Genomic DNA, 286,769 nt, shown 5'->3' with positions numbered 1-286,769 from the left:
TTGGGAGTTGCTTGCTCTCACTTCCTGCTTACTCAGTTGCTCTTGTTTCCTTCTCTGAGGTAGTTGAAGACTAGAGAGTCATAGCTTTCCTTGTTTACGTGAAAAGAAATTCACTGAAGAATTGTAAAGTATGTAAGTTTGAGAGCTATCAAAAGATAGTTTTGCATAGTAATGCAAGTTATGATAGAAAATAAATTAGGTATAAGACTTTGGACTCACCAAGGTAGGATGCAGTATTTTCTCTGAATTTGTCAAATGCAATGGATTATACATTGTTGATGCACTTATTGCCTGTATATATTGTATATAGTCATTGTACTTATTATATATAGTTTTTCATATATTAGTTATAGCCTTTTATTTTAGACCCAAAAGGGGGAAATATAGTGATTTTATTTGTGTTTTAATAAATAAAGCTTGCCTGAAGATCAGAGTGGAAAGCTAGTCACACTAGTCAGCATTTATGCCAGGCAGTGGTTAGCAGCCACACTAGTTAGCCATAGAGGCTTGGCAGTGGTGGTGCATGCCTTTAATCCCATCACTAGAGCAGAATATAGGGCGGGAGGAGACAGGAGCTCAGAGTCTCCATTGGCATTCTGAGGTTTGATAGAGAGCAATGCAGTCTGCAGTCATTCTGAGGTTTGTCCAGGGCTGGCAATTCTTAGCTGTTTATTGTCCAGACCCTAACAAGCAGAAACTCAGCCAATATTGGTTACCTTGACTACTTTGATGTCAGTGTTGACCCGTCACCCTTACAGCACTTAGGGAAAAAGGACTTTCCAGGATTTTCAAATAGTGGAAGAAAACTGCATTCAATCCCAAACACTGCATGTTTTCATAAGAGAGTTCATAGGCACTGACATTTAATGTGAATAAAAGTATTCTTGAAGTGGTACTAAAGTGTATTTATGATAACCTTCCTTGGGATTTATACATGGGCCTTACTTTATATTAACTATGACTAGAAATATAGTTCTGATCTGTGCTCATAAAAACACATAACCATAATATTTTTTATTTAAGGGGTATAAATCGCTGAGATTAATCAGATCCTACTGCATCATGATGAACAGGGTTCTAAAAAAAAAAAGAACGGTTCATGAGCCCAAGAGACCGGATACTGGTGAAATCAAAGTGCATGCTTCTCCTAAGGATATCATCCTGAGAACTACTGTTTCTCTGCTGCCTCTTAGGGTCTCATGTCTTTTAAATGACTCCTTGCCCCTTGCCTTGTATTTGGTTCTTTACCCAATTTCTTCTGCTGTGTGAAAAGTTATGTTGCCCTTCACTGGGAGTCTAAGACTCGGATCACTCTAGAAAGAGCTGAGCTGTCCTCCCATTTTCACCACAGTGGGTGCTTTCCAGGTCACAGTGACAGGCCCCAGAGTGGCCATGGTTCTTATGCCTCCCAGAGTCAGGCCCATCGTTTACCTTTGATTCTGTGTGATACTGGACATGCTCCCTTTCTGAGGGAGAGGTAGTTGGGAACGCTCCAGTTAGTTGAAGAAGACTAAGAAACTGGAGGGTCTCTACTCCAGAGAATAATAGCCAGATAAATAACAGCTTTAGGGCCAATGAGGAAAAACTGAAGATTAGGCTGTTATTCTGAAGGGCCATCATGTGTATGCTCAGAACAAATTATGCACACTTAAGGGGAAGCAGACTTCAGCTGCACAAAAGAAGCTCTTTTGACCAGAGATGATCAGCCATGCAATGAGTTGCTTTGAAAAGTGGAGTTTGGTAGTCATGGATACATTCCTATGGCAATGACCACAGACATTTTAGGGGAGAGGAAATCTGTCCCCCATTTAGAAAGTTGATTCAATTGGCCTTTGAGGACCCTGGAAATGATGCCCTTACAAAGTTTAACTGATCATTCTCTGAATAGTATCTGTAAGGTGCCATTGTACTTCAGGGCTGGCTTTCGTGGTGGTCTGCACAGTTCACAGTCGCTTTAATCCACAGAGTTCAAGCCAAGATGCTAGGGCTTGATGACTTTTAGTAAGTCATTGAAGCCCGTGTGTAAGATGCAGATGCCAGTATTAGCAGCTGCCTAAGGTTGCTGTGTGATGGGATGAGACAGTGCTTGTTAAGAAGACAGCTATGTAAACCAGTATTCAAACAAGCTCCCCAGCACTAACACTATAGCTGTGGTGGCTTTGTTAGTCTCTTAGCATATTGTCTCATCTATTTTTTCCCCCATATGTCTACCCTTCTTCCACACCTAAGTTTTTATTTGTGTGCTGCTCTGATTGACATATGAACTATTCCTTCTAAGGCTTGCTTGTTAAAAGTTTAATTTCCAAGTCATGGGCTTTTAAGAAGTGATCAGCACTGGGCAGTGGTGGCACATGCTTTTAATCCCAGCACACAGGAGGCAGAAGCAGGTGGATCTCAGTGAGTTCAAGGCCGGTCTTGGTCTACAAAGCAAGTTCCAGGACAGCCAGGGCTATTACGCAGAGAAGCCCTGTCTCGAAAAAACGAACAAACAACAACAAAGAAGTGATCAGCTCCTGAGGGTGCTGACCTAGAAATGTATCCCTTATGGATTCAGTGATGGCATCCCTGAGATGTGGTGAGAATCTTCCAAGAGAGCTTTATTGGAGGAGGTCGGCTGGCCTGTGTTCTTGGGAGCTCCAGCTTGTCCTGAGCTCCTTCTCTTGTTTCTGTTTGCTTTCTGGCTGCCCTGTGTGAGCAGCCTCTTCCGCCACGCATGTGCACTGCCATCACAGGCTGAAGCTTCGAAAATTTCAAGTTAGAAATCAGTTTTCCCTCCTTGAAATTGTTTCCCTCGAGTACCTGTCACAGTGATGAAAGTCACAGACATTTTCAGGCTCTGGTCTCTTGATGTAATAGACATATCATCAGTTTGCAGAAATGAAGTGCATTTTAGGTCTATGGCATTAGTTGTAAATGTTTTCCTAGCTTGTTCTTTGTCATTTGGCATGCAATGTTTGACATGTAGAAGGCTTGCTGTTTGCTGTTTTTATAATTTAATAATGTTTATCAAGATTTTTGTTCCCTCAGAGCCTCCGCACTTCCCTCTATTCCTTCTCAATCGAAAAGGTGAAGAAAGACTGAATCTTTCCACTAGAATTTGAAACGAAAATGCTCCCATGTCTTTGTAGACATAAAATAAAATTGCTATGTCACTGAGATGCTCCAGCCCTGTTCTCTTTAAAGGTGATCATTTCCTGAGAGTAATTTCCCAGAGTCTTCTGCTAGAGAATAGCTTCTCATAACAACTAGTCATTTATACTAGACATCTTTTTGTGGCCAGGTCACTACAAGCCTTCTAAGCTCTCTAGATGGGCTAGAAGTACCATGAGTGTGTCCCTTACATGACAGTGATAATCATGTTGCCAGCCAAACTATACACCTTTGGCAACAGGAAAATTGAGTCCCTGCTGCTTAAATAAAAGGACCTATTGACATTTTAGCATGACGTCTTGGTTAGGGTTTCTATTGCTCTGAAGAGACTTCATGACGTGGCAAGTGTTATAAAAGAAAACACTAATCGGAGCTGGCTTTCAGGTTCAGAGGTTTAGTCTACTACCGTCATGACAGAGAGCATGGAAGCTCACAGGCAGACAAAGTATTGGAGAGGTAACTGAGAGTTCTACATCTGGATCCTCAGGCAGCAGGGAGAGAGAGAGAGACACTGGACCTGGCTCGAGCATCTGAAACCTCAACACCCACCCAGTGGAGGACACACTTCCTCCAACGAGGCCACACCTATTCCAACAAGGCTGCACCTCCTAGTAGTGTCACTCCCTATGGGCCTAAGGGGGGCATTTTCATTCAGACCACTATACATGTTTTCTGGGTAGCAACTGAGATGCTAGAAGGAATATCAGATAAAAGATCTGGATCATTCAATTCGATTCATTTTACCCGTCGTCCCCGCTTCGTTTGGTTATGCCTACAGAGAAAGGCATATTCATCTTTTCAGTTCATAAGGAACTCATTGTCTAAGGGGAAGGGAGATACAGGAGAATGGATGGCCATGCTAACAACAGCAGCATCCAAAGCCATATCATTGTATATGCCCAGCAGTCTCCCTGACATCTCTAGAGAACTGCCCCATTCCTGCCACAGCACTGCTAATGTGGCTTCCTGGTTATTCTACTTGGGGGCTTCCATTTCGGAAAGACAATACCTGGCATTGGGCTCGATTCCTTCCGCCTTCACTCAGAGAGGCTGACCCCTCACTATGGGCTTTCTGTTCTTCTTTGTGGTCTTTGTCCCTCAGGCATTTGACCACATTGGTTTTTATTTTTAATTTTATCACATGGTTAAGAGGATGATTTGACTCCTAGGCAACTTCGTTCACTATTCAGCATTCATCCTCCAAACCCAGACCAACTTTACCCACTTAATTTCATTAAGTGATCATCCATTTTAAAGTTTAATTTTGTCTAATGATGTAGTGGATGAAAGTCAAGCTCTGAAATATCACATTTGGTGAGACCTTTAGTAACTCCACCTTATTGTGATCTGTGCCCCTCACCTTGCCCAGTTGCCACCGGATGGCTACATTTATTACAGACTGAAATGTATTTTCTCTATCTATATCTTCCGAATGGTGTCATCTTCTCTTCCCCCTTCCCAAAATCTCTTCTCTTCAAGTTCTCGCCTATCATGAGGAACTTAACGATTGATCTCAGGTTGACAGCCTTGTAGGAAGAATGACTTTACCTTATGAGCCACTTTGCTGGCCCAATATTTTTAAAATTCATAATTATTTTTAAATATCCAAGTTTTCTGATTGGTCCTCTTCATCGACACCTGTTCCTATTTTATTTAATAAATCTTATTCTTTTCTAATGATAATTATTCCTTCATCTACTTTGACCAGTGATTCTCAACCAGGAGTGTTTTTTTGCCTCCAAGACAATTTGTAAAGTCATGAAGGTGCTGTGACTATAAAAACATCTGGAGTAGAGGCTACTGCAGGCATCCAGTGTGACTGTAAGAACATCTGGAATAGAGACTACTGCAGACATTCAGTGTGGAGAAGCCAGGAAGGGTGCTGTATATTCCACAATACTCAGGACAGGTTCCCCTCAATAAAGATTTGACCGTTCAAATGTTAGTAGTGATGACCTGAGAAACCCTACTCTAGGTCATTCAAATTATATCCACTACACTACCAAAGGCTCTCGTTGCTCAGTGACCTAGCTTCCTTTCACTAAATTATTTCTTAAAGATTCTGACACCTCCCAATAGCGCCATGCTGCAGACCAAGTCATAACAGATAGATCTCAGGCCTCTGGAGAACATTTGACTTAGTTACCTTTCTATTGCTATGCTTAAGACATCATCACCAAGACAACTTGCAATTAATTCTTCTGAAAAGTTAGTATCTGTGACCACCATGTCTGGGAGCATGTCGGCAGGCAGGCAGGCAGGCATGGTGCTGGACCAGTAGCTGAGAACTCACATCTTGATCCACGAGCTCTAGGATCTGAGAATAGAATGGGTTTCTGAAAGCCATTTTCAAAGCCTACTCCTGTTATGGGTCTTAGGTAGTTCAGAGATTCACCAGTCTGACAAATATTAAAGAAGAGGCTTTTGTTCATATACTGGCCAGGTCTACACCCAGCACTCAGGATCCTCCAAGGCAGCACAGAACCCAGCCACCTCGGTCAGGGGCTTTTAAAGGCAAAGAACATCAAGCTGCATCCTGTCTACAGGCAAACAGTTCATTTCCTGCAAAGCAAGCTTTTGTTTATGAAACAGAAAAATCAGTTTTGTCAAAGTTTTACAAGAGCAGGCAATTACAAAAATAAGCCCTTAACAGCACATAACATTTGGAAGTCCACCTTTGCAGTATGGTTCTCCTAAGCACAGAAATTAAAAAATTTTAAACACAGTTAGTGATCAGCATAACCTTAGCCATCACAGCCCCGGCAACAAAGCTCCTCCAACAAGGCGACACCCAATCCTTCCCAAACAGTTCCACCAACTGGGGACCCATTATTCAAATATATGAGCTTATGGGGGCCGTTCTCATTCAGATCATCACATTCCAGACCAGCTCTAAACTACAGCATTGGTTTGCAGTGGCTTTATGTCTGGCTTTCTTAATCCAGCAATCAGGCTCTCCCCCACCCCCACTCTGGGCAAATCTCACTGGAATATTTACAAACTCCTGTTTGTGGTAATACTAGAAGCCTACAAAACCCAGACAGCAGGCTCACTTTCTATTGTGGGAGTATTTCCTTTTCTTCCTGCCCCCACAGCCATGCAGTTTGCTTCATGGTCCGGGATTCGGATGGAAGCAACAGCAGTTTGCTCTGCTTGCTCTTCTTCACTTTCTGTGCACCAGGACCCCTGACCTCAGACCTGGGAGGTCAGCAGTGCAACTGATTCTGGGTTAGCAAAGCCACTCCGAGCAAAGCTTAACAATGGCTCTCAATCCCACTTCCCCACCCCGGGATTTCTTCACAGAGTTTTGTTTTTATTTTTGTAATTGGTATGTTTGGGGTAAGGGGAGCCAAGAATTCATCTTGACTAGATGGCTATTGTACAGTCATTTATGGCTGCTTCTTTTCAGAAAAAGGTATTTGCCTTTTTTTTTTACAAAAAAATATGCTAACTTGTATATTTGCAAGATGGTCTAAAATTTTTTCTACAGAATTCAAATCATTAGTTCCTTAGAAATTCCATTTAAAAATGGACGAAGCACACAAAATGGAGATGTGAAAGTAATGAACGAATGGGCACACAGTAGTCCACTTCCCACCGCACATTTTCATACGATGCAGCAACAAAGTTCAGAGGAAAGCTGGCTTGGTAAGAAATATAAGCAGAAAACAAACAAACAAACAAACAAAAAAAACCCTAACCAGCTCTTAACCATCTAGAAAGTTTTTAGGGGAGTGGTGGACTTTGGGGATTTGACCATCTCTTTCTATCTGGGAACAGGTTATTTATAAACAATTTATTTCAACTTAACGTTGGCAAATACCGAGGTAGAAGCTAGAGAATTATAGCTAAATAAAATAATCTTGGGGGCTGGAGAGATGGCTCAGTGGTTAAGAGCATTGCCTGCCCTTCCAAAGGTCCTGAGTTCAATTCCCAGCGACCACATGGTGGCTCACAACCATCTGTAATGAGGTCTGGTGCCCTCTTCTGGCCTACAGAGATACACACAGATAGAATATTGTGTACATAATAAATACATAAATATTTAAAAAAAATAATAATCTTGGACTCTAGGAGTCCACAACTGGAGGCAGCAGGTGGGTACATGAACAAGTGTGTTTGGGGTCGGATTCTATTCTGGCGGAGGGGGCAATAGCTGTACCGGGTGGTAGCCAGGAGAAGCTGCAAAGACAGTGACGTCCCGGGGGAATATTGGGCGGTCAGCACGAATTCACCCGTGAAAGATCCTTCTCTGCGGGACAGAGACGGGAGACCAAGGCTGGGGCGCAGGTCTGGCCGGGCACAGTCGCCGGGCGTCGCAGAGGCTCGGGGTTTCCGCCAGGGGGCGCTGTGGCCCCGCCTCGGCCGGGCCGTTACGTTTCCGGGCACCGAGGCCCGGGAGCCGCCATCACCGGCCCGGCGGGCGGGCGCGCGTCGCCGCTGTGGGCCGCTCCGGTTACCGGGGCAACCGTGGCGCTTCCTCCTTGTGGGCCGCGACCGTCTCTCGGCGCCATTTTCAAACTGAGCTGGTGCCGGAGCCATTGGGCGCAGCGGGAGGAGTCAGTGAGGACGGCGGGTCCCCAGGGCGATGCGCCGCGCGGGGAAGCGGCGACGGGAACGGCGGTGAGGCTCGCCCGGGGGTGGGGGAGGTCGCAGGGGGCCGGCGGGGTCGCGGGGCCTCCGGGGCGGTTCCCCGAGGGAGGAAGTGGGGGAGGGCAGCGACGGGACCGACCCACTGTCCGACCGTGCGGCGGGGCGGCGGGGCCGAGCCGCTGGCTGGCTGGCTGGCTGGACGGGAAAATGTCCCGGCGAGGAGAACGGTGGCTCCACCTTCCAGGCTGAGTCCTGGAAGGACGACGAGGCCGCTCCGGCCCACCCGCTCCGTGGCGCCCGCGCTGCGGGGTTTGGTGTATAAACCCTTCTGCATCCACGCGTTGGAGGTGTCTGTAAAAGTAAGAGGTGACCTCCTTAAGACACCCACGCTCCGGGGTGTAGTGGACACCTAGCTCTAAACGCTGAACCTACCCTTTTATGTTGTTTTGATCAAAAAGTTGTCATCCGGAATATAGGAACAACCTAACATGTACGTGTTTTTGTTTTTGCTGGGAGGACTTTGCTTCGTATTCTCATTCTGTCTTCTTCTCGAAGGATGCAGAGAGATGGTTTTGGGTACCTGGAGTTGGCAGCTGTCAAAGACGGGAAATGTTTCTTGGAGTTTGCCCTCTAAGTCGAGCTTGTCAGGTGCTTTTCTTGGGACCACAAAAGTTTCTCTAAAACACCCGGCATCAGTCAAGTCCCTCTTGTGGAAGGAACTAGAAAGTCCTAGGGGAGGCCTCTCAGAGAGGCTAGATTTATAAACGAGAGTAATCAAGAAGAAGTCTAATTTAGAAGTAGTCTTGTGGCCTGGGAAGTTACTTTCTTTGGACAGCCTTTCTTCATTCAGTGTTTGAGTAGGGAGGATGCTACTGGTCCTTTATCACATACTGTGTTCACAGCAGAAGGTTTTGTACGTATTCATATATAGCACTTACAATTTACTATTGGCGAAGAACATCCTTTTTGTTAGAAATTAGACTACATTTATTTGACAAAGGTTAGAAAGGAAATGAACTTTGCATAACTCTGTTTTAGGGTAGATTGATAGTCGTAGATGTTCCAAGGTGGTTTTACTCTCTCAGTGTGGGTTGCACTTCCTGGCAGCCTTTGCTGACACTGGGTATTGCCGGTCCTTTTCGACTTCCGGGATAGGCAAAGCTGCACCTCATTGTGATCATAGTTTGTGTTTTCCTAATGTTAAGCATCTTTTCATATATTTCTTAAGATATCTTTTGCAAGGTGAGTTTTCAAGTTTTTGTGCAACAAAAATTCAGTTTTAGCACAATTTGGGAGGATAATTTGGGACCAGGTCTTGCCGTGTATCCCTGGCTGACCTATGTACTGACTATGTACACCAGAACGCTCTCAGATTGAGGACAGTCTCCCTGTGTCTGCCTCCTAAATGCTGGGAATACAGGCGTGTGCTTCCATACCGGGCCTAGCCCTGGTTTTCATGTCAGATTGTTTTATTATTAAACTCTAAGAGTTCATTTTCTTCTCTGTGTGTAAATATTTCCTTATAGCTTATGGATATTTTCTGGCAGTCTTAGGTTTTCGTTCTTCTTTTCCCCCTTTTCTCTTCCTTGGTGAGGTCAAGCCCAGGGCTTCACAATACTAGGCAAGAACTACCATTGAGTCCCATTCCCGCTGGGACTTTCATTCTCCTTAATGGGGTGTTTGGATGAGTTGATGTTTGTCACTTTTATGAGGCCCCACCTATCAGGTTTTTCTGTTCTGTTTATTGCTGTTAGGGAATTCCCTGTGGGTTGTGCGCTCAGCCCAGTGTAGGGCACTTGTCCAGCGTGAGCAAGATGTCTGGATGCCGTTCACATGTAAGAAAGTGGAGTTTCTGTCAAGGATCCCTTGCCGGCCTCTGGGAAATCTTTGTTTTCCTCTAGAATTGTTGTTGTTTTAACTTTTGCATTCAGGTTTGTGAAGAAATGCATGTTTTAATGTAGCAAAATAGAGATCATATGTACTGGATTTAAATCAATGTTAATATTACAGAGTAATGACAACCAGAAAAGGAACAAAATCGTTCTTTCCTATTCAAGGAGCATCTCTTGCAGTGAAACTTTGAGGGCTGTGTGGATCCTCCCTCAGGACTTTGACTGTGGAGAGTGAGTAAAGCCGGCCTGGGAGACGAGATGAGCACGGCCGCGGAAAGGAAGTACATCAATGTGAGGAAGAGGCTGGACCAGCTGGGCTACCGCCAGACTCTGACTGTGGAGTGCCTGCCTCTGGTGGAGAAACTCTTCAGGTAAGGATGAAAGCGCAGTTAGAGATGCCTGTGCTCTTTAATCTACATCCTGAGTTTGCGGTGACTTTCCTGCTTCAGGAAAGCGGCAAGGGGACTCTGGGGAAGTCTGTAAGTCTGCTGAAGCTATCTGTGCTCTCCTCAGTCCAAAGCCTTGTCCCCAACAAAGGGCCTTCATGGTGCAGGATGCTAGCTAGGGATTGCTATACCCTCTGTTCTCTGAGTGTTTTCCCAATGGAATTGCACTCTGAGGTTTCCGATAGAGGTCAGAGGTCCTTTCTCTTTTCTGTCTTGTCGTTTGTTTTTACCCTTCTGCACTGGTGAGGACGGTATACAGCCCTGAGTGTGCTGGGCAGGCGCTCTACACTGAGCTGTACTCCCACCCAGCTCTCCCCTTCAGTTCCGTCTGCCAGCTGGGCTTTGATTTCTGTTATTCTAGAAAGGTTCTGTAATTTGTTGCTGTTGCCGTCACATGTGGCCTCAACTGACAGGCTTTCCCCTCCTTTTCCACAAGACCTGTAGTGGGAGGTTTGAGATGGTTCATTAGTAGAACTACAGGTAAGGCTGGTAGACAGCAAGGAATGGTAAAGATAACTTGTGACCTCGGGTACGACCCCAAACCTCTCATGACCCGGTTTCCTGACACTTTGACCTCGCGCGTGTTGAGTCACACAACATGTACTCTCACTCTTGCTGTTCGTACACTCCTCCTTCTGGCTGTAGCGAGCCCGCCGCACCTTTCCCCGCTGTGTAGGACAGTCACCTCGGCTGCGTTTTACAGTCGCTGTGCATCATCATTGTCATCTTGGTGCTGTCCCCTTTCATTGCAGACTTCACAAGATATGATCATTTACAGTTGCTATAGATTGCTCATATAGGAAGCTTGGAAATGTTTGATTTATCATGTACTAAGTGTCTAATGATTGTAGAATAGAAATTCTTCATTATTAAGTGCATTTTGTGTGTGTTTTCTCACGAAATGTTTAGTTAATGAGTGTTCTTAGAGGTAAGAGCGTGATTTTGGTTTGCTGTCTTCCTGGAGGTAGCATACAGCAGACAGGCAGTACACATTTACTCAATAAAGAACCAGTTGCACCTAGAGAAGGAGCAGGAGGGAGTTTGAGCCGTGATCTGACAGGGTAGCTCATTTGTTGGGAACGTGAGTTAGATGTTGCTGAACAATAGGATTTTTAAACTAAAGGTAAAATTGTCAATAAAAGTACTTTCAGAACTGGGGAAAAAAACAACAATCTGATGTGTTTGTATTTTATAACTTATAGCTTGTTTTGAGAAACTTTTGAGGACTTTTGATACCTTGAAAGTTCATTCTTCTCGTAAATTTGGTATTACTTAACATTAGGATTATACTTAAGCCTTTTTAGAAATGGATTTGAAGTTACTAGAAGGCTAATAGAATGCTTTCTTTCCTTTCATTTTCTGTCCTTTAACGCTAGTGATTTAGTTCACACAACAGAAAGCCTGCGGCAGTCCAGGTTGTCCTCGGCAAAGGCGGAAAAGGAAAGTGCCAACTTCGATTTTGTTTTGGAGCCTTATAAACTTGAGAATACAAGACTGAGCAGGGAGAATAATGAATTGTATCTGGAGTTGATGAAGCTGAGAGAATGCTCAGACCAGCACATTAAAGGTACATGAAACCTTGATGATATTTTTAAATGCAGGACCTTGTCATCTTTGTTTTTAAGTGGAAAAGGCTAAAGTCTCGTTTTAAAGTCCTTGACAAGAACACTGATAGTCATGCGAACAGCTCCGTCAGTACAGGAAGCTGTATTGAAGACTGCGTGAGAATGGAGGTGTGTGTAGTCCGTAGCCATGACAGTCGCCGCGATGTGCGGATCATGTTTTTGGTTTGAAATTGGTAAAAAGAATATTAAATGGCAGAATAGAAGACATTTTCTTGAAGCAACTATTGTTCCTCTTACTGAAAAGAAAAGTAATGAGTAGCCGTGCAGCACTTATTAGGCGGTGTTGAGCCAGGAAGGAGATAAATGATTTGGTTATCTTACTATAAACTTGATATTCAATAATTCTTTAGCCTAAAGCCAACTTACTGGATCAAAGCCATGGTAGACATTAGCCATATACAATAATAACAAGAATATAAAGTTGCTCTTTGTGATTATGTGCAGATTTGTTAGCAGTAGGAAGTACATTTGGCTTAATCCAACTTGTCAGGCTCAGGTGGCACCTTTCAGCTTGGTGCCAATGTCTTGATCTTTTCATCTTTCTCACTTTAAGAGTTGAAAACTACATTAAAAAAGTGTGCACACGAGACAGCTGATCTGAAGTTTCTGAATAACCAGTATGTTCATAAGCTCAAACTCCTGGAGAAAGAGAGCAAAGCTAAGAATGAGAAAATCCAACAGCTTCAAGAAAAGAATTTGCATGCTGTAGTACAGACTCCCGGTGAGTCCTCCCCTTCTCGAGCCAAACTGGCTGGTGTGCTCATGGCAACAGACTGGACTGTGTCTCTTTCTCATGAGAACTGATCTGTTTAGAAAGTGCAGCTCTAGTCTGGCCTGCTCCTGAGAAAGTAAACAGGTTATGAGTTTTATATGACTCTAAGATCAATCTATCCATTTATAAATATTCGTGCTGTCTATAAAGATAATTACAGAGGTGTTCACTACTGACTCAGATTATAGTATGACTATATTACAAGTGACATCCTATTATATTCTAGTTGCATTCTTTGGAGTTTCAGTTTATCTGTTTGCCGTGTGTGTTTCTGCTCTGTTTGTGCAGGAATGTGTGTGTACGCGTATGTAGGCCAGAAGTCAACTTTGGATTTCTTTCTCTATTGCTTTCCACCATTGTTTTGAGACAAGGTTTCTCACTGAGCCTCGGCTTGTCCAGAGGCTAGACAGGCTGACCAGCAAGCTCCAGGGATCTTTCTGCCTCTGCTTCTCCGGTGCTGGGATTACAGGCTTTGGCACCACCACTGAATTTTTTTGCATGGTTTCTGGGATCAGACTCAGATCCTCATGCTTGAATGGCAGGCACTTTGAGAGCTGAGCCATCTCCAGCCTCCAGTGACCTGTTCTTCGGACACTGTTTAATAAGCATGTGTTTTTAGTTCTTACTGCCAGTGCTCCTTATCTGACGTTGTCTGATGGTGATATTTTAGCTCATGACATTGACCACTAAAAGACACACTTAGATTTTAATCCTACCAAAATCTAATCTAGCCAAGAAACAGTTTAAACCTGTGCACATATGCCAAGCCTGCAGGCATAGAAAACTTGTTTTATAGTCTCATTAAATTTTTGAGAAATACATTGTTCAGTCAGAGAGCAGGGTGAATATTTACATTAGAGCCCACTTTAAAAGAGAAGGTTAATCTGTGTTGTTCGGAATTTAGAAAAGTGTCTGGTTCTTCTTGGTTTTTAAGACATACATCTATTTCTGTATTCTTAGGAGGCAAGAGAAGAAGCATTGCATTTAGGCGTCAGCGGATGCAAATTGATGAACCAGCCCCACCCTCTGAAGTCAGTTCATACCCAGTTCCACAGCCAGAGGACCCATATATTGCAGACCTCCTGCAAGTGGCTGATAACAGGTGTGTTACATACTCGTTTGCTGAGCTGGGAGTGTGCAGTGTCTCAAGGACCTGAGTTCAGTCATTATCATCATCGTCTTCATCTTTGTTTGTGTCCTGCCAGCCAGCCTCCAAATAATGACAGAGACTTCCTACTAATTATGAAAGCTTGCCTATAGCTTAGGCTTGTTCCTAACTAGCTCTTATAACCTAAATTAACCTATTTATGTTAATGTACATTCTGTCACATGGTGTTACCGCTTTTCTATCTTGTATCATCTGTTTCCTCTCTATGTTTCTTGGCTTCTCTCATGCGCCGTGAGCATCTCCTACTTCCTCTCTCTCTGCCCAGAAGTTCCTCTTATACCTCCTGCTTAGCTGTTGGCCATTTAGCTCTTTATTAAGACAATCACAGCAATATATCCTCACACAGTGTACAGTGTACAAATATCCCACATCATTTGTTTTTAGTTCTTACTGGCTTGTTTGATTACTAGCTGTGTTGTAAGATGTTCAGTGGGAAAACTTGGCCTTGTTAATTGTGTCCCTGCGTCTAGCACAGAACTTTGCATAGGTCCTCAGTAGGTGTTTTCAGAATGATAAGGACACTTTTTACTTGTTTAAAAGCTTTGTTTTCTAATAAGTCATGTATCTGAGGTTTCTGTCCATACTTGCTATAAAATACCTTACTGCTTTTAGGAACCTATTTCAATAGAGTTGCTTTGACATTCGGTTTCATCTAAGTAGGTTAACTTTTACTGGAATCTCTACTGCTTCAGACTTGTAGCAAAATGCCAGCTGGACATGAATAGAATGCTATCTCAATCTGAAATTCTTCTGTCCTGCATTCTTTAGCCCTATATTTATATTTCCTTTTATAAGTCAGAGTCAGAAATAAATTCTGTTTAGTTAACTGTTCATTAGGCCTCCAGGACAAGGCTTGAGTCCATGCTGAGGTCATCAGAGTAAGGTCATGATGCTGTTTGGACATGCTTGAGTCCAGGTGTCACTGAGAGAGTTATAGGGCTTTAAGGGCAAGAGAACAAATGCCAGTGACACTCTAGTGATTCTAGGGGAGGCCTCCAAACCGGGGTACATGGGAAGACAGAGCAGGTAAGGACTTTGTGGTTCATAGAGAATACAGAGGAGGCTTTTCAACCACTCATCGTTTCTAAAAGAGCATTGGTTGAGATCTCCTGAAGACCACTTCAGTCATTTATTCTCTCCTAATATCATGTGCCTGTGTTTTTGTGACTACCTTAACCTTTTGTGGGCTGCTCATCTGCTAAAGTTATGGCTAGGCTGCCAGGTAGTCTTATTTAAAGAATTGTTTACACTGTAGAAGTGCCTCAGTCTCTTTTGTCTGTTTGCTTTGGTGTGCACACACACATTGCATAGAGTCTCCTGCATTGATCTTAGACTGCTTGCGTGCCTGCTTGTATCCTTAGTAGGTTAGTAGAAACTTTTGTCTTTAGTAAATGTTGGAATGAGCTCTCTGCAGCTCATGGAAAATGTCCCTTCAAAGCAGACCTGCTTCAGGCTTTTCCCATCAAAAGTGGGTTATGCCATACGTAGACAATAGAATCCATGTGGAGCTCAGATGGTTTGGGTGAAGTCTTGATTCGTAGAGCTCACAGGTTCTAGGAAAAACAGGCTTTGCTTGGGTCACTAGAAAATTGCTGTTTTCTCCATTTTCTCCTCTCCAAAAGTATAATGTAGTTTAGTAGGCAGCTCAGGGCTGGTGAGGGTCAGAACACACATGCTTGTCCCTTGTCTCATTTAGTGATACTGTTAATTTTGAGCTAGACCTTGAGTTTCCTGAGCCTAAAAAATGGTATCTGTACCTTAGAGTCGCTCTAAGGACAGAGCTGAAGAGTGAAGTGATTATTGCATGACGTGTCTGAGTTTCAAATCACTTGCCTCTCAATTGTGATCCCTCCCTCTATGAATTTAGCTCTCCAAGGTGATGGACTGTGTTTATGATGAGGCTCTAGGACCCTGCAGCACAGTACTGCGCCCTCCCCTCCCCCGAACCCCTTGGGAGCCAGAAGTGGGATTTTATGCAACAACAATTACTTTCATGTTCCATTGTATTGTCTCCTCAACCAAAGTCTGCTACATATGCTAACATGGTTACCCGTGTTTGTTCCATTGTATTGTCTCCTCAACCCACGTCTACTCCATATGCTGACACTGGTTCTCCATGTTTCAGGATTCAGGAACTTCAGGAGGAAGTCCACCAGCTGCAAGAGAAGTTAGCACTGATGGAGAACGGGGTGAGAAATTACAGCAAGCAGGTAGGAATTTGCTTATTTGTGTGTTTGCTCTGATCATGACTAGAATTGTTTTATACTTGATATTACACATCCCTAGTTTTAAATGCAGCCTTTATCTTTTCCAAAAAGCTTGTTAGTCGAGTTAATAGGTGGAGTAGCTTTAGAGTGCCTGGTCCGTTCCCTTCATTATTCACTGAGGTGAGCAGCAATTTTAAAATTGTTTTGGTTTTTCTTTTATTTTATTCTATTTCCCTAAATCAAAAAAATTGCCCCAAATAAAAATTGTGTGTTGCTATGTTTATCTCAAGAATAATTTTATTTAAGTATGACAGCATATTTTTATAATTATGTTTGTTAAGAGGGCCGGCTAGATGCCTCAGAAGATAGAGGTGCTTGTCACCCGGCCTGATGACCGGAGTTTGATTTCCAGGACCCAAACAGTGGAGGGAGAGAACAGACTCCCAAAAGTTGTCCTCTGACCTCCATTTGTAAGCCACGCACACACACACACACACACACACACACACACACACACACACACTATAATAAAATAAATATTTTTTAAAAAACACAAAAGAAAATAATTTTTTTGTTTATTTCTTTTTTACTGAATCTAAGCCTTTGACAGTTCCTCTTCTGGGTTGCTTTGCTCGCTGTGGTTCCTCTGGAAGCATTACTGCAGCATGGCAGTTTCCTAAGGAGAAGGACCCAGCAGATGCAGTTAGATCATAACCACAGAAAGCTTCGTGCTTGTGTTCTCTGTGTTGGGCTCTGGGCTAAACAGTGTGCTTTATGTCCTTCTGTGCTTCCCGAAGTTTAAACTGGGTATTGTTTTTTTCATGTACATGATTATGTTGCATGATCTGTACATACAACTCTATATGTACCAGTATGCTGGTATAACTCTTAGTTTGTAAAGCACTTTGAAAATTATTTGGATTGGAAAGGAGTTAAAGAAAGTTCTAATATTCTCAAACCAAAAACCCCCACAAACAAACATAAAGGAGTCAAACAAACTTATGAAGGCACTAAAAACATTGGTTCTCAGCCTGTGGGTCATGACTTCTTTGGGGTCAAATGACACTCTCACAGGGGTCATGTTATCAAATATCATGTACATCGGATACTTACATTATGATCCATAGCAGTAGTAAAATTACAGTTGTGAAGTAGTAGCGAAAGGAATGTTATGGTTGGGGTCACCACAACATGACGAGTTGTAAGGGGCAACAGTAGGAAGGCTGAGAGCCACTGCACTCATCACACTGGGCTGTGACTTGGGGGGGGGGGGGATAAAAAGCTTACCTAGCATTAGGCACCGGATTCAATTCTTAGCATAGCAGAAAATGAGGGGGGAAAATCACAAATTGAATGTGGTTGTGTTTTTTTCAGTTTATAACCACGTTTTCCCAAGTACTTTATGAACAGAAGCTGCCCAAACCTTGCTGTCTCTGAGGTGGCTGAAGTGTTTGGAGGACGTCGCTTGGTCATGCTGGTTAAAGCACTAGTTCACTAATCATCCGGCTTAGCTGTGCCCTCTCTGCTGTGGATTCTTGTTTGGCTTGTGTTTGTTCTTCTCAGAAGGTATTCCCAGCTGTGAGGGCTAGGGGTCAGCTCCGTGGTAGGCACTTATCCAGCCTGCTCAAAGCCCTGAACTGAAGACAGTAACAGCACAGTCACTATTCCTGACTTCTTCGGACAATCTATCTTCACTTTCTCAAAGTATCTCCTTGTTTCAGTGCCCTGTTCTTACCTTGAAGTAGTTATATTTGTACTCAGGGTCTTGTAAGACTTATTGGATAGGGGGTTGTGTAGCAGTACTTTCTTGTCAGGACAGCCAGCTCACAAATAATGTCTGGGAGACTTATTATTATGAATGCTTGGCCTTGGCTTTTTTCCCAACTAGTTCTTATAACTTAAATTAACCCATATTTCTTAATCTGCGTTTTATTACATGATTTGTTACTAATATGTGTATTGCCCATTCTGCTTCCTCTGCATCTGGCTGGTGACTCCACTTTTCTTCTGCCTAGAGTTCTTTCTCTCTCTGCCTGGAAGTCCTGCCTATACCTCCTGCCTAGCTGTTGGCTGTTCAGCTTTTTATTATACCAAATCACAGCAATATATTTTTACATAGTGTAAAATTTCCCCCTTCTTGTCTAAATAAAAAGAAAAGGTTTTCAATCTAATACGGTAAAATTATATATGATAAAATTATGTACAATAATAATTAAATAAGAATTAAATTTACAATATTCAGTCCATTTGTATTTGGCAAATTTGGAGAAATTGCTCTATTATCTATTTTATCTTGATGAGTTCAAAGCTTTATTCCTAAACCATTTTCAATCATAACTTATATTACCATCCTAAAAAAAATCTTTTAGATCTTAAATATCTTTTTAGATAAACAACTTAACCTTTAATGTTTTTAATGTTTCCCAACCTTATAAACTTTACATCTCTTTGTAAGTTTCTTTACTGAATTTGGTAACAAGGAAAACTGTATGACTGTCTTCACCTCCTTCAAAGACCCCAAAGAATATAATATTACCTGAATAAACAGTAAATGCAGAACAAGCAACTTCCAAAACTATAGAAACAACAGAGACATCTGGCTGCCTGGACAGTCACCCCCAGGTTCTTCTGCAATGTTGAGGCATCCCTCTTCAACCTACAGGCCAAGAATATATGACAGATTTTTCCTGTGAAATGGGAATTTTGAAGGATTATCCTACCTTGTCTTAGCAAAGTTTGGTAGTCACCTTCTTTTGTGTCCTGCTTGTTCGATTTGAACAGCATACTGTCAGCAGTTGAGGTGAGGACAGTTTTTTGCCAAGTGGCTAGCTTTGTCACAGAGAAAGCAAACTCCATATGGCAGTTCTTCCATGCCCGTCATCCTTTTGAAATAGATTGGTACTGTCAGGAACAGATGCGTCTTACTGTCATGAAAAACGTTATGTTATTAAAACATCTTAAATGCCATATTCTGTAGATCTCTGAAGTGTTTCGAGACCATCATCTATCTAAAATATATCTGACCTTGAAAACATACCTAACATAGCCATAAATTTGATTGTTAAATGACTAACTACTAACCCGTATTTATTAATTACCCTAAGTAGTTTCCAATTACATTGTTAAACGAACTGCATAAATACTGTACTATACTTAAACAAGAATAGAAACATATATACAGTATAACAAAAATAACTTTAAATTTATAGCAGCATACAAAAATCCATAACAATGTAAAATAAATAAAAGTAGTAGTTACTTTTTAATTTAAAAGTAAATTCAGTAACCTACCCTTTTATTTCATCATTTCTATATCCCCTTTTCTTTCTAGAGTGAGATTCCACTGTTTAGCTTTCCCCATGACCTTGACCAACCACAACTTGAAACCAACCCTCCTAGATGATGATAAATGTCCACAATCCATTGAACAACCGAAAACCATCTACCCCACCTCTTGGGAATGCCCAAGCATCATGTTCTCATTGCTTCCTCTTGTTTGCGGGTAACAGCATCTCTAGTGGACCCTGACAAAATTGGCACAATTGTCAAGTCCTAAGAGAGCTAGCGATATTATTTTTTGTTTAGTCTCAATGTGTTTGGAAAGTGTAGAGCTTATCTGAAGTCTTGGCTGGACAGTCTTGTGAGACTGGATGGACCATTTTAGCTAGCAACTTTGAAGTTGTTCTGGATACAGATTTTGAGGAAGCTGCAACAGAGGTATTTTGAGAGGTTGGATCACAGGATATTTGTATTCATTGGTGTCTGGTCCTTTTTTTTCTGAAAACACACAAACTTTTAAAGGTAACATATATGTCTGTATTAACACAAGTATGGAAAAAGCGGTGTGCTCAAGTCAGCTAAAGATGATGTTTGTTTTACCTTAGAGCAGGTAAAGTGCATCTGACAACTCTATTTGGACTGTATATCCAAACCTATATCCATGCCACATAAAAGGATGGCATATAATAATAGGTCATGAGGACTCTGTAGCCAACAGGATTTATCCTGTCTCATCTAGTCTTAGAGCTGTCCCCATAGTAAAGGGATCAGCATATATGTCACCTGTCCTGTAGAGTTTTGATTGTTTGTTTCTTCCTTTATGTCTATAGCCAAGATTTTTAGGAGGTTTCTCCCAATCAAATCTGGTCTTTATTAATTTTGAAGAAATCCGTAGCTTTTTGTTTATTGTGAAAACAAAGGCATAGCCTCTCCCCCAACACAACATGACTTCCATTCTGAAGTTAAGACTTTCTAAAAATATATAGACTGGCTTAACTTAGCAGTTTCCATAATCCAGTGTCTTTCAATAGCTATTGCTTTTTGTTCATTAACATTTAAACAATTCAAAGTCAACAAAACACCATATAGGATCTAGACACTCTGTGTATTTTCCATCTTTATGTGGCTTTTTCCTTTGTCACTTTATCTTTAAAGACTATTATTTTTAAACTATTTTTCTATGACTGTTTATACCCTTTTTCTTTTTTTCTTCAGCATCTAAGCACATTTTTTTTTATTTTTTTATTTTTTTCGAGACAAGGTTTCTCTGTAGCTTTGGTGCCTGTCCTGGAACTAGCTCTTGTAGACCAGGCTGGCCTCGAACTCCCAGAGATCCGCCTGCCTCTGCCTTCCGAGTACTGGGATTAAAGGCGTGCGCCACCACCGCCCGGCTTCTAAGCACATTTTTAAACACACTGTTGCCTATTCAGAGTTTTTCTTGATCTCGACATGACTTTTTGCACATCTGCAGCCTCCTGTAACCACATGAGCCAGATCTTAACCTGCTAGGCTACTGCTGCATGGGCCGGCTTAGCACATGGCACACTGGCAGCTGGCTCTGCCACCCTCAGTTCCCTGAGAGCCTAGTCTCATACCAAAGGGTGTAGGCTCTGGAGCCGCATTTATCTTCCCCAGCTCTTGGAATTTATTGTGTCCGCCTGCAGCAGGCATTTGTACCCAGTGCCAACTGCTCATGTGTTCAGCTGTGCAGCAGGGCTTCTTGAAAGAGCCACGCCTCTGTACGCTGAGCCTACCTAGGAGACCTGTTGCCAGGAAGCTTTCTCAGGCCTTATGTGTAAAGTTTGGCCATTAGCTTAGGCTTGTCCCACTAGCTCTTATAACTTAAATTAACCTGTTTTTATTAATCTGTGTTCTTCCATGTGGCCCAGTTGCCTCTACTCTCTGCTGTATGTCTGACTTCTTCAGTGCCCCCTGGTTTAATCTACATACCTAGATTGCTCTTTTTCTTTCTCTATCCCCAGAAGTCTTGTCTCCTCTCCTGCCTAGCTATTGATCATTCAGCTCTTCGTTGCACCAATCATTGCAATATCTCTTTACATCGTGTACAAATATTCCACATCAGGGTTGTATTTGCTCAGTGCTCAATTCTTCACGCTTCTCTCCAGTCCAGTCATGCTGAGTCATTTCTGCTGCCTCTGATATTTCCCATGATTTTGTGTATGGGTGTGGCTGCCTGGAGCACCCCTTTTTGTGATACAACATTGCTATAGCCTTTATGGACATCCTGCTAAATTTAGCAAGGTCTCTGGTGATGTTATAGGTACAAACATAGACTGCAGAGTGGGCCACTTCATCCCTTTCAGTACTGGTTCCGTAAGATACCATTTCCTTTACTCTTCTGTTGAAGACCTGTTGTGCTGCAACTGTTGGGGTGCTTGGTAGTACTCCCTGTTATGTTCTCTGTTCCTGGAATTCAAAGTCCATCCATCAGTGTGTTCAGTAATTATTGAATTGAATCTTCATTTTTTTTCTGAATTGGGGGAAAACAAAGTATGTGTGTGTATGTGTTTGTGTGGGTGTGTATGTGTGCATTTTTCCAATTCTTGCTCGTGAATTGGTATCAACTTATTAATTAAATTCACCCTAGTTTCCTATCTTTTTTGATACTGAATTTGATAGCAACTCAGTTGTTAATATTTTCCATTCATTCCAACATTCATCCATTCTAGCAAGCGCTGAAGTATGTCAGCATTATTCCAGTGCTTGAACATGTGTATAATCTGCCAAGACATTTCTGTTCTTATAAACAATTTTAGAGGAGAGAAAAAAACTCTCAAAATTTAATTAGCATCAACTCCATAAGAGCACTCATGAGAGCTATCTGTGCTGATCCTATAGCGCTGGTATATTCTGTGTTTTCACACTGTGGACTCCAGTATAAACCGTAGCTATTTGTGTGTGTTCTTGGTACATAAGGAAAGACCATATCTAAACGAAAGTTCCGGGTTCAGGATTTGCTTCACACCCAATTTTATCAACTTTATTTCCTCAGATTGAGCTAAGAGAACGAGAAATAGAACGACTATCACTTGCTTTGGATGGCGGCCGTTCCCCTGATGTCCTGTCTCTGGAGACTAGAAATAAAACCAATGAAAAGCTTATCGCTCACTTAAATGTCCAGGTAATGGCTCTCAGGGCTGCTTCCTTGAGTCTGTAAAAATCTGAGGTTCTTTTTTTTTTTTTTTTTTTTTTTAATTTATTTATTTATTAAGGATTTCTGCCTCGTCCCCACAACCGCTTCCCATTTCCCTCCCCCTCCCCCGATCAATTCCCCCTCCCTCATCTGCTCGAAGAGCAATCAGGGTTCCCTGACCTGTGGGAAGCCCAAGGACTGCCCACCTCTATCCAGGTCTCGTAAGGTGAGCATCCAAACTGCCTAGGCTCCCACAAAGCCAGTACGTGCAGTAGGATCAAAAACCCACTGCAATTGTTCTTGAATTCTCAGTATTCCTCATTGTCCGCTATGTTCAGCTAGTCCGGGTTTATCCGATGTTTTTTCAGACCTAGGCCAGCTGGCCTTGGTGAGATCCCAATAGAACATCCCCATTGTCTTAGTGTGTGGGTGCACCCCTCGTGGTCCTGAGTTCCTTGCTCGTGCTCCGTCTCCTTCTGCTCCTGATTTGGACCTTGAGATTTCTGTCCGGTGCTCCCGTGTGGGTCTCTGTCTCTGTCTCCTTTCATCGCCTGATGAAGGTGAGGTTCTTAAAATGACCTGTGGGTTGATAAAGTGGCAGGCTTGTTCACTGAAGTATTTTTTATAAGGGAGTTTATATTATTTATATTTATAGGGGAGTTTTTATTATTTATTAGGGAGTTTTTGTTTGTTTTATTCTTTTTGAGACAGGGTCTTACTATATAACCTAGGCTGACTAAAACCCTCTATGTAGACCAGGCTGGCCCTGAACTCACAGAGATCCGTCTGCCTCTGCCTCTCCAGTTCTGGGATTAAAGGCGTGCGCCACCATACATGACTCTGGGGAGTTTCTGACAGAGCAGAGAAATGAGGAATAGCTTTGAGAGACCAGAATCCCTAATGAGCAGCAAGTAAGATGGGTCTAGTGTTACAAACATAAAAGAAGACCATAGTCTCTGGGCAGTGCTCTTTTCAAACCCATGAATGAGTGAGGCGTCGTGACACATTCCTGTAATCTTGTACTTGGGAGGGAGAGAGGCAGGAAGACTGGTTTATGGCCAGTCTCAGCCTCATAGTAAATTCTAGACTGTCATGGGTTACATGAGACCCTATCTCAAAAGAACAAAGCAACAAAATATATAGAGAAAAATCAGAAGGTTTTGTTTTAGTATATTTTAAAATATACTAACAAAGTTTATCTTTGTGTCTTGGGGAATTCTTGGTGACCCTGTATTTTTAAAAACTGATAATTTTAAGGTAGATATATGCTTATATATGCTATAAGTTATAGATGATATGTACTGTCTGTGATATATGTTGTATGATGCACAATATTATCCACTTTGTTCTTTATATACATATTATACAGCATATATTTACATGTAATCTATTATTGACTGTTAATGTGATAGTGTAGCTTGGTAGTAAAAGCTTGTGTAACACACAAGTCTCAAGTCCAACCTCACCACTGCCAAGAAGGAGTAACACAGATAAAACATGCAGCTTCTGTCTGCTTGCACCAGGCCTCCACCTGAGAGGAAGAAGCAGAAGAGCCCTATAAGGTGTGACATGGGAGCTTAGAAGTTTAGATACAGGGCGGGGCTGCGGGGCTGTCTGTACGTAATAGGTGGAGTTTGCTCAGAGACAATAGAGGCAACATTCAAATACACTGTCCAATAAAAACGTGAGTCCAGACAGATGGGATGCAGTATAATTGCAAATAATGTATTTATCCCAGTATATCCCAAACTTCATTTCAGCATGTGATAGTTTTACTTTCCTAAAACAACAACAACAACAAAAACCCCAGAACTTTGAAGCTTCATGCCGTTTACATTTATAGCACATCTTAGTTTAGAGTCGCCATGTTTAAAAGTGCTTGGCAGCTACATCTAGATGCTAATAGCTACTGTATTGGACAGCACAAGCTAATGTCAGTATGACAGCCTTGTAGTATTTTTATAGCTCTTTTGGGAACAAGTTCACACAAATTTCTTATCCTTTCCTTCTGTATTTTGAAGTAATAGGGGGCGGCGGGGCCGCTTCCCCAGCACCCCAGCCGCCCGCTCAGCTAGCTTATGCCCCAAAATAATTACACAGACACTGTATTCTTTTAAGCACTGCTTGGCCCTTTAGCTCTAGCACTTACAGGCTAATTCTCACATCCCGATCAACCCATCTCTAATAATCTGTGAGAACCGGTCTTACCGGGAAGATTCTAGCCTAGTCCATCCTGGGTCGGAGCTTCATGCCAGGAGCGGGGCATGGCGTCTCTCTCAGGCGTCTGCTCCTGAGATTCCTGAGCTCACTTCCTCTTCCTCCCAGCGTCCTGTTCTGCCTACTCCTCCCACCTATCCTCTAACCAATAAAATGGGCCAGGGCAGTGCCTTTATTAGCCAATGACCTTCCTCCATCAGTATTTGAAAAATAAAAGCCAGTGGACATGTATTTTCATTGAGGTACATATTGTCAGTTTGGCAAAATAAATAGTATTTAGGGTTACACATACAAAAATAGCTTCATTTGACTTCAGCATCTTTTAAAATGCAGTTGTTTAGAACTTTTAGTTTGAAACTTTATCACATGATTGTAAATTGGATTCAGGTTGACTTCCTTCAACAAGCTAATAAAGAGCTGGAGAAGCATATTCAAGAGCTGGTGGAAACCAAGGAAACGGTGACAAGCGAAGTTGTGAACCTCAGTAACAAGAACGAAAAGCTCTGCCAGGAGCTAACGGAAATCGACCAGCTAGCGCAGCAGCTGGAAAGGCACAAGGAGGAAGTGCTGGAGACTGCCGACAAGGAGCTCGGGGAGGCAAAGGTGATACTGGCCCTGTGCTGTGGGGTCTCACTAGCCCTGAGCACAGTGAACTGAGCTCGGGATGGCCATGCTCAGCTTTGCTTGCTCGCTGCAGACATGTTTCTACCTTTAACAACTCAGGGTTTTCTTAAGCGTTGTTCTCACCTGTTAGAAGATGGCCTTTGCTGTAGTTGGTTTAGTTTTCCTGAAACACACCTGCTCTAGAGTAAAGGTCTACACACCACCCTGATGTCCTCTGTGGCTTCCATCCCTGTCATTTTATCTCTGAAGTCTGTCCTCTTGTCAGATTTAGCTCAATAACCCTTGAAAGATTATATTGCATGTGGGTATGTGTTTATATCATGTACATGCTTGTGTGTGTTTGTTCACATGTGTAGGCATACGTATATGCATTGGTGAACATGCTCGTCTGTGAGCATGTGTGTGGAGGCCTGAAGCTGACGTTGGCTATCTGCCTCAGTCACTCTTCCTTTATTTATCTGTGCAGGGTCTGCCTCTGACCTCAGAGCTTACTGTTTCAGCTTTGTCTAGCTTGTGAGCTTGCCCTAGGGATCCCAGCTCGGCCTCCTTACTGCTGGGATTAGAGTTGTTGCCAAACCTGCCCAACTTTCATATGGGTACTTGGGAGCTGCACTCTCGTCATTAAGCTTGTGCTGCTTGTGCGTTCGCCTCTGAGCCATCTTCCCAGCCCCTAAAGGTATTATTAAAACATTTTCCAGCATTTACAGAGAGACTGAAGCAGGAAGACTGTGTGTTCTAGGCTAGCTTGCCATACACTGTGAAACCATATCTAAAACTAAAACAGTACTGTGATGCCTTCTCAGCAATTAGACAAATAAATAAATAAAACAGAATAAAGTAAAGGGCATACACTTTTCAAAGAAATAGTAAAAATTTTTGTTCATATGTTATATGACCTTAATTTTGGAAAATTCAAAGATTTGAACACAATGAGATAGGATAAATAAGTTTAACAAATTGCATCTTACACACACACACACACACACACAAATCACATACAATTTCGTATACTAAAAATAAAGAAAATCAAACAAAGAAATTAATTAATCCTTTTGCAGCTGCATCAGCAAGAATGAACTTAACCAGTTAGGTGAAAACTTTAGACATACTAGAACATTCATGAAAATTAAAGGGCGTGTAAGTGGAAAGGCATCCTGTGTGCATTTATAGGTTGTAAAACCACACAGTCTCTGAAGTCAACTCAAGTCCTACCAGGATGCAGTGCCAGTTTTTCTAAAGTGGAAAATAGTCTGGAAGTATATATGGACTCTCAAGAGACTGTATAGCCAAACAGTCTGGGACGAAGATGTGGATTGGGGACGTAGCCCAGTTTGCAGAGTGCTTGCCCACATGCACGAGGCCCTGGGCTTGTTCTTCAGATCTGGGGAAAGGTGTGGGGGTAACGAATTCGTAGTTGTGACTCCGCGTTTCCGGTTTTAGTGCATTACTATCCTCGGTGTCTTTCCTCCCTTGTTCCACTCCTTTCTGTCCATTCTGTGCTTCCACATGCGCAGCATTGAATGTGACTCCTCATGGCCCGTTGACAAGGCCCATAGATGTCAACTTGACGCAACAAAAGATGCTGTTGGATCACAGTCTTTCAGTGGTTTCTGCTCTCTCAGTTGTGGTGCAAGAGATCCAGGTTAATCAAAGCAGCTGAGAACATGAGGAAGATGGTTAGGAAATGAGCACCTTCATTCCCCAGAGCTGAGGCCCGAGACGGGAAACTCGAAGTGCTTCTCTACTTGATAAGCGAGTCCACACAGCTTTCAGGGCAGTGCAGTGTTAAACAGAGCTATCATCTCAACTTCACCCTCTAGTCACTGAACGAGGGTCCTAGACTTTACTGACAGAGAGTGCGTACCAGCTGGTCTTACTCCTTACGCCATAGTAATGCTCACCTAATAGACTTTTTATTCCTAGAAAGAGATTAAAAGAAACCTCTGTGAAATGAGGAACCTTGAGGAAAAAATGGCAAAACTTCAACTGGTAAGTTGATGTCACACTATCGTCAGTGTTTTGAGCATGGAATTGATGCCCAGATTTTATAAGTCTCTTGAGAAACAATGTATATGGATAATATTCAGTCTTTTTAGTGGACTGTGTGGTTTTGGCATAGTCACAGAATTGTAGGACCATCACTGCTAATTCCAGAACATCATCATTTTGGAAAGAAACCTTATATTTATCAGTAGTCATCCCATTACCTTCTGTTTAGCCCTTGGCAGCCACTCACCTACCTTCAGTTCTAGAGTTCTCATTCTGACAGCTTGTATAAATGGATCATCATGTATTGTGTGGCCTTTTGCATCAGGCTTCTTAGCGTGTTTGCAAGGTTTGTGAGGTCATAGCATGAATGGGAATTCCGTTCCTTTCTGTAGCCGAGTTATGAATGTTCCACACTGTGCTTATGTAGTTTTATCACTCTCTAATCTTTCATAACCTGGGTTTATAGATAACACGGAATATGAGCCCCTGGCAGGAATTCTGTATTCCTCTAACTACTTTATCTTAGCAGTTTCCTAGTGATAGTAAGATCAAGAACTGGTGTTTATTTGTTGCTATTAGAAGTAGTCATTCTCCTTTTAATTGCTTTGTTTGATGTAATTCAAGCTATTTTTCTAGTCACAATGCTTGTCCCTATGGCCTTTGGTGAGAAAGACAGGCTTTATCCAAAGAGACTCCTCAATATAGGGGCCCAGTGTGGAATTAGGAGAATGCCTTACAGGTTAAACTGGCCGTCATTCAGAGGTAGAAGGCTGTCTTCCTTGTGATAACCTACTATGTTGGAAGGGTTCCCTGTATGATTAGAAGCAAAGACCAACAGAAACTTGCATCTCTTCGTTATGTATAGTCTACACTGCTGTTTTCTGGGGACATGCTGTTTCTATGGGATGGTAGCCTGTATTCACTATTCGTGAATTTTTGAACACATAGCATGAACAGCACGATAGTGGCTTCATGATGGACAGTGGGACTTTCAGGGAAAAGAGTCATCTGGACTCGCTGCATTTTAAGTAACAGCAGGACTTATAAGAGGTGAATGTTATAAACAAGAAATTTCACTCTATACGTCTTTGAAGCAGTATGCTAAAGGCATTTGGAAAGGGAGAATGAGAGAAGAGAACTCACACATACATGTGTGTGCAGGAGGGTTTACTGTGGTTCACTATTGTCTGCACACTGAGTGCTGAGGGCGGTCAGCGGTGCTTGTCTCAGATCCATGGTCGGTTTCTGTGACATTGGCTGACACTGCCAGCAGGTTCTTATATTTCCTGTTAGTTTTATACTTTATGTATTTCTGAGCTAATAATTGATTGCTGATGTTCACTACACATTTGCCATGGCAGAAGCAGTGACTTTGTCACTGGTCTGCACTGCTGTGCTCTTTAAACATAGGCATTAATAAGTTGTGTTGTGCACAGTCGTACTCAGCCAGAGAGAAGTGGGACGATGTGCTAAACAAATGAGTAGTGAATAAAACGTAAGGGTTCTACCTTCCACAAAAGAGCATTATTAGCATGGGCTTCGTGGTGTGTTTAGTGTGTGTGTGTGTGTTTTGCTTTTAATTTTTTTTACATGCAGTTTATTTTGATCATACTTTTTCTCCCCTCACTTCTCCCAAATTCTCCTTCTCTACCCAACTTTCTTATCTCTCTTTCTCAATCTCTCCCTTCCTCTAAAACAAAACAAAAACAATTGTCAAAACAAATGAAAACCCTACTGGTAAGACCAAAAAAATTACCAAAACAAAAATAAAAATGCACATGAAAACATGGAGTCCATTTTGTCTGGCCAGCTGGGCATGGGGCCCGCCTTGGAGTATGGTTAATATACAAAGTGGCACTCTATTGGACAATACTGACTTTCCCTTTCCCAGCAGGTATCAATTGCAGATAGCTTTTCCATTAGGGGTGGGAGACTGTGTCCATTTTCCCTTCTCTGCTGGGCCCACATCTGGCCATGAACCCTGAGCAGGCCGTGTGTGCTGCCGCAGTCTCTGCGAGTCCCTTTGTGCATCAGTTGTCTTGTGTGCAGAAGACACTGTTTCCTTGTAGTTATCCACATCGCTGCTGACTCTTACCAGCTTTCCGATCCTCTTCCACACAGAGCCCTGATCCTTGGGGGTGGAGGCTTGATAAAGACACCCCATTTCGAACTGAGTGCCAATGTCTCTCACTCTGTACATCATCCAATCATGGTTCTCGATGTTAGTTCCCATCTACTGTGAGAGGAAACTTCTCTGATGAGAGTTCAGCATGGCAGTGATTAGAGTCCCAGCCCAGTATGCAGACTGGGTTCTGTTCTCTCATGGGTGGGGCAGTTTGTCACAATTGAAGTGATTAAAGCAGTGCAGGTTCACACACACACACACACACACACACACATGAATTGCTGTTTTATATGTGTATATATGTATATACATACATATGCTACAAAAGTATCCATTTTGCCTATAAGTATTAGAAATGTTTAGTAAAGTTATTAGGATACATAATTATAGAATTACCATTTTGCAGGAATTAGACTTATGCCACAAGGAAAAGGAGAGACTGAATGATGAGCTCCTTCTGAAATCAGACCTGGAAACTGTTGTTCATCAGCTTGAACAAGAAAAGAACAGACTTAGCAAAAAAATGGAAAGTTTTGCAGTCACAGGTAAGATGCCAAATGTAAGATAAAAAGTGACTTTGCCCTCTGTTTGTTGCACTAGTAGATGATCCTTCGTGCATTTGTTTAATAACAGTGCCAAGCCCTTGCTGTGAACCAGAAGTGATGCTGGGCAGGGTGGACACAATAGGAAGCCCTCCCTGAATTCTGACTGGTTGGCGCAGGAGAGGCTGTTGGAATGTTTCACAGTAGAAGTGTGTGCTTCTTTGAGGCAGACTAAAACCGTTCTGAAATGGCAGACATTGCAGTGCAGAGTCTTTTTAAAGGAACACTGTTATATTGCCTCAAAATCCGCACTTGGCCTCTGTCTGATCCCTCACTACTCTAGCTCCTCACCCCATTCCAGACGGCCTCTGTCTCCACCTCACCATCAGAACTGCCCTGCTTGAAGCCAAATGCAGCCCAGCTCTTCTCGCATTAGCTTATTCCTTTTTAACATTTACCACAGTTGCTCATTCCTTCTCGCTTTCCTACTCTCTTCTGACCTTGCTGGTCATTCCTTCGTGGGATAAAACGGCCAGTTCCTGAGTTTTCTAGTGTCATGGATTATTCAGTCACGTTTAGTAAATTGTGCATCTGCTGAATGAATGAAGGGGAAGATGGCAGCATCGCATTCATCATGAAAACCACTCTAGTCAGTGTCGGGAGTGTAGTTCCACAGGCTGAACTCTGTGAGGTTGCTAGTATTTGCTTTGTTTTAGATCATGGAAAAGTAACTTTTACTGATAAAAACTAGTCATTGTGAGTTGAATTGTTTGTGGTGATATATTCCTACAGTCCCGGGCATTTTAAGGGCACAAGGGCATTTTGAGCCCAGGAGTTTGAGTTAGTCTATACATCCTATCTCAAAAATAGCAGCAGAAAAGTAATCATTGTGCTTCTTGGGAAAAAATGAGTTGTTTTGGTTTCTTTGTGCATGTGTTAAACCCAAGCTTAGTGAAGTGTGAGCCTGTAGGGTTGTTGACTCTGCTTTCCTCAGTGCTCCTTGAGGGTCTCTGGGAAGCGTCACTCTTCTTTCATAGTGCTAGATGGTATCCAGCTGTGATAACTTCAGCAGAGGGTGGCCCTCACTTGTTGGACATTATTTATTGTTGATGTTTGGCTTTTGTTTTCTTCTCATTCTCTCTATTCGATATGTCTGATCTTTGTGGTTGACACAGAACAGTTCAGGATTGCTAGTAGTTTTTTGTTTATTTATTTGACTAATCCACATTATATACACAACATTATCTTAACTACTTTAATTTGCAGAAAGAGAACTGACTTTGGAAGTTGAGAGGATGAGGCTAGAACATGGGATAAAACGTCGAGACAAGTCGCCCTCTCGTTTAGATACATTCCTGAGAGGCATAGAGGAGGAGCGAGACTATTACAAGAAAGAACTGGAAAAACTCCAGCATATCATCCAGCGGAGAACTTGTTCTGTAAATTACTCTGCCCGGGAAAAGACCTCAATACTCAAATGCTCAGAAAAGGTAATACCTTTTATAAGAGTAATCAAAGGGGGATATGTGTGCGCATGCGTGTGTGAGATAAACCTTTTGCTTTATTGCTGTAATAAATGCAACATTATTTATACATAATTTTAAAAGTCCTAATCTTGATTTTTGTTTTTACAATAACTTGCAATGTAAGAGGAATCCTGCATTATTAGAGAAACTATCCAACAATAAAGGACAACATTTTGATTTCTATAAATTTAGGTTGAATAGCAGAGTCATGTGAGAGGCTTTGTAGGCTTTCAGAAGCCAGAACTCAGACTCAAAATACTGTTCGTTTCTGCTCTTTCCAGGATTTATGTTGTGTGACAGCTGCACTTTCCTTCTGCTAACAGAGTAGCTCTGTCCTCATGACACTCAACAGCCTTTTATGTCCTTCCCAGCTTTGGTGGTAGAGTTATGTTGTAGGGAGGAGCAGGCCCGCTGCCCGGTTAGCTTTCACCTGGAATAATTATACAGAAACTGTATTCATTTAAATGCTTGGCCCATTAGCTCTAGCCTCTTACTGGCTAACTCTCACATCTTGATTAACCCATTGCTATTAATCTGTATGTTAAAACAAGGTCGTGACTTACATGCATGAGTCTAACCAATGTCCATCTTGGGCAGGAGAAGCATGGCGTCTGCCACGCTGCCTTCTTCCTCCCAGATTCTGTTCTGTCTACCACGCCCATCTAAGGGCTGCCCTATCAAAAGGCCAAGGCAGTTTTCTTTATTCAACCAATGAAAGCAACACATAGAAAGAAGACCCTCCTGCACCAGAGTTAGAGCATCATCCCTTTCAGTGACTGTTCTCAGCGCCAGTACTAACTGAGTAAAGTGAGTGTGTGAGCGTGGAGACCTGGGGGTGCATTTCACGCCTAAAAGTAGATATTGTAAGCATGTGTAGAAGCACTTGGTTAGCAGACAGCCAAGGGCTCTCTCAATCTGGATCTGGTGCTGTGGCTGTCAGCTTCCTGTTTTATGGTAAACTGTTAAGCAGTTTCTTGGAATTACAATAAGTCAGGAAAAATTTAGGCGTTTTCCATATCAGTGATCTTTATTATCCATCCTCATTGAGCTTGTCTTGTCTTTGATGGGAGCATTTCCCCTTTAACCTTACACTCACTGTGGCTCCCAATCTGAGTCTGAGGACAGCCCGAGGAAGGCTTTGGAGCTGGAGGCCTGATGCAAGTTTCAGCTTCTTGTGCCAGCTGATGATAGGCCTTGGAGAAGCTGACTTCATGCAGCCCTGATTCCTCGTGTGCAGATACAGAAACATAACTCCATCTGCTTAGAAAGATTGAATGAGGTCATCGACATACGGGTCTTCTAGCATAGTATTTAGTTCCCAACTAGGAAACAGTTTGTTTCTCTATTGCTTGCTGGTTTAAAGTGGCTCTGATGTGTATGATTAAGTACAGTAGGTGTATAATGTCTTCGATGAATGAGGCATGGACTGTAGAGGTAATGATGATAATTCCTAAATAAATCAATATCAGAAATATATTTTATGTTAGTCGACAAAGACACTGATCTCAAATGATGATTCTGAGAAAAGTCAACAGAACAGTTCTGGTTAAAAAAATGACTATGTCTGAAACACACACACACACACACACCCTCCTTGTGGTGATTTGCATCTGTAATCTCAGTACTGTGGGAGAAGCAAGAGGGTTGGTATAAATTCAAGGCCAGCCTGGGTACAAAGCAAGTTCTGGGGCAGCTAAGGTTATATAGTGAGACCCTGTCCCAAAGTAAGAAGAAAAGGGATTCTTGATATTGTATCTTCAGCACTGTGCTTGTTGCTTATTAATGTGTTGAGAATAATAGTGGAGAAAGGGTGTTAACATACGTTGCGTAATACTAATGTAAATATTACACACAAGATACATTTGCAGAAAAGTTTAGCATTCTTCCTCAAGCAGTAAAGCCAGGTGTCATACCAGCTACTGAACACAAAATGACAGGAACAGGAGCCCTGTGTCTCTGACAGAAATTCAATCTAGTAAGTACATTAATGTAAAAATTTACATCATACCCCTTTACAGTATGTAAATTTAGGGGTATATCTTCCATTGAGCTACATCCCTGGCTGCTAAGTAACTTTACTATCTCATTTATATTAAGTGTTGATGAAGACTGTCCAGAGCAATTCAGAACATACATCTGAGTTATGTGGAGAATCTGGAAGGAGTCCTTGTAGAAAGTGACATTTAAGTCAGTAATGAAAACAGTTATGGGTCTTTATTCATTGCACTCCGTTTCCAGGGTGTGCAGACTACATTCTGTAAGATGTTAGGTCTCAGGTTTTCCTCTATGTTTTTCAGCTGCTGTGTAAAACAGCTTTGCCCTTTAATGCAGCCGCGATATCCAGCTATGTCCAGCATGCTTTAGTTGTGCTTGTTCCTATGTGGAAGCTGCCTCACACGTTTCCACCACATACTGAATCGTCACGGGTGTTGTCTGTGCTCAGTGGATATCTGTCCAGTTGTATTACTTTACTCTTGCTGTGACAAAACACTAGGACCCAGGCAACTTGTAAACTAAAGTGTAAATTAGGCTTATGGCTTCAGAGAGATCCACGCCATGAAAGTGGAACAAGGGAGTGGCAGGAACAGCTGAGGGTTCACATTTGGATCCACAGGCAGGAAGCAGAAAGCATACTGGGAAAGGGAATTTTTTGAAGCTTCAAATCCTGCTCCCAGTGGCACCTCTTCCATCAAGGTCACGTCTCCCAATCCTTTCTAAACAGTTCCAACAACTTAAAACTAAGTATTCAAACATGAGCCTATAGGGGCTCTTATCATTTCAGCTGCCACATTACTATAGCAGTTTATCTGGGTTTCTATATTTAGGTCATTGACACGCTGTAAATTTACCATCCTCATGGCAGTCATGATTTTTGAATTATGCTATGATAGCAGATATATTCTTAGAAATGTTGGAAATCAGTGGATTGTTGGAAGAAATTTTGGTTAGTCAGTTCACATCTCAATAGGTACTGACTTGTACCGTTGCACAGATGGACCTCATGTGGTATGAAGCTGGGACAAGAGTTGGGGCTATTTTACCTGAGATGCCAGCCATAATGGTCATTCATAGAAGACAGGACACACATACCTCCCTGGACTCTTCCTTGGGAGAGTTATAAAGAAGTGACTCTGAGCACTTAGCATGCATCAGAATGACTAGAAGACCTGACAAAATGTCCTATGCTCTCCTCCCAAGGAGCCCAGCATGGGCCCTCCACTTGATGTGCACACCAAGCTTCTAGGTGCTGCCGATCTCCTGGTCTAGAGGTTATAGTTAGGTGCCACTGGTGTGCACTAGAGCAGCTCGGGGGGCACCTGTGGAAGCCTCTGATGAGATCTGCACAGGTGGTGTTATTGGCAGCCGTGCACCTTCCTGAGAACCCAAAGCCAGGAAGTTTGCACCATTCCTGCCAGTGCTTTCATCTGCTCTCCGGAATTTATCCTTTAATTACATAGAAAGAACTTCTGTTCTTCTGTCTGTGAGCCTGCTGCAGCCAGCCTCGTCACCAGCGTCTCTGTGACAGCCGTGCGGTTGTAATTATAACAAATGATAATGTGGATCTGTGTAATTGTTTCAGGGCGATCACAGTTCAGACATTCATCTGATCTCAAGAGAACGAGATGAGCTCCAACGCATGCTAGAGAGATTTGAAAAATACATGGAGGATATTCAGTGCAATGTGAAGCTACTCACAGCGGAAAGGGACAAACTCAGTGTCTTGTATAACGAAGTAAGGAGTGGGTCCTAATTATTGCACAGGTCATTTCAACTCAGTTAGCTATAATGGAGCCCCTTTCTATCCTGCGTGTTTTCCTGACACATGGGACTCAGGATTTCCCTCCCCAATTAAGATGATAAGTGGTAGTAGTTTGGACTGTCATCGTCTTCTCAAAACAGAAATTTCTCTTCGTTTTTCATGTTTGTTTTCCCTCTTTCTAGTTTATCAATGTGTCGGGTCAGTTAGAGATGGTCTCTTTGTTCTAAAATTAACTGAAGAGACCTTAGCTGACTCTGTGTCAAAACTGTCATGAGCTTTAGACATGCTACCACATATCTGAGTCCTAGGGATAAACTGGATATGCAGCCCCTGTTTGAATTGCTGGCTCTTAAGTTAGCCTCTAATTCTGAGAAGATGACGATGGCTCTGTCGTCAGAGTGCCTGCCACACAAGCCTGAGGCCCTGGGTCAGATCCCTAACAACTCAAATCCAGGCATACTGGCTCTCATCTGTAAGGTGAACACTTGAGGGGTCAAGACAGGTGGGTCTCCAGAAACTATTAGCCCAGGCTAACCGGGCAGTGAGAGACGGTGTTGTATGCTCTTGGGGAAAATCTGCTTTGGGGGGCCAGCACTGCCACAGCCTGGCCCTGCTACAGAGCCTGAGCTGGCAGACAGGAAGCTGACTGAACAAATCCTGGAGTTTGTAGCTGGTTTGTCCACACCTCTCTCTCATGAAGTCCCTCACTGTTTTGACAGGAGGGGAAGACATTGAAGTGAAAAGAGACATGTTCACTTTTGTGAGCTTTTCTAGGACTTGGCAGGGCGTTCACTACATGGAGCTCCCCACAGTAGACTTAGCTCTCAGCCTTCTGGAGTCTACCTAGTTAATTCTTCTCTGTCCGTCTACTTCTAGTTTCCAGTGTTGTGTGGCTGCAGCTTCTTTCACTCTTCTTGCCTTTGGGACTTTAGTATTTAATTTTAATCCTTTTACTTTTATTTTATTGGGATTTGGGAAGAAAGGGAAAGAAGCATGTATTTAATGTATCCGTATCCCAAGCCTTTTTAAAAATAATGGAATATATCTAAAGTACTTTTCTATCTCTTACTGCTTGAAGGCTAAGGAAGAGTTGTGTGCACTGAGAGAGGATTCTACTAATATGACAGTCCCCAACAGTCTTGTTAGTTGTATGGAGGAGAAAGAGCGTGCATTATCTGACTTAAGAAGAATCACAGCAGAAAAGGAAGCTCTGCGAGAGAAGTTGAAGGTCAGTAATTCAGCTTATATCCTTTGGAAAGGAACTGATTGAGTACTGGGGGAGAAAGTGAAGTAGCATGCCTTATTATACCCTTGCCCAGCTGCCACCCCATGACTGTGATTTCCTGGGAAGTTACTACTTAGTATATCCGCCGAGGTGGAGCCAGCTTAGCCGCAGCCCAAACTGAAGCACCTTGTTCATGTGTGGCCCCATAGCTAGAGTATTCCAGCACTGATTAGGTGTTGTCCATAGCTGCTTTCCATGGTAGCAGAGTTGGGAAGTCAGAGCGGGCACATTAAGCTCCAGGACCCAAGGCATTTGCCATCAGTCCTTGCAGAAGCAATATGCCACACCCTGAATTTGGGATTGTTGTAGGTAGATAGTCTTTTCTTCTTTACTTAATGACAATGGTTATTTTTCACCTAGCAGACAGTTTACCTATTTAATGAAAGGGACAGTTCAGTGGCTTTTGCTATCCCTTTTCTCCCTGTCTTTTATAACTTCCAGCATAATTAATCTTAGAAAAACTCATTACCACAGAAAGGAATCTTGTGTCCATTATAATAGCTTCAGTTTGCCCCAGGCCTTCTCTGCTGTAGGCACTACTAATTCACTTTCTGCCTCCGTGCGTTTGCCTTCTGTGAACATTTCATATGAACTGAATCATTAAACGTGATCATTTTTTCATTTTGTGATGCTGGGCATTGAACCCAGGGTCTAGCATGTACAAGAGAATCACTCTACCACTGAGCTATCCCAGTCCACATGTGTTTTAATGTTTGGTGTTTCTCAGCATGCTATCCTTAAGGTTCGTCCATGGGTAATGCTCGTAGGAGTGTTTGTGTGCAGTTTTTATTCCTCTTCGGTGGATTACGAGTCTTATAATTGCTCCTGAATAAGTGTAGTAATGAGTGTTCTTATTGTAGAAGCCATGGATGCTTCCACTTAATATTATGAAATAAATGCTTTGAAAGTAACTACTTAGGAACAAAAACTAAACACTTTAAGCATAGTCTTTATGCTACAAATCTTAGTTAAAGTTTTATACCCAAAGGCAGTGTAAGAATGTTTTTAATGGGAGTCTTTTGGAATGCTGCCTTCTAGAAAAAAAATAAAGTCAGTTAAAATTACCAGAGAGAAAGCTTCTGTGCAATATGGCACCCTTTAGCACAGCTACGCACTTACCCTTTTCCGTATCTGTTGTAATGACCAGAAATGTAAAAATAGACTTTTTAAAACACCGTATTAGTGCTAACAGCTCAGAAAGGCTGCATTCTGATTAGTAGACCCTTCTGGGTTGTAGGAGGCCGGATTTTGTGAATTTCCAAGAGAACTTTCTCTTAAAAACAGCTCTACTTGCCGGGCGATGGTGGCGCACGCCTTTAATCCCAGCACTCGGGAGGCAGAGGTAGGCGGATCTCTGTGAGTTCAAGACCAGCCTGGTCTACAGAGCTAGTTCCAGGACAGGCTCCAAAGCCACAGAGAAACCCTGTCTCGAAAAACAAAAAAACAAAAAAAAAAAAAAAAAAAAAAAAAAAAAAAAAAAAAAAAAAAAAAAAAAAAAACAGCTCTACTTTCCTGACTCCTCCAGCCTTCTGGAGTGTTTCCTGCCTCCTGTCTCCTGACCCTGCTCTCCAGCAGCCTTTGAGACTAAGCTCTCCCTGAAAGCTCTGAGTGACAGCTGTCAGCCAGGGCCATCGGTGCTGCCTCCTGAACAGCTAACTGTTCCCAGTGCTTTTTAAACAGGAGCCATCACAGTAATCTTCACAAAAGCCTTTCTGATGGTTCCTGTGTAGAGACGAGAGCCCTGGATTTGAATGAATTTAAATAACTTGCCTAGCCCCCCCTTGTCTGTGTTTACAGTCTCCTTGCATCCTCCCTCCCTTCCTTTCAGTTGTTCTCTTCTTTGTCTTCTGCCCCCATCCTGTTGTGGCTATGCTCACGGGCATTCTTACAGTGTTGCCCTTGTGCTCTGACGCACCTTTCAAAGATGTAAGTCTGGTCATGTTACTTCTAGTAAAGTTAATTACCTGTTAAAAGATCATTAGCGATCAGCCCTGGCCTATGTTAAGGCCTGTCATCTTTCCCCGACACTCATTTTTGCTATTTCCTACTCCTTTTTCTCCAGACTCTTGGCTTAAGGGGCCTTTTCTTGCCATGAGTCTCCTGCAGTGGACTGAGAGTCTTCCACCTCTTCAGATGTCTCTGTACTCATCCTCTAGCTCCAGGTTAAGCCTCAGGCAGTGGGCACGAGGCTCTAGATGACTATTGACATATGAAAATAAAGCTCCTTGCCTAGTAAAAAAAACCTACTTGTTTATGTTTATTTTCCTTTATGCTTGAGAATTTCATGCATGTTTATAAATGAAGTATGATCATATTTATTATTCTTAGCCCCTCCCAACTCCCCTCATGTTTCAATTTCCTTTCTTTCTTCCTTTCCTTCCTTCTTTCTCTCTCTCTTTTTTTAATAACTGGAGTCATTGCTGCCTATATGTGTGGTTTTGGGCCATCCACTGGGGCATAGGAATTTTATCAACAATCATATCCTTACAAAAGAATGATTCTCCCTCTTCAGACTATCAACTGCCAGCAACTCCTCAGTGAAGGGTGTGACCTGGAGACCATCTACTCCACCTGTACAACAGTGTTGACTGGCTTGGTTTTGTGTGTGCCTTGTGCACATAATCCCAGCAGCTGTGAGTGCGGGAGTGTGGTGGCCATGCCGTGTCTGGAGGACAGCACTTCACAGCACCCTTCCCCAGCTTGCAGCTCTCACACCCTTCCTGGCTCCCCTTCTCTGACATTCCCTTAGCCTCGGTTGGAGAGAGGGAGTTGATATCCATGTCCGGTGTAAGCCTCTTATTCTCAACACTTGGGCGATTCTGCATCTCTCCATTGGCTGTGGCCCCCTGCAAAGAAGGTCGAGAGAGCAGCCCAGGTGTGTAGGTGTGAGCGCAAGCATTTGGAGGCACTTTAACAGCATGGCCATTTACAACAGCAGACTCAGTAGCCATGCAGTTCCCTCTGTGGAGCAGGCTTTGAGTCTAATGAGAAAGGGGTACCCTGTGACAGCCCTGCCACCGCTGCACCAGTGGCACATGTTACCTGGCAGGTGAGTGTTGCCATATGCAAGGTCTAGGATTCGGTGTGCCTCTTGATGTCCGTCTTCCTTTAGCAACCTGCAGAGCACTTTCTAACAGGATTTAATTTATTTTGAGACAAGGACTCATGTAGCGCAAGCTGACTTAAACTTGCTCTAGAACTTAGTATCACCTTGAACGCTTGGCCTCCTGCCCTCATGGCTTTATTTTAGTTTCTTGTTTTAGGTCTGTCTTTCTTACTCTATATAATCTATGATGTCAGAGACTTTCCTCATGGCTGCGCCCTGACAACTTGCTTGGTGTTTGATATAGAACACATATCAGCACTGTTTAAATGATTTAATTAACACAGCCGTGATCCCTTAAACTAGATGTACAATCGTATGGAATCCAGCTTTCTAATGAATAGCATGAATACGAGTAAACATCTCCGCTAGAAAAACTCAGTGACCATGACATTCTGTGCCCTTGACTTGGCAGCAGCTGGAGCTTGTGATATAATATAACCAGAAAACAAACCATCTATACCAGCCAGTTCTTAAACTAATCTTATTCCATTCCCTATATCTTCCTTGTCATGTATTTTCTTCTGATTCCTGTTTTTCTTACCTCTGAGCTCTAATCTAGCATGAGATTCTTGGTTCTATGAGTGGCCCTGTTTAAAAAAAAAAAAAGTGGGTGTTGGTGGGGAATGTACATCTCCTCTTGTGAGGGCGCATTCCTGCCCTGTGACTTAGTGTGCTCTCCCCGTATGATGCCTGTGTTAACAAGGATCCATCCAGCTAAGTCTTTTTAAATGAGTCCACGCTATTTTCTTCTCTGTGTGACACATGAAGGTTGGAAACATAACGTTTTCTAACTGAAAAAATGCTTTTGTAAAATGCCTGACCTTTCTAAAACATTTATAGAGTCTGTGCAATAGGAGACAAACTTGCATTACTTACTTTTGTGATTATTTGATACAGATGAACATTCTCTATGCAATTCTTTTTCAGAATATCCAAGAAATGAATGTTTTTGGAAAATCAGAATTAGAGAAGACTATTGAACATTTGACATATATGAATCACCAGGTAATTTATCAAAGGATTTGGGGAATATTATATTAGATGGATGACTGGGCCACTGATGCTTTTAGTGTTCTGTATGTCTTTGTAAACTGATATGCAGCGAGGAAAAGTGTGTGCTCTGAGACTTGTTACTTGGTTCAAATCTGGCTTCCTGTCTAGACCAGTTTCTTGATTTCTGTCTTCCGGTGTTTTTCATTTATGTCTTAAGACTAGCACTTCTGTTTCTTGGGGTTTCTGTGAAAGTGTAATAGATGAACAACATGCATGTCACACTTAAGACTACTGGAATATTGCAGGCATCTGTAGTGGCTAGCTGTGATTATTGTGGTTTGGTCTTATAAACACCAATAATCAGACTAAAAAGTGAAGCTCACTGTTAATTTTCTTGATAATTAGCCCTCAGTATCTGCAGGAGATTGCTTCCAGGACATCCTCAGATACTCAAATCTGAAGATTCTCAAGTTTGTTGTATAAAACAGCTTAATACTGCATATAATCTATACATTGTCCCATATCTTTAAATCACATTTATATTTCTTATAGAGCTTAACTATCTAATACCTTATACAATGTAAATAGTTGTAATGCTGTGTTGTTTAGGAAATAATGATGGGGAAAACTGTATATGATCAGTACAGATGCAGCCATTCTAGACTAACTAGATAGTATGTATTTTCTACAGTTGGGTACTCTGAAATTTCAGAATTCATATGGAAACAAAGAGCCAAAAGTAACATAGAAGGAACATTGATTGTTCCTTAAAAGGAACATTGATTGATACTGGGTTTTTAGGGCCATTATAATTAAGATAAGGACTAATCTTTATTATCCTTATCTGACTAAATCAAATATAACAAACCTGCATAAAAGGAACCTAACATGTACAGAAACAGATCAGTGAGTAGAGTATGATTTAGTGGTTCTTTCCTAAATGAAATATATTAAGAATGAGAAATTGGCTCCTGCCTCAAACAGACCACACCCAGCAATCGTTTTAAGATTATTTACAGCTAGCTACTTGAGGCTGAAGCATGAGGTTCACATGTCGGCCTCCAGTTTGAGCAGTAGCCAGGCCTACTTGGACCATGGCTGCAGCAGCCACTGAGAAATACTTGCCAGGGTGTGAAGAGGGAAGCACCCCTGTTCCTTCCTCAAAGCCTAGTCTCTCACAGGGGTTATATTTGTGAGCCAGGATGAGCATGGACCAGCCGAGCTCTCAGGGTTTCTTATCCAGTTACAAAGGCTGGGGCTGATTTTTGGTGTGGCTGCTTTCTTCAACAGCCATCCCTTTGCTGGCCCCACCTTACTCTTATTTATTTTCTGGCCCAGCCTGCGGTCTTTCAACTTCTCTGCTCTGGCATTTGCTGTAATTACCTGGCTAACAGCTGCCAGACATAACCAAGTCACACGAGTACGCCACTGCCTGAAGTTTTCTCCTCCAGGTTAATTAGTATTTTGACATTTATGACATTGTCACAAGTCTCAGGGATGCACAGAACTTACACTGTAACACACATGGCTTCTAGTTCTTTCCTCCTGAGTTCTTGTTTCCATTTGAAACTATGAACCTGGCCCTTAGCTGTCTACATTCCTGTCAGCATTCTGATCTTCTCCCATCAGAGTTGCCTAACTGGTTCTGCCTTTTAACAGTCTTGGCTTTTGGTAGCTCACTTCTCTAAACTCTTCCAAGTCCCTTCTGTAAGCTAGTTCCAAAGGCTTCTGAACTCCATGCTTAGGGAATCACAACAGCCCACTTCTCTTTTGCCTGTTTTCTGTGTTTGTCAACCTTTCCTTCCTGTGAGCAAGGCAATGTAAGGAAAGGTTTATCTGGACTTCTGGTTTCAGGGGCTCAGCCCATGGCTGCTTCCATTGCTTGGCTCTGAAGCCAGTGGTGGTGGAGAGGGTCTGCTAGACTAGCACTGCTCACCTGACAGCAGAGAGCCGTGAAGGTGGGAGGCAGGGAACATGGTGCATCATTCTCAGGCCACACCTCAGCAACCTCCTTACTTCTAAGAGGTCCCTTTTCCTGAAGTTCCCACACCTCCCCAAAAAGTGCCACCAGCAGGGGACCAAGGCTTCAACACCCGAGTTTGTAGTGAGCATTTCGTGTTTAAAGCACAGCAGGCATGAATAGCAGCTGCAGGCTTCCAAGGCAGCAGCAACTCATTCCTAGAGAGTTGCTCTATATGGAAGGTCAGCAAGCTGTGGCTCCTAGACTAGACGCACTAACTGCTCTGTCAACTGGGTTTTAGTGAAGATAGTGAGCGGGTTATTTGCTGTGTCTCTGTATTGTCTGCATCTGCTACCGTGCTTCACTGGAGTGGCAGTGACAGACAACAGGCCCCATAAAGCCAGAAGTATTTATTTGAACAAGTTGGTGATTGTAAATCATCCAGTGGAGTGATGTTGAGCAGAAATAGGATGAAAGTTACTAACCTCAACATGTATGGCTGCTACCATGCGTGTTGTACCAACACAGTAAGTTGCTGAAAGCCTAGAGTGTGATTCTATTCAGGTAAAACAAATGAAACTACGCGGTTCATGGCTTAGGAAGGAATGCCACAGAAGAGAAACAGGATGCTTGGTGCTGTGGTGCATGCCTGCAGATTGAGCCCTGTAGGAGGCTGAGGCAGGGGGATCATTTGAACATAGGAGTTCAGGATAGTCTGTGGAACATAGCAAGATCCCATCTTTAAAACAAACAAACAAACAAACAAAACCCAAACAGAAAATAAGAAAGAAGATTCAGGATTGTGGTTTTGTATGGCAGGAAAAGAATATCACTACAGCCTGCTCATGGAGGGTCAGATGTATTTTTTAAACCACATAAGAGATATTCTTTTTGTTTTATGATTTCTTTATATTCTGCATGCTCTTATATGGGGGAAATGGGTGTGTTTTCTTATCCATTTATACACAAAGCCCAGTTTTAGTTGCCATAGCTTTATTGTTTATTTTAGTATCTCTTATGGTAAATTTATTTCTGTTCTTTCATTCCCAGTTTGTCCTTTCTTCTAAAAGAATTAAAGTATAAGGTACCATCCATTCCTAATTGAATTGCTTTTATTGGCATTTCATTGAATTTATAACTTGATGAAATTTTAACACATTTAAAGTATTATGTTCCTACCCAGAGAAGCATGGCAGTCTACATTGTCAGGTCTCTTTTTAGGCAGTACAGGGAAACTTTCACTTTGTTTCTCATATAAATCTCGACCATTTTGTGGTTACATTCTTTTAAACTCTTATTTTTGTGTAATTCCTGTCTGCTTATTGTAGGTTTGAGGGTTACTTTTTGAGGGGGAGGTGTCTCTTGGTTCCAAAAGCTAGAAATGAACCATGGAGGGTTTTGAGGCTTTTGTTTGTGTTTTAGGAAGTTCCTCTGATTTTTCATCCTGCTTATCGTCTCCCTTCCTGTCTCATTTGTGCTGTGTGTTTCTGTTATTGTTGTGATAGTGAGGAAAGAAAGGCAGAGGATGCACTGATCCTGACATTTTGGTCTTAAGAGTACAGATGATGTTCAGTGTGTTAAAAATCTAACATATTTCCATAATTGTCTTCCAGAAATATTATTAAAGTATAGCTATGAAAAATAAGATATTACCATATATATGATTATTAATGTTTTAAATTTAAATTATAGCTTGAACATGAAAAATATGAATTGCAATCTAAAATATTAATAATGAAAGAAACAGTAGAGTCATTGGAGACCAAATCAAAACTCCAAGCTCAAAAGCTTAGCCACGTGGCTGGTGACTCATCTCATCAGAAAACAGAGATGAACTCTCTTAGGTAAGTCTGTTAAAGATTTCGTTACTTCTCCTCTGGGACATGCTTCTTCTGGTTATGCAAGGTTCATCACCATGGCATTCAGCTCTGTGTCTTTAAACAGTGCTTTCCCAAGTTGGCCTCATGGTACCGTCTTCTTGGAGCTTCTGGAGAGGATAGAGGGAGGTCTGGGGTTACCTGATTTACCTGAGTGAGTCTGGATAGATCTGGGTATCTGTAGTTTGAAACTTTCACAAGGTGACATGATCGTCAGTTGTTGGTACCTTAGTAAATATTCAAGACACTGTGCTCTGCAGGGAAGGACTGCTGGGCTCTTAGGCCTTCTACCTTGTGGACCTTTTCCTCCTTTTTCTTTCCTCTTTTAAAATAATAGAAATTCAGAATGTTTCATGTCCTTTTTTAAACCATTCTGATTTAGAAAACGAAAATGTAGCCAAAGGCTAGGAGAGCTAACTCTGATAACACAGAGAGCATGGATTTGAAGTCTTCGAGATGGGCGATAAGCGACAGAGGTCATAGGTCAGGACTGAGACAGTATGGACTTGAAGGGAAAAGGCAAACTTAAGAAATGTTTCTTTTATAAAATCAAAGGTGATAGATATGGGAATAAAATAGCAGTACAGTAATCCATAATGTATGCATTGGATTACTGGGTTATTGGTTAGCCATTTGTCAGTTTCAAGCACATAAAACTTAAAGAGATAAAAGCTAATAGTGTCAGCCCCTCCTATAAAACTGTCCTAAGCATAGGTAGACAAACAGACAAACAAAGCAGAAGGCAACTGGAGGTTAGCAGAAAGGGTCAGGGGGAATCTCTCCCTCTTAATTATATTTAACCATAAAAATTAGGAAGAGATTCTCAAACATCAACAGAATTCCTAGCTCTGCAACCCAGTAATGAAGCAGTAGCTGCAATCAGAAGGGAGAGTAGTGATGCTGGTTTTAAAAGACTGATTAACGTCACCCAAGAAGGTTAGTGAGCATTATTGAGTTAAAGAGATTGGCTACTGTAGAAAACTGAGTTGGTGAAATAAAGAACAAATTCAAGAATTTCACCTATAATTCAGAAGGACAAAAAGCTAGAGAAGTCAGTAGGTCTGTTCTTGGTCTTCTGTGGGTCAGTCGATGGCCTTGGCTTTCCTTTTCCTTCTTCACACTGCACTTCCGCTTCCTCTTACTCTCCTTTCCTGCTGTACCATGTGATGCTATTCACAGCCTTCCTAATGGGCTGGCACCTTGGGCACATAGGAGAGCCTCCAAGAAAGCTCACCAATAGTTTAATGTAATAGGCCATTGAATTTCCAAACCTACCTCCCAGCAAAATTCTTCACAGATCTCAAAAGAACAGTACTAAACTTCATATGGAAAAGCAAAAATTTGTTTATTTCTATAGAGATGTCCCATTTTACTCATTGTCTTTGGAACCAGACCTCTTCCTCACTAGGCACCTCTAACTCAAGCTGTCATTAGGATCTTCTTCAGTGTCTTGTCCTCAAAGGAAACCCAAAAGGAAGCTATTTGCAGCAAACCACCTGAGGTGAGAATGGTCCAGGCTGGGTCAGTGCTTTCTCACTAGAAGCATTTGGAAGCCTGTGACTGAGAACCAAGACTTCTGTTACAGCTCCCGAGATGCTCCTTCTGAAGGAACTGGTACTTCCAACTAGTAATAGAGTCTTGAGACAGTCTTCACCAGAGACCTCCTCAGCTCCCACGACTCCTTCCTTTGTTCCCTGAAACCAGCCTTTAGTCTTATCCCGTTTCACTGTAAAAATGCCTACCTTCTCAACATACCTACAGCCGTCTGCCCCTCAGAATCAAAAGAAGCAAAATTGTAAGCTTTCATGGTCAGGATGTTGAAGACTTATGGAGAGTCTGGAGTGTCCAGCCATGTTATAAAGACAGGACTTTCTCTTTGCCTCCACTATTGGAAATACATTTTGAGGAAAAGGGGGTTGATGTTAGGAAACTGAGGAGAACATTAAAACAGCCAAGAAACTTCTAGAAGAGAATATACAATTCATTTTTATACCATATTATTTTTAAGAAGATGGTACCATTTTGGAAAAGAATGGTGGACAGCAAGAATAATATTGTATAATAGAATGCCACTGATATACTGGAAGAGCTTTATAATAAGAAATAAAAGAAACTTAAATAAATTAAAATATTTTAAGACCATTCACATAACAAAGCTATTTTTGTGAGAGCTAAAGAGTGCCGTTTGTTTTGTCCACCATTTTAGGATGGTAAATGAACAGCTGCAGCAGTCACTTGATGACTGTCAGCATCGACTTTCCATAAAAAGAGGTGAACTTGAATCCGCCCAAGAAGAAGTTAAAGTTCTGGAGGAAAAACTAGGTGAGCCTTCTGAAATTTTGCTTTTGCTAAGCTTAATTGCCTCTGTCTAACAAACATTCCTCTTTCTGTGTAGAAAAACTAAGCTGTAAGATGGCATCCCAGAGCGAAGAAGCTCACGCCTTGAAGAAGACCATTGGCGTGATTGACAAAGAGAAGGACTTTCTCCAGGAGACTGTGGATGAGAAGACAGAGAAGATCGCCAGCCTGCAAGAGAGCCTCATCAGCAAAGTATGTATCTGCCGCATGTTCCCTGGCGTCTCAGCGGGAGCCCACAGGCAATTCCTGAGGCCCATGCTGTTTTTGACAAGTCTAAATTTCCTTCTAGCCTAGTAATAGGAATCTTTAAGATAGGATTTATCAATTCCGAGAATGTGATTTTTATCTCATTTAAGCACACTTTGAAGAAACCGCTGCAGTTTGTAGATGGGTAGAAACATACCAAGATGTGACATACACATGGATATAGAACTATTTTACTTAGAGCTTGCATTTATGTATGGTTTATATAATTGAACTGTATAGTTAGCTACTTACTATCTAAATGTAGTGGGTTATGCAAATTTAGCTAAGAATGATTGTGTGTGAATGATTTAGAATCCATGTTTCTGTAATTTCTTCAGGAGAAAGCTATTGCCCAGGTGAAGGTCACAGTCGTAGAGTATGAAACATCTTTGAAGTAAGTAGTCAATGAAGGGTGGTCCATGTTCGAGAAATTCTCAGTGAGTGAGGTCTTACTGAGTTAGCAGTCTGGTGACAGGAGACTGTCTCCTGTGAAGTTCCCAGATTTGCCACTGGCATCCTTGCTTTCTCAGCCCCCTGCTCTGACTTGCTCTCTGCCTCTGTTGTTTCCTAGTGCCTGTGCTTTTATCTGCCTGCTCTTTGTGCTTATGTAGTCATCTGTGAAAGTCCTGCCCATCTCATCGTGGATTGTGTTCATAGCCAGTTTCCCCATTTGTTCTTCAATTAAACCTATCCTGAGCACTCTCAAAAGCTTACATTTTGTGTCTGGTCTAAAACCAAAAGTCACTAATTATATTTATTTTACCTACCTTTATGTCTTGTATAATAATGGAAATATAAACATCATATTATAATATATTTAATATAAAAATTAAATATTTAATGATGTTTTATATTTTAGTCCTAACAGTTGAAAATGTTATGTTTGCTTAACTTGTAAAATAAGAATATGTATTTTGAGGCTTTATTTGCATCTATTTGATAGGAATCTAAAGTCCCTGAGTATTTTTAATGAGCGTCAGAGGCAGCAGCTGTACTCTTGTGTACTCACGCACTTATTGAGAATGTTCTGGTCTTATTTGAAGTAAGCTAGAGTTTGTCATAATGCTTTATTACTGCCACACCACGTTTTGACAGCCAGCTAAAGGACACCTTGGCTAATCGAGACCGAGAGATAAACAGCCTCCGACGGCAGCTCGATGCAGCTCACACAGAGCTGGAGGACGTTGGGAAATCTAGGGAGATCTCTTTTAAGGAAAACAGAAGGTTACAAGATGACCTGGCCACGATGGCAAGGGAAAACCAGGTATGACACCAGGCAGAGATTTTTCATGGAACTTAATATTTGCTAAGTATTAAACTTCTAAATATTTTCTCCTAAAATGCAATGGTATTGAATGGAAGCCGTGTAAGTCCTTGAGGGGAGCAGTGGCTGTCTGAGTGGTAGTTAGCAAGTACAATTTTGTTAACGTGTCCCCAGACCTAATAGCATTTGGTTTTTGTTTCTGAGTAGCATGGCCTTCTCTGTGACAGAAGTTATTGTCATAGCATTGGGTGGGAACAGCAGAATCACTCTTAGGGCAACTTCTCTCTTTTTACAACGGACCCGTGACAGGTTTTTGTTTGCACTTACTTCTGTTGTCTTAGAGCTATATCTGTAAGTAAATGAAAGAATATTTTTAATGGCAGATATTGTAAGGTAGTTTTTTTTATATAATCGTTTATTACATCATTATGCTCTTAAGACCAATGGTTTCTTTTTTGAAGATGTGTTTATTATGTATACAGTATTCTACCTGCATATATTCCTACAGGCTGAACAGGATATCAGATCTCATTACAGATGGTTGTGAGCCACCAGGTGGGTGCTAGAAATGGAACTCAGGACCTCTGGAAGGGCAGCCAGTACTTTTAATCTCTGAGCCATCTCTCCAGCCCCCCCCCCCCCCCATGGTTTCTTTTATGTTTAGAAAATTACTTTTATTCTATGTCGAGTCTGGAAAAAAAAAAGAAAATTACTTTTAGTATTCAGTATCAATTATATTATAAATATGTCAACTTTTTAATGTCAACTACTAACTATAACTGGCCATGATATAAAATCAAATACATGATCAGGACTGTCATGGCAGTTTTGTGGAAAAGTTTACTGAAAAATCCAGGTCAGGGAGGGGGAGAAGACTAGTGACTAAGAGTGCTGGCTGTGAAATGAAGGTAAGAGGTTCAGAGGTCAAATCTCCTGTACTCACATAAAAGCCTGGCATGGCTGCCTGTCACCCCAGAGTTGGAGGTCATAGACATCAGATCTCAGGAGCTTGTTGGCCAGTCTCGCTGAAATGGGGAACTTCACTTCCAATGAAGGGCCTACTCGGGAGGATATGGGAAGAGTGGTGACGAAGGGAACCTGGCATCCTCCTTTGCTCTCCACCTGTGCACATGAGTTTGTTCACCCGTACACCAATGCACACACCACACACATGCACACACACATGCACCAAGGTCAGTCACAGAAATACACGAAAATAACAGTAGAAGTTTTCCCCTTGTTTCTTCAATTCCAAAGAATGTGTTTGATGTGACTAGAGCTAACATTGACTCTTTCTGCTTGGCCAACTCACAGGAAATCTCAATAGAATTAGAAACAGCAGTACAAGAGAAGGAAGAGATGAAGAGCAGAGTTCATAAGTACATCACGGAGGTGTCACGATGGGAGAGCCTCATGGCTGCGAAGGTGAATAACAGTGTTTGGCTTGCATTTAAGACTGGCTTTCTAAGAGCTCTCTTTGCCTTTAATTCTGTCTCCAGTATTATGTATTGGACATTTGAGATTCGATATTACATATTAGACATTTGAGAGTAGAGGTCTTTTCTACTGACTTTATATTTCCCCATGGATCTTAGTATAGTGCCTGTACACATACTGATGCTTCCTAAATTCAAGCAGTCCCGTGTGTGTGTGTGTGTGTGTGTGTGTGTGTGTTTGTCTGTGTGTCTGTGATATAGATATCCTATTGACAATACTGACTTAGAAATAAAGTAATTGTTTTTAAACCAGGAAAATGAAAACAAAGACTTGCTAGACAGATTCCAGATGCTTCACAACCGTGCTGAGGACTGGGAGATCAAAGCCCAACAAGCTGAAGGGGAGAGCAGCTCAGTCCGCCTGGAGCTGCTGTCCATTGACACAGAAAGAAGGCACCTGCGAGAGCGAGTGGAGCTCCTCGAGAAGGAAATCCAGGAGGTAAGGTGCCGCTGTCTAGTGATGAGACCACTCAGTAAGTGACACACTCAGAGACACTGCACCAGTGAGGCTGTGGTCACTGCTGAGCTCCAGCTCAAAGCTAACCCTCTGCTACTGACGCTCCTAACTTGCTTGAGTGCCCGCTCCTAACTTGCTTGAGTGCCCGTTCCCTTTGTCATTATAGTAAAGATGTGGCTCTCTTAGGTAGGGTTTCTATTGCTGTGAAGAGACACCATGACCACGGCCACTCTTACATAAAAAAGCATTTAATTGAGGCTCTTACACTTTCAGAGGCTTTGTCCATTATCATCATGGTGGAACATGGCAACATGTGGGCAGACATGGTGCTGGAGAAGGAGCTGAGAGTTCTACATCTTGATTTATAGGCAGCAGGAAGTGAACTTTGTCACTGGGTGTAGCTTGAGCATAGGACACCTCAAAGCCCACCCCCACAGTGACACACTTCCTCCAACAAGGCCACACCTCCTAATAGTGTCACTCCCTATGAGCGTATGGGTACCAGTTACATTTAGACTACCACAGTGGGCGACATGAGATTTGCCTTTTATCTCCTCTCAAGTGTGAGATCCTACAACATTAGTGTAACACTGCACTAATCTCCACCCTGTTGTGCAAATACTTCCATCCTCCCAGGCTCACTTCATCTCAGAACTTATCTCCCTTGAATCATGTTTTGTCCTTTTCTGAAGCTGAATAATAGGCATTAAAATGTGGCTTAGCCATTCACCTTCTGGTGAAGTTATTTCCACATTTTGGATCCTGACAGCCCCGTCACTGTTGACATGATGTGCTAGTTACTGGCCCGGTTGCTGTGATAAAATGACTAGCAAAGGGCTAGAGAGATGGGTCAGGAGGAAGAGCAGCATCCCTGACCCAGCATTTAGACATAAATAAGCTTTCATTATAATGACAGTTGAGTAAAAATTTTATTAATACACTTTGGAAGTCAGTTAAATTAATAAGAAATCTTACTTTGATGTAAATATATTGCCGATTTTTTCTTAGTATAATTTTCTTATTTACATCTTTCAGAAGAAAGTAACAACTCTGTAGTGCACAGAGTTAGAACCTCCAAAATATATATGTATTTAGGTCCTAAACCTTAGTCTCTTATTTTGTAGTAGTGTCTTTGTATATATAACCAAGTAAATGAGGCCAAGTCTAAGACCCTTACAAAACAATGCCTTTTTAGACAAAGACATGGGGACAGCCACCATGCACAGACCAGGGTGGGATTGTTGCTAGGATCACAGCTGGCAACTTCAAGAACCAAGGATGCAGGCATGGGATGGTTTTGTTTCAGACTCTCCAGAGGGAACCAACTTTACTGTCAGTTGACATTTGCATTTATAGCCCCTGGAGCTATGAAGAGGACATTTCTGTTTAAAGCCACTAGAGTTGAGGCTACAGCCACAGGACACTCACATAGATTTGGGATCAAGAAGAGAGTCACTGCGGTAACAGACATTGGAAATGTGGAAGTCTTAAAATCGGGTAATTGGGCAACAGAAACTGGGTAGGCTTTGAGTATGTGCTGAGAGAAGCCTAGATTGTCTTGAAGAGATCATTTCTAGAAGTTTCGATACTATGGGCTTCATAAAGAGAAAATTAACCTGGGGGACTAGTTCAATTGGTAGAATGCCTGCCTAGCATGCATGAAGCCCTGACTATGAGCCCCACATACATGTAAGGTAGGTGTGGTGGCTGGAAGAAGTTCAAGATCATCATTAATTTAGTAGATTCTAGGCCAGTTTGAGCTACAGGAGACACTGTCTCTAAATAAATAAACTTTAAAAAGAGGAGATATTCTTTAGGTGCAGAATACATGTATTATTATATATGGAATATTTCTTCTAGCAAGGTCTCAAATAGAATTGAAGAACATATTACTGGACACTGGGAAAAGGGTGAACTTGTTATGAAGAACATGGCAGAATTAGAACATGGAAGAGATGAACTTTGACATTTAACTGAGATGCCCACGCAGTGTGGGAAGGAAGCCTCATTATGAGAGAGGGTGCAGAAGGAACCAGAACTTAATGGCCTTCAGAAGTATTTCAGCATGCCCATCCACACAATACCTGCAGGCAGCCTGGCAGTGTGACTGGGTAACTCAGGATGGCAGCCACGGGTCCAGCCAGCCATCTCAGCAGAGACTGCCAGCTACGATCAGGAGGGACAGACATGAAGCGAAGGAAAGAAAAGCTGTTGGGCCCCTAGCATCTTCCTAGGTGAAGATGGGACACTGGTTTCTTGTCTTCTGGTGACTAGTCACCTTTAAGAAAGGGAGAATGACTCTAAGAGTGTCTCAGAAGCCACAGTGGTGCTCCCAAGGGCAGCTCAGAGGCTGGCGGGTCTTCACTGCTACCAGAAGCCAGAGGACATGGAATCTAGGATTGCAGGTACAGGAAGTGCCAGTGTCCCTGAGGATTAAGAAAGAGACCATGCTGGGAGGCCCAGGGGACAATGCATTAGTGTCACAGATAATTACTCTTAAGACTTGAAATCGAATAGAAGTTGCCCTGCTTGATTGCAAGCTTACCTGGGACTAGGGTTATGTTTTGCATCTCATTCATCTCCTAAAGACCTGTGGGCTAAAGACTTGGTCACAGGGGTTGGAGGCTCACAAGGAGTTAGCTCATTACAAGGAGTTAGATGTACAAGGGTACATCTCTGAGGGGATGGTGGGACCTTAGTCCTTCCTTAGCTCCCTCTTGCTTTTCTTGATGCAGTGGGGTGAGTGGACTCCTTGGCCACGCATTTATGTCATGATACACTTACTGCCTCACTGCAACCCGGAAGTGGTGTGGCCAAGTGATCATGGGCTGAAATCTCTGAAACTGAGGCCTAAACAGAATTGTCCTTCCAAATGCTTCTTCAGAATTTCTCGCAGTGTTGAAAGCTGACTGACAGAACCGCTAGCCACCGTATTCCTCCTCCTCCTCCTGTAGAAAGAGCCATCTGCGCTGTGTCCAACACTCCAACCTGTTTTCTAGGGTTAGAGCTCGGCAGATAGAGGAAAATGTTACCCACAGCGCACCGGAGTCATATTCGTATCTCATCTAGATGATGCCTAAGGATATGACAGTTTATGCTGTTATTGTGGATGCAGGGCCAGCGAGTTGGTGCACTGGGTAAAGGGACTTGCCACAAAGCCAGATCCCACATAATGGGAAGACACCACTTCCCATTATGCAAGTGCTGCAAGGTGTTCTTTGATCTCCACACAAACGCCTCTACCCCACAGTAAACACATTCAAAATATTAAACCTAGTCAATTCAAGAATTTTAGATACCATGCAGGTGTTTCATGCTTGAGAAGGACCTATACTTAGGGCTTCAGAATAGGTGGAACCGTGACTGCTGAAAAATTACTTTGAATGCCTAAGTGTTTGCAAATGTGACCTTGTTGAAGTAGTGTCTTTGCAGATGTGGTTAAGATTAGAAGATGCTGGCTAAGGTAGAGCATGATCCAGTGGACATCCACGTCTCTCTAAGATGAGGGAAATTTGGGACATGGGAGAGCACTGTGAAATTGGAGGCAGAGATATCTACAAGGCAAACACCAAAGAAAGTTAGGAGAGAGACACTCAGCCGTCTGCTTGAGAGTCTCTAGAAAGAGCTAGTTCTGATAACTTAGCCTCTGGATTTGCAGGGCTAGAGAAATGGCTCAGTAGTTAAGAGCTCTGGCTACCCTTTCAGAGAACTTGGGTTTGATGCCCCCTGACTCACAACAGTAGGTAACTCCAGTTTCAAGGGGATCTGAAGCCCTCTGCTGGCCTCTGTGGGCACTGCATGCACATGGTGCATAGAGTTGCAAGCAAAATACCCATAACATGTAAAGTTTATTTATTTATTTTTAAAAAAAGTCTCTTAAAACAAATAATGGTTTGCAGCCTCCAGATCCGAAGGGGAAGGATGGTATTCAGTGTTTTTAGTGACTTTCCTCTGCTGTGATAAATACCATGACCAAAAGGAACTTAAGGAAGAAAGTTTATTTTGGTTTCCAGATGCAGAGGAAAATCCATAACGGGTGGAGGGAGGCATGACAGCAGGAGGCCAGAGCAGGAAGCTGAGTTCACACCTTCAGCCACACACAGAAAACATGAGCAGGGAGTGGGCAAGACCATGACCTCTGAACGCCCATCCCCAGTGACCTACTTTCTCTAGCAAGTCTCATTGTCCCAAAATTTTCATAGCTCACCAAGAGCACCACCAACTGGGGACCAGGTTCAACTGTATGAGCCTATGGGGGACTACCAAGTCAAACCAGCACACCCAGTTGGCAGCAGTCCGGAATAACAGGCCCCAAACTATAGGATGACTACATATTCTTTACTAAAGATGCTTCTCTGCTTGTAAGAGTTTCTCAGGAATATTCCTTCATTCTTTATTCTTTATTATTGCTAATATTCTTACGTGATATAAAAAAACGGGTTCTTAGAGGGTTTTGTTTTGTTATTTTGTTTGTTTTTATAGTGCTGAGGTTGGACCTCTGGGGTTCTGCATGCTAGGAAAGTGTCCTGCCTGGGAGCTGCACTGCTGGCCTGCTTCCTGTGCTTACGTCTCCTTTGTTTGGGGAACTGCTGTTTGCCCAGTCTACTAATATGGAAACGTCAAATGGTTACCTTTCTGTAGCTATGATGTCTAATAATCTTCATTGCATAATATTGGTTTTTAATTGGTTGATTTCTGTGAACTCTGCTAACATCATTTTGCTTTTTAAGAATGGCTGCTTTCCTGAAACACCAAAGTGGAGCTTATATAAATTCATAATTATTGCATAAAATTAAAGGATAAAAATTTTAAAGTTTGGGTTATTTTAGGAAAGTCTTTTATCAGTATTTCAGTTTTTGTTCATTATTCCAAAATTACTAAAATCTTATAAAGTGGCCAATGAAATGAGACTAAATTTCAGGTATTTAGTATTAAAATAAACCCTAGTTTTAAAATTTAGAATTTAAAAGAATGAATTGGAATTATATATAAATACATTTATTTAAAATGTGTTACTATTTGATAAGAAAATGCTATTATAACAAGGGCTATTTATGAAGAAAAAATTCTTTAAAACAGTCATATTATTTTAGCATAATTTTCATCTTTATATCTTCTAAATGTATATGAGTTATTTAGTTATTATAATTAATAATTATATGCTGTTCCTTTTGAGAATAACTAGGCTTTCTTAAAATAGCACATACTTCCTGAGAATGTTTTAGCATACGCAAGAATTAGCACTTGTTTTTCTGGAGGAAGTTTGCGGCTACACAGGCTCCTGAGGCTGTCTTTGCAGGCTTGCACTTCAAGTGACTGGATTATATTACTTTTATGTTTTGCTTTCTTTCCTCAGCACATCAATGCACATCACGCTTACGAGTCTCAGATCTCATCAATGGCCAAAGCCATGTCTCGGTTAGAAGAAGAGCTGCGACTTCTTGAAAGCGAGAAAGCAACAGTGCTAAGTGACATGTCATCTCTCCGAGAACTTTGCATTAAGCTCGATTCTGGCAAGGACCTCATGACCCAGCAGCTGAATTCCAAAAGCCTTGAGCTGGAGAGGGTAGGTGCTGGGAGAGATTGTTGGGCACCTTGCTTTGTGGAGCCCTCAGGCATGGTTTTTCTTTACGTTCCTTTTTCATGGAGTTGTTCTCTGTTCATTTTGACAGCAAGATAACTGGATTTGGCTATGGATTCTCTGCCAAGACTGTCTGTCTGTCAAGCACAAGGATAAGCTGGGGTGTAGTTCAGTGGTGGAGTCCTCGCCTCCGTGCGTGATGCTCTGGGTTTTGTCCCAGTGCTAAAAGGATAAAATTGGGTTTTCAATAGATGGTCCTTAAGAAATTTAGGCATTTTCTTAACTGTAGATCCGGAACAAATATTCTTTTTCTGTTTAGAAGTAAAATTTGATTGAAAGATCAAACAGTTCATTTTTTCTAAGAATTTTTATGATAAAAAAATCTCAAGGCGTTTAAATTATTAACTAACTAAATCCTGGACTTCCCCATCCCAAGTTGAGGCATAACTTTGAACAAGCTGATGTGTGCTCTCACAGAGGTATATCTGTAGGGTTCACTTGCCAGGCCACAACTGAGAAGTTACAGTACTGGCTTGAATGTGTAGTCAAAGAGCACGCGTACTGCGTAGACTGGAGCAGCTCACTAACTGGTGCATGGGGGTGGTCCTCATTGGAGGGGGAAGTATGCCTTAAAGCCCAATAAGCCCTGAGTAAAAGTAGCAAAGGTAACTTTAAAATTGTTAGGCTCTTCTGATGACTTAGGAAACGTTTGGAAGTCTTCAACCAGTACTCAAAAATGAAACAATTGCTGTCAATCACTATTATATTGAAAGATAAATAATTTTCAGACTAAGCCTAAATTTTTACTAAATTTATCTTTGTTTTTCCTGTAGGCAATAGCAGAATTAGAAAATGTAAAATCCGAATCAGAACTGTTGAAAAAACAACTGACAAGTGAGAGACAGACAATTAAAAATCTGGAGTCGTTGTTAGCTACAAACAGAGATAAAGAATTTCATTCCCATTTAACCTCGCATGAGAAGGACACAGAAATCCAGCTGCTGAAGGAGAAGCTTAACCTCTCCGAGAGCAAACTGTAAGTGTCCTGGTGAAGGGCTAATCTACCTAATCTTATCAATAAAAATCAGGAGTCAGATAGCAGACTGGAAGATCAGAGAAACAGGGGAGCAGCCACAGTCTCTTCCTCCCTCCTCAAAACCTATGTCCAAAAGATCCTCTCTCAGGCCCGCCTTACCACTTCCTGTCTCCTCTTTCTACAGTCGTCCAAACCTCTGTGGTCAGGTAGTGGCTAGCTCTGCCCTCTGGCTCCAAGCAAGCTTTATTTGTCAGAACACAGGCATCACACAGCATCCTGGAGCAACCTGTGTGGGGAAGTGTTGACCACAAGTTCCTTTTCACCTCTTGTACAGCAAGGGCACTGTGGGAAAGTGATACAAATCACTGTAGCTGACTTTCTTGTCTGATATTTCCGGACATCCAGAGGAATAGCTCAGGAGACGAGTTTGAGACTGTAGATGTGTACGTCTTGTCTCCAAGGTGGTGCCATGGGAGAGGGAGGGGAGGAGTGAGCTTCAGGAAGAACCTGAGTTTGATGAGTGAGTGAAGGCGTCGGTGGGGGAAAGCTTGTCAGGGTGAGAGATGGGAAAGGTCTTCACGAGTGTGCCCGTCTCCCTTGAGGAGACTGGAGATGATGTGGTCCTAGAAGAGAAAAGCCTGGGGTAGAGAGCACGGAGAAGAATGGGCCTTTTGCAGGGACTTGGGGAGTTGAAAACAATGTTCTTCCTGAGGCAAGAGGCAAGGAAGAACCACAGAAGGTATTTTACATCCTGTTTCTAGTTCCCAGGTCTGCTGCGCATGCAGCACATGCTACCAGCTCTGTAGCTGGCAGTAAACCTGCAGAGTACAGAAGAAGCCCTGAATCCGAGAGGGCCACGTTGGAAAGCCAGAGTCCTTGTCTATTCTTAGCATCGCCTCCATTTGTATTTGCACTTGATTCTACAAGACGTGTCATTGATTTCTCATTGCTGAGGTCTTTGCATTTGTCTTTAAGAACTACCCAGAGCCGAGAAACCGCTATGCTTCGAGCTAAAGTGACACAGTTGCAGGCCGATTATGATGCTCTGAAAAGGCAGATTTCAAATGAGAGATATGAACGGTAAGACGTTTCTTTTTGACATTAAACAATATTCCTGCATATCTTCTAGCCTATTCAAAGAGTAATGTGACTTGCAAATAGCAAATTTCTTTAGTATTAATACATAAGATAAATTTCTTAGCGAATTCTCTCATAGAGTAAAAGATTCTGTAAGAGACAGAATCCCTGCAGTAATGAAAAGAGCGCTGCTATAGACATGCTTCTTGGAGCATTCTGCAGGTGACAGTCAAGTCTAGATGGTGACATAACCAAGGTCCCTGCAAGAGCCCCCCAGATACAGTGCTTTTGGAAGCATATTATCATGAGATGATGATGATGGTGTCATAAGTGCAGTAGCAGTTATGAGCTGGGCACTCAACACGTGTCTGATTATCCCAGTATCTGCCAATATGATCACACTTGTACGTGACAGAGCCATGGTTTAAGTACAAACATATCTGTTCAGTCCAAAGCCCTTAACCTCTGTAACGTATTCCCTGCTCCCTAATTATTTTCATGCTCGTAGTTCAGTTCATTTACTTCATGCTAAAACATTGAGTCCCTAAATATTACAGATATGAGACCTGCTTTAGCAGGGAAACCACGCCAGATGTAGTGCTTGCACCTGTGTCCCAGCATTCAGGAGGCTGAGGCAGAGGGATCATGAGCTTAAGAGCCACCCTGGGAGACCAGTGTCCAAAAAGAAATGAATTATAATCAAAGTCTAATTTGAAAGTCAACAGCCAAGTTATATTTTTCTGTTGCTCTTTCTTAGACACCCGAGGTTTGTTCTCAAGTCGACTAAAACTGCCTATTAGATCATTTTAAAAATTTTATCTTTCCCATTTGCATCCAAACCTGAGTGATACATTGTATTAAGTCTACAGGGGATCCGCTGTGATGTCAGTAGTTGTTGCTTTAGATAGAAGTAGGCTTGATTGCCATGGTGGTGTGAAAACTGGTGATTTGTTTGAACTTGGAAGGTAGAGTGCGAGACTGTATGTAATAAATAGTGTTTCCTTCTTTAGTGATGGCTGCACTTTTCGGTAACCTCAGTCATGCTCTCTATGGCCTCAGAGAATCCTTGGGCCTCAAAAACATATCCTCCCTACTCTTTACTGTCAGACGAAGTGGCACATTCTCATGGGCCCTGTCACCCCACCCTCAAGACAAAACCTGATTCTTGTGGGTGGGAAGAAGCAGGAAAATAATCTGGTTGTTCCACACTTAATCCCTCAGAGGCCGCAGTACACTAGCAGGGTCCTGTGTGTTTGTTTACATTTCTTGGAGTGAGGGAGAAATTTGAGAGGAAAAAGCCTTCTATAAGTTTTTCTGACAGGGTAATATTGAGGAAAGAAAGGGTTTGAGGAACCTCTCTAGGAAGGAAAGATGTACTGAGTAGCTCAAGAAAAGGCCCAGGCAGAGACTGTGGAGCTATAGAGTAGACAGTGGGCACTGGCAGACTCCAGACACCAGGAAAGAATGTGACAGGGAAAGTGGGCTCTTTTATCTCAGACGTTTGGGAGATTTGTGCACAGAGAAGGCTAGAGTTCCATGCAAAGAATGCAAAGAGAGATAAGAAAAGAAGGAGCAGAGGAAGGAAGCATCCAACATGGAAGCACTGTACTGAGCCTTCAGTGACAAGTTAGTGACATACAAGTGATACGTGGTTGCTCCATACACAGACTTTTAAATGCTTTAAGTTGATACATGCACACACACGAGAATGAATGTAAATAGCATGTGCCAGGCATGACAGGGCACACCTGTAATCCTCGGACTCAGTAGGCTGAGGCAGGAGGATTGTGAGCCTGAGGCCAGCCTCCTCTACATAGCAAAAGACTATCTCAAGAAGCCGATAAGAAGTCTGTAAGGGCAGGGGTAGAATTTTATTTACTTTTGGGGGGATGAATTCCCCCTCAGCTGGAATCACTAAAGACTGGTAACCAGGCCCTGGAGACCAGCACGGATGTGAGAACAGGCAGATGCAGAGCATCCGATAAAGAACTAAGACATGGCAGTGCGGGCAGAAGGGGAGCCAGGAAAGGACGAGGCGTGAAACTGAGGTGCTCAACTGTGCTGGATGCCATAAACGGCGTAAAGGCAAGGAAGCTGCCTGTCAACAGAACACTTGAGAAATAAATTCTTAAATGTATTTTAAAACATAAAGAAAAAAGTAAGCTCTTCCAGAATCACTATTAATATCTTTCATTTAACATGTAGTTGTATATTGGTTTTTGTTTTTGTTTGCTTTGGTTTCGTTTTTTGAGACAAGGTCTCTCTCCCTCGGCCTCTGCCTCCCAAGTGCTGGCATTACCGACATGTGCCACCCTGGCCGGCTTGTGCGGATTTGTATGTTTCTGAATATATACTTGATATCCTACTTTTTTTAGTATATATATTGTGATCGTTTCTAATATATTATTTTGTTGATGCCCTAATGTTATGACTTGGCTGTAGCATAATTTTGCTTTGAACAATTTCTTCTAATCTTTTAAATGAAATATTTTACATATTACTGAAAAAATAAACTACAAATTGGGACTGGAAGGACGGTCCAGTCATTAAGAGCCCTGGCTGCTTGCCCAGAGGACCCAGTACCTACATAGTGACTCGGCCATTTTCTCTTCTCCACAGGCACCAGGCTTGTGTGTTGTGCATTGACATGAACGCAGGCAGGCAAACGCCCATGCATATGAATAAAAATTCTGCAGATTTGGTAAAAGTATATAAGGCTAAGCCAGGCATCCTATCCACTTGCAGTCCCAGCTTCTTTGAGGGACTAAGGTGGGAGAATCAATTGAGCCCCTGGGTCTAGGATAGCTTGGGTAACATAACATAGTAAGGTTTCATTTCAAAGACAAAACAAACTAACCCAAAATGAAGCTGGTAGAAATGCTAATTATATTGGTAGATGTTACCTAATTGATCAATAACCCCAATAGCCACTTTTTGGTTTTGCATGGTGCTTACATAGAATCTCTTCTGTGATCTTCACCAACAGAGAGCGAGCAATCCAGGAGATGCGCCGGCATGGTCTTCCTACGTCACCTCTGAGTTCTACTCTGAAATCTCCTATACAGTCTCCTGAGCATGTAAATGCATAGTTATCAGAGAGCTATGTATCGGATTCTAAGGACAGGTAAAGCTAATCTGTAGTTGTAAAAAATTTGGAATTGTCGTTCCTGTCAGAGAAAGAGATGGCTTAGAGAGGGGGACTACCTGGAGTAACGGAAATGTTCATGTGTTGGTGGCACAGCAGCTGAGGATGTGATCCATGCGTTTCACTGCGTGTCACTTGTACCCAGCTGAAAAGGGAAGGGTTAGGAATGTGGCATGCAGCAACCTTGGGTTCATTCTTAGCCCCGCAGAGGAGTTGTAGGGTTGGAATCAAAGCCACAGCGAAGTGCTAGATGACACAGGGTGACACAATCAAGTACCAAATTCCGTGTACAAATGACACCTGATGAAAGTGGGAAGAGCTTTGAGACAGCGGGTGAGGCACAGTGCGCTCCATTCGGCAGGAATGGGGGGCTGAGGGGGACAGTGTGGGAGAAAGGTTTGAAACGAAGGATGGGGCACACAAAGTCTGTGGAGGTGAGGTTACATGCGGATGTAGGCTCCACTCTAACTCAGAAGGGCCCCGAGTCTGTCTTGACTGTAGGTGGATACAGAGGAGTTGAGTGAAGACTTTTCTGTGGCTGCCCTGCCTCACTGCTGTGTCTGAGCCACACAGGAAGTGTAGGGACCAGACAGAGAAAGAGCAGTAAGAGTTTGAAACGGATCACAGAATGAGTTCAGAAAACTGTTCCCAGTTCTTAGGAGGTGGAAACAGGAAAGTCAGGAGTTCAAAGTCATCTACAGCTGCATAGTGAGTTTGGGGCCAACCTAGGCTACATGAGACCCTGCCTCAAGCAGACCATCAAGAAAAGGCGCTGTAGGAGGCTCACTGGGACAAAGAGAACGTGTTACCTCGCTTGGTTCCAGCCTCAAGCTCTGCTCTGAAAGCAGCCATCTTCAGTGGTAAAGCCTAGATTCTTTTTCATTTTCGGATTTTATCAGTGCATTTGTGCATGCCTGGACTCTTATTCTCAGTGGTGCATTGGTGAGATCCAGCCACTGATATGTGTGCTGCACAGTGGAGTGCCCTGATGTGCCCTTACCCCATTAGTTTACACTCGGCTTGATGGGCATTTGGTGGCTGCTAGGAAGAGCGCCCTGAGTATAGACTTAGGGCTGAAATTGCCGAGGTCACTCATGTCCAAGCTTCCACGGACGTGAGGATCTGGTCCCAGGTAGCTGATGTTAGATACCCTCGGCTGAGGCGGAGTTGAAGGGTTGGTCCTAATTCCTGGAGATAGCCTGAGGCAGACCCTGGCTTTGACAGATAACAACTGAAGAATGCAGACTCACTGACAGAAATGGCTGAGTCAGTTTCTTTAAAGTGTGCATTTCTTTGCCTATTTTAACACAAGTGCTGTGTGTAGAAGACAGTAAGCATTTCCTCAGAGGCTCAAAGTTCTCATACAAGCAGTGGTCACCCTGTGCTTTCACATCCTGAGGCCAGAGTTCAGGGTTCTGCTCTCATGGTGCCTGGTTGCTACTTTTTGCCTTAGTGTTTACATTCTTACAACATTGACTTTTCTCTTTCACCTCAAGTGTTTGCATCCCCACTGAACCTGGAGCTCACCATTTCAGTTAGATTGGGCTGGTCAGCGAGCCTCCAAAATCCGTCTTTTTTTTTTTTTTTTTTGCATTCCCCCAGCTCTGGGGTTGCTCAGGGTCTGGCTCGAGTGTGTGTGTGTGTGTGTGTGTGTGTGTGTGTGTGTGTGTGTGTGAGATCTGGGGATCTGAAGGCAGGCCTTCATCTTTCGTAGCAAGCAAGCCCCCTCTGCAGAGAGTGGTCCACATAGCTCCACTGTTGGTACTCTCAGCCCTGCTCTAGGCTCTGGCTCTCCACACCCTCACCACACTCTTTCCATTTCCAGAGTTACAACCCTCCTGGTCTACGTGCGTTAGAAAACCTTTCCTTTACAGCTGTTAACAGAGTCACAACTTTTAATTTTGTAGTAATTGGCAATTCTCAATGATCCAACTTGTTTATTAGCCAGTAATCCATTTTTGTAGATATTTCTGGGTAATGTCACTAAAGCTAATTTTAAAGGATTTCTCCAGTGAGCACTCAGAGACAAATTACACATGGAATCGTTTCTCAGATTAGTGTCTCTCTAGTAGTAAAAATATATAACCCAATTTTTGCTCTTACTTTCTTTTTATTAACACCACAGGAGATAGGAAAGCCCGTTTATCCTACTGCCACACACTCAACACAACCCTTCTGACAATTAATTCTCCATCACACAGCAAGTAGGTGTGCTATAATTTCATTCCTTTAAACTGCTCTGCCTGGAGACAGCGCTGGATCCCATTGGTCAGGGTCGGCCAGCAAGACTCCTCCCCTCACCAGGTGCCAAGTACAGCCCCAGGTGGATGTGCTTCTGACCTTCCTGCTCTTAAACCTAGGGTTCCACAGGTTTCCCTCGCAGGGTTGATGGAATTTGCCAGGGGCTCTGATTACCCAGTTACTATAAAAGATACCAATGAATGGCCAAACAAACACCAAGTGCAAGGCTTCCATTCCCTCCCAAGTACAACTTCAAGTGTCCAGCTCTCTGGACGGTCTCCAACCCTAGTACCCTTGGGCCTTTACAGAGACTTCAGTACCTGGCATAGCACACTGACACATCACTAGCATTGGTGACTAGGCCCTTAGCCTTCCTCCTCTACCCAGCATCACCTGCCTGGTGGGCAGCCCCTCCCCACCAGTCCTTGGCCATTGGTCTCCTCATCAGCATCTCAGAATCACTACTGCTCAGGTACCTCCTGGGAGCCCTGTGCCCGGTGTGTGGGGGTGGGGCAGAGACCAACTGTGCATTTCTTCTTTTGTCCCAGTGTCACCCAGGCCCCCGAGGACCCTGCGTCAGCAACCCCAAGTCATGCTCTTATTGCCTTTGTCTTCACGTAGACTGCTGCTCCCTAAACACCATGAGATTTGGGAAACAAGTTTTTATTAGAGACTGTAATTTGAAACACCATTGAATTAAGTTTTTCTTTAATATGTTGAGTAACTTTATCATTTTTTCTTCATTCACTTTCAGATAATGGTTTTCAGTGAGTTCCCACATGGATTTTTGTAAGAGCACAAGAGTAATGAAATATTTGAAGTACTTGTTCCTGCGAATCATGAACAGTGACACAGATTCTACCTCTGTCAACCTTTATTTAAATCAGTGGATATTTATGTAAAAATGTTTAGTTTAGAAGAGCCCTACATATATATTTTCATATATGTGAAAAACAAAATGTGTATTAATAATAGTGCTTAACTGATGTGATATGTGTATTTTTATTATTCACAACTAAAATTACTCCTTAAAATGTATTTATACTGTGAATTAATTTAATATACTCATATTATACTTTAATAATCTGTTTCTTATTGAGCCATAATATATGCATGTAAATATTCTTCCCTTATTTGGATGTGCTTGGTTTTCATACCTGTGTGTATAGCCTGTAGCATGATCAGCTAAGAGAATGGTCCATTTGATGCTTTTCTCTTAGGTAGCATCAGTCCACATTTGCTGTCTGTCATCCAGGGGAATATATTTAAATATAGTCTTAATAGCACAACTCTATTTTTTTAATAAAAGAAAGAGTTTATTTGAACTTACGGTTCCAGAGGAATAGAGTCCATCAGGGAAGTGTCAGGCAAAACGGGAGGAACAGGAAACTGGGTGATCACATCTTTACCACAGCACAAAGAAGAAAGTGAACAGGAAGTAGGGAGAAACTGTACTCTGAAAGCCCTTCCCCCAGGAACATACTTGCTCCGGTAAGTTTGTTCCTCCTAAGCCTCCCCAGAGTGTTGAAGTATCTCAGCCTATGGGTACATTTCTCATTCAAACCATCATGTTTTGTAAAGCCAAAAATTTAACTGCTAACATTTCTCTTTTTCCTGAGATGTTTTTATTATTTCTGAAGGTTCAGATTTACTGGAGATCAATAAGTTCAGCTACTTGCTCGAAAATCATTTATATTACCATCAACTTTGAAGAACATTACCCTGGATGTAGAATCCTAGTCTGTAGGACATTTCCTCCATCGTGCCTTTTAAAGAAATAACTTTGTTATGTACCTAGTGACCCCACTGGCAGAACTCTCGATAAAGTAATTATTGCCATGTGTAATTAATTATTCCAATCTGGAAGAACTATGGTGGAAAAAATACATTTATCTATGACAGACCTTATTATCTTGGCTCTTCACATGATACAATATTTTATTAGAATTAAGTTAAAATATATTCAAAGTTTTGTTAAATAATAAAATGGAAATTTGGGGGCATTTTTAACAAATTAAATTCCTCAACATACTAGTCTAAAATTTCAGAATATGAATGTATATAATGTAAATGTAGAAAAGTATTTTTGCTAAAAGTCCAATGTGTATCTGATAATACCTATATGTGGCCTGTAACCATGTGTAATGTAACCCAGTCTTTACGAATAGTATGTAAACACCATTCCTATGGCATATAAACTGAAAACAGCTCCTTAGAAATTCACTTTCAAGGTTGTCATTTTAAAGAATTTAGGTGTATGCAAACGTTAAGGAAAGAGCAGAAGTCCAAAATAGAGTGTAAGCTACAAATACTAATCGTGTTTCAACTGCTCACCTGTGAAGAAAATCCTTTTCAAACTAGATTTCATTATGACCGAGAAACAATGTCAGAGTCAGCATAGACAGGCAAGAGATCAACCACGAACAACATGTTTGTTTCTTCTTGGATCACTAAAGTGGGTTTTGTGTTCGTGTCCGAGGAGGCAGGTAGTGTTCTTGTGTAGCTAGTGCCTGGGCGTTCAGGACATGCCCCCGGCAATTGTTTACTTTGTGTTTGAGTGCAGGACAACTTACTCTCCACCACCTTTGGGGTTTTACCCATTCTGCCTCCTTTGAGTAAATTCATGTTTTATAGCGAAATGCCAAAGGGCGGGGCATGTGCAGTGTCGGTGGAAAATCTTTCAGTAAATACACATAAAAAAAATTTGTCCCCACCCTTTCCCCCAATTCAGCAGCAAGACACACTTCGTTAGTGTTCATTTTTAATGTTTTCTGTAATTATAAATGTGTCATTCTCATAATTGTTATTTTATAACCATCATGCTACAGGTTTTGAAAAAACGATTTTAATTTAAAGTACCGTCTTTTTTATAGATATTTATACTTTTGTTTTAAATAATTTTAAATCATGGAACTTGACTATAGATTTAGCAATAAACATACCTACCAATTTGCCTTCTCTTTCTTTCCAATATGTTTTATAATTTTGTGTTAGTAATATTCTTAATTCTGAAATTAAGTAGAATTTACTCAAATCGGACTTCATCATGATGGGGCTTGGGAAAATCCTGCAATTAGGTACCAGCCACCTTTTAAAATAACTCATTCATTTCCAGTTAATTCAAAATATAAGTTCCTATTAGGTACACTGTGAGAAAAATGCATTAAGGTGTGTTTATAGTTGCAGAGTCTCCTCACTGTAAATACTTTTTATGGGCAGTTGCCTTACTCTGTGACATCTTCCCACCTCATTGCAATTTATCACACACCCATACCTTCTCCCGCATTTAAAAGAGTCTGCCCATGGCTGTCGCTCTCCCGCTGGCGCTAGTTAGCATCAGCCTTTTTATGTCAGGGTCTTTGGGGTCTGCACATTGTAGTTACCTGAAGGTCTTCAAGGAAAACCTACACATGAACACACACTCGACAACAAATAACGAGAATTTCCACGATGGGGCACAGTCTTGCGCTTGACCGGGTTTGCAGGACTAAGCATGGACGACAGTGATTGGTCAGCCCCATAACAGTCACGCTCCTGTTGTATCTGTGGGCACATCATGCCTAGTGGAGTAAGACCACTGATGACAATCCTCCCTCAAGAGCCTGCGTAGACAGCACTTTCCACTGTAGCCTGTAGAATTTCGGCATGTTCTTTTCTCATTTCCATTTACTTCCGGGATGTTTTTCTCTTACCTTGTTGACTTTGTGCACGTCATTCCTCTTGCTGCTCACTTGTGGTGTTCTTCCATTGTAATCAGCTGTAATTTAAGGACATACTGTAATTTCCTGTATCTATGAAGATTTGCCTTGTGCCCTACTATATGATCTATTTTAGTGAAAGGTCCATGGCTTGATCAACCTGTTCCTGAAGCCTCAGTTTCCTGGACTAGTCAGTGATAGCGGTGGGGCCCAACCTGCTTTTGGAAGCAGCTCTACTTCCCTTCCTCCCGTCGGGAGCTGAGCTGCTGCAACTTGTTCTTACTTTACTGGCAAAAATACTCAGTGTGCTGAAAGGAGATCTGAAGAAGCAGATGAATTCAGTGCAGAAGCTGGAGAACAAAGTCTCCATATAATGTTAGATGGTAAAAGAGGAAGTGGGAGATTCAGCAGTGTAGACGATGTGGTTTGGATGTAATTGGCCCCCATTATCTCATAGGGAGTGGCACTATTCAGAGGTGGTGCTTTATTGGAGTAGGTACGACCTTGTTGGAGGAAGTGTGTCACTGAGGGAGTGGAATCAGCTCTCCTGTGCTCAAGCTCAGTGCGATTCACAGACCACTTCCTGTTGCCTTCTGGTGAAGATGTACCAGCACCATGTCTGCCCGCATTCCACATGCTTCCCACCATGATGATAATAGACCGAGCCTCTGAAACTAAGTGAGCCACCCCAATTCAGTGTTTTCCTTGTAAGAGTCTCTGTGGTTAGGGTGTCTCTTCACAGCACCTTGTTATTCTCAGCAATAGAAATCCGAATGAAGAAGTAAAAGCAACACAAAATAAAATTGTAGCAAATTAAAAATACAAGTATGAGTACATGTTTAGACCTCTGGGATACAGTGAAAAGACCAAACCTAGGAATCAGTGAGACTACAAGAAGGAGCTGAGTTAAACAATACAGGCTTGGAGAATCTGTTAGTGTCTAAAAATATAGAAGAAAACATAGAGGGAATAAACAGGAAGGTGTCCTGCTTGAAGCCTTAGCTAGGTCAGCAAGACAAACAGGACACAAATAGGAAGTGAAGTCAAATCCCTACTTCCAAACTAAATAATTCTATCCTTAGAAGCCCTGAAGACTCCAGAGAACCTAGTTCTGAGAACACTTTGAGCAAAGCAGCCGGGCACAGAACTAACATAGAGAGCCAGTGGCTTGCGGTCCTGCTTTTATTACTTGATGATATTCCTATCCTACTTTGAAGAGAGATGGGTGAGTGGGACCCATGAGTGCCCACCTGGCCAAGGTATCTGGAGGGATTAGAGGAAACTGAAAAGGTAACCTATGTAAAATATGTAAACAAATCACAAATATTCAACACCCCAAACCAAAATCAACCACCAATAAATAGGCTAGGGAATTGAATAGGTAGTTCGCCAAAGAGGAAGTATAAATAGCAACACACACTTGAAAACTGCTCAGCATCCTTGGCCATCAAGGAAATAGGAAGTTAGCACTGCCTTGAGACTCCAGCTTGCCCCAGTCAGCACAACTGCCAAGAAAACATAACAGTACTGGGGAGAAGGGGAAGAGACAACTCCTTACACACTGCTGGTGAGATGTTAGCTTGTACAGCTACGATGGACATCAGTGTGGAGCTTCTCAAAAACTAAAATAAGAACAGCTGTGCTCCTGGGCATATATACTTGAAGGACTCCTTGTCAGTTCGCCACAGAATGTACATCCACGCTTATCCAGTTATTGCATGACTGGCAATAGGCAGGATGTGGAACTAACCTAGACGTCCACCAGCAGATTAGCCAATAATGAAAGTGTCGTGCGTATATACAATGGCCATAAACAAAGATGACATCATATGTGAAAAGATTGGGTCGATCTTTTTTAAAAAGCATATTAAACAGAGTGAGACTCAAAGAATTACATGTTTTCTTTGTATCTACATTTAAAACGATATTTCTATATAAGTGTGTGTGTGTGTGTGTGTGCGTGTGTGACTGAGCTACGGTGGGACTCAGAGTTGGGAAAAGAAGAAGGAATAGAATGCATGTGACACAAAAGCAGAAAGAGAAATTATCGGGGTTTTAAGAAAGGCGGGGTGGTGCTAACACATGCCTTTATTTCTGGAATTCTGGAGGTAGAGGCAGGCAGATCTCTGAGTATGAGGTCAGTCTGGTCTATCGATGGAGTTCCAGGACACCCAGGGCTTCACAGAGAAAGAAACCCTGTCTCGAAACACCAAAACCAAAACAACAAAAATTATCCAAATAAAACCCCAGTTTAGTAAGTCGCCACAAACTAGGACCTCCAATATCAGTTTCTTTTAAGTCATGCTCGCTGCCAGCATGGAAATTATTGGTCCTGTTTTGGGCACTGGGACCTTTGATTCATTATGGAGCACATGTTAGGTTGGCTCTCTGCATCTTTTGTCACAGAAGAATTTTGCTTTGTTTGGTATTTAATAAGAAGACTAACTTAATTTTGGTGTCTTTGTATTCGTAGCAACAAAAGGCTTCCGTTGAAATAGCCAAACAATATGAAGTTAAGTCTTACTGTTTCCTATTAACTCACATCAGGAAAAGATGATTCTCCTTAAGGTATCAAAGTCAATATTTAATTTTATTATGAGTAGGGACAATGATGACCAATGTCTCTGTGTCCAGATGCTCTGAAACTCAACAATGCAATTTAGCTTTTCTATCTCTGGAGGGACATCTTTCCACTTGTACGACTCGGGAGTCCCAGATCCATTAGCACCGTGAGGCGCGAAACCCCTCAAAGGTCTAGGTCACGAGTTAGTGACTAGTTCATGCAAGTATCCTGGGCCTGACTTGGCGTCCCGATGGGGTGGTCACTGATGGTCTTGGCGTCTTGCCCCTTGCAAGGTGCACCTCGACCCTTGCCCTCAGTCCCCGGTCTGACCGTTCCCGCAGCGGAGAGGGTAATGGTACTTCCCGCACGGTGCCCTGGACTAACTCCTGGTTTCGGGTCGGTGCGGAACCTTCCGCAGCGCGCCATTCGAGCTCGGCGGGCTGCTCGGCGGGCTGCACGGCGGTCCCCGGGCGGGGCGGGCGCGGGTCCGAGCGGCCGAGGCGAGGCGCGGGCGGAGCATGTGACCACGGCGCGCGGGGCTGGGCGCGCAGTGCCGCGCGGTGGCAGCGGCGGGGAGAGCAATGGAGGCCGCGGGCGCCTGAGAGCTGGCCGCGCTGCTGGGGCTGCTGCTGCGGAGGCTCGGCGGGCTGGGACATTCCCGGGACGCGCGTCGTCGGTCATCACTCCCTGCACCGTTGGCGCCCGGTGAAACCGCAGGTGAGCGCCCCTCGGTCGCGGGAACAGACAATGGGCAGCTGGTGGCTTCTTCCTCAGGTCGGGCCCCGGCGAGACTCCGACCTTGCCCGGGGCGTGGGCTCGGGAAGCTGGCGGAGGTCTTGGAGCGGCGACCCCATTCGCGGCGCGGTCCGTGTCCTCCGGACCTGTGCGGAGCGTGCGCGCCCGTGGGTCCCCACGAGGAACCTGCAGACGGGCTGCACCCCGGGAACTTGCCGAGAGCGTGGGACCCGCTCAGTCTTGCACCCCTTCCCGCGCCTTGTCCGGTTCTCGAGTCCCCGGCGCGGAGCCGGACCTCGGCAGCCAGGAGCAGGGACGCGGACCCGCTCAGCCGGGTCCCCAGGCTGCATTGCTTTGTTTAACCTCTGCCGAACCGATGCGCACAAACTCTTGTTGCCCCAGTTCTGATGAGCCACCAGTTTGATGGCAGAGGCGAACAAAGGTTTCCCTCCCAGGGCTGGAGTCCGGGACCGCACGCCGCCGGGGCGTGAAATGGGCTCGCCTTATCTTTTCCCATCGCGATGGGTTTCCCCGCTGCTATAACCGCCCTTTCTTGCAGAGCTCTGTGGTGGCAAGATTGGACCTCTAATCCCGTGGATGCGGTGGGTGGGGTATGGCTCTTTAAAAGAACCAGAGTGTCAGCCAAGAGCAGACATTTGAATTTTATGTTAAATGTTTTCACACGCTAGACATCGCAATGCTTTTCTGAATTGTGGATTTCAAGGGAGAATGTATATTTTAAGGCATTGATTCAGCGTAGGGGGAGGGGGAGAAAACCTAGTAACAGTGACCATGTGTTGTGAAATTTTAATATGGTTTTACGAATAATGGCTGGGAAGCTGATCTGGCATTGGGTGTGTAGGGGTGTGTGTGTGTGTGTGTGTGTGTGTGTGTGTGTGTGGAGTTGGCAGTGCTGGAAGGGGAGTGGTTGGAATACAAAGGATAAGACAATTTTAGTGAAAGGTTTTAGTAGATATCCTTGTGGCAGATGAGCAATTCATTAAGTTGTCCGTTAAATCAATGTTGCCCCGTAAAAATTACCAGCAGTAGTTGTTTTATTATATAATAAAATGTCTAACGGTCATTTGGCATTGTTTGCGGCTCGGGCATCTGTATACAGTGATCAATTTTGAGTAATTTTCAAAGAGTCAACAAAGAGAGGGCACCTTCACGGCCACCGCCTTTAACGACTTGAGAGAAGCCTGGCTCGGTTTTCTTTTCTTCTTTCTTTTCTCCCTATTTTCCAAGAGAAAATTGCCTGCAAGAAGAAGGAAATTCAATGGCAGTTTTAAAAAGAAACATTTGAAAATGTATCTTGGATAAGTTATGTGGTTGTATTATGGATTATGTTAACTCACAAAAGTGTGGGGCGGGGGAGAACCCTGCAATTAAACCATCTAGGTATTGCCTATTGATTAGTTGAATTTCACTCCAAAGTTTTTGTTTAGAGTCACCTGTAACAACTGAGAAACTTTCAAGACTTTAGAGTGTAAACAGAACACTGAATTTGGAGCCAGAAAGATAATGATGCTGACATGATAGACTTAGGTAATTGGTATGAAAAATGAAATTATATAGTTTTTCATAAACTACAAAGCATCGTAATAGTGTACGTTATTACTGCTAGGTGAAAAAAAAGGCTGCATTTTTATGTTTTTTTCTTATGCAATTTTGTAACAATTCTTGTCCATTGTTATGTATGCTTGTGCATGTATGTACTCATGTGTGTGTGCGTGTGCATTCATGCACGTGTGTTCACTCACATGTGTGCAGCCTGTAGAGGCTCGTAGTTTGATTTTCTCCATTATTCTCCACTTTGTAATTTGAGACAGGGTCTCTCACTGAACTGAACCTGATGCTCATCAGTTTGGCTGGACTGGCAGGCCAATGCCCTGCCCCCCAGCATCGTCTCAACATGTATGGCTTTTACATGTGAACTGAGGGTCCAAATTCAGGGCCTCACGCTTGCAGAGTCTCATTTAGCCCTGGCTGGCTTTGAACTCGTGGTAGCCAAGAATGGCCTTGAACTCCTGAGCCTTCTGCTTCCACCTCTGGAATGCCGGGATTGAGGGCGTCTGCTGAGGGGCAGTCCATGTAGGGCACCGAGTCATATTCAGGTTAGCAGTGGAAAGAATAAGCTAGTGATAAATAAAATGCGAATGAAATAGTATGCATGCAGGTGCAGCTGGCTTACCTGAGCATTTCCTGGGGACCTACTATGTACAAAGAACTGAAAAGTATTTCCACGCATATCTTATAAAGGCCCGGCACCTACTTCTACACTCATAGTTGATATGCATATTCTTGAAGAATGGGGCCTTCCAGGCTGACTCGGTAGGCTTTCCTATAGCTGAGGAGGACAGTCGGGCATTTCACTTGTTAAATGTGTTTATTTCACAGTCTTCTTGGGCAAAGACAGGGCAGATATTATCATTCCAATTTGTAGGTAAGGAAATCCAGACACAGTGGGATTAAATGACTTGCCAACTCTTGCTACTAACACAGCCCTTCCAGGGGCAGAAGCTGGGTCGCATGCCCTGCTGCTTTGGCCCCCGAATCACGATCTCCTCTGAGATATGCAGCACCCCCAGAACGTGACACTCTAGTTTAAGCTTTGTGAGACGTCTACATCCTGGATAAATGTTAGACAAGGGTTTTGAATTGGGGGACTGAATTTGAAACTGGCTGTTCCTGGTAACAAGCCCTTTGTTGCGGCAAGTAATTTAAAATCTCGGTTTCTTCTTCTGTAAGAATCCTTCTTCCTGGAGGGAAGGTCCATTTCATTCGTGAGGGTCAAATGAAATGATTGCTATGCACACACCCTTTGCACAATACCAAATACAAGCTAAACACTCAAGGAGAGCTTATTTCTATTCTCATTATTAGACGGTAAAAGGGTGGCTTTGAATGGAGAGGTGTATTGTCTGTTGTTCCCTATTATACAAACACTGAGTGTATGTGTGTGCGCGCGCACATGCGTGAGGTATGTATATGATATATAGTTATATATTCCTTGCCTCTTTTTTTAGTTTTGGAGGATTGGGAGTAGGACCCTGCAGTTGCTAACCAAGCATCCTGTCACTGAGTCATGCCCTCAATCTGTGGTCTTTGGAGGCGAGTTCCTGTAGTTGAGTCTGTCTCAGCCTTTCACCTGCTGGAATGACAGACAGGCACACACCACCATGTCCAGGGCCAATGAAACATTTCTAAACTCTTGAAGTCGTGTTCAGATTTCCCATATGTGTTTTCCATATGAGTTTTAAGATGCTACTTGAGATCCAGTAAATGATTCTGGTTCTTTCAAAAGCACCAATGGAAAGGATAAGCGGGCTAAGTGCACGCGGAAAGAATCTGCTGCTGCCTCTACACTCTTCCTTCAAATCTTTACCCCAGTTGAAATTTGAATATTAAATTGCAATTAAAAACCCAGTGTTAGAGGGTCACAAGGTAAAGTGCTTGTCCAGTTCGTCTCCAGGAGCTCAGTCTTCCCCCATTCCCACACATACATGTTTCTTATACCTTTTTTTTTATTGTAATTGACATTTTTGAGTATTTCTCATGGTCAAGGGCCCATGCTAAGCAGTCTTTGTGTTATCTAATTTAGTCCTCCCAGCAGGAGGCCTTGTGTTTCCCTTTGATAACTGAATTAAGACTCGATGAGCTTTATATGAACTTGTCTAAGGTCCCAAAGTTAGTGAGGAATGATGTGGGGGTTCAAACTGAGACCTGCTGGACCCCGAAGCCTGCCCCTACACTTGACCTCCCCTACTCTCCTGGGGTCCCTTCCCAGTAACTGCTGTAGACATTTTATTCCTTAAATAAAGCCCTAAATTTGGGTGGCAACATTTAGACTAACACAGCGCTTGTTGTATAGCTTCCTTTGAGGGACTCATTCAGTGTCCGTTCTTAGCTTAGTTATAGGGACAAAAGCTTGCCCAGGAGACCTGGAGTTCTCTTCGACTTGGCTAGTCTTTAATGTAAACTGTTTGGAGGAGCTTCTCAGGTTTTTGTGATAGAGTCAATTAATTGGTCATTTTTATTGAGTGCTCAAAGGTTTAATATATCTTCAGAAGAGACACAAAATAGCTGTGTAGCTATAAAAGGCTTCATCACAAATGAATGTCGACCGTTGTTAAGGCACAAATGAAGACTAAAGAGCCACAGAGGGTACTTTATAGTGTATTGATTGCTCTCAAAATAACAAGTCAGTAAAAGGAATTAATTTTAGGCAGTACATGAAGAAATCACCATCAACTATTATACATATATAGTATATTGAGCATACACACACACACACACACACACACACACACACATACACACACACACTTCAGTTTTAAACCAACATTTCTCATGTTTTAGTAATTACTTAATTTTAATATATTTTGTTTCTTGGACTCTCCTGCTCTAAACAGTATTGTTAGGGGGCTGGGAAGGTAGTTCAGGGGTAAAGTGTTTGCTATGTGGACCTGGGGATTTGAGTGATGCCCCATCACCCACATAAAAGGCCGGGGCATTGTGGCATAGATTCCACCCCAGCTCTAGGGGTGGAAGTGGGGTAATCCCAAGGGCTTGTTGGTCAGCCAGTCTAGCCCAGATGGTGCACTCCAGATCCCGTGAGGGATGCTATCTCAAAAAAAAGGGGGAGAGGCAACTTGATTAAAATGCTGCCTTTTTTGAGATAAATTCTCTTTAGCACAGGTTAGAATCTTTATGTAACTGAGGCTGGACCTGAAACACTGAACATCCTGATTCTGCCTCTCAGATGCTGGCATTGCAAGCATGTGCCACTCCACCCTTCTCTTAGCCAGTTTGTTCAATTAAATTGATCAAAACTTATAATTTTAAAGGCTTACGTGCCATGTGCTAGCATGCTTAAGTGTGTGTGCGCACGCATGCATGTGTGTGCAGATGCCCAAGAGGCCAGAAGAAGGGTTGTATTCTCAGGGGTTGGAATTACAGATGGTTGTGAGCCACCCCACGTGGATGTTGGGAACTGAACTCAGATCCTCTGAAGAGCAGCAAGCATTCTTAATCACTGAGTTATCTCTCCAGTACCCTGATGTAATTTTTAAATTACATATATGTTTATGTGTGTCCTTGAGGGTATATGCATATGAGTGTAGGTGCCTGCAGAGGCTAAAGGCCCTGGTTGCTCTGGAACTGGGGTTACAGGTGGGTGTGAGCCATCCGGCCTGGGTGCTGGGTCCCCTGCAGGAATAGCACAGGATGCTAACTGTGGAGCCATCTCTCTGGTCCCAAAGCTGACAATTTAAAAATCAAAATTAGTATAGATAGTTGTACTTCGAAGAAGCAGCTTAATGACATGCGTTTGGGAAATGTGTGTGTTTCTGCTTGTCAATCATCATTTTCTTCTGAGATTAGTATAACTGAATGTAATACTTGTATTTATTGTTAAACCTTCAATTTTGTCCTTAGGTTGACTATGAGAAAAATCACTTTGCAAGCTGGACATGCCTGTAACCCCAGCGTTTAGGAGACCAAGACAGGGGGATCAGGAGTTCAAGGGCAGCCTGCGCTACATAGGAAGGCCTGTCTCAAACAAAACAGAAGCAAATGCTCACAAGTTATATAAAAATTATTTTGTACCTAATGAAACTGTGTATTATTGTAGTGGTCCAGGCAAACTGGCATGGCCCATTCACCAATGAAGGTTTTTTACTTATTTTATTAATTTATTCCTTTCATTTTCTAATGCTGACTCCTAATGAACTGTTATAATTTTTATGAGAACTAAGACCCTTAGCTGTCGGACATGGTGGTGTACACGGTTGGCCCCAGCAATTGAGAGGCAGAGGCAGACAGATGTCTAAGTTGGAAGCTGGCCTGGTCTACAAAGCAAATTCATGGACAGCCAGGACTACACAGAGAAATCCTGTCTCAAAAACAACAACAACAAAACAGAAACTTAGCTGTGCGGTGGTCCCAGTTGCTGTGATTTGCACGTTTAGGGACATATACATTTGGCTCTCATTGTGTTTCACTCCTTTCATTCTGGATGCGAGGATTCTTAGACCCTGAATCATTTGGGGTATTTTTTTGTATGGATGACTTAGAAGCATAAGAGTGAGGGTATTTTCAGTTTGTTTGTTTATTTGTTTTTGGTTTTTCAAGATAGAGTTTCTCTGTAGCTTTGGGGCCTGTTCTGGAAGTAGTTCTCTTTTTTTTTGTTTTTTGTTTGTTTGTTTGTTTTTCGAGACAGGGTTTCTCTGTGGCTTTGGGACCTGTCCTGGAACTAGCTCTGTAGACCAGGCTGGCCTCGAACTCACAGAGATCCACCTGCCTCTGCCTCCCGAGTGCTGGGATTAAAGGCGTGCGCCACCATCACCCGGCCTGGAACTAGCTCTTGTAGACCAGGCTGGCCTCGAACTCACAGAGATCCGCCTGCCTCTGCCTCCCGAGTGATGGGATGAAAGGCGTGCGCCACCACCACCCAGTGTATTTGAAGTTTAGATGTATGATTTTCACACACATGAGAAGTACAAGGTTGCAGACCACCTAATCCATAAGGGGAACTCAATGTTAAAGAATGTAAGCATAAAATTAGAAGATGCGTCAGAGAGATATTTCATAGCTAGCCAGTGATAAAGTGACATTACTGCAAATATTGAAGAAGCCAAATAGGACAATACCATATGTAAAAGCTTTTATACCTTGGAAATTCCTCAATGCATGTTCGTTAGCACACCGACAAGACAGAGTATTTCCAAAAGTGCCTCACTCCTCGGCAGCCCTTCCGTGTATCCATAGGACGGGTCGGATCCATAGGACGGGTTGGACATGCGCTATGCCAGTGAGGGGAAGTTTCAGTATGCGGGCTGAGGAAAGGACATAGGGATTGCATCTCCCAGACACTTGAGGAAGTTAGAAGTCAGTGGCTCCAAAGAGAGGGGTTTAGCATAGGCGCGAGAAGCAGGTAGCAGCTGTGAAGGGGGTTAATCCAAGAGAGCAGAAAAGAGGACCAGCTTGTTCAAGAGATACTGGTTGGGTCTGGGAGGAACAAGCAGCTCCATCGGCGAGGGTTTGGCCATCACCAAGGGCGACCCAGGGACAGGTAGCCCGTAGAGCTGGGTTGCTTGGAAACTTGGTAATTAGTTAGGTCTAGGAAAAGCTGGAGTCAGTAAATTATCAGTGAAAGTTTATTCTTGTAATAATTTGTTTGTGTTTTCCTCATTCGGGAGAAAATAAAAGGAAAAAAAACCCACCACAATCCTGAGATTGCTGTTAGAAGAGAAAACCTTAACCATTTTCGGTCTCCAGTGAGGATTGGTCACAGCTGGTGTCCTTAAGGATGCTGTGACAGGGCCAGCAGGGCTGTCTAGACACTGGTGTGACCCAGGCTCCCTAAACCACTGTTTCAGGATCTTCATTTTTGAAAAGTTTTTGAAGAAATAAATTCTCAAAATTTTATTTAAAATTTAAACTGATGCATAAAACATACAAAGTATACATAATAGAGGGGTACCATGTGCTGTTTTCACGTACATACACATCACATGATATATAAATCAGGGAAGCATCTGTTTTGCCCTGGGGAATTCTTACGTAATACATCTTAAGTGACCTTTCTCTCTTTGGGTGTCCCAGTGACAGACACAGTGGGGTTTCCTGGCTTTTTTTATCATGCACCTGCCACTCCGTGTTTGTGATGGGTTAACTCTTTCTTAGAGTTAATGAGGTCGGGGTCATAGGTTCAGTTCCAGGGAAGGCCAGCTAGCGTTGCTTTGTTCTGCAATTGCTTATTGTAGTCTTATCCCAGACCAGCCATCTGGCAGAGGCAGATCTCTGCTCACAAAGGGACTAATAAACAATACTGTGTGTGTGGTGTGGGGAGGAGGGCGAGGGGATCTCTCTGTAGATGCTGAGTAATTAGAGCAATGACTGTAGATCATGTGGGAATTTTTATTTCCCAGTGTCATTTTAATGTGTGGATGATAGCATGATCACCAGACGTTTTCCTTGGTCATTCCTATTGAACTCTCGTTTTATTATTTGTGGGTTTTTTTTTGTTTTTGTTATTTTTTAAAGAGATGTCTTACTGATTCAGCCATCCCTGATACCTTGTTTCCAATGTTCTTAACATACCTGAAGGTTTGTAGGAGTGGCGGGTCGGGGTCGGGTTGGGGTTAAAGTAGCATATCAAACAGTTTACTGGTTTACACAGCCACTGAGTTGAGAAGAACAATGTTGCAATAAACAGAAAACACTGGTTTTTGCTACTAATGTCTGGAGAACTACTTTATGGCATTTCTACGTGTGCCCTGGTCTGTAAACCTGTTGTCTTCCTTGTGAGCGTATCTTGTAGTGCTGGGAGAAACAGCCAAGGCCGCTTAGACTGCTGCTATGGCATATGGCCTCGTGGGTTCCCAGGAGACATGCTGACAGTTTAAAACATGCGCTTGTTTGTTGGCATGAGAAAGGTTGTAAAAAAATATGTCGTTAATAATTTCAGAATGTTAATCACACATTGAATAGTAACGTTTTGGCTATGATCATTTAGATAAAATATTATTCTTGATTTGGGCTATCTTTATGTTTTTTAGTGTGCCCGTTAGAAAATGTATAATCGTATACATAGCCCGTGTTGTAGTTCAGCTAGGTCTCACTGGTCTAGACCAACCCCTCTGATTAGAGGCTGAGTAACTGAGCTGAGCTCTGCATTGCTGGGACCACTCCTGATAGCAGGACCGGCACTCGGGAAAGCAGGAACTCTGCACGAGCAGTGGATTGTCTAAAGCATACAGTTGTCCTCTGTCAGAAGTGCTGGGGCCATTGCACGTTAGATATGATGCTAGTTACACTATGCTAATTTTTCTACACACGCTCTTCCAAGGACAGAATGGTTTCATTGTGTTCAGAATGTTATTTAGGCTGTTTTACCTTCTGAAATGGGTCAGAGGTCCCGTAGCTTTATTTGGTTCTGAGAAAAGTGTATTAAAATATTAGAAATTAGAGTCTGGAGAGACAGCTAAAGTGCATAGTGTAGTCTCCAACACACGTAAAAAAATCCAGGCATAATGAATGGCATATGCTTTTAATCCTAGGGCTGGGGAGGTAGAGCAATGGACTTACTGGCCAGCCAATCGAGCCAAATTTAGGAGCTCTAAGTTTAGTGAGAGACTGTGTTTTAGACAATTAGGTGACAAGCGATAAAGAAGGCACCCAGTGTTGGCTTCTGGCTTTTTTTTTTTTGTAGCTTTGGAGCCTGTCCTGGAACTAGCTCTTGTAGACCAGGCTGGCCTCAAACTCACAGAAATCTGCCTGCCTGCCTCTTACAGTCCAGAGATTTCTGGCCTTCTTATACACACATATGCACATGTGTCTTACACACACACATGAACATGAACACATACACACAATAATAAAAATAAAAGAGAGAGTGCTCATTCAAGTGGACACTTTACCATGTACTTCTTGTGGCTAGTCACAGGTGAACTGCGGACAGAGTAGCTGTGCTTTGGGTCGTAGGCAGCTCTAATGTGGCAATGATCAATATCTTAAAGATGTCTATGCTGGGAGGTGTCAAGTCTAGTGTTTCTTTCTGGCGCATGCGCAGTTCCTAGTGACTGTCAGTTTGTTATCTACTTCCCAGGGACAGCTATGGAAGAGCAGTTTTGTTAGGGAACTCTGACGCGCCACTGAAACTCACAGGCCAGACATTGCTAATATTCACAAATCGGTCCTTTAAAGGGGCAATGGGAAGAGGCATTTAAAGGGGCACACGTGATATGTGGGCATATTTCTAACTTATTTTCTATGCTTTTCGTTGATTCCAAATAACTCTGTTTGGTTCTAGGTACGGAGAAACGAAGCAGAGCGGCACTTTCCAAATGGTTACCCTAGGACAAGAAAAATGAGTGTCGGTGTCCTGTGTTATGAAGTTTAATGAAAATGCCATTTCCATCCAAATCTATCTACTGTGAATGTGCTGGGCACCCTAGCATAGCGTGTCTAGAATGACAGTTTGGGGATAGATCTCATGGATGTGACATGCTAGACCTCAACTATATTTGTCATAGTTTTTTTTAAAAAATAATTTTATTTTATGTACATTGCATGCATGCATGTCTGTGTGAGGGTGTCGGGTCCCCTGAAACTTGAGTTCCAGACAGTTGTGAGCTACCATGTGGATGCTGGGGATTCAACCCTGGTCCTCGGGAAGAGCAGTCACTGCTCTTAACCACTAAGCCATCTCTCCAGCCACTTGTCAAAGTTTCTAACTTGAGAGAGACCCCCATTTTGTGTTGTTGTTGAACAGTGAATCCTGGTAGGTGTCTGATGGTTTGCTAAGTGTAACATGCGCAGCTAGTATTTGTGACAATGCTCTTCCTAGCAGTAAGCAGTCTTCCCCTGTGGGTCATTTCCATGGTCAGCGGGGATGGTGGGAACTGATCTGGCAACAGGAGTCATTTTGGACATGGAAAGGCGGGGTTGCCCCTGTGAGTCCCCTTCTCTCCTGCTGCTCCCGCTGTTTGTTCTGGACACTGTGGAGTCAATAGCTAATGTAAAAGACCTCACACTTGGCCGCTGAAGACAGACAGGGTGGGGCTTACAAGGTCACCGTGGTGTGAGAAGGGAGTAATGTTTCTGGGGAAGGAGGGTAGAATGAGGAAAAGAGTGGGAGGAAGCTCATGGAGGAAGAGACATTTGAGCAGGGTCTTGAAGGACGGGTGGAAATCTAACAAGTAGAAAGAGGACAGAGAGGTCTAGCCAAGCTGGGGAACACAGCTTACATGGGACATGGTGAGAAGGCACTATAAACCAGGAAGCCATCACTTACAGGACACCAACCCTACAAGCACCTGATCTTGTACTTCCAGCCTCCAGAGCGATGACAAATAAATTTATCATAAGTTACTCAGGCTATGAACTTTTGTGACAACAACAGGATCGGACTGAGCAACAGCTCCTGGGGGGGGGGCGCCAAGGCTCGAAGTAAAGTGGGCATACCCACTTTGTAAGAACGGGTGAAAGAGGCCTGGTGCTGAGGCCCAGCGTTGCCTCTCACTGCCCTCAGTACCTTGGACATGTCACTTTATGCCCACGGACTGCAAATATCTCACATGGAGGGGAAGGGCGAGGCAAGAGTTATCCGGCTGGCTGACCCAACTGCAGCTTTCTCTGTGCCCAGCACTGTTGTGAGCATTTGGGCATGGGACCGGCACTGTGAAGATAATACTCTGTTGCAAGAGAGGGACAGTACACAGGAATCGGTGGTGCATCTGTCCTGTATCTGTAGTATGCTGGCAGGTCGTGAACGGCCTCGTGAACGTCGTCAAGGGGGTGAGGCCAGGTGAGTGCCTTCAACTGCTCGGCCCTTCCTAGAAAGAATAGCCCCGAAAGGACTGAATGACGTAGAAGCAGCCATGGGGATATTGGGAATCTCTTTCAAACTTAAAAGCCTAAGTCTAATTAGGTGAAAAGCCACGGGAGTTCAGCCTCTTCAACACTGATCAATCCATCTGAAGTAAATTCTCATACGGTTTTGTTTAGATACACCAATATGGCCTCTGGTGGGCAGAGTCTTTGCTTAGCCCATGCTGCAAATGGCGTCCCTACATACAGATGGCCGTCGTTAGTGCTGTGGAAAGAAAACACGTTTGGATGGCGCATCGTGATCCCTGGGATGTTGTTCACCCCAAGCCTTGCAAAAGGGGAAGATGCTAAGTGGTTTTTACTTACTTAGGATTTTAGGTGGTTGTTCCATGTATCGCAGAGCCTGCCTAAGATATTTTAATATAAATTAAAATGAAGCGGGAGCCTTGGGACAATCCCGTTTTAATTACAACTGGAATACATCTTTGGAGACTGCTCTAATGGTTATAATCATTACACTGTCATTATGGGTTTGTTTTTTTTTTTAAAGAATCATTAATAAGCAGGGTCTAGCCTGAGGTCTTAATTTAGTCTACAGATGATTCTTCTCAAATCAAGTGAAAAGGCTGAAGAGTACAAGCCTTTGTCTTCGGCGCCGTTGTCATTGGTGATGTGAAAGAGTTGAGCAGAAGTGGAAGGATGTGCTTATGGGTGGCTCGTTCTGGTGCTGGGATCGTAGCCCAGTGGTAGGGTGACCGCTTAGCATGGATGAGGTCCTGGGTTCAATCCTCAGTGCCCAAATCTCCAAACAGAACAAAACAACAGCAATGGTTAGGTCTTTTGTTGTTGGTTGATTTTGGTGTTCTTTGTGTACCCCTAGCTATCCTGGAACTCACACTGTAGACCAGGCTGGCTTTGAACTCAGAGATCCACCTGCCTCTGCCTCCCGAGTGCCGGGATTGAAGGCGTGCACCACCACCCACCACTGGGCACAAAGACTAGTTTTTGATGGGAGATATTTGGTTCGCTGAACTACATTTTAAGTTGATTTCTCGTGTGTCCCCTTGCAGTATTGGGAAGCTAGCTTGGTAGCGTGTGTGCAGAAGTAGCCCACCCCGACCTTGGCTGGCATGGAAGCCGGGCCCTGATGCTTTCTTTCCTTGGATAGAACTTCACAGCCAGTGAAAGCAGCCCGTGTGAATTATTTAACTCCCCTCATCCCTTAGATAGCCACAAGGCAGCTGAGTGGCTTACACACGCAGGGCTTGCAAATGTACTTCTGGTGCTTCTGCTGAAGATAGGAACCTTCTGGGCCTTTGGCTCAGCCTGCTGTTGATTCTAGCCCCCACTCCACATTACCTCATCCTGCCGAGCCTTGTCAGACCATGTTTTATATTTTTAAAGTCAAATTCTCATCTGATTTTTGCATGCATCTGTCTTCCTCGGAATGCTTAGTTATCTTGTGTAGAAAATACCAAGGACAAGGAAGGAAGAGGGAGGGACATGAGGAAGGCCGTTCTGCATGGACACCTCACTCACACATTATGTCTGGAGCTGGTTTGCTTATCGCATTTGTGGTCCAGTATTCTGGTTTCTTTTCTTCAAATGTTCAAAAAAATTTCCACATTGCGGTGAGCTGTTTTAACAGAACACCATTCGAGCTACTTTAAATGTGTGGCTCATTGGCATTTAGTCCATTCAGAATTAAAGATTGGAAACGCCTAGCCCCAGTTGTGTGTAGATACTGTGGGGACGGGTGGCTCATTTCTGGAGGTCGGAGGACAACTTTCTAGTGTCAGCTTTCTTCTTCTTCCACTTTGTTGGAGGCCAGGTCTCTCGTGTATTTACTGCAATTGTGTGATATCCCTTAGGCTCGCTGGCCCATCCCTAGGACTTGGCCTATTCCGGCTCACTCTTCTCCCTCCCTCCCTCCCTCCCTCCCTCCCTCCCTCCCTTCCTCCTTTCCTTCTTTTTGTCTCTTTCTCTCTCTCTTTTTTTCTCTCCCTCCCTTCCCCTCTCTTTTTTTTTCTTTTGACATGATCTATCTGTGTATCTCTGGCTGTCCTAGGCAGACACTATCTGTCACTTTGTAGACCAAGCTGGTCTTGAACTCAGAGATCCACCTACCTCTGCCTCCCAAGTGTTGGGATTAAAAGTGTGTGTCACTACCACCACTATCATCGCCCAGCTATTTTGGATATTTCATATTAATGGGATTGTACAATATTTGCATTTGGGGTTTTGTTTATTAATTTCACGTCTTTTCAGGGTTCATTCATGTTGTAGTAGTATCAGGCTTTCCTTCTTGTCAGTACATATGATACTACTGAATGTATATAACAGATGAAAATCCATTCATCTCTTCAGAACTATGCATCTATCTGATGGTGAGTGTTTGGCCACCTTGACATTGGTGCTGCGGAGACGGTGTGCAGTGGCTGCATCCTACTTGCTACTCTTTGGATATACCCAAGGGTGCAATGCTGAACCACATGCCAATTCTATTTGACTTTTTGAGAGCTTTCCAAACTAATTCTCAAGGTAACTGCATCGTTTTAGTTCCTACTAGCAATGGATGAGGATTCTAGCTTCTCCCTTTCTTCACCAATACTTGCTATTTTCTGCCTTTTGACGCCTTTTGCCATCCTGATGAATGGGAACTGAAATCTCATTTTGCTTTGGATTTGTACATCAACAAATTTAATGCTTTTGAATCTCCCTTTTATGTGATTATTTGCCATCAGTGCATCCTGTTTGGAGAAATGTCTGTTAAATCCTATTTTTTGAATTAGATTTTCCTTCCTCCCTCCCTCCTTTCTTCCCTTCTTCCCTCTCTCCCTCCCTTCCTCTTTTTTTTCATCCTTGTTTCTTCTTCTTTCTGCTTCTGCTGCCTCTGTTTCTTCTGTTTTTCTTTGCTGGTGAGTTATAAAACTTGTTTATGTATCTAGATGCCAATCAAGGGGTAGATGTCCCATCCTGGCTTTCTGTTCATTCTGTTTTCTTTACAAGAATCTTTATGAAGTTGAAAGGAGATTTCTGAAAAAAAAAAAGCCGTCAGCAAACGTGCACTGACCTTTTCCGAGAAACAGGAATATTGCAGTGTTTGATGCAGGTGCTGAGATGAACCCAATGTCTGAGTCCCCTCCTGGATTTAGGCTACCTGTGAGTGTACGGCTGTTCCTCCCTGGAAGTTGGTGGGGCAAAGCCATGGGTGAGTCCTTTGAGATGTGGTGCTTCCTGCATTCATGGCTTCCGACACTGAGTGACATGGGATGTGTTTTCCTCTCTGTTGCTTTCCAGAACTTCCATGACTTCCTTCTTGCTGTTTTTAGTCTGCTGACCTTCCTTATCACGCACAGACCCTCCGCTGTCCCTGGCCACCCCGCCCCAGCTTTAATGTCCGTTTGCCCTGGATCGAGTTCTACTGTTCCCTTAACACATGCTGGCAAGAGAAAAGCTGTCCAGCAGCGCCGTGGGCAGCCAGCGCTGGTTCGCTTTCTGGCGTCAGGATTAAGTGTCACTGTTCCCATCTTCCCAGGGGGTTTCAGTCATCCCCTAGATGATGCCATGTTGACTCGAATCACTGATTCTAACCTGAAGCTGATTTACTGAATTTTCTCCGTCTAAATGGGGAAAATGTCTGTACTACATGCGAAAGCTTGCACTTAGGACCACAGGAGAAAGCACCCGTGTATATTTTGCTAACTCTCTCCATCTGGCAAAGGATATTTTCCTGTAATCTGTGAAACTTTGAGTTAAGCCGAACTCTCCGTATGGATCCGCAGGAACTTGTTTTCAAGGGTGACAGCAGGAGAAATTGCACCGGGGTGGTGTGGTGTGTGGTTTTAGTAAACAGTCCTTTGGATTTAATTCTAATGTTTTAAGTGAGTGAGGGTCATTGACAATTTCAGGGATGGCACTGCTTGCTGACATGTCCTTGCAGAGACATGGTGGTGGCAGATGGGAGACTCTAGTCTTCAAGTGGTTATAGAGCATTGCAAAACTTCTTTGGCATATGTTTTTAGACTCTACTCACTTCTTTCCAGTTCTTTTCTTTCTTAATATAAATATCTTTAGTTTTCCTGTGTCAACACACACACACACACACACACACACACACACACACACACCCATACTACACATAGAGAGACACACACACGGGGGGCACTTACTTTCTCTGTGAGATACCATTCTATTTTTCTTCCTCTCATTCACTCACACATTTTAAGCATGGCCCAAGATTCGTCCTTTACATTTTCCATGGTTCCCCATCCAGCTTTCTGTTCTCATCTTGAACTGACACTACCTTGCCCAGATTCACCGAAAATGACAGCGACACCCACCCCCAGAACACAGTACTCTTTGGCAGTCTCGTCTGGACACGGTCTGTCCACAGTTGCATAGGATGACTAGAGTCATCCAAGGTTGGTACCCAGATTCAGGGATGACCAGGTGGTTGCTGGGCAACAGATGCGGGAGACAATCCGTGTGCAGGAGGATGAGAGCTCTGAGTCCTTGGGAAAGACACAGGCTTCTGGAGCCTGCTGACATGGCCCTTTGTGATCACACAGAGGACCGTTACTTTCCATGCTCCCTTCTCCTCGCTTCTGTAGTTGCTTGCTAGTGGGTTGAGGTGCCTTGGTCTTTTCCTCATGCTTATACAAGAGAGTGAGTCCTGACTCCTCAGTTCATCTTACAACCTCAGTGAGATATGGCTTAGGCCATTGTATTGTCAGACTGATTGGATGCTGTCCTGACTTGATTGCTGCTGGACTCATGGTCAGGTAGGAATAGTTATTGTTGTTGTTACAAACTATGCATGACACACTATTTAATTTTTCCTGGAGGTGTGGGGCTGCTCAAGCCCTTTGGAGCTCAGTTAATTACATTGCAAGCTCTGGATGCTGGACATGGAGTAGCAGGGTTTTGTTTTCCCTGTCTAGTGTTGGTCTTGTTTTCATCTTTCTCTGCTATGCCTCCACTTTTCTCTTATGGAATGGAATGTTTTATGTTGTGCCGTGGTATGGCAGAAATACGTAACGTGTTTTCTACTTTATAGGCGCTCACAGTTGACTTGGAACTTTTAAAATGGTGTGTTGTTAAGGATGGGGGGACCAAAGGTGCAATAGTGTGGCTTAAAAGTGACGTGTTTGGGTGTGAAGTGATAAGGGGTGGAGTTGCCATGGTTGGTGTTAGTTGTCAACTTGACAGAACCTAGAACCACCTGGAAGAAGAGCTTTGGGGCATGTCTTTGGGGAATTGCCTTGGTCGCTTCAGTTGGGCTACCCTCTGTGAATGGCACCATTCCTGTCATAGTGGGGGTCATGGACTATATAAAATCTAGGAAGGGAGCTGGAGCAGCATCCACCCCTCTGTTTCCTGATTGTGACTATGATGTGACCGGCTGCATCAAGCTCCTCATGCCATGACTTTCCTGCCGTGATGGACTACGCTTCGATCTTCGAGCTAAAATGAACCCTTTCATTTGGTTGCTAATTGCCAGTGTATTTTGTTGTTAACTAGAAACAGGTCAAGATGCTAAGGTCAGTACTTAGTTGAGGATCATGGAGATTATCTTGGACTTTGGTTGAGCCTTAAATCCAAAGGTGAGTGTCGTCATACAAGAAAAGGACCCAGAGAGGCACAGAGGCCTGTGTGCAGATACACAGGATTTGGAGTTTATACTACTCCAAGACAAAAGCAGCCAGGAGCGGGAGGAACTGAAGGAGGCGAGGAAGGGCTTTCCTAGGAGCTTTGGAGGAGATGGACGCTGTTGCACCTCTCAAGTGTGACGACTACCCTTCTACTCTTTCCATCCACGTGGCTGTGTGGTCCTTTGTTGTGGTGCACAGGAGACTGAGCAGGAACCTAGCAGACGCTGATATGGAGGTGGTAAAATCCTGAGTGAGTTTGGATTTGGGTGAAATGATCAGGGCTAGAGAGAGACTTGAAGTCATTGGTGCAGAGGTAGTGTTTGCAATAAGGCAGAGTGGGTACAGTCATAGGGAGAATGTCTAGAGACAAAACTCCCATGGAGCGAATCCTGGGCTCTCCTGAGTGCTGACGCTGAGCGAGTGAGTATGTGTATGTGTGTGTGTGGGGGGGGGGGTCTTAGGAAGACCAGCCTGTGAGCTTATTCTGACGGAAGTCTGGGAGGAAGCAGAGCTGTTCTCAGAGTATCTAAGGGTGTGCGTGCTGAGTTAAGAACTTTCTTTTAAGATGCGCCATGCTTATTCCTTCCTGTTGAAAATCTTCTGAGGTTAATTTTAACAAAACTTACTTGAAGAACGAAGATTCTAGAACTGGGCAGCGTCTCAAACTGGAGCTTGTTCTGAATGCCCCTCTGCGGCTCAGGAGCAGCTTGTATTGATAGCCAGAGCAAATGAAGCGATGCACACAAAAGCAACCTCATTGGCTGCAGTGGGCATTTGCCTTATTTGGTCATAATTTGGCAACTGTTAGCCTCTTATTGGCTGGAGGTTCCATTGCAATGATTGGGTAAGTGTCAGTTGCTTGGTTACAAGGATATAGTCTTATTTTAGGCTATAAATTTTATGCATGTGAAGATATATACACACACATACACGTGAATACAGTTTTTATGTATGGAGACTGCCTTGGATCAAACGTTACCATTAAGGTACAAAATAGATCTAGGCCAGACTTCTCAGTGCTAACCTCAGATGACTTCACCCAGGGATCATTTCATATTAGGGGAGGAAAGGACAAGGGGGGGGGGGCTTCATCTGGTTGAGTACGGCAGCAGAAAGGGGCCAGAATACTGTGGGGGAATGATGAAGATGTCTCTAGCTTCCTCCCCCTGTCTCCAAAGAGAAATCACATCAGATCAAAGGAGAAATTATAATTAGGAATGGGAAAGGAATGGGAGTGGAGAAGGGGGGTGGACGAGGAGAAGCTGACTCTTGTCCCAGCAGGTTGGAACTAGAGAGGGTTAATTAGTAAGATAACATAAATGCGCATCCTGGCTTAGGCTACTACACTGTAGGTTAGTAAATTATATGATGATCAGTAATAGCTTTTTTTCTACAGATAGGGAAATTGAGAGCCAGAGGTTTAGGAGTCAATTGTGATTTCCTTAGGTACACAAAGAGAATGGAGAATCCCTTGGTTTCGGACCCCAGACCCTCTGTCTTCCTGGTCCAGCTGTATTTCTGTTCTTTCTGCACCCGGGGCTCTTCAGGACCCATGCTCAGGGCATCAGCCCAGCTCTTCCCCGATCCCCACACTTCCCCCACCCCACCCCTGCCTCAGTGCACATCCTTGTTCCCTGCTGTGCTTGGTCCACAACCTTCAGCTTCCTCTCTTGATCAGGTCCCTGTCCATGTTCAAAGCCGTGAATTTCCTAGCCAAGTAGCTGCACAATTATCTTCCCCTTTGTAGCCTGCATTTCCAAGACACATTGGAAGCTGCAGCTGCTTCCAGGTGGTGGTCCCGGGAGAAAAATTGAAGTGTTTCCAGGCCCTCTTCTTCTCTTGAACACTCACACTTCTTGTCTGGTGAAGACGAGTCTGCTGGTCAGTTCTGAGTGATGTTGTAGCCCAGGGGGTCTCAGGTGATTTGGGGGCTGGCAGGGTCTCAGGAGAGACAAGAGAATGACTGTCCTCACCTGGAACATGCTCACTGAGTCTGTGTATTCTGTCTGTCTCACGTTTGCCGTCCTTATTACCTTGTCAGACCTGTACGACCTTTAGATGGACCCTTCTGTTGATGCTACCTGAATGAAAAGTGCTCTCACGACTCCCGAGAACCAAAGGCCTTGCTTCTTTGGGGGATAAGAATTATATTCTAACATTTTTGTACTAGGGTAAACTTATGATAATCCAGGAAAAGAGAAAATTGAGCTGTTGCGAGATAACAGTGATGGACACCTGAGGTGCACAGTCTCTCTTCAGAAGGATAATGTGTGTGTTTCAAGGGCAGAAAATCACTGGTTTCCTATGGTGACCGGAATGAATGTTTGTGTCCAGTCTTTGCTCCTCTGTCTGAAATGGCGTTTACCTTGTGAGAGAAGATGAAGATTGTCTTCCTTCACCTTGAAATATGGGCATGAATGTGTGTAATTCCATTCAGTAATTAGGGGTTCTCTCTCCTACCCTCCCTTACCCTCTCTTTCCCTCTGTCTTTTGACAGAGGCTCTTTGTATAGCCCAGGCTAACCTATCTCTCAGCCTCACCCAGACTCTCAAGTGCTGGGGCTTCAAGTGTGCACCACTGTGCCTGGCTTGTGCTTTTTCTTCTTACAGAAGTTTCAGGGTTGGATATAAAATCTAAGCAATGGTATATATGATATAAGGGCTGTGCTTCTGTTTCTTCTTATGCTCTGATGATTTGTGCATGGCTGTTTGTGTGCGTGGAAGTGTTCACACAACTTTGAGGGCAGGAATGGGCACACACTATTGTGGAACACACCACAGCTATGTCCTCTCGCAGTTGACGAGAAGGCATTCATTGGAAGTTGCTGGTGTTAGAGACAGTGCCTAGAAGCAAGGTCTCGATTCCTACCGCTCCATTGCTGCTTCCTAGCTTATTATGAAAGAGAATGAGCTTTTCTCCCATCTATATTTTCAATTTTTTCCTTTAACAAAGTTTTATTGTGGTGTAATTCACATACCATAAAACTCACCCATTTGCAGTGCACAATTTATTGTGTTTTCATAACTACAGCCGTGTGTGTATCACTGTCTAATTTGAGAACGAAGTCATCCGTCTTCATTCCTTGTTCTTCCCTTACCCTAACCCTTGACAAACATTTCTGTCTCGATAGATTCTCATATTCCCGATATCGCATAGACTCCATGAAACTGATACGTTATATTGGTATGCAACCTTTCATGACCACTGGCCTGTTTTGACTTCATGTTTTACATATGCTGTAGACGGTATGGGGTTTGGCTCATTTTCACTTCACAAGAAAATCCTATCACTTTTCTGTCCGTCAGTTAGTGAAGATAAGTTGTTTTCACCGTTCTTGTATTTATTTATTTTATGTATGTGTGCGGAAGCGCATGGCACTGTGCAAACCCTGAGGATGGGGTGCAGCATCCAGGAACTGAACATCAGTCACCTGTCCCCATGGCCAGCACCTTTAACTTGAGCCGCGTCACCGTTTCTGTGTTCACTTTGATGCAGTTATAAATAATGCTGTGAACACTTGGGGATAAAATATTATGTGGCTCTGGTTTTCAGTCCCTTGATCCACAGTTAGGAACAGACCTGCTGGGCCACTTGGACCTCTCTGTTTAACATAATGAGAAATTCCTGGGGTTACAGCTCAACGGTAGAGCACTTACCTGGCATGTGTGAGGCCATAGGTTCAGTTCTTAGTACCACTCCCAAAAAAATAGAAAACAAAACCAAAAATATGAGAAATTGCCAACCTGTTTTTCCAAAGTGGCTACATAATTTCACATGCTGACCTACAAAGCATCTGAGTTCCAGTTTGCCCAACCCTTATTCTCTCTCCTTTTCTCAATGCTGAGGATGAAGGCCAGGGCCTCAGACACACTACAAAAGCACTGTACCACTTAGTCATACCTCAGAGTCTCTCTGCCATCTTTATTCTAAGCACGCTGGTGAGCGTTGAGGCTCTGGTTGCATGCGACTTGAGAAGTCCTCTGTTTTACCTGGTTTTTTTAAAGAAAAAGTATAAGAATTGGAAAGATATACACAGTGGCATCAGACTACAAGAAGATGGGTCCTCCAATGAGCGTGTGTGAGGGGATGCACCAAGAAACACCCTAAGGAGTAGCGGGTGTCTTATGGTTGGAGAGTTGCACACAGGCATGGCAGCTGTTAGTAACTGTCAACTTGACAGAACTAGAATTGACTGGAAGGCAAGACTCTGGCCTCACCTGTGCCCTTAATTAGGTCAGCTGGTACGGGAAGACCTGTCCGCTGTGGGTGGTACTGTTTCTCTAGGCCACGGATTCAGGACAGTGTGGAAGTGGGGAGAGTTAACACATGAATGTTTTAATCATTCTCTGCTTCTGAGTGTGTTGTGGTGGGCTCCCCCACGCTGTGACAGGCTCCCCCACGCTGTGACAGGCTCCCCCAAGCTGTGACTTCCCTGCCATGGCCGGGTGTAATCTGAAACTGTGAGCTAAACGAACTGCTTCACTCTTATGTTGCTGTTTGTTGGAGTATTTTGTTGCAGCAGAAAGGAGACTTAGACAGTCAGGCGTCTCTGTCATGTCCAGAATTTCCTGTTGTGTTGTCTTAGTAGATTCATCCACAGGGAAATGAAATAAAAGCTCATAACTGTTGGATCAGAATGTTAGCATGAATGAACTATTTTATAGCTTGTGTTGTCTACATTTGTTGTTAATTTAGCACCTAGATTAAAATACTAGTATTCATAATTCACTGAATTATTTATTAGGCTCATAGGAGATGGTGCAGGACAGACATCAGACACCATTTGGTTCCTCTTTTGATTGCATGTGTGTGAAGGGTGTGCTGTGTACATGTGTGTGCATGTATGTGTGTGCATGTGGTGGCATGAGGACAACCTCAGGCCTCATCCTCAGGAGCACTGTCTATATTCCTTGGTCTAGAGCTCATTAATTAGACTAACATGGCTGGCCATCTAGCCCGGGGATCCTCCTGTCTTTGCCTCCCTGAGCCTGGGTTTGCAAGAATGTGCCACCACACCTGGCTTTGTTCTGTTTTAAAAAATAAAGACCCTGAGGATCCAACTCTGATCCCCTTGCTTACAAGACAAACACTCTTCCAACTGACCCAACTTCCTAGCGACCAGAAGGAATCTTTTGATAATTAGATTGCAAGTTTTCCGTTCTCTTGAGCTTCCATCGCCTGGCTCTCATCTGGGCTCAAGACCACACTTGGTGGCAGTGCATGTTCCCGAGCCGCCTGGGGGAAAGGCGTCCAGTAGTTTATTAGAGCAGAGTTAACAGTGGATGCAGTTACTGGGCTCACTTAGCCAAAGAATGAAAGTGTGGTATAGGAAGGAGGAGCAGCGTCGTCCAGCTCACATTGTAAAGGCAGAACTTGGAGCTTGCTGGTCCAGGGGATGGAGCAAGAGACATGGAGCAGGTGAGGTTAGGATTCTCAGGAAATGAAGTCTACTGATTCTTGGCTAGGGCTGGAAGGTTATTTTTCCTGTGGAGTCTAGTGTGCTTTTCCAAGGCAAGGGAGGCCACTTAGAGGTACCATGCTGGCCCACACACCAGGCTCTGGAGGTTTGCCTACAACAACACTATAACAAGGACTGAATGGGCTTTTCATTCATGGCAGACTTTGCTGTGATGCTGAAGGTTATGGCCGACTCTAAAGGTGTCTATGGAAAGATGTCCCTTTTTGAGTTTGTTTGTGGAAGATTAAAAGTATTTTTAAAATGTGTCATGCTAAACAATCATTTCACATCCTCTCCATGACTGGGATATTTTTGTCTGTCCCTTTTGACAAAAACTATTTATCTGAAGTCCAAGCTTAGATCTGGCAGCCCCTCCTGATTCTTTTATTTTGATAGTCTTGTTGGGTATCCCTGGGTGACCTGGTACTCCTTATGTAGTTCACAGTGGTCTCAGGCTCACGGCAGTCCTCCTGCCTCAGCTTCCAAAGTGCTGGAATTATGTGTGCCACTCTGTCTGGCTTCTGACTTTTTTCTTTTCATTTTTCTGTTCTTTCAAAATGTAAAATCCTCAGTGGGAGCTGTAACCCCAGGTTCATCATCTCTGACACCAGCAAGCTGTATGTATTTCCCCATTTGACCAGCTTAGCACTTTGATTTATCAGAGTGTAAAGTATGGAAGACACCCTGGGATGGGGACACAGGACAGAAGAAGGAAGACTGAGAATTAGAAATGCCATTACTGGTAGCTTAAAATTTATCTCATTAGGCCAAAGTCTCATTTATTAAGTTGCTTTTCCTCAACCACATTAAATGAAATGATGGCATAAAAACAGGGTGATTATCCCAAAATTATCTCATTGGCTGACCTCTGGAAATGGGGTCATGCATTCCTACAATAAAGTGCTATTTTTCCTAGATGGTGCAAATACTTCTAAATAGGACATCTGTAAATCTTCTTGCATTACTTGTACCAAAATGCACTTGATCAAATAGTCGATTGTACCATATTTTTATGGGTCTGAGGGTATTTTCTGGCATAAATCCAAAGATCAGATGTCATGCCTGACCCAAAGTCCCACATTGTTTAAATTAATGTTATAGTACTGTACAAAGGTGGTCACACACATGTGCATGTGTGCACGTTATTGCATGGGTGGTTATGGGAGTTGTTTTCTTTGGTTATTGACTTTAACAGTGGCTCCCACTCTCGTGGAACTTGCTCTGAACCCTAATGCCACACTGCTGCAGTAAGTGTGGGGAATGTGTCAACTCCTTAAGCGGTCAGCTTTCCAGAAGAGAGTTACAAAATCAGTGCCCCTCTCACACCAGCAGATGGCTTCAGTGGCAAGTCCAAGTGACAAGGTTTAAAATATTTATTGCCCCTAAAAACATCCACTGTTGAGTAACCGGGACACTAGACCCTTACAAACAGTGACTGGTGTGTTTAGAGCATGATATGGAATAGCAGCATCCACCAAACCGAGTCTCTAACGTGCGTCTTCCCCACGCCACACCAGACCTGTCCACTCATTTCCTCTCTTACCAGAATTATCATGTACCCTTCAGTCAAATCACACACTTACCTGATTCTCTTGACATTATCAGCATTTTCATATCAGCATTTGAAATTATTACTTCTCTCTTGTGCCCTGGGGCGTTTCTAAGGAGAAATGGCTTTTATGCCGTGTTATGACTAAGCTGCAGGTTGAGTGAGAACCTGAGAAGCAATAACCTGAGTGAGTGTGCACAGTTTTGCTCATAAGGGGTCCCAAAGAAGATCTTTCTTTTTACAGGAAAAAAAGAGAGACTAGTTAAATTAACAGGCTAAGTTGGGCAACGAGAGTACTTGTATAAACACATGCATGTACCCACATCCCAAGCCTCTCGAAATAAGTACACTCCATTTGGAATAGAAAAATACCTTTTAAAGTTCAGCTACTGTAAATAGGATTTAGAGACATTTGAGACCCACTATTAATGTTCATAAAAAGTGTTTGCTGGTTCAAAGAGTGGACTCCAAAGTCAGGAGCTACACCTTGGGGAGGATTTCTATCTTTGTCCTCCCTCTCTTCTCCCCTTCCTGCCTTCTCTCCTCTCCTTTGCAGTTTTTCTTTATTCATTTATTGTGTGTGTGTGTGTGTGTGTGTGTGTGTGTGTGTGTGTGCGCGCGCGCGTGCAAAGCCAGATGACAACTTGCAGGAGCTGGTTCTCTCCTTCCACTAGGTAGGTTCCAGGAACTGAGCAGGTCGTCAGGTATGGCAGCAGTGCCTTTACCGGCTGAGCTGCCTTGGTGGCCGATAGTCCTTCTGTAATAAAACATGAGTGATGGTTGATTTTGGATTGGGCCTAGAATGGACTAAGAGGCCAGGTACTGGGTGGGTCTATGGAGGATTTAAGAGTTAACTGTGTGAGAAAGACTGTCTTCTAGGGTGGACCTCACCTTTCACATCCCAGGTCAGCGGAAAGAGTTTATGGCTTTTGCCTACCTGCCTTCCCTCCTTGGTGACCAATGCATGTGCTGCATTGTGGCAGCTCCGGCTGCACCCATCACTGGCATAGCCCAGCTGCTTGGCCGGACTCTAAGGACCCTCCAGGCCTTTAGTGTCAGCCTGAGGCTGGCAAGGCCCCCAGCCGCATGGATTGTGTAGCTATTGCGTTCCCAGCCTCTGCAGTGTGTAGCCAGTGAGTTCCCAGTCTCTGCAGTGTGTACCCAGTGAGTTCCCAGCCTCTGCAGTGTGCAGCCAGTGAGTCCCCAGCCTCTGCAGTGTGCAGCCAGTGAGTTCCCAGCCTCTGTGGTGTGCAGCCAGTGAGTTCCCAGCCTCGCAGTGTTTAGCTATTGCGTTCCCAGCCTCTGCAGTGTGCAGCCAGTGAGTTCCCAGCCTCTGCAGTGTGTAGCTATTGCGTTCCCAGCCTCTTCAGTGTGCAGCCAGTGAGTTCCCAGCCTCGCAGTGTGCAGCCAGTGAGTTCCCAGCCTCTGCAGTGTGCAGCCAGTGAGCTCCCAGCCTCGCAGTGTGCAGCCAGTCATTGGTTACCCAGCCTCTGCAGTGTGCAGCCAGTGAGTTCCCAGCCTCGCAGTGTGCAGCCAGTGAGTTCCCAGCCTCTGCAGTGTGCAGCCTGTGAGCTCCCAGCCTCACAGTGTGCAGCCAGTCATTGGTTACCCAGCCTCTACAGTGTGCAGCCAGTGAGTTCCCAGCCTCTGCAGTGTGCAGCCAGTCATTGGTTACCCAGCCTCTGCAGTGTGCAGCCAGTGAGTTCCCAGCCTCGCAGTGTGCAGCCAGTGAGTTCCCAGCCTCTGCAGTGTGCAGCCTGTGAGCTCCCAGCCTCACAGTGTGCAGCCAGTCATTGGTTACCCAGCCTCTACAGTGTGCAGCCAGTGAGTTCCCAGCCTCTGCAGTGTGCAGCCAGTCATTGGTTACCCAGCCTCTGCAGTGTGCAGCCAGTGAGTTCCCAGCCTCTGCAGTGTGCAGCCAGTGAGTTCCCAGCCTCTGCAGTGTGCAGCCAGTGAGTTCCCAGCCTCTGCAGTGTGCAGCCAGTGAGTTCCCAGCCTCTGCGGTGTGCAGCCAGTCATTGGTTACCCAGCCTGTCAAGTGTGAGCCGATGTACTAAATCTCCTCTGTAATTTATGTTCTTTCTGTTGGTTCTGTTTCACTAGAGAACCCTGACTGCTATGTAATATGGGAGGAACCCCGAAGACCGTCCCTTAAGATGCCATACCAGTATTTCTCTGGAAAAACTGGGATAGAGTTCTAAAAATCTATTTTAATTTACTAGCCTGACAATATAAAACTCATAGTCATTTTCTGGTCCTGTCCCCTGGTGATTTATGGGGTCATATTGTTTATGATATTTTTACAGTGGGGTCAGTTACACCCGTGGACACCGAGAAATGTCCAGATCAGTGATAAGGGCTGGGCTGTGATTCATGCAGACAGATGAATGATTACTGCTTTTTCTTGGTGAATGGTGCTGACTGCCTGCCACAGATTTTTGAATGAATGAGCGAACATCCGTTATGGAGAGCTCATATGGAAACCAGCATTGTCCGTCAGGAGCTTTTTATGTGGTGGGGATGGGGGAGGAATTCCTACTTGAATTTTTCTTGGCAGCTTTAAGGTGGATTTGATTATTACAGATGCGTGAATTGCATATGAAACCCAGTTAGTTTTTTTTAAAGTCATTTTGACCTGGATTAATATTTAAACCATTTGAAACTTTTTGGGAGATACTCAGTCACGCTGTGAACCCCAAGTTTGCATTTGCATTAATGAAATTAGCCTTGTCCAGGAGGCTGTGTTAGCAATTAGTTGGCAGAAAGTAATCATAGAACATCAGAGGACATCCAGGAGAGATAGAGAGACACAGGAAGTAGTAGGGCGGGGTTTGGAGTCGTGATGCATTTTTTTGTTGTTGTTAGGTGAATTGGAAGGACACTCTCTGGGAGATGCCAGCGAGGAGAGAAGGTTAGCTAGTCGCTACTCAACCTCTCTGAACTAGCAGGTTTTCACCCCAGCCTTTGAATTTCAAGTCTTATTTATAAACAGAACAATAGAGATTTGGTTAAAGCTACCATTAGCAGCAGCAACAGAACAGGTGCCTGTGGGAAGACAATGCCCACCAGGCTGCGGCCTGAGCCCCTGGCCATCGCCAGAGAAACAGGATGGTAGCTGCAGAGTCACAACTACTGCCTGGAATAGCAGTAGATTAAGGTGCAGCCGCTGTGCTCAAGTTTAAACAACGGGAAATGTCTTCAGGCTATTATCTTCACTGCTGAGGGTGTGACTGCGGGGTGTTGTGGGCTGCCACAAGGCTCCACAGTTTGGTTTTAGGTGTGTGAACATGGATGGAGCTCCACAGTTCAGTTTTCCGTGTGTGAACATGGATAGGTGGAGTAATGAATGAGGCTTGAGCACAAGCCAATCCTACTTCCGGCTGACAGAGTGGACTAGATCTCAGGAGGCTCCCGAGGAGAGCGTGAGAAGGGGTGGGCAGTCAGGGGTGTGCTGTGCACTGCTGAATACTTCCTGTCCACTTCATGTTCCTAAACCAGGGTTCCCCAGGGGACACCAGGAGAATCTGTATGTTAAAGTGTAGTCACGTGCCTCTGGCAGAAACCCTGAAGCTGTTCTCACCTACAAGTAGACGTTTTGTTTCCTGCGTCAGCAGTGCTACCAAGTGGTGGTGAGGGGCACCCAGGTCTCAGAGCCCTGGGTGGGGCCTTCGCTGAGCCCTGTGGCCTCAGAAACGGCCCAGCTCTCCCAGGCATCAATTCTTTATAATTCTTTTCCTTCCTTAAAGTTGACAAATTACAATAGGCCAATGGGTAAGTGATTTAGGCTTCCCTGACCTCACTGGCCACTCAGGTTTTGTGTGTTGTTACAACTCTTTGAAACATGCAGAGGACGTCATTAGGAAGGCAAATTATGGGCTGTATGCGGCCTCACTTTGTTGACTCTCCTGATCTATGATACAGAAAAGGAGAGGAGAGCTGGAGCTAAGTAGAACTCTAAGATTTGTTCTCTGAGGAAGGTAAATAGGTGTGGAGCTGAAGGGTTTCTGGCTGGGGTTTAATTTTTAAGATCATCCATTTACCCACAATATCGTTCCTCTTGTGCAAGTTTGCTTTGGCATGTGTGGTGCTGGGAACTGAAGTCAGGGTTAAACTGTGCCAAACAAGCGCTCAACCACTGAGCTTTGCACGCCCTCTGGTTCCTTGAGATAGCCTCACTGTGTAGCTCAGGCTGGCTCAGACTCTTCCCCGTACCGTCAGTCACAGGCAAGTACCAGTACACTCCACAGGTAGTCATCTCCTGTGTCTGGCGTCACACCTCCTTTCCATTCAATAGTTCTGGTGTTGCCGTGGCGATAGTCAGTCTTTATCGTCAACTTGATTGATGCAGAGTAAATGAGGCACAGCTCTGGTTGTCCGTGAGAATGTCTGTAGAGAGTACTACTGGAGAGTGGATCCACCCAGAGAGCAGCCGCCACGCCCTGGGCTGTTTGAAGGAGTGCTGGCCCGCCCTCCTTTCTGGTTCCTAATTCACATACATGTGAGCAAGCGCTTGGCCTCTGCTGGTCCAGCCACAGTGGGCTGTGTCCTTATAGTGCGGGGCTAAGTAATTCCGTCTTTAAGTGGCATTGTGCCTGGCAGTTGCCATAGGAATGGAGAAACAGTGAGCACTGTACAGCTGAATTGATTCTAAAATGGGGACAAGAATGCCACCATATACTGTGTTTTTAAAGAGAGGCACAAATATAACAGCAGCTTTCGTTTGACTTTAAATCTGTAGACATACCTTGTGGACCAAATTCTGGAATTTTCATTTTTTACTCAGTATTGTAGTTTGAGTATCCAATTAGAGAGATTACTTTAGGTGTGAGCAATAAGTGGGTAATATCTAGAGTCAGTATGAAGTGTGGGGTTTCAGTGTTTCCATGTCTGGGATGTGCCCCGTGCAGCACACGCCTTGTGACGTCACACCTTCACCAGAATGGAAGGTTCCTGTGCAGCTAAACTGGGTCACTTGGCAGTGAAAGGCGCCTGTGTTGCTGCAGTCCCTGAGCCCTTCAGTCCTTTGTGCTGCTGTAAACAAGATGCTTCCCTCGTCCCTCGTCCCTCGTCCCTCTCAGTCCCTTGCTGCTCCGGCTACTGCAGGGGTCACTTTGCAGACATTTTTTGGGGCCCTATCACTTTCCTTGATAGAATGTCTGCTGTTAACCTCCTGCCCACAGCGAGGCTTCCTGTGGGGATCTTAGCAGGCGAGCGTGTGCTCAGAAATCATTTGGAAAAGGTAGTCTGGGATAGTGGTACAGGTTTGATGGTCTGTAATGCTGGGTTCCTGTTTGATGGGCTCCGCGTGTCTATCTATAAAGGAGGGGGCGTTATTGTGTCAATTGCTGTTAGTCAGCATTATAATTTCACCTTAGAATTAGAATTTCATTTTTAAATTTGTAGTTGTTGTTGTTTTTTAATTCTTTGGGCACCTGCAACCCAGCTTCCAAATAAACACACAGAGTCTTATTCTTACTTATGAAAGCCTGACCTTAGCTTGGCTTGTTTCTAGCCAGCTTTTCTTAAATTATCCTGTCTACCTTTTGCATCTGGGCTTTTATACATCTTTCTTTTCTTCTTACTCCGTGGCTGTCTGTGTGACTGGGGGGGCTATCCCCTGTGGTTTCCCTCTCCTCTCCTCCTCCTCCTCATTTTTTCAAGCCTAGATTTCTCCTCCTATTTATTCTTTCTGTCTGGCAGACCTGCCTAACCCTCTCCTGCCTTGCTATTGGCTATTCAACCCTTTATTAGGCCAATCAGGTGTTTTAGATAGGCAAAGTAACACAGCTTCACAGAGTTCAACAAACGCAGTATTAAAGAATGCAACGCATCTTTGCATCATTAAACAAATATCCCACAACATAAACGAATGTAATACATCTTAAGCTAATTCCACAACTAAAATGACGTCATTTGTTAACAGCAATATATGTAGCTCCATCGGTACGGTTCTTGTTCAGCAAGAGGAAGCCCTGATTTCAATCTCCAGCACTACATAAAACCAGCCGTGGTGGTGCATACCCATACTTCCAGAACTTGGGAAGTGGAGGCAGGTGGACCAGGAGTTCAAGATCAAGCTCAGTTACATGGTGAATTTGAGGCCAGTCAGGGCCGTCCGAGACCCTATCTTGTAGGCGTGTGCACGTATTCACATCAAAATGACAGAAAGCTTTTCCCAGGGTACAGAGAGAGTGAAGATCAGGGGAAACACACCCTGCCTTCCTTGGGCATGTGACTTAATAGGAAAGGCAGACTTTCTTGCATTTACTCTGTGTGCGTGCTGCTTTATTCAGGCTGCACTGGGCATGTGGAGGGCAGAGGACAGCTTGCAGAGTTGGTTCTCTCCTTCCAGTATGTGGGTACTGGGGCTTACTCAGAGCATCAGAGTTGGCAGCCAGCACCTCTACCTACTGAGCCACCTCACTGGCCCCAAAGGCGAACTTCCAGCAGGAAGTTGTGCTGACATGGATAAGTGAATGAAAGGGGGGTGCAAAGGTTACAAAAACCATAAAGGATGCAGTGGAAGTCATCTCCTAGCACCTCCTTTTCTAGGAACCACTTTTGGCACCCCATCCTCCACGTGGTATTTGCTAGGGCCACTCAACGCAATGTGAGGCCCAAGGGTAAATACCTGCCAAGTGGGGCCAAAACTGTTCTTCCCTGGAGACTTTTGAAATGGAGCATGGATGTGTTGGCCAGCTTTTCGTTGCTATAATGCAATCTCGGACACAAATCTCTTAAGAAGAGGAAGTGTAATTAGATCACTGTTTGGCGTTTCAAATCCTAAGACAGCATAGCATCAAGGCACTCAGCTGCATCACCTTGAGACGGGGATAACTGTGGTGGGGTGTGTGACGGTAAGATTGCAGTTTGAGCCCTGAGCAAGAGTACAGGAGGGGCCAGACCTGGCCTTTGATAACAACTCTTACAAAAACCCAAGGTTTCTCCCAATGACCTAACTGCTTCCCATTACACTGCCTCTTAAAGATCCCACTGCCTCTCTGGAGCGCCAGTCTGAGCACAAAGCCTTCAGTCAAAACTGGCCCTCGTAGGGTACCTAAGCCAGAGTCACACTATAGCCAGAGGTCATGTGACAAGGCATTCCTGGATGTCTCAACAGTGACAGGAAGTGTGTGTTCTGTGAATGCCCACAGCTCTCACCGCAGACCTGGAGGAGTAATGACGCCATAGCAAGGGAATGGGAGGGAATGGCCATGAAGCAGGTGTGGATGCTGAAGATGGAGAGAGGTATTTGGATTTCTGTCAGAGCTTTCTGAGACCCAGTCTGGGCAGAAAGAATCTTTTGCATAAATTTCCTCTTCTTGTTTGTTTGTTTAAGGTGATTTGAGTTGAATTCCCCATACTTAACATCAGAGGTTTTTTAGTTTTTGTTTTTGTCGTGTGTGTGTGTGTGTGTGTGTGTGTGTCTAGGGGGGGCATGAGAAGGCTATATGGAGTTAATATGATAAAAATACATTGTGTACATGCTTAAAATTTCATAATGAATCCTACTACTATGCATAATTACTATATGCTGATGATTTTAAAGAAGTGCTATTCTATTTTATGTCCAGTCATAGGCCACTGTTTTTAAGACTCGCTTCTCTGACCTGTGCTTACCCATCCCCACCCCACTCCAGTTGCTAATATCCTGCAAATCACACTGGCATACATTTCTCTCAAGGATTGCTACAGTTTTAAAAAAAAATCACATGTATGGATAATTTTTTTTAAGTTCTTCTAAGCACCATAGATGTTTTGCTTTTGTTAACTGTTTAGGCTGTTTTTCTAAAAGCCCCTTGTCACATCAAGTGACCTGAGACTTTCTATTTGAAGTGCTTATACACATAGAATAAATGGATGTTTTTATTGAAGCCTAAGTTGAACATTTAATAAAGTGTCTTTGATGCTGTAGTCAAATTGGCTGGAACCTGAAGTGTGATGAGAAAACCAGGAAAGGCCTGGTCTCCTTGGCAAAGGGATGGAGTCCACTGTGGATGGGCTGTGAAATACGCACTAAGTTCTCTGTGTGTGTTTGTAGATGTATCTGATATTTTTCATATTTGTATAGGATAGCCTAAAGGTTAGTAGTAACGATACCTGTATATTCTACTTCGGTAAAAATGTGTGAACCACTATAGTCTTGAGTAATTCTGCCAAGTGTGATTAATCTAAAATGCAATTACTGAAGTTTATTCTGACCTACTCTGCAAGGATCATTTTAATTATGACAGACTTAACGTATTATTTTAATACTGGATATAAATGCCATTTCCCCACTCACTAAGAACAAGGACTTAAGATATCAACAGGGTAATTCCCACAGTCAATACCTTTTCCCCAGGAGACCCCCACATTTGAACCTGGCCACCTCAGTGACTTTTCTTACCAAGGTAAAGGGCAGGTGCTCCCCACGGATTCCCAGCCTGCTGATTCCAGTGCTAACAGCGTTTGTGTCAATCATTGGCCATTCTTTTTTTCCCTCAAGCCTCTGCTTGAAGAAGAGGTGGCTATTTAGATGTCATCAGGGGTATGGGTAATCGTAGGCCTCCGAATCGCCAGTTTATTCTGAGACTGTGGATTTCATCTTCCAAGAACAGAGCTGACCCCTTTAGAGCCCGTGAAGGGCTTTGGCTTGGCAGACTGGCTATCTACGATGACGGTCTTACCCAGTGCCTGTTTTAACATTCTGTTTCTTCTGACCTTTACTTGTCGTGTGCAGTTAGATTTTACATACACCTGCTCTTCTGTCTTTCCTGTGAGGTACGAATTTGTCAAAACCACAGTCTCCCCGAGGTAAAAATAGTTGTCTGTGTATTAGAGGGACAGTGTCCGTCAGCTGCTCACACTGGGACGTTTTTGGCACCCACCAGCTGCTCCAAATGGCCAACTTCCATGATTCCTGGTAGCCTTTGATGGTTTTGCCCTGAGACCTGGCTCAGGGCCTGTGGCTCACAGGCTTAAGAAAGGAGGCACTGTGTGAGCTAGCAGAGACTGAGGTTTCCCTGGTCCAGCCAGCAGAATTCAGTATGTCACTCAGTGAGCTAAATTAATTGACCAGCATGTGTGGAGCAGACTAGCCAACGGGACATTAGACAGTGCCCAGAGGGTTGCTGAAGACGAACTCCAGAACTATGCTCTCTCGCTGAGACTATCGACAATAGGATTTTTGGAAAATCATCTATGTGTCATTTTTTATACCAAATTTTGGTCCCTGAAATCAACCGTGTGCATTTTCTGACTAGGTTAGTCTAGACAGCGAGAGAGAGAGTTTGTTTAAAGGAAAGCCATGTTTCGTTTCAACATCAGAAAGAATTTCTCCTACTTTAATAGCACCTAAGTCTACATTTAGTACCCACCATTTCTAGTTGGCCATGTGTGCTAATCCCTCCTAGGTTAAGTAGGAAGCTAGCTACCATATTTAGTGGCAAGAAGTAGAAGTCACAGAATTTGGCAGAACATATACTTTAAATTAGCAAGCCAGTAAATTTGCTACCGTCTAACAAACCTGTCCATAGGAAGGACTTGCGTCTTAAGGGCTGAACTGTGTTCTCATTCACATCCGACCCCCGGTTCCTCACAGTGTGGTGTATTTGGAGACCAGGTCTTTGCAGAGACACACTGAAGTTCCTGGGGTGGGCCCTATCTACCCCGACAGCTATCCGTATGAGGAGAGGGAATCGGGACATAGACACCCACAGAGTCCCAGGGAACAGGCAGCCTTCCACAAGCAGAGGAGAGAAAACCCACAAGCACCTTGATTTCAGATTTCTGACTATGTGTCTCAGGAGAGATGTGGGGGGGAGGGGTGAGAGGGAGAATAACAGGAGATCTGGAGAAAATTAAACAAACAGTAGTTTCAAAACATCAATATGGATTAAATATGACCTGAGTGGGGGAAACTTAATGCTTGTTTCCTCTGTTGCCTGTACCAGAGCCCTAGATAGTAGGAAACTGCGAGACCTTAGATGTGGCAGGGCTCTTGGGCATCATCTGTTGTAACCTCTCATTTGTAAGGGACATCCAGCTCCAGCTGTGCATAGACTTTTATCCAGATGTTATCAGAGTAGTGATGGGCTCATCCATGCCTGGAACCTGGGCCTCCCGCTTTCTGGTTAAAGCAAGCCTCAACCTTCTCTTTCCCCAGGACTGTGTCTACATGCATGCATCTAGCACCTCCTATTTTGAGCTGTTTTTCTTCTCCTTCCCTTCTTCTTTTTTGTTGTGAATATTTTCCACATACAAAGGGCTAAAGACTAGGATCATAATCATTTGAGCTTCTGCCACTTAAGCTATTAAAAGCGAAGTCAAGTTAGCCTGCTCCTCTGGACATACTTCTTCCCCTCTGTGTAGTGGCGTCCAGCCCTTGTACCCTGTGTGCATCTTTATAGTTACTGCAATGATAAGGGAGCTGTGGGTGTGGCTTTGTACTGAGCTGGTTCCGGTGTGCTAGTGCACGCGGGGTGCCAACAGCCAGCTGTGTACCGCATGGGGAGAGCTAGGTCGTGAGCGTTTCCATACGGTGGTAAATGTTTTGAGGAGAACCATGTTTAATAGATGCTGTAGGGAGTGGGGAGGTGGCCTCGTCAGTAAAGCGTTTGCTGCAGAAGCGTGAGGACCTGAGTTTGGATCCTAGCACTCACATAAAAGCTTGGTGACATATGTCTGTATGTCCCCATTACTGAGGATGGGAGCGGCACCAAGCGGAGCCCCGGAGCGCATTGGCCTGTCATCCCGACCAAACTGATGAACTCTCGGTTCTGGGAAAGACCCTGTCTGTGGAACAAAATGGAGAGAAATTGAAGAAAGCATTGGATGCTGACCTCTGGTCCTTGCAGGTACAAGCCCCAACATGCACACATATGCACACACATACCCCCCACACACAAGTACAGGATGTGTACATGTGTCAAGATAGCATGTGATACCCCATTTTATGTACAAGTTTTATGTTTCAATTAAAAATAAAATTAATTTAAAAATAGTATTAAACATTTCCTTTTTCTCACACTGAATGGTATATAAAACCCTGACACAGGTGCCTCAAGTTGTTCTTTTAAAAATACTTGCATTTTTATTATGTGTCTATATGGGCACACTGACATGTTCTAGTGTGTATGTGAAGGTCAGAAGTAAAGGCCTTTACACTGTGTGGGTTCCGGTGGTTGGACTCACAGGCTGGGCGGCAAGCCTCTTTTCCCATTTGAGCCGTCTCACCAACTCCCCCTCAATCTGTTATTATTCCATTGAGGCTGATTGACAAACTTCTTCCTCAATGCTAAAAATACTGTTCCAGGATGAGCTAGATAAACTAGTGTTTAATTTGTAACCTTCCATCTGCTGTCGTCTTTCTCCAGAGTGTGACAAGACAACACCTGACTCAGCTGCATTGCTGTGTTGTTTGGGGGGTAACGACAGGAACAGTCTGTGGTGCTTGGTACAGATGCGGCGCCCGTGGAGGTCAGACTGAGCCACGGCTGCTATGTAGGCTCCCTCTACCCTGGTTCTGTCATCCAGGGTGCTCGCTATGAATATTCTCATCCATGTTTCCTTGTGCGTATGTGTGAACCTTGATTTAGGTTCTGTGTCTGGGGGTGGAATTGCTAAGTCCCAGGGTGTGCATGCACACTTTGCTTTCTGTCTTTCTAGAAACTGCAAATGGTCCTTCCCAGTGTCGTAGCAGTTTCTCTTCCTCTTAATGCCAGGATCTCCCGGGCTCCGCCTCCTGCGAGAAGGGCTTTCGGGCCAGTCTAATGCACTTGAATGTTAGTGTCATGTTTGTTCATCGATTGGGTTTTGGTAGTGTGTCTTTGTTTTCTACTATGCAGAGGCAAGTCGAATGGGTGGACCTGGTGTTCACCTCCACCTTTTGCCAATGAGAAAAGAGGAATGGGGCAGCTAGCTCTGATCCTCCAACGAGGGGCGGTGACTCTCAGTCTTCCGTTCTCTGCTCCCAACCATACAAACGACCCATCTGAGTGAACGACCTTTGGGTGCTGTTCTGAGCAGGGTCTGGGATGAGACGGCCTCTGATTTCATCAAAGAGCCTGTGCAGCCCTGGCAGAGACGGGGTGTCTCAACCCTGACTGTTGTGCCGTCCTGGAACATCACCTCATGTAAACCCTCGGGGTGCTGGGAAGTGGAAACTGAACTTCATTTACTGGATCTGTTTCTCCTCCTCTTCAGACCCTTCTTGAACCTCTTCTTGCTTCAGGCCTACAGCTACACTGCCAAGTCCCTTCTGGACCCAGGCTCCTCTGTCCTCCCCACCTGCAGCTTCCCGCTTAGTATCACTGGGCTGCAGTCCCACCCACAGGAAACCTCCCCAGCCCTGACTCTCCTGTGACCATTCCCCTCCAGAGTCCTCACCAGAGGCCAATTTACATGTCTGTATGACTGGGGCGCCCCAGGAAGTTGGGGATCCAGTCTGGTGTGCTTACTTTCTACCCCTGGCTTTCAGCGGTGCGCCTGACGCGCGGAGAGAACTCAGCAAATATTGGTGAAGCGAGCGGATGAATAAGTGGTCTGTCTTTACAAAGCTGCTCTTGTCTGATTTCCTGGAGGCAAAACCGTCTACCTAATTGGACTTTCCCATTTCTGCCCAGCCTAGCCCTCCAGTACGGTCTTCTGGAAAACAGCACATCTTGTAGACTGTAGAAGTTGTCTATTCATCTCTCAAAGGGCACAGCAAGAAGATAAGCAAGGAACAAGGGGGGGGGGGGAGAGAAAAAAAGGGGATCATTTGTCAGAAGGGGTGGCTAGAGCTATCTCTTCCTACAAAGGCCTGCCTCAGACAAGGCAGTGGGAGTGTTCCCTTCTGAGAGTTTCCATCAAAGCCAGCTGGCCCTGCCAGCTCCAGAGAGGACGCAGCTTGGACCACGGCAGGACAAGCCGTTACTCTTCCTCACTATATAGTCAGTATCACTTAGGGAATGCTAGCCAGCTTTGTGTCGTGCTGACAGACGCCTGGGGTGACATAGAGGGAGAAGAGACTTATCCATGTCATGGTTCATAGCTGGGGGGGGAGGGGGGGGCGGGGTGTGATTCGTCCATAGTTACTTCCTCCAGCGATTCCAGTCAGGTGTTGAGGCCTCACATCCAGGCAGAAGGGATGGCACAGGAAAGCTGTTTAAGTCCGCTGCAGCCAAAAAGCCAGAGGGAGGGAGGAGGGTTGGGGGGATCGGCATGTGCTCCCCCAAAGGCAAATCCCTGACCATGACCCACTGACTACTTACTAAGCTCTGGCCCCTAAAGGCTCTACCTCCTCCCCATAATGGCAGCCAATCCTCCAGCACGTGGCCCTTGGGAGAAGATCTGAACTGTAACAGGAGATACCTGAGTAGATCTCAGTTATGTCTTCAAGATTCTGGCCTAAAGAAATTGAAACGAAGGCACAATATAAGAAGAAGAAGCATTTACTCCCCGACCCTGCCCCATGACTGTTACAACTTACACAGGACCTATGTGTTTGCTCGCTCTGAGTACTCATTCGTTACCACAATCCTTAGGGGTTACAGAATCCCTGGTACAGTCCAAACGGTGTTGATAGCATGTTTTTATCTCTTTTCCGGAGATTGAACCCTGAGCCTCACGGGTGCTAGGTGAGCTACCCCTGAACCACATCCTACATCCTGACATTTTTTTTTTAAAGATTTATTTATTTATTACATATACAGTGTTCTGCTTGCATGTATACTTGCAGGCCAGAAGAGGGCACCAGATCTCATTACAGATGGTTGTGAGCCACCATGTGGTTGCTGGGAATTGAACTCAGGACCTCTGGAAGAGGAGCCAGTGCTCTTAACCTCTGAGCTATCTCTCCAGCCCCCTACATCCTGACATTTTAAATTTAGTTTCCAACCTCCCATTCTGTGACTTCCACAGCCCCAGAGTTCCTAGTGTAGAGGAAAAGAGGAATTGCCTTCTTTTTATACAGCTCTAACTGTAATTCTAGAAATATTAAAGAGACCCGGTTCTTCAGTGTCCTTCTGAATTCATTACCGAAAGAAACAGTTCACTTAGCAATAGGTAGGAAGCAAATGTTTTTAAGATGATGACAGCAGATTGTCACACTTGTGTTGTTGTTTAGCCTAGGCAGGGAGTCTGGACTTCACTCTGCCCTCAGCCCTGTAAGCTCTCTGCTTTCACTGCCAGCAAGGAGTGCCAGCTACTTGGTGGTGTAGATGCCAGCCAGGCACAGCTAACTGGACAAAACTCTGTGCCCTCAGGGAACTCTGATTTTTCTTTGTCCTGAAATAGAAGGTATTTGCTTGTAGTGTATTATTGATTTCTCAAATGACTCGATAGTTAAGAGCTGAAGGTTATTTCTGTACTTGAGTAGAAATAAACAAGACCAGATGAGGTTGAGTTTCTCAGTCTGCAACACACAAATTCATATCTGCTTTCTTCTGTAATTAAGTGTGTTAACTCGTAACTCAAGGACCTGTCATTTAGTTGCATGGGTTCAGCAAGGTTTGACAAGTGACTCTATAGTTTGGAACATTTCTCCTGTGTAGTTAGTGCCATGTTTAGTGCTGGCTTTTATTGTTTGTGCTACCATTTTTATCATCTGAGAATGTTCAGTCTAGCAAACCCACACTGTCTTTTTAGGTAAGAGTGCCATCTTTTCCCACTTAGTACCTTTGTTCTCCTCCCTAACTCATCGGGACAACAGATTCGCCACAGTATGATTGTGAATGCAGAATATCTCTTTCAGGTGCTCAGTGTTTACTGTGTTAACCGCATCCCCTCTTCTTTCCACACTTGTTGCTCTGCAGATCTGTCCCTATGCAGCCCAGTTGCAGCAGACATGGAGGTGCACACCTTTAACCCCAGCACTCAGGAGACAGTCGGCTCTGTGTTTGAGGCCCTCCAGGGCCACATAGATGTACCCTGTCTGGAAAAAAATTCAAAATAAATTTAAGATTCAATTGCTTCTTTCTGGATTCTGGACTAGATAGTTGGCTTTTGGCAAAGTTGCTCATTACGTTACCCCGTTAAGGATCGAATGATCCTCTGTGGCCTATGTCTTCCGTTAGGATTCTTTTCCCACGGTGAGTTTTTGACTCAGCTGAAACCTGTTTTCTGAAAAGTGGCAGAGTGTGTGTTGAAATTACTGTGCTGTAGCGCAGTCTTCCACTGAAGGGCGTTCAGGCCCATGAACGGGTACGAATAGTGTCTGTCATTGTCTGTCTGTCAGTCCTGGGACTATCATAAGGCACACTGCACTCTTTCAATACCTTAAAAATGGCGATCTTGTTTGTCCTCAGGTTACTGAGCCCCTCTGTTTCTCTGGACGTCTTCATGAGTTTGGAAAGGCCTTAAGGAATTTCTGAATCATAAACCATAAACTGAGGAGCCCAGTGTGCAGAGACGCAAAGACCAAGTCCCAAGGGTGCCTTGTACCCCAAGTAATTATAAAACGGAACTCTAGAGAGAGCTAGTGTGTGAAAGCACTCCTGTTCCGGTTTGAATATGAAATATCTCCTGTCTACTCATGTTGATGAGCAGCGGCACTTCTTTGAGAGGTTCTGGAACCTAAGGAATGGTACCTAACTGGAGGATTAGTCACCATGGATGAGTCCTTGGCAGTATCTTGTCCCTGACCCCTTCCTGTGTGTCTCTCTCTCTCTTGCTCTCCCTCTCCTCTTCCCTCCCTTTCCCCCTCTCCCTCCCTCCCCCCCCTCTCTCTCTCCTCTCTGTCTCTCTCTGTCTCTCTCCTCTCTGTCTCTGTCTCCCCCCCCCCCCCCCGCTCCTGACCATGGTGGAGCGAGAGCCCCCTTCACCACAAGCTTCTAACACCATAATGTTCAGCCCAAGTTCCTGGAGTTAAGCAGCCATCAACTGAGCCGTCTGCACCCAGGAGCTGAAGCTTTTACATCAGTGAGGTGTTTGCTCGTGGTTAAGACAAAGTCACTAACAGGCAACTTTTACCAAAGAAAATTTTGCTTGCTTGGCCTTTCCTGTCACTGTCCATCAGGCTGTTTTATATGGAAAGTTCCAGCAGTAAGAGATTGATTTATGCTGAGCAGCAATCTCTTTCCGTGTGAGCTGTGTGGAAATTTTCTCATCTTCGTGAGAGCTGTTTTGTAGTCAGAGTGGGCCGCGTAGTTCCCTAAAGCAAATAGCAGGCTGGCTTATCTGAACTAGGTGGGGGAAGTCATTAATCTTTTCCTGCTTTTTCTTGCCTCCTCTGTAATAACTTGGTCTTTAATAACCAGATCTCATTTAGGTCGTATAAGAACATGAAGCTCTTTAATGAAGACCACTGAGCTGTGATAATTACTATGGTTTTTAAAAAGGCGGACATATATTTACTGGGAAGCTCAAGGAGTTCTTAAGGCCGAGCCCCCAGTGTTTGTGCTTAGACTGGCCCCCGAGACCGTCAAACAAGGACACCCATGGCCGTGCACACGGACATGCTCTCTCAGACTCCCTTTCCAGGGAAGTTACTATATTCTTTATCAAAACAGGATCTCTAAAGAGAAGAGGAAAACACATGGAAATCAGGAAATAATGAATTTCACAGAGTAGTCAACTTAACCTCTCAGGCGCTACAGGGAAAATCTCCAAACAACAGCCCTGAGGTGGGCCTGAAGGGCAGACTAGTTCCAAAAGGGATGGGCTGGAGTCTCAGAGGACCATGCACGTCTCCAAGAGCACGAAATAAGATTCACGGTTGCTGTTGAGACACAGGGTATCACTATAGCCCAAGCTGGTGTAAATTCATGCTCCTTCCTCAGCCTCGCCTAGCAACACGGCAGAATTCTTGATTTGACTTATCGAGAAAGAGTGCACTTCGTGGATGATTTCGAAAATAATTGGAATCAGGTCCATAAGCCTACATTAAAACAGTCGGCCACTTGGGGTAGGATGGGGGTGGGCATATGGAGTTCCTCTGGAAATGACAGGCAGTCCCTGGTGTGGCACATGGCTCAGCTGCGGATGGCACGGATACAGGATTAGTATGAAAATGGAGCATAGGACAGGATGGTGAACTAGCTCAATGGTAAGGTGGGGGGTGTGGGTGGAGTGGTCGAGGGCATGGGTGAGGGGCTAACCTCTAGCGTGAGAAGTCAAAGGATGAAAAGATAACAATTAGAAAATCAAGAGGAGCAGTGGGACATGTTATTGGAAGACACGGAGTTCATCGATGCGAATTCGATGCGTCTGGGAAGTGGGGAGAATGGAGGTGGGCAGGGCACAGAGGTTGTATGGTAAGCCTGTAGAACTCTGACTCTTCAGTGTGCCTGTATAACTTTGCTTGTAAAGAAACATGAATAAAAAAGCAAAAATTAGCTCATCAACTGTCAAATATTTTAAAAGTTTAAAATATTTAATTAAAACTAATTTAACCTAAGAAGTGAATTATTTATGATCATCATATAATAACCTCTAGATAGAAAATGGTGATAAAATATTCCTGACAGACATGTAGCCAGAGGAAGTACATCTTTATACATATTACAATCTGGCAACTGTTCTGCCTGACAAGTCTACAAAAAACAAATTTACAGTTTTTTTTTAAGTTTAAAAAAAATCATGGACTAAAATAGAAATTGTGCCCAAACCATGTTATTTGAACTCTTTTCCTCTGGCTTGGCAGTGGGTTTTTGGTTTGTTTGTTTTTGTTTATTTAAGATTAGTTTTAATTTCAAAAGCTAGACGCCATTAGTTTTGTGCTCAGTGCGGGTAAAGGCAATATCTAAGAAGAAAATCACAGGTGGGTTTAAGTTGACCTCCCAACTGTTCCAGACTCTGTAAGTCATGCTAGACCACCGTACTAAGGTCCACATAGCATAATGTGGACTTGAATAGATTTTAATTAACTTAGCCACCATATGAATTAAAACTCTTGTTTGTAGTGAGTGTTGTTTTAAAATGTTGTCTATCTTTAAAATACTTGAAAAAGACTATTTCAGTTCATTATCTAAAAGACCACTGGGCAAAACTTGCTAGGTGTTACTGCCGGTGACAGTCGGACAGGTGTGTACATCTTTTCTATATCACCCCAGTGGCCTGATATCCCTAGGATGTGTCTTCCTTGTAGAGCCAGCCACTGATATTTTTGCTTCTTCCACCGTCTGTGAAAACTTGGAGAGAGGATTGGGTTCTAGACTTTGTCTTGGCCCTCACTGTCTCCAGGTATTTTCCACATGAGATCTCAAACAGAACCATTCTCATAGATGAAAATATGTGAGGCCCTCTAAAATAAATTCATATAATTTACTCTTTATTTAAAAATATTTGATTAAAGCCAGCCGGTGGTGGCGCACGCCTTTAATCCCAGCACTACTCAGGAGGCAGAGGCAGGCGGATCTCTGTGAGTTTGAGGCCAGCCTGGTCTACAACAGCTAGTTCCAGGACAGGAACCAAAAGCTACAGAGAAACCCTGTCTCGAAAAATCAAAAAAAAAATATTTGATTAAGTCCAAAAATATTTATTATGTGTAAGATCAGTTTGCCAATGGGTGCCTATCGATAGTTCTAGGCATTGTTTTTTTCCACATTTCAGGTAAAAACAAGAGAAAGGAAAGGGGCCAGAAGAATCTCATCCTTCAATTTTTTTTCCTAGATGTTTCAGTGATTTCTTTTTACATGTTATTGGTCAGAAAGTGTCATGATTGTGCACAGCTGTAAAAGAGTCTGGGAAGGTATCCATTCCCAGTATAACACAGACTAAACAGATTGTGGATACTTTTGCATACAAAAACGATACAGTGGGTTTTAGAACTATGTAACAGTGTAAGATATCTTTTATTTATGCATTATAGTAAAAAAAAAACTTTAGAGATCACTTTCCTGGAAACCATCTTTTCTGCAAGCATTTATTTCTATTAGCAATTTGGGGACATGTGAGGAACTAATAATAAAGGAGACAAAATATATCAATTTTTATACTATGAGAGGAAAGCTCTAAATGCCACAAGAGATAGCAGTAAAGTGCTGTGGAAGGCCAGTGGAGTGTGACTTGTGGCAGGTGCCCAGGGGTGGGCTGAGGATGAGCAGGAGTTGGGAGGACCCTGGAGACAGTCAGACTGAACTGAGGTCTAAAGGATCAGAGGAGTTTCCTCCCATGTCCCCAGAAAGTCACTGGGTGTAGCTCACAGCTGTGTGGCAGCTGTAGCCACCTCTGTCATCACCCAGAATTACCACACAACCACGGTGCTGTTATACTACACAACTTTTAAGAATGCTCTACTTTCAGTGTTTGCTGATTATGATTCTTTCAAAAATGTCTGCATTTTCTATACAGCGGATGTCAGGATGGGTTTGGGGCAAATCATCTTTACCTCCAGGTCTCTGTTTGTCCCTTTCTGACGATAATTTTCGTCTTTGTCGTGTGTGTGTGTGTATGTATGTGTGTGTTCACGTGCGCGTGCATGTGCACACCCTCATAAATGCAAAGCTATTGTGAAAATATTAGGTTAAATGGAAGAAATCCGTTTAGAAATCACATTGCTCCTAGACCAATAGGGTTTTGGTGTCAGAAGATGCTTCAGGAATTATGTGGTCAACCTCACCTGATCTCTATGGAGAGACGAGATCTCTGGGGGTTATGGTTGGACAGCCTTCACCAGGACCCCAGCCCCACTGTCAGCTCCCTGCCTCCCTCTGCTGACTGATTACTCAGCGCTTTGCAGATAGGAGGGGTGAGAACTTGGGAGAACGCTATTTCAGTATCTTCTATTCTTACTAGAAACAAGATTCTTCCACACCTTAGGGTTTATCTGCTGCTGACACAGCCAGCACCATCAGTGCCCTGATCCTCATCCTGTGCATGGTCCCCCAGCATTAGAATCCCAAGGTTACTGTTGAAGATACATTGACCTGATTTCAGAATCAAAAAGATCAGCGAGCCCGTGTCCTCGCCAGTCAGTGTTAGGTGTTTGCTGCTGCATGCCTTCCTCTGCCAGCACTCTTGAATAATTGCTTTCCCTAACAAACCTGGTGGTGACCCGAGTCCTGAGGAAGGCAGGACATCGCACTCGTCCTTGTCATCAGAGACCATGGGTCTGATTGTCTATGTGTGCAGAGGTTTCCTCCAGTTACCTGAGGACACTGCTCCACTCTTTGACCCTGACAGGCAGTACTGATGGTCTGTCTTTGTAATGGACACAGGAAAAGGAACACACACACAGAGAAAGAGAAGGGGGGGTGTGCGGAGAGGAGCCAGTTTTATCTGGGGCTTAGACATAGCTGCTGCTTCCTCTGTTTCTGGGAGGTAGACTTTGCCTTTGTTTTACAAGGTCAGAGTGAGCAGGGATGCTGTAATTCAACCCCGGGTCCTTCTAACTTCACTCTGCAGAACCAGGGCATGCATGTAGGGCAGGGGAAACAGAGCTGTGCTTGGTAGAGTTTTTCAGAGGACTGCTTGCTTGCAGGCTTTGCTAGGGCATTTCAGATTCTTACCAGGTTTGTGCACTATGCTCCCTGCAAGAAAATTTATGCAGTTTAAAAATACATGCCTTAAACGTTGGGCACATGGTGGCTAATACATGTGATCCCAGCACTTGAGAAACCAAAGGCAGGAGGGTTGCTTCAAGTTTGAGGCTAACCTGGGCTACTTAGTAAGTTCCAAGCCACCTTGGGCTACAGTGTAAGATCCTATCTCTAAAAAAAACAAAACAAAACAAAGTGTGTGTGTCGTTTTTCTCCTGATGTGAATGAAAAAAAAAATATTTAGAATTGTTTTCTGTGCTGGGCATTGAGGATACTGTGCTAAGTGAAATAAACTAGTCACAGAAAGACAAAAACTGTATGACTCTTCTATGAGATATTTAGAGCAGTCAGGCTCTTAGAGGCAGGCAATGGAGTAGCAATTGCCAGGGTTTGTTGGGTGGGGCATATGGGAAGTTCCTGTTTAATGGGTACAGAGTTTCAGTTTGGTAGAAACAACAGAGACAATGGTGGTGATGGTTACACTATATTGATAACACATTTAAAACCACTGACGTGAAAGGAGAGAATCAATTCTGCACAGTGTTCTTTGACCTCCACACATGCACTGTGGCATGCATGGCCACACATATATCATGTTTATCATGTACACACATACAAATTTATTTATTTTTTATAATTATTTACTATATGATAATGGTGGTGCATTTTATGTTGTGCATAGTAACACGGAATAGGCAGTTTTTCATAAATTCTCTACAGTTCCTGTCACTAATAAAAGTCTGTCCTCTATCATTTGTTTCTGTTCAGCTGATACATTAGTGACAGTGGGGACAAGTGAAATGCCATTGTCTGTCAACCATAGGCCAATCATCAACTGGATAAGTGGACATCTTAGAGATCTACTAGGGCCTCTCACTTTGAGCTACGTAACCCATCCTATCTCACATGCTTCCGAATGCCTTCATGCATGCATGCATTCATGCAGTCACCTGTGTTCCCCTTCACTCATGCAGGAATCCTAGCTGCATCCTTAAGATAATCTTGGCTTCAAGGAGTCTGGAAAGCGACAAGAAGGAGCAGTCTCTCGTAGTGCCAACCGTAATACACTCAGTAGGTGGGGTAGCAGAATCCCAGACTACAGAAGCTCTGAGGACACAATTGATACTGCCCAAATCGTTTTATGACTAGGAAGTGATTTTGTTTTGTTTTTGCTCCTGGATACCTAGAATGTGTAAAGCAGTAAAAGAATCAGAGCCAGGAAGTTACTGCTTCATGTCGATGGGAAAAGAATACTAAAGGATAACTTTATTGGGTACAATGATTTCTCCGTGAAGTTGTTTTACACGATGTGATTGCATATGGTGAGCAGAGAGAATACTCGAGCTATACAATAAGCGAATTGCTCTTTACTCTTTCAGCAAAGACTCTTGCCATAGGCCGTCCACCAAAAGATAAAATATTCTTTCAAAGCATACAGAACAGAGATCAGAGGTCCCCAAACACTTTTAGCATCTTTGTCCTTTGGCAAGGATAAGGCTTCCAAGAGTCCCAAGGACATTCCTTGCTTTTAGTCAAGAAAGAAATTGTTTACTTTTCTGTGGTGTCCTTGGACCCGAAACTGCTTCGCCACTCCTTGCTCTTTCATAGCCCCTGCCTCTGAAGAGGCAGCCCTTACTGCCATCATGGGAACGGACCGGTAATCAATCTGGTTTCTTTCAGCTGAATTTGGGGTGTCAGGTGCAGTTGTTTACTGGTACCCACCCCCAAGAGGGTCTAATGTTCAACTGTCAGGTATAGGGATGAAAAAATGTCCCTGACTGGTGTTGTTACACCTGAAGCACCAAATCCACGATTATCCACTTGAAGCAAGCTTTAGTAATTACTTAACAATTATAAATAATTATTATTAATTATTTATTATTTCTAGAGAAATGGCACTAAATTAGGCCAGTGATGGGCCTATAAAAGCCAAACCCACAAGGCTGACGTACTTCCTGCCTACACACTGCCCTCCTACACACACTGTGCAGCTGGGGCAACCCACCTTGTTTACAGAAGTGAAAATGCGTGACTCTATTGTACGTGAGCAACAGCCCCCACCATTCCAAGAAATCATCTCTCCCTTGGCAAGTGGGGCTTGTAGGTTAACTTGAGCCTTACGGTATATAGATAGAGATTTTTAAATGTCCAAATCAAAGTTCACTAGGATTTCTCGATGGGCTTACAAAGGCCTCTATTTGGCTCCTTACTGAAGAGAAGAATGTTTAAAAATAATAGGAATCTGTAAGAAATATTAAATATGAACCTTTTCTATCAAATACTATAAAATTTGTGTTTAGGATAAGGAATTTAAATCTTTTCATCTCCCCCACCTTGTAAGACTTTTATGCAAATGTTTTACCCCACCCCTACCCCCACCCCGCCCAGTAAAACCTATGTTTACATAAAGTCCCTCTACTGTATTCTGAGAATTTGATGACCTGGAGCAGTGACCCTTTTCCCTTCCCTCCATTTCCATGTGCCAGTTCTCTTCAGGCTAGCCAATGAAATAAGACTGTGAGATCAGACCCCAGCCAATGGGGAAAAGACACAGGCTCCACCTTAGAATAAAAACCCATTGAACTTCCTGGCTGTGCAGTTCGAGCCCACACACCCTCTTCATTAAGAAGGAGTAAAGATTTACCTGGTCCAGATCCAAACCTATAGAAGTATTTAAGTTCTTGCTACATGGCCACAATCATACTTCGTTTTTGGAAGGTTCATCAGCATCACCAATGAGGCAGTTTGTAGGGTGTTTGCTGGGCTCAGCCTTCTATCATCTCATCCTCGTCTAAAGACGGAAGCCATATGTGGTCTAACAAGTGACTGTACTATCCTCATGGTACAGACCAGGAAACGGAGGTCTACCAAAATGGCGCATCTTTGTCCATGATCAACCAGCCCATGAGTGGCAGTTAGGACTCTCAGGGCCTGCCCTCCTAATCACTACTCTGGCCCCAACTAAGAGTTGGACGTCTTGTATAGGACAGTTTATACGTGTGGGGTCAGGCACACTATTAAGCACTGATACAAAACCCTGCAGCCAGGGTTCCACATCCAGTCATTTCTCTCCTCCTTACTCTTGACCTCCCTAGCAAATCTCATGCAGCCTGTGATTTTTAACCCTCCTCGTTCCCCACCCCCATGACTTCCTCTGTGATGTCAGCACACCCGCCCCTTAGGACTGCAGACTTGTGATTCTAGCTTCTCCAGGACACCTGCATGGAATGTCTGTCTACAGGGGCTGAGTCCGGCTGCTGTCCTCTTGAGTATCCAGCAGCTGTAATTTCCAGTAGAAGACCTTAACAGATTGAGTCCTTGGTTCCCGCATAACAATAATAGGCTCCATGAGCCCCGACCCACTCTGAGGCCATACAGGCAGTTAACAGTTGCTGGGGGAGGGGCTGAAAGATCCCTTGGAGGGTATGTGAGCTGTTAAGGGGTGCTGTTGGGAGAGAGAACAAGACTTTGGTGCTGTAGACGCCTATGCTCCTCCCAGCAGTCCCTCGCCTATGCTCCTGTAAGGAACCCTAGTTCTACATACTGGCTCACAGAGTTGAGTAGGATGGTGGCTTTGCTCCTGACATTGGTTCTGTCTTGGGGGACCAGGTGGCCAGTTCGCATGGCCCCAGAGAAAGCCTCGCAGGTGAGTTTTGGAGCCAACTCTGAGCCGCTCATTTTCCCCTGTGGCACTTGGAATACACCCTTGTGCCCTCACTGGTACATTATTTTGTGATTGGTTGTAGTTCTCATTCCATGCCCAGCAGAGACTCTGGTCTTCAATGTCTTGCAAACCAATGATGGGAACAAGCAAGAAGCTAAGCATCCAGCAAACACTTGCTGGCGTTTGCTCCTGATTGCCACCTAGGATGGTTCCCCGATTTTGACACTGAAAACTATTGGCAAGAATGGGAGGGAGATATGACCTAACTTTCCTGAGGAGTTACTAAATTGTTCTGTTAGTAAACAGCCAGATAAATAATTGCTCAATTATATAGAATTTGAGAATTATCCGTTTTCTACTAATTAGCATTAACCTTCTTCACATAAATTCATAGAAATTGCTAAATCTCTGAATATAGTGTTAATCTACATAAAACTCTTGATAGGAATTAAGTATTTTTCCAGCTCTGAGAAGTCCCGACCTGTGTGATTCCTTACCTGAACAGTCTTAGATCGACTATCACACTGGATAGTGTGCCAGAGCATCCAGTGAGATAGTTGTTATGCATAGAGGGACTCTGATGCAGTCGCCTTGATGCCAGCAGTGGCAGTTTGAGGCTTGTTTCATTTCTATCTTGTGAAGCGTAATTGCCTGTTGGACTTGAGTCGTCCTGCCCCTTTAGAAACCTGTTTGTTGTTTACATGTGGCTCCAGAGTAACGGAGGTGTCCGTGCTTGTCTCCCACAGTCCAAACAAACGGCCAGCGATGCTTGCTATTCTGATACTGCAATCAAGGTTGAATTGTTTTTAATAATGCTATGTGATTAATTTCAAAACAAGGCATCAGGTCATAGTATAACCTATATTTAAGCTAGAATAGGTCACTTGGGTTATATTTGTCTTGTAGTGCTGGGACCTTGGACATGAGACTCTTCTACTGAGTCACAGCCCTACTTCCTGGAAAAAATTACTTTTAACCATTGTTGTTGCTTTTTCCCTTATAATTATCTAGGGCCAGTAATAACGACTGTCAAGAGTCTGCTTAAACCGAAACTTCAAACATTTCGGTTGTAAAGATACTAATATCAGATAAAAGACTTCCTATATAAAATAAAGTTTGCTCTCCTCAGATAAAACTGACATTCCTGGCTTTGGTAATATTTTACCTGTTACAAGGTCAGCTAACAGCAGAAGTGAAACAATTGAAAATGTTTCTGCTCATAGGGCAGTGCTGAGCTAACACTGTTCTTTCTTACCTGCTGTTAGGGGCACGCACTTTAGCCTGGCAGGGTTATGTGAGCCAGAGTCAATGAATCTATGTAGCAGAGTCTGTCTCCCTGGGTTTATCAGCGGGCACCCTCCGAACGAACCGCCATGCACAATAAATTTTGTTGGAGACACAAAACTGCGCTGACTTGAGGCTACCACACACAGTGTTAGACCTTGACAGGACTGTCATGACACCAGAACTTATACAAGAATATTTTAGAGAAGGAACACTTAGCCATTTTCCTGAATTGCCAGTGCATTGTGGGAATTAAGACTAAGTTGGTGTTGTTTTAAAGTCATTCACAGACATCATATCCTCTTATTGCTCACACTGAGGCAGAACATTGCCACACCTGCATGTGATTAGCACTGATTAACATCCTAAGTTTGTTTTATTTCTCTTTGGTGTTGCCATTCACAGAGAGCAATGAGCATGCCCTGTTTCCTCTGTCCTTAGGTAGGTCCTGACGTGCTTTGTGGAGGCAGCAGCCCTCTGCTTCCAGCAGCACCCGTTACTTTCTCTTCTGACTTTCATACCTAGACCTTAATGCCATCAGCCGTTCCCCCCAGTTCTCACCTTGCAGAGGAGGCGGAGGTCCCCTCTGTTGTTATGCTATGGCTTTGTTATATTTCAAAATCTCAGTCACAGGATCGGCAATCAGTGAGCCAAGTTGATTGGCGTTTCCCAGCCATGCTTACGGTACTGTGACTACACACACACACATATACATATACACACATACATACACACACAGAGATGAGTATTATCAGGACTATAGCTTCAGGACAAAATGTATTTCTGCATAAAGTGACTCACTAAAGGGCAGATGGGATGATTTCTTGATATTCCGCATCTTGGTATTTTTTTGTCAATTAGGATGAAAAAGCATAATGTTTCTTCAATCTGTTATAAGTACAGATATGTCACAACCAAATGCCACATCCATCCAATTTTAGGAAATCTGGAATGGCATTAAATTGATTAACAGCTATCAAAGTGAGACGGTTGTTTGTCTGAAGTTTTCGGTGGCGGTAGAGATTGTCTATGTGCTCAGCTGTGGGACACTGATAACATTAGCTGACAGGTGCTGAGTGCCGACTGTCTGTGGATCTCCTGAGGAAGCACACCACTCTGCGTGGACTGTTCGAGCTGTGTGTTATTTACTTCACTATTCCGTGAACAATGCTCTTCACTTTAGCTTCTGGAATTTAGATTCTGTACTTAGAGGATGCAGCATTACCATTTGAGACATAAATAGTGTGTAATGACCGGGTCAAGGAATCAGCATTTCTGTCACGTTACCTGATCACCTTCAGAGTCTCTCCCCTGGTGACTTTGAGGTCTACAGTTGTGTTGTAAATCCCACCTGCCCTCCTGTACACACACTGGAGCTAACCCCCTAGTTAGCTGTATTACCCACTATCCAGACTCCCTTTTTTGCCCTGCTGCTCCCTGTCTGGATCCTGCTGGTGTCTGCACTCTCTTTTGTAGACATGTTTATCTCTCACTGTTTAAAACCTGAGAAGTCTGAGGCCAAGGGACCGGCCTATTTACTTCCTGGTGATGGCCTTCTTCCTTCCTGTATGGGAGTGCCTTCTGGTGTCCACACGGGGAAAGAGGAGGGAGAGAGGAGAGCCACCTCTCCTAAAGCCACTAACCCATCCCTACCCAATCCTAGCCACCTCCCATTTTCAAATTCAGTCACCTTGGAGCCGGTGATTCAACAGTCGGTTGTGGCACGATGACGCGGTTCAGTCACCAGCAGGTGGGTACTCTGACTCATGTGGTGTAGGAGAGGAAACAGAGGCGAACAGAAATCAATGGTGTCCATGTGTCTCGTGGGAAGCTGTGTGACAGGGTTAGGATGGCAGTCTCAATCGTGTGGCGCTGGGAAACACACCAGTAACCAACACGCTCTCTGTGACCCTTAAAGGGACCCTGAGTACCGCTGAGTTCCATACACCCCAGAACTGGATGACTAGTGTTCTAGACGTACAAGGTGACTGAAATGAACTGTGTAAGTCCAGAATCTGCGTAAGCAGCCATGTATCCCCGCAGGCTACACTTTCTTCACACCTGTAGCGAGGATGGTTTTCTCCCTTTAGGATCGATCGTGTCTTCAGGATAGGGATTTCTAAACATGCAGCATACTAGAGAAAAGAGACGGGCCCTCGCAAGCCCATCACCCGCAGAAGAGAAAGTGGGAGGTACACAGGAGACCACTTCCTAAATATAACCCCAACAGCACAGACACTGAGAAAAACAATTAATAAATGGGACCTCCTGAAACTGAAAAGCCCCTGTAAAGCAAAGGTCACAGTCAACAAGACAAAACAACAGCCTACAGAATGGGAAAAGGTCTTCTCCAATCCCACATTGGACAGAGGGCTGATCTCCAAAATATATAAAGAAATCAAAAAACTGGTCATCAAGAGAACAAATAATCCAAAAAATGGAACAGAGAACTCTCAATAGAGGAATCTAAAATGGCTGAAAGACACTTAAGGAAATGTTCAACATCCTTAGTCATCAGAGAAATGCAAATCAAAACACTTCCATCTTACACCTGTAAGAATAGCCAAGATCAGAATCACTGATGACAGCTTATGCTGGAGAGAATGTTGGGTAGAGGGAACACTCCTGCATTGCTGGTGGGAAGGCAAACTGGTACAGCCCCTTTGGTAATCATTATGGCGATTTCTCAGAAAATTAGGAAACAACCTTCCTCAAGACCCAGCAATACCACTTTTGGGTATATACCCAAAGGATGCTCAATCATACCACAAGGACATGTGCTCAACTATGTTCATAGCAGCATTGTTTGTCATAGCCAGAACCTGGAAACAACCTAAATGCCCCTTGACCGAAGTATGAAGAAGGAAAATGTAGTACGTTTACACAGCTGAGTACTACACAGCAGAAAAAAAAAATGACATCTTGAAATTTGCAGGCAAATGGCTGGATCTAGAAAACATCATATTGAGTGAGGTAACCCAGACCCAGAAAGACAAACACCATATGTATTCACTCATAAGTGGCATTTAGACATAAAGCAAAAACAACAACAACAAAAAAGCAGCCTACAATTCACAATTTCAGAGAACCTAGACAACAAAGAGTACTTTAAGAGAGATATATATGAATCTAATGTACATGGGAAGTAGGAAAAGACAAGATCTCCTGAGTAAATTCAGTGTGGAGATCATGGGAGAGGGTAGGAGGGGAAGGGAGGGGAGCAGAGAAAAATATATAACTCAATAAAAACGATAAAAAAAAATCACTTCTAGGGCTGGAGAGATAGCTCAGCATTTAAGAGCACTGGCTGCTATTCCAGGAGACCCAGATTTGACTTCCAGCACCCACATGGCAGCTCACAACACCGGTAACTCCCCAGTCGCAGGGATCTAACGCCCTCTTTTGGCTTCTGCATGCACTGCATGCACATGTGCGCAGATGGTCAAGTGGCAAGTCACCCATACACATAAAAGAAAAGAAAATGAAGAAAAGTCTTTACATTCATTTATGACCTTTACCTAAAAATTGGGGGTTTCTGACTCTGCTTTTTTTTTATTATTTTCTCTGTGTTCATGTATTAGTTGGCATTCTTATGTAAGGACAGTTTTCATTATTTTCTTCCTCTCTTATTTGCTTTCTGGAGCACTCTCTTTTCTCATCCTTTCTGTATTTTTCATTCTAGACTTCATTAGAACTATCTGTCTGCGTCTCATTCTCTCCCGCAGTAGTGAGGACTGATTCCAGGACCTTGCCCCCAACCCCTGTCATTATTCTTGCAGAAGCTCGTATCATCCTGGGTTTGGCTTGTAGGAAACCCCTGACGACCCCTCACTTTCTGACACAGTTCTATGAGTGCATCTGTGAAGGAGTCCTTGCTTTATGGTCCACCAAGGTATGGCTCACTCACCTCCTCCCTGCACCAGAGCAGACCTGAAGCCCCCAACCCCGCTTCTAGTTTGGCCACAGGGAATAGCGTTTGGAATGTAAGGTCTGTGCACATGTTTACTGCCCTGCCCTCCTGGTGAGAGAAGATGCCCTCCCTCCAACTCATTCTTCGTTCCCTTAATTTTGCACGTATCTTTTCGCTGATGAAAGTTGAATAAATCATGTTTTGAGCTTTTCTATTCTCTACAATGAAAATTTCTAGTCTCTTTCTGTTTCAACTGACATCCAATTTCCCTTGTTCTATTCCCCAAAGAACCAGAGTTGTAGTAGGTTTATGACTTCTTCATAGAAATCTTTTTTTGTTTGTTTGTTTGTTTGTTTGTTTGTTTTTTCGAGACAGGGTTTCTCTGTGGCTTTGGAGCCTGTCCTGGAACTAGCTCTTGTAGACCAGGCTGGTCTCGAACTCACAGAAATCCGCCTGCCTCTGCCTCCCAAGTGCTGGAATTAAAGGCGTGCACCACCACCGCCTGGCTTCATAGAAATCTTTAAGCAATTTTGAATATCAACCTTTTTTCTCCCCTGGTTGACCAAGAACTCTATGTTGACTTGTCGAGATCCTCCTATCTCTGCACCCTAAATGTGCATATAGGATTACAGATGTGGACCACTGTACCTGGTAAATCTCAGTGATTCTGAAAATCTGGTGGAAATGGATTTCAGCCTGGGAAATGCCCACCCACAGACAGTACATGCACACACATACACACACATGAGTCCTTAGACACGGGGCACTCCGTATTTATAGTTTAAAAACCACAGTGTTTTTCATATTGAAACCTTTCCTGCACTTCCCTTTTCTCTCCTTTGCCCTGGTATTCATGTGCAAGGTGACTAATATTTGGGGGTGGGGGCAGGGTAGAAGTGAGGATGGGGCCTTGTGGTGTAGGCAGGTTATAACAATCCCCGCCTGCTGCACGGGCTCTGCTTCCTTCACAGCATCCTCAGGTTGACACCTGGCTGTGTCGATGACTGTCTTTCTGCAGTGCAGTTCCAGAACATCCTGTTCCTTCTCTTAAGGTCTCGGCTGTCGCTGAGCCATAGGCAGCTCTTTGGGATTAGTGCATTGGTTCTCTCTGTAGAGATCTGTTACTCAGCACACCACTGTGACCTTCAGTCTGGAAGCCTCATTAAATCTCAGCTGAGCTCCAGGCAGCCAGAGCAGCTCCAAGGGAGCGCTTGCTCTCTGCAGAGTGTTGGCACAAAGGGACACTCCTGTTACATTGTCATCGGTATCACAAGGGGTGGAGGAGGGAATATCATCATCTCTTCTCTCATGCTTTCTTGTAGGGGAAGAGATTGAAGTCCAGACAAGTGAGTGAATTTAAGTGAGTAAGAAAGGAGTTTGTCACCAAGTTCTTATCGATCCTTCCTGGTGTGTGTGTGTGTGTTTGTGTGTCTGTGTGTGTGTTTGGTGTGAAAGTGATTGAAACTTAAGAAATGCTGGTTAAAAAATACACACACATGCATAAATGCTTATTCAAATATAAATGAGCCCGATAATGATTTTATCTCAAATTGTCTGAAAGTCTAAAATAATAGCAGATTTAAATTGATTGCTGATCTTAGATTGTAAAGCTGGCTGCAGAGCGTGACTTGGAGACCTGTGGGTGGCTGGTTTCTGAGCTGTGTCAACCTGAGACAGAGCCTCTGGGTTTCCGTCTTGTCCCTGCCACCACTCCATCCCCGTTTGTTCTGCAGGCCTTTCAGCTGGTGTCTGGTCTCACAGTTAGTCTGCAGGGCACAGCCTCCATCCTGTTACAGCAAATGCTTCTTGATGTGGGCTATCACGTCATCTGCGGACACTTTCAGTTATCATCAAGCTGGAAGGGAAATTTAAAAGATAATATAGGTATATATTCTATGATAATTGAAAAAGCACTAAAGATACTTTAAAATGAAATAATAACTTTGGCCTTATTGACTAATAGAAGGTCAAAAAGAAAAACATTGGGGAGGCAAAATATATCAAGGTAGTATTTATTCTTCATTGTCTAAGAAGATACAGCAAACAATTAGGGGGATTTGTTACACAAACAATCTTAACAGAACTGCCTGTTGCTCTTAGTTGTGAAGCGTTTTTCCTTATTTTCCTCAAGTGATTATCAGATTCACTCTGAGGAAATAGAGATGGGAACGTTTGGGCTTTATATGACTGCCCTACTTCATGTTAACCCAGGGCCTACTGGGTGCTGGGCAAGTGCTCTACCCCTGAGCTGCACTCCAGGCCCTGAACTGACCCCTTCCCCAGGGTCTCATATAATTCTGACTGTATAGGCCAGGCTGGGCTCAAACCCCAGAAACAACCTGGATCTGCCTCCAAAGGACAGCATGACCAAAAACCTGACTCGTCTCTTAGATGGACCGAGAGTCTCCATCTGAGTAGGTTCGCTCTTACTTCACAGACTCAAGCTTTAAGACTAACTATAATCTGCCCATCCCCTCCCCCCATGTGCTGTACCCTGGGGCTTTGGAACCACGGGGATGCTTGTGTCGCCAGGAGGGTGATCTTGGTCCAAAGCAGGTGTTACCACGGCAGTGCCGGAGTTGACCAAGCTTGTTTTTAGTTTAATATAGGTAGGGCACTGTGCCAGGCTCTGGGGTTATTAAAATCAGGGAATGCTGACTCCATGCTCCCCAACGGTTTCCAGTGGAGAAGACCCTGTAGTGATGGATTTATACTCGCCTTGCTGTCAAAACACAGAAGACATGTAGATGATACCCTCCAAGCAGCTGCTATCTGAGCCATGCCTCTTGTGACCCTGAGCTCCATAACGTGAAAGTGGATTTCCAGACCAGTGTTCTGGTGCTGTTCTGTCAAACTGTAACTATAAACAACAAATCAAAAAAAAAAAAAAATCAAGCCGGGCGATGGTGGCATACGCCTTTAATCCCAGCACTCGGGAGGCAGAGGCAGGCAGATCTCTGTGAGTTCGAGACCAGCCTGGTCTACAGAGCTAGTTCCAGGACAGGCTCCAAAGCCACAGAGAAATCCTGTCTCGAAAAACAAAACAAAAAAAAAATCCCCAAGTGTCCAGTTTACAGTAACATGTTAGGACATTGTTTTGGTCGTTGTTCTGTTACTGCGAAGAGACACCAAGACCACAGCAACTCTTATAATGAAAAGTATTTAACTGGGACTTGCTTATAGTTTCAGAGGTTTAGTCCATTGTCATCATGGCAGGAAGCATGATGGCATGCAGGCAGACATGGTGCTGGAGAGGAGCTGAAAGTTCTACACCTGGATCTGCAGGCAGCTGAAGGAGAGAGACCCTGGGCCTGGCCTGAGATTTTGAAACTCCAAAGCCCACCCCCATTGACACACTGCCTCCAACAAAGCCACACCTACCCTGTGAAGGCCACACCCCCTTATTTCTGTCAAGTAGTGCCACTTGCTAATGCCAAGTGTGCAACACATGAGTCTACGGGGCCTTTCCTGTTCAAACCACCACACACATATTAGAGAAATTATACAGGATGTAAAAGCATGTCAGTACCTTAATATGTTTAAATACCTAGGTAATCAGTGATTGTTATCAGACAATTGTTATTCTAATACTTCTTTGAAACAATCTTAGAATTACCTTAATTCTTTTCATTAAGGATAGAGATCAATAAAGGCACCCATGGCTCCTGAGGGTGGAGACTCCATTTTCCCATTTTCTTTTCTTATCTTTTCAGAGACAAGACCCCAGTCTTAATGGGTCAGCCTAAACAAGTGCAGGAGAGGGCAACACTAACTAGATTCAGTAGCACGTGCGCGCACGTGTGTGTGTGTGTGTGTGTGTGTGTGTGTGTGTGTGTTTGTGTATACATCTCCCATGCATTGTCAGACTGTTCCCAGATTTTGCATATTAGGTAATATAGCAGTCAGCCATTCATCAGTGGCTGTAATGAAACTCTGGGATTCCAGAGTAACCTCTTGGAGTTAGAACTCAGCCATCATTAGTGCTGTCTGTGTCTGCTGCTGTACCTCAGCTGTGGGGATAAATGACACCACGCAGAACTCCTGTCACATGTTAGATCTGGATACTCCAATATGACGTCATCAGTTACACATGCCTGCGCTGAGCATGGGAAGCGCCAGCCTGAGCTGAGGGACGCTATGAATGTAAAATCCATACTGACCGCATCTCAATGATGTCTTGTTTTTTAAAATATGCAGGATGTCGATAATTTCGTATTGATTGCATTTTGAAATAATGCAGAATATATACATTTTAACTGTGACCTTCTTACTTGCCATGACTATGAGACTATCAGGGATTACCTGTGTGGTGTTTCTGTGGGAGAGTGTGTCGCTTGGGGTCAGGAAATCCCAGTTGTGTTTAGTTTGGTGCAGTTAGGTCTACTCTTCTGGACTCGTGTCTCCCGTATGCTTGTCCTGTCTTTTGCTTCAGGGAAGCATCTGGCAGCCTTCACCATTAGCCTTGGGAAGCAGAGAGTGCTGACTTGATGGAAGCTTGAAGGGGGACACTGTGGGGGGCGTGGCCAACCGTGGAGCTCCCCGGCTCTGAGTCATTGTCTCAGAACTCCAGTATTGGTCAGGCCCTATATCCAAGACTGCCTCGTATTTGCAATGTGAAAACCCCATTTTCCCCATCAGAAATGGTTTATTTAGAAACATAACAGTTAGTGATGATAAAAGGTGTGTTTTCCCATTTGTACTGAGGACACTAGCTATCAATTTGGAGATCACGAAAACACCAAAGGACAATGTGTCCTGTAGGTAGAGTTTCGACATTATCATCAGAGGAATTACACATTTGCTATTGTTAATGTTTTTATTCTCTTCTGTGATAAAATAAAGTAGTGCTTTGATTTTAGATTTGTTTTCCCATCAGTCAGTCAGTCAACCATCAGTCAACAAATATGTAATAAAAGTGGCATTGCTGGATCATATGATAACTCTGCTCTCTCTCTCTCTCTCTCTCTCTCTCTCTCTCTCTCTCTCTCTCTCACACACACACACACACTCCAGGACTCAGAAGGCAGAGGCAGATTGATCTTGTGAGTTTGAGGCCAGCCAGGGCTGTGTGGTGAGACCCTGTCTAAACAGAAAAAAACAGCAACAGGGTGGTGCTTGGGGTCAAAGGCCCCAGAGAATGGCCCGGTGCTTAAGAGCACACACCGCTCTTTCAGAGGACCCAGGTTCAGTTCCCAGCACCCACACTGGGCAGCACAAACTACTGTAACTCCTGTTCCAAAGGATCTGGCTCTGTCTCTGGGCCTTGTGGGACCCATGTGCATATGATACATGTATAGACAATCACACACACACACAATTTTAAAAAGTACTTTAAATCATGAGGAAAGGAGGAGCTTTGGTCACCTCTCTGGCTCCACCCTCTGCAGCACACACAGCCTGTCTTCTAAGCTTGGGCAGGCTCCCCTCGAAGGCTGCTGCTTTGCTTGGTGGTCCTCCCAGGGTACCGGCATCTCCAAAGTGCCCCTGAACTGTACTTTCCCCAGTAGCCTCTCCTAGGCGCTCTCCGTGGTGCCAAGCCTCCACTTCTCTGCATGACCCCTTCAGTCCTGGGGCTTCAAGTGCCACTGAGGCTGCACCTTTACCAATGGCCTTTGCTGGCCTGTCACAGTCCCAAGCTTCAGCTGCTCTGCCCCGTCGTGCCTTCAAAACCAGTACCACCTGGGTGACTCTTACACTACCAAGTTCAGCGGCCAGGAGCTGCCAGCATGAGGTACAACCTTGGCGGCCTGTGGAACACAGCCTCTGTGTGCTGGCTCCGAGGAAACACTGCCCAGAAGACATCCCTCCAGGGATGCTGGTCTCTTCTTGTTCACAGCTGCTTCATGAGCCCCAGCTGGCCAGCGTTCATTGTCCCAGCAAAGCATTGACTTTAGTGGTCTCTTGTTAATTACAACTGTTTCTTCATTTCTAGCCACAGACACTGTAGATTCTTCACAACAAAGGGCCCGGTAGAACCTTTGCTTCCCTTTGAAACTTCACAAGCCAGGCCTCTATTGTCTGCCCTGCTCTCCACATCCCTATCTTCCAAGCTCTTACAGAACAGCCCACTGAGCTCTCAACACTAAATGGCTTTTCTAGCTCAGAGTTCCAAAATCCTTCCACAATTCTACATAAAACATGGTCAGGTCTGTCATAGCAGTAGTCCGCTTTGGTACCAATTTCTGTCTTCATTAGGATCGCTATTGCTGTGATGAAACACCAGGACCAAATCGAAGTTGGAACAAAAAGGGTTTATTTGGCTTATGCTTCCCTGTCACTGTTCATCATCAAAGGAAGTCAGAGCAGGAACCTGGAGGCAGGAGTTGATGCAGAGGCCATGGAGGGGTGCTGCTCACTTGCTTGCTTATGATGGCTTTCTCATGGAACCCCAGACCACCAGCCCAGAGGCAGCACCTCCTGCATCAATCACAAATTAAGAAAATGCCCTGCAGGCTTGCCTACAGCCCTGTTTTATGGAGGCAATTCCTTAATTGAGGTTCCTTACTTTAAGATATGTCAAGTTGACAGAAAACTATCCAGTAGGAGAAGCAAGCTGATGAAATGGTTTTTGCTAAAAGCCCATGGTAACTCAAGCAGTGTCTCGGAACTGTACATTATTTGAGTAAGAAAGATAGAACAATGCTAGAAATTCCAAGGCAATTCCGGGTCAGGCCTGGCTCAGGTGGCAGGGCGAGCAGCAAGGACATGTGCCCATTCTATATCTTCCGTCCCATTTCCCTGAGGATAGAATAGTGTCAAACTCTTGTTGGATGACAGCAATGTTCTGTGGGTAGCAGCACATGCTGCCAAATCTAAGTTTGATCCCAAATAGTAGAGAGAATAGATTCCCAGGCTGGAGAGATGGCTCAGCCATTAAAGGCTAGGCTCACAACCAAAAATATAAGAGAATAGATTCCCAAAAGTTGACTGACTTCCACAAGCTCATGCACCCCTCCACACATAAAAGAAAGGTGTAAAAGAAGTAAAATAAGTATTGTACTTTTGTTTTTGATTTTGATTTTTTGTTTTAATTCTTTTATAATTCATTAAATTTTTATTTATTTTACATACTGACTACAGCTTCACCTCACTTCTCTCCTCCTGTTTTTCCCCCTCCTCCTGCCACTCCCATCCCCATCCACTTCTCCCTGGGTGTTAATAAAGCATGGAACACCAAGTTGAGGCAGGACCAAGCTCCCCTTCCTGCATCAAGGCTGGGCAAGGCAACCCCAGCCTGGGGAATAGGTTCCCAGAAGCCAGCTCAAGTGCCAGGGACAGGTCCTGATCTTACTGCTAGGAGCCCAGCAAACAGACCAATCTACACAACTGTCACACATATGCAGAGGGCCTAGGTCAATACCAATCTTTCTAGCTGTCAGGCCAGAGTCTGTGAGCTCCCATGAGCTCAGGTCATCAGTCTCTGGGGGTTCCCCCATCATGACCTAGACCCCCTTTTAAAGTTTTAATATCAAGCCCTTGATTTCTAGTATACATAATTACAGTTTACTTTCCCCCACGCATCTTGTGATCATACATCTTATGAGTTGGTATGCTAACTTACTAGCTCTTAAAGATTTTTTAAATATATTCTATAAGATCTTCTACAGATGTGGGATTCCCCTCTGTATGCTGTGAACATGTTTTATTACCATTGGTTAATAAAGACGCTACTTTGGGCCTATGGCAGCACAGAATAGAGCAAGGTGGGAATTCCAAGCACAGACAGAGAAAAAAGAATGTGGAGTCAAGGAGACGCCATGTAGCTGCCGAAGGAGAAAGACACCAGAACCTTCCTGGTAAGCCATGAGCCTCGTGGCAATACATAGAATAATAGAAATGGGTTAATTTAAGTGTAAGAGTTAGTTAATAAGAATCCTAAGCTAATAGGTCAAACAGTGTTGCAATTAATATAGTTAATATAGTTTCTATGGGATTATTTCAGATCTGGGCAGCCTGGAACGAATAAGAAGCCGCTGCCTACATTCTACTACCATAATTATGTTGTCCACAAACAAAAGTAATTGTGTTTCCTCCTTCTCACGCTCTAGGCCATTCCTTTTTCTTCCTTTATGGCAATGGCTGGGCTTCAGATGGCATCGAGTGGAATTAGCGAGAGCAGATATTCTAGCTTCTGATCGTACTGGGGGGGGGGGGGGGAGAAGGTGTCTTCACTGTTAGGTATAATGTCAGCAGATCGTCTTTGGAGATAGAGTCAGGTCTCTCATTTCTCTTCTGCCTGAAGAAAGGTCTCCATCTTTCCTTGTCTTAGACTGCTAGTGGTGGATTTTTATTGACACTTTTTTTTTTGATTTTTTTGAGACAGGGTTTCTCCATAGCTTTTGGTTCCTGTCCTGGAACTAGCTCTTGTAGACCAGGATGGCCTCAAACTCACAGAGATCCGCCTGCCTCTGCCTCCCGGGTGCTGGGATTAAAGGCGTGCGCCACCACCACCCCGGCTGACACTTGTTTTTTTTTTTAATTTATTTATTTATTAAAGATTTCTGTCTCTTCCCCACCACCGCCTCCCATTTCCCTCCCCCTCCCCCAATTAAGTCCCCCCCCCTCAGCCCAAAAAGCAATCAGGGTTCCCTGTCCTGTGGGAAGTCCAAGTTTTTTTTAAAGGAATTCCTCTGGATAGAAAATGCCCTGAGGTCAAGGTTGGGACTCTGAACTTTTTACTGACCCCAGCCCTGAGCCTCAGTAACCCTGATCTTCCTTGCTCTGTCTCCTCAACTCAGAGGTGGCTGACTGCCCTGGTTCCTTCTTGTCATCGTGGGGCTCGCCTGCCTCTAGAGTTCCTTTCCCAGGCATTGCTGTCTGTATGTCGTCTAGCATCTGAGAAATAGTGCTTCATATATTTTGTCAAATTTTTTGTCCTTAAGAAAACTGGACAGATTTTGTCCTATTATTTCATCATGGCCAAATGCAGGTAACTTTTCTAAAACATGAAAATAAAAGGTACAGGTGTACAGGATGTCATTGTTCAGATATTCTGATCCTCTGGACTGTAGGTAGGGACTGAAACAGATATCACGTCACCACTGACCTTCAATAGGACTAACATAGCATACTACACCTCACCTCCACCTCCCTTCTGTGATTGGGGACACTGCACAGTGAAGCTATGGTGATCGCCTCCACTCTCTCTGAGATTATGATCTACTCAACTCACTAGACAGGAGATGGACATATGGTGGTGGATGAGAGTCTCTAGCCCTTCTTTTCTCTGGTTAGAAATCAAGGTTTTACTGTGTGTCACCTGCACGATGGGGCAGCACCTATGTTCTTTGTGTGTGCAAGCACAGACTACCACACTCTGTGAGCAAAGTGAAATGGGAGATTTGTGAAAAGGCTTGACCCCACCCAAAACAGGAAGAAATGGCTCTCCTCTGACCTAGAAACTGGAACATTTTCTTTCTACTTCACAAAGAAATACCCTTGCTGATTCTTGTTTTCTGTCATTTCTTGGAAAATGCCTTTTTTTTTTCTTGAAAAAAAAAAAACTTTCTTTTTAAGCAACTCTGCTTCTTAAGGGTTTGTGATAGTCTGGGTGGCTTTGGAAGACTCCGGTAAGAGGCCAGTGAGGATAATGGTTCTTCTGACAAAAGGCCCGTGGAGGGCGTTGGGGAATCGTGCTAATGGAATTCTTCCTGGTACTGTCTAAGGTACACGGTAAGCTAGAAAGGTCACATTGAAGGTTTTGTCGACAAAAGTCCTCCTCTACCTTCAATTACAAATCTGTGAACTGACCAAACTCGTCTCCTGATGGTACGTGACTCATGGCATTGAGCTAGTGTTGGTAATTAGTGTTGTACCACTGCCTGGCTGCGGAACCTTCTCAGAAGCAAAACTAAAAATCCCAGCCAAGTCCTTTTCTTCTTTTCTGAATCTGAAAATAGCTCCATCCCTCCCTTTTCCCTCTCTCATTCTCACCCTTATTCTGTCTGTCTGTCTGTCTGTCTATCTGTCTGTCTCTCTTCATTTTTGTTGCACCCCCAGAGACAAGGTTAGAGGGGAGAAAATTGATATTTTTTGAATCTCACAACCAGGACTTAGAGTCAGAAGAAGGAGAGAGGAAAAAAGGAAGGAAGGAGAGAGAGGGAAAGAGAGAGGGTTGGCTTTGAAAGGAATGTTAAGGCGACTGGCTTGGTTTCCCTTTCCTGCCATTGCCCCAGAATCTCCAGCCCACCTCAGGAGATACTTGCAACATAAGCAAGCTGTAGGGAAGGGAATGGCTTCAGTGATGAGATGGTTGACAGCTGCCAAAAATGGTAGAAATGGGTTTCTGTCCCTGGAGTGGAGATGAATAAGAAAACTCTTAACATAAGAGGAAAATGCTTTTGCATAAATCTAACTTTGTTTATATAAAAGACAAAGGCCCTACCTCCCCTTTACGTACTTAATCTTGATTTCCCCGTACATCCCTGTACTCGCCTGTCAGTTTGTTGTCCAGGGTTTAAAAGTCAGACTTACAGGATACACAATGCAAACCTTGTCTGCTTTTGACACATTTTTTCTGAGCTGCTGTACACTTGTTTGTTCTGCTTCACTCTGCATTTATAACACAAAACACACCTGGACAGTTATGCCATGCACGGTTCTCACCCCCATTGAGCTGCATGCGTTTTCCTTCCCTTTCTCTTGGAAACTCACATTTGACCTCTCAAACCTCACGTCCCGGTCCTCTTCCTGTGTCCACAGGGTCCCCAAAGCTCATGGCTGCTGGGGTCTGGGCTTGCCAGTCACCCCTCACTCTCAAATCTCACATCTTGGTCCTCTTCCTGTGTCCACAGGGTCCCCAAAGCTCATGGCTGCTGGGGTCTGGGCTTGCCAGTCATCCCTCACTCTCAAATCTCACATCTCAGTCCTCTTCCTGTTTCCACAGGGTCCCCAAGGCTCATGGCCGTGGGGTCTGGGCTTGCAGGTGACCCCTCAGTTTCCTCACTGCACCTCAGACTTGTTATTGTTCTCTGCCTTCGCTGTGATCATGGTGGAGGCCGGAAGTTACTCTCAGTGGCTTTGAGGGGAGTTCCTGGGCCGACAGCATCCTCTATGCCTTCTCCATCCCCCTTTGCTGTGTTTTGCTGCCTCAGTAACCTTGTTCTCTGAAGCTTGCATGCACATATCAGCAAGAGAGATCTTTCTTTAATAAGTGTGATTGATGAAGCTGCCCTGTGCTGTTGAGTGTCTCTTATTCCTGCCGGAATGACAAATGTTCTTGTATTGTGTAAGTTCCTGTGCCCACAAACAGACTGTTCTCTGGAAACATGCACCTGCAGCTTCGGAGGGGTAAGTGAAAAGCTGTCCCCCCAAAAGCTGACTTAGCACGTCATGGGACTAGATCTTCCTACCTATCCATCATTCCCCCATCATCACGTAGGGTCCCATCCTGTCTGCCTTGGGGTATATACTCTTTTATTTTCCTTTTACATAATAAGAGTAGAGTTAATTGTGTTCTGTTATAGGCACTGTCCTCAAACCTTCAATTAGACCGTGTTACTTAATCCTCACAATGCTTCATCTTGAGGGAAGGCATCGTGTTAGCTCAAATTTCAGAGAAGAAAACCAAGGCTTAGGGAATCATGTATAAAAACAGCTAGGAGCAGGATTAAAACCTCAGAGGTCTGACTTGGAACCTCCAGTCTTAACCACTCTGCTGTGGGCTATAAGGGTGTAAAGAACTCAAATCCAATCCCTTCCTCTCAGGCCATTTCTGTAATGTTAGACAAACAAACAAAGAAACAGTAGCTACAAGCCAGACACTGTGGCACACCGTCTGCACTCAGGAGGCAGAGGCAAGCAGGTGTCTGTTAGCTCAGGGTCAGCCTGATCTAACACCTAGCACCAGGGGGTAATAAATACAGTATGGTGGTATGCTTTGTAATCCCCGCAGTGGGGGTTACAATAATAACCATGAGCTTAGGCTAACCAGTTTTGTCTAAATAGTAAGCTTCAGGTTCAGTAAAGGGACTGTCTCAAGAAAAAAAAAAAAAGGTCTATTGTCGTAGAATTCAATCTCACTCATCCTTCCAGGGCACAGGCAAAACATAGCCATATTCTCTTAACCTCCGTGCTGCACAGTATGGATGTTTTTCACCTCAACAGATAGGCACCTACATTATATTACTTAGTGGAGCAGATCAGTAATTTATTATATTATTAATTATATTTTTAAATGAGCAGATGTGTAATCATGCCATAATTTAACCACTTCTTCAATGGTCACCTTTAAGTTAATATCTATTCAAAAATATTTATTTATTCATGAACTCCTTAGGACTTGTATTAATATTTTCCATTGCTGTGACTTCAATACCCGGCAGAAACAACCTAAAAGGGAAAAGATCTCTCTTGGCCTCGCAGCTCAGTCTGTCCTGGTGGGGAAGGCACAGCGAAGCTGCTGAGTTGGTGGCAATTGGACTGGGTAGGAGAAAGTTCTCGTGTTACTTTGGACCAGGAAACAGAGGTGAAGGGAAACCTGGGGCTGGGCTTGACCTCCAGTAACACTCCAAGTGACTTGCCACACCAGGTGGGCTCCATTCCCAAGGTTCCCAGAACCCCTGCTTCCCCAAGCAGTACCACTCACTGAGAGGGTTAACAGTCAAGTTTGGCAGGATCTAGAGTTCTCTAAGAGACAAGCCTCTGAGCATTCCTGTGAGGGATGATGTAGTCTAGGTTAGCCTCTGAGCGTAACCACAGACGATTATCTCGGTCACTTTGAGATGCAAGGCCCCACCCAAGTATGGCCGCCACTCCTTCAGGCACCTGGGTCCTTGACAGAATAAGAAGTGACTGTGAGCTCCCTCTGCAACCTGGCTCCAGACGCAGTGTGACCCACTGCATCGTTCCCGCCACCTTTATTTCCTGGCCGCCCTGGACTTGACCCTGAAACTGTGAAATAAACCCTTCCTTCAGCCGCATTGTCAAGGTGTTGTATTACGTTGATGGGAGAAACAGCGAATACAGCCATCCATGGGGGCCAAGCACTCAGAACATGAGCTTACTGCATACAGTTCGCATTCAGAACAGTGCCCTTCTCAAGGGTATTTTGTGATATCAACCCCTTTCCTTGTTATCCTCGGGAAATCCTAGAGCAGCAGTTCCCAACCTGTGGGTCATGACCCTTTTAGGGGAGATCACGTATCAGATATTTACACTACGCTTTGTAACAGTAGGTTCAAAGACCTTTTCCCGGTTTCTCACTTTTGGTTTCCCCTTTTCCTTCCATACTACATTTTTATTCTTGGCTTTGTTTCTTTCAGCATTATAACTTCCTTTTGGTCCTCTTGGTGCGGAGCTTGAGCTTCACTTTCAGCTGGGCTGGGTTTAGACTCACCTAGGAGTCAGGCTTCTGGGCTTGTCCAGGGTGTTTCCAGGGGGAGTTAACTGAGGAGAAGAACGTTACCCTGAGTGTGGGTGCCATCATCGCATGGACTGGGGTACTAAACTGAGTACTGGTCAGCATCCTCTGCTTCCTGACTGCAGAGGCACGTGACCTGTGACCTCTGCCTGGCCCTCCTGAGGCACGTGACCTCTGCCTGGCCTACCTCAGCCACGCTCCTCCAGGCCATCATAGAATCTCCTCAGACATGAGCCTGTTTTGAATTGTTTTATCCTTTCTTCCTTAAGTTTCATGGGTGTTTTGTTTCAGCAACAAGAAAAATAATGAGTGTACTGAATTTTTAAAATATTTTAGTTTCTACTGGGGTTGCAGTTCATGGTCTTGATAGGTAGCCCAGGCTAACTTTGACTTCAAGATCTTCTTGTCTGAGGCTGAATGCTGAGATGACAGGTTTTTATTGCCGGGTCTGCCTTCCGAGATAAGTAGTTTTGGGCTACATAGGCTATATTTAAGAATTGCATAAAAGGAGTTATCTCGATTTTTCTCTACTAAAGTTAGTTGTCATGGCCATATTAGTAGATATTCTGCTTCCTGGGGGTTAGCCTGCTCTAAGGTCGGGTCACAGTTTCATCTGTGTACCTCCTAGAATTCCCCATGATCATTCTTGGACATTTCTGCTCTGGTGCTACGGTATTTAAATTCTAGTGCTATGTTCCATTTTACAGTCTGATAAAGGAAGGCCATTTTAACTGCTTTTTGTCTCTTTTACCTTAAAAATGTTATTATCAATGGCTTACTTTGCTAGAAGAGATTTGGGCATACAGTATCTAATTTCAGACAGCAATGTCATTGATTTGACTGGACTTGAGTTCAATTAAATCTGGAGATTAATGTGGAGATTTTGCTTCATATAAGTTCTGTATTTTCATGCTTATTCTTGGAAACTTGACACTGTTCTCCTGTGGCAGCCTTTCTGCTCATTTCTACAGAACTTAGTAAGATTTGTGATTATTTCCAGTAGCATTGGAGTAGGTAGTCATAATTCAGAATAATTGTCTCCCTCCCTCACCGCTCTGCACAGCTTAGCCCTGGAAAGCTGACAAGGGAATGAGGAAAGGAGAGACACACGACTTTCAAAGGCCTCCCTCCCATTGATTTATCATGAAGCATGGTGACACTTTATACAAAGTCAATACCTGTCCGCTTTAGGTTGATTAGTGGTCATCACAATGAATTCTGAAGTCTGTCAGATGTCTTTTATCATCTGCCAAAGTGACCGTGTGTGCATTTTCTGCTGAGGCTTCTATAGTTATATCACCCTAGTAGTCCTGAGGTAAATTCCTCCTGAGCATGATGTGTTTCTATTTTATTAGAGTGAAGTAGTTTACTTACTCATAGTTTGTTTCAGATCTGTATTCACAGATGACATTGGTCTACAGCTGGAGTGACTGTTGCTGGCCTCACCTTTAGCTTAAATGTTATACTTCACTTCTTCTTTATTAAACTTGTATCTAATGCTTGATATATGCATGGAATAGCACTAGGTATTAGGGCTTCAAGGTGGAGAAGATGATAAAACCGTTGCCCTCGTGAACTTGTAGAGGGAGTTAGGAAAGCAGGGAACAGAAGCACGGTGTTGAAATCCTGCTACAAAGGAAGCCTTGGCATACAGGATAAGAGAAGTGACCTTCAGACGCATCAGAAAAGGCTTTCTAAAGGAACTAGGCTGTGGCAGGACAGAAAGACAGTGGGTAAAGGAGAATACTATGCTTCTGGGTGAAGGAACACTGCTCAGGAGTCAATAGCAGGGCAGATGGGGATGGGGAACAGAGATGAGGCTGAGTGCTTCCCAGAGAGGGACATGCCAAGCCCTGTGGGGTATGTGTGGGCGTTTGAGGTTCTCCTGAACCATCGAAGAGTTTATGCAGAGAAGGCCTCTGACTTGATCTCTTTATTAGAGGATCTAATCTCACTCATTGCTAGGAAGAGAGGCAAGACTGGAGCTAGGGGACCAGCTGAGTTGTGGGAGACAGGAAAGATGACAATGGCTGGATGTGGTATCTGGGCAAATGCCTGAGGACTAGGGGGCTCTGTGCCCCAGGCAGGCACAGTTGATTTTGACTGACTAATACCAAGGGATCTAACTGGAGTGTTTAATCATGTTCTTAAACACTTTGCGGTTTTTTTCCCCCCAGCTATTAGATTATTCTGTTTTCTATTCCTGAGGAAATTCATGTTCTTTGTGAAAGTTGATCTATTCCATCAATACTTTCAAAGTTTTATGTGTAACTATTATCCTCATCCACATATGCGTCAAACCTCATTTCTTATTTTGATTGTTCAAACTGCTCCATGTTCATCGTTTTGCACTCATTCTTGGCCATAACATCAAAGACTTTCCCATGTCATCCTCTTCCAAATGGACAGCCGAACATTCTTCAGAACAAGGCTGATAGGAAGTCGTTATAGCCTGTGTTATAGCCTCTTTCATTTTCTGGCATAATTTTAAAGTCCCACCAGCAGTGCACCAGAGCTATGCTCTCTCCTCATCTCTGCTACCTCTTCTGATTGTCGTCTGTTGCATAGTAAAATGAGACTCCCTAAAAGCTTATATGGTAATGGGAATTTGTCTATGATTCTGCATTTGTGTTTGGAGATGAAATCTTAAGAGAATTTCGGATTAAAGAATATCATAAGGATGGGTCTATAATCCAGTATGACTGGTGTCCTTAAGAGAAGGGTTGTACAGGCACGGGAATAAGATTGTGTTGGCATCTACAAGCCAACAAGCAAAGCTTAGGACAGCTAGAGTCTGCTGATGACTGGGCTTGCACTTCCAGCCTCCACAGCTGTGACTCTCATTTAAGCCACCCAATCTATGGCATCTTCATGTAGGTCACCTCAGTAAACCAGTATGCCATCCTACTTAATGTGAAGTGGTGTTCCATGCCTTGGGTTTGCATTTTCCTAATAGGTAACCATGTTGTCCATCTGTTCATATTAGACATTGTCTTTTCTTCTATTTTCTGTGACTTCATGTTATTTTTAGTTTCCTTCCATCTTGCTGACTGATCATGTTCTTACATACAGTTTCAGTCATAGGAATGTTCATCTTTAGACTTTTTCCTTTTGTGGTACTGGTAGTCAAATCCAGTGCTCTGTACATGCTGGGCAAATACTGTAGTGTAACTTGATAACTTGGCTCCAAATCGTACTCACTGCATTTAAGCATGTATGTTCTGTCCACCTTTCCTCTTTCCTCTCAGTGCTCGGTTGCAGCCCTCTGCCCAGCGCTGCTAACTGACCTCAGTGCCTGCATGTATGCTTGCAGGCCAGAAGAGTGAACCATATCTCATTATATATGGTTGTGAGCCCCAATGTGGGTGCTGGGAATTGAACTCAGAATCTCAGCCAGTGCTCTTAACCTCCGAGCCAACTCTACAGCCCGACCTCAGCTCTATCTTTGATGCATCACAAACCCGATTGAAGCCTACACTGGATGGTACCATAACTCAATACATAGCACTAAGTTTTCAAGGAAAAGAGAAAATCCCCAAACTACTCAAAACATAGTTTGAGTTTGGTAGACATACCAGATAGGGGAGAAAAATCAATCCCTTTTTTAGCCTAGCCATATAAAGTTGCTCTTAAATGTTCTACATTTGCTTCTTTGCAAGTGAAAGCCCCCTGCCCCCGAAAATTGGAAAATACATGAAATAATACTAAAGCAAAATAAAATATAGAGGCCTTTTAGGAAGAACTCTAACTCTGAAGTTATGGTGCCTGTTCAGAGTACAGCACACTCACACTGTCTGAAGAGAATCAGGCAGAAGCCTTGTTTCCTGAACCACTGTGAATTTAGTGCTTAGATGCAATCCTAGCAGGCTGTGCTTGAGTTAGCGTCTAAAGCTCGGCTCCAGATTGCTGGAGCACACTCATGTTCTCCATGTCGCTCAGCTTTGGCTTCTAGCTCAAATGACTTTTTAAAGACCTCGTTCTTATCATCGGAAACAGGGTCTCTGCAGCCATTGAAAGACTGAAACTAACTCAGTGCATTGCGCATGTGATGGATCTCTTAGAGGTGACTAAGGGTAAGTCAGCAGGGCTTGAAGCTTCAGCTCTAAAGCGCTGCACTAAGTAGTGAACCAGAATTTAAAGGAAAGGGATTTGTCACTCAAGCTGACAGCGTATCAGGGGCAGAGGGAGTCATGGTGGAGATGTTTGGGAAATTACAGCGAAACGCTCGGGAACCCCAAATTCTAATAACATATGTTGAAAAAACAATGCTTGAAAGCAGAATTTGACCCTTGGATTAGGAAGCTCTGCAGCCAGCATGGAAATGTGACCCCACTTGTTAGTGCTGTCGTGTTGAATAAGCCATCCTGCTTCAGTTTACATATGGGGGAGCGTGGGGGAAACTATACCAGTCCCTGCTCTGCCGTGTTCAGAAGGACAAAGCAGGTATATGTGCCCAGCACAGTCGCTGGTACCCAGTCAGCATCCAAGGCATGGATGCAGTTGCTTCAGTCAGTTTTAAATTGTACGCGTGACATGTGTGTCTTAATGAATGACACTGAGCTGAGCCCTCATGGAGTGACTCTGTTAGCAAGGTAGGAAGCACCATGAATGCCCCCAAGCCCATCTTATAACCCAAACATCTCTAACATGACTTCCTCTACCCCTGATACGCTGTCAGCTTGAGTGACAAATCCCTTTCCTTTGTTTTTCTAAATTCTTCAGTCTGAACCATCTGGTTCAGTCTTGACTATTTAGGCCTTCGTTAAACAGCAGTAATTCCCTCAACGTTGTCTACAAGATCCAGGCTCGGCAATGACTGCCTTCGGTTCACTCATGATCCTGACACCTCTGTGGGTTGCGGGCCACTTATTTTGTCCAATGGCACCAGTTCACAGATGTTTCGCTTCCTTGTGGTTCAGTTCACGAGAGGCGATTCAGTTCATCCCAGTGTGTGGCAGCTTCATCCCAGCACCAACGTACAGTGACTTTGGACCCTTAAGATAGTGACTGCTGAGTTTTACACTGAGTAATTACTCTTCTCATTCTTGGAATATATATCTTTGGCTACTGAGAGTCACTTCAAGCTGGCTGCTCCTCTTCTTCTTTGTCTTTTCCCCTCCACCCCCTTTTTTAAGAGTGAAAATGTGTGTTTAGAATTGAGCAGTGCACTCAGCTTAGATGATCTCAGTTTTGTTGAAAGCATCCAGAGCATCACAGTCAAGAGCCAGCCGAGCATCTGCCTTCTCTCTGTCGGGCCTTACAGGTATTGACTTTGGCCATATTGGTGCTGTGGAGTTTTTCCACAGCCTGTTGGACCTGGAGCTTACTGGCCTTAGCATGCATAGGGAGCACAATGTGTTGTCTTCCTCAAAAGGAACTTGATGATGGCCTAGTGGCCATGCTTGTTTCTCCTGGGTATGCTCCCCAGAGGGCATTTGGACTGCCTCTGGAGATGCAGAGTCTTGGGCCGTCAGGTGATGTGTGGCTCTTCCCCTTGTGTCTGTGGACCCTTTCAGCACTGCCTGCTTCGTTTTTCACACCCCGCACTTTGGCTTTGGCTTTGGGAGGGTCAGCAGCTTCCTTCTTTACTTTCTGCCCCATCTTGGTGAAAGCGCTATCTGTCTGTCTGTCTGTCTGTCTATCTCATCTATCTATCTATCTATCTATCTATCTATCTATCTATCTATCTATATCATCTATCTATCATCTATCATCTATCTATCTATATCATCTATCTATCATCTATCTATCTATCTATCCATCTATCATCTATCTCTCTCTATCTCTCTCATCCTTCCTCTCTCTTTATTTCACTTTCTTTCACAGTTCCTTCTTGCTCTCTAACTTGACTTTGTCTCCTAAAAGTGACCACTTCAAAATTTTCTGCTCACCCTGGGCTTCTGAAATTCACTGCTCCGCCTACACAATTGCATGCTGATAATTCGAACAGGTTGTCTTCCTGGATCACTCCACCCCACTGAATCATGTCAAACACCTCCATGTCAGCCTTCCTTCCTGGTTCCCCATCCTGCTAGCCTTCCTCTGGGATTTCCCATCTCACACCCATCTTCTACCGGCTGGCTCGTTTCATCTTTACCCCAGGATATGTGGTAAAAATCTTCCCATCTTCCCGCTTGTGTCCACTTTCTCTTCCTGCTCTCGCCCTTCTCCCGCATAGGCATTTCTAGTGTCCACGTCATTGTTCTGTCCCCACTCTTCTTCATTTCTCCCACTTACCTTTCATCACTGTGGACCAGAGCTCATTGCTTCCTTCCTTAACAAGCCTCCCAGGTCGTCCTATGCCTTAGAGTGAAATCTAGGCCTCTAAAGCCCCCTGAAGTCTGGCTCTTGCTCTTCCACTCCCTCTCACCTTTCTCTTCCTTTCAGTGAACATTGAAAGCAAGAGAAACACCCCATTGTCCCTGTCTCATCTCGCCTCCCCTGGGGCCTGTCACGAGCACATCTGCTTGTGCCTTCCAGACACACTCCCCTGATCCTTCAGGCCTCCCCTTGGCTGCACTTTTCAGGTCGCCCAGGTGATGCTCATCCATTTCACCCCTACCTCACTATTCTGTCTCAACACACCCCTTTCCTTTCTCCTGGTCTTTCCTGTGATGTGAAGGGTTTATGCTGCACTTGCTTGCTGTCTCCTTCCCCACTTGACTCCAACCTCCTCCCTCTAGCAATTAGGGACAGCTTTTAACACCTAACCCTGTTAGAGGTTCATGGCTGTGCCCGGTATTTAACACCATTAGGAATTTAACACCAAGGTGCTTTGGCTGGAGAGAGGGAGCACATCCCTCTTTGAAGTATTCAGAAAGAGCTAAATGGGACGGTTGAACAATTTTCATAAGCTGTTCCTAAAAGCTGCCACCCCTTGTGCCCCCACAATCCCTCCAAAGGGCAGAAAAAAAGAGAGACTTAAGAAGACTTGTCATAAACTTTGAAGAAACCTGTGTTGAGGAATTTGCTTGAAGATGGGAAACTGCTTGTTTTATAGGACTGTTGGGCTTGGATGAGGTAAATCATGGCTGCTTAGCAGGCCTGGCTAGGGTGGAAATGAGCTCAGCAGAGGTTCTCATTGCTGTCTGGGGGGTTAGTCAAGGGACACAGTCAGCAGATGAAGATGCTTTCTCTCTTACACCCACAAACTTCTCCAGGAAGTCTTTGTCACTATTAGACCAGCTCTAATCTGTTGTAAGAAGTTTATCGAGGAGAATTACCATTTTTATTTAGTGAATTGTTAAAGAAAGTTTTCCCAGACTTTTTTTAAAGCCAATAAACCAAGCCAAACCAATAACACATGTTTTAGCCAGCCGTGCTGTGGTCAACAGTCCCCAAGTCTCCGTGGCTTGCAAGAACAGTTTCTTGCCCACATTCTGTAGCGGGAGTGAACTGGCCTCAGACCTGCTTTCAAGCCCTGACTTTGTGTTCTATGATCTAGGCCAGAGGAAGAGCCCCCATTGGAGATATGTGGTGATGTTGAGGGAAGACAGAGAGCCAGTGGGAACATGTGCCACTGGCCACGCCAGGTCACGTGGCCAAGACCCCTGCACTGGGCTGAAGGGAAATAATCCCCAAGACTCCATTGACCACAGGGAAGCAGTGGAAAGACCCAGGGATATCATGAGGTACCCAGGAACAAGGAAGGGGACTTTTGGGGACAATGGTACCTCAATTAGTAAGCACTTACTACTTGCCAACTGTCTTGAAATCTTTATACTTACTGCTTACTGAAACTCCACAATTATCCTGTTAGGTAAGTAATATTATCACCCCACATTTTCCTTACTGTGCCCAAGTTCACACAGTAGTAAGTGGAGTGGCACATTCAGGTTTCACAAGGAGACTCAGTTGTCCCCTGGCTGTCACTCAAGGAAATGTAGGAGCAAGCTCAAGGTGCTGTGGAAACATTTTTGTGTGTGTGCTTTTTGGCAAACAGTGCCGTGTAACGATTAGTGTTAACCTGTCCTAATAGTTACTCTACCAAGTGAGTCCTCCTATTGAGGACTCGGAGTAGTGTTTGTAATCATCCCTTGGATTTTTCAGTTTCTATTAATAGCCTACTCTCATTTAGTTATCTATATGCTAGAAGTCACCTAAATCCCTAGGGGATGAGGCAACTTCTAAAGGAAGACATGCACATGCATGCAATCACATAGCCCTGCAACAGCTGGACATGCACATGCATGCACTCATAGCCCTGAAACAGCTAGACATGCATGTGTTTGCAATCTCATAGCTCTGCAACAGCTGGATGTTCATGTACTTGCAATCTCATCGCCCTGCAACAGCTAGACATGCACAATCTCATAGCCCTGCAAAATCTGCTTACAGAGAAACCCTCCAAATGTGGTTACTGACAGTGGGAAGAACCTCTTTGCACAGATCAAGTAGGAATGCCGAATATCCTCTTTCTTTGTATTGTATCTCTCTTCCTACAGTGTAAAAATACTCTCTAACATATCTGGATCCTATGTCATGGCCAGCGCAGCCTTGAACCCACAGCATCTGTGATTGGCTGTATAAGATGAGCACTAGATTGAGTCAGTCAACCTTCTATAATGAATGGGAGAGGTCCCACCTCTCTGAGGAGCTCTTGTTAGTTAATGGGTTGTTGGAAGGGGTGGGAGGTGATTTCAGTAATGTAGCAACTGATAAGTTGCCCCAACTCTAGTAAATAGCCTCCCATTAATGCACATTCAAGCATGCCTAATAACACACACACACACATACACACACACACATACACACACACATACACACACACATACATACACACACACATACACACACACACACAGAGGCTGGGAGAGGGTTAGTTGCTGCGGGGGGCGGTTATCAGGAGAAGGATGGGAATGAAAAGCAATGGGGGTTAAGTCTTTTCGAAATTCCTTCTATACATGTATGAAATTGTAAAAAGAGGAAGAGGGAGGGAGGGAAGGAGAGTGGGAGGGAGGGGGTCTCAAGCCTTGGGTTGGTGGTTTTTTTTTTTTTTTTAAAGAATTGAGGAGTTTGCTGAAATGGTGCATTTATTTTGTGGCCCTCACAGGACTCCTGTAAGTAGTGTGTTTATAACTGCCCCCAAAGGAACCAATAAAGATTACCCAGCAGGCCATTGCCTTCTAGAATAAAGGTAGACCCAGTGTGGACTCTGTATGTTAATCTCAAAATAAGGAGGTTGAGTTAACAATCCTTCCAGCTCAATTGGCAGCTAGTTTGTGAATATTTTATGGAAGATGCTAAATCTCAGACCTACAAATTGTCCACTTGACATTTGTTTTAGGAGGAGATAATGCTTTATCTTTATGGCTGGCTGTCACCTGTGTGTTGATATGTCTGCAGGGAGAGGGGAATGTGTGTCACTAGGTGACAGACACCGATCACATCCACCAGAGTGACATCACCTGTCTGCCCCTGGCTTCAGTGTGCTAGAAGTACCTGGCCAGGTAGGGACTCTTTCAGATCCAGTCTTAAAGCACAGCTTCCTTTGTCAATATTGCCGTGTGCACTCCAGAAGCCCGTGAGCATCCCTCAGCATTGCCCTGTGCACTCCAGAAGTCCATGATCCTCCCTCTTTGTCCCTTCAGCCTTTAAGGGATATTACTTCGCAGTATAACAACAAACAAACAAACAAACAAGTAAACCTCTTCTTCATAACCATCCCTAGCCTTTGGTCCCTGTGAACGCCAGTCAGCTATCTAATGCCAAAGTGTGTCCGTATTGTCAGGTGTAGGCTGCATTTTGGCATTACAGTGTTGGATGATGTTGGGTGAAGGCACACTCTTCATGTCCTGTTAATAAAGCCAGCATGAGAAAAGGTGACTGTTGGCTTGGGTTGGGATCTCTAGTGCTGACTGCAGTACTACACTCCTGTATGGTCACTTGTTGCTTGGGAAGGGCTCTGTAGTGGTCTGATAAGATTGGCCCCCATAGGCTCCTAGATTTCAGTGGGAACCAGGGAGTGACATTATTAGGAGGTATGCTTGTTGGAGTAGGTGTGTGGCCTTGTCGGAGGAAGTGTGTCACTGGGGGTGGACTTTAGGGTTTCCAGTGCTCAAGCCAGGCCCAGTGTCTCTCTTTCCTTGATACCGTTGTGTCTAGATGTAGAACTCTCAGCGCCTCCTCCAGCACCATGTCTGCCCGCATGCTGCCATGGTTCCCACCATGATAATAATTGACTAAACATATGAAGCCGTGAGCAACCCCCACTAAATGCTTTCCTTTGTAAGAGTTGCTGTGGTCATGGTGTCTCTTCACAGCAATAGAACACTGACCAAGACAGGGTCCTTGTGGAGAAACTACACAAAATTTTTCTGTGTGTAAACGAGCTGTCCAACTTCTGTGGTTATGGACTCTAACACGGGTATCAACTTCAGACCACATACGACTGCTAGTTATGACATTTGTTTGGACCTAGAGTGTTATCTTTGGCTTAAAAAAACATTAATATATTACTAATGGTTTTCACTGAATTTTTTCTTTACTAAAAGGGGATGGATAGATAGATGATAGATAGATAGATAGATAGATAGATAGATAGAAAAATTATATGTAATAGAAAATCCTTCAAATCATTCCTGTAGCCTATATTTTAATGTTTCTCCCTAATTTTTAAAGCATATTACTACAAACAGATTCCTCAGCTCCCTCGGGTATATTTCCTCATTCCCTTTCCAGGAGATTGAGTCCAGAGCCATGCAGGATGAGGCAAATGCTCTCTCACTAAGCTACATCCCCCACCCACCCCCATTCCTGCTCATCTGTGCAAGACAAAGATGTAGAGAAATTAAATATGGGCAATAAGGGCTTTATCCATGGGCTCTTAATATAATATGAAAATTACAGAAATATCATTCATCCTAAATAATATTTGTAGCTTTTACAAATGCCACTAATGTCATCTAAGAAAACCATTACCTGAAATGTGTTCATTGTCCCTGGTAATCTTAAGACTGGTTCTGAGTCTCCGGGGGGGGGGGGGCATAGCTCAGAGTGAGAGGTTTGTTTTTATAGGAAGATGATTTAATGAAAGTGATTCTGTCAGGAAGAACAGAAATAGCATCTTGCTGTTGCATAAATTTGCATGTTTAGGCAATGGTAAGATTAGTAGGGACCATGGTGAGGGGTGCCTCTCAAGGCATTTGGGCAGGAGGAACACAGATTTGGGTAACAGTCTTGTTACCTATGCCTAGGAGAGGAGTCACATCTCAGGAAAATGAAGTTTCTTCCTTTTTAAATTATAGATACCTGCTTTAGGGTTTTGGTTTCTGGGTATGGATGTTCTTAGCTGGTGTTAACCACAGCCAGCTAGCCAGGTACCACTGCCAGTAGCACTTTGTTGAAAAGCAGAATTTGGGATCAAATAGAGGTAGACTTATTTCTAAACTTAGGCTTTTAAAATTACATCATTTGAAGATTGCCCTCCTAATCCTTTTTTTAAAATATAGTTTCCTTTGAAGCAAGTTGATAGTGGGAAGGGGGTAACAGAGATGAAAGGTTTCTTTAGAAGGCAGTTAACACAGCTTGTCCTTCCAATAAAGATGTTTGTCAGAGCCTGTTCATATTGAGGTACCATGCTTTTATATTGGTGGGGATGGTGTTATGATTCATGGCAGGTCCCCCTGCCGGTTTTGGGGACCGCGGTGGGTGAGAGATAGACAGGCCATGCGGAGAGAGCTTGGGTATAGTTTATTTAGTGGGTAGTGGGTATTGGGAAGGATATAAGGCTAAGGAGTTATGGGGGCGGGGAGAGGGCAAGAGATCTGCCTCAGCAGAAATGGGGAGATTGGGAATGAGTGGAGCTTGTCTCTTAAGGGGACAGGGTGCCCAGGTAACAGGGCAGGCAAGCAGATTTATTATTACAACATTCCCATCTTTCTCTTACAATAAAAAGGTGAGGAGTTGCGCATGGCAGGTTAAGGGGATAAGGGCATCAAGTTCTCAAGACTGCTTCCTGCTGATTTGTAGGCATCAGAGTCTAGGGGACCTGAGAAAGCTGGGATGCTGGTCATAGGGTAGCTGGTTGCCACTCCTGTTCAGGATTTGTGGTGTGGAACTGTCTGGTGTCTTTTGGACCTGGCGTTAAGTTTAAGCAGAAAAAAATTTTTCTTTAGGTCCTGGTGATTGAGGAGAGTGTCTGGACCAGGGAATTGAGAGAGGGGGTGTATCTGACCTGTTTAAGGTGAATCCTCCAATTCAACTCCCTGAAACTCAAAAGAAATCTTTGAGTTTGTGGAAATGTAAGCTTCAAACACATACATCATATAAACAGCAGCATATTTATGCCAGAATGACTGTGACATATCTTTTTGTACAATGAAAATACCTTTAGAAAATGACTAAAGAGAATTTAAAATCTTGATCTTGCAAGAGTGGTAGTACACTGCCAGAATTAGATTAATAACTTATCAGCATTTTATTAATAATGTTAAGACTATGAATGACAACATAATGGGAGAGAAAAAATTGATAACTTGCATTTGCCTCAGACCTTCATAACTTGTAGGTACATACCTTAATAACTTGTATTTGTTAGCATAAAATATTTTGGAGTAACTCTAACCAAACAAGTGGAAGACTTATGACAAGAACTTTAAATCTTTGAAGAAAGAAATTGAAGAAGGCACCAGAAAGTGGAAAGATCTCCCATGCTCTTGGGTAGGCACAATTAACATAGTAAAAATGGCAATGTTACCAAAAGCAATCTGCAGATTCAATGCAATTTCCAGCAAAATTCTTCACAGACCTTGAAAGAACAATACTCAACTTCATGTGGAAAAGCAAAAACCCAGGATAGCCAAAACATTCCTGTACAATAAAGGAACCTCTGGAGGCATCACAATCCCTGACTTCAAACTCTACTACCGAGCTACATACTGAAAACAGCCTGATATTGGCATAAAAGAAGAACAGGAGGACCAATAGAACGAAATCAAAGACCCAGATATTCATCTACACACCCACAAACACCTGATGTTTGACAAAGAAACAAAAAATATAAAATGGAAAAAAGAAAGTATATTTAACAAATGGTGCTGGCATAACTGGATATTAATATGTAGAAGAATGAGAATAGATCCATATCTATCACCATGCACAAAACTCAAGTCCAAATAAATCAAAGACCTCAACATAAAGCCAGCCATAGTGAACCTCCTAAAAGGGAAAATTGGAAGTATATTTGAACACATTGGCACAGGAGACCACTTCCTAACTATAACCCCAGCAGCACAGACACTGAGAGAAACAATTAATAAATGGGACCTCCTGAAACTGAAAAGCCTCTATAAAGCAAAGGACACAGTCAACAAGACAAAACAACAGCCTACAGAATGGGAAAAGGTCTTCTCCAACCCCACATCAGACAGAGGACTGATCTCCAAAATATACAAAGAACTCAAGAAACTGGTCATCAAAAGAACAAATAATCCAATACAAAAATGGAGTACAGACTTAAACAGAGAGCTCTCAACAGAGGAATCTAAAATGGCTGAAACACACTTAAGGAAATGTTCAACATCCTTAGCCATCAGAGAAATGCAAATCAAAACAACTCTGAGATTCCATCTTACACCTATAAGAATGGCCAAGATCAAAAATACTGATGACAGGTTATGCTGGAGAGGTTGTGGGGTAAAAGGAACACTCCTGCAAACTGGTACAGCTACTTTGGATATCAGTGTGGCGATTTCTCAGAAAACGAGGAAACAACCTTCCTCAAGAACCAGCAATACCACTTTTGGGTATATATCCAAAAGATGCTCAATCGTGTCAAAAGGATATGTGCTCAACTATGTTCATAGCAGCTTTGTCATAGCTAGAACCTGGCAACAACCTAAATGCCCCTCGACCGAAGAATGGAAAAGGAAAATATGGTACAATTACACAATGAAGTATTACACAGCAGAAAAAAATAATGATAGCTTGAAATTTGCAGGCAAATGGATGGAGCTAGAAAACATCATTTTGAGTGAGGTAACCCAGACCCAGAAAGACAGTTATCATATGTACTCACTCATAAGTGGTTTTTAAACACAAAGCAAAGAAAACTAGTCTACAAATCACAATCCCAGAGAACCTAGACAACAATGAGGACCCTAAGAAAGACATACATGGACCTAATCTACATGGGAAGTAGAAAAAGACAAGATCTCCTGAGTAAATTGGGAGCATGGGGACTTTGGGAGAGGATTGAATGGGAGGGGAGAGGCAGGGAAGGGAGCAGAGAAAAATGTAGAGCTCAATAAAATCAATTAAAAAAACCTTGTATTTATGTACCTTAAAACACCTTTTACTAGACGTGGTAAGAGGTTATGCTGAAATCTGTGGAGTTATCCTTTTTAAACTGACAAAACCTTTCAGCTGTCAAACAGCGTCTGAGATCTTTGAGAAGGATAAAATTTTACTTGAGTTGTTGATTTAAAAAATGACAGAGAACTTCCTCCATTGGCTACCCAGAGCCACGCTCAGCAGATTTATCATTATAACAAGTCAGAGGAAGGAAAGAAAGGTGACGAGTTCAAGACCCTTTTTACCAACGAATCCAAAATCTAGTGGCTGGAAAGATGGCCCAGTGGGTTAACGTGCTGGCCTGGAAACCTGAAGACAAGAGATGGGTCCCTGGGGGATGGAAGTCAGGAACCAAGTACTCCAAGTTGTTCTCTGCCCCTCAGAGTCAAAGGACAGATGTCCTGGCAGATGTGGCAGATGTTTGGTCCACCTCCCACAAATAGATTAATGTAATAAGGACATCTTTAGATCTAGCAGCAGTTGACAATTTAGAAGTAACTCACAGAAGTGCTGTTTAGTCTGTTGGCGTTGGTTGGGGATTAATGATGTGAATTGCTCCTTATCCTGTCAAGGGCCAAATGATAATATGCTTTAGCCTTGGGGTCCATGGCCTCAGGTAGGAGCACTCAGTTTGCTGCTCTGCAGCAGGAGTGGCAAGAGGATGGTTTAGTGAGTAGTGAGGCTGCTTTCAATAAGACTTTATTGGTAAAACCAGGCCGAGGGCAAGATTTGAGCAGCAGGCTGTGACTCAGCAGCTCCGCTCTGCTCAGCTGCCATATCGATGCCTCACTAATACCCTTCTGTGCTTCGGGTAGGTGAAGTAGACAAATCTCTTCCTACAAGATGCTCCAGGGTGACAAAGAGACCCTGGACTGGGAATAAGACATTTAACCTCGGACAGCGATGCCATTTTAAAGCTATAAATGTTGACAGATAATGCTCCCCCCCATACCGTGGAAGATTAATGAAAGTTTATGTGAACCATTTGATTTACTCAGCGGAATATCATATTTAATATTAAACTGATGCTTTTTCTTTAGCAGCTCCAAAGGACATAAGTAAATAAATCTGTTGCCCCATAAATAGATATACGGTTTTAAAAATGTGAAAGCCAGATCCAAAAATTAACCAATCCATCTATTTTTTTTTCCATAGGAGTTTTCTTCTATGGAGAAGTTTGTGTTTGAGCCTGCCCTGCCCCCACCATGTCAATTATTAATAAAGATAAATGACTCCATAGACTTGCATATAGGCCAGTCTGATGGGGGCATTTTCTCAACTGAATATCCCTCTTCTCAGACGACTCTAGGTGTGTCAAGTTGACAAAAACCTAACCAACACACCAGCACATCCCATCCTCCATCCCCACCCCAGCACATCCCATCCCCCATCCCCACCCCAGAACATCCCATCCCCCATCCCCACCCCAGCACATCCCATCCCCACCCCAGCACATCCCATCCCCACCTTAACACATCCCATCCCCACCCCAGCACATCTCATCCCCACACCAGCACATCCCATCCCCACACCAGCACATCCCATCCCCACACCAGAACATCCCATCCCCCATCCCCACACCAGCACATCCCATCCCCACACCTTAGTAATCACTGTTCTGCTCCCTGCTCCTGTTCAGTCATTTTAGATTCCGCTCATAAAGAGAAAGAACATGGAGTTTAGCTTTCTCTGCCTGGCTTATCTGACTTGACGCAATGTCATAAAGCTCAGCCCTATTGTAACAAATAAATAATAGAATGTCTCTCTCTTTTGAGGCTTAATGGCATTCCACTACATGGCGCTCGTGGTCTGTGGATGGACACTCAGGTTCCCCTGTAACTTGGTAGTGGGAATGAGGTGCAGTAGTTGTGCAAGTGCAGAGACCTCTTTGCCTACTGTCTGTCCAAAAGTGAGGGCACTGGGCTAAATATGACTTTTATGTCAGGAAGGAGAGGAAGGCTGAGGACACCGCTTACAGGTCTGTGTGGTTGTATACAGGACACAGCTCTGTGTGATTGTGTACAGGACACACTTACGGCTCTGTGTGATTGTGTATACAAAGGGTTCCGGTGTTGGGGTCCGGTGCCAGCCTAGACCGGAGTGGAGGCGTGGGAATAAAGACACAACTCACATGGCTTTATTGGGAGGGAGATTCTCAGTGATCCCTCATGAAATCCTGAGTTCACATCCTGAAAATTCCTCTGCGTTTATTCTGGGGAAAATTCATTAGCATTCTGTTTCCCAGGTAACCAGGTGAGTGGCTTTAGTCATGTCCACACCTTTGACCACACCTTTCTATGCCCATTTTGTCACGTCTCCCTGTCTTCCTGCTCTGTATGCCAGCTCTGTCACATAGGCCTGAATTAGCATCTCTTTTCAGGCATCCTCCAAATTACAAAGAAGGAGCAGAACAACATCCTGACCCTTTGTTAGGGTAGCAACAACCTGTCTGGAAGGCTATGTGACCACCTCAGGTGTGAACTATGGCTTGAGAGCTTGGCTGCCGTGCCATGTAGAAGTACGGGCCTACATTCCGGAACGGTATTGAAGAACCCAGACCCATCTGATCCCAGGATGCCTTTTAAGTCCAGGGGTCTGGGGATACAGAGAGGGTACTGCTGACATGGTGTTGAGGATGGCGTAGTCTCTACAGAACTGTTAGCACTTCAGCAACTGACTGCAAACCTACACGCTGAAACAAATCAGATCATGTGGGCTGCAGGCTTCCCTGGCTGCTGAATAGATTATTCTGCAATGAGGTATCAGGGAGATGCAGTTATCGCCCAAGAGGCACTTGTGTGCAGCTGCCTTGGTGAAATTGGAGATAAACCAATCAGCTTATTCTTTTTCTTTTTATTAAATTTATTTATTTTACACCCTGACCAGTTTCCCCTCCCTCCTCTCATCCCTTTTCCTCCCTTTACCTCCCTCTGCCCACTCCCCAATCACTCCTCCTCTGCTTCTGTACAGAAAGAGGCAGGCCTCCCATGGGTATCAAAGCATAGCTATCAAGTTACAGTAGGACTAAGCTCCTTCCCCTCTACATCCCTGTGACAGTTATGCAGCTTGGTCTGCTTGTGGAACTCCTAGCAGTGGGAGCAGGGGCTGTCCCTAACACTTTGGCTGGCTTTGGGGACCCTGCTCCTCACACAGGGTGGCCTTGCCCCGTCCGTTTATCCTTCCACAGTTCCTGAACCGGACATGAACTACTGGGCTAGGTATGGGTGGGTTGTGGGGATGTATTTCTACTGTTCGGGGGCAGGCTAATATGGGGTTGCTTTTTGTAGCTCACAGGAAAGATTCTCTACAATATTCTGAGATAGAAATCCCCGCCAAGCTGAGTGCAGCCAAGGTATGAATCACGGAGTGGTTCTGAAACCAAGTGGAGAGAGAGAGGAAAGAATGAAAAGGGAACTGCCTTGCCAGTTTCAGGACAGTGGCTGTCTTTGCTTTATGTCTAAAGCTTAAGTAATTGTTATCATCTGATTGGAAGCCTGGGTCAGGGAATACTGCCCTCAAAGAAAAGGATGCCGGAGGTGAGGATGCTGGAGGTCCTCTCAAAGGTTGTCTCCTCTGCCTGGTGAGCAGGGTCGAGAAACTTGCCTCTACCTTCACATCTGAAACCTAGATGTGACCTCAAGACTACAGTAAGTTAATCGCTGCTTCTCCAGTCACGTGCCAAGGGAGGTGCAGTTACCCCTAAGATGTGCTTGGGAGCAGTGACCTTTGAGAAGCTGGAAATAAAGCAGATAGGTAACTCATCTACAATTCAAATGTCCCACACGGGTATCATCCGGTGAGCTACTTCACCAAGGACAATGGACCGAGTTCAGCGAAAGAGCCACGGAACAAAACTCTTCCTTTGTCCTTCCTCCCGCTCCCCCTCCGCCCTCTGTAATGGAGTAGCATCTTGATGCCACTGTCACAAACACAGAGGACCCTTCCCTTTCCTGTCCTTCTGTGCCCCATGCGTCACATGCTTTCTGGTTTGGTTGGAGTGATGGTTGTAGTTCTGACCATTTGGGTGCTTTGTGGGCCTTTACTCACCCCGTTATTCTGTGGGAGTGGGATCATGAGTCACAGGGGCAGTGGAGTGTGAAGTGGAAGGATTTTCTCTACTGTGTGGGAAATAACAGGAGCTGGGTGTAGGAGAGACCCAGCCAATCACTTTAGTTGTAGGGCAGGGTCCCCCGAGGACATTTTTTACTTATAAAGATTGCAGCCGTGCTACCACCCACCCCTTCTGCTTTCCTGTTCTCTGCTGGAACCTCTGGTTCTATAAGTCTATTTCCCAATTAAAGCTATATATATTTATTACAATTTCTGTCTACATTCATTTACGCTGATACACTTGGCGCCCAACGTGGAGCTTTGCAGATACACGCCTGGAATCAGAGCCTCCTGGGTGGTGACCGCTGGGAGCCAGCGCCTACCCCCCCAGGAGGCCTCTCCCTCTCTGGGACTGTGCATGATTTCAGTAGAAGTGTTTGTCTGGCTTGCACGAAGGCATGGCGTGGGTTCCACCCTTCCTGCGCAGCAAGTGGTACAGAAAGATGGAGAGAGATGGATACAGAGGGAGAGAAGAGCAAGGGGAGGTGGCGTGTAATGGGAAGGGGAGGAGAAAAGTTTAGAAACTCATCTGGAGATTCTGTGGGACAGCAAGGACATGATGCGTCTAGCATTGGGAATTGGTACAGAGGGCTCCTAAGTGCTGGATATGGGAAAAGCTTGAGAGGTTATAGTGGGGTCAGTCTGTGGAGCCTTGGAAACTCAGCTCAGAAACTCACTGTGTGAATGACCAGAAGTAATTGCATGTTCTGTAGAGACAGAGTAACTTAATGCAGACGGGATGTGCTGAATTAATTTGCTGAACCACAGGATGCTGCAGCCTAGTCAGGCATGCGTAGATGAGAGACTGGATTAGGGCAGCGACAGAGATAGCAAGTCAAAGAGACAGCCAAAGAAACAGATAGGATTCAAAACAAAACCAAACCACCAGACATGGAGAATTGTCGAGAATAAAGATGGCTGACATTAGTGTTTGAGCAACTGCATTGTCATTTTAGCTGGTAAGGAATGGACGTTCACTTTGTAGATTTGTCAGTGGAGAAAGGATGTGTAGAGAGTTCAGTTCAGCTAGGAATTCACAGACCCCAGTAAAGGAAAGCAGGTTCATCGTGACCTCGGTTAGCAGCATCTGATGGGGGAGAGTCTTCTGTTTTGTGTTAATTTCATTGGTTAAATAAAGAGACTGCCTTGGCCCTTTAATAGGACATAAAATTAGGTAGGCAGAGTAAACAGAACAGAATGCTGGGAGAAAGAAGCTGAGTCAAGGAGTCGCTATGATTCTCCTACCAGACACAGACGCAGGTTAAGATCTTCCCTGGTAAGACACCTCGTGGTGTTACAGGGATATTAGAAATGGGTTAGATCGATATATAAGAGCTAGCCAATAAGAGGCTGGAACTAATGGGCCAGGCAGTGTTTAAAAGAATACAGTTTCCGTGTAATTATTTTTGGGGTAAAGCTAGCCGGGTGGCAGAACGCAGCCTGGCCACTCTTTCATACTACAAGCATCCTGTATGACAGAGCTGTAGATGGAAGGGCAGTGAGTGTTAAATGCAAACTGATCAAGAGTTTTCCTTGAGACTCAGAAGTTTTAGGTGACTTGTGGAAGTGGAATGTGAGCAGACTGGTGAGAGGAGTTTGGGGAGTTGAGAAAACAGTGGTGAGATGGTGGTGATAACCGGCATAGCTAAGGGAGCTAGCAGGTGCTGATGATGGAGCTAGCAGGTGCTGATGATGGAGCTAGCAGGTGTTGATGATGGAGCTAGCAGATGTTGATGATGGGGCTAGCAGATGTTGATGATGGAGCTAGCAGGTGTTGATGATGGAGCTAGCAGGTGTTGATGATGGAGCTAGCAGATGTTGATGATGGGGCTAGCAGATGTTGATGATGGAGCTAGCAGGCATTGGTGATGGAGCTAGCAGGCGCTGATGATGGAGCTAGCAGGTGTTGATGATGGAGCTAGCAGGCGTTGATAAGGGAGCTAGCAGGAATAGATGATGGAGCTAGCAGGTGCTGATGATGGAGCTAGCAGGCTTTAGTGATGGAGCTAGCAGGCATTGGTGATGGAGCTAGCAGGCGTTGATGATGGAGCTAGCAGTTGCTGATGATGGAGCTAGCAGGCTTTAGTGATGGAGCTAGCAGGCATTGGTGATGGAGCTAGCAGGCGTTGATGGAGCTAGCAGGTGTTGATGATAGAGCTAGCAGGAATAGATGAATTTCCTCTGAAATTTAACAGGGAAATGAAAAATTGAAATAAAATTAATTATAACAGGAGTCTTACAGATTATCCCAACTGATTAAGACATGGTTTCTGTATAAAAGAAAGGAAATCCTAAGACCTCTGTGGGTGCTCTGAAGTCCCCCTTGGAGCTCACCTCCTCCGGTAAGGTGTGGAGGAGGTTTACCCACGACAATGCTTTTCTTACACCTTGCAGCTCATAGTCACCACCACACAGCTCACGGGAGATCAATTAACATCTGCCTCTTTCCAGAAGCTCTCCTGAGGAAGGCAGGAGATGGAAGACCTCACAATTTGAAATAGTGCCTGGAGGCAGAGCGGAAGGAAATCATTAATATCCTGTTTATTTCCAGCTTCACAGTGTTGTTTCATGTCTAGGCAAGACTAAAATAAGGATTTCCCTATTGAAATCCAGATCATTCCTGCTGTGCCCTGCTGTCCGTAGGGGAAGAAAGTATCACTTTCCAGGTCATGCTGTCCACTGAGAGCCACCAAAGCTGGTGTCACCGCTTCTTCTGCCTGTTGCTAATGAGAATGGGATGAGGGCTGGGGAAATGGTACAGCCATTGAAGGCTGACCATCAAGAATGAGCCAAGACTGTGTGGTGGCCATGCTCACCCGAGGGCTGGGGAAATGGTACAGCCATTGAAGACTGACCGTCAAGAATGAGCCAAGACTGTGTGGTGGCCATGCTCACCCGAGGGCCCGTGGGAACCTCTCTCCACCTGGCTGGAAACAACAGGCAGCAGCCTTTACTCCCAGGTAGAAAGCTCTGAGTAGCCCCCCTGTATCTGTTACACCCTATTCTCAGCTGCCAGGTCACAGGCATCTCTTGTGAGCAATGACCCTGTGGAAAGGGCTTTATACTGGGCTTCCTGACTGTCCCCATTCCCCACGGGTGGTCCTGCAACAGCGGGTTGTGCGATTTGCTTCCCACTATGTTTCAGGGCGTCCCCTTCAGCCTCCCTCTCAGTTCAGATTTTCTTCCTTGTGTTGCTTGTCCCTGTGCCTCCAAGTTGTCAGCTAATGTGTTGTTTCTTTCTTACTGGCTTTGTGCATATTTAGGGGGAAAAACTACTCAGATATTTCTATTAGTTTTTGTTTTTTTTTCTAAGTATTTGGTTAGTGTACAAAGGCACGGGCTTTACTATGGCGTCATTCCTTTGCTTTGCTCACGCACGTCCACCTTCTTTGTTAGATATAGGGGTGTTTGGTTAGGCTTGGTTGTTGGGTGCTGGGAACTGAACCCAGGACCTCATATGCACAAGGCAAGTGTCTCACCACTAAACTATACCCCCCCCCCGCTCTTTGTGTGTGTATGTGTTATATACATACATGAAATTTTATTTTTACTTTTATTAACTTTGAAATAGGGTCTCACTGTTATCTAGGCTAGCCTGGAACTTTCTCTGGAGTCCAAGCAAGCCTCCACATTCATGGTTCTCAGTAGATCTTTCACATATGCCTTCTCCCAGATGTTGCTGGGGAAGGCTGGAGATGGAGAAGGCGGATTTCTGTGTGTCTTCTGACATCTGGATCACCCACTCTACCACAGCATCCTTTGTGGCTGGTATTACACCCCTGTGCCACCATGCCCAGCCAAATGCCACCATACCTGGCTTCCATGCTTGAATTACAGACTGTTCTAAACATGTTTCCCAGCTCCCCTGTGGATGTAAGAAGGGACATTAGATAGGGGCTTCCAGGAGGAAGTTTCCACCAGGGAACTGGCTACTTATAACTGCCACTTTGACAGTTAGGGGACACCCATGGGACCAGCTCTGTTCAGCTAATGTCTGGATAATAGATAGGAGACTTATCTGAGATTTCGTATGTACTATTTTGTCTAAATGGCAAGAAATTTAAAGAAAATATTTAGACTTAAAACTTTTGAAACGTACATTAGTAGTGTAAGTCAAATCTCACTTGTGAATTTGCCTACATGTTAAAGTTTGTAATTATTTTTTAAAAAACAACTTATTTACAATCAAGTACACACCTTTTAATCCTAGCAGTCTGGAGGCAGAGGCAAGTGCATCTCTATGAGTTCAAGGCCAGCCTGGTCTATAGATAGAGTTCCAGGCCAACCAGGGCTATGAAAATGCTGCCCTATCTTGTATATAATTTAATAACTAAAATTTGAAATACTAAATTTGAAATTTATTTTAATTCTTTTGTAGAATTAAAATGCCCAAAATTGCAATGTCTGGATCACATGGTGATTCTATTTTTAATGTTTTGATAAACTGCTTTTCTATTTTCGCAGAAATCATACCATTTTACAATCCACATAGAAGGTCTAACTTCTCCACACCTCTAGGAGCACTGGCTGTCTGTGCTTTCCATGGTGGCCTTCATTGCGGGTGTGACATGGCATCTCATCAAGGTGTGCTTGCACCCCTGAATTAATGGTGCCACACTCTTCCACATGCACACTGGTGTGTGTCTCTTCTTTAAAGAGCTGTCTGCTGAATTCCTCTGCCCATTTAAAACCTGAATTATTTGTCCTTTGGTGACACAGTTAGAGGTGTCATGGTGATGCCTCGGAATGGAAGCTGGCAGCGCCTAAGTGTTCCTGAGGCCGAGTAAATGGAACTGTCGTGTATTATTGGTGGGAATGTAAAGTGGGGTGGCCAGATTACAAAAATGTCTGGCAGTTTCTTAGAGTGAAGTACCCCTCAACCTGTAACCTGGTGGCTAGGGTAAGGCATTTTTCCCAAGAGAAAGCAAAATAAATGTTTGCAAAAAGCAGGTAGAGGAGTGGACACCTTTGTCTGAAATGTCCCCAACTGGAAACAAATGCCCGTGCTCAGGAGAAGGTGTCACAAACGTGGTGTCTTCATGCCAGGAATATTTCTCAGCAACAGATAAGAACAAACTGTCGATGCACTTAGCAGCCCAGGTGACTTTCAGAACCCTATGCTGGGTGCGTGTGGCCAGACACAAGGACATATACTCACATCCATCATGGGACGCTCAGGAGAAACTGTGGTCATGGGGTGTCAGTATTCCCAGGGAGATGTGGACTTCACTGACAGGGTCGCGAAGGAACTTTCTTCAAGTGTGGAAGTGTCCTGTGCTTTCTTGATGGTTCTAGAGTTGGGTTCATTATAAAAAAATGTACCAAGAGGAGCCAAGTGTGATGACACACAGTTTTAATCTCAGTGCTCCAGGAATGGAGGCAGGCAGGCCTCTGTGAATTCAGGCCATATGGGTCCATGTAGCGAGTTCCAGGCTGGCCAGAGTCACAAGGTGAGACCCCGTCTCCAAACCAATGATGTATCAAATGTGCCACTCCCCAGCAGTCTATGTCACTGTGGGCAAATCTTACCTCAATTGTGAAAAAACAGTCATTTTCATAACTTCCTGTTAATCTCTAAATTAATTTCAGGATAATTTGTTTTAAAACAAATTGTGATTTATTTTCATTGGTTGAAAGTTCTGTAGGCCTGCTTCCTGAGTCCCACTTGTGTGTTCATGTCTGTATGGGCTTGACTTTTGCCTCCAGAGGGTATGTGATCACAATCTTCAGGCACCGTGTTGCTGCGTAGATGACTAAAGGTTACCGTGAGTGTGACCTCTGTCTTCATCCTTACTCAGTTTGCTGTGTAGGCTGCCATGTGGTGTGTGTCACAGTCCCTTCCAGTCTCTATAAACTGGACCATGTTAATCACAGCCTCTTAAAAATCATATCCTCATCTCTCTCTGGAACATTCCAGAGTTTGTCTTGTTGCTTCTCTTTTTTTTTTCTCCCCATGATGCCATGTTCTGGTATTGCCTCACCATTGTTAGCTTGCTTATTTATTTATTTTGTGAGTATGCATGTTTGCCTGCATGTGTGTCTGTGCACCATCTGCATGAAATGCCCACAATGGCCAGATGAGGGCAGCAGATCCCTTGGGATCCAAGTTGTGGATGCTTGTGACCTTCCATGTGGGTGCTGGGAATAGAACCTAGGGTCTCTGGAAGAGCAGCCATCTCTCCATCTTTCCAGCCCCTCACCTCATCATTGCTGACTGAATGCATCATTTTATGTATAAAACATCCTAGAGAGTGTAGACTGTTTCTGTGTGGTTATTTTTGTTTTGTTTTCTCCCAAGACCTTTTTCTTTTGTTTCTAACAATCATGCTGTCAGAGACACCAGGCACCACACTGACATAAGGCTGAGCTGAATACTGTTTAGGTCTTCATTTGAGCCAGGAGATTGTTTGTTTATCTATTTGTTTATGCTTTCTTCAGTGGCAGGTTCTAAACTGTAGCTGTCATTTCCCTGGCGCCATGGAACTACCAAGAGCTGTTTCACCTTTCCCTGCTCAGTGGAGTTGCTCACCCACAGCTCAGAGAGGCAGAACACTGGGCGGTTGTATCAATAGACCAAAGTTCATACCAATGCAAAGTATTCATATCTATAACATATTTGTTTAAATGTAAACAAACATTTATAAACAATCATTTAGGGAATTTGGGCATTATTGTCTAGAATACTTTCTGCTGATTGGGGGCACTGATTATCAGGTCTGTCATGGGGTATCCTGTATGGTAGGTTCGTCTCAGCCAGCAGTCCTAAAGCTGTCATGGATGTTGGACCATCTGGGCAATTGTTTCAGGAGTCTTATTTGATCAAACCACAAAAAGAATCCACAGGTTCTCATCCTCTGTGGAAACAAAAGCAGAACCTCTTTTCCAAAGCAACATATCCTTAGATCCAAATTTTGAAGTCAAGATACTTTTAAAATATATATGTTGGTTTAGCTTAGCAGCCCATACAGTTAAATGTCTCTCTGTACTTAGCTTTTCCCTCTCTCTGATATCTCCTTCACCTGTCTTTCTCTAGGGATTCCCAGGAGTCTTGCCCTGTGTTTCTGAAAAATACACAGATACTGTGAAAGGAAAGGCGGTGCTGACCTGTTTTGTCTGCTCCTCTGTCTTCAGTATGTTGACCTCTTTATGTCTTGACCGTGACAGCAGCTACTGGTGCTGGTGCACATGTGTGCGTCTGTGTGTGTGTGTGTGTGTGCGCGCGCGCGTGCATGCATGCGTGCATGTGTACTTGATTGCTTGGATTACAGACATACCACCACCATGCTTTCAAACACATTTGGAGATGATTTTTACCTGAGTGTCAGTTGCATTCGGTGGGAAGTTAGTCTGATATGTTAGGCTATACAATTGTTTGGACCCATTTGGAGTGGTTTCTTACTGTCTCTGTCCCATTTTACTGGATTTTCAAAGGACACCATCCAAACTGTGGCTTTCCTCTGGACATCTCCCTCTGAGTTCCCAGTTAAAAGCCACTGTTATATGTCATGCTGTCTATCTAGGCAGAGCTAGAAGGATCCGTACATGTCCGGCCCACAGGAAATGTTAACCTTGTTAAATCTGTTAGGGATCTGGGTGAAAAGGTGTCCTACCTCTGGGGAAAGAGATAACCTGGTGAGCCCTGCCTTCACTCTCCACTGCACTGAATCTGAGCCCCTGGCTCCTCCAAGTTTAACTAATTTCCCTTGAATAGTAAGTGTGAAATGCTGTGTACAGGAATACAGAAACACCAATACTCATTGATGAGATTCTTTTGGTCTCCTCAAAAGCAGTAAGTTTCTAATTAATATGATAAAGCCTTGCAATAAAATGTAGGACACACAATGAAGTGCAATATTACCTAAACCTAATTAAAAGTCTTGCAAAGCAAGCAAACAGAGCCCACCTCTTTTGTACTCATTTCGGTTGAGAAACATGCTGAGGGCTTCTGAGAAGATGAAGACATAAAACAGCTTTCTGTTTTGCTTTTTTCTCAACAGTTCCCAAGAGCTGTGATCCCCAGGGTGTCCGGTGTTGCATCCCGGTTCCTGACACACATACCCCCAAGGGCAGGTCTACTTCTTTGCAAGAAGAAAGGTTTGGTGGAGAATTATCCAGCAACAATAGGATCTGTGTCCCTTCAGAACGGTAAGTTGCCTGCATAGAGCACTGGTGGGGAAGTCGCTTGTGGAGAAGCAACTAGAGAATGTCTCTTTTTTTCTGGGAGTGGGACTGTAAAATGGACAGGGTGCAGTCGCTAAATATGGGGTTGGCGATCTTTGTCACTCACAATCCTTCTGGTTCCCGGCCTTCCTACTCGCCACCTGAATAAACTTGAACGAGTCACTTATATTCCCTGAACTCCTATGTTTGATTAAACAAAGAAACACAGGGACACAAAGTTCTTCTGTAATGTAGCAGGCATCCATTTTCGGCCTACAGGCCCATAGTATCTGGCAGATTTTTCCAAAAGGCAGGAAACTTCAAAGTCAGTTCTGCCTATATATTGACAGTTTGTCAGTCACTTTCTGCTGTTTCTGGCAGAATGTCTGACTGACTCTTTCATGAAGCAGGAACCCCAAAGGACTGTCTCACCTTTAGGCAAGTTCAGCAGTCATTTCTCTATGGGTCTTGCATGTCCAGTTTATACAGCATACCATCAAGCAGTCCAGGCAAGAGCAGTTTCTTGCCCAAATGGATAACAAACTCTGTAAGGAGCCTCTTTGATGCCCATCATCCTCTTGAAGTAGATTGGTGCTGCCAGGAGCAGATGTGTCTCATTGTCATGAAAAGTCTAAGTTCCTAAAACAGTTTGAATGTCATATTATTTAGGTCTTTGAAAGGTTTGAATATTATTTATCTAACTGAAATATATCTTTATGTATCTAGAAAACCTAACATGACTACAAACTTGACAGTTATAGATGACTTTCTATTAACCTGTATTTCTTAATTATACATTACATTTTTAAATGAGCTACACAAACACAATACCTTAATCAAGAGCAGAAATATAACAAAATTGACTTAAAATTTGTATCAATAGACCAAAGTTCATACCAATGCAAAGTATTCATATCTATAACATATTTGTTTAAATGTAAACAAACATTTATAAACAATCATTTAGGGAATTTGGGCATTATTGTCTAGAATACTTTCTGCTGATTGGGGACACTGATTATCAGGTCTGTCATGGGGTATCCTGTATGGTAGGTTCGTCTCAGCCAGCAGTCCTAAAGCTGTCATGGATGTTGGACCATCTGGGCAATTGTTTCAGGAGTCTTATTTGATCAAACCACAAAAAGAATCCACAGGTTCTCATCCTCTGTGGAAACAAAAGCAGAACCTCTTTTCCAAAGCAACATATCCTTAGATCCAAATTTTGAAGTCAAGATACTTTTAAAATATATATGTTGGTTTAGCTTAGCAGCCCATACAGTTAAATGTCTCTCTGTACTTAGCTTATTCACAGTCAAAAAATTCAAAGAAAACACAATAATATGCATAATCCAGACTCTCTGTATCTATTTCATCTTTATGTGGCTTATTTTTCTTACTCAAATTACTTTTTTTATAAGTTTAATATGTATTTCATTATCTTTACCCCTTTAATCTATGACTGTCTGTACTTTTATTACTCTCTATCCTTTTTTTCCTCTCTCTCTCTCAAGCTTATGTACATTTGTCCAACACTGTGGCCCATTTAGAGGTTTATTTCTGTCTGAATCTGTCTTTATTGTGTAACTGTAATTATTTTCTGACAAGGAAAACTTTTAAAATGCTAAGCAGCATGGCTAGGACTAAGGCTGCTTTGCCTTTTGGCTCTGCCCAGTCCAACACAGCAGAGGTCTGTTCACTGCCTCTGTGAGCCATGCATACCACCTCAGTTCTAGGCATGCAGCAGATCTATGTCGCACCATTAAGCAGTTTGTAACACGCTGCTCACAACCCCATTTAAGCGCTGGCAGCATGAACCAGGAAGCTGTCATTTCTTATACTGAGTCAGTAAACCTTTTCTTAAAGAAGCCACAGAACTCCTGCTTGCCACCAGCAAACAGCTCATCTGAAAAAAAAAAAAAATGCCAGGTACCAAGAAGCCATGCTTAACTCTGTTCTTTTGTGTCTAGAATTCCTTTCCAAGCCTTTTCAGGTTTTATGTGGATGTAATCAGCCCCACTTTGGTGTGCCAATCTGTAGGCGGAGGCTGCTCATTCGTTCCTGGCTGCTCTGGCCTGAAATATTCACACAGAAACTTTAATAATTACAATACTGCTTGGCCAATGACTCTAGTGTATTCCTAGCAAGCTCTTACATCTTAAATTAACCCATTTCTAGTATTTTATATTTTACCATGAGGATTGTGGCCTACCAGCAAGGTTCTAGCTAGTGGCTTGCATCTTTCTCCTCTGGCGGCTACGTGGCTTCTCACTGACTCCACCTACTTAGTTTTCCCGCGTAACTCTATTCTGCCCTATCACAGGCCAAAACAGTTTTTTTATTCATTAACCAATAAAAGCAACACATAGACAGAAGGACTTCTCACATCAGGAAGCATAACATATAAGTGCATCACTATTATTTTTATTGCTTTATTTCTGATATACCATGTTGTGGGGTAGTACGGAGGCTTTTGTCTCATGATAATCTGGGATCATAAACATGACACTGTGTTTCAGTACTCAGTACTCATCTCCAGCGTGCTGAGACTGGGGGACATTCTCCACTTGGCTCCCTCCCAAGAACAGTGTCATTTTACTCTCTTGACCTTAGATAAGCAGAGGGAAAAGGTGGAAGAGGTCAAAGGAAGTATCCATCAGCATTATTCATGGCAAGGGTTGTATATTTAGACACCCAATTACACTTATCCCTCTCATCAGACTTTGGTCAAAGAGTTGTTACCCCTGTCGTGGCATTTCTCCTCGTGTGACAGGACCTCTGAGGGAGTCAAAGAAGCTGAGATCCACTTGTACATTAGTTGATGGAGGGAATGTGAAGCTTTTAATTGTTGATAATTACTTTTGCAACACATGTGAGTAGCTTCATCATGATAAGGTGGGTGACTGTCTTAAAATGAATGGCGGCTTTTTTTTAATTTATTTATTTATTAAAGATTTCTGTCTCTTCCCCACCACCGCCTCCCATTTCCCTCCCCCTCCCCTAATCAAGTCCCCCTCCCTCGTCAGCCCAAAGAGCAATCAGGGTTCCCTGCCCTGTGGGAAGTCCAAGGACCACCCACCTCCATCCAGATCTAGTAAGGTGAACATCCAAACTGCCTCCCACAAAGCCAGTACGTGCAGTAGGATCCAAAACCCATTGCCATTGATCTTGAGTTCTCAGTAGTCCTCATTGTCCACTATGTTCAGCGAGTCTGGTTTTATCCCAGGCTTTTTCAGACCCAGGCCAGCTGGCCTTGGTGAGTTCCCGATAGAACATCCCCATTGTCTCAGTGTGTGGGTGCACCCCTCGTGGTCCTGAGTTCCTTGCTCGTGCTCTCTCTCCTTCTGCTCCTGATTTGGACCTTGAGATTTCTGTCCGGTGCTCCAATGTGGGTCTCTGTCTCTGTCTCCTTTCATCGCCTGATGAAGGTTAATATTCAGGAGGATGCCTATATGTTTTTCTTTGGGTTCTCCTTATTTAGCTTCTCTAGGATCACTAATTATAGGCTCAATGTCCTTTATTTATGGCTAGAAACCAAATATGAGTGAGTACATCCCATGTTCCTCTTTTTGGGTCTGGCTTACCTCACTCAGGATGGTGTTTTCTATTTCCATCCATTTGCATGCAAAATTCACAAAGTCCTTGTTTTTTACTGCTGAGTAGTACTCTAATATGTATATATTCCATACTTTCTTCATCCATTCTTCCATTGAAGGGCATCTAGGTTGTTTCCAGGTTTTGGCCATTACAAACAATGCTGCTATGAACATAGTAGAGCATATATATATGTGGCGGCTTTTATAGTTCTTTGTTGAGCACCTCCAGCAAACTAGACCCTGTTTGGATGCTCCTTCGTGTCTGTGAACAAAACAGGCACAGGGCCCTGCCTGAGATAATGTCCTAGAATGAAGGAGATGTCGTAGATGATGCAAGAAAGAATGTGGTACAGGATGTTAGGATCTAGTAAGAACATGGGGAAGGGGGAAATTAAAGGAGAGTGAGGGGCAGTGAGCATTTGGGAAGCTGATCCCAACTGCAGTGTGACTTTGTAAGGGGCTCTCACTGAGGCGATTCTGGGAGTCGCGGTTTGGCCTGAGCAGGTTCCGGGCAGAGGAAGCAGCAGTACCAAGGCTGGAAGGGAAGGGCACAGCTTGCATGCTGCAGGCATAGCCAGGAGCCGTGTGCTGAGACAGTGAATGGGTGGCAGGTAACGGGAGGTAAGCGTGCAGATGCAGTGTCAGGTCCAAGAAAATAAATACGCTTGCATGGCTTAGATTCTGCCTTAGTCCATTTTCTACCCCTGCAACAGGATAGCTGAGGCTGGATAATTTATAAAGAACAGGCTTATTTGGCTCATGGATGTGGAGGCTGCAAAGTCCAGGCACATACCCCTGGCATCTGGTGAGAGCTTTTGTGTTGTGCCGTGCCCACGGAAGAAGGAGAAGGGCAACAGCCCAAGACTAAGGAGCAAGAGAGGGCCAAACTCAAGCCCACTCGAGATAAAGCCAGCACTGCAGTGACATCTGTCCATCCTCGAAGGCACAGCCCTCACGACCAGGGAGACAGGGAAGTCTCCGCATCTCAATGCTATTCCATTCAAAACTTAGCTTTTAACACAATGAACTGAGTTACAGGTTCAAACATAGCCAAATAATAAGAGTTTCTATGTTTTCTTGTCAATGTAACCAATTGTGAGTGTGTTTTCTTTACAGTTAAAATACATGTACACACACACTCACACACACACGCACGTGCATGCACACACACTCAATATATAAATATATAAATAAACAAATAAATAAGCTAGGCCCCATCACCACACTAGTTTCTCAGGGCTGCTAAAACAAAGTGCCAATACTAGGTGGCTGGAAACAACAGAAATTCACCACTTTACTGTTCTGTAGCCTTATCAAATCAGCCCCTAGTTGGGCCCGCTCCCTTCCAGACTCGGACTGGGCATCCCTTCCCTCCCATCCTCTTCCTTCCTAGCCTGCAGTGGTCCTCGGCAGCCTTTGGCAGTCCTTGGCCTGCAGCCACATTGCTTCAGTTTCTGTGCACATCTTCGCATAGCATCCCTATGGTACATGTTCAGACGCCATCGTCCCCTTTCTTACAAGGACACCAGACATTGCATTAACAGCCCACCCTTCTCAGCTGCAATGTCTTCTTAACTGATTACCCACACAGCAACTCTGCTAGAAATAAGGCTGCTTTCTCAGGTATGGGGTGGAGAGTGAAGCCCTCAGCTTATCTTAGGTGAGGGGGACACAGTTCAATCCTTCACAACCACCTTTCATGGAACATGACCGTCCCCACTGTCCAAGCAGAGGTACCATCTCGGGAAACTCAGAGGTCTGAGTCAGTGATGGAAACAGCCAGGCCAGTGTGGACTCCACCTTGTCACTCATGTGCCCTTGGTAACAGGTAGAGTGGCAGGGACTTGCCCTGCTGAGAACAGGAGTTACACAAACACAGCATTGCAGTCCGCCTGTATTTCAGCTCTGAGATTTCTCAGTTCCCCTCCCCACCCCTGTTAAAGGGAGGAGCCTCCTCGCCCAGGTCTCTCTCTATTTTACATCTTGTCTCCTGGCGTGACTGATACAGAGGGCAGATGCCTTTTCTCCTTTTTAGGACCTTTTCCAGGAAAATACTAGTACAATTTCTGTGGTGTGTAGAACATTTAGTGGTGGGAACATTTTTTTCTCATGTAATATAGAAAAATGTACACACATATACACGCATACCACACTCTCTGAGTCACTTGGCTTAATATGTTGAATCTAGGGGATTCGGAAGTATTTAATATGTTTTGCTTTTCATTATATTTAAAAGCCTCTTCCATATGAAGCTTGTCTAGATGTTTGTGAGAGTGAGACCATACGAGGAGTTTTTAGTTCGGCACAATCTTTAGAGAAATGCCTGAAACAGTGGAGCTACACCAGCATGGAACAGAGCACCCTCCATCCCTGTGAGGACACGTGGTTGAGAAGATGGTGTCCCAGCCAAAGGCAGTCACAGCAGAGGAGTGTCTATGTCTCTGTCAGGGTTGCATATGGTCAATGCTGTTTTCAGTCAGGGAGGGAAAGCAAAGCTGCGGGAGGAAAAAAACCTCACAAGATCAAACCAGAAAGATTAGGAATTTACCAAGATGATGAAGGCAGGGAAGCTGTACAGGGATGACGGTGAGGACAGGAGGCTGCACAGGGATGACTGGGGAGGACAGCAGGCTGCACAGGGATGACTGCTGAGGACAGCAGGCTGCACAGGGATGACTGGGGAGGACAGCAGGCTGCACAGGGATGACTGGGGAGGACAGCAGGCTGCACAGGGATGACTGGGGAGGACAGGAAGCTGCACAGGGATGACTGGTGAGGACAGGAGGCTCTATAGGGGGTGGTTCATGAGGACAGGGAGGACCAATTGTCTGTAGCTTTGGCTAAATGGTATGGGAAGAAAGGGGATGCAGGGAAGATTGACAGCCCCAGCAGCCTTCCCTAAGTTTGCTGTTTCTGCCTAGCAGCTTCTTCCAAGATCCCATCTCTCTCACCTTCATTGGAGATGTGCTTAATCCCCTCAGCTCTGGTGCTTTGCTTTCCACTCAGTGGCTGACTGCTTGGAGGTATGTGCTGGAGCATAGGTTTTTCCAAGTGCCAGAGTAGAAAAGAAAAACCCTGTCCTCTTCCCAGGGATCCTTCTGCTCTCTGACAGCATGCATTCTCTCTGGTTCCGGAAGCACGTGAAAATGACAAGGTCTTCTCATTGTCTATTGAATTAAAATGACCTGTCATCGTTGTCTGATGTCATCGTCACCTCAGAGCCCTGCTCCCTACAGCCATCTGGCTGATGTTCAGAGTCTGGTAAACACGAGCCGATTTAACTGATACGGTAGGATTTTATTGTTGTTTGGGACCGTGCCGGGGTTCAGACCCAGACCTAGCACACACCAGGCCAGCACTGCCCCACTGAACTGCGCTGCCAGCCCTGCAGCTGGCTTTGATGGAGACAGCTGGTCCACAGCCCCTGCTCCTGAGACTGCCCCTGCTGAGTAAGAACTAGAGTCCCGGCTGGAGAGATGGGCCACCTGTAAAGGTCCACAGCCCCTGCTCCTGAGACTGCCCCTGCTGAGTAAGAACTAGAGTCCCGGCTGGAGAGATGGGCCACCTGTAACACCAGAGCTGAGCTGCAGCCTAGGGACGGAGGCAGGAGCTTCCCAGGGACTCCTCATTGGCCTTCCTAGCCAACTAATGAATATGGGTTCAGTGAGTGTCCATCTTCCTTTCAGAGAATAAGGTGGAACCTGAAGAGGAAGACACATGAGTTGGAACTATGCCCCCCAACACACAGAGACAGATATATACACATACAGACATACATGCATACACACGTACTCACACAAACACACAGGCATACACATAGGTATGTCTATACACAGACACATACATACATATTCTCACACACAGACACACAGAGGCACATGCAGACATAGACATACACATATACACAGACAAACATAGACACACATACACACACACATAGACAGACACATATATACATACACATATACACAGACAAACACAGACACACATACACACACACATAGACAGACACATATATACATACACATACACATATACACAGACAAACACAGACACACATACACACACACATAGACAGACACATATATACATACATATACACATATACACAGACAAACACAGATGCACATACATAGACAGACACATATATACACACACATACACATATACACAGACCTATACTCACATACACAGACACATGCATACATACCCACAGACCTACACACATATACACACACACACATACACACAGACCTATACACACAGACACACACACAGACACATATACACAGACATATACTCACATACACAGACACATGCACACATACCCACACACACATACCCATAGACCTACACATACACACACACATAGACAGATACATATATACACACACATACACATATACACAGACCTATACACACACATACCCACACACACGTACACGCATACATACACATATACGATGACCTACACACACATACATAGATACACACACGTTAGTGTGTGGCCAAGTAAACCAGGAGCCCTTTGATTAGATTATTTACTATAAGCTTCTGGCAAGTACTGGGCTTGCCCTTAGTTCCCAGTAATTTCATATTGCTGAGATACTCTGAATACTTTAGTACAGTTTTAAATATTCAGATCACATAACATACAATTAGCTGTTCAATCAATTTACTTTTTCCCAAGATTAACCATTTTAAGCTGGATGTAATGGTACAAGTCTGTAATGCCAGATAATTGGGAAATTGAGGCAGGTGAATCACAAATTCAAGTCCAACCTTGGTGATTTAATAAGACCCTGTCTCAAAAAGAAAAGGACAAAAGCACAGGGGTGTAATGGGGTGGAAATGACAGGATGCCTGCCTGGTGTGTGTGAGGCTCTGGGTCCAGCCCGCAGGACCATAGCACGACGAAATAAAATAATCCATTTCAAAGTGTTTCAAAGTGAACAAATTCATCGATATATTTAGTATATCCACAGGTCATCAATTTATTACCTCCGACCCATTCCAAAACCTCTTCATTTCCTCAGATGAAACTCTGCACCCATTTAACACTCACCCCACCCCCGCCTCCTGGCAACCGTGAGTCTACTCTGCATCTCTATGTGTCTACCTATTCTAGGGTTTTCATATAAATGGAATCGTCAGCATGTGACCTCTTGTGGCTTGTAAAAAAAAACTTGTAATTACCAATCATTTTTCAATAATCTCATCCATACTCGGGAGTGTTGACATGCCGTCGGAGTACCAGTAGTTTCTAATTGTATTCCAAGAAAACCACCTCAGGGGCGCGAGCCTCCCTGCATTACTTCATGAGACAAAGGGCACTTTAGGATGAAATTAGCAATCTACCAAGCCGTGAGAAGTCAGCTTTACCTAGTTTCACCTCTGCCGTATGGCCCAGTCCCTTCAGCCACCTGCCCCCCAACCCCTGACTTCAGCCATTGTCCTCCTTGTTTGAACTCCGATATATCCCTTCATGCAGCGGAACCTGTAATTGATATTTTGGCTAAGGATCTCGAGATTAGATTGCTAGCTGAAGCGACAAAGCCGTGCCCCTCCCGAGGGTGTTAGATGATACCAGTCGCTGGGATGAAAATTTGAGGCATACTTTACACTGTCATCTCCCGGGGACTCCTTAGGAAAACAGTCCCCCCCCCCCCCCCCCCGGAGAAGGGAGCTGGGATGCAGACTGTGAAGGCTTGAAATGTGAGTCCCCTCTCCATCTGCCCGGCGTAACCTAAGACGGGAGCACAGGTGGAGAAGCGGGAAACTGGGTGGCAAACAGGATTCTGTGGGATTGAAAGTCTCATTCAATCCTTTTGTGGTAGCATAAGGGCCCATGTTCCAAGACTGCAGAGCAGAAGAATTGGGTTGAACTGTGCCAGTGGCTTAGTCAGTGAAGGCTACCTATTGTTCTCTCTCCTGAGGCCTCCTGGGAGGCTACGGTCATTAACAAGAACCCTTGGGACCACAGTAGAATACAGGTCCATGCTGGCTTGTCTCCACCAGAGGTGAATATTGTGGACCACATTGTACACGAGATAGCACTGACTCACCAGCTTTCAACTCCAAAAAGTTACTTCCAAAAGCCTCATGATATCACCTACAAAGTACCGGGGTTGCTTAGACCACAAAATTGAGTGATGGTCTTCCAAGGGGGCAGTTTTGCGGTTCGTCTCTTTCTTCCTCCTGCCGTCTTCCCTGCTTCTCCTCCTCTCCCTCCCATGAGCAGTATAGGGCTGCTCATGCACCAGACTTGGTGCTCGGGGCTAAGGCTATAAAATGAGACCCTGCTGTCTAGGGGTTGATGTCACGCCCTCCCTGAACCATCTGTCTGCTGCTTCTTGTTCTGCTTCTACAGAGACATGGAAGGGTTCATGTACGTGTCTGTCCCTTACAGTAGGAAGCAGCGTGAAAGCCTAGAGTCCCGCCTGCCTTGGAGCCTTTGAATCTAGCGTTAGCAAACACCAAGGGCATTGCCGCGTGAACTGAACTTCACCGAACTGAATTCAGATATGTAAACAGATAACAGGCTAAAGTGTGGTTAGTGATATTTGAGAGGGCTTTTTTATTTTTTTTTTTGCACAGAATGCCTGGAGCACAAAAGGCAAAGTAAACACCCATGGGGAGAAGAGGGGCCTCCCAGGGGTGCCATCTGAGCTCTCTGGAAAGAGGAGAAGGTGTTTGCCAGACAAACAAGGGGAACCCACAATCACCAGAGGTCACACCATATGAACATTCTTCTTGGGAGGGGACCTCCTGCCACTCTCTGTGCTTTCCTGCATCGTCTGGTGTCCCGTGAGACATGGGCATAAGCCTGGGCACAGTGTCTGCTCTTCAAGAGGTTAAAACCAGGGGAGAAAAATATGCTGGGTTCCCCACCCCTAAAATGCCACCCATTTTAATTTCTTCCTTATTAAAATAAGTACAAGTTCATTTCTTCTCTACACTGACTCGAATTGGCAAGCGCTCACATCCCAGGGTCCTTTCAGTATTTGGGCAAACATGCCAAATGCCTCCCACGGAAGAGGCAGGGCTCTGCGCTCCAGGCTTACAAAGGACAAATAGGAATAGAATTTTGCTCCTAAGGAGACCAAAATGGACGCCGCACACAGAAAGCTAAAAGTCGGCAGGGAGAGGGGCCGCCACCTCTCCCTACCATTTCCTATCCGAGCAAAAATCTCATGTCTCTGCCCAGCCACAGAACTGGGGTTAAGCTCTTCGAAATAAGAGACTTTATTTCTGAAGTGCGGAGGTCCAGGGGACAATGAGGAAGGCTGTACTACTCCGGAGAGACAAAAGCACCAAAAGTGCTGGGACAAGTCTCCCCAAGTCCTTTCCGTGCCAAAAACCAGCCCCAGAGCCACAGTGGAGACGGGACTCACATTTCAGTCAGGATTTGGTGATATGTGCATCTTCAATTTTTAATAAATGTTGACATTCTACTAGAACCCCAGTTCACAATTTCGATGATCTGACAAGCAAGGACCAGGTTTTACCAGAACCCAGCACACTGTCCCACCTGGGAACACTGGGGCAGTGACTTACTTGATTGATGCCCGTCATAGAGATGGTTGCTCACCTGGGCTCCATCCCCTCTGTCCTTCTCAACATCTCAGCTGTACTTAAACACATTTGCAAAGGAGGGGTCCTCTGACCCCTCCTCTCCCGGAAGTGATTTTTTTTCTTGTAGACTCCCACAGCAGTTCCTGTGGATGTCTGTCTTCACTCATCAGCTCTCTCTGGCCTATGACTGTTGGTTAAAAAAAAAAAAAAGAGTCCTCTTGCCAGGTGGTGGTGGCACACACCTTTAATCCCAGCACTTGGGAGGCAGAGGCAGGTGGATCCCTGTGAGTTCAAGGCCAGCCTGGTTTTACAAACCAAGTTCCAGTAAGGCACCAAAGCTACAGAGAAGCCCTGTCTTGAAGGACATTTAGTGTTGGCATCCCCCTCCTCTCCGTCCTCGCCTACACGACTACCCTACGATGCCATGCCCTCCTTGCCTCTGTCAGGTAGTGTCTGAAGAAAGATTTGAAGGATTTTCTTCAAAGCGTCTTTGAAGAAATGTCTCTGGGGAATTCTTATTTAAACAGCATGCAGCAGGGCTCCTTTATTTTAACACTTCCCAAATATAGATATTCTGGAGACTTTGTAAATCGGGTTCCCAAAAGGACTTATCCACAGAAATATCAGTAATTTTGCTGGGAACACACATCAGTTTCGTATTGTAACACAGTCTTACAAACATAGCAGCTAAGAATACACTGTAGTCCTAAAGTCACAAGTCAGCCGGGCTGCTTGGGACACACTGTAGCTCTAGACAATGATGTCTAATCTTTAATATTATAATGTCTGATTAGACCCAATCCTCCTGACTGCTTCAGGAGATAACTTTCGGATAGCTCGTCAAGGTTTCCCGCCTTCCTTGGCTGTGGCAGCTTCCTCTCTCTTCCAAACCAGCACTGCTACATCTTCCACTGAGGCCTCTCCCTCTGCGGACCTTTCCAGCCCTCATCACTGCTCCTCCTGTGCTTCGCAGGCCCTTGACTCCCTCTTTAGAAGACCCTGTGATCTTATTGGGTTCACCCTGATAACTAAGGCTCAGTGTCCTATTGGCAGAGCATCCTTTGCCTTGTAACATAACAAGTCACGGGCTCTGGGGACTCCACCTGCCCATGACAGGTGTTCTTCAGCTCCGTGGCTAGCCCATAGGGGAATTTCTTAAGGGAGTGCTGCAGCCGCGGTTTATAACGGTGTTCCTCAGGGGAAATGGGCCCTCAGGTGAGGAACAAAACAGGTTCACACCTGTGCAGCACAACAAGGGGTGAACAGTAGAAGCTTTGTCTAGTAGCAGTGATGATGACAACGATGGCAATAAAGATCCCTAAAAGGAACTAGCGAGGAGTCTCCGTGGTTAAGACCGCTTGCTGATCTTGCAGGGAGCATCTAGGTTCTGTTCCAAACACCCCTATCAATCAGCTCACAGCATCTGTTAACTCCAGTTCTAGGGGATCTGACGCCCTCTTCTGGCCTCCATGCAGGCAGGCACACACATATACATAAAAATATTTTTTAATCCTCTAAAATAAAGATTACTGAAGGTCTCTTACTAAAGGTTTTCAGGACTTCTAAACTACATAAATATGAACCTATTGTGCACTGAAATAAAGGTAAAATATCATTTTATGGTACACTTATATTTTTATTTAAAAAGTGTGCTTACTGGGAATTTGAGGTCTGGCCATTGCTAGACTTACATGGATGTAAAGATGTGTTACTTTTGCTTATTCTGCATTTGTTTAATTATGTAAAGATGTGTTGCATCTGTTTAACCTTGCCTGCCTAAGACACATGATTGGTCTAATCAAAAAGCTGAATGGCCAATAGCTAGGCAGGAGAGGGATAGGTGGGGCTGGAGAGCAGAGAGAATAAATAGAAGAGAAGAGGGAGAAGAATGAGAAAGAAGAGAATGGGGAATGAGGGGCTCACCCTGGGCCAGAAGCCAGGCAGTTGCCATCCAGACATAGAGACAGCAGGACAATAAAATATACAAAAAGAAAGAAGGTAAAAAGTAGATAAAGAGAAATAGATTAAAATAAGAGCAAAAATAAGGCTGAGCATTCATAACTAATAATAAGTCTCCATGTCACGATTTGGGAGCTGGCCGGTGACCCCAAAGAAAAATCCTGGTACAATATTGTGCCTGTCATAGCTATGTGGGCAGTAGCAAAGAAAAAGTCATAAAGTTACAAATTACCCAATTTCTCAGTGATGATGGATTTTTCTCTTTTAAAGGCAAAGTCTTACTATGTAGTTGGCTGGCCTAGAACTCACTATGTACATCAGGCTAGCCTAGAACTCACCATGTAGCTTAAGCTGGTCTCAAACATAGGTCTGCCCACCACTGCTTCCCCAATTCTGGAATTATATGCCTGTGCCACCCACCCGTCCTACGATAAGATTTTGAAGGTTACGGAGTATGAGCTAAAGTTGAATAAAGAGCAGTTAATACCACAGCATCTTCAGAGGCCAGCAGAAAAAATTAAGCCAAAGTGTTATGCTCTTTATGTTTGAGTCTTGTGTTAAAATGGTAACCTCCGGGGGGCTGGGGGTGGTGGCCGCTGACAAGGCCTCTGGGAGGTGATTGGGTCATGAGAGCAGAGCACCTTACTAATGGAAGAAATGGAAGGGATGTCCTAAAGATGTCCCCAGAGAGCAAGCTTGTGAGGACATAGCTACCATGACCTCACCAGGGAACCAGAGGGGCCCGGCCCTTGACACTAGACCTGCTAGACCTCGCTGAGCTTGGGCTTCAGTCCTAAGCTGGAGAATGAATTTCTCCAGTTTGCTATTTTACTGCAGCAGCCTGAATGACCTTGGCACATGAGAATCAGTGACAGTGCGGGCAGTGAGCGGACCCTGACGCTGGTTAATCCCTTGGGTTCATCTGGTCCGTTTCAAATGGAGAGATGACATTTATGCTGAGATTGTGTGCAGTATCCTAGCAAAGCTTTCGGTAGAATTAAGTGAAGCAGGAAGTAATAAATGAGCTTTAAGGGAAGAGACTTCCTTTTTTTGAGATAGGGTTTCTCTGTGTAACAACCCTGCCTGTCCTGGAACAACTCACTTTATCGACCAGGCTGGGTTCCAACTCACAGAGATTCATCTGCTCCTGCCTCCCAAATGCGCGGATTAAAGGCGTGAGCCACCACCACCCAGCAAGATTTCTTAAAAACTAAATTTCCCCCTTTTTCTTATCTTATATGTATGGGTGTTTTGCTTGTATGTATGTCTTTGTGCACTGCATTAGTGCAGTACCAGAGAAGGCCAGAAGAGGGCATTGGATTCCCTTGGGCCAGCACTGCAGATGTTTGTGAGCCATCGTATGGGCACTGGGAATTGAGCTAGGGTTTGCTGGGAGAGCAGCCGTCTCTCCAGCTCTAAAGAAACTTTCTTGGTGTAATGTTGATCGAAAGTATTAAAAATGTCTTTGGTTGTATGTTTTCTGTTGAGTTAGTTTATGTGTGTGTGCGTGCGTGCATGCTTGTGTGTGTAAGTAAGGCCATCTCCAGAGAGAATTAACCCTGAATGTGTGTGATTCCATCCCACAAGCTGGGAACCCAGGCAGATACAATGGGGAAGAGGAGGAAGTCAGATTCCTGTGAGCATTCCTGTCCTTTGCTTCCCAGTTCACAGAGACTTGAAGCCTCATTGCCAGCTCCAGCCACCTCAGACTAAGCTACTCCAGGTTGCCCTGTCATCCCTGGCATGATGGACCAAACTCCTTTAAAGTACAGGCCAAATAAATCTTTCTTTCCCTCATGTGGCTTCGGTCAGATTTTGTCAGAGCAACAGGAACAGTAACTAGGGTACATTCAAACCACAGCTTTGACTTTATAGAGATTTAAATGTTTCAAAAATTATATTTATCAGGGGGCTGGAGAGATGGCTCAGTGGTTAAGAGCATTGCCTGCTCTTCCAAAGGTCCTGAGTTCAATTCCCAGCAACCACATGGTGGCTCACAACCATCTGTAATGAGGTCTGGCGCCCTCTTCTGGCCTGTAGGCATACAGACAGAACATTGTATACTAAATAAATAAATAAATAAATAAATAAATAAATAAAAATTATATTTATCAGGGAATTTTTTCTTAATAAACAATAATCGTAAAAATTATTATCTACAAATAACTTTTGAGTTACTGGGGAAAATAATGGAGGAAAAATTGAAAATGCTTTAACATATTATCCTGTTTTATAAACCTGTTCACGTCCCCCAAGAAATACTATAATGACAAACAGGTACATGTTTGGGCATTAGAGATCTCTCCAATGCTCTTTATTTGGAATTAAATTTTCCGGTTAGCATACAGAGCCATGGATTTCCCGGTGGCATCTTAATGCATATGCATCCTCATCCTCCTCCTCCTCCTCCTCCCCTCCTCCTCCTCCTCCTTCTCCTCCTCCTCCTCCTCCTCCTCCTCCTCCTCCTCGTCTGTCCCCATCCCCCACGTTCCTGCCTCCTCCCAGCTGGCTCCCTTTCTTTCCCCATTCAGGCCCTGCTTCGACTTTCCTAGCACAGATATTCCATTGCTTTTGATTTCCCATTTCTTTAAGTTCTCTTTCTCCTGTCTCATCGTCCCCTTCTGAGTTTTGTGACACGTAAGTACACACATGTAGACACATGTCTAGGTGTGCATACGTCTATGTACATGCACATATGCATATGTAATTTCAAATCTAGATTCTGCATTAAGAGAAACCATTCAGTGTTTGTCTGAGTCTGGCTTATTTTGCTTAACGTAGTGACCCCTAGCTCCAGCGTTCCTCCTGCAAACGTACAGATGGTTTTGAAATGGAATAATCCAAATGCTAGAAGCTTGGACATTTGATGAGATAGAATTTTCCTGTGCCTGGTTTAGGGGTTAAGTGGCTTGACTCAGCATAAACATTGACTCAGCTACTAATAAAAAGGAAAGTGTCCCTTCATAAATCCTGCCTGTTCTTTCCAGGTCTGGGGAACACAGTAAATTTCTTCCTTGGGACAAGGGTCAGCAATGTGGCAGAGGCTATAATTCACTGGATGGGCTGCTTGTGTCGACGGTGGCACGCGACAGAAGCGGCAGTGTTTGATCGCTGGTGCAGTTTGCTTCCTCCCCTCCCATTCCATCAGGTTTATATGCATCAGTGTGCCGACTGGTAATGATGAGCTGGGTGCCTGAAGGCAGAACCCATGCTGCGTTGCTGCGAGTGGGGGGCAGCCCACCCCTCGTTCCCGTAAGCATTGTGTTCATGTGTTTGTATGATGTACTCTTTTATTTCAGTAACATTAAAAAGCCATGGCCTCGGAGGAAATTAAACTAGCAAAGACTGTTCGCAGCGAGGCTCTGAGCGCTCAAGTCTCAGGTACAGTACGAAGTAGCTGCTATGAGTTGCCAATTAAAGAGACAGTAGCTATCTTTCCCCTCTTGTTCTCTGTGCACAAAAATGCCTGGATTTACTTCTGGATCACCTGCATAAGAACCTCTCTGGTCTTTGGCAGCGCACGTCACCGTGGGCGCTGAACTCCTGGCCGAGCTCTTGGGTCTCCACTTGGCACCTACTGACTCTCCTTGGTTCATTCCCATCACACTGGATTGCCTCGTTTCCCGTCCCACAGGTACAAGAGGCAATGCCATTAGAAAGTCGAAGCGATTACGAGAGCCAGACTCACAAGCCTAGTAAGAAATGATAGCTGAGAAACGAAAGAGGCAGAAAATGTGTTTTTCTGTGCCGTGGCAGAAGGCAGAAGGGTCTCTTTTCTGCTTTGAGACATCACTTTTCTGTATCTAAATTCAATAGTATTAGCTCTGAGACATGAAGTCTTTTGCTTAAGGTATAATCTAGTATGAAGCACTGTCCACTCAAAATGCTGGGGTTTGGGTTGTGTCTTTGTTTTTAAGACAGGCTGCCACAGTGTAACCCAGACTACAGCTTGCTGTCTGCCTGCTTCGGTCTCACAAGGGCGTGGGATCGTGAGCATGCACTACCATGCCAGGCAAATGTTTTGATACAGATAAGGATAGCATCTCGTTAGCCTCTGCATTCATCCATAACAGATAAACTGAAATCACGCCAATAGCTGGCCACGAGCAGGCCCCTTGTCTGTGGTGCTCAGAGCACTCTGACTTTAAACTCCTATTTCAATTCTTCTTCTCTTTCCGTGCGATAGTCCTCACGGGGCAGTGAGTGGGCTGACCCCATCTTTCTTGGGATGAGAAGGCACTGAGAGCATCCACGCGCTCTTGCTGCTGGACTCCCCACGGACGGTAGAGCTTTGTCTGACTTTAACTTTCTACATTGTGACTTGTCTTTTTCAAAACAAAACAAAACAAAAGGCTTATTTAGATGCATCACAAACCTCTCTTTGGGGAGACTGGAGTCAGAATTGGGATGAGGAAGCCAGGGAAGGGCATCTGCACTGCGCTAAGTCTCACCACCTGGGAAGGAGCACCATCCCTAGGGGTACCTTGACAGTGTGTTTGGGAGAGTCACACCCCGCCACAATTTTCTGTGGCTTAGACGATGAAATTTGCCCCGTCCCTTTGAGAAGTTACAAAGTTTGTTAGCTCGCCTCATCTCCTTCTGGTACAGAATGATTTTTTTTTAAAGGATTTTGTTTTCCTTTGATTGCGTGACTCTCCTACACGTTTCTTATCTTTTCTCATTAGAAATCACAAGATCTACCATGCTGTGTGATTCGTTGCCACAGCTCTAGAATTGCTGAAGATATGAGTAGGCTTTCGCAGGCAGCTCTATGGAAATCCCTAAGAATCCAGATTTTATTTCTTATCTGTATATAAGCCTGGTGTGGTGCTGCCCAGTTAAAATCACAGCTACTCAGGAGGCTGAGGCAGGAGGATCCCTTGAACCTCAAGGCCAGCCTAGGGAAGGGAGTGAAAGGGACCTCATCTAAAATAAAAGTCATAAGTTGCTCTAAGTCTTATGCGATGGTTTCTTTTAGACAGAAGACACTGTGTAGCCCACACCCACACACTTCAAAAACAAGAGTGGAGGGCTTTGATGTTAGAGAGTGGCTCTGGAGGTTAGCCAGAGAGGTACCAGATTGGTGACAGTCTGGTTCCAGCCTCCTGTAGATGCTTCCCCACTCCTGTTCCTCAGATGGGGAAATGATAGCATCTGGAAATAGGAGGAAATAAATTAAGAAAGAGCAGGTCCGCCTCACACTGCGTAGTACCTGTGGAGAGGCGGAGGAAGAAAACTATTTGCGAAGGTTTTATTTTTTTCTTTTATTATTACTAAATTCTAGGTACTCTATGCCACAAATACTGTTTTTCTAAAAACCATGGCCATGTGCCATTAAGTGTCCGTGGAATAAAAAAAAAAAGGAAATCTGTCCCTTCCCCATGATTTGTTTTTGAAACCAAATGACTGTAAAAGGTTTGTTCACTTGAAGCTGAAGGACAAATGACAGGAACAGAATTGCGTCTCAGGAGACCAGGGAGAACCCTCCACAGCCATGCTGCTGCTGGTGGCCCAGCTTTAGGGAGCCTGGACAGGCAGTTACAGTTGCTTGGCTCTCAGATCAAGGACCTCTGTGCTTTCCAGCGCTCAGGCGGCTGCCCAGTGCTTATGTATGAGCAGTGGGCATCTGTGGGTTGGTTCCTTCTCACCCCCTTTGAAATAGAGTAGCATTGCCACCCCTACCCCTCCCCCGCAACAAAATGGCAACAGGTTTCCTCCCGAGAGAAATTGTTTTCTTCCATGACCTTCTAGACGGAGAGGTCATAACTTCTGAAAGTGTGTTTAAACTTCTATCGGACCCCAGACTGGAGTCGTGAGTCTCTCCATCCATCAGGCCACCATAAGACTTTTCTTTCATTCCCATGTATTATTTTTTTTAATATGAATGGTTCTTGCTTTTCTGTTTGCTTTTAAAGTGTAGAAACGTAACACATTTAGAAGTCTCTCTCTCCCTCCCCCCCACAACCAATGGGTTACAGTAAAATGACGTCACTTTTATCTTGGAGGTCACCGTGACCCTTTTGTGACATCCTAAATTATGTTTTTTGTTGCACAGGCTCTCCTTTATTTGTGGCTTAGCATCAAATAGAGTGTTTATATAGCCGAGGAGTACCTTGAACTTCCGATCCTCCTGAAAGCGCCTAGGTTTACAGGTGTGTACCCGCACACCTGATCGTACAAGGCGCCGAACATCAAACCCAGCACTTGGTGCAGCTGAGCAAGTACTGTACCACTCAGCTGCACCCCGAGCTCCTCAAACAGGGAGTTCCAATGGCTGAGTCAGCCTCAGAGAGCCGTTGTTGATAAATAGACTTAATTTCTTCTCTGGGGCTCTTTAATTAACCCACAACTTACTTCTTGCAAATACGTCAACACAATGAAAGCTTCATTAATTGCCAGCCGAGAGCCCAGCATCTGAGACAGAGTAGACAGGATGGGATGGGTGTCTGTTTCGTTATTCTCTGTCCTACGTGCATTCGCTTCTGATGGGCACACTGGGCCCTTGGCTCTGTCTACACAAGGACATGTAAGTTGTCACCCAGCCGCTTTCAAATGTCCTGACTCCTCACTTCAACAGCACTCTTCAGGAGCCACTGTAAGTGTGTGTTCCTTGACCATTACTGCCACAGAGAAGCGGTGGGAGAAGTCTCGCCGTGCCACAGCTACCATAGAGTCTGCTAACTTCCAGAGTTCTTACATAAGATCAGTGAAAATTAATGATGAGTGCAACATATTCTAAGTATATTTCATATTTTTAAATATCTTTAATTCTCAAAAATACTAACCAGAAGGATAGCGGTCTCTTATAGCACATGTATTCAAAATAGTGTCTAATTACTAAATTTTACTTAAAAAAAAAAACTTTAATGAGTCAAGCAGATTACAGGTGCACACCTGTGTCCCAAGATATTTGGGAAACTGAGGCATGAGGATTACTTGAGCCTGGGAGTTTGAGGTCCTCGTGGGCAATATAATGAGATTTTGTCTCCTAAAACAAAACAAAATTGGGGAAATGATGTTTTTCAAAGTTAAACATGGAAGGGAAGAAAGAAAGGGAGAAAAGATAGCTTTGTTAGCAACATAACACATGCATGTACCATAAAATTAGCCTTTTAAAACTGTATACTTAAGTGTTTTTTAGTTTACTCGAAGTTGAACAAATATTGCTGTTTAAATTCTTAATTTTAAATAATGAAATTAACATAACAGTAGTGAAGAAAAGGCCCAGAATGCACCATTCAAACCAAACTCTTGCCAATTGTAATGCATTTTATTTTAGCTCTTAAAAAAATCCAGGTATTTTTATGTGAACTAGTGAATGTCTTGTGTATATCTAGTCTTTTAATTTCTTGTGAGTGCAGATGGCTCTGTCTCTTTAAGGCTGCTCACAGTGTGCTGAGGTGTGCTGTGGTTCTTGCTACTGTGTGTGCATATGAAGTTATTTAAGTAACAAGAATAACTTCATGGCTGCAGTGCCGTGCTGTGGTGCTTTCCAGTGAACCATCTCTTGCAATGAAACTTCTGAGGGTCCTCGGAATCTCGAATCTGGTGAATGGTATGGCTGGTAGATGCCTCTCATGCCTGTATACAAGGGTTTAAAAATAGAGCAAAAACAAACAAAACTGCTATGCCTTTAAATGAAGCCAGGCCCTCAAACCAAGGGCTAACTTGTATTGCACATGGTGAAGCAATAATATGCTTTGGTTTGGTTTTGGTTTGGTTTTTGGGGTTTTTTTTTGGGGGGGGGGGGGCGGTGAGACAGTTTCACTGTAGCTTTGGAGCCTGTCCTGGTAAACTAGCTCTTGTAGGCGAGGCTGGCCTTGAACTCACTGATTTGCACTTGAACATCCAGGGGCATAGAGCAATGGAGTAATGTGTATAACAGTGGACAACCAGACAAAGGGCTTAGTGGATGAACAGGCAATGAATACGGGCACCTTTACAGAAGAACCAAATATGTAAGAGAGAGATAAAGGGGGCAGTCTCTGGAGATACCAATAAAAACGTTTTATCCAAGAATTTCATAAGGAACAGTTTAAAAACTGACAGTGATAAATGCCATTTTAAGAATTTGGAAATGTGGATATTCACACATTATAAGTATAATTGATGAAGCTTTCAAGAGGTTAACTGGGTAGTATCCATTAAATTTAGCACTGCTATCCTCTTTAATGAATACATTAAGAAATTTATAAAATTGTAAAAAATACATGTACAGCTGACCACTGCACACCTGAAGGCCTATCTGGTTGGAGGCTATAATTGGTATTTTCTTTGGGCCACCAACCAGATCCCAAATAAAGACACAGAGACTTATTATTAATTATGAATTTTCAGCCTTAGCTTAAGCTTGTCCCACTAGCTCTTTTAATTTAATTTAAGCTGTTTCTCTTCATCTACATTTTGCCTTGGGGCTTTTTACCTTTTTTTATTCTGTATGTCCTACTTTCCTGCCTTCTCCATGTCTGTTTGTCTGTCTGGTCCCTGGTGTCTCCCTGGTGTCTCTTTTTTCTTTTTCCCCCAGCCTAAATTCCTCCTCCTCCTTACTCTTGCTGCCAGTACCTCCACCCTCACCATTGGCTTCAGCTTTTTATTGGACCAATTAGGTGCTTTAGGCAGGCAAGGTAAAACAGCAACACATTTTTACATAATTAAACAAATGCAACACATCTTTCACAATGTAACACGTCTTTGCATAGCTAAACAAATAGAGACTGAGGTGGGGGTGTTTGAGCCCAGGATTCAGAGACTACTTGAGAAAAATAGATTCTGTCACAATAATTAATAATTTTAAATATAAAGATAGTCACTGATACTGTATCGGCAATATTAAGAACCTGGATTTTTTTTTTTTAGTGATGGGAAGGTTGGCTAATTAAGTTAAGATGTAGACAGACAGAAGGATGTGTGTTGTGCTGCCCAGTGTGTGATACATTTTTATGCAAAATCAAGGAGACATGGCAATTCACATTGTAGTTATAAAAAGAATACTTACATATAGGTCTGTTTGGGGATATGTCATATGATATTAGAGGTTATTTATTTATTTATTTATTATGTATACAATAGTCTGTCTGTGTGTATGTCTGCAGGCCAGAAGAGGGCACCAGACCCCATTACGGATGGTTGTGAGCCACCATGTGGTTGCTGGGAATTGAACTCAGGACCTTTGGAAGAGCAGGCAATGTTCTTAACCTCTGAGCCATCCCTCCAGCCCCGTTATTTTACTTCTTGATAAATTTTTTAATTGAACTAGGTGATTTTTTTTACTTGTTTTCTTTAAGCTACAGTTTTCAAAAATCAAGCGACATACTTAAGGCTTTTAAAGATGAAAGATTACAACCGTTTAAGCAAGCTATGAAAATGCTGACAAAGAGAAGCCCTTAAAAAACTTGCTTAATGACTAGGTAAAAATAATTTCTATTTAATTTATCAGTTTATCAATTTAATAAACCATTTATATGGGAAAGGATAGTTCTAAAATATATTTAAAAATTTAGCTAAAGTTAAATATTTTGACATAATTTTTATTTTTCTAATTGTAAAAGTAATCTGGTGCCATTATAAGCCTTTTCTTTCCTTCCTTCCTTCCTTCCTTCCTTTCTTCCTTTCTTCCTTCCTTTCTCTCTCTTTTTCCTTTGAGGCGAGATCTTTCCATGTAGGCCAGGCTGACCTCAAATTCATCCTGCCTGCCCGCCTCAGTATTGAGATTATAGGCATGCACCACCATACCTGTTCTTATGAAACATCTTGAAAATAAATATGAACACAATCATGATAGTGAAAATCATCTACAGCTCAGCCACTCAGAGGTTCAGTCACTGAGCCCTGAAGTTTCACTTAGGATTCTAATTTGAACTTTTGATCTCATCTTCACCGAGAGTGTGCCCCACCCTACTCATTGCCTAACTTCTGAATTAGCTGGGGGATCGGCACTGTAAAACCATCACAAAATTAGCTTTGATGCTACTCTACATTATAATTTTTTTGCAGTGCTGGGAATTGTTCCCAGGGCCTTGTGCATGCCAGGCACATCTCCACTAAGCTATATATGCATCCCTTAAGAAGTTTTCGTTATTAAATATCCTTTTTGCACTTTTGAGGTGTGTCACTTGCCACTGCACATGGGTGGAAATCACAGGACAGCTTCTGGAAGTTTTGTTTAGTCCTTCCATTTTGTGGGTCTGTGGAGGCAGTAGTCAGACTCGGGGGCGAGCGCCCTTACACTCTGACATCTCACCAGTCCCTCGGCAACTGCTTCTGTGGGCTTCCAAGTCTCCATTCACAGCTTGTTTAACAACTGGACACTTCTTACAGCCTTGAGATCATTTTCTTTGTACTTGAATGGGAAAATATAGTTTGACCAAATCTTAACTTTTTAATATATATATATATGCACACGTCAACATTCGCAGATACCAAAAGGAAGCACAAGATTAATGATGATGATGAGTATAATAACAGTAATGTAATAAAACCTTACCTTCTGGTAGTGTTTTAGAACTTCATTTGGTAACCTTAGTAAAAATGCCTAACTGAAAATCTCCAACGAGCCATTTCCCTCAGTGATACGGTGGGAAATTTTGCCAATTTGAAGAGAAAGTAAGTACTTGGCAAACTTGATAAATAGGCAGGAAAATGCTTTGCACACTCTTTCTGTATTTAAAGTGAGAAATGGAGAGTCCAAAGTGGACATAATTTCTGGATTATAATGACAAAGAACGAAGCTGCAAGTTGGATAGCCAGACCCAAGAACATAACAATAATGCACTTTCTGTAGGGGCCAAAAGGCAAGGTGGGTAGCATCCCTCTATGTCAAAGATTGGAACCTGCAGCTTAAAGAACAATAAATAATAATTCAGGCTTGATTATAATGCTTTATAACTAGCTGGAACTGTACTCAACACAGCTCCAACATTTAATAAAAGAGAACAAACGCTAAAGGATGAAAAGAGGGAGCCAGGAGGCCAGAGTGGCATGCCAATCAAGCCCTGAAATGTCACACTATTGAAAGAGGAGCAGGGGGGTCTATGGTCAAGCCAGGCAGCCGGGAATTGCTTCTCGTTTCTCCTTCCTTCTTTCTGATGCTGGCAGCTATTGCAGAGAAGGAGATATGCCTCTTTCTCTCGGCCTTCCCTCCACTCCAGCCTTGAGACCACTCCCTGTGCTGCTGAAGAATTCCAGCAGGGTTTGGGCGCAGCCTCTAAGTAGTCAGGGTGGCAGAGGCAAAAGCTGAAACTAAGCAGCCTTCCCGGGGGCGGGGCTGAGCAGAGCAGCAGCAAAGGGCAGTCTCCAACTGCCCTTACAAGTCTTGGTCTACCGTTTTAGATCCTTCTGCCCTCCCTTGGGATGGCCAGATGTCATGCTTCCTCTAGCAGGCAGAGGCTGTCTTAAAAGTCATCTTTACCCATAATTCAGTCAGCTACAATTAGATGCTTTGGATATAAGAATAGGTATAAAAGTGTAACAACCCAAAAGAACAGTACTAGGGAAAGGTCATTGGCACCTTGCACGTTCTGTGTGTGTGTGTGTGTGTGTGTGTGTGTGTGTGTGTGTATTGTAATCTCCAGGAGCTGCAGCCTCCTAATCCCTGCTTTGTCATTTTCCCAGTGTCCTGTCTCCCTCTTACGGTCACTGCATCCCACACCAGCTGCAAGCCCTTTTTATTTACCTTCCTCAGTGCTTCCAACCTAATAAATGTCTTTACCCTGACATTTATTTAACCCTAACATTCATTGTCACTAAAATTATAGCCACTCTAACTCTTGGCCAGCAAAAGGGCAAGAAAGGAATAGTCCAAGCCATTGGAGCACTGTCCTACTTGATGCTAGGAGATCATTCTCTAAGTACCACATTCGCATGTGCAGGAAGAAGAATTTGGGATTGCAGTGTTAATCACCCTGTGCTTCTCACCTCCAGCACCCTGGTGGTACAACTTAAATCTCTTCTTCCCACAATGGACTCTCTTTTCCCTGTAGCGCAGGATTGCCAGGTGATCTGTATCCCCAGGATGCCTTGCATTTCCATGATGCTGTGTCCTCCCACCTCACTCTCCCCTCTGGGCCAGCAGTCTGCTATCAGCACCAGAGTGTTCCAGCTCTCCTTTTTCCCTTTATTGAATTTATCAGCACGCACCTCTCCCTGGGGCCAGTGGCCTTCAGAGAACAAAGTGTTCTTTGGCAGTGAGAGAATGCTGCTCTGTCCTGGCAGATGCAGTTCTGTGGCCCATGACTTGAAGCCTTGGTGCGGTCAAAACAGACCACTCTTCCTGCATGTGGATACTGCCTGGCACTTGATGCAAATAGGCAAGCTGGATTTTACCTGTCTAGAGCATTGTTGGCCTGGCATCCTTCACTCACACAGTACCACAATGAGGGACCACCTGAGTGGTCCCTAAAGCGCTGGACCACAGTGTTTTCCTTAATAGTTCCCAGGTGACCGTCTCAATCCCTTGATCTACCTGGGAACCCTTTAAGTACCTGAGCTGCTGGAGTTTGCAGCCTGGTCTCTGCCTCCTTGACCTTCTGAACTTATTTTGCATGCTCATTTATTTTGAAAGTTCACTTTATGTTATTAAAAAATAGTCTATATTAGTCAGATTTGTGACCTATGTGACTCAGCAAGCAAAGAGATCCATTGCATTTTCCTGGCTCTGTTCTAGGTTGGTAGGGTTTTTTTTTTTTTATTGAGCTCTTCATTTTTCTCTGCTCCCCTCCCTCCGTCTCCCCCTACCCTTCAACCCTTTTCCAAGGGCCCCATGCTCCCTATTTACTAAGGAGATCTTGTCTTTTTCTACTTCCCATGTAGATTAGATCTATGTGTGTCTCTCGTAGGATCCTCATTGTTGTCTAGGTTCTCTGGGATTGTGATTTGTGTGCTGGTTTTCTTTGCTTTATGCTTTTAAACCACTTATGAGTGAGTACATATGATAAATGTCTTTCTGAGTCTGGGTTACCTCACTCAATATGATGTTTTCTAGATCCATCCATTTGCCTGCAAATTTCAAAATGTCAGGTTTTTTTCTGCTGTGTAGTACTCCGTTATGTAAATGTGCCACATTTTCCTTCTCCATTCTTTGGTCGAGGGGCATTTAGGTTGTTTCCAGGTTGTGGCTATGACAAAGCTACTATGAAGATGGCTGAGCACATGTCCTTGGGGCACGATTGAGCATCCTTTGGATATATACCCAAAAATGGTATTACTGGGTCTTGAGGAAGGATGTTTCCTGATTTTCTGAGAAATAGCTGTACTGACATCCAAAGGTGCTGTACCAGCTTGCACTCCCTTCATGGGTTTTTTTTATTATTTATTTATTTATTTATTTATTTTGATTTTTCGAGACAGGGTTTCTCTGTAGCTTTTGGTTTCTGTCCTGGAACTAGCTCTTGTAGACCAGGCTGGCCTTGAACTCACAGAAATCCGCCTGCCTCTGCCTTGCGAGTGCTGGGATTAAAGGCGTGCGCCACCACTGCCTGGCCCAACTCCTTCGTGGGGTTTTAAATCTCACTCTAAGATGATTCCTGTGTCAACAAAGGAAGGATTTTTTAAATTATTTTTTGAGTTTTTCAAGTCAGGATTTCTCTGTGTAGCCCTGGCTGTCCTGGAACTCACTCTATAGACTAGACTAGCTTCAGCCTCAGAGATCTGCCTGCCTCTGCCCCCAAGGTGCTGGGATTAAAACTAGGTACCAGCACTGCCCGGCTCAAAAGAGGAATTTCATGACGTGTTTAAAAATCAAAGTGGACTATTACAATCCTTCTAGTCTTTGGTATTCCTCGTGAGTTCGCTTCTTAGAATGGGAAAGATGAGGATGGGGGCAAAACAGAAAAAGAACCAGTAACTCCAGATCCGACTTTTAAGTAAAACAACATTCAGGTTCAGTTTGCTGCCCCCATGCACCAAAAATAAATAATTTTCTACCCAGAGAGCTTTGGGAGATATAATCCTGTTCACGTTGGCCCTTTAAACCCCACATGCATTTCTGTGGCTCATGTAAGAGTAGCCGAAGTCACAAGAAGGATTGACATGTGGCAGGGTTACTGGGGTACGAGTCAACAGAGTTGTGGTCATCCAGAACAGACTGTTACTAAAAACCACATGAAGTTCATCTTTATGACTTTATTTTTGTGTGTATGGTTTGTATATTATGCTGTGTGTGTATGTGAGTATGTGAGTGTAAGTGAGTATGTGTGTGTGTTATGTGTATTATGCTGTCTCTGTGTGTGTGTATTTGTTATCACTTCCCACTTTTTTTTCAGACAGCATCTTGCATTGAACCCGAAGCTCACCAGTTAGGCAAGGCTGACTGGCCAGTGAGCTCCATTAAATATTCTTGTCTCTCTTCTTCCCTTGGTGTTAGGGTTATGGGTGTACACCATCCCATCTGGCTTTATACATGGCTTCTGGGGATCTGAACTCAGGTCCTCATGTTTGCAAAGTTGGCCTTTTACCAACTTAACTATCTCCCTAGTCCCAAATTGTTTTATAAGCTGCTTAAATACCTTGTCTGCAAGCACAGGAGTGCGTGCGTGCATGTATGTAAACACATGCTGGGGAAGGCTGGGACTCAGGAAGTCCACTCTCCATTATATAAAACAGGGCTCGTGTTTGCCTCCTTGTCTAGATCCTCAGATCTATTTGCTGCCTCTGATTTTGAGACGGCCTTTGCTAATCCCCTGCCCAGTTTTGTCCCTGTGAACTCAGAGCTCGTATGTGAACAGACAGATGTGCAAAGGCGCTACATACTAAGTGTGCAAGTGCATCTGCCTCACATTTTCTGTGAGATTCTCACCACTAAAAGATCTAAGGTTGGCTAAAAGAATCTTCTCTTTGTTTTTTGTAATTTGGAAATGTCATTTAACTCTTCTACATTGCTGTTTTCTGATAAAGGGAGTGGTTTGCAAATACAATTCAAATGTATCTATTAGTTAATAAACCCAAACATAGAAAGTTGAGGACTCCCAAATAATTACAATAAAAAAGGCATAGAAAATTTTGTCTTTTATAGCAGCTCAGGAGTAAGTGGCTCAGGGAAAATGTAGAGAGGTTTTGCTTTCCCCCAGAGATTCGTTCCACTATAGCTCAGTAGTCAGGGGATGCAGTTGAAGCTTTTCATGGTGTTCTGGGGGAAGTTTTTGTAATGGAAATACCACTGTCTGATAGCAAGAAAAGATACTTGACTGATATAGTAGAGTACATTTTTAGGAGAAAGAAAACAGGTAAACCCTAAGATGATTTTACAAAATCACTATGTGTAGTCCCACTTATAAAAGAAGAGGTGAGAAACGGGATAGAATCAGGCCATTTCCTCTCTGCCTGCCTTCCTGTTTTAGTCCATTTAGATGGCGATAAGCAGATAGCATGGGCTGGGGACTTATTTCTTTCTCCAGGTTCTGGAGGCTGAGGAGTATAGATCAGGGTGTTGACATACTCAGTGTCTGGAAAGGACCCCCATCCTCATAGAGATGCCTCTTTATTGCGACCTCACATGATGGAGTAGGTGAGGGATCACACTCTGGTCCCTTTTATGAGGTCACTAATCCCATTCACGAGGGTGCCCTCCACATAATCACCTACACAAAGCCCCATCATTTAGTACCATTATCTGGACTGGACTTGGGCTGGGATTTTAACATATGAACTTGGGAGGCACATAAACATGTCTACTGTACTTACATGTATATTGAATTGGTACTTATCATTGCATATATGTGTGTGTATGATATTGGGGAGGATGCTGACTTTGCTTTCTCTGTGTGTGTGTGTCCTACCCTTCAAAAGAGCTGTGAGCTCTTGAGAAACGAATCTACATCAGACCCTCCCTGTCTTAGTCTCAAGCATAGCCTCTTACATGTACAAGGAACACGGTGGGTATCTGTTGGTTGTGTCTATGGATGGAGTCTGGTTAGCTGGTTGAAAGCATTCTTCGCTCACTGCATAAACATTACTGTCTTCGCTCTATCTCTGGGATACCAGGGTTGGGGGTGACTGAGTGGGTTCTATCACCCTTCCTGTGGTGAAGAATGCATTATTGATTAGTAACGGAATTGACTAGCGTAAGTGGCCGCAGAAATGCGCTTCCTCCCTTTTCTTTGTGCCATTTTAGCAGAAGTGAGATGGCTTCCAAGCTTCCTTGGAGCTGCATGCTAAAGAGCTGCCCGGTAAATTAATACACTCTTATAGATGAGACTGGAACAAGGGGCCGGGCTTGGCCATCCTGATTGTGCCTCCCTTTGCTCACCCTCCTGGCAGGAGCCACCTTGCTCCTGGTTTGCTCTCAGCTCCTCCCTTGTTCCTCTGTAGTTGTCGGTGAGTCATGGCAGCTTTGCTGGCCCTCCCCTTCCAACTGCCAAGGAGAGAGGCTGCCACCAGATCATGTCCCCTAGCTCCTAGAAACAAAGCCGCTTCTGGAGCTGCTGGTGGCAAGGGGCTCCTCGCCTGCTACTGACTAGCTTCCCCTGGCCCTCGGTCAGATTTCCTGCTGAGGTAAGTAGTGTGGAGGGGGTTTTCGTGCTTTTTTTTCAGCATTCACTTCCTTTTGTATACGTCTGGCTTGTGATGTGATGAACAAATGCTATAATTATAACCCTCTTTGACAGCTCCGTAATCTAATTGTAATTCACTCTGAGCATCTTTTTAAAACAATGCTATGGACTGAAGAAGCAGCTGCTCCAGGCTCTTCTGCTAAGCTCACAAGAATGGGTGTGTGTGTGTGTGTGTGTGTGTGTGTGTGCGAGTAGAATGTACACACCCACGTGTCTCTACTTTCTACACTCTAACTTGGCCAAAGAGTACTTGGAGTGAGAATTGTCATTTAAACTGGTTTTGAAATGAATAAGGAAATGATTCTGAAATGAGCGGGCTCTTTAGATATGTTTTCTGCAGTAAGCAAGACTGTTTTTGTCTCTTAACAGGAGTGCCAGCCCTCTTAACCAGGAGTGGGCTCCTGGCAGTGCTGGCTGGAGGCTTTTGGAGACTCAGTGTTCATCTGATATTGTATTAGTCCCCTGGGGAGGGGGGGCGGCTATAATAAGTACCACACACTGGGTGACAGAAATCAGTTGTCTCTCAGTTCTGAAGGCCAGGGGTTGAAATCCAGCTGTCTGCAGCCCTGATTCCTTCTGAGTTCTGTAAGGGAGGCCCACTTCAGCCTGCTCCCTGGTTTCTGGGAGCAGCAGGTGCTCCTGGCTCATCCATGATGCTGTCCATAGGCCCCCACTTTCTCTTCCTCTATTTGTGTCTGAGTCCAGTTTCTTCTGTTTGCAAGGGCATCAATTCTTGAGGGTTACAGCCTACCCAAATGACCACATTTTAACTTGATGGCTGCTATAACGACCCTGTCTCCATATAAAGTCACAGCCAAAGGTCTTAACATACAGAGTCCATCCAGGGAGACTCCAGTCAACCCTTGACTGGTGTGTATTTGAATATGCAAGTGTTTTTTCTTATAATAGCCAAAAATAATTTGTGTCCTACAAAGGTTTGGTTAGAAATGCGAGCAGAATCTCACAAGAACATTTCCTAATAGTATTTGTCCCAAAATAAATGAAACAGAACAATAAATATGCCATCATTTTTGGTATTTGGCCAAGTAGTTGCAGTGGAGCCTGGCCTACCTTTTAACCTTGATTGCCCTGAATGTAGTGTCCTGAACATGAGACCATATGAAAGGATCAGTGGTGGGTCAGTCACTCCAGAACCATCTGAGGAGAGATTCACCCGAGGTTGAAAACGGATTTTCCCACCATCTCTGCTCCCTGTTGCAAGAGGGAAGTTGAAGGTGAATCAAGAAGTCCTCCTGGATGCACGAAATGCCTCTATTTGAGGTCTCTGGAGACCAGACCATTGGTTGTTTTGAAACAGATTAAGGGATGAAGCAAGCGACAGGAAAGAGGAGGCGTCTGGCTGTGGTGGGAGTCGCAGCGAGCCAGACTGTAGGGTGGCCAGGGGTCTGTGATCAACTACTGGGGTTATGGACAAGCAGACTCATCCTTCTCTTTGCTGTGCAGTGCGGGTATTGAGCTCAGATATGTTGAACCTGCAATCCTGCGATGTCAGGGCTGCCCAGTAAGTAACAAGGTGACAGATAGTAATTCAGGAGTGTTCAAGTGTAAAAAGTTGTGAAAGGCATTGGGTAAGGGTCACTCTAGCCTGTGAAAACATGAATGACTCCCTGGCACTCTGTCCTGCCCTGGGAAGGTAATCTAAGGAACTGCTTGAGAATACGTGTTGAAAGAAAGACAAGAAAGGACGGTAGGAGATTATACGTGATTGAAAGAGAGAAAAGTGGGACGTGGGAGTAAAGGCAACATGCAGCCTATACCTGGGCACACAGGCAAGATGCTGGACTGGAGGCTAATGACACAGCTCCTGCTGGGCCGTACTTTTGCCATCAGCCAAACCCGTGTCGTTGTCACTTGGTAAGCCTGGTTCAGATACTTCCTCGTTCACAGACCAAGAACAACTGAGACGATTGGACTCCTTTGCTTCCTGGAAGGGGAGCATAGCAGTGTAGCTAGGAAGACACAAGTTCAAGTGTTTACTATTGTGGCCAATTCCTGGCTCTCCATAGCCTAGTTTCACGGTGAAACAGACAATAGGGCGTAGAAGGTACACACACCAAAGGGCAGCTCATTCTTACCTGAAGGAGTCAGAAAGCCTGCTGATCTCTGTTGGAGGAAGGAGACCTGCCTCATAGCAGCCCTTGGTGTACAGTGTAAATGATACAAGATGTTCATTTCAGAGACCATCTGGGATGAAGAAAAGTCGATAAATTTGTTTCTCTGAACTGTCCCCCAACCCCCAAATCTTGACTTTTGCTGTTTTCTTTTTGAAATCCCATTCTTTGAACACAGCCCTCCAGAAAGGAGTGGGGTTGGTTGTAAGGCGCAATTATTCATATATTGCACACTGACAGTGGGATAGGAGTGTGGCGCTGTGCCGGGTACTCTATCACAGTTCCGAAGGAAGGGAAGACCTGTGGGCACAGCAGAGGGAGAAGTGGGCTCTGCTAGGAAGAATGTCCCTGGTGGATGGCCTGTGGGAGGTGAAGGCAGGTTTCGAAAATGTGTAACATTTCAGCTGCTCCGTGAAGGACAGGTAGGAAACAGAAACAGAAAACAAAGGGCTGTAAAGACATTCCAGGTAAAGGAATAGCCTCGGACAAAGAAGAAAGAAAATCCTTTGTGCTGGTATCCCGCAGGCCCGGGTGTAGGATTTGTTATGAGAGGGGTAGACCAGATCCCTGGAAGGCTGTGGTGGAGCAAGTTTAGGAGAGAAACCGAATGTTGTGCCCTGAGTGGGAGTTGAACTTGATCCTGTAGGTAGGGCAGACACTGCATGGCCTTTGACCGGCTCAGACCTTCTTTTTTAAATGTAGGCCAACCCCATCTGCAGCCACGTGGGGTTTGGCTGGGAGGGTGCAAGGCCGTTCGTTGTCAGGAATGTGCAGTAGGGAGGGAGGACAAGCTGTCAGACTGCGGAAAAAGACAACAAGAGCATCATGTCCTGCACACACATTTTTATGAGGAGAGGAAAGAATGTAGATTGGTATTTTCTTATAAATTAATTAGAAAATCTCCAGAAAAATTTTTAAATAAAGCTAAAAACAGGATTACCTTGAGGAGGAGAGACATTGGCATGAGGGGTGTGTGTTTTAGTGAGCACCTGGACTGAGGGATTACCCAGAAGTCCACATGGATGTTCTCTGTCTCTTTTCCTTTTTCTTTTTTTTTTTTTCTGGATGATACCATTTGTTCTGCTGGGCTACCTACAGCCTGAATTTTGATATTTGTCCTCTGTGTGGTGGCTTCTATGTCCCCCTACCCTCTGTACTTTTGACTATTGTTCGTATCATCAGACAATGAAGGTGTGTGTGAGCTGAGCCCTGCAGATGAAATGTTCAGCTTTGTGAGATAGAATTCAGAGAGCAGTGTGGCCACACATGAAGCTACTAGGGTAAGCCTTCCTTTTTTTTTTTTAATTGTATTAATTGAGCTATATGTTTTTTTTCCTGCTGTCCTCCCTTCCTCTCCCCTGGTCTGCTGTCCTTCCACCCTCTCCCATGGTCCCCATGCTCCCAATTTACTCAGGAGATCTTGTCTTTTTCTACTTCCCTTGTAGGTTAGATTCATGTATGTCTCTCTTAGGATCCGCTTTGTTGTCTAGGTTCTCTAGGGTTGTGAATTGCAGGCTGGTTTTTTTTTTTTTTTTTTTTTTTGCTTTATGTCTAAAAGCCACTTACAAGTGAGTACATATTGTGTTTCTGGGTCTGGGTTACCTTACTCAATATGGTGTTTTCTAGATCCATCCATTTTCCCACAAATTTTAAGATGTCATTGTTTTTTCTGCTGTGTAGTACTCCATTGTGTAAATGTACCACATTTTCCTTATCCATTCTTTAGTAGAGGGAACAATGCTGCTATGAACATAGTTGAGCACATGCCCTTGTGACACGATTGAGCATCCTTTGGGTATATACCCAAAAATGGTATTGCTGAGTCTTGAGGAAGGTTGTTTCCTAATTTTCTGAGAAATCACTAGGGTGAGCCTTCTTATTCACATGCATTCACATTGGGTTAGAATCCTGTTTTTAAAGGGAAGAAACACATCCAGAAAGATGATGGCCCAATTTAGCTCACTTTCTAGAACCTGAGGTGGGAAGAGAAAAACAACTCTCCAAAGTGGTAGTCTGACCTCCACACATGTGTTTGTGGCAAGTACACACATATATGCATGCATTCGCACGTATACACACAAATAAAAATTAAAAGTAGAAACAATTGTTAATGGTATGTGGTTGTTGATTAATTGAAACTGACTTTATAACTTGCCCTACAGAGGCATGCGTGGGTATTTGTTGGTTGGTGAATTAAATTAGATCAAACTATCCCGTTAGTTGTGCATTTGAGGGGAATCTAGGGCTTGGATGTGAGCTTGGTTGATTTAGATCTTTTCTCTCTTGGTATCCCACTGCATAATGGCTCCCGAGAATGAGAAAGGAGAAAGAGAGGTAAGAAAGTGTACTCTTGGCTCTTTTGCATTTGTTCAATTAGGCTTTGTTTGTTCAATTAGGCTGTGTCCCTTAATGGCCTCAGAAGGCGATAGGACACTACATTTTATTATGATGATTTTGAGTCAGCAAAATACTGAGACTGTTCTCTACATTCTGTGGTAATAAGAGTTCCATTAAACGTCATTCATAACATGAGTGGCTGTGTGGGTGAGGGCTTAGTTTCTGTGAACGATTTACCTGAGAGAAATAATTTTTAAAAAACAGATTTATTTTGGCTTTCAATTCCAGAGCTTTCCACCCAGCTTTGACTGGATCTTTTGCTTTGGGGCTGAGATAAAGCAGAACATTCTGGAAGAGATGCTGTGATGGAGCAGGGTGTATGTGTGTGTGTTTATGCATTTATACATACATACATACACAGACACATAAACTGTTTCCCTTCTCCATGTTCTTTTTTTTTTTTTTTTTTTGGTTTTTAGAGACAGGGTTTCTCAGTACCTTTGGAGCCTGTCCTGGAACTAACTCTTGTAGACCAGGCTGTCCTCAAACTCACAGAGATTCGCCTGCCTCTGCCTCCAGCGTACTGGGATTAAAGGCATGTGCCATGACCACCTGACTTTTGTTTTGCTTTTTAAACAGTATGTTTATTCTATGAAAATTCCATACAATGGATTTTGAATATACTCACCCTCCCAGCTCCTCCTATAACCTCCCTCTCATTCCTTTCCACCCAATTTTGAGTTGTTGTTGTCTTACTTTTTCCCCAGCAGATCCAGTTTGAGTTGCTCACCTAGCCCTGGGAGTCAGGCCTCTCTTGGCATGTGGTCAGCCTACCAGGGGTCATTCTCCCTCTCCCAGCAGCTCCTCAGCCAGGAATGGGATTCCATGTCCACCCTCTCCACTCTCTACTGGGATTCTGTCTCCTTTGAGCTCATGCAGGTCTTGCGTATGCTTATCACAGTTATTATGATTTCATGTGTGCAGCTGTGTCTAGGAAACTGTTTCCTTGGTTTACCCAGCTCTTATAATCCATTCCTCTTCCTCATAGCCTTGGGGGAGGAGGGTTGGAACATGTACATCCATTTAGGGTCCGTTCTCCATGTTCATGCTCATACACTTGGATGTGTATGTGTATGGAGGCCTCAGGCTGACGTCAGGCATTGCCCCAGTCGCTCTTCTATCTGAGGCGGGGTCTCTCAGGGAAAACCAGAGCTAGCCCATGTGCTAGTCTTGCTAGCCAGCTTGCTCTGGGAATCTTGTCTCCTCCTCCTCCCCCTTTGGAAACTAGAATTATAGGCAAGTGGCTCCTCCTCCCAAAGTCCTCCCCAGCATTTACATGGTTTCTAAGATCTGAATTCAGGCCCTATTATGAGTCAAGCACTTCATCTTCCCAGGTCCTGTGACCAACATTTGAATGAACAGCCAAACTCTGGTATATACTCAAGAATGGAGAAGGTTAGAGCCCACCCTGAGGCTGTAGAATCATCCAAAGGACAATGCAATGCATTTGTATCTTAAACTGCCCTGGAAGAGTCATAGAATAAACACCCCCAAGTTCAGGACTGTGTTTCAGCCCTCCTCCTTGTTGACTGTAAGATATGAAGTCAACAATTAACCTCTTCATACTGAGGTTTCTCTCTCTCTGTCAAATGGCAAAGTACAAGTCATGGAGATGCCCTGAGGGTAAGATGAGAAGAGACAGGAAGCATGACCGAAAGTCAGAGGTGGAGTTCTCTGCAGAGCTGGGAGATAGGCATGATCGTTCGCTGGTAGGGAGGGGAAAAAACGCTCAGGCATGGACAAAGCTAAGCGCCTGGGATAGACTAACCAAGGAGCCTACTTCATTTGCTGTTTAAATGTTTGTGTCAAAGGTCATGCACCAGAACTTGAACTCCAAGTTTCAAGGCAGAGCCTGTTGGAGGTGACTAGGTGAGGAAGGCTCCACACCCATGAACAGAAGCCATGCTGCTATGAAGGGGCCTGGAAGAAACAGACTGGGACCTCTTGTCTTTTGTCTTCTTGGGAGGAACAGGGTTTATTACTGATGTTCTGCCATTTAAAGAAGGGGACCCACCAAGGCAGCAGACCTGGCACCTCAGCCTTGAACTGGGAAGTACAAACCTCACTAAGCATAATTACATGTTAAGATGTGTGATGCAGTCTCTGACGCTGTAAAAACTACATTGACCTTATTCAGACATTACCAAGTCCATAGGGAGTTTGTCATAGTAGCCTGATAAACTAAGAATTATGTGGATTGTGGATTGCCAATTGAGAATACCTCAAACATAATGAAAACCTACACCATACGTACATCAGGGTGTACATTTACTGACAAATTCATCTGATGATCACATTGTAAGCATCAATAAGAACTCAAGAGAACTCTGTGAGTATAGGAAGATGACCTCTTTATAGACTCAATCCAAATGGATCAAAGACCTCAACGTAAAGCCAACCACACCAAACCTCATAGAAGAGAAAGTAGAAAGTACACTTGAATGCATTGGCACAGGAGACCACTTCCTAAATATAACCCCAGCAGCACAGACACTGAGAGAAACAATTAATAAATGGGACCTCCTGAAACTGAAAAGCTTCTGTAAAGCAAAGGACACAGTCAACAAGACAAAACGACAGCCTACAGAATGGGAAAAGGTCTTCACCAACCCCATATCAGACAGAGGACTGATCTCCAAAATATACAAAGAACTCAAGAAATTGGTCATCAAAAGAATAAATAATCCAATACAAAAAAATGGAGTACAGACCTAAACAGAGTATTCTCAACAGAGGAATCTAAAATGGCTGAAAGACTTAAGGAAATGTTCAACATCCTTAGCCGTCAGAGAAATACAAATCAAAACAACTCTGAGATTCCATTTTACACCTGTAAGAATAGCCAAGATCAAAAACACTGATGACAACTTATGCTGAAGAGGTTGTGGGGTAAAGGGAACACTTCTGCATTCCTGGTGGGAGTGCAAGCTGGTACAGCCCCTTTGGATATCAGTATGGTGATTTCTCAGAAAATTAGGAAACATCCTTCCTCAAGACCCAGTAATACCACTTTTGGATATATACCCAAAGGATGTTCAATTGTACCACAAGGACATGTGCTCAACTATTTTCATAGCAGTATTGTTTGTCATAACCAGAACCTGAAAACAACCTAAATGCCCCGTGACCAAAGAATGGATAAGGAAAATGTGGTACATTTACACAATGGAGTACAAATGGATGAATCTAGAAAACATCATATTGAGTGAGGTAACCAAGACCCAGAAAGACAAATATCATATGTACTCACTCATAAGTAGCTTTTAGACATAAATCAAAGGAAGCCATGCTGCAATCCACAACCTCAGAGAACCTAGACAACAATGAGGACCCTAAGAGACATTCATGATCTAATCTACATGGGAGGTAGAAAAAGACAAGATCTCCTTAGTAAATTGGGAGCATGGGGAGCATGGGAGAGGGTTGAAGGGGAGGGGAGAGGAAGGGAGGTAAGCAGAGAAAATTGTATAGCTCAATGAAATCAATTAAAATGTAAAATAAAAAATAAATGAGAAATTTAGTCAATAGTCTTAGAAAATAGAGAAAAGTGAAAAAGGATGAAAATAGATGATTCCAGAGACAGTGATTCTTAAATTTCTGATTTCTTCTCCATGTCATTATTTATCAAGATAGTTTAACCTTAGGTATTCTGTAGTAGAACCATTTTAGTTCCCCAACTTCCTATTTTTTTGTGTTTCATATTGCACACATACACAGCTTTCTTCATTTTCTTTCTCAGTACAGAACTTATCTAATCCTGCAGGGCTCCAGTACTTCATTAGAAACCCATAGACTAATGTAAGCAATCCAAACACTTTCAAATGGGGCCAGGCTCAGCTACGGTATTTAGCTATCAATGAGCTTTCAACTTGAATTATTTCCAACTGGTGATAAATCTTTTAGAAAATAGTTCACACCAGTCAAGGAGTATCTTTTATATGTGTATAAATACACAGACACACCTGCACAGAAAGAGATTGATTGATTGATTGATTGATGGATGGATGGATTGATTGCTATTCTGACTTTTTATTTGACTTGGCAGTGTGGATACTTTTCTGAGTGCTACATGGCCAGGGTTGTGGCTGTCACCCAGTAATACATAACCAACATGTAGCACAACACGTGGCTAACAGTAGGTGTTCAACAAGTATTTATGAATCAAATGACCTGTTTGTAAAATGATTGCAAATATAAAAAGTCCTGTTTCACATACTGAGTGAATGAGTGAATGAATGGTCCATGAAGAAAATATCCATGCTGCCAAGCTAAATAAAAAGTTGTAATAGGTTAGAAACACGGAGGAAATGAAAACCCAGCCCGCTGTCTGTCAGAATATGAAACCCCCCTCATTCTTTCTTTATCCCTGCGTCTGCTTTCCAGCATGCATAATGCAACCTCGCATATTCCACCAATCACTAAGGATGGGCTTATCGTTTCTAGAATTATCTATGTTGAAATCACATAAGTCTTAAAATATCAGCTGCTCTTTCTTATATACATCTTTAACTCATGCCGTTATTTTGAGTACCTCAGAGTGACCAGTGCTTTTGTGTAGACCTTTTTGTTTAATTAATTTGTTGTGTTCAATTAATTTGGACATACTAGTTTATTTATGAAATTATTGATGGACTTGTTTTCCTTTTGAAGGTGTTGCAACATTCTTGTACACATCATTCATTTTCTCTAGAGTAAATACCTCGAAGTGAAATGGCTGGATCACATGACAGGACATGTATGCTTAACTTTTTAAATAACTACCAGATTGTTTCCCAAAGTTGCATTCTCAAAGCAGTACATGAATTCCTCCTCCTCCCCGCTTTGTCCCCACCTAATATGTGGGATCTTTATATGTATTTTAATAATGTGTTCACTCAAATCTTTTTCCATTTTTAGTTGGGTTATTTTTTAATTTAGGACTTTGAAATATATTTTGGCTACAAATCAATAAGATTTAGGAATTGCAAATATGTTCCCCTCATTTATGATTCATCATTTCATTCTATTGCTGATGTCTCTCTGAGTGGATGTGTATGCACATACATGTTTGTGTGTGCACATGTATGTCATAGGTATGTGTGCAGGTGTGTGCACATGTGTTGGGGTCTATGACCAAAATGTGTCCCCCTCAATTATTCTTCACTTATTTTTTTGAGACAGGGTCTTACACTGACCCTGGGACTCAGCAATATTCGAGACTAGTGAGCAAGGAACCCCCAGATCCTCCTGCCTTAGCCTTCCCAGCACTGGTATTATGGCTTGTGCTGCTGCTTTTTTACGTGGGTTCTGGGGGATTGAACTCGGGTCCTCATACTTGTGAAACGGGCACTCTTCTGATGGAGACCTCTTCTCCACCCCTCTTACCATTGCCTTCTGAAGACGAGTTTTGATTTTTGTTTGATCTTCAATGCCACACTGTAGTGGAGTAGCTGCGTCCTCACAAGTGTCCCGTGAATATTTGCTTCATTTCGACCTCTCCCTCCCGCCTCCAGCTCGCCATGTGCCTTCCTCCACGTGTTCTCACGTTCATAACCTTTTCCCCATAATTATTACTTACACGTGTGCATACATACATTGTATATATGAACGTACTTTGTGCTGCCCTTCTGTACGTGTGTTTATGGCTGACCACTTGGAACTGGATCTATCGGGGGCGTTTGTCCCTGGAGAAAACTCACTCCCCTTTTCTCAGAAGCCATCAGTTGTCTGCGGTTCTTCATCTAGGGTGGGGCCCAGTCAGTGTTAGCTTGTTTATGTTGACTGGCTGGTGTTGACTTTATGCAGGTCTTGTTTGGGCAGCCATACAGTTGAAATTTTATGATTGGAGAATAGTTCTTGTAATGTCTAGAAGACACTACCTCACAGCAAACGTCTTCATCCTCTGGCCCTTATGTCTTTCCACCCCCTCTTCTGTGATGTTTCCTAGGCCTTAGGTGTAGGGCATGTGTTGTAGATGTGCTATGTAGACATGCTACAGTCACTTACTCTTATGTTGACTAGTCATGGGTCTCCGTGATAGCCTGTCAGATAAAAAGAAAAAAAGAGTTGAGAGCTATACTTATAAAAATCTGTAACTTTAGAGTATAGTTACACACTCATTTTTTTAGTGTGTATCAATCATGCAACAGTCACCAAGGTTTAATTTTAGAATTCTGTCTCTCCCCTCATCAGCAAACTGGTACCCCCTAGAGATCTTCCCCATCTCTTCTCCCCTTAGCCTCTTCTAGTTTTGCCTTTTCAATAATATTACATAAATGAAATCATAGCACACGTGACCCTTTATGAATGGCTTCTTTCATATACTTTTTTGTTTTATTATTCTTACTTTGGCATGCTGAGGATCAAACCCAAGTGCTTATTCATAATAGCCACAGTCTCTACTGCTGAGCTAAATCCTCAATCCCAGCATGTGCCCTCTGAGGTTCATCCATGTTGCATGATGAGTAAGTGTTTCAATCCTATCTATGACTGATCAATAGTCCACACTATGGCTCTATACCACATTTCTTTTATTCAATTATCAGCTGATAGACATTTAGATTGCTGCTGTTGTTATCAATAATGCTACCATGAGCACATGTGCATACTATGTCATGAATCCATCAATTCTCAACTCTGGTACAATTCAAGAATTATGTTGTGAAAAGGAGAAAGTATGGGCCAAGCATGGTGGGACATATAATCTCAGAAATCGGAAAACAGAAGCAGGTGGATCTTTATGAGTTCAAGGTCAGCCTGGTCTACAGAAAGAGTTCCAGGCCAGCCAGTGCTGCTTAAGTGAGGCTGTGACTCAAAAGGGAAGAAGCAGGGGGCTGGAGAGATGGCTCAGTGGTTAAGAGCATTGCCTGCTCTTCCAAAGGTCCTGAGTTCAATTTCCGGCAACCACATGGTGGTTCACAACCATCTGGAATGAGGTCTGGTGCCCTCTTCTGGCCTGCAGACATACAGACAGAATATTGTATACATAATAAGTAAATAAATATAAAAAAAAGAGGGAAGAAGCAGAGAGAGACGGGGGGAGGAAGAGAGGGGATGGAGAGAGAGGAAAGAAGAAGGTGAAGGTAGTGAAGCTTAGCGGCGTAGAGAGGCAGACGAAGGTACGAATAGGATTCAACAGTGTGTAGAAACAGAACTGACGACATCTAAATTGGGAACTGGTGGTGATGTTCATCTGTGTGCTCTCGTGCCACAGTTATGCATCGTGTGAGCTCAAGCGGAAAGTCTCAGCAGACAGCTAGGATGTGGACGGAAGATTAATTCTGAAAACACTCACGTAGCAGTCAGAACCTTGACCCTGTTGAAGCCAAGGGAACTCCTCGGTGTTTTCCCAGGCACGGGGTGCCCTTTGCTTTGCCTTCCACTCGGATTCGTGGAGCAGAGAAATCCTTCCAGGGCAGGATTTCAGTAAGTCATTAGTATTCATTTGTTATGATATGATGGACTACAGGCTGTAGATGTAAAAGAAATGAAATACCCGACCCTGTTTTTATAACAATAAAAATAGATTGTCCTACAAGAGATAAAGTGGGGAGAGGGGAACTATAAGAGTACCTGTTCCCGCATATCTGACCAAGTGTCATAAAGCAATAAATTGAGGAACATTTATCAAGTCAGGGCTTTAATCAGAAAAAGATAAGGCATTTAAGCTGGAGATGCCTGAGTTTGCATAGGCCACTTAAGGATTCGGTTTAGAAATTGTGAAATACTGTAGAGCTTTGAAATTTTCATTTTGCGAGATGTCTATGGAAAGATTACTGTCAGGGTTACCCATTTCCTAGGAGGAACAAGAGCCAAGAGTGGGATTAGCATACTCTACGATGTTAACAGCTCCTTAAGTTCCGGCTCACATCCCCATCAGTAGACTGAACGAATTCCGAAATGGAATTGCTCCCTCTGAAGGGAAGCATCAGACAAATCACCTCTCTAGATCACACAAGTATACAGTCTCCTTGGACATGACAGCAAAGTTCTAATGGGAGAGGCCACATGTCCTGCGCGCAGATTCCAGCCGTACCCACAAAGGCTGATTTTTGGCAAGACAGCCAACTTCTAAAGCCAGGATCTACGCGACTGCAAAGGAAAAAAGCAAAAAACAAACAACAATAGATTTAACCAGGCAAAATTTTGGGGCTGTAAACTGTGGCACAAGAAAAGCTAGAAGGTAAACAGAAAAGGAACTGACGTCACATGACACAATGTGGTGTTGGTGGGTATTTAGGGACATCACAGAGTTTGGAGTATGAATTGCTATGACCCCTTTTGGAAGGGTTGGGGAGGAAAGAAGCTTGCCTTAGGGTAACCAGGAAGCAGAGAGACAGGAAGTCCTCAGGACACTCTAAAAGCATGCCCCCAGTGATCTCTCTATCACAAGGCCCCACCTCCAAATGAACCATTTAGTATGAATTCACTACTGGAATAATCTATTGAAGTCAGTGCTCTCATGGCTCCGCCACTTCTCAACAGCGCCACCAGCTGGGGACCAAGCCTTACACATGAGTCTTCTCTTGGGAGGATGGGAGGGGCCCTACCCAAACCACAGCGGTGGTACCTACTATGATTCCTCCCTTACAGAGCGTTACTTTTGCTAATAGAGGTGGATATTAAACAGAGTCGCTGAAATAAATACAGTAGTGGGATCGTGAAGACGAAGTTCGGGATAAAAGAAAACACTAACTGTTTAACGACTGTTTAAATGTCATGGAAGAAGCGTGTTCACCGGACACGTGAGTGGAAGGTGTCCAGGCAGGAGTCAGGGGAAAGAGTGGCAATAAGGAGGCAAAGGCCCAAGGAAAGGCATGTTTGAAAATGTGAAGGGAAATCACTGTGGCTCACTGCCAGATGAGGCTACAAGGCAGCCGAGGCCAGGGCAGCTGAGCCAATCATCAAGATTATGGGCCTTATCTGACACCCTTGGTGAAAGTCCTCTTGGGATTTATGGGGAGAACTGGGGAGAAAGGGAGGTGAGAAGTCCTAAGGTGGATTCCAAAGTGGAAGATGAGACGAGGCTGCCCATATGGACAAAGATAATTAAAAATATATTTGGAGGTAGGCGTCCGGGCTTAGGTTTCACTCTGCAATACTGTCTTTGCTTCATTTTGTTCTGTTTCGTACTACAAGATGAGAGAGGAGTGAACCTTTCCTGTTAGTGTTGTAGGGGAAGGCGGGTAGGTATCTTTTCTTAACCTTTTCTCAGTTCAGAGCTGAAGTACCTAGAACAGCAAATAGATTTGCATACCAATCCTACATAAGGTTTATGTGGGATGAAAGCCTTCAAAAGGAAGTGAAGACCCAAAGGCACAGGAAGTGTGTTTCTGTGTAAGTTGCAGAGGAGAACAGGCGTGAGGTACATGACTGGGGAGAGGGTGATCTCTTGATGGTACCCAGGAGGAACTGGATGCTTCTCTCTGTCCCTGTCCTCGGTGCTAAGGATATTCATCTCCTCTGACCAAAGGATCTATGCCTCTCAAAGGAGGTTCTTGCTTCAGGGGACAAGGGCAAGGAGCACGAGAGCAGGACTGTCCCTCTTTTGCTGTTTTCTCTCGTCCTGCGATGCCACCTTCTGGGGTTGCACATCCCGAATCCTGTAGTATCCTAAGATGGTTCCTCCTTGGTAAGGCAACTGCGCTGTGGGTGTCTAGGCAGGGGCCTCTATTTCTAACCTGGTGCTCTACCCCAGTCGTTCTCAGTTTTCCTAAAGCTGCGGTCCTTTAATACAGATCTTCATGTTGTGGTGACCCCCCAACTATAAAATTGTTTTAGTTGCTACTTCATAACTTCAATTTTGCTACTGTTATGAATTGCAATGTAAATATCTGAAATGCAGGATATCTGATATGCAACTCCCATGAAAGGGCCGTTGAACAACCCCAAAGGGGTGGCGACCCATAAATTGAGAACCACTGCAGTCTACCAGGTAAAGGAGGAGTTACCTTTGGACTTACAGCCCAGTTTATTTCAGCTTCCTATCCTTTCCGGAGGCAGAGGAGGGATGGCACAGTGGACAGGCGCCTTTCCAACAGAGTTGAGTGAGGCAGGAGCAGGGTAGAGAGAAACCAGAAAGACAGATTCCCTACTGGTTTTTAAAACTTTATATTTTCTATGCTGTGATCTCTTGAGAAATTCTTTATAAGAAAAGTTGACTTGTATGAGCTTTTTAAAAAAAGACAGAAACATCTTCAGCCCATATCCATACTTTATTAAATAAATGCAAGTTCTGCGAGGATGTGCCCAAACCTATGGTGTAGAGGCAAGGTCGTGACTAGGCGTCATCCCACATGTCCTTGTGATATGGATATTATCACGCTCAGCTTATGGATGTGCAAATGAACCTCTATTGTAAGATGCTACCACCTGCTCCATTTTCATCCAAGAATGGTAAAGAAGAGAAATCCAAACCTCCCATTTTCTCAAGTTTAACAGAAATGAGCAATGACTTAATGTTTTCTAAGTGCATTTAATCAGCACTAGACCTGAAGGAAATTGGGGTCTTCTTTGCACCTAAAAAAAGTATCTAAATGTAGAAATAAGTGGAATGCTGTTAGGCAGAAACCAACCTTTGTAAAGCCCAAGTCAACCACCATGAGAGTCAATTAGCACTCAGCTTCAGGACAGCTGGGACCGCCCCCTACTGACCACAGTTGACTGTGTGTTAAGAACACCATCCCAAAGTTAAAAGTTTTACCTTACAAATACCTCAAAACTTACTGTCTTGAATTTAACTCTAAAAATGTACATATGGAGCCAGTGTGGCAGCATACACCTTTAATCCCACCAAGCAGGAGACAGAGGCAGGCAGATCATTGTGAGTTTGAGGCCAGCCAGGATTACATAGTTAGACCCTGTCCCAAAGTAAAACCAAAAACTTTACACATATATGATGTGCTTTGCCTATGTGTTCATGTGTGAAGAAAATTAGAAGTCAAGAATTACTTATGAACTTACTACAGCCCTTCTGAAAAGCAATTAGATTTCTGAACATTTAATTTCATTATTTTTAAAATATTCATTGTTATGATCCAGACATGCATTAGGCCCTGAGAACACAGAGTTAGGAGGTATAATATTCCTGTATCAAATATGCAGATGCTTCCTTATCGCAAAAGGTGCAGGGCATGGCCTGCATAGTGAAAATGACTTGTAAATGCCATCTGGTCAGGCCACAGAAAGTACTCTGAACGAGACACGCACAGAGCCCCTGTAGCACATGGTGGCTGACAGGCAGGGTGGCATCTGACCCAGATTGAGGCTGGGGGAGGCAGGTGACCTGAGAGAGATAACTTGAAGGAATCAACTCCTCAGCACCTCCATCTCAGTGTGTGTTGCACCCCTCTTTGTTTTAGGAGACAGAGTTTCAAACAAGTGTTCTTCTCCTTATGCAACTCCATGTCTAGTCTTTAAAGTTACATGTAACAGAAAGTTCTCAGGTGTGTCCTCTGCTAGTCCAGGCTGTTTCTCTACGTCTCTGAAACTTCTTCCTGAGTCTAGGTACTTCCTCAGGGCAGCAATGGTTCAGTCCGTTTGCATGGTCACTGTGGTCTACTCTCTTGTAGGCAAGGATGTCTCACATTCTAGCAGGTGGTTAGCATCCTGGCAGCAGCTGTGAAGCTATCTTCTGTACAGACAGCAATCCAGGAGCCCATTCTCAGTCAGCGGTTCAGTCTAAGTCAAAGCCATCATTCTAGTGATGGCTGTGTCCCCCGTATGTCCGGTTGACTTGTTCAGAGGACAGCAGACTATAATCCACCATGCTCATAGACTCCTCCTTAGCCCTTCTCTCCAGTATGGCTGCTGGTAATAGGGTCGTGCTTTGTGACTTGTCACATTGGGAATGTCAAGATCAACACACCTTGGCTCTTGCACTACAGGAGCGCATGCTACAGTGACGGAGGTTGACAAACAGCCAATGATTACATGCGGTAAATGCTGTTAGGGTAGATTTGGGGGTTATGGAATCACACGGGTGTGGCAGCAGATGAGCCTTTGGAAGTGTGAGGCGACAGGTGAGTAGGAGCTGGATGCAGAAGAACCTAAAGAGTCTTCTGTGCATGAATTAATGGAGTTTCCATTACTGTAGACATACCCGGATAACTGACTTTAAAATAACAAAGGTATGTTTTGGGCCACAGTTTTAGAGTGCTCTGTCCACTGTCAGCCTTGTTGCTTTGAGCCTGCCGAGTCGCATCGTGGCTAAAGTGTGTTTCAGAGCAAAACACTTCTTATCATAGCCAGGAAGTGATAGAAAGAAAGGAAGACTGGGTCCCTCAGCGCCCATCAAGGGCTTGTCTCCGGCAGCCTGAAGACTTCCCACAAGGCATAGCTACCAGCAGCGCCCGGTTGTGGGGGTCCAGCTATTAACACATGGGAAACATTTCAGATCCAAACAACGATAGTACGCATGACCTAACATGAGCAGAAGATGGAAAGTGGGAAGGACCTCAGCTTTTCCCTGTCTTGTATAAGGCACGCTTTGTTCCTAAACTGTCTTTTGGAATAAAGAGGTACTTTATATTAAGCTCTTTAACATTTTTTATATAAGAAGTCTCTCCCTAAATGACTTTATTTTGACCTACAGATAAAGATACAATACCCTGGAACTATCCGTGTCACAGTTAGAATACTTGTGAAGGTCATCTGAACAGAAGTGGAGAAATTCAATACAGATGTCGTAAGTGATTGTAGGGGGTGTTGACCTCACAACTGTGGACTTGGATATCATTGCCAATAAGCTTTTTAAGGATCATTTCGGATGAAATACAATTAGTGGTTACTTTGTGGAGCTCATGGGTACACACCCACAGGATGAATTGTAAATAAATCCGTCTTTATTTTAAGCAAATGGATATTTGTGGCTTAAGATAAAATTTCCCATGAGAGCATCGCATACAGATTTTAGGCTTCCAGTCCTGGAGGTAATGGAACAAAGATGTTTTCACTTCCTCCTCTTCTTCAGACTCTCCTAAATAATGAAGAGGGCAAAGAACAGACGTACAAGCTCCGTCTTTAAAGGGGCCAGGAGACATGTGAAGCCCAGAACCAGCATCAGTGGACTAAAAACAGGCAGAACTATGCCCACACAGGAGAGTGGGGGCCAAGTTTCAAATCACCCCAAGAACCCCAAAAGGCCCAGGAGTGAGAGTTCAAGAAACACAAGAGGCTATGAATGGGGATTTGAGGGGTTCTGTCCCAAGCACAGTGGGGTTCATGTCTTTCCCCATTCTATCCAGATGGCTAGTCAGATCTCTGTACCATGTGAAACATGAAGGCTATTCTCTGGAGAAACAAAATCAGAGAGATGCCAGACGGAGACTCGGAATGGGAGGTGAAGGATAAGAAGATCTAGTGAGGGTGGGGGTAGGTGAAATATGTACACAGTGCAGTGACTACCAACATTCAGGCACATGGGGTAAGATACTGGGAGACCCACATTCAACCCCTGGGAAACCTGAGCATGCGAACATTTGAAAGTACCAAATTTACAGAAACATGGCTTGCTGCAATAATAGAGGACCAAAAGGTGAGTGATCAGCCACCCCCAGTGGGACACCCCACTTTCTAGGACACCCATAGTGGGGCAAAATCCCGGGCCCCTCCACCATCTGCCTCAACTTCTCTAGCCAACCAGTGGAAGAGTTTCCTGCAGGTAGGCTGCCCCAATACCCACCCACATCCACCAGACCCTGCAAGCTATTAGCCCCATCCCGCCCCTGAATTTAGAGAAGGATCCGATGCTCCCCGATGTCTAGTCTTCCTTTTCTTTTTCAACTACTAGAATCCTCTCACATTTTGGCCAAGAGCACAGTTGCCTGCATAAAGACTCTTTCCAGGCATCTACCCCGTCCCAGAGGCTGAGTCCGGACCCTGCTACACTGTTAGAAATGTGCTGTCCTTGTGTTTTCACGCCCTTCTGTGGTTGGATGTGTTGGTGCTGAAGAGGCAGCCTCAGCCCCAGCGAAAAGGACAGCACTGTAACATCCTGGACAGCAAAGTGGAAGGAGAAGTAACAGGGGACATAGCTTGGCTCTGGGTTCCATCCTCTTTTAGGATTTCCATTGCTGAGATAAAACACCATGACCAAAAACTACTTAGGGGATGTTTTAGCTTACATGTCCTCCTCACAGTCCGTCATGAAGGGAAGTCAAGGCAGGAACTCAAGGTAGGAGCCTTGAACCAGGAATGGAAGCAGGGGCGATGGAGGAGAGCTGCTTACTGTCTTATTCCCCATGGCTTGCTCAGCTCTCTTCGACAATGCAGGACCATGAGCCTAGGGATGGCACTGCCCACAGTGAGCTGGGTCTTCTTGTGTCAACCATTAATCAAGACTGTACCCTACAGACTTGCCTGCAGGACGATCTTATAGAAGCACTTTCTCAGTTAAGCATTTCCTCCTCCCAGATCTGTCTAGCTTTGTGTCAAGTTGATAAAAACCAATCAGCATATATTCAAAATATAGAGTAAAAACAGGGGCTGATGAGATAGCTCAGTCATTAAGGCTTACTCTGCAAGCCTGAGTTCAAACCCAAGGATTCTCATCCCCCACACACACACACAAAGAAGCCTGACATGTGTGCATGGTTGTAATCATAGTGTGGAGGGTCAGAGGCAGATGGATCCCTGGAGTCTCACGGGTGGAGGACTCAGCAAGCTGCAGCCAATGAGAACACCAGAGGAACAATTCCTGAAGTTGACCTATATATAGACTTCATATGTGCACACGCACACACAGACACACTCACTCAGCCAATGAACACTCTCATATACAAGGAAGGACGGAAGGGTGGATATGAAGAAAGGAAGGAAGAGAGGGAGATAGGAAGGGAGAATGGGAAGGAGAGAGGGAGGAGCATTTGCTAAGGATGCAGGAATTGCAGGGTCTACTTTCCTGAACTGTTCAACGTATGTGATGTTAAAATAGGAAAAGAGCTGACTGACGTGAGTCACTGTGTTCCTTGGCCTGTAGCAGCTCAGCCTGTAAACTAACCAATGGGAAGTGTGAGACAGAGGTAGGGATGGTTTGATGGGACATTCCTGTAAGCCTAGTCCTTGGGAGACTGAGGAAGATTGCAAGCTCAAACCCTGCCTGGGCTACATGGTGAAATAGTGAGTTTTAGACTAGCCTGGGCTACATAGTGACCCTCTCTCAACAAAAATAAAAGCTCCTCTTGTAAATGAAAAACTTTTAAAAACAGTTCTTGGCTTTTTTGCCCAGCTACTCTCCGATGAAATCTACCAGTCCATACCGTATGCCAGCTTAAAATAAGATTCTGAGTGGCTCGTTATTAAACATGAATGAGCAACCAGGCATCGTGAGGCTTTTAATGAAAGCGTCCAGCATGAGAGGCTGAAGCCAGAGAGAAACAGAAAGAGAGCTCAAAGGAATTGGGATGCATGGAGCAGAAGAAAACTTCAAAGAACACGGAGCCGAGTCTTGCGAGACGCAGGAAGAATGCACTGAGCCCATGAATAAAGAGTAGGATGCTATTCATGCGGAGAATAAAGAAGGGCTCCAAGAAATTAATCATTCAAGGAGCAGATAATTCGATAGGAGGGTTGGGAGATAAAGTTGCAGAAAGTTAAATTTAAAAAAAAGGTTGACTAACAGTGAATGAAAAATAAGAAAAAAATGAATATTACTGTAATCTTAGCATTTAGAAAGAATAAAAACGGTGAAGGTAAATTACAAAAAACACTAAACTAGGGCTGGAGAGATGGCTTAGTGGTTAAGAGCTCTGACTGCTCTTCTAGAGGACCCAGGTTCAATTCCCAGCACCCATATGGCAGCTCACTGCTGTCCGTAACTTCGGTTCCAAGGATCTAATACCCTTACACAGACATGAATGCACACAAAACACCAATGCACATAAAATAAAGTTAAATAAAAAAACTAAAAAAAACCCAAACACTAAACTAGTTTGTATAGTACGAATTTATGAGATGTAAAAGTTGGCTCACACCAGTATGCTGATATTAACTTATTATTTTATTAAATGTATATGGATAATTATAATACATTGAAGACACATTTGACTTTTACCTACATTCTTAAAATATATTTAAGTTGATCATAAATCTTTCAAAAGCTTTGTTTTTATTTTTGCTGGACTACAACCAAGCTGTTGTTCTGGGAAGACGGGAACATGCTAGAGACTCAGGGTCCCTTTGGGTTTGGTGGGAGTTAAATTCTGGAAACCTTAGAAGGTTTGAAAGTGGAAGAACGGGGTGTGGAGGAGCAGGCAGTCCTTGCTGTCTTTGATGTCACACAGCACTGGTTCTCTAAAACACGTGCTGGCAGCCCAGATGCCCAGATTGGGGTCTGAGTGGCTTCTGGTGCCATGCCCTGAAGTGTCCACAAGGAGTTGCATGTTCAGGAAAGACTGTCGTGCACTTAGCTGTAGACATACTGCTTGTGATGTCTCCCTGCCCCCCAGTTGTGGCTGTGCTATTAGTCCTGATTGCCAAAGGTCAAACATGGCTGCTCCTCGCATCTCCCTTCAGTGCACATTACAGACTTCTGTTAATCTGGGCTGGACTCCCTGGGAGCCCAGCCCTAACAGTTCCTGCTTCAGTCAGCCTTCCCGACTCCCCCACTGCCTTTTCTCACCTCCCTTTTCCTATGCTCGGCACCCAGAAACTTTTCCCTGGCTTCTGAACATCCTTGGTTTTAATCCATTCTTTAAGACCAATTAATTCATTTCCTTTCGGCCAGACCTGGAGATAATCGTCCCCTCTTGCCGTCCCCACCCCGCCCCACAAAGCAGCCCCTACCTTTCTTGTCCTGGGCACACCTTCGTCCTCCCTGGAATGCTTTTCTGACTGGAAAGGCAATAAATAATCTCTGGGTGAGTGAAGCTGAATCTCATGAAAGGACTGTCTGCTTTTATGGCTGAACGTTAGCTGCTGAGAATTTTATGGCTTCTTTAAAATGTCTGTGCGAAGCAAGCCCTGAGCCCATGAAAAATCACCATGAGTCTTATGTTTATAGTAGATGGCATACACAGAGAAACCGTGTCTCAGAAAACCAAAAATAAATAAACATAAAAGGTTTCATTACACACATCCCCACACCCCCTCCCACCCCTGAAACAGTGTTTGCTGATTTTCTGAACCAAAGCTTTGGGGCTTCCCGTGATGTGTTTGTCTCTGCTCCTAGTGTAAGATGGTAATAGTAGCTTCCTGTCTTCTACCCCAACCCAGTTAACCTTTCAGAATTACAGAGCTGTTTGGAGGCTCACTGTCCAGCTCGCTCTGCCACTGCAGATCAAGCTCCTCTTGTAAGTCTGACAGCGAGGATGAGTCACTGTCTTGGCTGGGACTGTTTCCTGAAGTCAGACATGGAGCAGAATGCCTAATGCTACCCGGGCCCCGAATCTCCCCAATGCCCGCGCAGCCCCTTCCTGCTTTATATAGAGGCTTCCAATGAATCGGTCGGCCGGTGGACTTAGCAAGTGATTTACACTAGGGGTCAGGGACAATTTTATTTTTCTAGCTTATATCCAACTGCTTTATTCGCGCTCCTCTTTTCAAGATAATTCAAGCAAGACATAGGCTCTGAGGTGTTCTGTGCCTTAATCTGTTACCCCAAGAAACACCATTCGGCCTCTGACCTAGGTGGCTCCAGATGGAGAGAGGGAGAGACAGGAACCATTGTCTGCAGTCTTCCTAGAGCACGTGGCCGGAGCTGGTGTTCTGCAGAGCAGCTGGCCAGAGGAGAAAGGAAACCTCCCTGAGACGAGATGCTCCCATCTCTGAAGTTAAACCCTGCAGATGTGCAAGTATCTAATCCTTTCCCTCTTATTCCTCATTTTTTCGTTGATCTATTTAAGAAAGGGACGTGGTCCCTTCACCCGGAGGCCAACGTCAGTGTGGTCAGGTAGCACAGTTTCTGGAAAGCAGGCCCCCCCCACAGTAACATAGAGTCAGTTACATGGCTTCTACAGCACCCCTCGGAGCAACTGTCAGGGGAAGAATTCTGGGGTGAATATTCCAGGGGCTGCTTTCTCATTACTGGAATTGGAACTGTGTCAAAAGCCAACCCAACGGTTGGCTGTGCCTAACCTGGCTCCTATTGTAGTTCAGCCATAACATAAAACACCTCCTGGACCCATCATGTGGGCCAGACACACATACTGATACCACCCAGCACCCAACAGTGCCTCTCTGGCTGATAGCTGATCACATGGAAGAATTTTGCATCTTGCCCAGGAGAAGCTAGGCTTTGGCCAGTACGGAAGGTAAGTGTGCGGAGTGTGAACGAAAGGCTCTCTGAAACTGGGAAGCAGTGGGGAAGACCAAGACGCCGTCTTGTGACTTTCACTTCTAGCTTCTTCTCTCTGTAAGGTTTTCTACAAGGCTGTATCCTCTACTCACTGTTCGTGAAGTTCTGTGTTTGAAAGCAGCAGAGTGCGTTAGAGCCGACCCTCTGGCATCCTGCTCACACATCTGTGTTTTAATAAACTTGGTCGACTGTAAGAAGGAAGGGTTGCATTACGGCCAGGACAAGGACATTCCATATAATCAGAGCTTTGTGCTGTGTTGCTGCTGTCCTCCGTGGGAGTTGTACAAGATGTATGGCCCAAGACCTCTCTGCTCAGGGCCTGCTCTCTGTCTTGAAGGTTGAAAGCTATCCTCAGATGCGAACAGTATTCTTTTTGTAGACTACCTTTTATTTATTCTCGGACAGTTTCATGTGAGCGATGTGTCTTGAGCCCCCACAACTTCTCTCCCACTTCCCCAGGCATCAACACATCCCCCTTGCTCCTCATATTCATTCTCTCTCTCTCTCTCTCTCTGGCTCTCTCTCTCTCTCTCTCTCTCTCTCTCTCTCTCTCTTTTAATAGCTCACTGAGTTCAGTTAGTGCTGCCTGTTGGAATGTCGCCTGATCTGGTTGGCTTGATCTTCTGTAGACAGCCACAGCTACAGCGAGCTGCTGAGTGTCATGGTCTCATCATGTCTACAGTCCTCCCCTCCTCCTTCTGGCGCTTACATTCTTGCCTCTTCTTCCTCCATGTTCCCTGAACCTTGGGGGTGGAGAAAGCTGAGTGTTCAATGTAGCACTTGGTCCAGTTAGGAATCCCTGAACTTTCTACTGACCACTGCAGAGAGAGCCTTCTCTGCTTGAGGGCAGACTAATCTGTGTGTATAAACATAAATATCTTTTTGAGACAGGGTCTCATTATGTAGCCCTGGGTGGCCTGGAACTTACTATGTAGACTGGACTAGTCATGAACTCATAGATATCCACCTGCTCCTACCTCCTGAGGGCTGGGATTAAAGGTACGCACCATCATACCTGACTTAAATATAAGTGTGTAGAAGACAGTGTAACTATATGTCCATTTAACAAGAGAGCAGTAGTAGATTCCCCCTAGGGCCTGTGACCTCCCAGCCATGGGCTTTTTGATTAGGTTTATGATACCCTTCATGAATTTGCTCCTGTGTAGGAAATTCCTCAAGTCCAATTCAAAAGCTGTTGGTTATCCCCATAACTTCATGCCACCTTTGTACTAATGGGTGCTTCTTGCCAGGCAACTCAGTGTCACAGCATTCAGGATTCTGCGCTGTCTGATATCATTGACGGCTTTTCTCCTCCAGCAGCTTGGGTAGCACTTTCTGGAACTGTGGACACCAGCCAGCAGGTAGGAGGAAGTCTTCAGGTCAATTGCAGCTTGATTTCAGTATGGTACATAGTTTCTCTTGAAGCTGCTGAGTCTTAGATCAGCCCTGTGTGATGAAGCTCTTCTGTCCCAATAGTTCTCATTCTGGCTTTATTAACTGTGTTCTGAGTCTTTGTTTAGCTACTTTCTATGATTGGGCAGTTGTTGAGCAACTGCTCAAGAAAACCATTTGGGGCTTTCGGAGTTACAACCTGTGGTTGGAATCTGCCTGTTTAACCAGGAGAGCGATCCATGCCCCAAAAGTCCCAGAGAGTATCTGGGTCAGCTTTTGGTGAGATGACACACGGGAGTGCTTCAGAATGTATCCTGGGAGGCTGGGGAGTCTGATCATAATGTTTTCCCCGACAGGTTAAGTGTGGTTGAGCACACTGTATAGTGCACTCAAGGATGTGTGTTTAACCTTCCAGTGATGGGATCCCATTGGAGAATTCTTGCCTTATCAGCCTGCCACAGGTTCTTCTAACAGTATCTGCTGCCAGGAGCCGTGAAGATAGCCAGTGCAATCTGTTTTCAGAGAACTTCCTTTTCTCAAGTTAATGGGAAATGTTCTCAGAATGACTCTACTCTCTTTGGGCGAGCTGGAGCTGGAGCTGCAATTCAGCCAGAAGTAGTTAACTGCCTATCCAACTCCTGTGTCTCTTCCTTAGGGTATATGATGGATAGAGAGTACAATTCAGCCAGAAGTAGTTAACTGCCTATCTGACTCCTGTGTCTCTTCCTTAGGGTGTGTGATGGATAGAGAGTACAATTCAGCCAGAAGTAGTTAACTGCCTATCCGACTCCTGTGTCTCTCCCTTAGGGTATATGATGGATAGAGAGTACAATTCAGCCACAAGGAGTTAACTGCCTATCCGACTCCTGTGTCTCTTCCTTGGGGTGTGTGATGGATAGAGAGTACAATTCAGCCACAAGGAGTTAACTGCCTGTTCGACTCCTGTCACACTTCGGTGGGGTATATGAAGACAAAAGACAGCCTGTTAGATAAGCATAGGTTTTAATTTTATTTTATTGATTTGTGCTGGGGATGGAGCCGAGGGCCTTGTGCACGGTGGCCAAGTACTTTCCACTGAGCTAAACACCCCGGCCATCATTTCATCATTTACTTGTGCTTTGTTTTATTGGCTTTTTTGTTTGTTTGTCAAGACAGGGTTTCTCTGTGTAGCTCTGGATACCCTGTCATTTACTTTTTTGAATGTAAGATGCAGACTGGAGAGATGGCTCTGTGGTTAAGAGCACTTGTTGGTCTTGCAGGGGACCCAGGTTTGGTTCTCAGCACCCACATAGCAGCTAACAGCCCTGTTAGTCCAGTCCCAGGGGATCTGATGCCATCTTCTGGACTCTGTAGGTACTATGAGCACATAGTACACAGATACACATGTGAGTAAAACTCCCATACACATAAAATTAAAATAAAATCTTTTTAAACATACAATGCAATCAAGTCTTTAATCATAAAACATGTTAAACTTCACTAAAACAAGGAACCTAACACTGGCTGCTAGTGTCTAGAGCTGCCCGATCCCTGATGTCGCAAGGCCGCCTGAATCAGTATAGACAGGAGACTTCTGAACACACATCTCTCCTTCACCCTAGAGCCTTATAGCACGTCTTCTGAATCCAGGGCCAACTAGAGTAGAGCAGGTTCCTGGCTATCCAGGAGAAAAGGGAAATTGCTTATCTTTCAGTTCTTGCAACCCTCCTTTTATTCTGTCAGCGTGCATGTGATGCACTGCTAATGTCGCTCGTTGATGTGCTCCTTGGGCACGGAAGGCAGCCGTGTCTCAACCAAGAGCACTTTCGCATGCCAGTGAGATCTGATATGTCCTAGAATTGTGCTAACTTGGGATTAAGAAAGCAGTTTATGGGCTGGAGAGATGGCTCAGTGGTTAAGAGCACTGGCTGCCCTTCCAAAGGTCCTGAGTTCAATTCCCAACAACCACATGGTGGCTCACAGCCGTCTGTAATGAGATCTGGTGCCCTCTTCTGGCCTGCAGGCACACATGCAGACAGAACACTGCCTCCATAATAGATAAAAATCATAAAAAAGAAAACAAATTATGTCTGCATTGCTCTAAAAAAATAATTGAAGCCCCTTAACATCTCTCTGCATTAATAATAAATTATTACTCCCTAATATTTTCCTCCTTGTTCTATCTTCATTTCTCTTCCATATATTTTGCACACTTCTATCTCTGCTTCCTCATCTCAATTATTTTTCTTTATAATAATTAAGAAATGTTACACATAGATCAAGACAAAACCACTTATTGACTTTATTGTGTCTTAGTTCTAGCTAGTGCTTCAATGATTAATAGTTTGGACAGACTTATGTTGGGCATTATGATAAATAATTAGGTTAGCATCTAACCTAATCCTTACACACCCTTAGGGTGATTAATCCTGTTTTTTAAAGGACAGACACTAAAGATATTAAGGAACTTGTCCAGAGACTTACAGCTACTGGGTGAGAAATCTGAGACTCCCATGCAGTTTCCAGCCCCATTGCTCACCTGTATTTGGTAGATGGTATTTAGGGGCTGGTAGCCTGTCTGAGATACACCCTTGGCCCTGCAGAAGGGCATGGGGCATTTTCTGGAAATAAGGAAGAAACATGGATGAATCTTGTCTTGTCACTGACTGACTGTGCAATGTCCACCAAACCAGCTCACCTCCCTTAGTCCGTGTTCCCAGCCCGCAACACGGAAAATCCCCCGGGACTCTGTAACCAGGAGCAGTGTAAACCTTTAAGCACAGCACGTGGACAGAGGTTGGTAGCTTACTGCTCTTATCATTTATGAAGAAAATAGCTCTCACTTTCTTGAAATACTACTGGGAATGGACCATCAGTCAGTGCGCCACTGGGAATGGACCGTCAGTGAAAGCATCTAAAGGCTTCCTGATGTTTCATTGCATGCAGCTGGAGATCAGCAACAAGTTCTTCCAAGTCCCGCTCGGTGTGTGCAGGAACACAAAGCAGGTTTTCTATGGAACAGTTCTAGAATGATCTCCTTCCATCTTCCTCCTAATTCCTGGATACTACACAAACCTTGAATATTGGTCTAGAAAAAGAGCTTCTGACAAACTGGTGGAGGAAGTAGAGGATCCCTCTCTGTCTTCCAGTGTGGTTTCCTGTGTAACCTGGTGACTGGATCTGAGGATCGGGACAGGCACAACCATCTCTCCACATTTAGCTTGGGTTCTCAAGTACAGAGTAGAAATTGCTACCAGCTTTGCTGACTCTCCCAACTTCCAGACATTATCCTTTGAGAAGTGCAAAAAATACCAAAAGGGCTACGAATACAGCTCAGGGGTCCGATGCTTGCCTGGTACATAAGAGGCTGTAGCCTCCATCTCCAGCACTTCCTTTTTTTTTTTTTTTTCTTTCGTGACAAGGCTTTTCTGGAGCCTGTCCTGGAACTAGTTCTTGTAGATCAGGCTGGCCTCTAACTCACAGAGATCCACCTGCCTCTGCTTCCCAAGTGCTGGGGTTAGAGGCGTGTGCCACCACCCAGCTAACATAATACTTATAATACTTTCTTAAAGTTGTACTCCTAATTAAAAGTTTTAGAGTTAAGCCTCAACCAAGCTAAGCATATACTAAGATCCAAGTCTAATAAACCTTTCTTCTGTCTCTAATGAGAAAGTGGGGGACTTCGGTCCTTAGTTAACTAAGATGCTCAAAGCCAGAGTGAAGCATCAGCTCTGATTTCGGTGGCACCAGAAACCCCATTTAATCACTTTGGTGGCTCTCTGCCCATTTTTGCTCGCAATGCTTTCTCATCTTTATTTAGCAAGAGTGGCTGTCACATAGAAAAGGATTTGTGCAGATAGTTTCTGACTCTTGTATCTTAATGAGATGCATGGCCATTTTTCTTAATGGTTTTCAGATACGTTCTAATTTATCCTAACAGGAGATAAGTCTCTATCAGAGCGTATGTCTGTCTAATGCTCTGCACACACACACACACACACACACACACACACTTACCCACAAACTCGGAAACAAGGTATCGTGAAATAATTCCCCCCCCCATTTTCATTTCTTTGGCTTATTTTAAGGAAAATGTTGGTCTGAACCCACTAGTGAGTGCCAAGTATACTCACTTCTCCTTAGTCTAAAAACCCCTCTCTCCTTCCGGGCTTCCCATACTCTCAGCTCACCCTAACACACACACAGTCACACACACGGCCTTGGTCATATCACTACCACCAAACTCTGGACTGAGTAGGAAGAAGCTCATGAGCTGCTAGTGGGAATTCTTCCTCCACCCCAACAAGGCTCCCTGAAACATCTCATGAACGACCAGAATAACGAGTGCTTTGTGAGTTGTGAGTCGCCGCGCAGGGTGTTGAGCATGAGCTGGCATCTGGAGTTCTGGAATTCCTGCAGTGTGCTAGTGCTGGCTCAGGGCTCAGGACAGCTGGCTGCGGGAAATACTCGCAGACAGGCCCTCATACAGATCCGCCTGGCAGACTCTGGGCACGGGGCTCTCGCAGGAGAGGCTCTTCCCTGTGTCCTACATCAGTGGGCGGGGTCTGCCCACAAGATTGGAAATTGTAGAATCACAGGTTGAGCAGAAGCACAGGCCGAGTGTATTTCTGAATATGCAAGGCAGGCAAGCAAAGCAGACAGGCAAAGGCGGGGCTTGCACAACTTGCATAGCCTGAAGCAGGATTCGCAGGGACTAAAGCTGCCGCTGTGTCACTGGTCCACAAGCCCAAGTATGTTTATGGCCCATCAGACTTTGCCCCTGAAAGCTAAAAGGAGCCCTGAAGTGGTTACTATAAGCCCCGTGGTCTTAGTGTCTGTTTAAAGGCAGGTGTCTTAGTTTCTTCTACCATTGAAGGACAAAACACTTACTAAAACAGCTTAAGGAAGAAAGGGCTTATTTTGTGTCCTAGTCAGAGGGTGCCGTCCATCATGGTGGGAAGGGGTGATAGCAGGAGTGGGAGGCAGCAGAAATGAATACTGGTATTCTGCTCACTTTCTCCTTTTTTTTTCTTTTTTCTTCGGTCTAGGACCCCATCCAGGGGTTTGGGGGTGTGCTGCCCACATTGAGGATGGGTCTCCTTCCAACACTTTTGGAACTACTCCCATAGGCGCACCCAGAGGCGCACTTCCTGGGCAACTCTAAATCCAGTCAAGCTGACACGATTAACCATCGCAGCAGGGCCAGGTATTTGCCCAGGTTTCGAGGGACACACAATAGCTACTGTCAGCCTCACGACATCAGACCCGAGTGTAGCAATGAGATGACAGGGATATACATTCGACTCTCTTCTCAAAAGTCAGCATTTCCTTTCCAAGAATAAAGACCTGGATCCTGACCCAAAGAAGTGATAGTATATGACTCAGCCTCTTTGCCAATGTACACATTATGTTATTGCCTCTCCCAGGTGCCAGAGTTCATTTATTTTGCTGAAGAAGCCCGGTGGTTACAAAGCCAGCAGAATCTAGAGACAAACCCTGGTGGGGAAAGCATAATGAACATAATAGATACTGCATGAAGTTACAAGCTGTGGGGCAGGGGATGACATAATCTAACCTCACCTAACGTTCTAAAGAAACAGGTTCTAGAGGCCAGAGAGATAGCTCAGTGGTTAGGACCACTGGTTGTTCTTCCAGAGGACCAGGGTTCAATTCCCAGCACCCATATGGCAGCTCAGAACTGTCTGTAACTCCAGGTAACAAGGGATCCAACTCCCTCACACAGGAAGAACACCAATGCACGTAAAATAAAAATTAATAGGTTTAAAAGGAAAGAAAGAAATAGATCCTAGATTTGAGAAATAAAGATTTCTTCTTGTCAAGAAAAAGTAAACAAAATGTAGTTTCTGCTTTACTCTTGGACTCAGTAATGACAAAACCAAAATAGAAAACACAAAGCCAACCCCAAATCCCTAGCCATATTTAGGCGACAAAAAATTGGAACATTTGAAGCCCAGAAGGGATCTTAGTGAGGTCCGCTGTTGTCAGTTTGAAATTCTTCTGGTCCTCCCGGGAGGGCTTGGGAAGTGGGAAAAAAATGACATGAGACATAAGCTTTTGAAGAAACCGCAGTCAGCATAGATCAAGATGCCATTTCAAAAGTTGACTCCCTATCGGAGCACAAAAGAAGCCTGGAGTTTTCCTCCTTTGTGTCACATGGACCAGTGGTCGCCAGTCAGTGAGGTCTCTTTCCATCCAAGAAATGGGTGGAAATTGAGATCATCAACTTTTCGCATCTCGGACTTGGGGTCCCCTCTCCCACCAGTTTCTGATGCACAGATCAATTGGAAAAGTCTACAGAACAGGTAGTGTGTGGGTGTTCTTTGTCTCCCCAGAGCAAGTCAGTGCTAGAGAAAATCTTGTACTGGAAAAACTGTTATGTGTGATAGCTAAGTACTGTCTGATACAGAGTTTTGTTTCTAATCTTTCGAACCTGCTTCTTTGCAAGTCTCACTCAGTTCTGAAGGGATAAATGCCTCCGCTGGGAACTCTGAACACAGAAGTCCTCTCCTGTGCTGAGACCGTGTCATCCAGCCACTTGGGGCTCCTCAGGCCTCCCAGTCGACAGGCAGAAAAGAGGTTACTATGATTACTCTGTGGAAGCTGAGCTGCCCCTGAAGGATAGGATGAGGAAGAGTTTGTCTAGAATAGAGGAGCTCCTTTAGGACAACCTCTTTTTGTACACCCAGTCTTGTGATGAAAGGCAATAGAAAACCAAGGCAACCCACTTCAAGCTGGCCAAAGATTTGTCAGGAATACAGATGTGGGCCTTCCCGCCAAACAGAGACCCACAACCAGCTGAGGTCCCAGCTGAAGGCAAAGGGAGTTTATAGAACTAAGTAGTACAAGAAGGAATATGTGTGGGTGTACGGCTGATGGGGAATATCTTATTAGGACTTCTGTTGCTGTGAAGAGACACCAGAACCAAAGCAACTCTTATAAAGGAAAACATTTCATTGGAGCTGGCTTACAGTTTTCAGAGGTTTTGTCCATTATCATGATAGGACATAGCAGCGTGCAGGCACACACAGTGCTGGATAAAGAGGCAAGAGTTCTGGGTCAGCAGGCTGCAGAAAAAGAGAGAGAGAGAGAGAGAGAGAGAGAGAGAGAGAGAGAGAGAGAGAGAGAGAGCCTGGCTGGAGCATTTTAAACATCAAAGAGCACCCACAGTGACACACTTCCTCCATCAAGCCCACACATTCTAGTGCTGCTCCCTGGTGACCAAGCTTTCAAATATACGAGTCTATGGGGCCATTCCGACTCAGACCACCTCAGGGAGTGTACTGTGTGTGCATGCATGTGGAGGCCAGACGTCAACGCCAGAGGTTGTTACTCAGGAACTGTCCACCTTGCTTTTTGAGACAGGGTCTCTGACCAGGGTCTGGGCTTTGTTAATTAAGCTAGATTGAATGGCTATTGAGCTTCAGGGATCTTCCTCTCTTCACCGACCAAGCTCCGGGATTACAAGGTTGGGCCACTAAGACCCAGCTTTTTATGGAAGTGCCAGGAATTAAACTCAGGTCAGCATGCTTGTATAGCAAGCACTTTAGCAACTGAGCCGTCTCCCCAGCCTCTCCCTTCTTTTTCACAGTATCGTGGATTGGACTTTGGGTCTTGTTCATGCTGGGAAAATGTTCTACCACTGAGCTACAGCCCCTTAAAAGAAAACAAACTTTCTTTCATTAGGGTGGATGCACACATGTGCAGATCAGAGGACAATTGCAGGAGTTGATTCTCTCCTTCCTCCACGTGGGGCCCATGGATTGAACTCTGGTCTTGGTGACAGGCACCTTTACCCCCTGAGCCATCTTGTTGATTCCTAGCCTTTTAACTTTAAATTCCTCAGGCTGGCCTTAAGCTTGTGATACTTTTGCCTCTGCCACCTGACCAGCTGGCATTACAAGTCTGCACCAGCTGGTCAGTCTTCTCTGATGGTGATGATGTTGTTGATGATGATAATGAGGATGTTGTTGTTGATAATGATGTTGTTGCTGTTGTTGATGATGCTGATGATGATAATGATAATGATGATGAAGGGTTACAGGGTATCAAAGGTGGCATTAGAGCACCCGAGGGTTTGGCATCTCTGTAGGGGGAAGATAAAATGTTTTCAGATGTGGGTAGGATATCACATATGTTAGTGTACATATTGCCTTTATTTTGAGATGAAGTTTTATTTTAGGACATGAACATGGACGTCAAATTGAAAGGGGGTGGAGCCTGATGATCATTCTGATGTGTCAACTAGGCCAGTCTATTGTCCCCTGTTATTTAGTGTTGCTTAACTGAGCTGTGGGAGCAGCTTTAGCCTGCATCTGTAATTTCAGACCTGCTTAGTAGGGGTTGAGCCAGTTCCCTTCACAGGTCATGTACAGAGATAAGCATCGCCAGCCACTCTGTTTTCCTATTGGTTTTATTCTCTGATCGAAGCCCCTCTTTGCAGATTTTGTCCTATCCATCCATTTGGTCTCTGGGCCCAGAACATATCCTACAAGTGTTTGGTGATCAATGTCTAGAGCTGCCATGGCATTCGCGTGCTGCCCTTGTCTAGAGATGGCAGTCTCGGTTTCCAGTCAATCGCCGACTCACAAAGTCCTCTGCAACTCAGATAGCACTCGCTAGCAGTGAGAGCAGACGCCTCCCACACCTTCTTCTATGTGGGAGGGATGTATCCAAACATCGAAGCTCCACAGCAGAAATCCTTCCTGCCTCTGTTACTATTTCTAAATATCTGATTTCCCTTGGGAAGAGTAAAACATGTGTGAAGGGGCATTCTGACAAACCAACAAAAAATACTAGTATTTAACAGAAATATTATAACTTGATGTAGTTTTGAAGGATGAGCAAGGCAAAGAACAGAAATAGCTGCCATTTTGGTCCCTAGGCCCTTGCCAGGCCTGGGTAAGCACAAGCCATTTCATGAGAGTATGTTAAACATCAAGTTGTTCTACAGCAATACGTATTACTAAAACAAAAACCGAGGTAGTAAGATCCAAAGCCTGTCATCAAATCCCAGGGCTTACATCTCTAGTCTCAGCACTCAGGAGGTTGAGACACAGAAGTGAGACTGTCTTGAAAAATAACACACACACAGCAAACTTTCTTGTTGGAGTACATTTTGTGGGACCGCCAGGTCCCCAATAACGACACAGAGACTTATTATTAATTATGAAAGCTTAGCCTTAGCTTGGGCTTTTTTTTCCAACTAGCTCTTGTAATGTAAATTAATATGTCTCTTTTAACCTACATTCTACCACGTGGCTCAGTTATCTCTGTTTGGTACCACATGTCTGATTTCTTCGGAGTCCTTGGTGAAATCCATGCACCTAGCTTCCTCTTCCACTTCCTTCCTCTCTACAGAAATCTTGCCTATCCTCTCCTGCCTAGCTATTGGCTATTCAACTCCATTAAACCAATCAGAAGGCACCTTAGGCAGAGACTTTTTTCATTTTTTTATATTTTTATTAAGCTATATATTTCTCTCCACTCCCCTCCCTTCCTTCCCCCTTCCCTTCTACCCTCTCCCATGATCCCCACACTCCCAGTTTACTCAGGAGATTTTGACTCTTTCTGCTTCCCATGATGGGAATCCATGTATGTCTCTCTTAGGATCTTCTCTGTTGTCTATTCACGACCTCTGGGGTTGTGAATTGTACACTGATTTTTCTTTGCTTTATGTCTAAAAGCCATTTATGATATTTGTCTTTCTAGGTCTGGGTTACCTCACCTTACTCAATATGGTATTTTCTAGATCCATCCATTTGCCTGCAAATATCAAGATGTTATTATTCTTTCCACTACGTACTACTCCATTGTGCAAATGTACCACATTTTCTTCATCCATTCTTTGGTAGAGGGGCATTTAGGTTGTTTCCAGGTTCTGGCTATGACATAATGCTGCTATGAACATCCTTTGGGTATATACCCAAAAGTGGTATTGCTAGGTCTTCAGGTAGGTTGTTTCCTAATTTTCTGAGAAATCACCATACTGATTTCCAAAGTGACTGTTTGCACTCCCACCAGCAATGGAGGAGTGTTCCCCTTACCCCACATCCTTTCCAGCATAAGCTGTCACCAGTGTTTTTGATCTTGGCCATTCTGACAGGTGTAAGATGGAATCTCAGGGTTGTTTTGATCTGCATTTTGTCAGAAATACATCTTTTACAGTGTAGAGAAATATTCTGTAACACACGCATGCATATGCGTGCATGCATGTGTGCATGCACACACATACACAATATTGATCAGTGGCAATATCAACTTCCTGGTTCTCTGTAAATGAAATTTGGTGTTTTCCCAAATATTGTGTTGAATCATAAAATACTACCCCAGACTCAGTACTAAGAGTTACCATGTAAACTCTAACCCTGCTGTTAATAGGAGCCTAATTTTAAAATGAAGCACGACTGTATAGATGTAAATAAACAGTTAAGAAATACTAAGTACCCAAACAAAGCCAGCTATGGAGGCACAGACCTTTAATCCCAGCACTTGGGAGGCAGAAGCAGGCGGATCTCTGTGAGTTCGGCCTGAACTCATTACTACATAACTAATGAGTTCCAGGACAGCGAGGCCTACATAGTAAGACCCTTTAGAGCGAGATATGTGTTTAAACAGATGACCCTTTACACTGATGAAGTACTACTTTGCTTGAGGCTTGGAGCTTTGGGAGGGCTACAGTCAGGTAGTAGAAAGAGGGTTGCCTTAAATTCCATGGAAACCTTCAACAACTCATACATATCTCCTTGTAAGCTGAGGTTTCTATCCCGCCCAGTCCTACAGCCCAGCTGGTCAGTCCCAAAGAAACACACAGATGATATAATATGTTTGGCCTATTAGCTCAGGTCTATTATTAACGGGCTCTTACAACTTAAATTAACCAATAATTCTTATCTATATTTAGCCATGTGTCTTGGTTCCCTTTATCAGTAAGGCCTTCTGCATCTGAGTGTCGGCTGCCTGCGGACTGAGCCTTTCCTGTTCCCTGAATTCTCCTAGTCTGGTGACCCCACCCATACTTCCTACTTGGCTGCTTGCCAATCAGTATTTTATTAAACTAATACTAGTGACAAATCTTTACAGTGTACAAAAGCATTATACCACAGCATCTCCTCACGAAAGCAGTGACCTAAAGTGGCTAGATGTTTGGGGGTGTGAGTTTTTTATTCTTTTGTGAGTTTTGTCTTCTACACACCTGAGGTGAGCAGAGTACCATTTTCTGCACTCACCTAGTGTGTCTTGTGGGTGAGATTGCATCCATCAATGAAGGTTGAACAAAGTACAGTTTTTCAAAATGAGTGAGATTGTGGGACTGACAACAGCATAGAGGAACTGTTATCTTGATCTGTGCTTCCAGTGTGCCAGAGGCCTTTGTAAGGCTGGTGCTAGTTTATAAATATGGATGTCTATCAAAAATAGTATGTTTGGTTAAATAGTGATGTCTTGAGCCCCACAGGCATCTAAATATACCTCTCTGGGACTGGGGGATCTCTAATCTCTAAAACACACGGCACTAAAGGGGCAGGACAGATGGTCCATATCATTGCACACCAGGCACTATGCTCGATTCTGGGGGTACAGAGAGAAATGGCAACATTCCCCATTATCCCTGGTCTTTGATGTCTGTAGACCCCTACCCTGTTCTGAGAGGGTCCCATACTGTCTTTCCATCTTCTCAACATGTTGGCAAATACTTTCTCCCTTCCCTGCTCCCCCTAGAAAAAGAGATGTCTGTCTTTCCTCCTGTGACCTAACAAACTGAGTTATCAGCCCGCCACTCCCTGGGAGTAGTTCCTGTTCTAATCCCTGTTCTGCCATGTCATGGCCCCTGTGACATGCTGCCAGCCCCTCAGTTGTGCCTAATGTATCTCAGGTCTGTGGGGTCTGGTACAAACACGATGGCCATGGTGTGTTCAGTTATCTTTCTAAACTTCCACGTTCCATCTCAGAGAAGTGTTCAGATGGCCCCAAGGTAAGAAAAATCCCTCAGTTGGTAGAATCATGGGATTCAGACTTTTGCTATTGCCATATCTTAAGATATCTGTTTGCATGTGAGTATTTGCAGGAGCTTACAAAAAAAACATTAGGCTTATTTCACCAGGGAAATTCAAAGTATTTCTGTTAACTCTTCGTGTTTACAAAGGAGTATGCATTGGAGTTTAGAAGAATGGTGTGTGTGTATGTGTGTGTGTGTGTGTGTGTGTGTGTGTGTAATGTAAGAGTACTTAAAGAAACCAAAAGATATATTAAAGTCTACACATCACTCAATGGTAGAATATTTGCCTAACATGCAGATGGTTGAGAGAAGGGTATGTTGAGTAGAAGTGGGAAAGGGAGGGGAGGGGAGGAGAGGGGAGAAAGATTAATGAAGAGTGTTTACCAAAGTGAATTCAGAGAAACCCACTGAAAGTAGTGTCTGTAATCCTAGCAGTTGGGAAGCAGAGGCAGGAGGATTGTCACAAGTTTGAGGCCAACCTGAGTTACACAGTAAAACTCTTATCAGAAAAATGGGAAGAGCTTAAGGAGGAGGAGCAGGAAAAGGGGGAATAGGAGGAGGAAAAGGAGGAGCAGAAAGAGCAGAAGGAGGAGCAGGAGGAGGGGGAGCAGGAGGAGGGGGAGCAGGAGGAGGGAGAGTGTGAAGAGAGGAGCAGAAGGGGGAATGTTGATAAGGCTTTCTGTGAGCTAGGTCCCACAGTCGTTTTGTCCCAAAGAAACATACAGAAGTCTACAATAATTATAAACTGGTTAACCCATAATTTTTGTTTGTGTCAGCCATGTGGCTTGGTACCTTTTATCAGAGAGGCATTCTCATCTTGCTTCCTCTGTGTCTGGACTGCAGACTGAGGCTTTCCTCTTCCCAGAATTCTCCTGTTCTCATTGCCCCACCTCTACTTCTTGCCTGATCACCCCGCCTTCACTTTACTTCCTTCCTGGCTACTAGCCAATCAGTGCTTTATTAAAGCACTACAATAAACTGATAAATCTTTACAGGGTATAAGATCATTATCCCACAGCAGGAAGAGAGAAAGTCAAGTTTCTTTAACCAAACCAGACTTCAAGACAAACTTCCAAATAAGCACTGTACAGTCTCCACTCTGGGAGAGCAATGGGGATAGCATATTAGGCCTTTGAATATTATTTTACCTGGATTCTCAGATGTTCTGGCCTTACAAACCTGGCATCAGCTTCTGAGAAGCTCAGATTAGCACATTTATGACAATACTTAAACTGAATTGTGACATTTGTTTCTCAATTGGAAGCATACCCTAGAGCTCAGGGCAATGAGGTTAAATGCTTTTAATAATTTTAGGATTAGAAATGAACATAAAAGAACTTTATCCATATGAAAAATGGAAAAGGATTCCTATTTGCTTGGCTTTCCTGGTGATCCTTAATTTTAGGATTATCTTTGTAAACTAGTGATTATGAGGTGCATGCCTCTGATGGTATTTGATCTTGTCCATGAAATGATGGATAATGAGTATTTTTTAAATGGAAAGTAATTATTGTACGATGAAAATAAATCAGTTTAATTCAGTACTTTGAAGATCACTGTGGTTAAGAAGCAGCATGTATGTGTCTGTAGGTTTTTTCAAGAAGAAAATTATAGAAAAGTGTTGAAATATTAAGAAAATGTGGTACCCCACTCCTCACCCTTGAATTCAATCTTAAAGCTAAAGATGGTGAGATGTAGAGAGGCTGGAAATAGATGCTACTAAAAGATGGGACTAAGAATTGGGTGGTGGTGGCGCACGCCTTTAATCCCAGTACTTGGGAGGCAGAGGCAGGCGGATCTAAGGTAGTTCGAGGCCAACCTGGTCTACCAAGCAAGTTCCAGGACAGTCAGAGCTGTTACTCAGAGAAACCCTGTCTCTGTGGCCAGTAAATACACAGGTTATTAGTGATCACAGTTTGCCTTCCTCTTGTCCTATCGTCCCATCTACTCGAGTACAGTTAGGTTTGTGGTGTCATCTCAAACTTTCGGGGTTGGAGAGTGGCTGCTGAGCTCTGCTCTTAGGGCAGTGTGCTGGGGATGTTTCAGGGTGGCTCTGTGGGACTGTGCTGTGTTCTGCCACGTTGTTGTGACTGCTTCACTCTTCCATGCCCCATCTGTACCACAAAAAATACTGACAATAGCAATTGCCCTTTGCCAAGAAAATGACGGCTACCAGGGGCTGTGCCCTTAAGGCAGTTAGAGCTATGGAGCCAACTTCTGATGTACCTCCGAAGCCCTACGTTTCTTTAGTGGATGTTTTTAGACACGTATTCAGATTTACAGAAATAGTCCTTGTGGCAGGGAATTGCAACTATTTTAGAACTAGCTTGGGGGTGGGGGGGAGGAGGTCTTATATTTGAGAATACAAATTGGGGGATCAAATAAATAAGAATATATAACTCCTGCTATGATTTAAGAGGTTCTACTCTGTACCCATGAAGCTCACCATCGTAACTGCCTAAAGATGAGCTGAACAAGGGCAACAGCAATAGCCATGCTAATGAGGCCAGAGAAAAGCACAAGCCTCGGCCCCACACAAAGAACCAAAGGCAACTAAGGAATTCTGTGCAAGCAATAGTGTTCCCCAGGAAAGAGTCATCCGATATCAAATGGTTCACCCTGAAAATATACATACAAGTGACAGTATACGGACTATATTTATGTGTATATTCATATACTATATGTATGTCATAAGAATTAATGAGAAAGAGGCCGAATTTGAAAGAGAGCAAGGATGGATATATGGGTGGGCTTGTAGGGAGGAAAGTAGGGGTGTGATGGAATTACAGTTTACTCTCAAAAGTAAAAAAATAATTTTAAAAAGAACTCATACTCTATTAATGTCACATTGTTTTACTGTCTAAATGGAGAATAAACCTAAGTGTCATTGCTAAATCTTTTCAGAAATTAATCTTAGAATATTCACAGATTTAACAGTAAAATCATCATAAGATGAACTTCTAAACTTAATATATGAAGATATTTCTGATAGGAAGCATAGTATATATTTTGGAAATGAGGATAGGAAGTTACTTTTCCCACCTAAGATGTCCTCAGACACCAAGCAGGCATGAGCTAGCGTGTTCCGGGTCCTCCTCTAAAGAGAAGTTGGTGTTATTAGGGTTTAAAGTGTTTCTTTCTCCTGCTCGGAAGGAAGGGCTTACAGTCCAGTGTGGAGTGGGGTTGCATGTAACTGCTCTCTCCCTCCACTGTGATTACCTCGGCATTCCTGGGTCCCCGAGATATGCCCCGACTGACACTTGGGCTTTGGCAGGTCTTCCTCCATGACACCTGCACGTGTACTCTTGATAAGCTGCGGTTTGTCCTTAAGGTGGAGCCCAAATCAAAAGAGCACCTGCTTCACGGCCCTCCCTCGGCAGGCTGCCCTGCAGGATCGTCCGTCTGCTGTGGGAAGCCCACACGGGCTCTGAGTCAAGGTCACTGTGTCACAGCTTCCTCTCCGGGCTCTCGTGTTTATGCCCTCGCGTTTGTATTCTCTGCTCTGGTCACCACTTCAACAGTGTCACCGCACAGCAAATACTTTCCCTGGTGGCTTTCAGGAGAATAAGATGATGTCCAGGGCCTCTGGCTGACACGGGGTTAAGTTAACTTGGTGATTTCGCATGCCAATCACTTGTCCAACGACTAAAGACTGTGCTTTGGCTACCTCCTTGTTGTAATGATCTCCCTTGGTTCCAGCTCTCCTGAACATCTCCAGATCCACCTTGACCAGTCTGTAGCATGATATTCATTGTTCTTTATTTATAAATTCTAAGCATAATCTTCCCTTCTCTGCTCTGCCTGGAGAACTAGACTGTGGGCCCATGCTGAAGGCAGGGGATCCTAACTGGTGCTTTTAATTTGAGATGTTATCTCTAGGGGCATATCTAATAGAAAAATCTGAGCTTAGAAATTGTGTGTGTGTGTGTGTGTGTGTGTGTGTGTGTGTGTGTGTGTGTGTGATGGGAAGACACAGGGAGCTTTATAAAAGGAGAAGGGAAGAATTATGCCTTGAGGGTAATGGAATGTGCTGCAAGTTATTGACTGTTTACTGTGACGCTGCCCAGCCCAGCTGTCACTTACCCGTCTTCAGCCTTCTATTCGCTGGCGTCATCGATGTCCTCCTGAAGCAGGTGTCAATATTATCACCGTCATATCCGCGCCTGGACACACTGGAGACATACAAATGCCTGAAATCAGATCCTCATATCTTTTTTTTTTTTAATCTTGTGTTTTTTGGAGACAGATTCTCACTGTGTAGCCCTGGCTGGCCTGGAACTCACTGTGTAGATCAGTCTGGCTTCAAATTCACCTAGCTCTTCCTCCTCTCTGCAAATGCAGAGAGTAAAGGAATGTGCCAGCACACCTGACTGTCTTTACCACTTTAAAATAGGTTCTTAAATGTGTTGTGCATTTCCTCATCTTACTGTATACTGTGGACCAAGCCTCTGATAGGGTAGAGTCCTTTAAGTGTGGTCTCACTTGGGGTCCCACTGAAGTTGAGGTCTGTTTGTGCCTCTGTCAGCGTCTCTGTTTGCTTCCTTGGCATCTTATCTCACAGTCTGGGGTGAAAGGGTTTGACCACTCCTTACTCAGTTCAGTTTCATTTTGGCCAGGCTATCTAGGAACTCGCTAGATAGTCCAGGGTGATCTTGAACTCCAAGGAACACTCAGGTTCACCGTTTTTAATGAAGTCTCAGTAAGGCCACAGCTGAGGCTCGTCAGGAAAATGCAGTGCTGGCTTGTTAGATCCCTGACCTGCCAGTCACACCCAGGTCCCGCTATAGGAGGCTGTGGCCGCAGTGTTCTGGGACTCTTGTTCGCTTTTTGTGTGTGTGTGTGTTTCCTGTGGGGATTTTCAATACATGCTGTGATCTTCTGTCGTCCTGTATCCTTAGACACCGTCACTCTCACTTCAAGAATATGTCCCCTGGAGCACACGCGAGTTAGTTCCTGTCTGCCTCTGATCCCTCGTGCACAGACAGGGACACTAATGATGTCTCTTAATGCCACAGAGCCCAGAGCCATTGTGGTGACTAGTCTTCCTAGTGAGTCCTCGAGCAGTGGCAGGGGAATGAGAGTGAAACAGGTTTGGTTTCTTGGATTTTTTTTTTTTTTTTTTTTTTTGGTTTTTCAAAACAGGGTTTCTCTGTAGCTTTGAAACCTGTCCTAGAACTCACTCTGTAGACCAGTCTGGCCTCAAACTCACAGAGATCCACCTGTCTCTGCCTCCTGAGTGCTGGGATTAAAGGCATGCGCCACCACAGCCCCACTAAACAGTTTTAAAGATGGTCACTAGTCTAGCCCGAGAATGACTCCAAGGTTCTCAGGGAAAGCTGATGAACTGGGCTTTTCTGGCAGAGCAGGGTTTACACTTTCTGTCCCATGGCTGAACTGGAGTGAGGCGAAGGAATTTGTATTCAAAGGAACAGAGGGGAAGAGCCGAAGGGGCAAAGCCTCGGTCCCTACTGGATGCAGTGATACACGGGGAGAGGTTTGTGGCAGCTGCTTCGAGTCTCTTCATAGGAGAATTTTAAAGGAGACATGAGGGATAAACTGGGACTATATGGTCATGGGTGGCAATGGGGCAAAGTTTGTGCCAAGAGTTAACCATTATCTTCTGTATGCGGCAAGGCTAGAACAGAATGATTGAAGTTTTATGTTATATGCTTCTTAAATCCCTGTGTGGCTTGGATGCTGTTCTCAGCTTCTCCCAGAGGATGACCCTGTCCATTAGCTTTGTTAAAGAAAGGAGGCACCACCCTTGGGTGGTGTGGGGGGTGTCTCAATGGTCTTACAGCTTGGAGCCTCTTCTTGATCTTCTAGAAGCCTGGGGGTCAAAAGGTGCACCATGCCTGTGGCTTATGCCCTGCCTCACTCTGCACTTTGGCGCCTGGGCGGCCCTGGCGTTCTCAGCAGCGGGCTTTGTCTATGGCTGCCCTTTGCCCTGGCTCTCTTGGCCAGGGGTGGCTGAGTGGTAATTTGTTCCTAGGTTCAGAGGCACAGCCCTATCCAACTGCAGCTGTGTGTTTGTCTTGTAATTCACAGACAAGAAGAAGGGAGGCAAGTTCCAGCCTTTTAAGAAGTTGTTTGGCAAAAGGAAAAAGAAGAGCACCCTGCTGTCCGGGGAGGGACCAGCTGAGAGGCAGAGGCACGCTCCCCAGGGCGCCAGCAATGGGACCTTCTCTTCAGATGAGGAGCCCCTGGAAAGCAATCTGAGGTAATAACTTTCCCTTTCCCTGTGCCTCTCTGACAGAGTCCCGGGGTGAGGAAAGAGATGCCTGGAGGGTCAGTGTGGGTTTGGGATTTGGAGGGCAGGGCCAGCTTCATAAAGGTGTCCCACCTGGGTGTGAGGGTGGCACCCGGTGTGCTGGGTGGAGAAGTCACCTTGACAAGGGTTGAGCCTGCGTTTCTCTGTCCTCACTGATGGTGGAGGACGGCACTTCACTGGCTTGGCTCAAGAAAGGGTCTTCTGACTGATGACCAAGTTCCTATGACCCTAATGGCAGAGAAAAGATAGCCACAGTCCAGACCTCATGTGTGAGGCAAGGCTCAGTGAGGTCACCCTTATACCCCAGGAAACCTCTAGCTGCTTTGGGGGTGAGCTCTCTCCACAGAACCTTTAACTTTAACCTTCCTTCCCTTCTTCCTCCTTTATCTTTTTCCTTTCAACTTACTCCCTCTCCCTCTCTCCCACTTCTTTCTCCCTCTTATAGGACACAGGCTCTAAATCTGATCAAGAATCTCAGAACCAGAGCCTGGGGGGTTGGGGTGGGGCTTTTGTCACCTAGTGCTGGGATGTGAGGCGCGCGAGTCAGGGATGACTAAACTCAGGTACTGCTCTTGGAAATCGTCCCTTAGGAAAAGCCACCCCAACCCTCCCGTCTGATTTCTTCAGCCTTGCTGTACTCATTAGCATCTCCAGCCTGACTCAACAAAGAATATATTACTTTCTATGAAAATAGTTGATTTGCTTGCTTCTTACGAGGGTGGCTTGTGAACTCAGGGGCCAGGTTTTCTTCAGCTTGTTAGTGAGTGCTGGCACCCGACTCCCTAACACACGCCAAAGACAAAAATGCCCCCTAGAGTGTATGACAGTAAGGAAATCCTAGTGGATACCATTGTGATACAAAACCCTCTGAGAGGTGACACCCACTGAGTTGGCACAATGTTCACCGGCCGCACATGTTAGCTCTAACCAGCTCTGACTCTGCTTGACAAGCCTGTGTTTGCTTTCCACCGTTCTTACCACAGAAGAAAATGGCCAACTTAATTGTAGCCCTTTAGAGTGATAAAACTCTGTGGAAGGAAAGCAGAGCAACCAGTAGGTAACGGGCCACTGTAGTGGGGTTTCTCCATAGTGCTGACTGTTATCTGGTGCAGGCCAATCCTCATCCACTGGCCACTGTAGTGGGGTGGGGGGCTCTCCGTAATGCTGACTGTTATCCAGTGGGGGCCAATCCTGATACACCGGCCGCTGTAGTGGGGTGGGGGCCTCTCCGTAATGCTGACTGTTATCCAGTGGGGGCCAATCCCGATTTCAGTTCCGTTTCTCATGCTGTAAACACGAATGCGGATCTTTTTCCCCTCGTAGCAGAATGAAGCTCAACACTACTAAAGAGGGACCAAGGCTCATGAAGTCGCGCCCTCAGAGCCCACCTTTGCTCAGAGGGTTCTTGGAAAACACACTTTCTTCTGCAGTCGGTTGCAGCTTTGCCAGTCCCTTGTGTCCTGTAGAGCTGCTTTGAACTCTTACACGTTCTCTTCCCATAAGTTCTGTGTTCCATTTACCTCTTGAGGGTTTTCCTGAAGGCTTTAAGAAATCATGGAAAATTCCACATTAGGTCAAGCAACTCCATGACTGCATAGGTGATGTCCCTGGTCTTATTATTGACTTTTGTTCTGTACCACTTTGGGTACAGAACATACTTTGTTTTGTTTCCTTTTTTGAGACAGGGTTTCTCTGTGTAGCCCTGGCTGTCCTATAACTTGCTCTGTAGACCAGGCTGGCCTCAAACACACAGAGGTCCGCCTGCCTCTTGCCTCCCCAGTGCCTGGGATTAAAGGCGTGCGCCACCACCGCCTGACGATATGAATGCCGTGCAGTGCAGTTGAAGTTCTCCTCATCTGCCCCATTTACAAGTGGAAAAACATGAAAAATAGGGCTTCCTAAAATTACTTTCAGTAATACTTGACTGCATGAAGATTTAGAAATGAAGCTGGGTGGTGTAGCACACGCCTTTAATCCCGACACTCAAGAGGCAGAGGCAGGTGAAGCTCACTTGCAGTGCACAGGGAGTCGCAGGACACCTAAGGCTTTCCTTGGGGCTTTCAAGGGACCCTGCTCTTTCTGTAGCTCAGGAGCCTTCCTGGCTCCTTGGCTGGTGTTTTTAATTTAAGCATGCCTCTGGGAAAGTGAAATTTAAACCATGATGGCTTTTAACAATTTAATAGCATTTCCTTTGTTAATTAAATACAATTGATAGTATATTTCCAAAAGGATGTTGGATAAACATGTCAGCATTTGATAGGCTGAGGCAGCGGGACTGCTGTGAGTTCAAGGCTCGCCTTAGCTACTTTGTGAGTTTCAGATCAAGCGGGGCTACATAGCAGTACCCTGTCTCAGAAACAGCAATAACAGAAAGCGGAAGAGATGAGTGTTACGTGTAAAAAAAGAGGAAGAGTCATCTTGGTAAATATGTTTGGTATACATGTATGTTAAGAATTTTACATAGGACTTTACATAACTCTGTTATGCACCATGCGAGTCTCTAAGAAGGATGTCGTATATAGCAGGTTCCTTTGTTTGCAAACTCTTCTTTCTTGGAGAATCTCCAATGGCATTTATTAAAGTGACCTCTCAATAGTAGCATTAATGTGCTTTGCGTAGATGAACTCACACCGTGCCGCAACTCTCTAAGATTCTTATTATCTCCAGTTTACAAGTGAGAAAGCTGAGGCTTCATAGTGAGTTTCTATCAGAAAGACGGCAAGGAGGGAAAAACAGAATAAGGGAGAATTTTCCATCTCTTTCTATAGGCATGTGCTAACTTTACATAAACAGGTAAAGATGTCACAAGCGAGCAAACAAAACCACAGACAATACCTTTATGATTCAGGCACAAATATCTTACTTGTTTAAAGCAAGCCAACCTGGGCCACAAAGAAAGGTCCTATCAAAAACAAAGTCCTAAGGAACTGATACTTATAAGAATCTATTAGGCTTCTGAGAAAAATTGATCCAGGTTACAAGATACAGGATTAGAGATTTTGTGTCTCCAGTGAGTTCAAAGAATGCAAAAACTCCACAGAATGAAAGAAAACACATTCAAACAATAGCTCTGATAAGATCAACATGTTCAGGGTGGGCAAAGATCTTTTACAATTCAGTAATAAAAGGTCCAAAAAAAACTTCTTTAGAAAATAGGTAAAGAATTTGGATAGACATTTCTTAGAAAAAGAGAGAGAAAGAAGAAAGGAGGGAAAGAAGGAAGAAAGAAAGGATGGAGGGAGAGAAAGGAAGGGATGAAGAAAAAAAAGAAAGAGAAATTTGTTACAAACAAGCCCTGTTTGTTCAACAGGGAAACATGTTGTACACACATGAACTATAGCCAAAAAGATAGTTGGTTTTGTTTTTTAAGTATTAGCAAAAACATATAGTGGTTAGAACCTTCATCCCTTGCTGGTATGTACATAAACAATTTCGGGCAGGGCTTGGAGAAATGACTCAGTGGTTAAGAGTTGGTACTGCTCTTCCAGAGGACCCAAGTTCAATTCCCAGCACCCATGTCAGGTAGCTCACTATCTGTTCCAGCTCCAGGGAATCCGGCACCTTTGGCCTCACTCATGTGTACTCATGTGTAAACATGTCCACATAGACAGGCATGTACATAATTAAAAGAAATAAAAATCCTTTTTAAAAAAGGATTTAAGTTTGAGTCTCTAGCTACTGCCTGCATTCTACAAGCAGTGAAACTGAGCTTCAGACAGATGCTAGTGTTCCTAATGGCAGAGATGTGGCCACGACCTCAACCAGCTTCTTTGATATGTTGTGGTTTTCATCTGAAACAACCCCATCTCTATTTCCTTCACTTAATTCCCCCTTGATCCTCCATTTCTGTGCAGCTGTGCCTTCCCCAGGGAAGCAAGTCCCCTCTGCTCCCCTTCGTCTTATCAGCCTGTTAATTTTGCATAACCGCGACAGGACTATTGGACAAAAGTAACTTCCAGGAAAATTGATCTTTTTGGCTCATGACTTAAGAACTGGTCCACGGCTGCTGGTTTCCATGCACTTGGGTAGACCATCCTGGCAGTGGGAGCAGGCGTCAGGAAAACACTGTTCACATCGTGGTGGACAGGAAACAAAGAGAAAAGACAGGACGGGGCCAGGGACCCTAAGGACCCACACCTGCATTCTCGAGCTAAGCGCCACCTACATTTTACAGAGCCTCTTGAGATGGTGCCACCATTCAAGACCAGCCTCTAATGCGAGCCCTTCTTATTGAAATCATAGCAAAGTCTCCTCCCAGTTTCTTCCCCTCCCTAAGTCTTATGACCGACCCTGCTTGTATTTCTAGCCCGCCCAGCATACTCTAGGCATTCAGGAAATGTTGAGTGAACAGATACACAAACACTGTATTTTTATTTTACTGGGGTCCCCACTCTGCAAGTCAGTAGTCACCCACCTCATCCTCTAGTTTCCTCCCACGATGAGGAGGGCACCATCACTGTCACCTGCCAGAAAAGGGAGAGGCCACAGCTGGCATCATGAGACGACTCTCCAGTGAAATCTTGACACAGCTCAAGGCTCGCCGGGCACAGGGTGTGTTTTCTGTCACTTGGCCTTGATGATTTCCAGAAAAGATAAATTATACTTGACCATTTATCCTCCACCCATAAGACTTGTGGCTAATTTAAACAGGGAATAGAGACTTTAAAAACGATTGAATGAGCCAGGTGGTAGAGCACGCCTTTAATCCCAGCACTCGGGAGGCAGAGGCAGGCGGATTTCTGTGAGTTCAAGGCCACCCTGGTCTACAAGAGCTAGTTCCAGGACAGGCTCCAAAACTACAGAGAAATCCTGTCTCAGGGGGCGGGGGGAACAATTGAATGGAAATTTGAAACTGGCTAGAAGTTGGCCTGGGTTGCCTAAGTCTAGGGAAAGGGTATTTACTGGTGAACCAGTAGTAGCTGTTCTGAGGGAAGCTGCAGATGAGGAGGCAGGGTCGTCTTAAGACTGCAGGAGCTGGGTACACTAAGTCATCAGTCCCTGGATCTGCTAAATAACCTGCCGGCTCCCAGTATTGGCATAAGGTCAAATACGGCACGGTCTGTTGTAAAGCACTTGATAAACACACGGTAATGTCACCAGAGATAGAGATGGTGGCCCTGATGACTTGCGTTTTGTTGCCAGAGCACAAACCTAGAGGAAACTGATTCACATGATAGGGAGGTTTTTCCACTGGGGCAACAGAGAAGTAAGGTAGGCTGCAGGGATGCCAGAGGAGTCCAGAGCTTGAGAGACGTTCTAGGGGACTCCTTGTCCTGTGATACAGGGACAATCAGACAGCCCCCTAGCTCCCATCTCTAGACTGTTTATTTTAAGACTTCAGGGTGTCTCCCATTTCCTGTCTCTGTTGTAATTGACAGACAATTTGGTCCTCTATGGTCTGCTGAGCATCACATATTTTACAGGATCCCAGAATCCAGGGTGCCTGTCAAAGATGCCACACCTGATCGAGTCTGCTTCCAGTCTTTCCTAACAACTGTAGGGTTGGTTTGGTTTTTTTTTTTTTTTTTTTTTTTTGGCGAGGATATTTAATTGCTCATTAGCATTTTATTTGAATGGGACTCATGGATCTGTTTAGAAAGAAAACTGCTGATCAATTGCAATTGCCCCGTTGTCATGGAAACAAGCTGAAATTGGACTGTAATTATATCTCCTTATGCCTGAAGTCATTGCTATAGTAATTACCCAATATCTATGGCCCCAAATTACACGATGCTTGTCCAAAAAAGAAAGGACGAGACAAAGACTTAAGAAGCAGGGGGTGGGGAGTGTGCTGGCCTGAAGCACCATTCACGGCGCAGCTGCAGAGAGCCTTCAGATGAGAGAATTTCCCTCTGTGGGCTAGGACTCCACAGTCTGTGGGTGGGTCTTGGAATGTGCCCAGCGCTTTGCGTAGTGGCTGGAGAACTGTCAGGCAGGATGGTTTTAGCTCTACAGAAGGCATAACTACAGTGTCAACCATCACTAAACATATCGCCTGATGTCTTAGAGAATATGGAAGACTTGGGGGTGGGGCATTCAGCAGTGTCATTAAGGTCTAATCAGGGGTTGAAGATGTCTCAGCAGTTAGGATCGCTGGTTGCTCTTCCAGAAGACCCATATTCCGTTCCCAGCATCCACCATTCCATTCCCAGCATCCACACGGTGGTTCGTGGCCATCCTCAACTCCACACCTGGGTATCCAACACCCTCTTCTGGCCTCCTTATGCACAGTGTGTTCATGTACGGCACAGACGTGCACACAGACACACTGGTCCAAAGCACTGAGTCCTACCCAACAGAACTTTCACTTTCCAGGGCCAGAGTAATTCAGGCCCCGTCCCATCCTGGCATGCTGGGGAAACATGCGGCTTTGTTCCTTAGAATTTTGGCAAAGGGAAAGCACTGCTGTCTTCTGAGCTGGCAAATGGACGATTCACAATGACTGCAGAGTCCGAGAGAATGCACAATTGGCAAAGGCTTGAGTTGAAGGTCTTTACAGATGTCGGTCATATCACAATAGATTGGAGGTAAAACCCAGGCAGAGTGACATCATACACCCCCTAGTCCAACAGCTGCCCTCAATGGTCTCTCCTTTCTTCCTTTTCACTTTGTGGACTCCACATACGCACATCTTCTCCTGTAACCAAGAACACATGCTCTGTGACCCCACTGCCTACCCTGGTCCCAGCAACAGGGCATCATGCCTGCAGCATCCTCTGAAGTGATCCAGGGAGATAATCCAAAATGGCCTCAAAATCAACAGTAACAGTGAATGCAATCTTTGCCTGAACAGAGGTTAAAATGTTGTTGATGATAAGATTCTCAGCATAATAATACAATCCATGCATTGCAGCAGAGGACAGCAATTCAGCCAGGCCCCAGCCATGCTGCCTGAGATCTTTGAGCACAGAAATGAGACCTTCAGAACAGCCCTGTGCTTTTTGTTCTGTATCCTGACAAAATGGGCCAAGGACACTGTGATTTGCTCTGAAGTAGCCTCCTACGATAGTTAATGCCAACTGAGCATATGAAGTGAGAGAGGAGAAAAGAGGAAAAACAAGAGAGAAATACCACTGTCTCCTCCTTCCTGCCCTTCAAATCCATTGCTACCATAGGGCAGAGGCTGCGATGTTCTAGGATGTAGAAAAAGAGGATTATCTCAATGCTAACACAACACACCTTACCTCAGAATTGACTCCATCCAGTCAAAGCCCCTGGCTCATAGTTAATGGGTCCTGAGCAGTTAATGAGAATGTGGGTGCTCTGTACAGATGTGAGAATGTTGGTACTGTGTACAGATGTGAGGATGTGGGTGCTGTGTACAGATGTGAGGATGTGGGTGTGTAGTAATAAGAGCGTTGGGTGCCGTTCTGTAGTAGGAGTGGCGGGGCTGCGTCCCCAGCACCCCGCCACCCGCACGGCTAGCTTTGCCCGAAATAATAACACACAAATTGTATTCATTTAAACACTGCTTGGCCCATTTCTATCTAGCCTCTTCTCGGCTAACTCTCGCACCTGGACTAGCCCATTTCTAGTGTAGCCCACGAGGTGGCTTACCAGGGAGATTCTAGCCTATGTCCAACCTGGGTCGGAGCTTCATCGCATGTGCCTCAGAGAGCAGAGCTCTCGCATCCGCCCTGGAGATGGGAGCATGGTGTCTCTCTCTAGAGAGCAGAGCTGTCAGTCTGAGCTCACTTCCTCTTCCTCCCAGCATTCTGTTCTGTTTATTCCTCCCACCTATGTTTTAACCTATGAGGGCCAAGCAGTTTCTTTTTATTGCTTAACCAATGAAATCAACAGATTGATATATGACACTCCCACATCATGGGTGCTGTGCACAGATGTGAGGATGTGGGTGCTGTGTACAGATGTGAGGATGTTGGTACTGTATACAGATGTGAGGATGTGGGTGCTGTGTACATATATGAGGATGTGGGTGCTGTGCACAGATGTGAGGATGTGGGTGCTGTGTACAGATGTGAGGATGTGGGTGCTGTGTACAGATGTGAGGATGTGGGTGCTGTGTACAGATGTGAGAATGTTGATACTGTGTACAGATGTGAGGAGGTGGGTGCTGTGTACAGATGTTAGGATGTTGGTACTGTGTACAGATGTGAGGATGTAGGTGCTGTGTACAGATGTGAGAAGCAGCCAACCTGTCTCTGTAGAGAAATGCAGGAGGTTTGGTATAGGCCTGGGAACTCTGGCTTTGTAGTCATTCTCTTCAGCTCTGTATTGACTTTGAGGGGGTGTTTAAATGCTAAAGGACAACTGTCAATCATGACAATCTTAGCCTGGATCTGACTTCACTGGGAAAAATACGATGCAGGTCCTGGAAGACATGGGGAGAACAGAAGTGTTGCAGAAATGTCGAGCTTGATCTCATTCCCACTGAGTTTGCCGAGATGACCAAGTGGCTGAATCCATTGCATGACTTGAAGAGAGGGTTAGACAGTTATTAAAGATGCTTCTTTTCTTTATAGCAACGTTACTGGACAACATTTACATAAGACAGGAATAAAGGCAATGTCTAGAGCCAGGAGAGCCCCGTGCCCTTGCTGTCAGTGCCTTTGAGAAGATAGGTATGGGAGCTCACAAAGAACGGAAGCTAAGACCAAAAGCTGATCCTGGTGCTTTCAAAGCTCAACATAAGTTTTTTAGAGGTTCAGCGTCTGTGTCACTACCAATCACATCAATGGCAATGACACACAGCTAGAACAGAAATTGGGAAGTGAGGTTCTGATGGGCTGGTCATCCCCCTTTTATCATTTGGAGTGGTGAGTACTAGCTAGAACCCAGAAACTCCTGTCACTTGGTCCTACCAAGCTGAAAGTCGTCCTCTCCTTGACCTTTGTAGCCGTGGCCATGATTTTCAGTGGCCTTATGAAGACTTCCTCACAGACCGACGCAGTGGGAGCGTCCCAAGTGGCCTCTCTTCCTCTCTCGAGAACTTTTCACTTCAGATCTCATTTAAGTTAAAATGGCAGTGAAGTGGTTGTATGTACGATCCAGCAGTGAGAGTTAAAACCGTGAGATTGGGGGGCAGGGCGTGGGTGTGGTTGTCCAGCTTCTGAAGAGAAGGCTCCACACACCAAGTCCCTCCCTTGTCTGAGCAGGGGTACAGCCTTCCAACACAGGGGGGGGTCTAGAAGAAAGCTGAAGCAAAGGGCTGCAGAGGCCTCCTGCCTCCCTCCTTCACAACAAAGGAAAGCAGAAGAAACAGGGCTGGCCTACTTCACAATCAACTGTGAGTGACCTTTAAATGCCAAGGCTAAAGAGGCCCAGATGAGCTCTGCAGAAGGTACAGCTCGTGGCAAATTGGCCCTCCACTCCCAGTCCTGTAATTTGAAGTCTCCAGCTGGTTAAGGACAAGGCTTCCACCAAGCTCTTTGTTCCTTGGAACACATTTCAAGCTGAGCTCTCCACGGTGCGGGCTTTTTGGTTTCCACTCCAGCCTGCCTCAAACTCTGAGACTTTGGGTAATACTTGTGTGGCCTTTGTCTCAGCCTCAGCCTTGGAGAACAGGGAGTCATATACGTGGTAGAGGTGTTTGGAGCCCGAATTGATGTGAGATTACTAAAAATTGAATATTATTATATAAACAGTTGAGCATTTAGATGAAGTAACTTACAAGCGAGTATTCATTCATGAACCTAATAAATCAATCATCACCCTCCCCTACTATTTCTTCTCGGTGCTCTAAAACGAAACAAAACTAAAGTTAACAAGAAAAAAGGCATAACCGTGCTTGATCTCCATAAGGGTAGTGGCCATATATCACAGGCTGGTCTTGAACTTGCTCTGTAGCCAAGGATGATCTTGAATTCCAGATCCTTCCGAGGGCCAGGACTACAGAGCCATGGCTATGTCAACACAAAGTTCCAATGTGTTTATCATATGCAAAAAACTTAATAAATATAAAAATTCCTTTATTTACTTCTGTGATAAAATAGATTGTGGTTATCATCGTCAGTGTCTTTGGGAGGAACACCTAGAAATACAGATAGAGAGTTGAAGTCAGGCCTGTTTGCAGCATCTCCTTGCCAAGACACAGCCTTGAGCACTTATCTCCTGGAGAGAAGGAAACCCGGAGCTGAGCCCAATCTTCTACCTGCTATTTTCTCTCTTGTGGTTATTAGAGGCCTTTTGGCTCAAGGCAAGAGGCCAAAAAATGCAGGTGGCAGACAGAAATCAGCAGAACTAGGGGAAATGCCCTCCGGCTGGAAACTCAAAACTTAAGAGTTTGAGGCTGGGATAGTAGCCAGAATTTGAGATTAAGATCTCTAACTTTGGAGCACTCAGCCCTACGTGGGAGGTCTGTATCAAATCCTGCCTCTCAAGGATGGATGAAGACCAGTGTGGAAGGGGAGGCAGAAGGACCATCAGCTCCAGATGTTGGTGGGTAACTCCAAGAAGACACTGTCTTCCAGACGCAACAGGCCAGATGTACATATGAACTCAGAGACTATAACAACGCACAGGAGACTGAACGAATTCAAGACAGACAAAATCCCAGCACGGAGAAAGATGGTGAAGTGGACACCAAGTCCCACCCCTAACTAAGAAGCTATTTGCAATCGATACCTGCCGTGGGAAGAAAGATAGGTTTTCTCCCACGGAGTGCCACTGGGTATGTCCACCACACTTCCTGGGAGGCCTTGTGCTCAGGAGTCTGACAACACACACGAATTCCATGTTTTCTGTGCTATGTTTTTGTTAAGGGTTCATCTTTTTTTGTCTTAGGGGGTTTTGTTTTGTTACTTTTGTTTTTGTTTTCTGGGGAGGGGGTGGTTGTTGATGGGAGCACAGAACATGAAGGTCGTTGAGTGGTGAGGTGGGGAGGATCTGTGATGACTCAGGAGAGAAAGAATATTATCATAACATGAAAATTTTAGATAAACTTTTTAAAGAGTGTATAAATTATAGCAGAAGGTAAAAGTTCTGTAATAGAAGAGAAACTCGAAAGAATGAAGCCGTGTCTGGGCAGCAGATTTCCTTCTGAATTATTATTGCTATACCTGCCCGGGACGGAGGGTGGAAAGTTTTAGTAGTCTGTGTTGCTGGAAGAAGGCTAGTAGTTCACGGACGAGCATGGATGGGGATGCTGGGGCATAACCAGCTCTCAGGTGACAGTTCAGATGCTACCTTAGAGGTGGGGACAAATCAAAGGTGAGTCCACGTCTTGTAGAGGCAGTTGGTCGGCCACGGACCAGCGCGTGATTGGCTCGAAGAATCCTCCCCGCTTGTTGTTTGCTGCCTGCAATTGTGGTTGGTTCATTCAGGACAATAGTTGACATGGCAGAGACTCTTGTTGACATGGCAGAGACTCTTGTTGGGAAATTGGGATCTATTAAAAAACAAATAAGTGATGGTTCGAGATAAAAAAAAATAATAATTCTGAAGTTAAGAACTTCAACAAATTGTTTCACTAGCATATTGGACAAAGAGTGGGTTAGAAGCCGGGCGGTGGTGGCGCACGCCTTTAATCCCAGCACTTGGGAGGCAGAGGCAGGCGGATCTCTGTGAGTTCGAGACCAGCCTGGTCTACAAGAGCTAGTTCCAGGACAGGCTCCAAAACCACAGAGAAACCCTGTCTCGAAAAACCAAAAAAAAAAAAAAAAAGAGTGGGTTAGAGCATAGCTCGTGGGAAGGTCTGGATCAAGACAGCAGATATAGATTAGAGATAGATTAGTGTGAAAAGAAAGCTGGATCCAGAAAAGAGAGCAAAAGACAAATGGCTCGTGCTGGGCCATTGAAGAGAAATGAGAGGAAAAATGGCTGGAGATAACATGAGAAATAAGGGCTGAGAGTTTTCCCTGAGTGGATGAAAGACATCAAGCCGCAGATTTAAGAAGTTGTGCAATACTCCAAACTAGAGGAAAGTTCACACCTGCCCATGCCAGAGCAAAACTGTCAAAAAGCAAACGAGATACAAAATTTTAATCTTCTGAAAGGAAAAATGAGATGAAGTATTTCATTTTTCAAAGAAACAGCCATATAAGCATATCCAACAAAATTCTGGCCAATACCAGACATCTTAAAATAGTGGAGTGTTTTCTCCCTGGGTTTGGAGCATCACAAGATCTGCCACCACCACTTCCACTGCCTTTTGTCAACAAAAGAGTTTAGCTGACTCAGTGTGGAAAGGAAACAGCAAGAAGATAAGAAAGGCTTGAGGTAAAAGTGGTGTTTTGTGGTAGACAACCTAATTGTATTTTGGATATACAAAGACTTAGAGATCATATTGTTATAGTTATTAAACAAGCCTAGCAAAGTCTCTTTTCATAAGATTGGTATATTAAAAACAATTTTATCGTATATTACAACAGTGAGAAAACAGAAAATAAAGATTTTTAATACCACTTACAAAAAAGTCCAACCCACCAGATATATAGGAATAAATCTATCAGGAGCTCTACTCAAAAAAGTACTAAGATAATACAAAAAAATACTAAGATAATAAAACAAAAGATGATCTTAACACACAGACACACCCCAGGTTCTAGATTAAAAGGTAAAGTATTGTAAAAACATCAGTCCTAGATATGTCTGTAGATCTAAGCCCATTGTGAAAGTAATTGCAGGAGCATAAAAGACAGACAGACAAAGACAAGAGAAAGGGGAGTGTTGAAATACGGAGCGGCGGGCTGTGTCCCGCCACCCGGATAGCTTTACCCGAAATAATTACACGGAAACTGTATTCTTTTAAACACTGTCTGACCCATTAGTTTCAGTTTCTTATTGGCTAGCTTTTACATATTGATCTAACCCATTTCTACTAATCTGTGTAGCCCACGAGCTGGCTTACCAGGAATGATCTTAACCTGTGTCTGTCTGGAATGGGAGAATCATGGCGACTCCCTGACTCAGCTTCTTTCTCCCAGCATTCCGTTCTGTTTACTCCGCCTACCTAAGGGTTGGCCTATCAAATGGGTCTAGGCAGTTTCTTTATTAATAAGAAATCACTCCCACATCATTTCCCCTTTTTCTATTTAAACAAAAAAGAAAGGCTTTAACTTTAACATAGTAAAATTACATATAGCAAAACAGTTATCAAGCAAGAATTACAGTTACAATATTTATATCTATTTTATCTTTTATCATAACTAAGGAAAACTATAACTATCTATTCATTCTTCAACTCCATCAAAGACTCCAGAAGGATATAATACTACCTAAGTAAACAAGAAATAAGAAAACTCTAGAAATGACAGAGACATCTCGCTGCCTGGACAGTCACCCAAAGTTGTTTTGTACGGTTGGGGCATCCATCTTCAGCCTTCAGGCCCATAGTATCCAGCAGACATTTCCATGAAGCAGGAAATTTCAAAGACAGTTCAGTCACTATCTGCTGTGTCCTGCAGAATGTCTCGCAGACTCTTTCATGAGTCATGAACCCCGAAAGACCATCTCACCTTTAGGCAAGTTCAGCAGTCCTCTCTCTGCGGGTTCTCTGTGTCCATTTTATGCAACAGTCCAGGCAAGAGCAGTTTCTTGCCCAAATGGCTATCAAACTCCATAAGGATCCTCTTCGATGCCCATCTTCCTCTCGAAGTAGATTGGTGCTGCCAGGAGCAGACGTGTCTCATTGTCATGAAAAGTCCTAAGTTTTTAAAATATTTTAAATGCCATATTCTGTAGCCTTTGAGAGATATGAAGAATGTCTATCTGAAATATATCTCTATATATCTAGAAAATCTAACTAACATGACTACAAGCTTGACTATTATTGATGATTAACCATTAACCTATATTTCTTAATTATACATTACATTTTTAAATGAACTACACAATCACAATACCTTAATCAAGATCAGAAATACATATACATATAACAAAATTGACCTTAAAATCCATACTAATGCAAATTATTCATACCTATATCATTTCCCCCTTTAAATGTAAAAGAACATTTACAAACAATATTTTGGGAACATGGGCGCAGTTTTTTCTCTCCAAACTGCTTCCTGCTGAATGGGGGCGCTGTTAATCAGATCATTTAGGGTGTAACCTGTGTGCCAGGTTTATCTCAGTTGCCAGTTGAGTGAAGTAATTTTTTGAGGGTGTTCACAGGAAATTTTCAGGAGGTCGTGGTCTATCATACCATATCGGGATAGATGCAATCCATAGGGTCTGGTCCTCTGTGAAAACAAAAGAAGACCCTTTCCAAAGCATCATATCCTTAGACCCAAATTCGGAAGTCATACCCTCATGATATCCATTTTGGTTCCACTTGGCAGCCCATAGAATGAAATGTCTCTCTGTACTTAGCTCCTTCACAGTCAAAAATTTTAAAGAAAACACAATGTACATAATCCAGACTCTCGGTGAATTTTCCATTTTTATGTGGCTTATTTTTCTTTATTTCTTTTAATCTCTTAACTATCTGTACTCTGTCTCTTTAAAGACTTTACCTTTTTTTTTTAAACCATTAACTTTATTTTCTATATTCTTTTTCTTCTCTCTCTCAAGTCTATGTACATTCATCCAACAGTGTGGTCTTTTATGTCTGAATCTGTTTGATTGTGAATCTGTAACATTTTTTTACTATCCAGGAACATTTCTTAAAATGTTAAGCAGTTCTTAAAAACTTAAGTTGCGCCATGTACAGGTAATACGGTACCGCCCGTGTCCTGCCCAGTTGAAACCTTAAATGCACTGTTTTTATGGTAATTATGGTAGTTCCTGCCTGAGACCAGCACAGTTCAGCATGGCAGAGCTGAGCCAAGCCGCTCCTGCCTCAGAGCCATTTGGTGCCCCTGAACCACACACAGTTCCAGGCACACAGCAGTCCACATTGCCATCAAGCAAGCCGTAGAGGTTTACTCCAAATGCTCCATTCAAAAGCTCTGTCTCCCACAGGAGCCAGACAGAGATCGCAATGGCGGCACAGCCCAGAAAGCCGGCATTTTAAAACAGCCAGTTTTTTCCTGCTGCTGAGTCAGGACAATTTCTTTGCGGCACGCAACCCACAAACAGCAAAAAGCTGTCTTAAATTCTCTCTCTCTCCTTTTTATGCCCTCTCAGGTTTTACGTGGAGTTCATTAGCACGTTGGGTGCCACTCTGTTGAAATACGGAGCGGCGGGCTGTGTCCCGCCACCCGGATAGCTTTACCCGAAATAATTACACGGAAACTGTATTCTTTTAAACACTGTCTGACCCATTAGTTTCAGTTTCTTATTGGCTAGCTTTTACATATTGATCTAACCCATTTCTACTAATCTGTGTAGCCCACGAGCTGGCTTACCAGGAATGATCTTAACCTGTGTCTGTCTGGAGTGGGAGAATCATGGCGACTCCCTGACTCAGCTTCTTTCTCCCAGCATTCCGTTCTGTTTACTCCGCCTACCTAAGGGTTGGCCTATCAAATGGGTCTAGGCAGTTTCTTTATTAATAAGAAATCACTCCCACAGGGGAGGAAGAGAATAGGGGAGGACAGGATTGAATTTATATAGAAATGCAAAGGGACAGGATAGCCGTCTTGGGAGAAAAAAATAAAACAGCTGAAAAACAAATTAGATATTAAAACTTAGACACAAACTTAAGACAGAATGGGCAAGGGCTTATTTCTGTTTTGTTTTGGGGTTTTGTTTGGTTGTTGTGGGGTTTGTATTTCTTTTCATGTTTTTGAGGCAGGGTTGCAGTGTGTGGCTCCTTCTCATGACTCTGCCCCTGTCTTCTGTGTTCCGGATTACGGACGTATGTCACCACACCCAGCCAGAGTGGGCTTATTTCTGCCCATGAAAGTAGACGAGCAGACGAAAGGAGCAGAGGCCAGGGTCACCACAGGCCTTTGAGCTTTAGTTCCTTTTTCTTTTTTTAAGTTTTTCGAGACAGGGTTTCTCTGTAGGTTTGGTCTATCCTGGAACTCTTTAGACCAGGCTGGCTTCGAGCTTTAGTTTCTTTCTCATCTAAAAAGCAGGCTTATTATCAGTTCCTAAACAACGGTTTTAAATATTACAGCAGGAGGATTTATATGTTATAGTAAAGAGGTTTGCATATATATGTGCACACACACATAGGCGCACTCACACATACACATATGATGTCTTATTGTATTTAGCTATACACATACACAATGTCTTATTACTTTTAACTATACATACAGTAAGATGTGATGTCTTACTGTATTTAGCTAGAATTACTATTAGCACTGTACCTCTTAGAATTGCTATAATTTTGACAACTAGTATTTTTATTCTTTATCTGTCTTTTAATATAATCATCTAAAAGCAGGGGTGTTTCCACATCAAAACAGGGGCCAACACAGTAAAGCAAACAAGGTCCAGTTTCTAGCCTACATACCAAAAATAATAGGAACACCTATGTTAAGAACTTCGCGACTCAGGTAAGACAGACGTGGCAACTGAAATGGAATTTAGCTTGGCCTTATTGTACTCTGCACACACAACTGTAAGAAATTAGTGGAATTTACTAAACATTAAACATGGAACCATGTGTGGGCACATACATACTGGTATGAGTATTTGAGGGCCTGTTTATATATGTAATTGTTTGCAAAAGCGCCGTGTACAAGGGTTAGGAGATGGATAAGCCGGGGAAAGTGCTAACCACGCATGCATGAGGACCTGCATCTGGGACCCAGCACCCTCCTGAGAAGGCATGTTTAGAGGCGCACACTTCTCATGTCATCCCTGCGGAGACAGGAGAATCCCTGGAGTGTACCGTCCAGCCAGCCTCACCTAACGGGCAGGCTGCAGGTCCCAGTGAGAGACCGTGTCCCTGAAAACAAGGTGGGTGGCTTCTGAGAAGCAACAACACAGGCTGACTTCTGGGCTCCACCCACGAGTCACACGCGTGCACACACATGCACAAATACACACTAAAAACACAATTTAAATAAAAAGCTCCATAGACTATGTAGAAATGAATCATTCTTCTCTTATCTGAATTGTAACCAGAAGTCTGAATTTAATACAGAAAACAGGGAAAGGTTTAACCCCATTGGTTGAAAACCTTGTTTGTGGCACCATTGAATGAAACTGGAAGTTCACTTTTTTTAACCTATGTGAATAACATTACTTAGGACTGGGAGATGGTGAGAGCTTTCTTTTCCCTTTGTATTTCCAAAAACAAGACTGCATCATGGCTCACACAGGAAGCTGCTGTCCTATGTAGGCCAGCGACTCTCCTGAAGGCGGAACAGTTATTCTAGTGACTTCATGTCTTCAGCCTTTTGAGACTCCAGCCTTCCTGGCACATGTTGCCTGCCTCCCTTCCCCATACACCCTGTCCTTCTTGGATGGCCACACTCTAAAACTGTCCCAAAGGCATGTCAACTGGCTGGCGTGGGGCTGCGTTCAGGAGGATACTCTACTGCTTGGACTGGAATGGCTTTGGATGTGGTCCTCACCCGCGGCATCGTCTCTAGTAAGACGAGGGTGGCAACGAGTAAATAGAGGATGAAACGAACGCTCACCAGTCGGGTTCATCACACTGCAAGTGCATGGCTGTTTGTTCGTAACTAAGGTCGCACGGGCTCTCACCCGGAACCTCAGATGGTCTTTAACGTGCTTCCTGCAATTCCGTAAATTAAATGCCATAATCTTCTGAGTTCCGTCTAGACCTGGGTAGATGAGCAGTCCAGCTGCAGTACATTATGGGGGGACTGGTGAAGGTCACCTTTACCCTGCGCTTGCCTGCACTTGGTCTCCGGGGAACCTCCCGTTAAGGAAAGGGGGGAGTGCTGCTTCCTCAGCCTGTGTCACCTCGGAAATGTTCTGCGTTGCCACAGGAAGGGCAAGCTGCTATGTCTGCCCGAGTAAGGAGTGGCTATCTCCTGGGGCTTCCTTCTCCTGAGTTTCCCACTGTTCCTGCCTCTCATCAGGGAGATGTCCAGACGTCTCTCCGGTGCAACCCTGCAACTGGAAAGGCATCTGTTTTCTTCTTGTTGATGCTAGAGAGTAAGCCTAGGGCCCTGTGCATCCTGAATCCTCTACTAACTGAGCTCCATCCAGCCCCATTGCCCATTACTCTAACAAAATACCTGACTTCCTCGAGCCAGGATGTGTATAGAAAAGTTTGTTTGGCTCACTTTGAGAGGCTGAAAACCCAAATAGCATGGCGCCAGCCCCGGTCGTGACCCCGCTGGTTACATTACGTCAACGTGGAAGGCATCACAGCAGGACACATCTAGCCAGAAGTGGATGCTTCTTACATTCTGTGTCCCCTGGGTAGAAGGGAAGCCAGAGTATGGGGAATGCCTGGGCTTCCTCTTCTTACTCATTCGGGAGAGCTATAGTCTTGTGAGAATTCCTTCCGAGGACAGTGCCCAGAATGAGCTCCCCCTTAAAAGTCTTATTACTCCCTAACATTGCTGCACTGGGGACCAAGCTTACAGTACATGGAGCCCTGAATTCAAACCACAGCAGTTTTCTGTGAACTGTGAGTCTATACCATGTTCTATGTGTACAAAACATGTCAAAAGGGCTCCAACCTGGATTCCTCCCCCTTGGTTGTATCTTCAGGCATTCATGGCCCCTTCTTCCAAAACCTTGCTCTACCCCAGTACTGCAGTCTGACTGGACAAGAAAGAAACTCTGACCTCTTCCAGATCTGGGTATCACTTCATAAATACCAGCTGGAAAGATTTTGCAGAACAAACCTAGTAGGGACAGCTCATCTGGGCAAGTCTTCTGGTTAAAAATTGAGCAGGGCCGTTGGCTCAACAAAGAAACACTCCCTTGAAGTTCTTGCCCTGAGTGGTTCTGAGAAATATTGTGAGAGAGCCACATTCCCCATTCCCACGGGACCCTCTCATCTCCCCTGCTCCCCATCTGACCCTCTGTAGAAAGGCCACGGTGTCAAAGGACTTTCTGAATAAGATAGGCGATGTGGGCAGAGCCCTTTGAGTCAGGAAGAACAGAGAACTGAATCTGGAGAAGACATTTATCATCCTAATAAAACGAAGCACGTGGTTTGCATTCCAGGTCCTCCACCCGTTCTATGGGAGCACGGGCCCTCTCCCATGACAGTATTTTTATCCCTGATGGGGGAGCAGAAAATGAGCAGACAGTTCAAGCAATGTCACAGGACAACATCCTGGGCAAAGTCAAAACTCTTCAGGTAAGACAGCTTGAGATGATGGGCAGATCAGAGGCAGAGGAGGGAAGTGGAAAAGACCCTGGTCGGTCCTTGAGTGATGGAGTGGGAGGTCCTGGGGTCGCTCCAGGGGAGAGGCTTTGAGATCTGGTGCTCCACTCAGTTTCCCCCGTGAGAGGCACACTTAGCCCTGCTGTACCCACCCGCACGGCTTGTCCTCCCACCTCTCCTCTCCAGTTGTCGCTTCTGGTTTGACCAGAACAAGTCCCTAAGATAAGCTCCTGGGCTTGCATGTGGGAAAGAGCTCCCAACCACCAAGTACCGGAGCTGCTGTCAACAGAGGCCGCATTGTGCAGTCCATCCTGTGAGTCTCCAGCAGGGGATGGGGCGGGGCGAGGCTCTGTGGTAGCTGTAAATGTGGCTTCCAGCCACCCTGTCTTGAGAGGTTCCTCCTTTCACCCTGCGGTAGGGCAGTTTTCTTACCTACTGTTGACTCAGCTGGTGACTCCCTAACAGTGAAAGTGTAGTAAACCTTGCTATACTGAATGTCGTTAAAATAATGGGCCCAGGAAACGTCAAAGGAACAAAGACTGTGGAGTCTCATTATGTAGGGCATTTCCCTCACCAGGAAGCAATGCCAAGGCAAGTACTTCTGAAACGAGAGTGCTTGGGGACTCCCTAGACTTTGGACAGAGGGCTCTGAGTTGGAATCTATTAAAAAACAAATAAGTGATGGTTTGAGATAAAAAAAAATAATAATTCTGAAGTTAAGAACTTCAACAAATTGTTTCACTAGCATATTAGACAAAGAGTGGGTTAGAAGCCGGGCGGTGGTGGCGCACGCCTTTAATCCCAGCACTCGGGAGGCAGAGGCAGGCGGATCTCTGTGAGTTCGAGACCAGCCTGGTCTACAAGAGCTAGTTCCAGGACAGGCTCCAAAGCCATAGAGAAATCCTGTCTCGAAAAACCAAAAAAAAAAAAAAAAAAAAGAGTGGGTTAGAGCATAGCTCGCGGGAAGGTCTGGATCAAGACAGCTCTGAGTTGCTGAGTCCCATCTGACGACATGTCCACAACAGTGACTGGATCAAGGAATGGATGAGAAGAAAAAAGGCAACAAGAGCTGGCCGTGGCGGCACATGCCTTTAATCCCAGCTCTCCAAAGTAACTTTGCTATTCTTTTCACATGGTCTCATTTCTTCTGAACGTAAGCTGTATATTTTATGACCTATGGTCATATGGTCGGTGGACGGTGATGTATGACAAACCAGGAAGCAGCCAACACCCTGGAGCCTTGCCCAGATCATTACGCCTAGAGCCACACTGACCAAGGGCCACAGTCCACCCATAAAGCCTACCCAGGCTGGCTCGCAAACCCCAGCACTTCCTAGCCAGACTCCCCTTTGTTCCTGCTGGCTGTGTCTACTCCTTGACTCTGAAGAAGCCAGCTCTCACTATTCACAGGTCCAAGAGGGAGGACAGGAATAGCCAGGGAGAACTTGGACCCACTTCCCTCTGCCAGTTCTGAGCCCCTGCCTTTTCATAAACCTTTCTCTAAAAGAAACGGTGTGCAGGTTTCAGACCATGAGATAGCTGCCGTTCATAGGAGCTTCGAGAGCCCTTTAAAGGTGGATAATGGCCCGTGGGCGCCAACATATCTGCTCTGTAACGTTCACCACATACCGCTCCCTCTTTAAAAAGTGGATTTAAGGGTTGTTAAGTATGTGCCGTGCAATTGTGCAGTACTGGGAAAAAATAGAAAATATGTGAGCAAGGGCCGTGGCTTTTTTTTAACAATAAGGTAAGAGTTTAGATAATTTGATCTCATAATTAGTAAAACATGAAACCATCACCTTCCCTGAAGTGACAACACAATTATCACAGCGGAGAGGGAAGGTGAGCAGAGCAGAACGAGTATTTAGTGTGAGGGGTCTCATCTGGACAGCGAACTGGCAGATGAGCTCTGCTGAGTTTTGCTTCTGCTTCTGGCCTCCGACTCCTCCTCTGATCTCTACAGTGACTTTGGGGATATCTGGGGCTATGCTCTTCGAGGCTGAAAACGGGGACCACGGTCAGAACAAAAGGGATTTTTAGTCTTTAAGTGACCTAAGGTTTAACTGAATCACTCCCAAAAGACTGTGTTTTATTTTTCAGTCGCCTAAGCAGTATGTTCCTGGTAAGTCCCCCAAATCTAGTGACTTCATACACTTGCATGAATGCTTTGCATTTCCCACGACAACCTTATGCTGCTGTGGATGCCCAGTAGGAAGCACAGGAGACAGCCTCCTCCTAGACTCCAGCATGGAATGAGAGAGTCTAGCTGTCCCGGAGGCATGTGTGGTTTTCTGTCTGGAGCTGTCATTGTGTACATGTCTATGTTCTTTTTTTTTTTTTTTTTTTTTTTTTTTTTTGAGAAAGGAATGGATAACACCAATTTGACAGTGAATGTTCTGGATAGATGGATAGCCACAATTATTTAAATATTCTTTTGTGATGAAATTTAACAAAAAAAAAATAGTTTAAGAGACTGTCCAGCATTCACTTAGAACTCATGAACGTGGGTAGACCGTGTTTGCATTTGGAAAGGTTGCCCCCTAGTGCCCACTTATGTCACAGCACCTAGAATTGTCTTGTTGCACCCACAGGAGTTGTTAGCAGGGCTCCACTAATAGAAGAAAGCAATCCAGCACAGTTACCCTTCCCTGTCTTAAATAACATCACTTTACCATGACAAAATATTGAGCTTTTTAAAAGAACAAGAGCACATTTTTTCCGCGTATAAAAATGTGCACGTGAGAACAAATTTGAATAAACACTCAGTTATAGGGATTAAAACAATAGCGCCCTTTTGAAGGCTCAGTCCGTAGTCATTTGCTCCAGCTGGTAGGATGACCACTCGAATGAGTAAGAGGACACAGCAATAAAAGATGTCAGGCCTCTGCCACCATGTGGTCTTGTGACCTTGGGCCACGTAATTGTTTAATCTCTGCGACTCTCGCTTTCCCCACTTGAACAATAAGGAGGCGCAGGTGATGGGCAAGCCCCAAGGCTCCTCCAGGCCTTAAAGCCTGGAGTCTGTGTGAAGTCCCTGTTCACCGCTGCCCATGGTAGCTGTAAAAGCGTTGCCCTTGGTGATATTTGTGCTGCGACGACCTTGACATTACCAAGCAGCACAGATGAGGAGAGAGCCTCTCTGCTGAAGGTCACACCCAGCTGGGAGGTACGTACCAGCTGCTGGTGACGCCGGAGGAAGCCTGGCTATGCTCGCAGGTGGTTGCCAGAGCCGCGCCACACTTCTGTCGGGAAATGCCTAGGTTATGTGTCCCACGGATTATTTGGCACAGGTGTAGGTGGGGGCCTCGGTCCCGGGGAGCTAATGTCGCCTACTGAAGTAGGTTTCACTTGAGAATTCCAAAATCCTACGTTTGAGGATTTTGACATCTAATACAGCCGTCAAGGGCAGAAAGCAAAGCACCTGATCTCGGCCAGTTCTTCCTAGAACAGGTGTCCTGAATCCATATGCTTTTTTAAAGAATTCACTCTTGTGATGGGAGTACCTGCAGTTTGCTCAGGAAGACATCACCTTTTTTTTTCCCCTCTGCTGTTTGCTCTCATGGACATGATTTGAAAAAAAAATGGCTACAGAAAAAAAAATCTGGGAAATTCTAGATAGTGGCAGTGCAAAAAGCTGCAGAATACAATGTACTTGGCATTTCCACACGACAGCATCCAGCCTCATAAATATGGATGTACATTCCTGTAGCATCATTGATTCCCAAGCATTCCATATGATGGCAAAATGGCCCAAACTGAATGAATAAAATATAGTCCCGTTAGCTCGCATTCCAGTCGCAACAGTAGCTGCATTCATAGCCAGCAGCAGCAGCACACGCTGTCAGTGTGTGGACCAGTTTCCTCTTTCCTCTCCGGATAGAATTGCGACATGTGAAAAGACAGAGCTCGTGGGGCCGATAAACTTTGGGGCCAGCTTACAGCAGCCTGATTTAGAGTAATTTCTCCCTCCTGTTGTTGGCCCTTTGTTGACAGTGCCTGAACCATGAGCAATGAGAGCAATAGAAATAATCTGCTCCCATATAGTTTGTGTGACACCCCAGATCCCCAGCTAGATTTTAGCAGGACTCTTTAAGACGCCTTAGTAAATGTCACAGCAGTTCAGTCTCCTCTGAGTCACGTAAAGGTGTTTAGAAAAGGGACCTGTGGAGAAAGGGTGTGTCGGGGTGTGAGCGATTGGTCCTTAAACACCACGTGGGGCATTGGGCTTCAAGTCCTGCCACAGCCTTGGTTCACCAGCTCTTGTCTAAAAAGCCACAGGACATCCCTTTATCTGGACACAGAGACCAGCCCTATTCCCCATCACCATCACCATCCCCTCTGGCCTTTCATTTCCTCTCCCTCAGCTCCCCAGCCACCAGCCTGAGTCTGTTTTCCATGGGGAATTTCAAAATGGCCTCTAGACTAAGGAGAACACTTTTATTATTTAATTTGTCAGGATGAACATGTCTGCAACATACATCAGCCCTTTGGCATGGTCGCATGTTCCCTTCCCTCTGCCCTTTCTCCTCCTGTGTCCTCCAGGTCCTCAGATGTTGTATCCACTGTCCTGGGCCCTTCTTCCTCTTCCTTTCTCCATACTTCCTGTCTCTGCCGCCTCCCTCCCTGTCCTCCTTAGCCTTCCACTCCATGTCCTAACATTCCTCTGCCCATTTCCCGGCCTGTCCCTGTCCTTCTTTGTACTGAGATTCTTTGCCTTCTCCTTCCTTTTCTATTTGTAGCCACAACCATCGTTTCGTCTTTGGACTTTGTTTCTGTCTAGGCTGTGATGTTTTCTTTCTTGTCTCTTAAGCGTCAGGATAAAGCAACAACCATTCTCTCAGAAGAGCCCTGGTCAAGTAAAGAGGCCTGTTTGTGCTTTTTGTGGTGGTGGCCAAACTCCTCATTAAGTGACAATATAGCGTTATGCCAGGAAGTGCACTATGAAAGTCCTTCCCATTATAGAAATGAGAAATGGTTTTCATCTCCATTGGTCAATGAATACATTACAGTTAGGAGGACTATTAAGTTGTAGTGTTCTATAGCACAGTAGGGTAGCTATGGTTAATAATTTATAGTATATTTCAAAATAGCTAGAAACGAGAACTTTGAACATTCCCAACACAAAGAAGTGAAAAATGGGTGAGGTGATGGATCTGCCAATCACCCTGGCTGACCATTATGTATTATGTACATGTATTGAAACCTCACAGTAGTCCACAAGTATGTACAGTTATTATTCATCAATTTAGATGGAAGGAAAACTCAGCCAAGTGGCAAATGCCCATAATTCCCACTCTCAGGGGTGCAGGCAGGAGGATCAAGAGTCCAAGGCCAGCCTAGGCTGTATAGCAAGATGCTGTCTCGGAAGAGAAAGGAAGGTTCCCTCTTCCCACATCTCATCCCAGAACACTGGCACCAAAAGACCCTGCCGGTGGGAGTCTCCCCAGTCCAGTGTCAGGCTCATGGCCAACACTCCTAAGGAGGCTTGGAGCAGGTGGCCACAGGAAGCACCCCCACCCCCTCCCCCCGGGTCCGTGGCCGTGATTCCGTCTCCTGTTGTCTGACTCCATCGGCTGTTGTACATGTGTTGCTTCTGGACCTGCTTAGAGTATGTACTAACTGCCGCTTCCTGCTCCACTTGCCTTTGGAAGACATCCGTTTTCAGCAACCTGCAAACGTCTTGGGGGCTGCTGAAGCTCTCCTTCCCTGGCTGAATGGGGGCTTTGGGTGTGCGTTCTTCCTGGGAGGCCGAGAGCCCAGTGCAGGCTGAAATCACAGCGGACCAAACGCAAGCCCTTGCTCCCTGACTTGGCATGCTGGGTGGCTGAGGGTGGGGTGCGCTGTGCAGAGAGGGGCATCTTGGGGCTCATCTTGGTCATGCATCTTCGTCTCCCTGCTCACTGGGCAAGGCTGGGATGGGGGAGGAGCTGGGTGGAGGTGGGTGGACATGGTCCCATTGAGTTCTGAGGGACAGGAGATATTTCCCTCAGGGGATTCTTTGGCCAGAGATTTTTAGAGAAATATTAAATATGCCGGTCATCTCTTTATGTAACTGTACCCTGCAAGAAGGAAGTACACTGTCAAATTTATGAGAACTGGTGTGAAGCACAGTGACCAGAAGTCTGGATGTCATTTTAAAAGACGTGGGCTCAGATTCCTTTGGGACCACTCAGCCTTCCCATGAGCTTGGGCCGGTCACCTCTCCACAAGCACCTGGACTTTGTTTTGCAAAGTGACTGGGTTTGTCTTAGTTTGATCCTCCTGTTCCCGTGATAAAACCACTGACCCAAAGCAAACTTGGGGAGAAAAGGGTTTATTTCATCAAACAGGTTACAGTACATCACTGAAAGAAGCCCGGGTAGCAACTCAAGGCAGAAACCTAGAGGCAGGAACTGAAGACCAGGGAGGAAGGCCACTTAGTGGCTGGCATTCACCTGCCCTTATGCAACCCAGAACCACCTGCCTGGGGTAGCACCGCCCACGGTGGGCTGGACTCCTCCATCAATTAACAATTAAGGAAAGTGCCCACAGATGCGCCCACAGGCCCTTCTGATCGAGGTGTTCTTCAGCTGAGGTTCTCTCTTCCCGGGTGGGTGCCTCTAGCTCGTCTCAGGTTCAGAAAACCTAGCCAGTTCAGGGCTGGAGCTGTTGGTTGCTAAATCTCTTGTTGGAAGCCCTGCCAGATTAACTATTAGCCAGATTAAAGATAAATATCAAACCACCACATTAGGTTTAAACCACACATGGGCGTAGCTCTAGAGCAGTGGTCCTTAGCTGGGGACAGTTTACCCCCAGGAGACATGGGGCAAAACATATGGAGTCAGTTTTCCTGCTTTGAATCTGGCCCTTACCCAAGCTGCTGGTCATTGTTTCCAGCCCATTTCTCCCCTTCATTCAGATGCCCTTCCAGCTGCCAGTCATCAGCCCTTCTTTAGCCCTTCCCTCCCCGCCCCTACCCCAGGTTCCTTGTGGCCCCTATTTCACGATGTGTAACCGTAACAAGGAACGAAAACGGGATCATTCCCATCCCTGATCTCAACATTCACCAAGGAAAGCCTTGCTGACCCTGGGACCTTCTCCACCTTGGCTGGTGACCCACTGTGACCAGAGCATGTGGCTTTGACATGAGGAATTCCACGCTAGGTGAAGACACAGAGAGATTCCCAGAGAATGTATCCAGAAGGGACTAGCGGGTTCCACTGTGCCCACCCCAGGAGTCTTCATTTCTCCCCATGGCTCCTGCACTTCATGTCACTATTTTCTACATAATTTCTTCATGCATTCAAAGGCTGTAGGTAGATGGATCCAAGAAATTAAAAACGCGTATTTCCAACCTGGGCTCGGAAACGTGGTCCCTGCCCATTCCGGAAGCTGTTAACATTTGCATCTAAGAGGTGGCTGGAGTTTTAAAAGCTTGTGACTCTGCGGATGGAAGCTAGTGGACTCAGTGCAGGATGGCCTTAAGGTCCCTCGGCATGGCCGTGCCCCCAGAAGGCAGCTGGGCACGACTGTCTCCGGGGACCCTGGTCATGGCTGTAGAGACTGTTTCAGAACGTCTTCCCCTTGTTTCTCCCGCAGCGACAGTTGGGCAAGAATATCAAGTTTGGGCAGCGGCCATCGAATGCCATTCCCATGAAGAAGGCGGGCAGTGCGGACGCTAGCTCTGATGAGGACTTCTTCCTGACCAGTCCCATGGAAATTGTGACTCAGCAGGATATTGTCCTCTCAGACCCAGAGAACAAAGTAAGTCTCCTCCAGGGGGAATTTGATTCTCATAAGCCAGAGAGCAGGATGCCAGCCAGGTGACGGTGACATCTGATGACCCTGGAGTCTAGATTGGAGGAGTGGAGGGATGGGGGATGGGATAAGATGAGGGGAGAAGCTTTTCTGGTGCTCAGGCTGTGGCCTGAGGGTACTGAGGACCAGTGGGAAAGATGAGGAGGAGGAGGGCACAAGCCCTTTGCAGATGCCCTTGCCGGAGCCTTCTGCATATCCTTCAAGGCTCAGGTGACTCAGGTGCTTCTGGGAAATCTTTCCCGACCTCACACCCAAAGATGCATTGACTCCTCTGCAGTTTCATATCTGTGTCCCCCATCCATAAATGTTTGTGTAAAATTGTTTTCTCTCCATCTCTAAACATTGGCTTTTTGCAGCTAAAACTGCCTCTTATACATCCCTTTCTCCTCAGGAGTTGGAGACTGCCAGCTGAGTAGCTGACTAATTATTTGACAAATTGGACTAATTTAAGAGAGCTGGAAAAGAAAGCAGTAGGGGTCCAGGGAGAGGGCCTCACATCCGCCAGCTTGAACTCCCATCAGCTGGAAAGAAAGTCACGTTCCAGTATCTGGCTGTCTAAACTGGGTGTATTGACACTTTCCAGGGAACACTTTGACTAGATCCTGAATTCCCAGTTCCTCCAACAGCAGAGGACAGGCCTGTGTAGAGGAGAAAAGGCTCTAAAGCCCTCGGAATAGCCAGTCCGGGGCTCTCTAGTGACAAGTGGACACTGGGTCTTTCTTAAAACAACTTTGCCTATCAGTTCCAGAATCTGGGTGTTTGCTGTTAAAAATAGGCATAGCTATTATCAGCTAATATTTCAGAAGAGCAAGGCAAACTGTTTGCAGTGAAAACGGACAATTTGTCCTATTGCCACCTCTGCTGGGGCCTGGCCGTGATGACCCCTGGCCCCCACATGTTGACAAATGATGGTGGGTGAAGGAGGAAGAAACGGGGGTCCTTCCTTCCTCGTGGATTTCGAAATGCTCTCCCCCACCTGCCCAGTATCAGGCAGTGGTGGCAGCAACAGCAGCAACCTCCCTCACTCTAACACAGGGAATTCACGAGGACCAAAGAATGCCCTTGCTATTACTTATGACTTCAAAGCGGGAGGCTCTGTGGCCTCAGGAAGGACAGAGGCTCTTTGTTCAGCAGACCTTGTCTTAGGTGTGGGTGTTACAGAGATGAGCAAGATTTGTCACAGGAGGGCCTCTGGTGGCTCACATCCTAATGAGAGGCTGTCACAGAGCACACAAGTCACCATACAGGTAAAGATGATCGTTTGAGATCAGGCACAATGCTGCCTGCCGAGAATAAGGCAGTAAGTGACTCACTGCGGGCGGGGGGAGGTGGCATTTTCAGATGTGGGCTTGGGAACAGACCAGGGGGTGACAAGGTGTAAGTGTTCTAGGCACAGGTATGAGCCGGAACAAAGACCAAAGACCAAAAAGAACATGCTGATCTTAGAAAGGAGACCGGGAGGAACTGGTCAGATGGGGCTGGGTGGGCGCTGGGGAAGGCAGATGCCAAGGCCAGATGCTGGAGGCCATGAAAAGGGAGAATCCTGATTTGAATTCTGAGTAATAGTGAGGAAGGAAGTGTCTGGAGCTGACTTGTGTTCTTTTAAATGTGTGTGTGTGTGTGTGTGTGTGTGTGTGTGTGTGTGTGTGTGTAGGTGCATACCATGGCATGTGTGTTGAATTCAGAAGACAGTTCTTTTTTGTTCTTTTTTTATTGATTTTTACTGAGCTCTAGATTTTTCTCTGCTCCCCTCCGTGTCTCTCCCCTCCCCCAAGGTTGCCATGCTCCCAATTTACTCAGGAGATCTTGTCTTTTTCTACTTTCTACTTCCCATGTAGATTAGATAGATCTATGTAAGTCTCTCTTAGTGTCCACATTGCTGTCTAAGTTCTCTGGGATTGTGGTTTGTAGGCTGGCTTTCTTTGCTTTGTTTAAAAACCACCTATGAGTGAGTACATGTGATAATTGTCTTTCTGTGTCTGGGTTACCTCACTCACAATAATGTTTTCTAGCTCCATCCATTTTCCTGCAAAACAGAAGATAGTTCTAAAGAATTAGTTCTCTCCTGCCCTTACTACCTATGGGTTCTGGGAATTAAAGTCCGGTCATCAGATCTGCCCCTATCCATTGAGTCGACTCACAAAGCCTGACTTCTGTCTCTAAACATCTTACGTGTGCAGCCTAGAGTGGACTGGGCAAGCTGACACACCCACATGAGGTAGAAGTACAACCACCTTCTGGGGATGTTTCCAGAACAAGTCTGGTGCGCCACCCCCAGATTTTCCTCCCTGCTCTTTTGCCTTCTCTGCACGTGGCTCTGGGAGGATCTTTTATCTTCACTCCCTGCTCCGGAGTCTCAGGGGAAAGCTAGACGGCTACCAGGAAGTCTGAGAGCTCCCAGGTCCGAACTGTGTGTACCAGGGCCCCATTTCCCAGGCAAGGTGGTCGCCAAGCAGCCTCTCAGCCTCCCTGACCCTGAGAGGAAGCACAGGCCGTGGGGCTGGGAGCTAACCAGGAGGGAAGCACAACGAACTCAGGAATAAAAGAGGACGGTGCTCCTCCACAGCTCTGTAGGCCCAGTCAGCAATGACCACGGTGGTCCTTGGTGGTTCCAGGAGAGCCCGTGTCCCCCTGTGGAGCACGGGGCCACCCTGGTCAGGCCTAGACAGAGCTGGTTATTCGCCCAGCACTTCCTGTCTCCACAGCTCAAGCGGTCTCTCTTCTCTTCCAGTCTAGTGACACGCCAAGTTCCTCCAGTCCTCTGAATCTACCTGAAGCCAGAAGTGAGATGGAAGAGAAGGTAATGGAATGTGAACTCTTTAGCCTCTTTCCTCGTTTGTTACCATCTGCTATTTTATTTTCTGTTCATAAACCGGAGCGACCAGGGGAAGAGGTTAAAGCATCCGTTTCCATGGCAACCCAACTGCTAGACTCGAGCCCTGCTCTGAAGAATAGCCACACTCCCATCATGCCTTGGGAGTTTTAGACAGTGCTGACTTCCCTAGGTACAAATGGATGGTGCACTTCAAGATGTGAATCTGTTGAGAAGGGCTTTCTAGAATGTCTGCAAGGTACTCAAGACTGTAAGGGGGTCTTCTGTTATGAACAAATGTAAGAGACAAACCCGTACCCAACCTTAGCTTTCTCTACTTTTACACATGTGCACTTTTAATGCCCTTTTATTATTGTGTGGTGGGGTGGGGGAGGAGGGAGGGTGGGCTGCGCCTAAGCGTAGGCATAGAAAGGACAAAGAAGGAAATCAGGAGCAGGAGCCCCGCCCTACCGTTCTCCGCGCGTCTTTCTCCAGAGATAGGGCCTTCTCACTGAACCAGGTGGTCATCCCATCTTGGCCTCCACAGTGTCGGGGTGACAGGCGTGTGAATGGCTATGCTCTGCTTCATACATGGGTGACGGGACCTGAACTCAGGGCTTCATGCTTGCTCTTACTTACAAATCACCTCACCCCTAGCCCCGCCTTGGCCCTGGGATTTTACCTTCATTGAGGAGCCTAGATCCTCTGCCCCGAGCATTGGTCCTGAGGGGCTGAGTTTCTCTGGTGAGAATTCTCATCCCTACACGGGGCACACCCTCTCTGAAGAAATGGAGGATGTGGCAGAGACCAGCTCTGCACCTGCAGGGCCGCGGGGGTGGCTCTGACCAGTCCCTCAGCCCAGTGGGGACAGCTGCAGACAAAGCCTGGCACTGACCTCTGACCTCTCAGCTTCGTGCGTTCCTCCCTGGCGTTAGTCCGCCACATCGGCTCTGCTGTCCTCCCAGGTATCTCTTAGGGAATGGAAATAAGTGTTTAACTCTTCTCAGAATTTTATAGCTGTTATAAGAATAACCATAAGCAAGTAAAAGCGACAAGGCCAAAGGCTGGAGTCATATGTACTAAGTAGTTCTGGCTGATTGTAATTGTGTACTAGCTTGGTCTTTTATCTTTTGCGGAAAAATGTGGAAGGTAATTGCAACCTGCAAGCCCCACAGACTTTACACACACAGCGCAGTTCGCAAGCCTGGCCCTGTCCAGTGCTGGCCTTTGTGCACAAAGCTCCTGCTGACTGAGAGGGCTGTGAGCGTCCCCTGCTGGACAGATGTCTAAATTATCAAATTACCAGAATGGCTTCCTCCTCTGACTGACCCGGTGCCTTGGCCACTAATTTCTCTAAAGCACGCAGTTTGTCTAAGGTTTGGGTCTTCTTACAAAAGATCTTTTTTGTTTATGAGTGTTTTGCCTGTGTGTATGTATTTACACCACATGGATGTCTGGTGCCCATGGAGGTCAGAAGAGAATATCAGACCCCCAGGAACTAGAGTTGTAGTTTTGAGTCACCATGTGTGTGCTGGGAAGTGAACCCAGGTCCTGTGTAAGGGCAGCACGTGTTCTTTACTGCTGAGTCATGTCTCCATGACAAGAGTCTCATGCAGCTCCCGCAAGCCTCGGATGCAGTATGTGGCCAAGGACGATCCTTTCCCTGGCTCCATCTCCCAAGTACTGAGATTACAGGTATGGGCTGTGACACCATGCTGGGAGGGGAAGTGGTCTCTCTGTGACTGTATCTTTATTCCGGAGCTGCAGGTTATTCCAGGTTCCTTCTGGGAATGACACTTAGGCCACTTGGTTATTTTTTTTAACCAGAGCTCTTTGTTAGCTTTTTGATGTATTAAGCATCCTATGATTGTGTCAAAACATTTTTAAAAATTTAGTAATACTGTATTTATGTATTTTAGCAATTACATACTTGTATATTTACCTCGATCATATCCATCCCCTATTCCTCGCATTCTCTTCCCCCAGGCCCTCTCCGTTACATCATCTCCCTACTTCATGCCCTCATTTAAAAAAAAAAAACCTCACTGAGTTTTATTAGAACTGCCCACATGTTCTGGGTGTGGTGCCATCCACAGGTGCATGGACAATCTACCAGGGACCACACCCCCAAAGAAAAATTGACTCTCTTTCTTCCCCATCAGCCACCCACTGCAGCTCCACAGCCAGGGGCGAGAGTGCAGGAGCCTCAGCCCCATCTCCAGCCATATTATCTGGCTTGATCTTGCGTCCTGGTAACCGTGGGTGCTATGGGTTCTTGAGCGGAACCTCGGTATCATGTCAGGAAGGCATTTTCAGCCCTCCTCCTTCCCCTCCAGCCCTTGCAGTCACTCTATCCACTCTTCTACACTGTCTCTTGGTCCTTCTGAAGGAGGAAGACAAATCCACATGTCCTGTTTAGGGCTGAGTGTGCGACAGCCACTTCTTCTCAACTCTTTGACCAGTCCTGAGTCTCTGCCGTAAGCACTGCCCACCACAGAAAGAATTGCCCTGACCAAGGTTGCTAGTGGCACTAATGTGTGGGTATAAACAAAAATATTATAAGGAAATTTGACAAGATGACCATTTAGCAAAACTGTTATAGTAAGGTCCTCCTATGGCTTACGACCTCCCCAGCTATGAGTTTTTCAGCAAGTTTACAGTCCCAGTCACGAACTCCTTCCTGGGGAGCAGGTCTCAAACCCAAGCAGAAAGCTTTTGGTTACTCCCATAACAGACATGCTACTTCTACAGTGGATATGTCTTGCCTGGCAGGTCAGGATTGTAAAATCCAGCGCTGGGTAAGACCATTGGTATCTTTCCTCCCCCGGTGGCCTGAGCAGCATCTTCTATAATTATGAGATTAACTGGCAGAAACTCCAGATGTAGGTGGGGTTTTCCATTCAGCCAGCCAGCTTCCAAATAACCACACAGAGAGTTATTATCAATTATGAGATTTATTAATTATAAATGCTCAGTCAATAGCTTAGGCTTATTACTAACTAGCTCTTCAGCTTAAATTAACCCATATTTCTCATTTATGCTGTACCAAGTGGCTGATGTGGGAGTGTCATATATCAATCTGTTGATTTCATTGGTTAAGTAATAAACAAACTGCTTGGGCTCATAGCTTAGAACATAGGTGGGTGGAGTAAACAGAACAGAATGCTGGGAGGAAGAGGAAGTGAGGTAAGACGCCTCAGACAGAGACGCCATACCCCGCTCCCAGGCAGACACACGTGATGAAGCTCCTACCCAGGATGGACGTAGGCTAGAATCTTCCCGGTAAGACCGGTGCTCACAGATTATTAGAGATGGGTTGATCGGGATATCAGAATTAGCCAGTAAGGGCTAGAGCTAAAGGGCCAAGCAGTGTTTAAAAGAATACAGTTTCCGTGTAATTATTTCGGGTAAAGCTAGCCGTGGGGGCGGCCGGGTGCCGGGGACGCAGCCCGCCACTCCTAATTACTATAAGTGGCAGTGCCTTTTTTCAATACAGCATGTTCATCTTCTGCTTCCTCTGCCTTTGGCTGTTGACACTTGTCTCTGCCCTTCTTCCCATCATCCTCTCTGCCCCCAAAATCCTGCCCAGCTACTGACCATTCAGCTTTTTAGTAAACCAGTGCAAACAACACATCCTTACAGTGTACAGAAGGATTATTTCGCAGCACCCAGAATGTTCCAGATTGACTTCTTGCCACCTGTCTTCAGCAATAGGGTCATAACATCTAATGATGGTGGGCAACCAAGAGCAATGAAATAGCCTGGGTTGATCTAGGGGCCTCCAGGACCTCCATAACCAATAACTTATAGGAAGATATCCTATGCCTAGCACTGTGGTATTTTTGTTTAATAACCCAAGTTTCTGGAGCAGCAAACTCAAACTTCTTTGCTTTTTAATTTTTAATTATCTTACAAAATGGTAAGGTTTTAGTTATTTATACATCCTTCATTTTGGTGAACCCACTCCCTTGCTCCTTCCTCTCCCCCATGCCGTCCCCCCCCCATTCTAATTAGACGTTAACCTCCAGGATACTCCTCTGCCGTAATATCACATGTTCTGCAATCCTCCCCACCATGAAGAACTCTGACCTCTGCAGATATTCCAGGTTAAACACACAAATCTAAAGTAAAGATGTAAAGCTATGATCCGCATATGAGAGATAAGATCTCTGTAGAGTTCAAGATGAGCTCACACTTAGTCTTTCCGCCTGTGTCTCCCAGAAATACGGGCAAGTGTCACTGTGCCCGTCCCAAAACATGTTCTTACTCGTTACAAATTACCTGTCCTAATATCACATTTAAGAAAGAATAGCCCAACTTACCACAGGGCAGGGAACCTGGACTGCTCTGTGGACTGGAGAGGGAGGGGGAGAGGAGTGGGGGGGAGGGGTAGAAGGGTGGGAGGAGGGGGAGAAGGGTGGGAGGAGGGGGAGGGAAATGGGAGGCTGGGAGGAGGTGGAAACTTGTTTTTTGTTTATGTTTTTTTTCTTCTTTTCTTAATAAAAAAATTATTAAAAAAAAATAAAAAAAATAAAAAAAAAAGAAAGAATAGCCCAATGTCAGAATAGCCCAAGGTCATGAACCTATGAAAATCCTTATAGCAAATGGATAATTTCTATTTTTCAGACAGAAAAAGGAGCCTTTTATTCAAAATTCAAAATTTATTGCTTCACAATTACCCTTTTATCCAACCATGCCAGTAAGTTAATAAAAGGAATCATCTATCAAATTTGTGTTTAGAGATACAAGTATCATATGTCTAGGTTTAATGACCCCTAGAAAGTGAAGCCGACCCATGGGCTACAGCCCCAGGCCCTCCTCCATCTAGAAGCTGGCCAGTGAAAGGAACAATTCTGCCTTAGGGAGGGGACTTACCTGGCCTCTCTGCCCAGAGATTGTCAAGTTGGAACTGGACACTAAGGACTTGGTGTCCTGCCCCTCCACAGCATCCTTGGCATCTGTTTCCTGCTGAGGAAGCATTGACTTCCTCGGGCATGCCCAGCTGGCCCTCCTGAACCTGGTTCCTGTATGTATTGCTGTCTAGTCTTGGTGACTCTGAACAAGAGAGAAGGGGCAGAGACGTTCGTTTATGAGTTTCTATTATTTATTTGTTTGATAAAATACCATGACCAAAGCAACTTATAGCTATAAGAGTTCCTGTGAACCAATGATTCCAGAGGGTGAAGTCTGAGATGCCGGAGTGGAGGCATCGTGTTCAGGGCAGGAAGCTGAGGGCTCACATCTTGAACCAGGACCCCAGAAACAAAGCACTCTGGGAATGGCCCTGAGGCTTTGAAACACTCTTCCCCCCTGCCAGGCCTCACCCCCCCCCCCCTAATAGCACCACCATCTCAGGACCACGTATTCAAACATCTGAGACTATAGGGGACATTTTCTTTCAAACCACCACGGCAGTCAGATCCTAAGGATCAAACCCCCAGTGACAGAATTCAAAGGAGACAACAGAAATCTGCATGAAGAAGAAATGCATGCAGCTGCTGTCTGGTGGTCTGAAGCCCAGCCCAGGGGCAGAACAGACCAGCAGGTCAGAGCAGAGGCCAGCAGGCCCCTCCCACAGGTCTCTGCGGCTCATTCCCCTCTCTATTTCTCTGGCCTGCACTTGTGCCTCTTTTCATCCCCCGCAAGCAAAAGAAACCCTTGGCTTCCTCCCACCTCCAAAGCTAGGTGGGAACAGGCTGTGGTTTTCAGAGTTCTGTAGCGACTTTGACCCTCATTAAAACAAACATTCCACGGACTAAACTGGGCACACAGAACCCGGTGCCATTGCAGGACTCCCTGTATGTCGTGTTCTGATCCGTGCTCACCTTTCTATCTTCCACTGTGCCCTAGGTTGCTCCAGTTAAACCCTCTCGGCCAAAAAGGCACCTCTCTCCTGCTGGCACCATTGAAAGTGTCAATCTGGACGCCATCCCCCTGGCGATTGCTCGTCTGGACAACAGTGCTGCCAAGCACAAGCTCTCTGTGAAGCCAAAAAACCAGAGGGTGTCACGGAAGCACAGGTGGCTTTCCCAGGTGTGTAGCATCCATCTTAGCCGGTGAGGCAGGTGCCTTTGCTTGCCGGGCAGTAATCGTACACTGTGGGCTGTGCTTGGGGAGAGCCATACTAACTCTATGTCTCTCCCTGTTGAAACTCAAGTGTCCAGCAGCATACCCTCCAGGGCCCGAGGCTGGGGGACCTCAGGGTGTTGCCGATAGAGGGGTGCAGAAAAGCAGGCTGGCTCAGCTTAACCGAGGTTTTCTAGGGTGAGCTTCTAAGTCACAAGCTTCAGGGGTCAGTAATGAAATCCAAATCTCCCTTTGCTCGTCTTCCTCATGCTGGCAGGCTATTGCTTTCCCTGTTGTTAATTCCTACTAAGAAAAAATAATTTTGGAGATAGAAAATGAAGGGGATAGAGGGCAAAATGAAAAATATTTTTTGCTCCATCCCCTCAAGTGCTTTTCTTTTGTATGACCAGTGCCTGAATTCACCTGGGAAGGAGCACATTTTAACCCCCCACTGTGAATGTCCTATATATACTGTTTGATCTGTGGTTAATGTACATATATACATACTTGTGATAAAGTTTAATTCCTAAACTAGTATGGTAAAAAAAAAAAGATTTACAACAATAATCACTTAGAACAATCATAACGACATGTTATTCAGTTGCCCTTAGAGAAGAGAAATGGTGGGGCAAGACCTTGGATAGCAGGGATTTAGTTGCTGCTCTCACTGGTAACAAATGTCTGAGAAAAGGAACTGAGGGGAGGCTTTATTTTCCCCGACAGTTTGATTATAGTGGCACATGTCCCTGAAATCATGGCGGCAGCCGTGTGAGGCAGCAGTCACTGCATATTCAGGAAGCAGAGAGAAACATTAGTGCCCAGCTCCCTTTCTCCTCTCTCTCCATCCTATGTCTACCCTAGACCTCAGCCCTTGGAATCGCTCCCCACCCCCCACCAACACCACCATATTCAGGCTGGGCCTTCAACCTCGGGCTCTTCTGGAAACACCCAGAGGTGTGTCTCCATGGTGATGCTAAGTCCAGTCAGGTTGACAGCAAGAGCTGACCATTGTGGGCAGCTGCAGGCACCTCTGTCTGTATTTGGGAACACGTGTCCTCCTGCGATTAAGAGATCTGAGCTGTGGCAGGGACGAGTTGGGGCTCTGTGGGAAAAGGCTAACTGCTTCACTTTCCTGTGCCAGGATCGTCAGAATGAGCCAGGCAGCTTTGAGAGGCAGTTTTCCCTGGACCAGAACGGGCAGCCGGGAGAAGACAAGCACATTTGGCATGAAGAGGAACCAGAACCTCTGGATTCCCGCGAAGACAAAAGACTCCAGGAAGAGTATTGGCAGGAACTTGAAGCCAAGTGCAAGCGACAAAAAGCCGAGGCAGCTGAGAAGAGGCGCCTGGAAGAGGAGAGGCGGCAGGCACTGGAGAGGAGGCTTTGGGAGGAGAGTCTCAGAGAGGAGCTGCTGGAAGAGGAGGAAGGCAAGGAGGAGGAGCTGCAGCTAGAGGCAGGGAAGGCACCTCCAGGGGAAAAGCAGCAGTCTGGTCTGGAGGAGTGGGGAGGTGCAGAGTTGGGGGAAGCTGATGACCCCGAGAACCTAGAGGCTGAAAAGCATAGGCGTGAGCAGGAAGATGCTGAGAGGCAGGAGGAGGCACTGAGGCAGTGTGAGGCCGAGAGGCAGGAGGAGGAGCTGAGGCAGCGGGATGCCCAGAGGCAGGAAGAGGAGCTGAGGCAGCTCGAGGTCCAGAGGCAGGAGGAGAAACTGAGGCAACTCGAGGCCCGGAGGCAGGAGGAGGAACTGAGGCAGCTCGAGGCCCAGAAGCAGGAAGAGGAACTGAGGCAACTTGAGGCTCAGAGGCAGGAGGAGAAACTGAGGCAGCTTGAGGCCCAGAGACAGGAAGAACTGAGGCAGCTCGAGGCCCAGAGGCAGGAGGAGAAAATGAAGCAGCTGGAAGCCGAGAGGCAGCATGCTCAGGAGGAGGAGGCCAGGAGGATGCTGCAGGACCTCAGGCAGGAAGAAGAAGAGGAGGCCAAGTGCACAGAAGAGCTGAAAGGATGGGAAATGGAGGTGCAGGGCATGGACGAAAGCCCGCGGAGTCCAGGAGAGAGCCAGCCTCGACTAGCGGAATACACTAATCAGCAAAGCCCACTGCAGCGGGACCTTGAGAAGCCAGAGGAACAAGAAAACCTCGAATCCGTGGGACAGAAAGAGATGGCCCAGGAGCAGAAGGAAGAGGCTAAGATGACCAGTGAGCCAGATGGGCAGAGGGAAGACTTGGGCACGGAGTGCAGTGATGTAGACATGGAAGGGAGAGAAGCCACTCAGATAGATATCCCCCTGCCAGGAGAGGTGCAGATGGGCAGAACGCTGGCCTCAGAAGACAAGAACGAAGCTGTCGCTGCAGATAAGGACCGAAATGTGGAGGAGCTCCGGTGGCAAGAGGTGGAAGAGCGGCAGACCATGCCCCGACCCTACACATTCCAGGTGTCCTCTGGGAGTAGGCAGATTCTCTTCCCCAAAGTCAACCTGAGCCCAGTGACACCCGCCAAGGACGCAAGCCTGGCTCCAGTGGCCCAGGAACCACCTGTGCCCAGTGGCGCCACCCCACACGCCCTGCCCTCGGCACTCAGCATCCCTCACACGGCCATTCTGGTCACTGGAGCGCAGCTCTGCGGCCCAGCGGTCAACCTGAGCCAGATCAAGGACACGGCGTGCAAGTCCCTTCTAGGCCTGTCAGAAGAAAAGCGGCAGGTGGATATCCCCACGGTGGAACCCAGGGCCACCAGCAGCAAGGCCAGGCCTCCCCCAGAGTCGCCGAGCAATGCCACTGCGCTAGCCGAGTGGGCGTCCATTCGATCCAGGATCCTGAAGAACGCAGACGGTGACCAGCGTGGTGACAGAGAGCCGGCCAAAGCCGGGGATGAGCCCGCTCCCCGAGCAAGGTGCGATTCCCGAGGGAACATGCGCAGGACGCAGCCAGTCAAGTTCTCTATCATGCCTGCCTGGCAGAAATTCTCGGACGGAGGCACAGACACCTCCAAACAGAGCCTGGACGGTGGTGAAAGCATGAGGAAAAAACCCGGGCCAGCAGCAGGTGAAGAAACAACACCTCAGCCTCTGCCTGCCGCTCCGGAGCTTCGGGAGTGCCTGGAGAAGAAGCAAGAGGTGCACCAGGAGCCACCAGACACCACTGACGGATGCAAATTTGCCAAAGACCTTCCATCTTTCCTCGTTCCAGGCCTGCCTTCTCCGCAGAAATCTGCTTCCCGCACAGGGTCCACGACCACTTTGGACAGTACCACGAGTGATGTGGGACAGCCAGACCTTGTCATCTCAGGAGGTGAGGAAAAGGCCTCGCCCTTCGGAATAAAGCTGAGAAGGACCAACTACTCCTTGCGCTTCCAGTGTGACCAGCAAGCCGAACAGAAGAAGAAAAAGAGGCACAGCAGCATGGGAGACACTGTGGATGGTGGCACTCCCGCAACCGGGAGCAACCCTGGAGAGAAAGAGCCTGAAGCTGTGACCCTCAAGCCTGGCACATCCCATCCCCAGGAGAAAAAGCCAGCCCTAGCCCCTCGAAGGGACTCTGCCGAAATCCCTTCTAGCCGTCACTCTGTTGCTGTAGCTCAGTCAGGGCTGCCACAAGGTAGCCAGACCCCAGCTCCAGGGCAGGACAAGGCAGCAAGCAAAATGCCACCAATGCAGAAGCCAGCCCTGGCTCCCAAGCCTACCAGCCAGACGCCACCTTCATCGCCGTTCTCCAAACTCAGCAGACCTCACTTAATAGAGCTGCTTGCTAGGCGTGCTGGGAAGGTGGATTCCGAGCCGAGTGGGGCCTGCAGGGAGAGCCAGGAGAACAGTGATAACCAGCCACCCTCACCACCACTGCCAGAGGAGCTGAAGGGACAGAAGAGGGTCGAGGAAGAGGTGCCAGAAAAGAAACCCGCTTCCCCGCCTCCATCAGCCAGCCAGCAAGAGAGACCTTCCTTGACTCCTGAAACAGGAAGAAAAGGTATGTGGCTGCAGATTGAATGCTCAGCTTCATTCAATGGAGAGGGAATTGAGAGGGAGCCCGGGTCACTGGCTCTGGGAACACCTTAGAAACAAGTTCGCCTGAATCAGTCCCTTTCCATGTTATGCATCCCTTGAACTGAAATGTAGCCCCAGCTAACACAGATAGAATTAACCTTTTTTTTTTTGGCAGTCTCTGGCCTGCAGGTGAATTTTATTTAATCGAACATATCTTTGCATCATTAAACAAATGTTCCAGAGCATAAACAAAAGTAACACACCTCATAATAATATTCTATAACACTCTTTGATTTTTGTAACTTTCTCTCTAAAACTATTACCGCCCCAGTTTCTTCCCTGGTAGTCAGATTTTGGCTTGTCAGACTTCAGATTAAATAGGCACATGCCTTTGATCCCAGTACTTGGGAACCAGACGCAGATAGATCTCTGAGTTAGAGACAAGCTTGATCTGCATAGCCAGTCCCAGGCCAGCTGGCGCTGGTTCATTGATTAAGATCTCATACCACTGTTACAAGGACCAGAGTTTGGTCACCAGCACCCACATTGGGCAGTTCGCAACTACTTATAATTCTGTCCAAGAGGATCCAATGCCTCTGACCTCTGTGGGCGTTGTGAATATTACAGCTCTGATCTGCAATGGTATCTTGACTTAAGGGGAAGCCAGTCTATTCTTAGAGCCACCATAGGACAGCTCTGGACGGGTAGAAGTGCAATAGGAAAGCTCTGAAGGCTGGGGCCGCAATAGGAAAGCTCAGCCCTGGAGGGAGAGGTATCCTGGCTTGTCGGGAAGTCAGGCGATACCTGAAGCTGGGGTGCGGTGGAACTTCCTAGCCCTAGCTGAGCTATCTGCTGCCACCCAAGATGTTACTTCTTTTGCTACACTCTGCTAAAGGGGAAGCCCCTGCAGAAATGTAGCAATTTCCCCCGCTCCAAGAAAAGCTTACTTTTTTCTGCTCAGTCTTGCTCCGCAGTGATGGTCTTCTGTTCTGCTCAGTCCTCCTCAGCCCCCCACTAAGGGAACATTTCAGTGAAATTCTTCTTTTCTGTTAGGCTCAGCCTTGCTTAGTCCTTCTAAAAGAACTTCTCAGCAAGGTTTTTCTGCTCGGTCCCATAAGGGACATCTCAGCAAGGTTCTTCTATTGTGCATCTGCAAATGAAGATCTTCACCCAAGACTTTTTTAAGAGATTTGTTTGGGAAGGAGGAGTCCAGGCGAGTGGCTGCCTCTGCCACAATGAGGAAAGACAGCACCCCAACAGAACTGGCAGGGGTGGGGGCACTTAGATAGGGCTTCTTAGAGGTGGAGTTTTCCCAGCGAGATTTTTCTGCTCAAGGATTGATTAGTTTTCCTGCGCGGGGATTGGTTAGTTTAGTTGGTCAGGGGCAGAGTTGGCTCTGGTTTCAGGGCCAAATTGTGTTTCTTTCACTGGCCTTTTTAAAAGATTTTTGCTCTTGTTTTGGGGCTGGAGCATATTTTTTTCACTGGCTTTGGTTCTAGGTCCAAAGTGTGTTTCTTTGGCTCTGATTTCAGAGTCAGGGTGTTTTCTCTTTGGTTCTGGGTTCAGGGCTAAAGTATTTTTTTCACTGGCTCAGGTCTCAGATCCAGGGTGTGTGTGTGTTTTCCACTAGCTCTGGTTTCAGAGCCAGGGTGGGTTTCTTTGGCTGGCCCCTTTTCCCTTTTCAGGCATATACATGTGTAATCTTTAAAAGTAACAAATTAAAAATTTCATAATTTCTTCACCCCTATGAAATGTCTTACACATTCTCTAGGACATTCAACCAACTTTGAAGACCGCTGGCTAACAAAGGAGCCTGCCTTCCAGAGGCTATGTAAGGACAGTAGGATATCCAAAAGAAAGACTAGTCTTCAGCTACCATCTGAGTTTTCCCATGTCCTTGGTGGTGGCTGTTTGATGGTCCTGTACCATGCGGGTCCATAGTAGGTGGCCCTGTACTGTAGAAAATGTGACGATGTAGCAATGATTATTTTGTCACAAGCTTTGGGAAAATCCTTGGCTGAGGCTCAAATAGGAATCCAATTTTAATGTCCTGTTTATGGTCCTGGGAGCCAGACCTAATAAGCCTTTACACTTAGTCTTTTAGAGTACGTGGGTAGTCTATCAGTCTATAAAATATGACCCGTAACCCTAGGCTACTCTACGCAAACTGCAGTTCTCAGGAAATAGACTTCCTTCCTTTTTCCTCTTAAAAACAATTTGTCTTTTTAGTGTCTGTTTGTGTTTAGGTAATAGATGGCAAGACACAAACACTGTGGAGTCTGAATTCCCCTTAGCAGCTACCTCAAGTATACAGCACCGCTGTTTTTTTGTTCTTCAAACACTGGGGTGCCATATAAAACATTTTTTGAGAAGAACGTTTCTGTTGCTAAAAAAGCCCACAAAAGCAACGAACCCATACTACCTGGGTCTCCCATAAACTTGGATTTTTTTAAAAAATATTTATTTATTTATTTATTTATTCATTATGTATACAATATTCTGTCTGTATGCCTGAAGGCCAGAAGAGGGCGCCAGACTTCTTTACAGATGGTTGTGAGCCACCATGTGGTTGCTGGGAATTGAACTCAGGACCTTTGGAAGCGCAGGCAATGCTCTTAACCACTGAGCCATCTCTCCAGCCCCATAAACTTGGATTTTTATCACATTGGCAATTTTATTTTCTTATAAAGTAGTTCCACTTTAGGGAAGAAAAACACCCATTTTCCTGTTAGTCAGAGATGTCACCTTCCCAGCCAATGGGATCCCTTGGGCATCAGCATAGACGTCATACACCTATCAGGAATTATGCCACAGTTTTATGGGAAGAGACGCTAAGCCAAGTGCTAATTGCAGCAAACGTCATCTTCTTTCCTCCATAGAGAAGCCCATGCTCCAGAGCAGGCACTCTGTAGATGGCTCCAAATTAACAGAGAAAGGTGAAGCTGCTCAGCCGCTGTGGATAACATTGGCACTGCAAAAGCAAAAGGGGTTTCGTGAGCAGCAGGCCACTCGAGAGGAGAGGAAGCAAGCCCGGGAGGCCAAGCAAGCAGAGAAGCTCTGTAAAGAAACTGTGAGTAGCCCTCCCTCTCCGTTCTCAGTGCTGCCGTCCCAAGCCGAGCTTAGCTCTTCTCCAAGTCACGCGAGGTCATTTTTAAGATGCCACCCGGAGGTGCTGTTTATAGAGGGCAGGGAAGTAGAGAAATTGACTGCCTTTAAATCAGGGAAGCATTTTTTAAGCAGCAAAATTTAAATTTAACTTGGTTTTACTATGCTTTTACTATGCGAGCCTTATTCGGCAGGATCTAAGATGGATGTATTTACAGCACTCCCATACTGTGCTTACAGGAGTGTCCCTGCCCACTGATCTGAAGTTTCACTTTCCATGGTTTGACTTGTGGTCAATCATGATCTAGAAATATTAAGTGGAAAATTCCAGAAATTCATAGGTTTAAATTGCCCATTTTGTATGATGAAATCCCTTGTTCTATTCCCGGAGACAAGAGATACTTGTTGCAGGGAGCTGCTTGTTCATCCTGGCCGCCCGAACCAAAATAATCACACAGAAACTGTATTAATCAAATCACTGCTTGGCCCATTAGTTCTGGCTTATTTGCTAACTCTTACATATTAATTTAACCCATTTCTATTAATCTGTGTATTGCCAGGTGGTGGTGGCTTACCAGCTAAAGTTCCAACCTGCATCTGTCTCTGGTGGCTCCATGTTCTCTGACTCTGCCCTTCTTTCTCCCAGCATTCAGTCCAGTCCTCCTGCCTAAGTTCTGCCCTATCAACAGGCCAAGGCAGTTTCTTTATTCATTGGTGGTAATCACAGCACACAGAGGGGACTCCCACATCAGACACTCTTTGTCCAGTGTTTGGTATGTAAAATGAATTTAAAAATTAAAAAAAAGAATGTTCCCAAGGTGTGATTGTGACGATACTGGAGATGAGCAGATGCCAAGGAGCTGTGAAGGCCTTCCTGAGGCAAAAGTGCTTGGCTTAGTAAGAACAGTCAGACTGAAGTGACTGAAATCTAAGGGAAGGAAAGAGAACAATCAGCGTTTAGTTCTGCCCCTGGCTTTAGACAGCCCACAAGGATCTTAGACTGATCCATCTTGGAGAAGGGAAACTACTGTAAGTAGGAGATAGGGAAGTGAGTTTGTTCAGTGGGCAGAGTGTATCTGGAGCCTTCTTCTATGACCTAACTTTCTGATCATCTTGATGGGGCTCGTCCTGGAAAGTAACTTCCCATCCTTGGTACAAGGCACTGGGCCCTCACTGGAGGCCTGCCCTGAACACACCGCTCACAGGTGCAGCCCAGTCCCTTCATAGCGGGGCTGAGAGGTCGTGCCCTGAAAACATACATGCTTTCTCTGTGCTAATGCAGGTCAGTGTCAGCCCGCAGCCTGGAAGCAGAGCCGGTTCCCTGCACAAGTCCGCCACTCCGTCGGAAGAGAAGAAGCCTGAGACTGCAGTGTCCAGGCTCCAGCGCCGAGAACAGCTGAAGAAGGCCAACACTCTTCCCACATCCGTGACAGGTAGAGCGCCGGTACACCCTGGTTTGCCTGAGAGCAGCTTTATTCCCTGTCATGGAGTGACTTGGCATAGCATCTTAGACATCACAGAGCACAGGCTCTCAAGACCCAGTTGTAAACACTGATGCTGATGCAGACAGCAGGAATTCCCCAGCTCTCAGAGGGGAGACAGTAAAATGCCTGTGCAGTCATCTCCTTAGAGTTTGTAGCCTTCGCTACCTTCCATGGTGTAAATACGTAAGCTGTGGCTGATTTGACACCAACTGGCTTGCCCTGGTTTCTGAACATTCAATAGGGTAACGTGAGTCATCACCAGTACCTCATTGCCTACCATCCACTTTTATTATTTATCATCTGCCTGTCTGTTACAGCAAGGAAGGGCATCTACCAGGACATTAAACAAAGAAAGAGATGAGTATAATAGGCTGGGGAAGGCGAGGTGTAAAGTTTAGGCAGAACTGACATAGAGCGAGCCCAGGCTTGGAAGTAGACCCCAGGGTCCTGTCATCTGAAATGACAAGATTGGTCTAAGTGTGTGAAAGCCGCCACCCGGACCTCTGTGGAAGCTGTCTCTGTCCCTTTACAGAAGGCTAGCAGAATACCCAGAGATGAGGAACCTACAGAGCTGGTCGGAAAGTGAAGGGATAAGTGTGTACACAGGGAGAGAGAGAAAGCAGGCAAGCTCCTATAGTAGCATGAGGAAATTAATCTACTTGTGAGGGCGGTCCCCAACACCCAAGCACACACCACTAGGCTTCTGCCTCCCAACGCTGAAGAATTCATTGCCACCACACTAGAAAATTAGTCTTCCTGCATGTCAACACTGGGGAGACAGTGCAAACCGTAGCCATATCTAAGCCCCAGCCTCTCCCATTACCAACATTTAGGCATCTGTACTGGCCTGTCCTTAGGGGCTTGACAGGATAGTCCTAGCTGCAGCTAAGAGCACCTCACTACTTTTCCCTTAAAAGGTGGGCCTTGCCCACCTCTCCCCCTCTCTCTTTCTTTCTTCTGCCACTCATCCCCAGGGACTGATCTCTGCCCCCTTCACTGTCCAGACAGGCCGGTATTGGACGAAGGGTCCCAGCACGCCTCAGACCTCTGGTGGGCTGGAGGAAGCACCAGGAGGGCCCGCCGAATCTCATGGCACCAGTGTTATAATTTATTTTAAAAAATGGCGCTAAGGAATCATGCCATATAACAGGACTCACATGGGAGGTCTACCAGAAGAGGAGAGAGAAGGGGCAGAGACCGGACCCTGGGGACAAGAATGGCAAAAGAGAGAGGTAGAGAGAAAAATAGATGGGAATGTAGTGAATGTGCACAGGGGTTGCTCTTAGTGGCTGTAACTGAGGACGTACCCTGTCAGGACCCCAAGGGCAGGCCAGTACAGATGCCTGAATACTAACACTCAGGCCTTGGCTACCTGTCCCCTGAGGTCTGGAGATGTGGACGTATTACAAAAGGTTTCACTACCTAGTGGTAAAGTAGGAGTGTTCATATACCAGAACTACCTTAGAACACTGATCTCTGGGACCTCTAAGTATTCTTTCATTTGCTCTTACAATGAGGGTTCTAAATGTTAGACTAAGACTGAGATTTTTTTTTTTTATGAAAAGTGGAAGGTGCAAGGCCCAAGAGGTCATTCTTTTTTCTGTCCAGTTGGAAGGACAAAAGGATTATCGCACTTTATAATAATGCTAGCTTAATAGAGCTAGGAGCTGCTCTGTGGAGGAGGCAGCCTGCTATTGACTTCACCAACTTGCCAGGCCCCATGGCCCACACTTGTAATCTCAGCACTTGGGAGGCTGGGGCAGGAAGACCAGGAGTTCGGGACCATAGAAGTTCCAAGGCACGCACTATCATGCCTGACTTGACTTTCATACCACTAAATAAGTCAAAATTTTGTTCTGGAGAACCTTTGAAATGTTTGCTAAAGGGTACAACATTTCAGAGAAGTTCAGTGGTACTTGCCTTTAATCCCAGCACTCAGGAGGCAGAGGCAGACATAGATGGATCTCTGAGGCCAGCCTGGTCTACAGAGTAAGATCCAGGACTGCCAGGACTCTTACACTAAGAAACCCTGTCTCAAAAAATAAGTAAATAAATAAACAAGTAAATAAATAGAAAAAAAAAAAGGAAATCTGTTGTATAACGCAGTTACTAGAGCTAACAGCCTACTGGATTCTTAAAGTCCTAAGAGCAGATTTTAAATGTTCTTAGTAATTCTGTGAACAACAGCTAGCTAGATTTTGGTGTTCTGAGGTGTGTGTGTGTGCATGCGTGTGTGTGTGCGTGCATGCATCATTTCATGTATAGTAAGTACATATAATTCTATTGACTAAAATGTTTGTCTTTATGTGGTTCTTATTTCTCTCTTCCTTCAAACAACGCAGTGGAGATCTCAGACTCTGCGCCCCCAACACCGCTGGTAAAGGAGGTCACCAAGAGGTTCTCCACTCCAGACGCTGCCCCCGTGTCTACAGAACCTGCCTGGCTGGCTTTGGCCAAGAGAAAAGCAAAGGCCTGGAGCGACTGCCCACAAATCATTAAGTAAACAGTGACTCTTTCCCATGTCTGTGGCCAGTTGCTGGCTCTTCTCTTGCCCTTTTTATTTATTTATTTTTTTATATGTGATAAAGAAACCAAGTTAGGGAAAAGAAGCATGTTTTATAGGCTCTAAAATAATGTTTAGAAACTGCACTGGTGGTGTTCATTGTAAAGAGTGTATTTGCACAACCCTGGGTCCTGGTGCCTTGAGCTCCCCTAGTTCTCAAGAGACAGTTTTGGCTGAGGGACCACATGAAGCAAAATCTGCAAAGGAGAACTCAGGAGAGCCTGCCATGCCCATCTGTGCCCATCTAAATCTGCACAGGAGAGCTCAGGAGAGCCTGCCATGCCCATCTATGGTCCCCACATATACATGCACACCCACGCACCATTTCAGATTATATCCTTTTGCCAATCTATTACTTTTTTTATTTTGATTCTCTACTCTTCTACCCCAAACATTTACCCTGTGTGTTTGCATATGGAACAGTGACAGGTTCACATGTACATAAAACATGGTATCACTCTCCTGGATGCAGTGACTGGGAGAATAAGGAAAAGCTGGCCCCCAGCTCTGTGCCTGTCTGGTTTTCATGACTTTTTTTCCCACCCTAAAACCACAACGTAGCAAACCACTCATACTGACTGATCCATGGTGTACCCTGTTATAGCAGTGCCCTCTTTAAAGACCAAGGACTGTCTGGCCTCGCTGGCTCCAAAGGAACAAACTCTGGGTCAGAGCTGTCGCTGAGAAGACTCCTCATGTAGCGCAGTGGCTCTCCAGCAGCCCGGGCGGCACTCCCAGATAGATCCTGGGAGCACAGGGCCTAGGATATAGATTTTAGGAGAGACCCTTCAGATGAATTCTGATGACATCCAAAAGTTAAGACCCTGGTGTAATCTAGCTTTTCACGTTATGAAGAGAAGGCTTGTCCACCCAAAGATGCAAACGTGAGACAAGAAAATAAAACCGTCACCCAAACCAGCCATTTATGTACGATAGTTTAGGTTGTTGGCATTACATGCCTCTGAAATTTCCCCTTGGCCTTAAGGGAAAATGAACAAGCCAAGATGTGTAACCTATTTGTTCTAAGGACTTCTTGTAGAGAATTTTTTGTTCCTCTCTTGTACTTGAATAATTCAGAGTCGAATGTTCCAAAGCATTTACAATGTAGAGCATTCACCTTGATACCTTTAAAAGAAGCATCTCAGAGTTTTACGTGGCCTTGTTATCATACACATGTGCACACAAGGGACTTGGCAATGTCAAAGCCACATGTATTTATGTTTATTTCTCTAGATTTGCTTTACATGACACTAGACATACCAGCAAATGCCTACATACTGCTGGCAATCACTTTGTATTTCCCGGTGTTGGCATCGTTTCCTTTTCTAGGTGTAGGATCTTAGCCCAGTGCAGGGGATTCCCTCCCTTTTGGTCCCCCGCACTAACATATTTTATAGCATACATCACTCCTTTTCCTCTGTGCTTACTCAATATGCAATGTGCTGTCATTCTGTCTGCTCCACAGGATGACAGGGATGCTGTTTACCACATAGAAACCATTTTCTCTCTAGAAACAGTGGCTCAGCTTCATGAAGCAGCTGGCATGTGTGGTCAAGAAGCTGTACTATAGCAAGTTGGACTTAGTATTATATTTACTGGACCTTCTGACTGTTAAGAATCAATGTAACTTTTTTGTTGTTACTGCTATTGTAAGCAACTAATATTCCACTGCACGTTTCCCACACTGGTATTCATTTCTAAATCTTATGTGTAGACAATTGTTAGTTCAATGATTTCCTCACTGATAGAACACCCAAAGCCCTAGAGTTATAGAATGTGAATCTTCCCACCCAAAACCCTAGAGTTATAGAATGGGAATCTTCCCACCCAAAACCCTAGAGTTATAGAATGGGAATCTTTCCACACAAAGCTCTAGAGTTATAGAATGGGAATCTTCCCACACAAAACCCTAGAGTTATAGAATGGGAATCTTCCCACACAAAGCTCTAGACTTACAGTGCCACAGTGATTCTTCCAAACTGGCTTCTTCCTCCATCCTCTCGGCTTTGGCCAGTACCACAATCATGGCAGCAAACAGGACCAGAAATAAGATGGCTAAAGAAGAATAGGGCTGGGCATGGTGGCGCATGCCTTTTACCCAACATTTGGGAGGCAGACACAGGTGGATCTCTGTGTGTTCAAGGCCAGCCTGGTCTACATGATGAGTTCCAGGCCAGCCAAGGCTATACAGTGGAGACCCCGTCTTAAAACAAATTAAAGAAAGACTAGTAGATGCGTTCATACTGACTCGATACCATGAGCCCACACACAGTACAAGATATAGCGTAGTTAAAAATGCCCCACGGATATCTTTAAAGAAGAATCTACCGAAGAACAGGCGGCCGTCATTCTTGCTGAAAAAGCACATGCTCAACATTACATTTCCAAGTCACCCGAACCTGCACTGAGTACCAAGGAAGTGTTACTCTGCTTCAGTTGTGTTGCGCTTGTCTCAGCAACAAACTATGGAAAGTTCTGTGAAAACAAAAGTTCAAGACTTTTTTTTTTTAATGAATGACTGCTATATTAAATATACAAGCTCTTTAAATTTAAACATACTTCTGACAAGGTTATATAGGTGATTAACCTCTGTTCATAGACTTACATATGGAAGTAGAGTTTTTGTTTACTTTAAAGATGTTTCAAGTGCAATTGTTTCTTATAAAACATGATTGATTACCATGAAATTCTCACTTTAGCTGATCATCTACAAATGTATAGTATATATCCACCGTCTCTTCTCGTGATTTTAGTTTGCTTATTTTAAAGCAGCAACATTAGCTACAAGTGTCTTGCAATATTTTTACCAACAATAAAATTAAAGTAGATACTTAATAAAAAATTCCTTAGTGTGATTTTAATATTATTTTGAGATTTTGGTTGTATACAGTTTGAATGTAAAAAAAAAATGTCCATTATTTAAGGGAAAAGACCTTTCAATAAAATACTGACAAGACCTTTGGCACTGATGAATGTCCTTATTAAGCTGAAGCTGTGACTTATCCCGATGGCCATCTACGGGCAATCTCTTATTTACAGAGCTTTGGAAGAACAAGAAAAGGTTCGAGTTTTTAATGCTACTGTGTTTATCCTACCTCCCACCCCACCCCAAATACACAGTGGACGAACATATATATGAACAAGCCCAGATGTTTACCTCAAGTCCGGTAGGAAGTGAGTGGTCTCAGTCTCGGATAAAATGATCTTGCAGTCTCTTTACTCCAGGTCACAGCCCAGCAGCATCATCCTCAGCTGAGGGCCGGCTACCACAGGCTACACCTTGGACTCTGAGCATTTGACCTGCAAAGACAACTTGGTGAAAACGGTGAGGTTGGCTTGGGTTGCACAGCAGGACTGATGAAGGCCTAAAGTCACCGTATTAAGTCAAAACTCTGTGTGTGTGTATGTGTGTAATATGGGCACTTTTGCCTGCTTAAAAATACTAAATAAGGACCTAGAGATATAGTCCAATGGTGGAGTGCTCACCTCACGTGAACAAAGCCCTGGGTTCAAGCCCGAGCAGTACACAATACACGTCCATGACTCCCCCGCCTCCCCAGCTTTGAAATAATGAACCTAAGTTGGTAAATAGAGCCTACCTTTAAAAACCTTTAGCTCAGTCTACAGAGATGGTTCTGGTTAAGAGTTCTTGCCTCATACAGGGGACCCAGGCTCAGTTCCTAGCATCTACATGGTGGCTCACTCCAGCTCCAGAGGCTCCCACATATTCTTCTGAGGGGAATGCATACACATGGTACACTTAGATACATTCAGGCAAAAACACCAAAGATAAAAATCTTTTTCAGTATAAAGTCAATGGTATAGTCTGTTTATAACTCAAAACATATTCCGATCCTTTCTTTTCCACAGAGATTTTTAAACCCCAGAAACCCACAAAACAACCTTAATATGTTAGGGTTCTCTAAAGAAACATAACTGATCAGATATATTTAGCTAGGTGGAGAGAGAAATGAAAGGCTATAGATATACTTATTGTGAAACCTAGAGCCTAACAGGATTGCTCCAGAGAAACAAGCAACTGATGGTCACAAAGGCAGAGATTCCAGAACTGGTTCATGAGGTTATGGAGACTGAGAAGTGCCACCATGTGGTGTTTGCGCACTACAGACCTGCAGAACCCAGGGTGTAGTTCAACTCAGATAAAGGCCAGAGGCCACGAGACCAGGAAGCTGATGGTGTAACCCGCAGGCCTGAGAAGCAGGGGATACAATTGCTGCTGCCGCATTTCCTTCCCAGACCAGGAGCTCTGATGTCCAAAGGCATGACTATACGGTGAGCCTTGCTCGAGAAGACAATTTT

General features: G+C 44.6%; 2 protein-coding genes across 8 annotated transcripts; both read left to right on the top strand.

Annotated features, from left to right (window-relative positions):
* Window positions 1–7,581: 7,581 nt before the first annotated feature.
* Cep135 (centrosomal protein 135) lies at window positions 7,582–66,133 on the top strand. Of its 3 annotated transcripts, none has more exons than XM_041671050.1 (26): window positions 7,582–7,773; window positions 9,816–10,006; window positions 11,458–11,648; window positions 12,260–12,427; window positions 13,439–13,580; window positions 15,772–15,856; window positions 22,146–22,274; window positions 24,891–25,106; window positions 27,051–27,116; window positions 29,648–29,786; window positions 31,050–31,273; window positions 34,890–35,042; window positions 36,148–36,297; window positions 40,388–40,465; window positions 44,106–44,257; window positions 46,497–46,612; window positions 46,686–46,840; window positions 47,233–47,288; window positions 47,990–48,158; window positions 49,473–49,583; window positions 49,908–50,093; window positions 55,468–55,677; window positions 56,526–56,728; window positions 57,704–57,808; window positions 60,792–60,929; window positions 63,946–66,133. In XM_041671050.1, exons 2-25 carry the CDS (start codon window positions 9,894–9,896, stop codon window positions 60,892–60,894), a joined length of 3,420 nt encoding a protein of 1,139 aa, XP_041526984.1. In that variant the 5' UTR covers window positions 7,582–7,773; window positions 9,816–9,893; the 3' UTR covers window positions 60,895–60,929; window positions 63,946–66,133. The 3 variants fall into 3 exon arrangements, with proteins under 3 accessions (XP_041526984.1, XP_041526983.1, XP_041526985.1); XM_041671049.1 differs by having other exon boundaries at window positions 9,801–10,006; XM_041671051.1 differs by having other exon boundaries at window positions 7,697–7,773; window positions 9,850–10,006.
* A 3,888-nt stretch (window positions 66,134–70,021) lies between these two features.
* Cracd (capping protein inhibiting regulator of actin dynamics) lies at window positions 70,022–285,395 on the top strand. 5 transcript variants are annotated; one of them, XM_041671339.1, is made up of 11 exons: window positions 70,022–70,169; window positions 163,244–163,391; window positions 235,310–235,481; window positions 256,747–256,768; window positions 262,225–262,389; window positions 265,175–265,243; window positions 271,106–271,288; window positions 272,463–275,280; window positions 278,177–278,367; window positions 279,685–279,835; window positions 282,229–285,395. In XM_041671339.1, the coding sequence occupies exons 4-11, from the start codon at window positions 256,760–256,762 to the stop codon at window positions 282,387–282,389; spliced, it is 3,747 nt and encodes a 1,248-aa protein (XP_041527273.1). In that variant the 5' UTR covers window positions 70,022–70,169; window positions 163,244–163,391; window positions 235,310–235,481; window positions 256,747–256,759; the 3' UTR covers window positions 282,390–285,395. The 5 variants fall into 5 exon arrangements, with proteins under 5 accessions (XP_041527273.1, XP_041527270.1, XP_041527274.1 ...); XM_041671336.1 differs by lacking the exon at window positions 256,747–256,768 and adding an exon at window positions 254,484–254,619; XM_041671337.1 differs by lacking the exons at window positions 70,022–70,169; window positions 256,747–256,768 and adding exons at window positions 162,278–162,376; window positions 254,484–254,619.
* Window positions 285,396–286,769: the final 1,374 nt, after the last annotated feature.

Source organism: Microtus oregoni, unplaced genomic scaffold (assembly GCF_018167655.1).
Source record: "Microtus oregoni isolate MIOR12 unplaced genomic scaffold, Mior012 000021F_ref0000039, whole genome shotgun sequence".
NCBI lineage: Eukaryota > Metazoa > Chordata > Mammalia > Rodentia > Cricetidae > Microtus > Microtus oregoni.
The sequence above is the reverse complement of the archived record's forward strand: the minus strand, read 5'-3'. Positions and strand labels throughout refer to the sequence as shown.

What these genes read in the sequence shown, in the direction of transcription:
- Cep135 (XM_041671050.1), top strand. Translation starts at nt 9,894, where the DNA reads ATGAGCACGGCCGCGGAAAGGAAGTACATCAATGTGAGGAAGAGGCTG. An exon ending in CTCTGCGAGAGAAGTTGAAG is followed by an intron (nt 36,298 to 40,387) that starts GTCAGTAATTCA and finishes ATTCTTTTTCAG; the next exon opens with AATATCCAAGAAATGAATGT. An exon ending in TCAAATGAGAGATATGAACG is followed by an intron (nt 57,809 to 60,791) that starts GTAAGACGTTTC and finishes CTTCACCAACAG; the next exon opens with AGAGCGAGCAATCCAGGAGA.
- Cracd (XM_041671336.1), top strand. Translation starts at nt 254,500, where the DNA reads ATGGGAGCACGGGCCCTCTCCCATGACAGTATTTTTATCCCTGATGGG. An exon ending in GAAGTGAGATGGAAGAGAAG is followed by an intron (nt 265,244 to 271,105) that starts GTAATGGAATGT and finishes ACTGTGCCCTAG; the next exon opens with GTTGCTCCAGTTAAACCCTC. An exon ending in AGCACAGGTGGCTTTCCCAG is followed by an intron (nt 271,289 to 272,462) that starts GTGTGTAGCATC and finishes TTCCTGTGCCAG; the next exon opens with GATCGTCAGAATGAGCCAGG.